At 42.7% G+C, this 288,358-nt stretch overlaps 8 protein-coding genes and 1 long non-coding RNA gene across 16 annotated transcripts in view; 4 read left to right on the top strand and 5 right to left on the bottom strand.

The window, feature by feature from the left end:
• Positions 1-1,015, top strand: part of LOC106738478 (di-N-acetylchitobiase-like) — a 13,814-nt gene extending 12,799 nt beyond the window's left edge. Inside the window, 1 exon segment of the mRNA XM_059728001.1 lies at positions 1-1,015. This exon segment is cut by the window's left edge and continues 5,100 nt beyond it. The gene's annotated coding sequence lies outside the window, so the exon portion shown is untranslated.
• On the bottom strand, positions 1,002-27,998 carry SPATA1 (spermatogenesis associated 1). Its single transcript, XM_019489036.2, has 13 exons — positions 27,257-27,998; positions 25,306-25,412; positions 23,292-23,409; positions 18,782-18,835; positions 18,346-18,697; positions 16,020-16,235; positions 12,212-12,353; positions 11,993-12,050; positions 9,596-9,713; positions 7,465-7,590; positions 4,226-4,404; positions 3,541-3,639; positions 1,002-2,574 (listed from the first exon to the last, which is right to left on the bottom strand). Exons 1-13 carry the CDS (start codon positions 27,290-27,292, stop codon positions 2,470-2,472), a joined length of 1,710 nt encoding a protein of 569 aa, XP_019344581.1. The 5' UTR covers positions 27,293-27,998; the 3' UTR covers positions 1,002-2,469.
• A 2,597-nt stretch (positions 27,999-30,595) lies between these two features.
• GNG5 (G protein subunit gamma 5) lies at positions 30,596-34,232 on the top strand. The gene is made up of 3 exons (XM_006277513.3): positions 30,596-30,712; positions 31,459-31,614; positions 33,995-34,232. Exons 1-2 carry the CDS (start codon positions 30,632-30,634, stop codon positions 31,582-31,584), a joined length of 207 nt encoding a protein of 68 aa, XP_006277575.1. The 5' UTR covers positions 30,596-30,631; the 3' UTR covers positions 31,585-31,614; positions 33,995-34,232.
• A 1,101-nt stretch (positions 34,233-35,333) lies between these two features.
• Positions 35,334-43,346, bottom strand: RPF1 (ribosome production factor 1 homolog). The gene is made up of 9 exons (XM_006277514.4): positions 43,134-43,346; positions 42,901-42,957; positions 41,111-41,191; positions 40,657-40,752; positions 39,429-39,582; positions 37,715-37,797; positions 36,810-36,991; positions 36,596-36,722; positions 35,334-35,771 (listed from the first exon to the last, which is right to left on the bottom strand). Exons 1-9 carry the CDS (start codon positions 43,308-43,310, stop codon positions 35,730-35,732), a joined length of 999 nt encoding a protein of 332 aa, XP_006277576.3. The 5' UTR covers positions 43,311-43,346; the 3' UTR covers positions 35,334-35,729.
• Positions 43,347-75,363: 32,017 nt separating this feature from the next.
• On the top strand, positions 75,364-116,331 carry LOC102571917 (uricase). The gene is made up of 8 exons (XM_006259040.4): positions 75,364-75,442; positions 104,156-104,374; positions 106,854-106,970; positions 107,094-107,172; positions 112,324-112,510; positions 113,024-113,147; positions 113,752-113,835; positions 114,567-116,331. Exons 1-8 carry the CDS (start codon positions 75,425-75,427, stop codon positions 114,702-114,704), a joined length of 966 nt encoding a protein of 321 aa, XP_006259102.2. The 5' UTR covers positions 75,364-75,424; the 3' UTR covers positions 114,705-116,331.
• On the bottom strand, positions 85,014-98,427 carry DNASE2B (deoxyribonuclease 2 beta). The gene is made up of 6 exons (XM_006259039.4): positions 98,185-98,427; positions 92,525-92,702; positions 89,969-90,050; positions 87,665-87,826; positions 86,339-86,536; positions 85,014-85,546 (listed from the first exon to the last, which is right to left on the bottom strand). Exons 1-6 carry the CDS (start codon positions 98,295-98,297, stop codon positions 85,191-85,193), a joined length of 1,089 nt encoding a protein of 362 aa, XP_006259101.1. The 5' UTR covers positions 98,298-98,427; the 3' UTR covers positions 85,014-85,190.
• Positions 116,332-126,670: 10,339 nt separating the features above from the next.
• On the bottom strand, positions 126,671-150,045 carry SAMD13 (sterile alpha motif domain containing 13). 5 transcript variants are annotated; one of them, XM_059727998.1, is made up of 5 exons: positions 149,973-150,011; positions 145,698-145,940; positions 145,046-145,130; positions 134,173-134,284; positions 126,671-127,823 (listed from the first exon to the last, which is right to left on the bottom strand). In XM_059727998.1, exons 2-5 carry the CDS (start codon positions 145,747-145,749, stop codon positions 127,680-127,682), a joined length of 393 nt encoding a protein of 130 aa, XP_059583981.1. In that variant the 5' UTR covers positions 145,750-145,940; positions 149,973-150,011; the 3' UTR covers positions 126,671-127,679. The 5 variants fall into 5 exon arrangements, with proteins under 5 accessions (XP_059583981.1, XP_059583980.1, XP_059583982.1 ...); XM_059727997.1 differs by lacking the exon at positions 149,973-150,011 and adding an exon at positions 146,519-146,686; XM_059727999.1 differs by lacking the exon at positions 145,698-145,940 and having other exon boundaries at positions 149,973-150,045.
• Positions 150,046-164,164: 14,119 nt separating this feature from the next.
• PRKACB (protein kinase cAMP-activated catalytic subunit beta) lies at positions 164,165-285,749 on the bottom strand. Of its 4 annotated transcripts, none has more exons than XM_059727995.1 (10): positions 285,616-285,749; positions 200,811-200,872; positions 199,745-199,873; positions 197,478-197,576; positions 193,726-193,808; positions 193,028-193,154; positions 188,385-188,480; positions 185,501-185,623; positions 178,572-178,736; positions 164,165-167,114 (listed from the first exon to the last, which is right to left on the bottom strand). In XM_059727995.1, exons 1-10 carry the CDS (start codon positions 285,659-285,661, stop codon positions 166,989-166,991), a joined length of 1,056 nt encoding a protein of 351 aa, XP_059583978.1. In that variant the 5' UTR covers positions 285,662-285,749; the 3' UTR covers positions 164,165-166,988. The 4 variants fall into 4 exon arrangements, with proteins under 4 accessions (XP_059583978.1, XP_006259103.1, XP_019344651.1 ...); XM_006259041.4 differs by lacking the exon at positions 285,616-285,749 and adding an exon at positions 229,447-229,648; XM_019489106.2 differs by lacking the exon at positions 285,616-285,749 and adding an exon at positions 224,435-224,456.
• Positions 285,750-285,843: 94 nt separating this feature from the next.
• LOC132250755 (uncharacterized) lies at positions 285,844-287,625 on the top strand. Its single transcript, XR_009462358.1, has 2 exons — positions 285,844-286,472; positions 287,346-287,625. It is a non-coding gene; the product is annotated as an uncharacterized LOC132250755 (long non-coding RNA).
• The last annotated feature ends 733 nt before the right edge of the window (positions 287,626-288,358 follow it).

Below are 288,358 nucleotides of genomic sequence, written 5' to 3'. Positions count from 1 at the left end.
CCTGAGCTTAAATTGCTGCTGTCCCAGTCATGCTTGTAGATGCTGTGCCTGGGAGCAGGGTACTCTAGTTAAAACAGCTCCAAAGTTTAATGCATTGGGTTAATTGCATGTGTAGCTGCACTCACTGTGGAGTGGGTTACAGGGTTAGAACAGTCTGGGTGCAGATAAGCTGCTTTTCCTCACGTTGTACTCTCAGTGCAGAGATACCATGCACACGTGCAAAGCTCTTTTCCTGATGGTGATTCAGGCAAGGGGCCTGAGTTAATTCTTTCATTTAGCCATGATTGTTTGTTTGATTAAATTTCTCCTGTGAAATGGAGAAGATCACAAAATGTGCTCACTTCCTTTTCTTCAGAATCCTCTGAAATGTAAATCCTATGGGAGACTTCAGCAGTGTCAGGATGGAGCATCTCTGTGGGTTTGAGAGAGGGTACAATGTAGGACAGCAATCATCTCAGGCTGCTGCTGTACTGAAGCCAGATTCCCATGGAGTGACTATGGGGTAAGAGAATGATACTGAAAAGCCATCATGCTCATCCTCCATGCCTTAGAGTCCTGTGTTGAATCTGAGTTCCTTGTAGGGTGCATCTACATGTTGCCGTATGGTGACGTTGCTACGGCACCGTGCTTTAGTACTTCCTATTGTGCTGTGCTTTAGTACTTTTAGGATGGGTGGCTACTATGCTATGTGCTTGGTGCATGGGTAAATTTCGCCACTATGTTGCCGTAGTGGTGTGCTATACCCAGGAAGCGTGCTGCTACAGTAATGTATCTGGCCATCACATTATCACTGTCACATTAGCACAGCATGTCACTATGTCGCCATAGGGCAACATGTAGACACACCCATTAATTCATAAAGCTTTTGGTATTTCTGTAGCATATAACACTGTCAGTTACTCTGTAATTTTCATTCACTGAGTAGAGCTTTCAAGTCTGTTTGTTAATTCTGTTTAATACAAAGATTCATTGACTGGTGCTTTAGTTGAACTGTAATTAATCATACCAATTTGTTGCACCTGCTTCCGAGAATAGAGACAATGCTGTTTATTTTTAGATACTGTTATTTTGTTGCAATAGACTTTACACTCCGCTTATACAACTCCAACACTGACAATACAATTCAGATATTTAGAATTTTAGGATTTTTTTCTTGAAGTGGAGCAACAGTTGATTGTTTTTGTTTCTTTATTACAAAGCTTTAATACCAGGTTAGATCAGAGACAAAAGAGGTTGTTTGGATCGTAAGATTTAAGAGTTCCTCCTTTTAAAAATGTTGCAAAATTTTCACATCCTATTTCTGATTTCCTGTGCACTTATTGTTGCCAGCAGTCAGTACATTCTTGTCAACTGTTATGTTTTATGATGTAATAATTTTTTAAACTATAGGACCAGGCAGAAAATAATTTAAAAAATAAAACATGAAGGTAGCTATTCCTTTCAGAAATGTATTACCTCCACAATGTGGAGATCTGAATTTAGTTAATAAATGTATGCACAGCACTTTTTTTCAAATATACCATATCATGTTCATGATCATATTTGTAATCTAGGTGGGACAAAGCTTGCAATTTTCAATAGCTTACAGAACGCTTGATTGTTAATGAAACTACAATTAAGGAACAGAAACTACTAGGTAGAAAGTCAATAGATATTTTATGTGCTTTAGTTCAATTTTACATAAATACAGAGATTGTGTTTTTGATGCTTTGATTCCACAATATAGTGAAAAAGTAAATTCTAAAAATCTAATAATAGATCTCTGCTTCCCTACTCAAGTAAACAGTTATTTTATGTGTAAGTTAAATTGTACCTCAAAATAAATGATGCAGGAGTTTGGGATTTATGAGTATACTTGTAAATTTGAACAAAGTTTTTGTTAAACAAGCATATCATTTATTATACAGATCAGATACGTTAGAAAAAATTAAATTACGATTTTTCTTTAATTTTCGTTATAGCCAAAAATTCAGGTTTAACTGCATATTTTTGTTTAAAATCTTAACGGCAGTCAATTATGTAAAAGACAAATAATGTATTCTGCCTCAGTGTCTTATTGACAAATGTTGCTATATTTACACATTTGATAAATGTCTTTACAATAAAAAATATTAAGAACATAACCCAAAAAGTTGACAGTGCTTTTTTTCTGTGTAAATATACACTAGAGCAGTGATTGTCAACTAGGGTGCCATGAGATCTTTTCAAGGGTATTGGGTGTCACACAATGTTAGCACTTAGGTATGCCAACACGGTTCACAATCGGAACACAGCGATTTCCAATAGGAATCCATAGTGTCAAAAACATTTTGACACAAATTCTTTCTGACTTCTTTGCAACATAAGAATTGCTCTATTATTTTTTGTAGTCAAAAACAAGTGAAAACTAAGAGCTGTCATTTTCCAAGGGATGCCTTGACTCTAACAAGGTTGAGAACTCCTGCACTAGACAATCCGGTGCGTGATCTTCTAAATTACTAGTTTTCCAGTTTGGAGCATTAAAGATGACTGAATCTTCTTCTGTGCTAGCTCTGCTCTCAGTACTCGTAAATCAGAAGCTGCTTGTTTTCTCATCTACCGAGGAAGCAGAGATTATTTAAGGAAGACTCTGGAGTTGAAGCCCATACTGTTTTGTATAGATAAATAGTAACACACAGACACAATATTCTAGTTCAAGCTCTGGTTTTCAGTGGGGGTGGGGGGTGGTTTTGTTTTTTGTTTTATGTTTCTGGGGTTTGTTTGGGTTTTTATTACTTTAGTCTCCTATTTTTAAGAATCAAAACCTGAAGTCCTTATTCAAGTAAACTTCCGCTGATGTCAGTGGTAGATAGCTTGAGTAAAGAATAATGAAAAAAAGATTGAAAATCTCAGGATTTAAGCATTTGATTCGTAGAATATTTTCCATGCCTGTGATTTTTACTAGCAATGACAGAATTGGCTTCCATATTGGAGATAAGACATGGGGTCACATTCTAATTTGCTTTATATTGTATTCAACATTTTCTCATTGTAATGATCTGTATCTTCCCCAGTGTAACTAAAATAAAAATGACTCCAGATTTTTAGGCAAGGGGATGATTTGAGGACTTGGTCTGTCTACAGCTTAGGAATTTGTTGGTGTTATAAAGCTGTTACTATGAAAAATTCAGTATTGACTCATGCATTAGCCTTTTGATGACAAAACCTCTAGCACACATCTGCCTAAATGACAGTGGAGAGGGATTTTGACTCAATAACTGCTGTGCTAAGGAGGTTGGCTGGAGCTGAGAGAAGCTACAGTTTTTAAGCTGCCTGGAGGGAAGGGGAGTTGGAGAGGTGATACTTAATAGTTCAGTTTTGTCATTAACTCAAGTGAGAAAGCAACAAATACCATCACGCTCACAGAAAAGTTTAATTTGAGGAGATTTAATTATCTCAACTATTGACTAATTTTTCAAATAATTTTTCAAAGTTTCAAATACATGTTATGACTTGATGTTTACAGGGAAGGAAATCTATATAATTCTGATTTCCAGGTTTGTTAGGACACATGCGAATTACCTTAATTTCTATGATAAGTTTCATTTTGATATTATCGAGCTTTCTCTTTAGGTGATCGATTGCGTGTTGCTCTGTGGTGATCTGGATGATGGTGGCGTTCTGCGTGAAACAAACAAAGTGTGTTTATACCTGCAGTACTAGGAGGTTTGTTCTCTGTGGTCTACAGGATTAAGTACCTGAATAAATTGGTGAAGGACAGTGATTGGCATATACCTTCTAGGGAGCCAACAAAGGACAGCATTAGGTATGTATCTTCTGGGGTGCCACGCAGGTACAGGTCAGATATATAAAGATATTTGGAGGTTTTTTCCCATAACAACCCACACGGATCTTAACCATGTTCTGTTAGCATTCTCTACCTTGTTATCTTACCATGAAACACTCCAGATAGATAAAGATTAATTCAGGGCTTGTCCTCATTACCCAGGGCACTAGACTGGTTTTAAACATGCAAAGCAAAAAGGCACTAAAATTGTTCCAGACAAGTGATTTTTCTCTTTTTTTTAAGTGAATTGAGCTCTTTTATATCTATTGCTAGGGTCTCTCAATGAAGCCAGTTAGATTCCCTGCAGATAAATTAAGCACAACAGGCTGTTTTTACAGGTTATTTCACGTATCAAGCTTGAAACTTCTGGGTCCTTTAAAAAAAAAAAAAAGCGTGACAAATAAGAACCAGCGACCCTACCTTAGAGCCTGCAATGTGTGTTGCGTTTTTTGCTCGTTTCCAGCTATCCCTGGCTTCCAGCTGTGACAGTAACTTTTGGTGAGAAAGCTCTAAGTCTTGCCGCAATTTATTTAAATTATCTTCAAGTGAAGCTGTAGCCTTTTTGGTTTCAAAGTACTTCTTTTTCCATGCCTGGCGAGCTATACATGAAAAACAACAGCTCAGCATGCTCTTCTCAGGTTAATTGGCATTGTAGAAGAAATAATGACAACAGGCGTGTGGGTGGAGGGAGTTCAGTCGGGGGTTTTCTACCCCCTCAGGAGTGTGAGGCAGGCGTATTGGAGCCTCCCGAGGTGTGGTGGAGGAAGGGCTCCAATTCACCCACACCAGCCTTGAGCACTGGCCGGGGAGCCCCAAGAACGAGCTCCCTCTGCTGCCTTTCCCCACTCCCGTTCTGAAAGCCGAGCACTGGCCGAGAGCCCGGGCCCTCGCTATGGGAACCTGGGTGCAGGCTCCCAGCCCCAGCTAGATTCCCCCGACCCTGGAACCAACAGTGAACTTCTGTTTGGTCTGGGGTAACATCGTAACTTTAGAGAAATCATTCTGACTGGGAGCTGCACTTCTGTCTGCACCCCAAGTGGTTTGGTAACACTGTTAACTTCAAAGGGGGTTATGTGTATTAAATGCAAGAGGGGATTTCTTTTTAAGAACACAATTAATGGCTAGCCAAAGTAAAAACTGCCTCAGTTATACTGTCACCACTGGATCAGCTGAACTCTAACCAACTGAAACTTCAGATTAGCTCTGTCACGCAAGGTTTGTCCATGGCTAGAGCAGGAGTGCTGCAGCACTACACCTTCAGGCCTGTGCAGGCTGGCAGCAGCAGAGACTGCAATGTTCCCAAGTGCCTGATTTGCAGAAGTTCGTAGCAGCACAGGACTGGAGAAACAGGCCTACAACAGTTCTTTACCTTACAGCAAGTGTGTTTCTTCAAGATGTTACCTACATAGATCCAGACCTGTTGGAAAGGAAAAGGAGGGGCGGGGAAGAGAGAAGGAAAGTGGGGAAGAGGGGAGTAGGCTGGAGGGATCTGGACCTGCCTGAGGGGAGGGGGATCAGCCCTGATTGTGGTGCATGGGCAATGGCCCAAGCAAGGCTGGAGCTGGCCACTTGTAGCTTCTGTTGCTCCCCACTGCCAAACTTTCTGACCCATTGGGCTCCCTGTGGGCGAAGTCATGGCTTTGTGGGCTGGATTTGACCGGTGGGCTACAGGTTGAGCACCCCTGGTGTGAAGGATTTAGATAAGACTCTGAAGGTTTTAATTGAATTAAAATATAAAAGAATGAGTTCTTAAGGAGCCTTTGGCTTGAAGCCCCATTGCAGTATCATTGGTGTGTGATGTAAGAAAGAAAAGGGATAAAGGAGTGCAAAACTGAAAATACCTTAGCAAGTGGGTGGAATTTAAGGGAGACCTGTCCCCTGTGAAAAAGAGTGTATGTTGAGCCTTCTAGGAGAACTGGTAATGTTTCCTGCACTGAGACTGCATGCTGTTGTCAGAGATAAATGGTATAGACTCCAGGAGGCTAATCCTTTCAACAGAAACCCTGTCAGTCCAGCTAAGACCCTCCCTCCCCACAACCATTAAGAGTAGTGTTAACAGTAACCTTTAAATCATTTAAAAAAAATCACTTAAAATGAGAATGTCCATTCATTAAAGGGTGTTAAACTGTGCTAAGTACCACAGGGGAGGGTTGGTTATCTTTGAGACTTTCAAGCTAGCTGGAGCTAGGTATTGTTAGTCTGCTCTGCAGCAATAACATGACCACTTTGCAGTCAACCAGCACCCTAGAGTACAGGGCTGCCAGCACCTCTGCTCCTGACAAATTTTCCACCATCCAAAGCTGTACTACCCAGAGGGGGTGGTACTGGCCCCAAGCTAGCACCCCCTCTCATCTGCTGCCACTGCCAGTACATATTGTCCCTCCCCAAGCCCACATGGTACCGTGCTGCTGGCTCCAAGAATCCCAGGAGATCCTGGGATGGGGACCCTGGGACGAGGACCAGACACCTGGGATGGAAGGGGGGTGGGGACTCGGGGGGGCTAAGATCTGGTTTGGTAGGCCCTTGTGCAGGCAGCTGGCATACAGCCAGCTACCTGAGCTTAGCTTGGCACTTGCCAGCCCCTTTCCTCCAGGCTGGGTCTGGTAGGGGAGGAAAGCACTTGGGCTCCCATCAGCTCCCCCATCACAGCCAGCATAACCCCTGGTACCCCTAACTCAATTGCACACACCCCCTCCCCCCCCGAACCAATCCCAGGTCATTGAAACACATTAAATATTTGGTCTTTATTTATTTATTTTGCTTTTTCTCCCCCTCTTTATTTCAAACACTACATTTTATCAAGAAATTTCTCCACCCCCACCCTTGCCTCTGTCTCCTGCTGTAGCAGAGAGTGGGATGGAGGGAAGCCATAGCCCCCATACTGCTTTCTCTGCCTTCTGGCTTCATGATCCTGACACATGCCCCACCCCCTCCCAGCCCAGAGGAGGGATATAGTCCTGGCTCCTGGTCATGTCCCTCTCTAGTGGCAAGTTACAGTTGTGCGCATCGGAGACAACATTAAGCCTTAACCTGCAACTGCTCTGAAACACTTCTAACTTTACCACTGCCTAACATGCCACAGCTTTAGAATAGTTTAAAGGTCCCTGTAACGATGTCCTAAGAAGCATTCTTAAAAGCAACAGTAGACTGTTTGAATTGCTGTGAGTCCTTCTGGATATGATGCTCCCACGTGTGATGTAACAGTGCCATCGTTCATACACAGATTTATTGAAGTCCCACAGAACACTTCCAGGGAAAGCAGATAGTTTACCCCTGAATTTCTTTGTACATTATACAAAGGAGCTTTTGGAATGGGGCTCCTTAATCCACCTGATCATCTGTAATTAAGCACATACTGGGCACATCTACACATTCATTAATGCGGTGTAACAACCTGTAATGACAGATACTAAGAATGCGCCATAATCAGCACTACTGTGCATTAGCGCACATGAACAGTTTGTTTTTTTTGTTGATGAAGTTAATGTGCATTGGACTAAATCTGTTCATTAGCATAGGTTTTGCCCGCCTCACTAATGAGCGGTAGAATTAGTCCTCCCACTGTAACACTAGTGAGGCATAAGAATTCATACCCTTGTTCGCACAAGTTTCTAGATTTCTTCAATCACCGCAAGATGTGATCCAATCAAAGCACGTACCGTGATATCTTTTCAGTTGGTTTTGTTCCAGCAGGCCTTTGGCTTTCTTGATCAGTTCCTCTCTGATTCTTTCCATGTGCAGTCTTTCTGCCTTCTTTTGTTCCAGCTCTTCTGCCAGCTTGATTTCTGAAGATATTGCAGCCTGTGCTTACTAAATAGATGTCCGGAGTGGGAAAGCCCAGTTCTATTTAACCTTACTGCAGCACCCCCACCATAAAGCACATTAAGCCTTAGCAGTCTATATCCTTTACATACTCATAGGGTGCGTCTACACAAGATGATTTATTGTGCAGTAGATTAGTCTACTGCGCAGTAAAGCATCACTGCTTAGATGTGTTCACGTTTACTGTGCAGTAAATTAGTCTACGCGAAGTTACCTACGACCTATAAGTACACATAGTAAATTAACTGCACAGTAGATACTATGCAGTAACACGTGTAGATGCTGGCCAGGAGCAAATATGCTCCTGGTCAGCCTAGCCGGCAGGGGGCCACAGGGGACAGGAAACTCTGTCCCTGATCCTGGTGCTGCTGAGCTCCCTGCAGAAGCTGGATCAGCACCAGGACTGGGGAGATCTCTGCCTCCTGTCCCAGCAGGGAGCTGGCTGCTCTGGGTGACAGGTGAGGGCTGGATTCCCAGTCCCACTCCCCAGAGCAGTCAGTTCCATACCAAGCAGGGCAGCTGCTGGTGAGCCCCGTGCCCCTCTGTCTGGCAGGAGACTCCCCTGCAGCTGTCCCACACTGCTGGCAGCTCCCAGTAACTCCCTGCCGGCAGAGCCATCCCTTGGGAGGAGGAGGGGGCGCAAATCAGGGCGACCGCCCTGGGCCCCACGCTTTGGGGGCCCTGCAGACAGTGCCATTGGCATGTGCCATGCTCCAGCAGCTCATCACTGCCCCCACCCCCCCCCCCCGCGCCACGCTCCAGCCCTTCGTCACCCCCTGCTCCCTGTGCTCCAGCCACTCGCTACCCCCCCAGCCCTCCTGCACAGGCCCCACACAGGCTGATATGTTCCGGGCCCTGTACACCCCTAGGGTCAGCTCTGTCTGCTGGGCAGGGAAGCCCTGCCCGCAGGGGGCTTCCTGGCAGCTGTGTCTGGATGAGCATGGAGCCAGGACAGCTCTGCCTGCTTGCAGGGGCTGCTCTCTCCCGGCCCTGTGTACATCACATTTCCTTCTAATATATACGGGGCCAGGAGACAGCTGCCGCTGCAGCCAACAGAGCTCTCCTGGCTTCATGCCCACTGGGACCACCCCATGCCCCTTGCTAGCCCCCAGGCTAGCATGGGGTGGGGAGAAGCCTGGAGCTCCCCCTGGCTGCTGCAAGGGGGCAGAGCAGGGTGGGTGAAGCCCTGTAGCAGGCTGCTCCCACTGGGAGCAAATCTGTTTTGAAGAGGGAGCACATGGAGATGAGTTCCTTGGTAGGCTTACTGCACAGTATTTTTAATAGCACATGTAGGCACACCCATAGAATAGGATTTCAAGTGTGCTGTCTCTGACTGGTGTTCTGGAAAAACAGGATAAAAATCTAGGATGCACTCAGCCATTAATGGATGTATGAATAAACAACAAAAGTCCACTTTAAATGGGCATGAAACGTACTGCAAGGACTCTTATTAAAAGGGAAAGCAAGAGGAAAACACACGTGTTAACTTTTTGCTAGCTGAGGCCTAAAGAATAAGAGGCAATTTCAGTAAGTATACTATAACAGAATGGCTAGTTGCTCACTCACTAAGTTAAGAACTTTAAGATACATGTGCTTGCACCAGGCTGGCTCAGTACAACCAGCGGTCACTCAAATACTTCCACTACAAACACCTTTCAGTTATGGCAGGGATCTACTGCAACCCACACCCTCTTGAGCCAGCACCAACTCATGCAAGTCCCCCTCCTCTGTGCTTCAAATTCCCAGTGAGGGAAGCTGGGGAGTGGGGAGCACCCTTCAGCCTAGGAAGAGGCTCTTCTGGGTTCTGTGCCATGACCAGCCAATGGAAGCTTATTATTTCCTCAACTTAATTTGATTTTACAATACTACTGTGAACTGCTGTTGTGAACTACAACTTTTACTGAAACCCTCATTCCCATCTTGAGCAAATGTTCAACCCCTTGAGATCTTTGCAAAGCACATACTTACTTGCTACCTGAAATACAGGAGCTTCTGTGGCATCTACAGGAAGAGTCAGCAGAGGTGGAGCAGGAGGGGAAATATATTGACTGGGATGTGCTGGATGACCTAAGTTATTCTTAGCTGTCTGGAGTCAAAGGAAAAGGGTATAAATGCAAAATATTGACCTCACTGTATTTGGAGGTCTTTAATATGAGGCAACCTCTACCTTCCCCTACACCTGGGCTGCCCTGTAAAGCTGCAGTGGTATAGGGGAGATATGACTTCTCTGTGCACCATCCAGTGAGATCGCTTCTAAGTTCCCATTGGCTAAACCTCTGCCAACACAGTAAAGGGACTGGGGTGAAGACTTTTTTTTCCTTAGAGTCAGGTTGAATGGTAGGGCAGATTGATTTTTTTTTAACTTGTAAAAAAGCTTCATGTTATTAGGAGGAGAGCCTGCCTCTGGAGCCCAGCAGTATGGGGCTGTACCTTGGTGCTAGGACCAAGGCTCTTAGCTCTGTGCTTTGGTTATGACAATGCCTGGGGAATGTTGGACAACAAGCCATCCATCTAAGCCATCCATTTGCACAGTGGAAATGGCAGGTCTCCCACCTGAAAAAAAGAATCTGAGGGGAAGCAAACCTACAGCTTTGACACCCCAAGGGGCACAACTTATTCACCAAGCTACTAGTTAGGTCAGTAGCCTACCATCTGTAACCCCCCCTGCCTTGAGGCTGTGACCTGTGTGGCCAAGGAAAGCAAGTTTCTGAGAGCCAGGAAAGCAGTCTACCAGGGGCCCCTAGTGCAGTAGCCCAGTGGGCTGGCTGCTGACCTGGAAGCAGGAGGTTAGGGTTCTGGTCTGTGTGTGTGGGGCTGAGTCAGTTTGGTTCCCTTTGGGGCCTATTATTATTCAGTATAGAATATTTAGGCTGTCCAGGCCCTAGTCTGGCAGGTTCTGCATCCTCCTAGCAGAGAGGACCCTATAGCCTCTGATGCTCATAGAAACCGGGTCTCCCAGTTCTTCAGGAGATGCTCAGGAGGGAAACCCACTTCTTGGGCATAGCCAAAGCATGTCTAAGTCTCACAGCTACAGTCTAGGCTGCCTTGACAGCTTGCCAGACTGCCCCTTGAGGCTGTAGTGCTGTGTAGAGAGGAAGCCAAGGTTTTTAGGGCCAGGAATAGGCTTGATTAATGGCAAGGTGGCTTGGGGCAGGGGGTGGTCTCTCTTTTTCCCCAGCCAGCTGCGTTTTCATGTAAAATACAGAACATCTCCACCTTGATAGGTGTGGTTTTACATCTCCATTGGAGAAGGGCATCAAACCCAGAACTGGGCAGCTGGGAGATGCTTTGCTCAAGGACTTGGAGATAAGGGGATTCAAACCCACATCTGTTTCCTAGACTTATGCACTACCTACCAAGCGACTGGTCAGGGGTAAGCCTTCTCCAATTACCCCTTGAGACTGTGGCTCTGTACAGCAGGAAAGACAAGTTTCTTGAGGCTGGGAAGGGAGTATACCAGAATGAGCCCTATAGCTTGGATGTGTGCAGTAATGTTAGGTGCGAGTCTGGTTAATCCTACCCCACAAGGCCAGCATAACTGTCCAGGCAGCACAAGTGGCCACCTAGGGCCACAAATTGAAGTGGAATAGCAACAACAGTGTGCGCACAACATGCACATGCTCCTTGGGGCCACCGCTGGAGTCTCGGCATGTGCTGAGCTGCCACTCCAGGGCTTTGTCTGATGCCTGCTCTTGCCAGGTACGTTACAAGGGAGGGTGGCAAACTTTTGTTTGCCTAGGGCTGCAAAAATCCTTGTGCCACTCCTGCCCTCCCTGCCACCTAGAACTGCCTGTTATTCAGCTAATAGCCAGTGCACTCAGCTGCCAGAAGACAGCATGGAGTCTTAAGCCTTCAAGTTGAGGGCTCACAAATCACTGATCTTCCACTTGGCAGAAGAATATTCTCAGTGGAATCAAATCTACAGCTTTGGACACCAAGGGACATAGCTGCAGTTACCACCAGGCTGCAGTCTAGGCCAGCAACTTGACCTCTACAATCTCCCAACTTTGAGTTCTGCTTTGTCCAGGAAGACAAGCTTCATCTGGCTAAGGGGAAAGTCCAGCAGGGGCCGCTAGCTGAGCAGCACTGTTGTTTCCCCTGGAGGTAAGAGAGAAGTTTCATTGCCAAAGGGAACCTGGCTCTGCAGCAAAGTATCTTTGTGCTAGATGGGGTCCCTGATTCTGGTCTTTGCAGCCTGGATTACTTTTCTAGTGTGTTTTAATTCACCCTTTTCTATTACATTCAAACCTTCATCTAAGTTTTGCACTTGCATAATCTGAGTCAGTTGTACTATTACATTAAAAATCTTCCTGATGGAAAATATTTCTGTACACTACTAATAATAGGTTACTTCTAAAGACATACCTGATCATCCTGTTTTCCACCAATATCAGCAACAGACATGCCAGTTACTTGTTGATGGCTAAACGGTAAAATCACATAATGAAGTAAAATTAACTTAATTAAACTCATCTCAGACTCAGAGTTAATTAAAGTACTCGTTTTCCTTCAGGGTTTCATTTTACAGAAGTTTATAAAGCAGTTTTTATGAATGCGTCATAATAATTACTTAACTAAATTTACCTTTTCTTATTATGAACATCTTGTAGGACATTGTCTTCCAATGATTCTGGAGATCTGGAATTTTCTGTAGTTTTTCTTTCTAAACTATCTTTTAAATTTCCTTCATATTCCATATTTGTAACCAGTAGTGTAGGGATTTGATCTATGAAAAACAAAAGCTAAAATATTTAGACTACATTTATAATGCTTTAAGTCCTCTTTGGACTCTAATATTGGCACACCCAAAGAACAAAGTTAAAGCTATAAAACTCTCTAGTAAAATTTGGCTATTATATTAATGATATAATTTAAAACTGTATTTTAGCAAAATGGATACTGAAAAAAAAAATTCTTCGTAATATCTTCAGAAATGGAAGACAAGGGAGTCATTAATAAGGTATGTTACATCAGTTTTTACTTAAAACTCAGCAAAAATTATTTCTCCCTTTTTTAATCTTGAGGAATTTAAGGGTTTTACGGTATTCTGAAGACACGTACAGGCTTTCATTATTCAGAAAACATCTAGTAGCAGAAGGGGAAGTAAAAATAGAAGGGAATGTGGAGTTGACGCATCTTTTTCAAAATCATTTCTCAATCCTGGCAGATGACTGACATTTGTAATGCAGTTTTATTCTAAGCCCACCCACAGTTTTATATTATTTCCAATATAGACTATTCAGGGAACCTTTTCTCAGTTTTAAACGTAAACTCTCCAGTTTTTTAAAGTATATTAACATTCTACTTCGTAGGAGGAAAGTAGAAGTACTTTCCATTTATTGGTGTTGTAAGTGATTAATAGTAAATCTGAGTAGAGATGGTTGACAATGAACATTTCAGTGAATGAAATTCTTTCCCCTGTTATCATAGTCCTGTGCCAAGTGATGCAGGGGTTTATTTATATGAAATTGCTGCTGAAGCTACTCATGGAGACAGATCCTGAATATTTCCTAAGCTCCATGGGCAGAGGAATGTGTTGTAGTGCTCCAAGAAGCCCAAATTTAGTCTTCTGAATGTTTTATATGAAAACACTTCATTTCCCTACGCGATCAAGCAAATCCCTGAAACAAGTTTAAGTACTTCTCTGTATCAATAAGTGAGGATGAAGCGGGGCTCTTTCAAAATAACTGGGTTTTTGAAAAAAAATCTATAAAAATGTACAGGAATTGAAAGTGCTGTTCTGAGCTCAACTATCCAATTTCTTTTTTTCCTCTACCTGGTTATACAAAGAACTTTGATAGGGCAGGATTTTTAAAAAAAAGCTCTTAAACACAAATTGTTAGGCCACAGACTATATTGGAGAGGTTGTGGAATCTCCATCCTTAGAGGGTTTTTTTTTATGACCTTAGAAGTTTTTAGACTAAGCCTTGGCTGGGATAATATAGCTGGGGATGGTCCTGATTTGAGCAGGGGGTTGGCCTGGATGACCTCCTAAGGTCCCTTCCAACCCTCACTTTCTATGATTCTATGAACTTTCATTGAAGTCAATGGGAGATTTAAAGAGTATGAGATCAGCCTACGCCATTAATGTCCATACACTTCAGATCAGGAGCTTAAATATGAGAATACATCTTTTCTGTATAACAGTCACAGAAAATAACTAGCATCTCACTATATATTTGACAAGACCCACAAAAAAACTCTATATACAGTAGGAATTAAAACGTGCCCATAAAACTTTATTGTGGTCAACACTTTGAAACAAACATGTCTAAAATTAGGATCCTAAAATATATATTTAAGAAACTAAATAAAAGGAACTTGATTTTTGTAAATGTTAAATATCTACAAATACCAATAAGCACAATGGATGTTATAGGTCATAAGGGCTTCCATTTAGGTCAGGGGTGGGCAAAATATGTCTTAGTCTCACCTGGCCCAGGTGCCATCTGGCCCGTGGCGCATCCTGCCACCCCGTGGGCATGCAGTGGGATTGGGGTGGCTCCACAGCTGGACTGCCTTTCTAGGCAGCCTAGGCAGCAGTGGTTCCTTCCAGCTGCCACAGTCACTGGCACTTGCCCCATGGTACTGGCAGGAACCCATGCACACAGCCCCAACCCTGGCCCACATCTGCCCACTCCAGACTTGGCCTGGCAAAGCAGACCACTCTGGACCAGCTGGAACCCACATGTGCAGCCTCAACCTGGCCTGCCCTGCTCCAGATTCATCCACTAATGCTAAGCAGCAGCAGCAGCCAGGCAGAAGCTGCTGCTCGGTGCAGGGGAAAAGTGACCCCTCTCATTTGCCACTGCCTGTTTGTCGAAGTAGTTCTTATAGTTAAGGGCCAGTTTCCAACTTTATTGTCATTCCATAGCAAAAAAATATGTAGAATTTATGCTGAAATCCATTATTATGCTATATCTTCCGTGCTTTAGGGTTGTTGGTTGTAGCTGTGTTGGTCTAAGGACATAGGCAGACAAGGTCCTTTGGGTAAATGTGATATCTTTTATTAGACCAGCTAAATAGCTGGAAAAAATGTTCTTTGCAAGCTTTCGGGCACAAACATCCTTCTTTAGGCATATATAGAGTTTGCAGACAAAGAACAATTTTCCCAACTACTTAGTTGGTCTAATAAAGATATCACATTTACCCAAAGAACTTTATCTGCCATTATTAGTCTACATATATGTGCCATATAAGGCATTCAAAATAGTGGATGCAATTATGTCTGACTATATCTTTGGCATAACAGGGTGAGGTAAGGGAAAGGGAGTGTACATCTACATGAGACACTTTACTGTGCAGCAGAGCAGTTTACTGCACAGTAAGCATGTGCGTCTACACATGCACATGCTTACTGCACATTAAACTGCTCTAATAGTGAGTAAATTTGCTACTTGCAGTTGCACAGCTGGCACTGGGAGGTCCCCACTGGCGGGGGCTGGGAAGCCTGCTTCCTGCCCAGCTCCATATTTGCAAAGCTGGGCGGGAAACAGGCTCTCCAGCCCCTGCCAACAGGGAGCTCCCAGCACCAGCTCTGTGACCACGGGGCCTCATCTCCCAGCACAAGCTCTGCACTCTTGTGGAGCTGGCACTGGGAGAGAAGAATTTCCGAGCCTGAGCCCTGTGACTGTGGAGCTCGGCCTGGGAGATAAGGATCTCCACAATCGTGGAGCTGGGCAGGGAACAGCCTCTCCAGTCCCTGCTCTGCAATTCCAGAGCGGGTCTGGGAACTGTCCTGGTCAGGGGGAGATCCCAGCCCCATGCTCCGATTGGGCAATCAAGGTATGGGGCTTGGGAAGAGCTGCAAGGGTGGGGCAGCTGCTGCCTCACTGGCAGATCAGAGTAGGGAGCCAGGGCCAGCCACCTGCCCTTCCCCTGCAGCTCTTTCCAAGTCCCCTGCCCCTAATCAGGGAGCCAGGGCCAGGAACTTCCAACTGCCAGGACAGGGGGATATTGTCCCCACCCCAGCAGCAGGCAGCCTCGGGGGGGGCAGGGAGCAATGTCTCCTGGCCCGGTGCTCCTTGCAAGCTCCTGTGTTAGGACCCAGAGCCCCCCTAGAGCCTAGAGCCCCCCTTGGTGGCTCCCAGGAAGCGGGAGCAGTTTGCTGCTTATGCAGCAAATCTGATTCCACTTCCCCACCCATGTAGACACCTGCCTGGGAGCATTTACTCACGAGTAGTTTACTTGGGAGTAAACTGCTCCCAAATCTAATGCACGTGTAGACACACCCAGTGTCAGATTCCTTTCCTTTTATGACTTCAGCTCATTCTTAAAACTTTATCTGACAGTTTAAATGGTGTAATGATATATTTTTTAATTCTTATTTAGTTCTATTTATCCCCATTCTAAAGACATGCTTAAAAATAAATGATAGCTGAATAAACTGTACCGTTTCTTCTCTGTGGGATGTGACTTTCCTGAGTCTGATTATTCTGCTTTTGTTCATGGTTTTCTTTTACATGAAGAACTGGAATGGTTCCTTTGTCTTTCTCATTCCAGTTTAGTGTATTACACTCCTTCTGATTCTCAATGAGATGAGTTTGCTGAGGATTTTGTGAAGAGGCAGGATTTCTTTCGGACTCCCACTTTGCAGGATTTAGATGACCTGGCAGGCAGAGAGACCCCTTGGATCCAGTTTGGTCTGTGTTTACAACTGACTGTTTTTTACATGGGAAAATAATTCTAGATATTCCTTTATAACGTTAACAATAATTATTAATAAAAACACTCTTTTGTTTTCAACAACCCGAGGCCTGAGACATGAAAATAAACAAAAGGTGACATTTCCAGAACGCAATGCGTACCAAGTATGTCACAAAGGATAAAAAGCAGTAGAAGATAAGCAATGCATCCAATCACAGATGCCAAATTAAAAGGAAGAAAACAGTTCTGAAACTTTGCCTTCAAGTACCTGACTGGGGGGGATCAGGGGAAAGGGAGGGGGAGGGTGGAGAGAGAAAGAGAATATCAGGGTGGCGTTTGCCCCTTAAAAGAAGTTTATTTTCCCATCCTCCCACATATGGCACTTAATTACTGGGCCCCTACAGATGCGCAGTTTGGTTGCTCCGACGTGCTGTAATTACAGCGCATTGCAGCAGACTCGATTAATTGAGTGGTAATTACCATGCTCCAGCAGACTTCAGCGTCATGTGTATCAGTATTCCTGCGCTGAAAAATGGCAATGGGGGTGCTTTAACTAAAGCTCATTTGAAATAATTTTTGTACAGTATGTGTATTAAATGGGAGTCATAAAAAATCAAACCAATATTTTAATTTTGAATCTCAATTAAACAATCCATCTCTCTGATGACATAACCATATTGATCCTTCAGTTGCTTATAATCTTTCCCAGGGAAAAAGTTGTATGAGTCTGGATTTATAAAAATCAAACTGAGGGTTCAGAGGAAAGAATCCCACCCTTCTTTAAAGATGGGTCGGTTTCGACCTGGAAGGGTGTGGGCAGTGGGGTCCCACAGGGCTCGGTCCTTGGACCGATACTCTTTAATGTCTTCATCAGTGACTTGGACGAGGGAGTGAAGTGTACTCTGTCCAAGTTTGAGGATGACACAAAGCTATGGGGAGAAGTGGACACACCGGAGGGCAGGGAACAGCTGCAAGCAGACCTGGACAGGTTCGACAAGTGGGCAGAAAACAACAGAATACAGTTCAACAAGGAGAAATGCAAAGTGCTGCACCTAGGGAGAAAAAATGTCCAGCACACCTACAGCCTAGGAAATGACCTGCTGGGTGGCACGGAAGTGGAAAGGGATCTTGGAGTCCTAGTGGACTCCAAGATGAACATGAGTCGGCAATGTGATGAAGCCATCAGAAAAGCCAATGGCACTTTATCATGCATCAGCAGATGCATGACGAATAGGTCCAAGGAGGTGATACTTCCCCTCTATTGGGGGCTGGTCAGACCGCAGTTGGAATACTGCGTGCAGTTTTGGGCACCACACTTCAAGAGGGATGTGGAGATAACCTGGAGAGGGTCCAGAGAAGGGCCACTTGTATGGTTAAGGGCTTGCAGGCCAAGCCCTATGAGGAGAGACTGGGGCACCTGGACCTCTTCAGCCTCTGCAAGAGAAGGTTGAGAGGCGACCTTGTGGCTGCCTATAAGTTCATCACGGGGGCACAGAAGGGAATTGGTGAGGTTTTATTCACCAAGGCGCCCCCGAGGGTTACAAGAAATAATGGCCACAAGCTAGCAGAGAGCAGATTTAGACTGGACATTAGGAAGAACTTCTTCACAGCTAGAGTGGCCAAGGTCTGGAACAGGCTCCCAAGGGAGGTGGTGCTCTCCCCTACCCTGGGGGTATTCAAGAGGAGGTTGGATATGCATCTAGCTGGGGTCATCTAAACCCAGCACTCTTTCCTGCCTATGCAGGGGGTCGGACTCGATGATCTATTGAGGTCCCTTCCAACCCTAACATCTATGAATCTATGAATCTATGAAAGTCTAACCTGTGTGAGATAATCGGGTAAGAAAGGATAGCAATTAATTTCCCCCTTTCGCCAGTTCATTTTAATAATGAATTGCCAGATACATATGTATAGTGAATATAAGGAATAGTTTCATCTTCAACCCTGAATTTGAGCCCTTAAGTTAGTTACAGTATTATTTAAACTAACTTGGTTTTGTTGTATACTGTAATTACAAATGAGGTCCGTATCAAAGCATTTCAGTCTCCTTCCCCACACTGGTTACATCTTACCTTTCCTTCTTTGTGGAATCTGTTTTTCCTGATTTCTGTTGTTCTGGACTCCCTCATGTTGTTTGGAGTCATGCAGAACCTGAATTGTTTCTTTTTCTTTTTTATTCCATCGTGAAGAACTATGCTCTTCCTGATTCTGAATTAAATGAGTTATTGGTGGACTTTCTAGAAATGCTAGACTTTTTTCAAGCTTTCTCTTCGGAAGATTTAAAATATTTGATCCATGGACATAGCTACTGAATACTGCAGGGTCTTCATAAAAGTGTTGTCTTTCTGAAGTTGTGGATGATGATGAATAAATACTTTCTAAATGGTCTAATCCAGGCAGAAAATACAATTCAGGATAAAGTGCCTAAAACAGACATTATGCTAGTTAACTAGACATGAAAGAAGACTTGAAGTGAAAATGATAACTTGAAAATCAGATGATACGTACATATGGGGGAGCAAACAACTTGAGTTCCAGTTCTGTTTCCTGCTTTGCTTTCACCTTGGAAGATAAAAATTGAAGTAAAAAAAAAACTTTGTAAGAGAAATGCAGCATACCATTCAATTTGTATGGATTCTGTCTTCTTTGGAGATTAGCTAGGACATGCTACATTTATTAAAGCAATACTTTAATACTAATTTTAAAGCAATAGTCAGAATTAGCTTGGTGGAAGTAATATATAAAACAATTTTAATTTGACTTTCTTACATAGTGTCTGCTTGAAAATGAACAACCTGATACCACATGTGTGCCATAATCTCCCCAAGAGGAGTATGTGTGTATCTGTATAAATATCATCATCTCTTGCACCTGTACTTTGGGCTTACAGGGCCTGAGCCAACTCCTACTGAAGTCAGTGGAAAATCCTCCACTGTCTATTGGAAGTTGGATCAAGTCTAATCTGACAAATATGTATCTAAATACTTAGTTCAGTTCTTTTTGTTCAATTCTTACAACAAAGCAAGTAGAAAAATAACCGACCGAACTCTCCTTCAGATGTCTACTGTAGTTAAGGAATTTCTTACTTGTCTTGATATACATGGCTATACACTTTTCAGACTTCTATCTAAAAAGTAAGATGCAGAGTAAATGGTGCATATTTAAAGGCACATTTGAAAGACAGGTGCCTTGTGGTGGGGGGGAGGGGAAAGGGAAGAGAAAAAGAAATCTGAATTTAAATTTAGACCCAAATTTAATTAAGGAAATAATTAAATTAACAAAAAAAATCTGCTCTTAGTTACTTCCTGGCAATGCCACTGATTCACTGACACAGATAAAAGTTAAAAAGAAGCAGGAGTAGGAAAAAAAAGGAGTAAATTAATTGTTCAAAAGTCTTTCAAAAGTATAGTGGGCTCTTGCAATAGTTTGCAATGTCACTATTATGAAACAAATGAAAAAAAAAGCTCTGCAAATATTTAATGGCAGAGGTAAAATTGCATAAGGTTACCATGACTCCAAACAACAAATATTGAACTTTAACTTCCTCTACAAAACTAAGTAGGAAGAAGGAGTAGAACAGCTGCTTAAGATTGCTTTGAAGTTCAAATAGTGGGAGTAAACATCTGTTTTGCTTCAGAAATGTTTACTAGGAAAGAAAGTACAACATGAGCACATCTACATGTAGCCCTACAGTGATGTAGTGACATGCTATGTTGCTGTATGGCGCACTATGGCGATGTAGCAATCACTTGTGTCTGCATGTGATTGCCAGCTATGTTGCTGCAGCGGCGCTCTCTCTGTTTATAGCATGCTGCTATGGTGATGTAGTGATGAAATTTAACTTTGCTGTATGCATGGCGCAGTAACCTCCCATACTGCACTGGGCTTTAGGACTTCCAAAAAGAAGTAGTAAAGCATAGCCACAGCAACCTCACCATATGGCAACATGTAGACACACCCCATGTTGCCTAAAAGAAGGCAGAGTAAAGAGGCAACTTATAGACCAGGGGTGGGCAAAATACAGCCCATGGGCTGGATCCTGTCCATGCCAGCTATCCAGCCAGCGGGGCCCCTAAAAAATTTAGAAAATATTTATCTGCCTTTGGTTCCTGTAAAAAATGACAGCAACCAGGGGCAGTAGGACCCAGAGGAAGTCCCAGCAGGCTCCCACAACAGTAGGGTCAACCTAGCTCTGCCCCCGCAGCCAGAAGCCCTTCTGGCCTGGGACCACGTGTCCCAGGACCCTCAGGTAAGTGTGGGGGAGGGAAGGGCAGGGGAGGACCCCGGGGAAAAGTGGCTTGGGGAAAACCTGAGCATGGGGAGGGGGGAAAAGGGGCCCCTCATCCGGCCCATGGCTTGTGCCCCACGCTGCAGCTGCTTGCAGCCCACCTGTGGTTGCCTGGGCCTGCTCAGGACAGCCCTGTGTGGGCTGCAAGCAACTGCATCAGGAAGCACCGGCCATGGGGCAGGGGAAGGGCTGCTTTTTCTCTCACACAGCTTTTTCCTGGGCTTCTTCCCTGTGCAGAGGAAAGCGGCTCTTCCCCCACCCCATGGCTGGTGCTCCCTGTTGCAGCTGCTCACAGCCCATGCAGGGCTGTCCTGAGCAGACACAGGCAGCCCCATGCAGGCTGCAAGTGGCTGCAGCGTGGGGTGTTGGGCACGGGGAAGGCGAGGGGCCACTTTCCCCCCCTTGCACTCAGCACCAGCTTGTAACCCACCCCCACTGCCAGCTTGGGCTCGCCTGTCGGGGTTGCACGTGGCAACAGCAGTTGCAGCCCCGCACTTGCTGCGCTGGGCAGTGTTTGCTACTGCCACCTCTGGGCTGCCCAGTGCATGAGCTCCAGGCAGGCAGCAGCCGCAGCACACACTGCCCGGTGCAGCAAGCAGGTGGGCCGCAGCTGCTGCCACCACAGTGCAGCCCTGACAGGCGAGCCCAGAGCTGCGCGGGGCCCAGGCTGGCAGTGGGGCTGGGTTACAAGCTGGTGCTGAGCGCAGGGAAAAGCAGCCCCTCGCCTGCCCTGTGGCCAACGCCCTGCACTGCAGCCGCTTGCAGCCTTCATCAGGCTGTCTGTGCTTGCTCAGGACTGCTGCGTGTGGGCTGCAAGCAGCTGCAGCATGGAGCGCCGGCCATGAGGTAGGCGAGGGGCCACTTTTCCTTGTGCTCAGCACCAGCTCCTTCCCGGCCGGGAAGCAGGGCTACATGCTGCACCCCGGGTGTACCACGGGGCTGGGGGGCACTGGGAGTGAGCAGGTGCAGCAGCCAGCGGGAGCACGGGGCCCACACCGGTGTCCCGGGGCCAGTGCCAGCGGGGCCTAGAGCAGGGTGTCAGGAGCATGGGGTCCCAGCCGGCAGGGGCTCTATGGACCCAGGCCAGCTCCCCCCTCCCCCTGCTGGTGCAGCCCAGCCCAGCTCCACAGACCCCTGCCAGCCTGTGCCCCGCTTTGGGCCCCGTCAGTGCTGGCCCGGGGACATCGGTCCCAAGATGGTGACCAAGGGGTGGGGCACCTGTCAAGGGGTGGGGCTACCCATGTGACCCTCAACAGCCTGCCAAAACTGGGTAAGCAGTTCCGCCCAAAATAATTGCCCACCCCTGTTATAGACTAATGAAATCAGAGCTGTATAAGCTTTTGTGAGCCTGAGCTCACTTCAACAAATGTTGTGAAAGGACATGCATAGATCAGTGCATCAAATCAAATAAAGTCAAACCAAATCAAATCTCAGCACTACCTCCCCAACCCCTTCTCCCCTCCCCCCCTTCCCTTCCTTTTGTATTCAAATCACTCTTTTTATTTGATAGATTGTTCTGTACATGTCCTTTCACAGTATCTGATGAGGTGAGCCCTGGCTTATGAATTTAGTTATTCTAAGGTGCTAACCCATGCTGCCTTCTGCCTGACTTTAGACTCATATGGCTAGCTACCTCTTTCTCTCATTGCTTAATATCATTCTGTTTCAAAAAATTGCATGGTATTACATTTTTGTGCAATGTTTACGTTTTTCCATAGTCCTTAAGCTGCTTTTGATCTTGTTTTGCTCCCTCACTATTTATTGTACATTTCTTGATATTTATCCTAGTTTTTCAAACAGGTAATATTACTGGTAACTTGATTGCAAATTCAATCCATAACAGCACAGAATATTCAGCTTGTATATGTATTCCAAACTTTTGAGAAGCAAACATGAAAGAAGAAAAAAAATCCTACAAAGGCAGTGTTATTTCTAGAATGATTTAGCTATGAAATTATTCAACATTTAACTGTACTGGTTGTCTTCATAGTTTATCACTTATTTTAGCTATAACATGTACAATAATTAAATAAGCAAATATTTAATAGCTAAGAGTCACAGATGCAACTGTTTTACAGTGTAAACTGGACAGTTTATGCAAGTGGGCTGACATGCAATAGAAATGTAGGGTCAGACTGGTTTTAAGCTACAAATTGTACTGGGAGAGCTAACAGGTAGAACAGGACCCTTCAGACGAGTTCTGGCGGACTTAAATTTCATTACACATTTCTTTTTGAAAATATGCATGTGTTTCACACATGGACTTATAATTTTTCATATTAAATAAAATATGTAGTCCAAACTCTTGCCTGAGATGCTTTAGACAGGAATGGCACTGAGTAGGGGGCTGAACTAGAAGCCCTCATGAAGTCCCTTCCTGCATTATTTTTCTATTAATCTATCATTAAATTGGGTCTCTTTACAATGGAAAATAATGAACAATTTCCAATGTATTAGAGGAAAGTGAAATAGATTAACTGTCCTGACCAATTGTGTACTAATGAATACAGAAGAAAACTTTCCATCCTAACCACAGCTGTTACCCTGAAGAATGCTATTTGGATATCTCATCAAACATGCACATAACTACAAACGTCAGTGTTGTTCAAAAAATTATCCATCTCCCATTTAAAACCTGTAACAATATTTAATCTATGGCAACTGAATCTGTATTTTATATTATTATTAAACAGGAGGAAAAACTGTAGAGAAAATAAAGCAATAACTTACCACTGCTAGCTTTTTCCCTATACATTTTAGAAATCTAAATTTATCTGTCACAGCATTTTCACCTAGGTACTTTCCAAGCTGCTCCCGTAGCGTTCTCAGTGTCAAGCAAGGAGATGCCCTGGAATGTAATTATTCATTATTCCATTTACAAGATCAAAGGAGGCTGGGTATTCAGTAAAAGTAGGAGGGGGTGATACATTGTGCTTAGGTTTGGGTAGATATAATGGAAAGAAATAAACAACAGTCATGTCACACTTGATGGAACTGGGCCTGAATTGTTTTTATGTTCAGGTCAGTTTTGGTCTTGCCAAGTCATGATGTTGCCTCATAATGTGGTGACACTATGATACAAAGCTATCCTGACCCCAACTGAGAAGCATTTACATTCCAGGAACACACACAAAAATCAAGAGTGGCATGACCTGAAACCTGAGGAATATTTTTTGCTTATCTGGCATTAGATGACAAAACCCCTGGGAATTATCAGGGTGGAGCTCATCTGCCAAGAAAATAACGGCTTTCTCAGGAGGTAAACTCAAAACAGTGTAAAGAACTCTCCCCAGAACCAAGAAGCATTACAAACCTCATCAACCTTTGGTCCAAGTGCAAGGCCCGGACGTACCTTCTCCAATATAAATATAGTAATATGTGTGAACATAGGAATGTGCATGCATGTGTATAATTTAAAAAGTCCTAAAATGTTCTCTCCCACCTCTTCTCTCTGCCCCCACAAACACTTGTCCTTTGGGAAGAGGATAAGAGAACATATACACATATTAGTTATGCTGCTTATTGGAAGGCATTCAGGTATTGAGATAAGCTCTATATAAAAATTACTCAGAATAGCAACAGGAGAAAAAGTTGACTGCCAGGCAAAATGAATGCAAGATTCTGTGTGGGAACATATGCCTGTCTGGTTGGCTGCTTCCCACTACTCTTGCTTTCCCCTGCTGTATATGCTCCAGGAATGATTTTTTGGCTGTGGACCTCTGGGACTGGTATTATAATATGATGACATTCATAAGCTAAAATATTTGGAATATCGCCATGTCATGCTTCCACATCAGATCTGGGACTTGGCTGGATTAGTGGCCCAAAGAATTTAAATCTTAAAAATGTAATTTTTAATTAGAGAACAAAACGTACCTGGAAAAAGACAAATTCAATTTTTTTGTCCTTTCATAATGTAAAAAATAAAGTTTACCCCCAATTTTTACTGATTGCTGTTTGTGTTGTTCTGCAGAAAACATTCATGCTTCATTGGATGAGAGAAATTATACCCATGACCAAGACACTAGTGCAGGGGGTCGGATACTGGCTTGGGAGTGGGGAGTGCTGGGTTCTGGTTGCTGGGTCAATGACTGTTTATGCATTTCATCTAATGACCATATTTAATGTAAATCCAGAAACAATCTTTGGAACTGGTCTTGGAACACAGGACTTCCAGATCCAGGCAAATGTCTCAGCTGTTGGGCAAGACAGACATATGCTCCAGCTTGTTTGCACTCTGGCCTACATGGAATCCCATTCACTTCAAGAGTGCTCTAGGCAGAGCTCATTGTACGATTGGGATCTTAGTTATACAAAGGAAAATATATATTATATAAAAGGTTTAGACATCTTCACTGTATGAACTGCTCTTGTGGAATCCATGTTTTCTTGTTAACCATTCCTCTAACATCATGTTAAAAGGGGGCCAACTCTTTTTCTAACAGCCCCTTCTGAAGTATATTTTAATGGTCCAAATTTTGGGCTGTGGTTACACCAAGTTTGATGTAGCCCTGGAAGCAGCAAAATTGGTCATGAGCCTGCTTTGTTCTCCCTGGCTTTTGGGAGTGGGCAGGGAACAGAAATTGTTCTAGCTGATTCTGTAGTATAATGGCACTCTCTGGAGTGACTCAGAAGCATGAAAGTGTTGGAACACAATCTAACAGAACTACTCACAGCTATGAAGTTAAGCATGTGCATGAGTATTTGCAAGATTTGGGCACTGTTCCTCATTAAAATGACTCACCTTATAAATCCAGCTGAAATGAATGTGCTAATGTGATCTGCAGAAATCGTATTCAATTTGAAGTTCCACACTTCTTCTGGGACGTAAAAAACATGAAGCTCCACCAACTAAGTACAGTGAAAGAAGATTATTGCAATTACAGGTATACTTAGCATTTTGGTGAAAGGCATGCTGTTACAGCAAAAAATGTAACATAAACCCAGTAAAAGGATTTATATAATTAAACAAAAATAAAAAGTATGTGTGTGATCCACTGCCTTGTTCAGTTTGTTTGTATTTTATATCATTTTAAACTGTTCCTTGATCTGCCTATTTAGATTCACATAAATGAGAGGTCCCTTCTAGGCCTAAATTCCTATGAATGTACTTCAAAATATTTTTGTACTGTCAGATTTCAGCAAACAAATTTGATCCAAAATAGTTTTAGTACCACAAATTATGTTATCAATTTCAGTCATCTAAGATTTTTAATGTATTATAACAACATTGATTATCTGATAATGACTTTAACAGTTACACAGATTTTGGACTAATAGCTGACAGGAGTTTAATAATAGTAACGGACTCAAATCCCTAACTGCTTACTCTGAGACAGTTCTTAACAACAGGTTCTGGTCCAATAATAAGAAAAATAACTGAAGTTCTGCAAAATGTCAGCTATGGAAAAGAAAGGGAGACTATAAAACATTTTTTCTTGATTGCACAGATTTGTTTATGTAAGTCAGAGCATTCCAGTACATTGTAAAGTCATGTTCCTTGTATGTTCTGCAACCTAATAGCCTTAATCTAATTATAATTTTTTTGAAATTACATGTGTGTTCTGCTGTAAAAATAATACACTTGATCTTAGACAAAAGGTCAAAGAATGCTGTCACGAGGCCAAGACCATAATGCTTAGACAGAGGAGCATACACCTCTGAGTCATTGTTCCAAGCAGACATAATGATATTTTTTTTACATCTGATTGACATTTGGCAGGTTCTCTGTAGCTAAGAGTTCCTCAATTTTCTTTTTTTTTAAGTGAAGGCCACAAAAATATATCACCATCAAGGTTAAAGATAATTCTGGGGATTATACATTTGCATATATGTAGTATATGATAAACTGACAACTGACAGTATTGTCAGTGATTAAGTTGTAATTATAAATTACAAACAAGCAGAGGAGCAGATTTCAATTGGCAGCACATTCTTTGCGGAAGTTTTCACAGAAATGTTAGAAAAATCTCAAAAATAAAAGTGGAGACACAGGAGGAGCTGCATTGTTGGATGTCACAGCCAGTGCGATGGATGGAACTTACTGGGAATAATTGGTAAGGATTTCTATGTGTGATAACTTTTATTGGACAAACTGCATGGTTGGACCAACTGTATGGTAGACAAGTTTTTCAATACATTTCAGGAGAGCATCTCATGGCCTACAGTTATTTCCTGGTTTAGACTTTTCTTTTCCTTAACTCCCCAAAACCTGTAGAGCTCTAAGGGCCTGCTTTGAAGTCAGTGGACTCATCCCAAGCCCTTGTCAGCACAAGGCAATTTTTTCAATATGTTCTCACCATTGATAACAGCAATAATAATATTGGAAGCATTCAAGTGAATAAACTGCTGACTACCATAAGCAAAAGTATATGAAGTGACAGTGTGCCTTAAGTATCTTGGTGCTTGGGTGCTTAATAATTTACCTTTGGTGGAACTGAAACAAGGTCAGCAAGTGTGAGAATTTTCTTTAAAAAACTTTTCTAGTGTAAGTGTGGACACAAATAAGATATATTAAGTACTCCTATATTCTTCTGATTATTAAATATGTATTAGGCATGGCTTTTGACTTTACATAATAGTACACAACTAGATTTTTTTGTACAGATCTCCCCAAAATGTTGCAAAGCAGCATTTTTTAAAATTCAAAACAATTATACAGGTTTTTCTAAAACATCCAGTACAAAAGTTCTCACCTCTGATGTTGGAGGCCTGGTTTGACTGAATGACATACTGCTGTCCGTACTAGGTCACAGTGATTTCCTGATGGACTTTTAAAAATTTCTTTTGGATCTAAGCATTTTTCTTAATAGTATGCATTATGATAAATCCAGTAAGGCTGAAATGGCATTTCATTCATTTCCTTTATTTTCACCCACTTTTCTACTTGAGAAAAAAGCAGCAGAGAATTTTATTACTGGTAGGCCCTAGACTGAGGCTGATGTCCTCCAGCTAAACCAAAGACAAACTGAAAGGAACCAAGTGTTGCCTAATCTATTTAATACTCCCTTGATGTGAACACACCCTCTATAGTATACAACAGAATATCGCCTAAGTAACCCAGAAAATTGCACAATCATGGGCATGCAAATGAAAGTTGCTTGTGTTCTATGTAACATTTGGTTCTTTCATCAAAAGATCTTAACTACTGTATATGCATTTCTATGTTTTTACAGTGCATGTAACAAACATAAGATGTATTTCTTCCAGAGGCTGGATTTACCTTGGATAAGTGGCCAAGAATGGCAGAGCTAGAAGCCAATGCAGCCTTTCATGCCCGTCACATGCAAGAGTCAAATAAAACAAGCATTCCAAGGAAACTAGGCTCCAGAACCAAGAAGGGAAATACCTGTAGATACCAACAAATCCTTGTAACACAGATCTCAGCTAAGGCTATACAGTATCCAATTCAACTGATTCCAACACCTGGATTCTTTCATACAATTGTACTCTCAGCTAAGCAGGATATGTATTATTTCCCTGTTGATTCAGGTGGAAGGGAGGTAAACAAGGCACCTTGGAGACTAACTGGTTCATAGAGGCATGAGTTCCCCCAGGCAACAAATTACTTCATCAGACTCCATGAACAGACTGGCAGAAATTATTTTACATAGAAGAAGAAGGGAACATTGATTGATAAGAGAGGTAATATGTGGGTTGATTAGATCAACTGAGATGAACAAGGCAGTTAATATCCGGAAGGATCCTAACAGTTAACAATTAGTCCTGGTAAAGTAGTAAATCCACAGTACCATGGTTAATACAATCCAGTCTGTGAATGATTTTAAGTTCAAGTTAGCTGGTTTTCGAAGGTTTGTTGCTTATGGACAGCTGCTCTGAGGTCAGGGATGAAACATGCAGGTAGGTTAAAGTTCTGCCACAGCCTTTTGTGTGTTCCTGGAAGTGATCGTGATTTGGTATCCATTCATTCTTTTACAAAGGGACTGATCTGGCCAATGTAGACAACAGAGGAGCTGAAGGTGCCAGATCTGGTCAGCAATGGGACTTTATCTGGACCACCAAAAATAAATGCCAAATTGGTTGTAGAGCCTATCCTTTAGCTTGGGCATGAGGCCCAACATCAAAAAGCATATATCTCATTGTATAACTGCATCACTTTCTTTACAACAGGACCTCCTGGGCCATAAGTCCAGTTCCCTGCTATCACAGGCAACATATAAAATAACCCCTTTCATAAGTTGATCAAGTAGGTTGCTTGCCTCCACTATTCTAATTAGCTATTCCAGAACCCTTTGATAGTTAGATACCATCTAATTTACAACCTAAATTTATGCTGGTCAGTTTACCCTCCTTCAGCAAGATTGTCCCTTAGCATAAATTGGGTTTTTCCCCCCCTCCCTGGTATTTCGCACCTGATGTATTTATGGAGGAATCATAATTCCTCTCACCTTTGTTTTGCTAGGCTAACCAAAGCAAACGTTTTGAGTCTGTCTCCATGAGGAAGGCTTTTCATGCCTCTGGTCAAGAGCACTTGTTCCAGTTTGAATTACATGTTCCTGACCATGGGTGACCAGACCTGTGTACAGAATTCCAGGTGATATCTTGTACAATGACACTGATGCCCCTATTCTGACCTTGCCTGACAATCCAAGAATGCATTTGCCCTACAGGTGCAATGATAGTTGCATCACACTGTCGGTTTATTGTTCTCCTGTGCTTGATCAGTACACCCAGGGCTTATTCCTCCCTAGTCACTTCCAACCCATGAGCTACCCAGCAGTAGTGTCATGTGGGGAGTGACCAGTGTGCCAGCCACAGGTGCTGATCCAGGAGAGAGGCCAGGTGTGCCAGAAAGGCAGCCCACAGGGAGCCTGTGCAGCTGCCGTAGCCTAAATTGGAGGAGCTCGTGCCAAGGCAGCAGCAGTGCTGTTACCACTGTCATGGCCTGCAGGAGGAGGAAACTGTCCATCCCTTCCTCCCTGTGTGCCCTGGGCACCAAAATGTGAAGTTACACCTCTGCTCATAGCAGAAATTCTTATTACTTTGCACTTTTCAGGACTTTTTATTGACAGTTTTAAAGCACTTCCTGGGCAATCAATAATGAAGACTTGTAAAACCTCTCTGAGGTAGACGAGTATTGTTATTCTCATTTCACAGACTTCACAGCATGCACAAGGACAGGAAAAGCTGGTTATATATAAAAACAAGCGTCTAGCCCTATGGTGCTATCTACGTACAAATGGTGATTAAAATAGGATGCCATCCCTAAGGTGTTATTAGACGTTCTCTTCTGCGCGGGATGATCCCCATGCCCACGCGCTCTCCACAACTAAACCTAGGGCCTAGTCCTGCTCCTGCGCAACTCAATAACAAGACTCTCGTCGAGTGACATGGGAACAAGACCGAATAAAACCGAGCATGCGCTAAAGCAACTACAAAAGCTTTTGAATTTGAGATTATTATCTAGCCTACAATACCATATTTATGGTACTGGGACTGGTTACCATTTTTTCCTAGAATAAAGCATGTCGAGGCAGGTATCAAAATGTGCTAGGTGGCCAAGATGTGCATTTTCTCAATGTACCCCTTCTATAGGCTTCTGCATCGCTATTTTGTAGCAACGAAGCCCATCAAACCTGCATCTGCTTAGCGGCCCTCTCCTAGCGAGCGCTTGTGCAGGGACACCGCTTCCCGTGTCTCTTAATGAACAAGGGACTAGTTGCGCTTCAAGATGCTGCCCCTCCGGGAGAAATGTGCAGGGCACAGCCCCCAGCACCTGACGCCTCAGCGCACCGCTGTTTCCTTACTTTTCAATTTAATCCCCCCCTCCCGCCTCCCCCTTTATTTTGGGGCGTTTCTCTAAAAACCAGTCGGAAAAAAGCCCGGAGGCCCGGCGCAGCCCAAGGTCCAGGGCAGCGCCCGCCGCAGGCTCCGGTTGCCGGGCCGGGCTGCGGAGCGGTGCAGTGCAGTGCAGTGCAGTGCAGTGCATGAAGGCGCGGGCGAGCAGCTCAGCGCCCCCTGGCAGGCGGACGGGCGGGCGGGGTGGGGCGGGTCGCGGCTGCGCAGGCGCGGGGGAGGCGGCGGTGGCGGTCGGGGCCGGGAGCGGGGCCATGTCGGGCTCGTCCAGCGCCGCGGCCATGCGGAAAGTGGTGCAGCAGCTGCGCCTCGAGGCCGGCGTCAGCCGCGTCAAGGTGAGCGGGCCCGGCCGGGGGGACGGGGTGGGACTCGCCCCCCGCCCCCGCCATGTGGGAGTCGCCCCCGTCCGTCCCGGGGTCCGCGGCCTCCGCGGCGATGGCGGCGGGACGAGGCGGGGCGGGGCGGGGCGGGCAGGTGCAGGGGCCGGGGCCGCCGCTTGCCCCGGCCCTGGGGATCCCTGCTTGGGCCCGGGCGGACAGCGCGGAAACAGACCGCGCCCGCGCCCGCGCCGCCTGCCCGGCTCCTCCCGCCTGGGAAACCCAGCCGAGCCCCCGGAGCAGCGGGTCCCAAACCGTGGGGACGACATCAGCAGGTGGGGGCACGGGGCCGCGCGGAGGAAACGTTTGGGAGGCCACCTGGGCCCACACCAAATCCAGAGGGAGGGACGAGCAGGCGGCCCCCCGCCCCCCCCCCCCCGGTACTGGGAGCTGTCCCAGTTAACATCTGGCCCCAGCGTTCAGCTCATTTGACAGCATTGCCAGTGAAGACCAGTGTAAAAAGGGCTGGGCTGCTTCAAAGCAGTTGGGTGCTGCAGCAGGACCCTGTTGACTGAGGGCCAGCTCGACCTCTGCACCTACAAATACCAGAGAGGTGTTTTCCGACTGCACAACAGCTGCAATGCAAATGTTGCGTGTACGGCAGCTGTGCCACAGGGGGACTGTGCCGCACCTCCCAACGCCTGCAGTAAGTTACGGTTAGAGTAACGCACCGTAAATGCTAACGCACGCTTGACCCCGACTAGGTTTCTCAAGCTGCAGCCGACTTGAAGCAGTTCTGTTTGCAGAACGCACAGCACGATCCCCTGTTGACAGGAGTATCTTCAAGTACAAATCCATTCCGACCCCAGAAAGTCTGCTCCTTTTTGTAACATGGTGAAATACCGTTGTATCTTTCAGTGGTAAGTTTCTAAAACTACAAACAATGACGTCTTGTTTCTTTTCTGACACTGAATACCTAAAACTAGCTATTCCTGTGTCTTAAAAGAGATCAGATCTTGGTGGGAAAAATTTACTGAGAAATTCAAGTGCACTATATTTCCTTCCCAAAAAGGATGTATTGCTACTGTAAGGCATTTGGACAAAACTCTGTGCCTGTGTCATTTAGGTGCAGAGCAGCTACAGCATGAATTGTGACAGTGCAACATTGTATTCTGCCTTGACACATTGCCTCTGTCTGAACTTCTTAAAATAGCTTAATCTTCATGCCAGTTTAGTTTTCTGTTTTCTCTCAGGAAGGGGTGCCAAGGGTGGTCCTAAGAACCCTTGTCCGATAGTAGCCATACCAAGATCACAGATGATTCCGTTATAGTCAGTGCGTACTACTTTGCTCACTCTGTTGCCTGAGATGGATTTTAATTGAGCAGTGAAGTCTTCACATTTGCTTTGGATTGCCTAATATTGCTGCTGATTATGAAATTAGTCTGATTTCCCAATTGCTTAAAAAATCCAGTGCTTTAGTTTAAAAACAAAGTATGCATACAAATTTAAGGATTACTATTTTTTCTCAGCAAGCCAGTTGTAGAACATGTAGGCCGCATCCAGGCGAGCGCAAATGTGCAGTATGTAGTGCTACACACTTTTATGTGGTGCCACACATGCAGGCATTTGCCGTGCTGCTACTCTGCAGTAGGAGGCCTTTTTTTTTGACCATGGGAGATCACAAGGTCAAAAAACCCATGTAAGAAAATCCATACCATAGCACTTTGGTGGGGAGGGTGGCTCCTGCCACTGCTTGCACCCCCAGAGGACACCCGGGGGGGGGGGGTGCCCCCTGGATCTGCCTGGGATGGGGCAAGCAGCAGTTGGAGCTGTGCAGGGCTCCTCTCAGTGGGGGCTGGGCTCAGATTGGGCACCGGTGGCACTGGGAGGATGCTGCATCCACCTGAAATTTCACTGCTGCTCTGCTTCCAGCCACAGCCCTGGCTCTTCCCAGTGTGTGGGTGGAGGTGGGGCTGTGGCTGGCAGCAGCAGTGCTAGGAGTGGGGCAGCAAAATTTGGGGTGGGTACAGTATTCTCCCAATGCTACTGGTGCCCACTTAGAGCCCAGCCCCTGCCAAGAAGAGCCCCACTTAGCCCTGTGCAGATCTAAGGAGCATACATCCCTGCCCCCCTACGCCCTCCTGGGATGCAAGCAGCAAGGGGAGCTGCCCCCTTGGCAGCACCCACCCCTTTGCTCACCCTGGGGGGCACTGATCACCCACCCCTTCCCTTTCACCACACTGGATTTACCAGCTGGAGGCAGTTGTATCAGAAAACAGATCGGTATCTGCCTCCTTAAATATCGGCTATCGTTATCAGTCCCAAAAATCTCTATCAGTACACCCCTAGTAAACAGGTGGTCCCCCCCATGAATCTGAATGACATTAGTGTCATTAAAATGTTTTTAGAACTCTTGCAAAATTGGCCGAGCTACTTCCATCTTGAACAATACAAATTTGAGTGTCTCACCTTCTGAAATGAGCTTGGCGCATGGCAACATTCTTGACACATTTATACTATAATATTTTCCTAAACAACATCTGAGACAGTGAGTTCTGGATGAGGGGCTAAATACTGCTACACTTTCTTAGCTACTGTGGGATATCAGATTTATAATTTACATATTGCTGATGGAAGCCCAAATGGTTGGTAATAAACTGTATACAAAAAATATGATACTAATTCCTGTTCTGCTAGACTTTGTGACAACAGTGCTCAGGAATTAAGGTACATTGGTATCATCTCCTTTGTTGCATCCTCCCTCCCTCTCCAAAAGCTTTTAAGTTACTTTTCTTAACTGTTTCTATTATCCTCAGCTCCCCCACAACAGCCAGCTTTGTGGTTGTAATCTAAACGTTTTAAGGAGGAGCCAGAAAGATTGGACAGTGGTAACAGCCATCAGCATCTTTTCATAGTTAAAGGAAATGTAACTTCTTTAGTGGCTCAGAGCCAGCTACCAAGAGCTTTTCCCTTAGTGCTCAAGTCTAAGATGGAAAATATCTAAAGCTGTTGTCTGGGCTTGGTGGAGGAAGGCAGACCTTTTCCTTTGTGGAAAACACATCTGCTGACCCAACCCACTTAGTCTGGGCATCTCCAGTCTGGAGGAGGCTGAAAAACTCACATTTGTTTCTGTAGGTACAAATTTATTTTCCTTTGTCCAATTCTGTAAGGCAGCTGTGAGGCTAAATCAACTTTCATACCTGCAATGTTCCCTAAAAGAGTTGTATGTTAGATATGGAGGTCATCATTCAGAATACATACTTAACTTTTTTCTTTTTTTCTTCTTTTTTTATCTTTCAGATCTTTTAACACCTTTTTGTAGCTGCAGATATGTATTGGGGTGGAGAGTGCCTTAAGGAGTGCCTTGATACAAAGTCCATGCAAAAGCTTAGCTTCAGTGTGCCAAATTTAACTGTAAATTGCTACTGTTGTCAAACCTCTTACCATCTACCTCTCCAAATGAATTTGCAATAAATTCTGTTTCATGAAGGAATCAGTTTTATAATGCCATGCAAAAAAATAAAAATGTTTTAACTTAGTCTGTTTTTTCCATTACTGATGCATAAACTTTCACTCCAGTGCTTGGAGCTTTTAGTCAAATACTTTTTAAAGCAGACATCAGATCTGAGTCTGTAACCACTGCAGGTATTCTACCACCTTTGCTTGGATTTCAGTTGGAATGTTGTTTAAAGAAAATTCCTAAGCTACATCAAAAGTATCCATACTCAAAGTTGGAGGCCTGAGAGCAGTATGTGTGGGGGGAGCAGACTGGGTCATGGGGAACCCTCCCCAAAAGAGATGAGATCCTGATTTATAATAGAGGAAGAACTTGCATGGTCATCTTTTCTATTTGAGATACAAAACCTGCAAGTTATAATCTGCTTAGATAGGGTAAGAGTACACTTAGAAAACAATTGTGTCCTTTGAGAAAGCTGGCCTGTGCAGTGCAGCCTCCCCTCCCATCTCAGCAAGGCATTAGATTGTGTGCACTGTCTATAGGACATTTTCCACAGTGTATTTTAACTATAAGTTCTTACAAAGACTCTTACTTTATTATATTGGTTTGTAGGGAAAGATACTTGCATAAGTGTTTGGACATCACCTATTTAACTGATTTTCTTAAGCTAAAGAACTTTAAATCCTTTGTTCTCTGACTGTAGTTAAGTTGAACCTGAAACTTCTTGGTAGAATAATATTGGTACTGTAAGGGTAATAAGCGCATTGTTTAGAGAAGGGGTGTTCAGTTCCCAGCCCATGGGCTAGATTGGGCCCCTGGCAACATGTCATCCAGCCGGTGGTACTGTGCAGAGGATAGTGTGGAGCCTGGTATGTAGGGTTAGCTGAAGGCAGTACAGGATTTAATCCTAGAATGCAAACTGGGTGCAGCATGAAGCCAATAGCCCAGTTCTGGTATGCAGGGGTGGTGCAATGCCCAGTCTGGCTGTGCAGGCTTTATCCTGGAGCACACTGTCTGATCCAGCCCATTGACTAGGCCAAGTGAGTGGCAAAGGGCCATGGGGCCAAAAAGGTTAAGTTCAACTGGTTTAGAGAAAGAGGAACTGGTGTTAATATCTTACCTGTTTAAACTGCAAGCAAAGTCTGAGTTTAGTCACCTTACAAAACAACACAACCAACCATGTTACTCTGAAAACAAATTGTTATTACAGAATTTACAACTTTGCACTGGTACTGGCCCTAAAACCCTAGGCAAGAGTCACAATGAAGACAATGATTCATATATGGCAACCTACTCATATTCCAGAAGAGCTTCTCAGTTTTGAATAAGTGGCAGTAGCACTGATTAAGAGTCAATGTTTATGCTCATTTGAAAAGACATCTTTCTTCAATTGCTCACAGGAAAGTCTGAAAATGTGTTTTTGTCTACCTGTAAAAATAATGCTCAGTAATGAGCACCACTGCTTATGAATTGGAGATGACAGGATCCAGGGCTCCAAACTTGTTAATTTGGTGCAAAGAGTTCAAGAGCAGTTTGGTATTCCTATTCATCAGGTACAACCAGAACACTCTCTTCCCATTATAGATGGAATTTTCTTCTACTTGTATCCATTTCACGGTGCTGAAATATAAAGAAAACATTTGCTAGTTAATGCAATAGCAGACCTGATCTTATACTGGACATTTTATTATGTATGCAAATATAGTAAAAACAGTAACAAGGAAGAAACAGTTGCGTCTTTCAAATAGCATTGCTGCTCCACCATAAAAATGCCTTGGTTCAGCTTGAGTAACAGAGACTGGAGAAAACAGTTCAGGTACTCCATTATTTAAATCCATAAGAGATAAATACCCTTTGTTTAAAAAGATGACAAGAGTACCAGTCCTGCAGCTGTGGCTAATGTTGCCTAATCTTGCTAAACTTGGAAGTATAATTCCATTGTAAAAAGGTAGCAGAGTGGTTCAATATTATGATTTTTTTACCATTTTCAGTTTATTAAAAATTGCATAAGAGTTAGTTTAACTTTGATGCAAACACTTATCTCCCATATAGGAGATAAGTGTTTGCATCAAACTTAAACTCATTAATTCTTACATGCAGCTTACAAAAAAAATCTAGTCAAACTACAGTAAAGAAGTCAGATCTCAGTGAACTTTACAAAATATACTTGATTATAGATATATGCTGTGGTATGTGGAACTTGAACTACACTTTGCTAATAAAGAATCAAAGTATATTGACATTCATTATTTTTGCTACTTTAATTTATTTACTGCCAACATAGCAGAACATTTCTAGTTTGCAGATTAAAAAAAAAAAAGTTTTCAGTATTTCACTTAACTCATTTCCATACCTCATAATAGACTACCATTTGTAGCAGCATTTCAGAATGCCAAAGTTTAAAGTACAGCTTAGGTACCCAGTGTCACTATTGTCAAACATACCTTGTGAATCCACTCATACTCTCCAAACTTGGAATCAAAGGTTCCTTTTTGAATGGACCTTAGCTTCAAGGTAAAACGTGGCCCAAGCTCTTGTATCCCCACCTTCTTCTCACTCTTGAAGATATACCTGCAGAGTCAAAGGAAAACATGTCAGATGGGCTGCTGCAGGACTGATGCCTTTCTTAGCCATTTACAAAGTTTCAGAAAAGTTCACCTGTGAAATCTAAAAAAGATATAGTCTCGCTGATTGTGAAATGTAGCAACTTGTCTTCCAATGAACTGAGGATCGTGTGGAAAGAGAGAGGCAAGCATGCGACCAACAGAATGTCCCAGTCGTGTTGTAAAATTATTCAGGATTACTTCAGGCATGTGTTCTGTGGGCTCTTTCCCTTTTCGCTGGAATGAAAGAGTTGTTACCAGAGAACAACAAAATAAATACAGAGTTTTTAAAAAGGCATTAGTTACCAACATCAAAACAGAGGGAAGGGAGTCAGAGCTAAGTGATGTTATCATCCTCATAAAATGCTATACAAAAAACCTTTTTTTGTGCATGTTATACACAGAAGTATATGCATACTGATGTACATACCATCAGTTGGTAATATGTAGGGACCTTAAATACTAATGATAAAGGCAGCTTTCTTGAATAAATAACTATATTACTCTCTTCCATAGTTTCATGAGCTAAATAAATATCTTATGGGAAGTGTTGTGGTGATAGGGAACTCGGAATATTATGGCTTGCTCCTTGTGACAGCACTCTGTAATCTAAATAATATCTATACAATGTGGGGAAGTGTTGTCTTGAATTGGTACGCAATTAGTTTTATATAATGTTATTACCATGACTGCAAGAACATGTCAGAAATAATTAACTGAAAAAAACTAATGCTCCTTTAATAGCAAGAAAAACTTAGCCTTAAAAAAAACCCAGCAAATTACCATCATCTTTACAAAACAAATTGAACAACACACCAAGGATGAACCTTCCTCAGTACGCACAGAGAAAGAAGAAGAAAAAAAAAAAAAAAAGTGTGGGGTGGAAGAAGAAACCTTTAAGCAATCTGGATCCTGCATACACTGGATTTTCACTTTTATCCAAGAGATAAACAACCTCACCTTTATTTCTTTACGCAGACGAACACTGCTCATTTTAAAATGAGCAGTTGGACCATCAGGCAAATGACTTAAAACAAGACCGTCTGTTCATCTTGAGTTAAGATGAAGATAAAAATAATCCAATGTGCAGTTTAAACATGCTATATCAAAACACTTTTCAAAGAAAAATGAATTTTGGTTAGAGGAACATTCAGTGTTATAGTGGAAATACATTATTTGTATAATCCATACTTAGGGACCCACTCAAATTATAATTTCATAAATTTGCAGAAACTGCAAAAGTCGCTGGGAAAAAAAGTTCTAAAAATAAAATGCTGGCTCCCCAGCAGGTGCTCGCAGCTGTTGTGGCCTGGCCTTGCAGCCCAGTGGGGGCAGGGGAAGAGCTGCTGGCACAAAGGGGAGCAGCCAAGATGGTGGCTGCCCCCTCTTCCCTCCACCACTGACTGGCTGAGAGTGCTGCCTTTTATACAGCCCTGCCCCACCTCCACCAATCAACAGAAGGGCAAGGCAGCATGAAAGGTAGCCCTCTTGGCCAATCAGTGGTGATGGGTGGGGCTGCTAGGGCCCCCTCAGTCAATCAGTACTGTGCCCAGGGTGGGGGGGGCTCACTGTGATAGGCCTGTGAAATTGCTTGTCTGCCATCTTGATTCCAATAGACCCCTCTCCATACTTTGTGGGCAAGAAAACTGCAATTCTCTCTCTCAGCAGCACAGGTGAGTATTGTACCAAGTTTCATCAATAGATTTTCATTACTAGAATTTTCCATGCTTAAAACAAATTGCACAACAGAAAATTAGTATACTATGCAGTACCATTAAACTGTTACTAGAAAGCTAGCCAGAACTTATTTAGATGTGTTCACTTCCTGACTGGCAATCAATACAACTTGATGAAGCCTTCCTGTACATTATTACTCACTGGTTTCATTAGGTAACAATAATGTTCACTTGGATCACAAACAATTTTTGACCCCTCAACCTGAATGACCAGGTACCTATCTACAGCTGGGTCGGCATCCAGTGCAAGACCAAAGCAACCCAAACTCATGCTATTTGGGGCCATAGCAGGAAGCCTTAGCTGTTCTGCCACATCTCAGCTCCAAGATAGATGAGAGATCTTACAACAGCATCTGAGTTCTGTGCGTCTCAATTAACCCAAGGCATATAGCTAATCCGAGCAGCATAATAGTACATCTGTAACTTTGCATTGACAACTACATTTTAAAACAGCTGGAATTTGAAGCACTTATCTAAGCTTACGTTATCAGTAGTACTTTGCAGCAAATATTATCCGTGGTGTCTTTTTTTTTTGAAAGAATCACATGCCTTGGGTAGGTCTTCTACACTATTATTTATAATGCAGAACAGAAAGTGCATACTGTTGTTTCCTTTGAACTGTTTATCTGGGGTATATTTATTTTGTGGCTCTCAGATTAACAGCAATTGCTCATGTTGCTCCTAGGCCAGTTACAACTGCATTGCTGACCTATAGCTTTGTAGGTTATATTTGGCTTGTGCACTTCCAAGGACAAAACAAACAAAATGACACTACCATGATGAAATGAAGAGAAAAGGAGCATATAATAATATGGGAGAGATCTAGCACACTATTTAGCCAGATACATTTCTCCTTACATTTTCTGGTGCCAACATAGTCATATACAGCTACCAGAGCCTACTACTTGAAGAAACTGCTTCTAGTTTATGAAGGATACTGGGTATTTTGCGATCTTCATTAACAACTATTAGGTCCGTGAAGTTTCTTGCAATACACTGTGGGATAATTTTCTTCAAAGCAAGTCCTCTTCGATAGTAAACATGCGAGTTGGGTACAACGGAAGACAGCTGTTCACAGAATCTTACTGTTCTCTGCAAAACAGAAAGATTAGATTGCAATCTTTCAAATAGAGAGCAAACCAAAAAGATGTAAAAATGGTTACTCCTGCAAATGCCTCCCTTTTTGACTACTAGATTTTTTAAAAGGATAAAACATTTCTTCCTCAGTGATCCACCTTAGCTCCAAGTAGAACATTACAAATTGAACATGGCACCCAAACAGAGCAATCAAGAACTGTCACCTGATATTCTGCTGCATTATAGGTTTGAATAATACTGTCCATCTTTTATCTATGCACATACATTTTTGGAAGCAAGGAGGGCAGCTTCCTCCTTTTGGAGGAGAACTGTTCATTTTATCACCAATCATAAAAGCAGTAATGCTATTATTCACTATTAACATGAAAAGTATTAAAGGGATACTAGACTAAAAATTGAGTCAATTAAAGCGCTGAAAAGTATTTTTCTCCAGTATAACACCTGTCCCCAAATCCCTTACATAGTTTAGGGTTTCATAATCCAGACTCTGATATTTAAAAAAGTGCTCTTGTCACTGTGTGAAAATCATGAATGGCCCCAGCCCATGCCAGGTGAACTGTATTGGCACAAGGGTCTGCCCATGAAGATCCTGTTGCAAGACTAGGGTCAGAGAGGCAACCAATGGAGAGCCAACAAGTTCATAAAATAAAATAACTGAAAGAAACCCCGATAGGAGCTGCTACTTCCAATGCGATGGTATCACTAACACTGTGTGGGTAGGAGGCGGCTTTGTTACATTTTAAGACCCAGCAACTAATTCCCTCTACTTGTCACATAGAAAATTAAGCTTAAACAGTGGCACCACACTGTTCTTCCACCCTGCCTCAGAGGAACCACTTAGTCTAGAAGGAAGACTTTTCCTTGCTCATTCAGTCTTTTGCCTCTCTGTGGAGACTACCAACAAAAATATGTTGGCTTAGGTCACTGGATCCAAGTTCTCATCAAATAGGATGAATCCCATGAACCTCTCTATCCCATGAACAGTAACCTGGATCAGAGACCCCCTTAAATAATTTAAGGAAATTAGAGAAACAGGAAAAAAATTACAAGCTTCATAAGTGTATTTACCCCTCGAGGTCTGTCTGATGTCGTGATAAGAATCTTGGGAACCGTCTGCCTATTGAAGTAAGGTGCAAATTCATCTGTAGCTTCATCGAAAGCAACCTAGAAAAATAAAGTGCTTTAATTCATTCCATTTCTAGAAAAAAATTGTTCATGTCAACGTAAATTCTGGTTCCATTAAAGTCAATGGCAAAACTGCAACTATAACATTTTTAAGCCAGAACTTGTAGGTATCTACCCCAGTTGTTCTATTCTGAATCTGGGTTTTTAAACAGATATACAATACAATGAGAAAAGTTTTTTCTAAAAATAATCATTAAGCAGCAAAAAGTTATCATCTGCATGACTATCAATCCATGTATACCATGAGAACAGAAACAGACTTTAATCAGACTAATTAGCAGATATTTTGGAGGGAAGTACAATTTCTTAACACATGAAACTACATAGTTAAAGTTACCTCTTCATCATTAGGATCCACAGTTGTTTCATCATAAACTCTTTGGTTTTCAATTGTCTTTGGCACAGGCTTTGGTGGTGCCTTAAATAAATATACATTTGTTTATTAGTAATGTAACATATTAACACGATTCCTTTTTAAACACGAAATGCAAGACATTTTCACATTGTAGGGTTGAGCATATTGCTTGGCTGAGTATCAATCTCCTGAGAGACTAGGTCAATTTTTGGCAATAACTTTTAAAACACTGAAAGCAAAGCTATCTTTACACAACCAGTACCAGCGATACCAACCCCCTCATCATGAACAGATATTATGAGTCTGACAATAAAAACAATTGAAAACAACCCCCAAACACACAAACTACAAAACACTGCCATACTATTCAACCCAATTCATTTTATGCCAAGAATGAAAGAGGGCTCTAAAGTTCCTATGAAGTTGTTTTCAATTACTATGCTTTATTATTCATGTTTCAGCCTCATTTCTTTCTCACTATTACCTTCAAACTTCTGTCTATGGCTTTAAAATGGAGGTAAATGATCTGGCCCATGGAGCCCCATGGGTTTTGAAGTTGATCCATGCAGCATGTGCTGGACCAGCCCTGCAGCCAGTATGGTATTATGTTACCTACAGTACCAGCTCTGGCCACTCCTGGCTAAGGCGTGTGAAGTACAGGTCCTAGATTGGCTAGACTACCATTTGCAATGCAGTACCAGACCAGCCAGAGTGGGTGCTGGATCCAACATAGTTCCATAGTGCTTAGGGTCAGGAGGGACCTAAACAGATCATCAGATCCAACCCCCTGCCCCAGGCAGGAATGGGTGCCACGATCATATCACTCTAGCCAAATATCTGTCCAGTCTCCTTTTGAAAACAAAATGCGAGAGGTGGGGGTCCATGGGTCTCCCACTTGCCAGATCCAGTGCTCCCTCTGGCTGCAAGCTGTGCCCGTCTGGCACCTATGCTGCACATGGCACTTGCCTTGGACCAGGCACTGTGTGCGCTGCATCCGATACGCTGGTGGGGTCCATGGGCCTAATCTGGTCCACAGGGCTGGCCCTGAACCATTTATTTGTCCTGCAAGGCCAGATGAGTTTAATACTCCTGTTTTAAAAGAACAGCACCACAGTCCTGCTGTAAGTTTGCGTAGCATTAAACTCATTCATGAAACAGACTCTTCGTCTACTGCAGCTCGGTAGCAGCTAGAGACAAAAAAACCCAGCAACTGTTCTTCTCCAGCTGCCACTAAGCATCCAGAAGCAGGGGGAAAAAAAAAAAGTCACTAGGTTTTAGCAACAGGTAACTTGCATTCATAGTTCACATAAGTGATCGTGTTATACTTGTTTTATTCAGGGTTACTCACAATGCCACTGTCTGCAGCAAAGACTGTTATAGCAACTGCATCACAAGCCTGCTGCCTAAGAGAGCCACTGTATTCATGCAGAAAAACAAATAAACATATCCAGTTTTTCAAAAGTTTACAAATCGACTGAAAAGTCACCAGCTTCAAATAATACTATAGGCCCAACGCTATTTAAAGGATGCCTCAACCATGTGACAACACCGCTAACACCATGCTGCGTCTGGAAATGTTCTACCAGTCTGGGCAGACCAACAACTCCAAACCCCGAGCGGGGAGGGAAAGGCGTGCTGATTACAGGCCACAGTAGCCCCTGGGTGCTGTGTTGCTTCTTTAACCCTGCACAAGGCAGCAGCAGTAAGGTGCTCAGCACTGCTAGGGTGTGGTGAAGGGGTCCCCAGGAGGGCTGCAAACCACCATCACTCACCTGGTCTCCCAGCGCCTCTCTCTCCTTCTTCCGCTTTTTCTTATTTGCCAGCTTCTCCTGAGGAGAAATGAGAAAGGAAGCAGAAATTAGAAAGCAAGGTCAGAGGTGTCTCTATGGCCAGGGGAGGGGAGGGGAGGGATTCCCCCCCCCCCCCCCCGCCATATCCCAACCGTCCCTCCCCATCCTGAAGCTGCCGCCCCCTGTATGACGTCACGGGCGGGGCGGGGTCCCACCTTCCTCTGCTGCTGCTTCCAGCGAAGAAACATGAAGTGCCGCCGCTGCTTGTTCTTGATCTCGGACACGCTGAACGCGGGCGGGAACAGAACCCGCTCAGGGGCCGCTCCATGATCCTCGGCGGGCCCCAGCGCCGCTCCGCACAATCTCGTCCCCTGCTCGCCTAGTCCAGCCATGCCGCCAAGTGCGGCCGGAAGTAACCCTTGACCCCGCCCAGCCGCTGTTCCTTTCCGGGGCAGCACTCGAGCCCCCGCCCAGCTGACGTAATCCCAGCTGCGCCCGGTTAGAAGAGGCTCCGGGCGCGTGGGTTCTGCGCCTGCGCGGATGGAAGGGCCTGGGGCGGGGCCGCACATAGTCGCCTTGCGTGTTTATGTGTGCGGATAGCATGTGTATCTGCATACATGTGCACGCATAAATACAAAATGCGGTCTGTGTAGCACTAGATAAACCACGTGTGTATTTTTGTAATTATAATAAATATGAGGCCGACAAGGTTCTTCGGGTGAAGCAGATCTCTTTTATTAAACCAATTCAAATAGTTGGAAAAAATATTCGTTGTAAGCTTTCAGGTATAAATACCCTTCGTCCGGCTGAGGAAGCAACTGCAGTCGGTGTAATCAAAGATACCGGATTCACCCAAACAACTGTCTGCCTGGTCCTTAGAGCAACCCAGCTACAACCTGCACCCCTACCATAAACATGAGCCATTTTTCACCCTAGTTTTTGTGATGACCTAATTCTGATTCTCACTGTTTGGTATTTGGGCCGGCAAGTGTAGGTGTTCAGGGTGGCGGTCTGTAACCAAAGGGGAGTCTGATCCTGGCTATCCACACCTCGTATTATCCACAATGGCTTTTGCTGGGAGTTGGCAGGCGGAGCAGTGGCATGTGGCACCTGCGCCGGGAACAGGTGTCTTATTCTCATGCATTTGTGAGGCCAGCACAGGCCGGAGCTGTCAGCGTGTTTGCACACATGCAGCGGCCTCAGTACCTGGCAAGTGTTCTCTGTTTTTTCCTTTTCTCCCAGTCCAAAGGCTAATGCTGTATTTGGGAGGGTCGCTTTACAACAGCAGTCTTGCGCTCTGATTAGGGGTACATCTGAACTACACTCCACCTTCACAGATCCTGAATCGTGAACGCCACAAGCCCCCAGAGGCTGGCGGGGCACAGCAAGCTCCTGCAGGCGGCCGCAGTGCTGTTGGCGGCTGTGGGGGTGGGGGGCAAGTGCAAACCAGTGGTCGGTGACCGCGCACAGACGCAGTGGTGGTGGTGGCCAGCGGCAGTTGTGGACTGCTTGCAGATGCCATCAGTGGTGTCGGTGGCAGGGGTGGGGGTGGCAAGGGGCAACTGCCCACAGGTACTGCCAGCAACGTCAGCAGTGCCTTTTCGCAGGTGGTGCACCACCAAGTTCAGGGGGTGCACATGCATCCACGTGCACCCCCTATGTGTCGCCAATGGCTTGAATATTCAGATTTTGTTCACCTAGAATGAATTTCCACACTTTGAGTCTTCTTTAGTCTCAAGCTGCACAGTAAGTAGAGGACAGACTCTGAGCCAGACAAGGACCAAACAAGTCCTCCCTCCTCCCATATGACTTTTGAACAATTGTCTGGAAATCTGATACATATTTCATAGTTTTTACATATATTTTTGCTTACAATGCTTGGGAGTATCTACTAACGAAAGCCAGCACTGTAGACTGAATATAAGCATGTGGGATCGTGGGAAAAGGTGATGAAAGGACGTGGGCTAGACATCTAGGACCTGATTTTCCTGTCTCTTAACTTGCTTTTATAGCAGCATAATTCAGATCGTTTTTCCTAATTAATGCTGGTGTAAATGAGAAAGAGAGATCAAGTCCCTCATTATGCATCTCTACACCCCACACCTCTCAAGAGAAAATACCTTATTTGTTTCCTGTTTCTCAGGGACAAGTTTCTTTTATAGCATTATTTACTTGTCTTTGCTGGGGGTTCCAGGAAAAGCCAAATTCTGTGCTGTCCTAATACTTTCTGTATTTTTCCTCATTACCTCCAAAGAGCAGTAGGTGTTTTAGTTTTTAATTAATGACATGTTTTTGTTTTTTTCCCTAGTAAAAATCTCTTTGACTGGTGCCATAATAAAATGTTTTAGGTTGTGAACCAATTGAAGTAGGATCTGCAGCAGCAGTTACCAATGAAGTTTTTTTCTCATTTCATTAACCCAGGTAGAAATGCAACTGGTTGGGGTTGGAAAAAAAAGATGGGATAGTCCCACAAGGATATGGGAATAAAAAAAACATACTAATCTTTTAATCTCAGGACAACACTTTTTTATGATCACTTACCCTGATAAATCATCTCAATTAAATGTTAGGAAAAAAAGGCAGGAATTGGGAGTGTTTTATAAACTATTTGATGTGGTTAAGTAATTACTATTAGCAAGTGTGTTAGGACATTTGAACCTGATGAACCTGTACTCTTGCCTTGTAGTGTTTTTTTTTGTTGGACTGGTTACAGGTTGATTGCTAGATGGTAACATGAAGTGCGTTGCCTACGTGTGAAAAAGCACGTTATATGAAAACCCCCTGATTTGCAACCCTCCCAGCAAAAGGGAGTGATACACTACTGACATCTCTAAGATTTCCTTCCAAAAACCTCCAAGGCAACAATGAGGTATGTTAATATAAAAACTTCCCGGAGCTGAGGATATGCAACCATGATAATTACTTTGTGTACCTAATAAGAATGACAATAACACAAATAAGGGTACAATTATAGAATGCTTTAATAAAAGACCAAGCTAAAAATAATTAAACTGCTACTAAGCATACATTTGTTAAGAGAGACTATCAGTCTTTGGGCCTGTTTGTGCATGGGTTCTGTCACCCATATGTTTCTTTGGTCTTAAGGCTCTGTGCTGATCTTAGCAATAAATTCTAGATAATAGTCCCTACTTGTGGAAAAGTTTACAGTTCATGCCTTGCTGCCGGCAGATTTACTTTCTTGTGGGGACAGGGTAGGAGGGAGAAGCTTTTGGTCTTGTAATAAGCAGAAGAAACATCAAGAGTTTTGTTTTGGGTTCGCTATTAAATATCCAGCTGAGAATCCATAATGGAAGAAATGTCTGTTTGACTGAATGTGTCTTTAGGGTATTTTTAGGGAAAAATATCTCAGTGTATTTACTGCCACTTGAGTTGCACAGGTGTTATTAAGAGTTGCAGCTGTAATATAGGCAAAATTCTCCAAGTTTGGCATTTTTACCCCAATCCTAAATCAGTTGGAAGCGATTTAGAGTTAGGTTAAAAGGAGGTTGTCTACAGCAAGGGAAAGAAAATTATGCTAGAAAGTATTTACAGAGAATTAAAGAGAAAACAAATGCAAGGATTAAGGTTAAAGACAAGGTTTAAAACAGCAAAAAAGTGATCAATGGATAAAAAGTACAGTTAAGAGGGAATCCTTTGAAAAGGATTGGAGAACTACCAGTTTGGTTTTTTTCTTTTTATTTACTCTTACTTAAATTTCTGAGGTAAATCTCTGAGATGGAGATTCAGTAGAAAGAATAAGCTATCCTGGAAAAATAACACTCTAACATACCAATGTATCTGGGAATGTAAGGAAAAAATTCTCCCCTGGGAGGCTGTATCATGGATACTAACCTAGCTGGACCAATAATGTTTTAGTACATATTTTAAAAATTGATACGGTTTTGTATTGATCACTTTTATTGCTATTCTAGTGCAACAGTTTCCAAACTGGAGCATGGTGGTTGTCTATAAAATGGATGATGATTACAAGTATGACAGTTGTACTTGCAAAATCTTAATAACAGCTGATCTAACTAGCACATGGCCTATAAAGGAAATTCAACCCTCATTAGGTTCTTAGATTTTCTCGAATTTATCAAATAAAATAGGGGATAAAAGAGGAGCAGGCAACAGATTTTCTAAAGCATTTTGACAAGGTCCTCTTCAAGAGTATACAAAATTGTGAAGTCATCATGGAGAAAGAATCAAAGCATTGCTGTAGGTCCCAAAGTTGCTAGCAGAAAGAAAAGAGAAGGAATATACGACCAATTGTCATCCAGAGAGCCCGTGGAACCTCATCCATTCCTAAACACAAACTTGTGTGTGTGAAATTACTTTTGGCTGACAGCAGTGGACATGCCTAAAATTCCTAGACTTCTCAGTTTCACCAGTAAAGCTCCTTAGGTGCCTAAAGGTTTATTTTTGATCATCTTCAGAAGCACCTCAGTGTTGATGATGCTGAGTAGCTAAACACTAATGTACTTAATCAGTAGGCATTCTCACAGCAGACTTAATGGCTTAATGCTACCACCTTTTCTGCAGTGTTCAGTGAGTGCCTCCCTCTCCTGTTATCCAAAACCTCAGTGGCAGGTGCACTCATGCAGAATGTGGAAGACCTGGCTTGAAATTGTTCCCTAAATTAACTCGCGTAAGACCCAAAGGGTCCCGTTGGGTTATGAAGTCCAGTCCCCTGTTTTTAACCATTCACTGAGGGTTTCCCAAAATCATTGCTTTCTTCATTTATGACTACAAGGTACACAACCAGAAACAGGAACGCTGACAGCAAGCCATAGATTAAAGCAGGGGAGATGTGGGCACTGCCAGTGCCCTGATACTGGTCTGATAGAGAAGTAATCTAATAAAGTGTTTCCCAACATTTCCAGCCCAAGGCGCACTTACATTAATAAATATTTTCTGCGGCACACCTGTTAAGGCATTCCCCATCCTCATACCTATTGTAGCTCATTGGCATGGCAAAATTCTGCAGCACACCTGTTCATTTCTGATGGCATACTGGTTGGGAAACACTGATCTAATATGTGCTCAAAGGAAAAGGACCATACAGTACCCCATGCAATAGAGTATACAAGCCCCACAGTCCTTACCAGTCTCATTTAGAAGAAAAATTCCTTCCTGACCTCAAATTCAGTCATCAGTATGGCCCTGAGCAGAGGAGCATGACCCTCTAACTGGGAATCTAAGTTTTCTAAGTACTGACAGAAACACCACCGCACCCAGTAAAAAAAACCCCCGTCTTCACTGTGGCCAGTGTGTCCTCTCACCCTGAAGAGCAACCTAACTGCCAGGCTCTAGCCTATTCTGAAGCAGGGGTTATCTTCTGCCTTTCCTGTTCAAGCTGTTCCACAGTGCAGAAAAGCTGTCACTGGGTCAGAAAGAGGGAGCATGATTATCTTAGTGGTTAAGATACATACATGGAGGGGGTGAGTCTTGGAATCAAGCTCTTGCTCCCAACATTTCTGCATTTGGCATTAAACAGCCATGGTATAAAGCAGACCAGAATGTGGATCTCTCCCTCCCAGGCGAGTGCTCTAACCTGCTGCTTCCCTCTCTCTTTCTGGTCTGATGCATCTTGAACATTTTTCTTCATGTGGAACAACTTCAATAGAAACAGAGTGCCCCCATGCTAGTCTGTAGCCTGGTGGTTAAGGGTGGTCTCTGAAAAAAGTAAAGGTATGTAGATTTTGGCTCTGTTGGGTTGCATTTTGAAGGGAGCCTGATTGTTCGTATGTACTAGGTGTGTTCTGAGACCATCTACTGGATCAAGGCTCTCAGATGGAGGAACGCGTAGTTTCTAAAATCTGATGGGGGGTAGGAATGAGAGTGGGGCAGAGCTAATCAGACAAGGCATTTCTGGACTTGCGCAGGAGTCCCACCCCAGGCAGTCACGCTGGGGACTTTAAAATCAAACAGTAAGGTGCCTCCAGGGTACAGCTGAAAGTGGGGGTGAGGGAATTCAGGCTCTCAATTTTAGACTTGGGTGCTTAGACTTAGACATATTGGATCTAGTCCTCAGGCACTTCTGAATATTTTAACTGTAACATTTTTTTTTCAGCTACATCGAAGCTCCACATTAATTTGGCAAGAAGTGCTCAATGAGATGCACTTTTTATCCATGTCATTCAGTCTGTACCCCCAGGTTTTACAGGTTAGCAAGTCTCATGCTCCCCAACCCCTGCATACAGAATTATTTATGTTCTTACGGGTGTTTCTATGGTGTTCATCGCTGTAATACAATAAATTAGGTTTTTGGCATCTTTGTGAGATGAGATTTTTTTTTTAGGGCTGTTTTATAGACAGGACAGAAAGAGGCAGAAAGAGATTTGCCAAGTCAAGATCTGTCAGAAACATTTACTACAATATTTTTGGGTGCCAACATGAGACGACCACAGCCAAATCCTTATGGCATTTTTATAACACTCTAAACTCAAATCACAGCTTCAGGTAACTTCACCTGCAGTTGTGAGTACTCAGAACTCCTGAAAATCAGACCTGAGGTGTCCTGGGCATGCAGAAAATGAGGAACCCCTAATTAGTGGCCCTCTGTGAAAAGGTTAGCATCACACAGGAAAACTGGTACAGAGAAGAATAAAATCCAGATCTCCAGGGTAGCATTTAGTTGGTTTAACTATAAGCCCATATTTCTCCTGCAGTCTCTACAGCATTCAATATATACCGGTACTTTCCAACTTTGGCAACAAATGAAGAAATGATCTTACAGACAACACTACTCTATCTGCTGCAGCCTCTGTTCACTTCCAGAGCGTGGTTCAAACTTTTCACAGGGTCCTGGAAAAATAATGTGATCATGCAGTTAAAAGTTGGTCTTAGGTATGTGTAAAAGGAGCCAATAGAAAGTGGCACTTTTGAATACTTGGCTTTGCAACCTTAGCATTCTTGATGTTGCTTGGTCTTATTTAATGAAATGTCCTAAGTTTAAAAAAGCAAACCAAAAAGAGAAAAATTCTTGCATAGAACTATATTGGTCCCAATTGGGATTATAAGTAGGGCTGGTACCCTTTGCATCCACAGATCTTTGTCCCTTAAGCTTACAGACCCGTGGAGTATTAGGCTGTGACCCTTTATGGGGAGTGGGGGACCAGCCGTTACATGATTCCCAAACTTTTCTTCAGCATGACCCCATTTATGGTCCCATTTCCTCAGCATGACCCCATTTCCTCAACATGGCCCCTCACTCCCAACCCACAGTCCCCCACCCCTGAGATCTCATCTGCTGATGTTGTGTCCCCATTTGTGGTTGCGACCCACGGTTTGGGAACCACTGTGTTAGAGGATGAGACTCATGGTTTGTTAGCATGTTTGACAATTATTTGCTAGACCACAGAGGAATGCTGACACTTGAAGTCTACATTCAGTTCCAGAGCCAGAGAACCATATATCCTAGTGGTGCAGAGCACTCTGCGCCTAGCCATCTCCAGGCTCTTGCATCAGACCCATTTTTGTGTCAGTCTGCGACGTGTCCTTTTTCACACACTCAGAGAACAACATGAAATGTATTATGTAAGCATTACGTATAGGAGTCATCCCCAGCTCCATCTAAAATCTAATTTACACAAGAAGGAAACTAAAATAACTTAGCAATTTCAACTGCTGAACTTGATGAATGCCTGTGACTGTATCCTAAGTAAGGGAAATAATAACCACGTATGTCTTTATGCAATCTCTGTCCAAGATGTTTTCAGAACGTATGAGTGTGTTATGGGGTTTGAGGATGCTTAACAAGAGCAAGGGTATAGGTTTGAATGGTTTTCAAGCTGTTGGAACTGTTTGCCCCTTTTATGTTATACTGCTGTGTACATCTCTGGTACCATAGTATTGATGATAAAAGAAAGTAACATCAACACTACAACTACACCCTACTAAAATCTCCAAGAACCTAAGAGGTACTGTAGAGCTGTTTTCTTCTATTTCTTCCACTTATTTTTTTCCATACCTTTCTCTTCCTCTTGAAGTCTGTCCCATATCTTTAGAGCAGGGGTGCAGAAAATATGGCCATTCTATCTGGCCCATGGGGTCCCTAAAAAATTTAGAAAATTAATATTTCTCTGTCCTTGGTTCCTGTCAGAAATGACAGGAGACAGGGGCAGTAGGACCCAGGGGAAGCTCAGCAGACCGTGGGCAACTGCAGGGCCCACATAGGGGCTTCTGGCCTGGGACCATGTGGCTGCACCAGTGTGGGAAGCTCAGGTAAGGTGGGGGACCCCAGGCAGGGAAGGAGCCCGGGGAAAAGCTAAGCAAGGGGAAAAGCAGCCCCTAGCCCACCCCATAGCCGGCACTCCCTGCTGCAGCCACTCGCAGTGCATATGGGGTTGTCCTGAGCAGGCACAGGCAGCCCCATACAGGCTGCCAGTGGCTGCAGCGTGGGGTGCCGGCTATGGGGCAGGGGAGGAGCCATTCCCCCCCACCCACACCTGCACTCAGCACCAGCTTGTAACCCACCCCCACTGCCAGGCTGGGCCCCGCGCCGGCTCTGGGCTCACCCGTAGGGGCTGTGCATGGCGTCAGCAGCTGTGATCCCCCTGTTTGCTGTGCTGGGCAGCGTTTGCCACCTCTGCCTCTGTGGTGCCCAGCGCATGAGCTCCAGGCGAGCAGCAGCAGCAAACACTGCCCGGCGCAGCAAGCTGGGGGGCCGCAGCTGCTGCTGCCATGCACAGTCCTTATGGGCGAGCCCAGAGCTACACGGGACACAGGTTGGCAGCAGGGCCAGGTTACAAGCTGGTGCTGAGCATGGGGAAAAGCAGCCCCTCCCCCTCCCTGTGCCCGGCACCCTGCCCTGCAGCCGCTTGCAGCCCACGTGGGCCTGCCTGTGCCTGCTCAGAACAGCCCCATGTGGGCTGCGAGTAGCTGCAATGGGAGCGCCGGCCATGGGGTGGGCAAGGGGCTGCTTTTTCCCGCACTCTGCACCGGCTCGTTCCCTGCTGGTGAACAGGGGGTCAGGGCTGTGCTCTGCCCCCCACCTGTACTGTGGGGCTGGGAGGCACTGGGAGTGAGCAGGCGGGGAGCCAGTGGGAGCACAGGGCCTGCACCAGTGTGTCCTGGGGCCAGTGCCAACAGGGCCCAGAGCAGGGTGGTAGGGGTACAGGGTCCTGGCCGGCAGGGGCTGTATGGAGCCGGGCCAGCTCCCCCCTCTCCCTGCTGGTGCAGCCCAGCCTGGCTCCACAGACCCCTGCCAGCATGTGCCCTGCTCTGGGCCCCATCAGTCCTGGCCCTGGGACATTGGTCCCAAGACATTGGGACATTGGTCCCAAGATGGTGACCAAGGGGCGAGACACCTATCAAGGGGCGGGGCTACCCATGCGGCCCTCAACAGCTTGCCAAAACTGGGTAAGCGGCCCTCTGCTCAAAATAATTGCCTGCCCCTGCTTTAGAGGCACATGTGTTCTAAGTGTCTGAGGAACACTGAACTAGAAAAATCCCAAAACATCAGGAACTGAGGGAAAAACTTTAAAATACATGCAATTTTAGGAGGTTTCCTTACAAATGCTGGAAATTGATTAGAAAATTCCAGTGTCTTCTGCAAGTGTTATTATGCAAAAATTGGAAAATGAATTAAATTATTAAAGTTTGGAAATGAGGGACTTTAATACTGATGATTATGCAGATTTCAACACAAACTGAAGTATGGTGTTTACCTGACACTTAATTGCTTCCCACAGGACTTCCCAGGGTGGCATAATTTGATATTATGTAGGTCTAGTCAAGTCAACTTGATAAAAACTGAGTGGTTTTTTTTCCTGCAAAACCTTCCTGTGCTTCTACTTACTCTTTATATAATAAAGAGCTAAAGAGAATTTACAGCAATTTCATATGGCCTGAACAAAGACTGGGAGGGTACATCTATATGTACCATTAATGCACGGCAATATACTTTGGAGCTTATTGCTCTACAGTTTATTGCTCCCAGGAAGCTTCTGGACATGCCATTTACACAGGCGCCTGGACTATATCACATTAGGTCAGAGCAGCCTTGTTGGCAGGAGGCCCAGGCGCTCAGCCTGCTGGCCCAGAGCTGCTCCAACTGGGCTCAGTGTGCTGTGAAGAGGCTCTGGCTGAGGCACATGGGTGCTACAAGCTGGATGGACCCTCCAGCTTGTAGCACCCCAGCAGGCAGTCCCCACACTGAAGCACCCTTGTGCTCCAGCCACCTGAGGCAGTGTCTACATGTGCACTGCCGCACATGAAAAAACTCCACAGCAGGGTAGTATTTGTATTTACAAGTACTACCCTTTTGGGGAGTTGATTAGTTTCCTGCACCCTAATAGAGGCGCACATGTAGACACTGAGACATTTACTACACAGTCAGCTGTGTAGTAAATGTCTCATGTAGACATACCTGGAATGAGCTTTCTGAGGCTTCAAACAGAGAAAATAAAAGGATATATTTGCTTTTCCCAACTGGAGATTTTATACTAGGCAGTTGTTATCTGGTATATTTGGAACTGATTGTCTTTAGAAAAAAGTCAAACTAGAAGTCCTGCATGGCAAAGTGCTAAAGAATTGATTGTTTCCAAACTGATTTAGGCTGAAGCTGCTTTTCTTCTCTAAGAGACAACTACCCTTTTTAGAGGCCCTGCTCCTGGAAAAGAGAAACTGCCAGGGAGCGAGTGAGCGCGCCCTGGTCCGACATAACGAGCCCAGCTGAGGCTTGCTCAGGTAATGAGCGCAGCTGCGGGTTGCCGGAGCAACTAAGGGGAGCCAGCTGCCTGTAGGGGGCAGGGCCTGGCCCTTATAAAGCCCAGGGCCGAAGCCAGGCTGGCAGCTCTCTGCCAGCAGCCAGAGAGGCAGGAGCTCCCTCAGCTGAGATATGGGAAGGAGCCTGAGTTGCAAGTACAGCTCATGATAGCCCTGGAGGCTTGAGCTATGATAATGAGTTATGGCCATGTGGCTTGTGGTTATGTTATAGCCAGGAGGCTCTAGTTTACGTTTGGCTCTGTATATTACACCTGGAGGCTTGGGTGAGGCTGTAGGGGTTGGAGGAGGCCTCAATTATAGGGACCCCAGAGAGTGTGGGGTGCCCTAGCGCCAAGAAGGCGCATTATTTTCATAGCGCCAGGGAAGGCGCAACTCGCACGCCAGTGTATGAGCAGCTGGTGGCGAGGAGCGCGGCCAGTGGGTTGCGGGCGCAACCGGTAGGTTGCAGACAGGGGACCGAGACCCCGGATTGCGTGTGGGGTACATAGACCCCAGCCCCAGGGAGAGGGGCGATCTGATTGAGAAGCCCCGTGGGGGGCATGGCGAGCCCCAAAGAGGGGGCGCGCCAGTGTATATGATTGAGAAGCCCTGTGGGGGCGCGGCAAGCCCCAAAGAGGGGGAGTGCCATACTGAGGAGCCCTAGAGAGAGGGGCAATTACTGAGAAGCCCGAGACGGGCATACCGAGCCCGGCCGCAGGCTAGTGCAGCAACACCCCTCAGACTGAGGCAGGGCGCTGCGGTTGCCCCGAGAAGACGGGGAGTAGCAGCACAGTGAGCCAGGGTCGGAGAGGGTGCCCGTGCGGTTGGCCCATAGGACCGGAGGCCTGCTAGAGAGTCCCTGAGCGGAACCACACCGGCAGGGGAGGCCCAGAGCGGGCTAGACGAGAGTCCCAGCAAGAGGCTGGGCATGAGAGAGGGAGCCCAGAGTGGGCCACATTAGAGAGGAGGCCCGGGAAGCGGGCGTATAGACCGGACAACGTCTATTACAGCTGCGAGGCTTGGGGCGTGGTATTAGGGGCTGGTAGGAGCCACGCATAGCCCATAAGGCTAGGGTGTCCGAGGAACACCCACCGTATCGGGAGACCCCCAGGGGGTCCGGAAGAACCGCAGGGACAGAGGTCCCGAGTAGCCGTGCCCAGGGAAGACACAAGGCAGCCTCCCATCATTATATTGACCAACAAGACGTGGCGGGCGAGAATTAGAGGGTGTCTTGGGCCGGCCTGACACGGAGCGAGGGACCTTAAGGAGATCACGGCCCTCCGTGAGGACCCTGCCGTGACAGCCACTTTATAAAGATGGACAAAACAGTCAGCTATTTTAGAAAAATGGTAACAATTCCATTTGACTGCTTAAATATTGAGACAGTCCTTTTTTCAGGACAAGAAAGCACTGAAATTAAAAGACAATACAAGGATGGCCAATGACTGGAAATGTGTTTTCCAGGAAATAACACTACTGAATTTTTAATGCAGAATTTAATTTAATAAGCTGTCTTCAGTTTTCTTTATGTCCTACAAATTAGATGTTTCCTAGTCAGGCAAGCTAAACAAAATATTCCAGGGTTAGGGAAGACTTGGTTACAAGAAACAGTCAGATTACTAAAATCCAATAAGCTACGCTGTGCTTCTGAACAGTTTTTAAATTAGAACTCATATATACATACCTCATATTTTGTACCCGCAACTTAAGCTTTTCTTCTTTGGTCATTATAATGTTTTGGCTTTGTGCAGTGATCCAATGTTTTATATATTACTTCTTCTATCTCTACTCCTCAGTCTGGCTGCCTTCCCTCATCTGAGGTACAATGACAATTACATTTCAAAAAGAAATAAAAAATAGGGTCCTGCTACTTTTCCTTCCACTTTCCTCTGGGGGTTAAGGACTTCCCACTGAGTGCCTTAAAAAATGAAAATAAAAGCTCTGAGGGTGTTTCGACATGTGTTCCTGGGGTGAAGGGGGGTGCTTTAATTAGAGCAGCTCTGAGAGCCACTCTAATTAAAGTGCCCGTAGTGTCATATGTATTCAGCATCCCATGCTTCAAAATGGCAGCAGGGACACTTTAACTAAAGCTCGTTCAGTGAGCTTTAATTAAGGTACCCCTGCTGCCGTTTTGAAGCATGGGGACGCTGAATACGTGTGACGTGGAGGCTGCTGAAGTGCGCTAATGAGCACCAAGACTTGGGTCAGGTATGACCCTGCCAAGACTTCTTCAGGAGAGTCCCACAGTTGAAGTAACATGTGATTTGGGGTGGCCCAAAAAGGATTTGCCCCATAATCCCAGCCTAATCTCAAGTCTTTTTTCAGGGCTATGTACCTGATACATTATATTATTTTACATTTTTATTAGTAAATATACATTTTTTATGAAATTCTAATTCTTTAGCTTGTGTAATTCATTACTAACCACCTTTAATTGTGTAAACATTAGCTTTGAAAAGGAATGGGGAACTGGGAATAAGGAAATGTGAATCAGGAATAAGGAACTGGGAATAAGGAACCAACTTCAGCCTCATTGCCTAGGTAATACTTAGTTCAGTTAAAATTAGCTTCTTTCGGGAATCCCTGCCTTTTGCAGTAGGGTAGGTACACCTCTCTTCATCAGAGGTAAATACTATTGTCTTTTTATTAGTGGTAATTAGTCATGGCTTGTCTTCTCTTAATAAACTCATGTACAGTGTGTACTGGAGAAAAAAGAGTTTATCTGACATGAGAATTACTCATTTCTATCCAGATGTTTTACTATCTTCTAGCTTTTTATTATGCTTATTTTCTGTTATTTGTAATTAAAATATATTCTGTATTATTTGAGTGTTTTCAGATAATTAATAGAACTGGCTCCTAGATAATAAATAGAATTCATAACAGATCTGTTCATATGTCTTTGCCTCTTCTTTCTGCTTGCAAATTGTCCACAAATAACTGACAACTTTCTCTTTCACAGCTATTCACAAAGTAATTCCTACAAATAATTTGACTGCAGTTTGTTTGCAAACAACTTATTGCAAGTGTAAGATATTCTGAATTCAAGGTGCTTTTGCTCCTTGAAGAACAGCTTAACTAGGAAATAAGAACAAGGATGCCATCATGATGTATAGGTGTTTCTGTATATGTAGATAAAAAAAAAATAGGGATGGACTCCCATGAATGAGCAGAGATCACATTATTTAATGAGCAGAGATCACATTATTTAAGTATTATGTCTTTCTAAATATAATTTTTGTGTATCTCAGCTTCTAGCTAACATACTTATTAGTACTCCAAAGGTACTTGAAATGGGTAGATCAGTGATTATCAGCCTTTTTAGACTCAAGGCACCCATCATTAGACTCAAGGCATCCCACAAAAAAATGCCACCACTTAGCTTTCACCTGGTTTTTTGACTGCAGAAAACAAATAGAGCAATTTTTCTATAGCAAAGAAGTCAGAAAGACCCCAACAGGGCAGAAGGTTATTGACACTATGAATTCCTATTTGAAATCTCTGGGTTTATCTTGTGATTCATGTATCGGTGCTTGCAAACCTAACAGTCCTAATACTGAGCAGCACCCTGCAACATCCTTGAAAGGATCTTACAGCACCTTGGTTGAGAATCACTGGGGTAGGTAATAAAAGGCCTAAGTCTTCCCTCACAAGACTGATTTGATATTGATGTGAAGGCACACTCAGACCTCTTATCTACCTACTGTAGAATAATCGATCGGTACCATATTTTCTTGCATACACCTGGTTTTTGAAAGGAAGAATGAAATAAAAAAAAACAAACAAAACCTTTCCTTGAAAATACCGACAGGCCTGGTATTTTTCTAATAAAAACACAAGTAACTGTGGTAGGGAGAAACAGAACATTGGGGGTGCTCTGTTAACTCCCTAGCCGCAGGACTTCATGGCCGCTGCCGTCTGAGCCAAAGTGACTGACCTCTCTTCTCTTCTTGAGCTGCACTGGGTGGGCAGCCTGCAGGGTCTGCTGAGGGTCCATCCAGCTGGGTCAGCAGTGCCCTCTGCCCTAGCATCTGGGGCTCAGATCCGCTTTAGAAATACAGCTGAGACAGTAGATGCTTCCCCCGTGTGGCACATGCAACGTTACTTACCCTCTGCAGAGGCTCATGAGGTGGAACCTCTTGTTACTGTATTTTTTCACACGTACCCCAATTTCCAGCGGCTGAGAAAATGCAGGATTTACAAAACAACGATACCAGTTTATAGTTTCAACTTTATCCTTTATAAAATCATCTTTGCAGATCACCCAAACATCAGTGGCATGATAAATAATGCTAAGGACCGATCACTTTTACAGAGCAATCTGAATCGTATAACTAACCAAACTCCCTTGAGCAACAAGCAATTTAATATAGTTAATGCAAGGTCATGTATCCTGGAAGGAAGAATGGAGGATTTTTTTCACAAAGCAGTAAGTCAACAAAGGCGATAAGGATCTTTGTGGCCAAACAGTGAACATGGGTTAACAAGACAAGGTGGTGGCTAAGAGCATGTGCATGCAGGCTGCAAGGCTAAAGGATGTGGGTCATTTACTGCACATCAGTGGCCTTGCAGCAATTGCCTGTGGACGCTCCTACCGTTGGGTAAATGAAAGCTCAAGCCCCTCCTTCTTTTGTTGAGGGCTAAGCTCTGGGGATAGCAGCCTATGGCCTAAGAGCCATATCTGGCCTGCAAAGTACATCCCCCTTCTATGCCCTGTGCCATGCTGCTGATCCCCTCTACAGCCCTTGCTGCGGCTCTCTCTCACTCCCATGGCAGGCATTGCATACCCTCACCACTGAATTTGCCCTTTGCCGCCGCACTTGTAGGTGAGAATCAGCAGCGTCGGTGCTGGTGTAGCAGGGTGTGGTGGTGGCCTGTGGTGTGGGGTGGGGAGTTTGGCAGCCTGTGGCAGCAGCCAAATTGCAAGCAGCGGCCTGCTGCTTGTAAAAGTTTGCTGCCTCCTGGTTTATCTTTCATCTACCGCAGAGTAAAAACATACACATAGGCAGCTATCACGGAGTAGCTGACATGAATTCCTGTCCTTTTTTTACCTAAGAGTCACTAGTTCATGTGCCCATTAGCAGGGGGACAATGCAAAGTCAACTTACATGCACGAGTGACTTACAAATTGAACAATATGGTACGTGTCTGAGTTGGGAAATGGCCACAAACCAACTGAGAAGCAGAAGGCAAAAGGGTGGGAGTCAAAAAAGCTGATGAAAACAAAGGAGCAAATGAGATAAAGGAAAAAACAGTTTAAAAATGGAAAAGCTTGTGGAAATAATCCAAGCATGCATCCCATTCCCCTCTTTGTGGACTGTGCATCATAGTTTATATTATAAACTCTTTGTGTCCAGAGCCATTTTTTAATGTCTCTCTAAAGTGTCAGACATGCTTTCAGGCACTATAGAGATAGTACTAATATTGGAATTAAAAAGATAATAAACACCACAAAGCATGTAATTGGTAATATGTAATAATCCCTGTGTCAGGTAAACTCTTTTCTTCAAAAAGAATGTGCTTCTTTTATTAAAGAAGCTCAAGCTATACTAATTACTACTAACAGAGTCCTTGACTTTTGCTCTTCCATATAAAGCCACACCTACTCTTCAGGAAATCAGGATACTGCCCTGAGAAGTTAAGCTCTATGAGACCTTGCTTCGACTTCATCCTGTTTCACAGCAATGTACAAAAGGAGCTTGTCTGATTTGGTCCACCTTGATTCGCCTCCTCAATACATATCAAATCATGTGCAAGTTAGCATGAAATTGGGATTTGAGGTAGGGCTTCTAATTTGGCTGTTGTCCCTCAGCTCTGGTCTGTGGTCCCATGGTTCAGCAAGTTTGTATTTCCCCTTCCACTCATGACAACTTCCAAAAAATTGTTCTCTCTTCTCCATAACAGATGTGGGAAAGTTAGAAACACCCTTTCAGTGTAGCCTCTATACTTTGACAATGAGGAGGAATTTTGCTCCTGTTTGTGCTTCTGATTTAATTACATTTTTCCTTGTTCCTGCAGGGGAAATTAGACTTTTTTTTTGCATTCTTTTTCAGGCTAAGATTGTGTGTGACCATTTTATTAAAGGGATTATAAAATGTGGTTGCCTGAGATAGTAGGTGACTGGACTTGCTCATGCAGAAGACCCTTCTCAACAAACCTGCATTCCTGTCTCAAGAGCTGAACAAGGGACACAAGCTTAGCATATATATTCAGGGAGTAGTCATATTTAATCTGCAACTAGTATTAAATCTGCAGGATTAGATTTGCAGTAGAATGTCAAACATAAATGGCTACTATAAGGGACACAATAGGCAATCCTGCATCCCCACATGCTACCCCCAATGACCTATGTGACCTTGGGCAAATCCCTCTATGCCTTAATTGCTATGGGGGTAGCAGCATTTTCCTACTTTATAGGGATGAGCATAAAATACATATTGGATGCATCTACATATCACCCTACCACAGGGGTTGTCAACTGGGGGTACACGTACCCCTGGGGGTACTTTGGGAGGCCCCAGGGGGTACGTGGTATTGGTGTGGAGAAGCTGCCAGCACTTCCGTTTTCACTTGTCAACCGGCTGCTGGGGGCCCCCCTCTGATCCCCTGCTTGTCGACTAGCCACCAAGGGACCCCCTCCCCTGCTCGTCAACTGGCTGCTGGGGGACCCCCCCCCCCACACACACACTTGCTGACTGGCCGCCGGGGGACTCCCTTCTTCTTGACTGGCCGCCAGGGGTACACCAACCAAAAAAGGTTGAAAGCCCCTGCCCTACAACAACATAGTGGCGTATTACATTGCTGTACAGCACGCTATGGTGACATAGCAGTCATGTGTGTCTACATGTGATCGTCAGCTACATTGCTGTAGCAGCATGCTCCTCGGGTATAATGCACCATTACAGTGATATAGTGGCGAAATTTACCCATGCACTGCATGCACAGCATAGTAATTGCCCATACCACGCCATGCTTTAGTACTTCCAAAAGGAAGTGCTAAAGCACGGCGCTATAGCAACGTCACCATATGGCAATGTGTAGACACACCCATTGGGAAACAAAAGGTAGGTCAGACAGGACCGGGGACACTCTGCAAAGGATATAGATGCCATACTCAGTTGAACATGAGCTACCTGTTGTGACACAAAAGGGCTAATGTAATCTCAGGGTGCATAAATGGGAATAATGAGTAGGAGTGGATCTTTTATTAAAGAATAAAGGAGAGGGATCTTATGATTCCTATGATCCCTGCTGACTTCCTGCTCCTGGGGAAGGGGGCTGGACTCGATGACCCTTCGGGGTCCCTTCCAGTCTGAATGTCTATGAAATCTATGAAAGAGTCCAGTAGACATTGGAGAGGGTCCAGGGGAGGGCAACAAAATGCTTAGGGAATATGATTTATGAGGAGAGGCTGACAGAATTGCACTTTATGAAAAAGAGCCATATGATTGTTTAGAGCTCCATTATGAAACTGGAGATAGACCTGTTGAAAGTCTCTGGGTCAGGGTTAGAGGGGAAAGCAACAAGAGTGATGTCATGGTGGGGGTCTGCTATAGACCACCAGACCAGGAGAAAGTTGTGGATGAGGCTTTCTTCAAACAGTTAGAAGATTCCTGATCATAGGCCCTGCTTTTCATGGGGGACTTCAATCACACTGACATCTCTGGGAGGGCAGTACAGCAGTATGCAGGAAATCCACAAAGTTTTTATAGAGTTTTTGGGACAACTTCCTGGTGCAAGTGCTGGAGCAGCCAACTGGGGGTTGTGTTCTTCTTGACCTGCTGCTCACAAACAGAGAAGAATTGGTGGGGAATGTAGATGGCAACATGGGCAACAGGGACCATGAAACAATTGAGTTCAGGATCCTGAGGAAAAGAAGGATGGAGAACAGCAGCATAAAGACCCTGGACTTCAGAACAGCAGACTTTGACTCACTCAAGGACCTCATGGGCAGGGTCCCCTGGGAGACCAGTCTGAGGGGGAGAGGAGTCCAGAAGAGCTGGCTGTACCATAAGGAAGCCTTACTGAGAGTGCAGAAACAAACCATCCTGATATGCAGGAAGACTAGCAAGTACAGCAGAAGACCAGCTTGGCTTAGCAGGAAACTCTTCAGTAAACTAAATCACAAAAAGAAAGCTTATAAGCAGTGGAAACTTGGACAGATAACTAGGGAGGAATATAAGAGCATTGCTTGGGCATGCAGGGATGAAGTCAGGAAGGCCAAAGCGCAAATGGAGTTGCAGCTAGCAAGGGGTGTGAAAGGTAACAAGAAGGGTTTCTACAAGTATGTCAGTAGCAAGAGGAGGATCAGGGAAAGTGTGAGTCCCTTACTGAAAGGGGGAGGCAACCTTGTGACACAGGATGCAGAAAAGGCTGAAGTGCTCAACACCTATTTCAGCTCTGTCTTCACAAGCAAGGTCAGCTCCCAGACTACTGCACCAGGCAGTACAGTTTGGGGAGGAGGTGAGCAGCCAACAGTGGTGAAAGAACAGGCTAGGGACTATTTAGAAAAAACTGGACATATACAAATCCATGGGGCCAGATGCACCTAAGGGTGCTGAGTGAGTTGGGTGTTGTGATTGCAGAGCCACTGACCATCGTCTTTGAAAACTCATGGCAATCAGGAGAGGTCCCATATGATTGGAAAAGGGCAAACACAGTGCCCATATTTAAGAAAGGGAAAAAGAAGGATCCAGGGACCTACAGACCAGTCAGCCTCACCTCAGTACCTGGAAAAATCATTGAGCAGATCCCTCAAGGAATCCATCTCAAAGCACTTGGAGGAGAAGAAGGTGATTAGGAACAGTCAGCATGGATTCACCAGGGACAGGTCATGCCTGACCAACCTGATTGCCTTCTACAATGAGGTGACTATCTCTGTGGACACAGGGAGATCAGCAGATGTAGTATACCTTGATTTTAGCAAGGCTTTTGATCGAGTCTCCCACAGCATTCTCACAGGCAAGCTAAGGAAGTATGGGCTGGATGAATGGACGGTGTCGGGACCCAGGGCAGCCGGCCAGCAGCTCTCCCTGACTCCCACCCGGGCAGATAAGGGTCCGGGGCCTTAGAAGGCCGTCAGGCGGGTACTTGTGACGCTTGGAGTGGAATTAATTAGGCGGACGCTCATCGGTTGCAAAGCAAGATTATTTACTCACGCCGTCAAGGTGGTGAATAGCGGAGGTCAGAGATACTTGGTTAGTTACAGCTTAAGGTTCGTAGGTCGTATGTCGGTCTGCATAAGAGTTCGTCGGTCGGGCAGATAAATGGAGAAAAAAGTCGGGCCGGCAGGTTGTTGATTTACGTCTGATTAGGTCGAGACGGGGGAGACTGACAAGTGATCAATTTGTCAGTTATTCTCACGCGTATGTTCAGAGGTTTTTCAGGTGTGTGCGCGGAGGTCTCCCGTTCTTCACAGAAGTGAAGACGGGTTTTATTTGTGTAATAGCCAATTGCTTTTCGCCACATCATAAATTTAATTAGAATCACCAATTACCTAGCGGTCTTCGCTAGGGTATTGTCTCACAGGGTTACTCTCTGTTTTCTCTGACCAGTTATAATGATTTATGTACAGCACAGAAGGCTAAGTTTCATTTCTAGTTAGTGTTGCAGTTATAAATCTCTTTTTGACATGCGCAGCAAAAAAGCGGTTACTATCATTATTGTTAACCCTTAGTTAACCTAGTGCAGAAAAAAACTGTTTTGAATGGTTTTACTTGTTTGTGACATAGGCAGTACTTAATTTGGTTGTGACAGACTGTAATTTGGATAGAAAACTGGCTGGAGCATCAGGCTCAGAGGGTAGTAATCAATGGCTTGATGTCTATTTGGCAGCTTGTATCAATTGGAGTGTCCCAGAGGTCGGTCCTGGGGCCAGTTTTTTTCAGTGTCTTTATCAAAGGCCTGGAAAATTACTTAAGTGCACCTTCAGCAAGTTTGCAGATGACACCAAGCTGGGGGGAGTATTAGATATGCTGGAGGGTGAGGCTAGGATTCAGAGTGACTTGGACAAATTGGAGGATTGAGCCAAAAAAAATCTCATGAGGTTCAACAAGGATAAGTGCAAAGTCCTGCACATAGGACAGAACAATCCCATGCACCAGTACATGCTGGGGGGGATGACTGGCTGTGCGGCAGCTCTGCAGAAAAGGACCTGGGGGTTACCATGGACAATAAGCTGAATATAAGCCAACAGTGGGCCTGTGTTGCAAAGAAGGCTAATGGCATACTGGGCTGCATTGGTAGGTGTGTTGCCAGCAGGTCAAGAGAAGTGATTATTTTCCTCTATTCAGCATTGGTGAGGCCACATCTGGAGTCCTGTGTTCAGTTTTGCTCCCCCTCTCTCCTTACAGAATGGATGTGGGCAAATTGGAGAGAGTCCAGTGGAGAGCAACAAAAATGGTTTCGAGGCTGGGGCACATGACTTATGAGAAAAAGCTGAGGAACTGGACTTCTTTAGTCTAGAGAAGAGTTAAGACTGAGAGGGGATATAATAGTAGCCTTCAACTAGCTGAAGGGGCTGGGGTTCAAAAGAGGATGGAGGTGGACTGTTCTCAGTGGTGGCACATGACAGAACGAGGAGCAATGTTCTCAAACTGCAGCAGGGGAAGTTTAGGTTAGATATTAGGAAAAAAATTCTCACCAGGAGGGTAGTAAAACACTGGAACAGGTTACCCAGAGAGATGGTGGAATCCTTGCAGGTTTTTAAGTCCTGGATAGACAAAGCTTTGGCTGGGATGATCTAGTTGAGGATGATCCTGTTTTAAGCTTGGGGTTGGACTAGATTACCTCCTGATGTCATAGAAACCCTAATTTTTTATGATTCTCTGAGTGGCAAAGATATATTACTTCTGTGTTTGGCATTGGTGCAAGTGATACTGAGTCATTATATACAGTTTTGGCATTCCTAATTCAAGAGGGATGTTGAAAAATCAGAAAGGGCTCAAAGAAGAGCAATAATTATGTCTTACAGTGAAATAATCAAGTGACTAAATATATTTTGTTTGTCAAACAGAAGGGGTGTTTGATCACAGTCCATAAGAACCTAAATGGTGAATAGAAGTATGGTAATAGAGGGCTCCTCAGTCTAGCAGACAAAATTATTCAGTGACTAGAAGGTGAAGCTGGGTAAATTCATACTTGAAATGAGCAACATTCATTTATAAATGGGGGTAATTAATTATATGGTGGATTCTCCACAACTAGGGGTCCTTAAAATAAACTACATTTTTCTAATAATATAGACTCTACTTCAAATCGAATTAGTTAAGGACAGTCATATAGCCCTTGCTGAAATTGAGTTAGAGGACCTCAATGGTTCCCTCTGATCTTATTATTTATGAATTGAATAGATTATATACATTTAGTTTAATCAGTCCCCTGGATCATTTGACAATGTTTTAAGTGCGTCTGGATTTACTATATGTCTTACCTGTAAGTCAGTGATGATGAGACTGGCATATGGAACTTCATCATCCACATCTCTGCCTAGCATGCTCAGGGGTGCATCGTTATTTTATTACATAAACCACAGGATGGTGTTATTGATCTGATTCTGAACTCAAAGTCATTGAAAGATGGTTCGAGTATGTTACTTTGGTGAGTATGTCTCACCAAAAGTAAATTTGGAGATTTAAGATATTAATCAAAAACAAAGTCTGTTCTTTTTTGGTTTGTTTTCCTTATAAATAAATGACTTGCTCCTTTGCTGATTTCTGCTAAAGATTTTGCCCTATTTTTTCTAATACTCACTTCTCCCTAGAATTTGATTCTCTATTCTGCCTTTTTATTCTTCTACTCTTAGTATCAATATTTGCAATTATACTCTCCTTCCACACCTTTTTTTTTCCTTCTCATCCTGCCAGGGTGGAGGTCACCTGTCCCCCTATTCTGTTGGGTCGTGCATTCTTCTTTATGCTGTACAGTACTAGTTGGGAGCAGACTGCCATTCTAGCAATAAACAGCGTGCCACCAGAGAGTAGATGTTCCCCTACCATGTTACTGATGAGGTTCCTGAGCAGTCTCTTGTATTCCTGACTATGCACTTACTTGTCTTCCCCCGAGAACAGCCTCCCCACTCTCCAGCCTCACCAGGGAACAAACTATCTGCTCTCAGGAGAAGACAGTAGCCCAACATTCTTCCTGTTTCAGAGCCTTTCCTTCCTTGATGCCTCTTAGGGTAAGAGGGGTTTCTTGATATGCTTCCTCATGGCCAGTTGCCTTTCATTCTAAAAAGCTGGAGGTTTAGATTCATTATAGCTTTCAGGTAAAGTCTAGCTGCCCCAAAATATTATCAAGCCAAAAGTCTACTTTGAGTGGGACTTTACGTATATGTGATGCACTCTATCAAAAACTAAAAGGATTGATGTATTGAGGGTAAAGAGCACTTCTGAGAGGTTGCTATGATAAACTAGATGTACAATTGCGAATAACAAGAACTTAAAAGCTGTCTGTTAATACAAAATGCTCTCTACTGTTTTGCCAATAAGCACATTTTGTATTACTGCCACAATAACTGTAAATCACAGACCAATGCACCACAAGAAAAATGCTGCAATAAAAGATATCACCACGGAAAAGCCAAAGAGAAAATTCAATTTTGTTTGGAGTATTCAGTAATATATGGGGGCCATACAGGGATTGCTGAGGATAAAAGGAACTAACTAATTAATTAATGAACAATGTGTCATTCAGGGCACATTCTTCTCCAGAACTGATCACAGAAAGTGGTTTATAGCCATGAACAAACTTAAGTGCATGGCTGCAGACAGCTTCAAAAATGGCCAGTTGGGTGAAAATCTGAACCCTCATTGCACAAAGCGTCGGCTTAAGACATTTCAAACACATCTTCTGTAACTTGTGTTTGCACTGTCTGCCTGTCACTGCTTTCAGAACAGGAACATAGGGAGTTCTTTCTGGGGGGGTTTCAGCCTTCTCTGGAGGGTGCAGTGGGTGTATTGGAGCCCCTCCAAGGTGGGGGGCAAATTCACCCTTCCCCATCCTACAGCTCAGGCTGGGGAAGCCCTAGACTGAGCTCCCCTCTCCTTCCTTCTCCCCCTGCTATTCCGAAAACTTAGCAGCTTCACAGGGAGGAGGGGCCGTTGCTAGGGGTAACGGCTGCAGGCTAGATTCCCCTCCCCCTTGGACCGAACAGTGAATTTCTGTTTGTTCCACGGGATTGTTGTAACTCAGAACATTTTCTGCAAAACATTTTCAGTTACAGTGGGGAGCTGCACTTCTTCCCTGCGTCCTGATGACCACTGTCTGTCCTGTGCACTGAATGAGGCAGGGATCCTATGGAAAAATAGGAGTTGATCATGGAGTTAAAGACTGCATCATAATACATATTATGTACATATAGAGTACATATAAAGTACATGCCCAAAGAGTCTAAATTAGTTTTGTTATTTCCAAACTTTTGAATGTTTATACTTGCAACCTCACACACACACACACACACACACACACATAAAATCAGCATACTGATATGCTCTCCTTTTGCATCTGAGCATAGGCTAATACAATAGTAGTCAACCTTTTTGTCTGGCAGGCTGGATGGACTGTGCTCGATCCCCCAGTCAGCTGGACTCGACTGGTGGGGCCAATCTGGCACAGTACAGCCCCATCCAGCCATTCAGAGGGAGGAAGGAGGCAACTCATCCAGGTACACACAGGAAGGGTCCTTGGCTCATAGGGCCCAACCTGGCTCCCCTGCAATATCTCAGCAGGGGTAGCTGGTGGGGGCCGCGAGGTGTGGGGGCTCTGTTCCATGCTGCCCCCCCTCCAGCTCTGGCCAGGCAAAGCAGCTGGCAGCTCTGCTCCCTTCCCTTTCCCCTCCCTCCCCCACTGAGGGCAGGGCTGGGCTGGTGCTGGGGAGAGCACCAGCCCAGCCCCTCAAAGTGGGAAAAATTTACTTTGGAGAGAACACAAGTACCCTAAGGCACTCTACTTTAGAGCACCTTCATCTATTACCTCATTAGACCAGGGTTAATTTTTCACGTAATCAGCCATTTAAAAAGTGCTCTGCAGTTACGCATGCATGTTATGTCATTGCTGTAGAGTGTTTTCAGGGACCCAATCATAAAAAATGTAACTTGTGTAAGCACCCCTCGTTACCACTCTCTCATGGGATCACTGGAGTGCTGTGGTACATCATCTCCTGGTGATGTGCCTAGCTGTAAACCGGGCAAGCACTGTAGGTGCCACAGCTGCCAAGTCTAGGGGCCTGAATAGCTGGGGGGTGGGATCCCACTATGAACTACACACCAGACATCTCCCAGAGTTCCAGATATCTTGCCTGTGTTTTCCTTCATCACCAACCACTATATAACCTTTTCCTTCCTCTTCATTTAATCACTTTGCAGAGAGTAGAACAGCTGCTGATTTGCTCTTGGCATATTTATACACTGTCCTCTGCTAACCTGTTACTGCTCAGCACATTGATTATATCAGAGAATTTGGAACAAGTCATGTCAACCTTGTTGAACTGGGAAACCTCCAGGCAGGTTAATTTTGTAGGAAGAAGAAAAATAATATGTGATTTTATTTCACTGTTCAGGTCATTTATTCTATTGTTCCATAAGTATTTTTGAGTGGTAAGTGTTTGTATGCGATGTAGACATAAAACTTATGACTAAATTAAAAAAAAGTGACATCTCATTTTGGGGACCTCCATTTTTTGACTGTCCAGATTAAAATTGCTTGATTTTTTAGAGAAACTCAGCAATCACAGCTGGTTCTCAATTGAAATCAGAAGCCCAGGAGTTTGGCAAAAAAAGAAAATAGTGAACCCAAATCAGAGACTACTTCTGAAAATGTTGGCCTGAATTTGTAAAACTCAGCTGTGACAAGTTGCCATGGAGCCATAGCTTCCTCTCTTGAGTTCAGATTAGTCAATAATAATTTCTTCTGATGATGTCCTGCTTGTAACATAATAGCCTTGTTAGAGACTTTTGTGAAAGCTGGTATTTCAAGTTTAGATAATGTATTAAGACAGCTGTAGTTATTCCAATTTGATGCCAGACGCCCAATTATTACTTCAAACACAACAACAGAATGACATCAGCCGGTTTTCTTTTTATCTCTTCAGTAGGTGTTTCTAGCCACACCCACTTCCTCTTACAAAAAATCTTTTTCTTCTCAACAGCACAAATACATGATTAGTTTCATGTAATATGTTTTGTATATTTTTGAAAAGTGTAGTCCTTTGCCTTATTTTTATCCTATTGGCCATCTCGGATGTAATATAATGACATATTCACGTTATATTAATTTGACATAATTTAGGTTAGATTTACTTCAACTGTTGCTAGACTTGAACCTGTTAGCATTTCTCTTGCTTAAGGCAGATCCTGGGGTCTTGTTACAGGGGAGCAGAGGCCATCTCAGTGTATCAGTGCTTTCTCTATACTGATTTGACTAATCCAAGGGTGGTCAGCCCCCAGCCCATGACCAGATCTGGGCTGTGGAGCATATCATCCAGCCTGCTAGGGACAGGTCTGAAAAAATTGGCAGCAGGGGAGTGGTGGCAGCATTAATTGCTGCTCCCCTCCTGCCAAGTTTCTGGACCTGCGGGGAACCCGGTAGTCTGGACAGTGTGGCCTTACCTGCTAGATTGGGCACATGGGTCCCAATTCAGACCACAGCAGAAAGGGGCCCAATCTGGGTGCACTGGAGCAGGCTGAAGCAGAGGTGGGCCTAATATGGGCATGCAGGGCCAGAGAGGAGCAGGGCCTGATCTGGATACATGGGGCCCAACCACACATGCCAGCCATGCAAGGAATCCAGCCGACAGACCAGGCCTGTGCCACTCATCTGGCCCATGGGTCTGAAAGGTTGAGCACCAATGGACTAATCTAATCGAATCAGACATTCCCAGTGCTGTTGTATCTGAGGATGTCATTTGATCCTGGAAAGTGCTGACCACTCTAATTCTTAATTGTGTGAGTAGTCTCTCTAAAATCAAGTCTAAGGCATATCTCAAGCCATGAGTGCCCATCTTCAAGCTGTTGCAGGAGACAAGTTGTATATATAACTTTAACACGGGGCTCCTTCAAATTTTTCCTCTTCAGTTGCCTATGACTAGCATCAGATGTCAGGCTGCATGGCCTCCCAAAGAAGCACTGAAAGCTTAGACTATGTTAGCTTGTTTTCCCATGTAAGAAGAAAACTTCTTCCATCAGCACAAATAAAGGTCTGAGATGCAATTTCATGCGCAAATAACTTAATGTTGAACTGATATTTCCTGCAAATGTCTACATGTTTCACAAAAATTATACTGAGTAGATTGGTAGTTTAGAGCAGTGTTTAACATGAATAATTTAGAATTCATTGGTGAGATAAAATACATGGGGACAACCAGAATTGTTACATCCAATGAGAAACACAAAATGCTTCACTGTGCAGCAATTTGAGAAAGTAATTTTTGATGGATGGCCAATAGAAAAAACTCTTCTATCATCAAGCGTAAAAATGACTTGAGCCACAAAGATACAATTCCCAGAGACAATGGGATTCTGTACAAGTTGTTTCTTGATACCATCCCAACTTGAAGCCTCAGTGATATAGAACACAAAAATGTCCTCTTCTGGACATTAAATGCTTCCTTTGAAGATAAGATATTCAAGAATGAAACCTGCAGTGATCATTGGAAGAATGATGATCGCACGGAAGAAACATTCAAAGCTTGAGGAAGTTTCAGTTCCCCTTGATCTGTACAGATGTCCCCGAATCAAACAGGAAAGATTGCCTCCTATTAACAGATTACAACCCAGATTTTTTTGAGATATTGCATAATAATTAAGTAGCAATATACCTAGAAATTATAGTTTGCTCAACATGGGCTTCCCGAAAAGTTAATGATGATCTCATCAATAATAATGATTCTCACAATTCAGAACTGGCACATTTCAGTAGTTTTCTTTAAGGATATTGGCAGATGAACTATTTACCGTAAGGTAAAATAGGACAGGGGTTTACCAGGCATCTTGCCAAAGTGGCTGGGTGCTCCCCCTCTTCTCCCCCCTTGTGGGTCAGCCTGCAAGTGCAAGAAGTGGGGGTTATTTTCCTGTAGGGGAGAACTTGGAGTATTCCCACCATGGAGAATGCCTACCTCTTGCCAATCAAAAAATTGTCAGGATGTGGGAGAGGGAAGGCAGGGGGATAGCATTCTCCAAGGCAGGAACCCTCCTTGCTGCTTTTCAGCAGCTGCCAATTTTCATTTGACAGCCTACCCCCTTTCCAGGCAGGGGAGAAGGCAGGCTGTCAATTAATGGGCTCCCCTAAACACAGGCATGGCTCGGAAAACAGGCCTCTAATGCCCCCCAGCTGGAGAGCTTGCCTGTGAAGCTCTCTAGCCGTGGGGCTGGAGGAAGGTCTGTACAATCTGGCTCTCAGGCTCTTTTTTTACAAGAAGAAATTTCTTTCAGTAGAAATGAAAGTCTGTTAGAATATTGGAACACACCTTATCATGCTTTACTAAAATCATCACTTCAAAGACTTATATCCAAAAGGAACAAAACATCGCTGACAACATTAGAAGAGAACACATCTTGGGCGGCATCCAGACAAGTGTGGCTGTGTGGTATGTGGCACCACAGACACGTCTGTGGCGCCATGTACCACACGCTCAGTTGTTCTCTGCACTGCAAGGGAGCAGTGTGGATGATTTTTGACCCTGGATATCCAGGGGTCAAAAAAAACCACTGAAAAAAAAAGCAGTGCAGCACACACTATGGCAGCATGTGCCGCCCAAATCCAGAGCCTGGCTGGCAGGAGGCACACTCCACTGCCAGCCAGGCTCCCCATGTCAGGAGTGATGTGGCTGCAGCCCTGGGAGGCTCCCAGGACCCAAGTAAGGCTGCTGGGGCTAGTCCTGTGCTGACCCCAGCCTCCCCTACCTCACCTGGGGTAACTTGCTGCACACCAGAGTGCATGTGCCACGGGTGTTCCCCGGGGATTACTAGTGGTGACGCAAGGTGTGCCACCGCTAGTTGTCCCCAGGGAACCAAATGTCCATGCACATCTGGACACGGCCCTGAAATTTAGTATAAAAGAGCTGCATGTCTTTTAGCTACAACAAAGGAGACGTTCTTTCAAGAAAGAGTTGCTTCCATTCCCAGTTAGACAAAAAGCAAAATTTCTGGCAGAAAGTCACTGACAACCTGTAACATCTTTACTACAAACATCAAAGCCAGACATAATAACTGCCTCAGAGGGTCAAATCAATAGAAGGAACCAAAGTCCTTTCAAATTAAGCCAAGGTGAATACTATATTTCTTGGGGACATCCAGAAGGCTGCTGAGAATACTTAAAAGTAATTCTTGTTCAGTGACAGTGATCCCACTAAGATTAACAGACACAGATGCAGGCTATTGGATCCATCTGCACAAGTGAGCAGACCACTACAGGAGGATCTGTTTGAAGAACAAGGCATGAAGTGTGCTCCAAAAGTCACTGAAATTCAGACATGGTGGTAGTTATCAGAGGTCCAATACCAGACCTCCAGGTCATAGATGCTAGGGTCGGAAGGGACCTCAACAGATCATCGAGCCTGACCCCCAGTCTGGCCAGGAAAGAGCACTAGGGTCAGATGACCCCAGCCAGATCCCTATCCAGCCTTCTTTTAAAGACCCCCAAGGTAGGGGAGAGCACCACCTCCCCTGGAAGCCCATTCCAAATTTTGGCCACCCTTACTGTGAAGAAGTTTTACCTGATATCTAGCTTAAATCTGCTCTCTGTCAGTTTGTGACCATTGTTTTTTGATACCCCCAGAGGCGCTCTGGTGAACAGAGCATCTCTGATCCCTTGCTGTGTCCCCCTAATGAATCTGTAGGCAGCCACAAGATCACCTCTCAGCCTTCTCTTGTCCCTTAGGCTCTCCTCATAGGGCTTGGCCTATAAACCCTTAACCATATGAGTGGCCCTCCTCTGGACCCTCTCGAGGGGTCAAATATCTTTAATTGTGTATTTTCTCAAATAACTGTTGGTTTTGTAGTTGTTATTTTTGGTAAGCTTTTTGTTTTAAGTTTTTTTATTCAAACTAAAGGACTGTTAAAGAGGAACTACTGAAGTCAGCAGATATTGAGCCTTGCCATGTGACAGAAATATCAGTCATATTGGGTAGCCATAACCCATTCTGAGACTAGGACCAAGGAATACAAATTAGCTTCTCACTGGCACTCCAAGGTGTTCAATTTTTATTGTATTAGCATTATTATCTATTTCACTGAAGACCATTTAACACAAAACATCCAATAAATTCGACAGACCCAAATTACACCTAACACAGCTTTCAAAGTGTCAAAATCTTTTAACTCTTCCCTACCAAGCAGCTAAAAGCTCCTACTTCCCTCTTGAGTTATGTTCAATACAAATTCCTGCCTTTTGGTTATTTAAGTTGATCTCAAATGATTGATGATACCACACATTTGATATCAAATTAAATAACCAAAAGGGATATTACACTAATATTGTTTTTAATTTTCATAGTTATTTAATTAATACCCTCCATTTAAAAATATCTCTAAAGGCTTTCCTGATTCATCAGAAACTTTTTCAGATGCCTGGATAACTTGTCACAGAATTTAGGTCATATTTGCCATAGAGTACATGAGGCTCTGAATGTAAGCAAGATAGCAGGAATAGCAGTTGGCAAGTGCATTTCTATTAAAGGCATTTTTCTGGAAGAGTTTATACTTTGATCCTGAAAATATTATAGAATGGCCTGATATCACCCAATGTGAAATGTGTGTAATTCAAAAGGAGGGTGGACAAAGGCTTTACAAAGATATATTCTCCCCTAGTACATTAGTGCAGTTTAGCTGATTCTAAAAAATAACAGGATCTCAGGGGCCGTCTGGGTGCACCCAAGTGTCCCCTCCAGTAGAACTGCAGAACCGGTCATGCATGGATTCCTGCACCTGTGGTTAAAGCCAATCCAAATGGGTGGAAGGGGAAGGTGGGAAAGAGGGAGGCTCACCAAGTCCAATGGCTTTAAGTTGTTGTGGGGACTGATACCATATGATGGATTGATGTGACGCATGACATAAGAGAAGTAAAAGGGGGATGGAGAAGCCCAAAATACCCAGAGGTAGGATGGAGAGACTTTTAACTCCACTCAGGCAAAGGAGGGGTTGCTGCGCTCTTTCACATTGTGCCTTGTTGTCCAAGCCAGCTTCTTGAAAGCACCTACAGAGATACTCAGGGATGTAGAGGGCTCTTTCAAATGACTTCCTTGCCAGTCCCTCACAATCCCTCTCACATCTCATTCTCCCTGTCCTATCTGCAGCCCTGTGAAACAATAGCTTGCAGAACAACTTTGGAGAAGAATAAGATACTGGGGAGGATGATGTGTCCCTATTTTCACTCTCCACGGCTGTGAGGGAGAAGACAAAACTTGTCTCAATCCATGTTGCCCCTTAGCCAGAGAGGAAGCATTTAGGATACTAGCCTTAGATTTAGAAAGGTTAAGTTCAAGTCCCTCCACTGCCACAAGCTTCCTCTACGACCTTGTACAAGTTACTTAACCTTTCCATTCCTCATTTCCCTATGAGTGAATTGGAGATCTTAGTGGTCTCAAAGGGTTTAGTCAAAGCTACTCCAGGAAAGATAGAACCAAAATGAGACACTCAATAGATAGCTGGTCTTTGGGGTGTGCACACCTCTGAGTTCCACTCAGCCCAGCCTCAGAGCAATCTCCCCATCACCGGAACCAAGGACACTAAGGGTGAAAAGGCCCAAAGGCACAGATATGAAAGGGAGTAGAAGAAGCAATTGTCCTCGGTCACCATTTACTCAGGATCCACTGAAGAACCAAAGGCTTCATTCTGCAGGGCCAGTCTTCTGTGGCAAAACATGTCCCCCGCTGCGGACCCAGCACAGGGGGGCTGCCCCATGATTCTGCCTTGCTTTTATGACAGTTCCCTATACATCTGACAGGGCCAGTCGTAGGAAAATAGGGCTGGAAAGGACTCAACAAAGTCATCTAGTCTGACCTCCTGCTTAAGGCAGGATCATTCCTGCCTAAACATCTGAGCCAACTGTTGTCTAACCTGCACTTAAAAACTTCCACTATCTCTCTAGTACTCTATTTCAGTGCTTAACCGCCTTCATAGGTAAAAGGTCCTCTTACTATCTTCTTTTCCTATCCTCTGTGCACACTGAAGAAAATTAAATCACCATCCTCTTTATAACAAGCCTATTTGTATTCGAAAACGTATCAAATCCTTCCTCAGTCCTCTCTACTCTTGACTATATCATTCCAGTTCTTCCAAACTATCCTTAGCTGTCCTTCTTAGTAACCAAGATGGCAGTGACATGGACTGGCCTCACATATGAGCTGAGGTCTAGCAGATACACAACATGATGAGATGGCTTCCTCTCCTTCCGAACTACCCCTTGCATTCTGGGAGTGCAGTATTCATGCCATGGACCACAATGGAGCTAGGATTTCATATTTGCATTTTTATTAATGATTGCTTCATCTTCGAAGTGTTGTTCCCATTAAAACTGAGGGAAAATTCCCACTGACTTCGACGGGGAGTCAGTCACCCCTTTTCCTGTGTTTGTTGTAGTATTCTTTGTTGCTGTATATTCCTTTAGTAAAGTTTTGCCCAGGGCAGAAAAAAAACTGCTATCCTACCAATTAAATTGTGAAATATCTACATTTTTAAGGCCACTCCCTCAATCTTTGTTCCTCCTCTGACATGAAGATGTCATTTATAAAGCAGCAGCTTCTGTTGCTGGTACTACTCTTCTGAGGCATCCAGAGAGGGAGGTAACAAGCCAGCAAGCTACCATGAGTAAACAACAGCCAGTAAGTTTTAACATAAGCTACTTAACTAATTTTAAGCCACGCGGTGAGAAACAATGATTTGAAGCTAAATTTGCCTTGTTTAGCATCCAAAACAGAGTGGAAAAGAATGTGTCAGTTTGAAAGATGAGATAAAATAAGGTAAAACCTAAAAAAGAGAGGAGGTTATAACTTAGCTTTGATGTTTATCTGTTGAAAGACATTTGTTGCAAACACACATTAATAACCATACTAAAAAGAAAGGATTTAAAGGACTCAGTGAGGTGTACCTTTATTTTCTTTCTGCATTTCTATCAGGACAACAAGAATGAATGAAGTTAGTGTCTACTGTGTCATCAACTGCAAACACAATTGGAAATGTTTGTTTAAAATTAACTGTTTTTATTGCACTTTTTAAGGTTGTTGAGATTTTATAGCTGCTTATTTTTTAACTTTTGTGCCAAAAATAAGTCATTTATATTTAATTGTTTTATGTTACTGTTTAAGTTGTGTTACTGTCCTCTCCTTTTCCATAAAGTTACAGATACCTGATATCAATTTTGCTTGGTGCTTTTAGATTGAGGAGGGAAGATTTGGAGAGTTTCTTAGACATTTTTATTTCAACCTCAGTGCATTTTCCTTTGTTGTTTCACTAACTTGGGCAGGTTACTTCAGTCTGTGTTTTTGATTTAAACTTCACTGTGAATCAGTTTTTCTCTCTGTAAGATGGGGTGAATGATACTTACTCTCTTTGCAACGGGCTGTGATTTGCGCGGAAGGAAGAGTCCAGAAACTGCACGCCAGGTGTTTCTCCTTCTATTGATCCATTCTGTGCCACGGCACCTAAATCTCCTTCTTCACCTCCACTCTGCCATTCATTCAGCCTTTCTCCATAGGTGTCCTGCCCTTGCTTCCTCTCACTCCTCACTCCCACTTTTCTAGTCCCCCGGGGTCTTATTACCTTCCTGTTTTCTTTACTCTTTCTTTGGATTCATTTCCCCCCACAGGCTTCCCATTCTCTCATTGGTCTCTACTCTTGCCCTGTCTCTGTGTCCCCACACGACCGTTCCATACTCTGTGACCTTGCTCACTCCTATCTCCTCCTCAGACTGTTCTTGTTCATCCACCTTGCTTGCTTCCCTCTTTCAGTTGTCTTCTTCCTGCCTCCTTTGTGTTCTTGACTCCACTCCCCTTCTCATCCCTTTCTCCAAGTTCTCATCTCCATTCCTGGCACAAAATCTCTTTATTCCTGTTTCCTCAGTGTCTCACCTCTTTTGACAGTTAGCCAGGACAGGAGTCTGCTAAAGGCAGAATTGGTGAGGGGCCTGATCCTTTTTTTCCGCAGAGCCTGCCCACCTCTCCCATGGCCAGGGAGTGAGCTGACTAATGGCTGAAATGTCCAAGATGCAAACTAAACTACATCAGGATGCAACAATGCAAAGTCATTTAAAACCCCCAGAACTCATGTAGCTGTAATTTGTGATGCCATTAAACCACACAAAGGGAAATTTTTGTCATGTGTACATCATGACATCATCCCATATACAAGCGACTAATTGCACTAATTGCTTCTACCTTCTCTTCAATTGTTTTTTTTTATGTGCCCTACAACTAATAGCACCAGGACTGAAACAAAACAGCCAGATCCATCTCTTTCACCTTGTAAATCCCACTTACTTTCAAGTGCAAGCGATCATAGGGATTAGAAGAAGGGAACGATGTAGATCTCAGCTGCACAATCACAGTCTACAAGACAGGTACTTCTAATGCACAAACATCAAAATTGTGACAACAGCTAACATATTTGCATGCACATCAAATATACCTTATATATTATACTCACATATAACTATAGAACATTTTTACACTTAATTAAAATAAATTAAAATATCATAAACAATTTAAAAAAAAGAAATTATATCAAACTTAGCTCATGCATGTGGTTGAATGCATCTTAAATGCTTCTGGTTGCTCTATGTAGTATATTTTAAAGGTATATATTCTTGCCAAGTTCTGGGAGGTTCTGAGAGCTTCCAAATTGCTATCGGAATAGCACATTTATTCCTGGAATAGACTTTGCTCTCTGTTGTTAGGTTTTGTCACATCTTGCTTTTCATTTTTGCTTTCTGTTTCTCTTCTCTCTCTTTCTATTTCTTTCTGTAAGATGAAATCTGGCCTTTAGCCCTGGCATCATAGGAAGGCTGTTGTGAAAAAATGAGTCCTTCATCAGGCTTTGGACACAGTGCACATGTCTACACAAGGGGCTGACTGCACAGTAACCAAATATTACTGCATAGCAGTGCATCACAGCACTAATAGTGCTCATATGCTACTGCACAGTAGTATTAGGCTACTGCACAGTAATGTCACTTAAAACATATTCACCAGCACTACTGCACAGTAACTCTGGTTACTGCGCATTTATTTAGTACTTGCTTATACAAGTACTAAATAAATGCGCAGTAACCACTGCGCAGTAGCATCTCATGTAGACATGCCCAGTTACGATCTAGCTGCTACTGATCGCTTGTAGGAAGTTTCTCTCAAATGATGTCAGTGTCAGCCATGCTCTGCCTCTAGCTGCTGAACTGGTCCCACCCCCCTCCCCAATACTGACAGCTTCATGCTTTTGAATGCAACTGCTGTGCTGAGTACCCAGTGAGGTATTTTTTTCTGGTACCTGAAAATAAAGGTATAATCAGATCCACACAATAATTCATACACATTAATATATGGGTGTAGGTTTTTCTGGAGATAATTATAGAGCAATGATAATGACTCCAGTGATTTATAGCAACATCTAAACAAAAGACATTCATAAAGCTGTTCTTTCTTAGCTTTGCACAAACCTTGAGAGCCAGAGGTATGTATGCACTTCAGTTGAATTCATTAATTTATTTGCCCTTTCTCTTATTATAACCACAACTTTGCTGAGAAGAATCAAGAGCGTAGCAAACAAATTTGTGTTAAGCATTGTTTACTGGAAATTCTTCTTCTTTGGACATGAAGACTAGTAGGTGTTCTGCTGACATGGCAGAGCATTTGATTTGTGTGGTTACAAGTGGTGGGAAAATCTGGAGAGGGGTCTCAGTTACACTCCCGAGATATTGTAAGGTAACTCTGGTACATTTCAAAGGAGATTCCCCATGTCTGAATACTGTGACAAGCCTCAGTAGTGAGTCACAGTCAGCAGGGATGAAATGGCACCACCTGGAGAAGTGATGAGTCCCAAACAACCAGGGAGCTCCTTTCCATTTGACAACAGAATGGATGCCAGGAGTTCCCATGAAGCTCTGCAGCACGTTGCTGAATGTTTCCATTGTTATGGTTTCCTGTAGTTTGGGTTTTACGGAAACACCTGGTAGCAACTCCATAGTCAGGGCTGCATTTTAAAACGGGCTCTAAAAAGGGCATCAGTGTTGTTTTTCTTCAAAAGCAAATCTGTTAATGTTAAATTCCAGGGTTTTGGTTTTCATGCCATTGACTTACTCCAGCCTCCCATCTCTTTCAATTGCCCTTAGCACCCTTTACTTAACCACCCTCTTCCAGCACAAACAACTGCTATCTCCAAAATCCACCAGTACAGTACAGGTCTTAAAATCACAGAATCATAGAAACTTAGGGTTGGAAGGGACCACAGGAGGTCATCTAGTCCAACCTTTTGCTCAAACCAGGACCAACCCCAACTATATATCCCAGCCCAGGCTTTGTCTACCTGGATGGAGATTTCACACCCCCTCTGGGTAGCCTGTTCCAGTGCTTTACTACCCTTCTAGGGAGAAAATTTTCCTAACATCTAATCTAAACTTCCCTTGCTGCAAATTGAGACCATTGCTACTTGTTCTGTTATCTGCTACCACTGAGAACAGTCTTGCTCCATCCTTTTTGTAATTGCCCTTCAGGTAGTTCATAGGATCATAGGAAAGTAGGGCTGGAAGGGACCTCACAAGGTCAACTAGTCCTGCTCCCTGCTCAAGGCAGAATTGCCCATGAGCAAACCATCTAAGTGTCTAACTTGTTTTTGAAAATTTCCAGGAATGGAAATTCCATAATTTCTCTAGGTCCCTGTTCCAGTGCTTGACCACCCCATAGTCAGAAAGTTCTTTCTATTCTCCTCTGCGGCAGCTTGAGGCCGCTGCTTCTAGTCCTGTTTCCTATGGCCACAGAGAATAGTCTCTCTCTCCTCTTTCTAATCACCCTTCAGGTATTTGAAAACACAACAAATCCCTCCTCAGGCTACTATTAAATTTCTGCTCAGTTTTCTCTTCTCCAAACTAAATAAGACTAATGCCCTCAGTTTCTCCTCATAGGTCATGTGCCCCAGCTCTCTAACCATTTTTGTTGCTTTTTGCTGGACTCTCTCCAATTTGTCCACATCCTTTCTGTAGTGTGTGTGTGGGGGGGAAGCTGGACACAGTATTCCAAATGTGGCTTCACCAGCAGAGGTGAAGAATAATCACTGCCCTTGATATGCTGGTTTCTGCTAATGCAGCCCAGTATGCCATTAGCCTTCTTTGCTAACAAGACAAATGGTGTCTTGTCAAACAATCTTTGGATAAAAGGTGTAAGTGGATGGAGTTAAAGTTGTGATGCATGATCTCTCATGTATCATGTGGTGAGTTAAAGTATGTGCTTGTGGGAGAGAAAATAGAGGGTTTTTATTGTGAGGTGGTCTAATTATGTATGACCTAGCATGTGCAAGTTTGTCAGGCACATTGGAACAATTGTGTCACAGTACAAGTTACACCAGTTGTGTTTGTAGTAACCCCAGAGGCTTTACAACCACTGTGCATATTTATACATGTGATTCTGATGTCTCTGGCTCCTTAGGAAGTAGTCTTCATTTGTTTTAGAAAAGCACCTCCATAACAGAATAGCCCCAGTGATATCTCCTGCAGTCATACCTGAGCACTGAGGAGATGAATCCAGAGTTTCCAGAAAAGGAAGCCAGCTCTCTCCCATCTCCAGACCAGAGGTCTGACATACTGAATCTTCTTGCAACACCTGCTCATTTCAACAGGATCCACTCTGAAACCATAGAAAGAGGATACTATAGGGTTTTTCCTCCAGCAGTAGAGCATAGAGAGGGATGGCGTAGGCAGCAGCACAGAGAATAAAAGATTGCATATTTCTCAGGTTACCAGGACAGCAGATCTGATTTTGTGTTCAGCTTCTTGGCAATAGAATGGTAGGTTTAAAAATAAATAAAATAGCAATAAATATTATAAAAGAGTATTTGTAGGTATTTCACATCTAGGTGGATGTACACTAGCTGGTTAAATCGAAGAAGTCTGAGCTTCATTCAGATTGCCTGAGAGTCCCATGTGCTTTAGAAGTTCCATACAATTTAACTTACTGATAAAGAGTTTATCTTATTCTAGGGAAATAATAAGCTTGGGATGCTTGTTTTTTCATAATATTTGTATACATCTTTTCAACAGTGGATCCCTTCCATTGCTTATGAAGATAGCTGCACAATAAAAGAAACACAAGTTTGCAGCTGTTTAAAATCCAAAAGAGAATCAGGACTGCAGCTGCTCCTTTTTCTACACCAAGCTGTGTAGGTGGATAAATTGAACACCCATGCAATTGTATTGCTGAAAAGTTCATCATCCCTCAGCCCATTCTTGCCCAGCTGTGATGTAAACTACAGATTATATATTTGAGGGTGAGGGCTACATCTTGTTTTGTTTCTGGGAATCACTTCATGCATTTCTGAGCACTGTATAATTATTAAAGTACTATAATTCAAAAGAAGAAGTAAAATTCACTCATGCCATGTCTAGTGGTGAAGAACAAGTTTTAGCCCAATCAGGTTCAGATAATGACTAATATGGCAATTTGGATCTTAGATTAGCCTTTGCTGTTGCATGCCACAACAGTATCTGAGACAGGAGGTGCATCTACATGTGTGCTTTACTGCAGAGTTGATTAGTTAACTCTGCAGTAAAGCATCACAGCAATAAAATGTCACAATCTACACATGCATGGGTATTAGGCTGCAGTAAATTAATTAACTCTGCGGTAGGATAGAACTTTTGGGGGACAGCACTATCCTATGGTGGAGTACTTAACTGTGATGAAATGCACGTGTAAACAGTGACAGGGGCTGGCTGGGGCACAACGGTGCTAAAGTGCAGGGGCTTCCTCTTGCCAAGCTCTGCACTTTAGCACCAGGGCTGACCCCCACGGCCCCCTGCCAGCCTGGGGTTGCTCCAGCCTAGCTCAAAGTTCCGCTGTCCCAGGCACATGTGTAGATGCTGTGCCCAGCAGCAGGTGATTCTGGTGCAAAAGCATGTGTAGGTGTACCCAGGAAGTGCAAGCTGTGCCAGTGGGTAAGGTCTTGACAGCATGATCAGGAGTTCTGGGCAAAATTCATCCCTGATGTGGCAAAAATAAATTCAGCAGTTACCTCCAGTGATGAATTGGGCCCCATTCATAAGTACACAGGTCAGGCACAGGCTGTAGGATGATATGAATGCTTAGCTCAGTGATGCACAACCTTTTGGCCTCACAGATCAAATGAGTGGTGCAGATCTGGTCCATTGGCCAGACTGGGACCTCCACCCTGCCCCACATGTCCAAATCAGGCCCTCTATGCCCCACCCAGCCCTGCATGTCAAGATAGGCCCCGTGCCACCCTGAAAACCCAATCTAGTATTCAGGGCCCCCACAGGTCTAGACATTTGAGAGCGGGGGAGTGGCCACCACTTCCCTGATGCCAAATGTTTGGCCCTAGGGTGAGCCTTGTGTCCCAGATGACATGGCTCTCTGGACTGGATAGATTACATCAGATGGTCTGATCAGAAAATATACATAAAGAAATTAATTTTCCCTGCCGCCTTTTTCCTCCATTCCCCTCACCTTTGCTTTACCTTTTGTTTCTTCTTCTTCCCTATTAATATTTTCACTACATCCTCTCACACTTGTAGCTTCTCTCATTCCTGTTTTCCTGATTTCCAACTATTTTCTCTTTCACTGACAGCCTCTTTTATACCTTGTAGTCTATCACTCTAATGTCTCCCTTTAGCCATTTCCCCACCCTGTTCTCTTCCTCTTCCCACTCCCCTCTCTGCTTTACTTCTCTGCTTCACCTTTTTGTCTTTCTAATTTTTACCTATTTACATTTTCACTGACATCCTGCCACACTTTTAGCTTTTCTCATTCCTTGGAGACTCAGACCAGCAGAGACTCCCTATGCCTGAAGAAGGGTGACTGCGTCAGAAAGCTTGCTAAGAACTTTTTCCCAACTACTCAGTTGGTCTAATTAAAGATATCACATCTACTCAAAGAACCATGCCTGCCTAAAGAGATTAATAACATTTAATACAGGTTATCTCAGATATAATCTCTCTCTATCATCCTATTATTAATTTAAATGATCCAATATTTTGCACAGGTGCCAGTTTGCCCGGTGACAGACCAATCTTGCTTTTTACTGATGCTGCTCAATTAATGAAAACTGTTATTGTAAAATAATCCATTTGATGTGTGATAGGGAAAAAACCCATTAAATATACTGTTTGTAGAGGTCAAAGAGTTAAAAAAAACATTTAAATAGTCGGTTTCATTTAAAGCTACCCAAATTAATTGGGAAAAATATTTGCACTACATTATTAGCTTCAGGTTTACCTGTGTGCTGGACATTGTGACATTCTCCATTGTGCTGCTGCATCTCCTAGGAATGTTGAGGAAGCAAGTGCCACCCAAGGAGAGAGATGAAGCCCCTTTCAGTCACCTGGGCAGCAGGGCTCAAGCCAGAGCTATAGTCATTCCCTCCCCTGAGGTAGGGGGCTGGAAGCATTGCTGCCACCACTTCATGTTGTGGTTCTCTGGTTGGTCCAGATGCCTGAGTGCTACATAGCCCGGCTTGGGACTTGTTGCACAGTGTTTCAGATCACATTCCTTAATGCAGGAGTGTCAGATATACAACCTGTGGTCTGAATCCACTCTGCAAAGCCCTGTCCTCCAGCCCCTGGTGCTTCCGCTGGGTCTGATCAGGCCCACACAGGACAGAGTGTGGTCCCGTGGTACCCGCCTCCACCAGCATATCTGGTCTGGCAGCCACTTTATCCAGTCTGGACCCAGCCCCATGCCACTTTTCTAGCCTGCAAGTCTTAATGTGTACCTTGACAACAACTTAAATGCAAACAATAGGCAGAAGAGAATACCTGGGACTATCTCCCATTTGGCACACTTTTCTCTCCAGGTCTCACTCTGCAAGCAATATCTCTTCATGATATCATTTTGCTTCACTCCAGTTTCAAATGAAAAGTCACTGAACCTCAGTTAATTTATTCTCCTTTTCTTCGTTAAGCCTTGGAAATCTGCACAATTGCTACAAGGAACACCCACAAATTGCCTTTGAATTGATTTTATTGGCACCCTGTAAGTCTGTAAGATGTGCTGTTTTGTTGTTATTCCTGAGAAGAGAAGAGGAAGGAAATGTTCTTGTGGTTGCTGGGCATTTTCTTTATAGCATCTGGTTTCTTTGCAGAAATTCTGATGGAAGAATCAATGAGTAAGTGCACAGCAAGACACTATCATTCATCTCCCTTCTTCCCTGCCTCTCCTCACCACCCACTCTTGAACGCTTGACAGCATTTCTGCCAAGGGCACCAAAATTGCTAGATATCTCTCTAATAAACTCAGCAGAATGTTAAAATTTGAGTCTGTATCTGTATCAAAGTTTTACAAATTACAATTTTCTTTATTGCATGTGTAGAGCGGCCACATTTTGTAGGTCACATTATAATATTGTAACATCTGATGAAGTAGGTTTTCACCTATGAAAGCTCTCTGAACCAGTTATTTTCTAAGAGTTACACTTAAACCATACTAAATCCATTGAATGTTAAGGATGTTAAAGTTATAATGCAATGTAAGCAATCAGACGTTAAGGATTAATTCTGTTTCTTGCCTGCACAGCTCTGAATTGCCACTAGAGAGCTGGTGAGCAAGGGCATGGGTAAGAGCCAGGACACCTGGGTCCTATGCCTGCACTTGGAGTGAGGGGGATGGGAGAGGTGCATCCTAGGATGCTGGAGGACTGCAAATTGCTTGTCTTATCTCTGTGGAGCAGATTGAAGTTACCCTAACACAAACTAAGTAGCACAGCCCAGTGATAATCTTTGCATTAAGTGACATAACTTTGAGATCTTCAGAGGGTACATAGCATAAATAGAGAAGTCATGGTTTAAAGTATGGTTATTCTCCATCAAATAACAATGTAAGGTTGACTCTAGAATCTAAAGTCAGTGGAAAGGCTCCCAACTAACCTCAGTGGGAGTTGGAGTGGGCCACAGGTGACAAATACAAGGAATTTTTTAGGGCTCTTTGCTCCTATTAACCCTGGAGAGCCCAAATGGCTTCAAGAGAAGGAGCTCAATTCTCTTCCTCCTTATGTTCCACTACCAGCATTGTTACTAACTTCTATTCTGTTACATTTATGCAAAAACACTTAAGTCAAGGAGCGTCCAGGCATTGCTGAAGCCTTGGTTTATTGAGCAGAACCTTTACTGCTGGTAAAAATATGAGAGAAGGAAAGAACAGTTTTTTACTCTCAGAGCCTAGATAGAGCTGATTGGACTGGCAGTTAAAGGAATAACATATTTTATTTGTCAAGTGAGAATGTTTATTGCAGAAGATATTAAGAGATAATAAACAAGGAACTCCATCCACAATGCCATTTTTCAGGGCAGGACTGTATCTTAACGGAAAATCTCCACACTCTTTACATAATGGGCATAAACACTATTTGACAGCAGCCCATTTATAGCCATGCTGAAGAGTTACTGCAGCTTTGGTAATGAAAAACCAAGTGTCTGAAAGCTTTGTAAATGTACTGATTCTGAGTACAGATGAACCCACCACTTCTCCCAGCCTGTGGTGGGGCACGGTTTAGGTCTCCAATGCATGTCCACTCATCTTCGTATTGCCTTGAAACACACCATTTAGAATGATCGTGAAAGGAATAGAAAGTGGAGTTCCATGGGGTCTTAATTAGGTTTATGTTGAAGACGTAGTGTTGGAGAGAGCAGTTGGAGGGAAGGTCATGTTTGTAGTGATGCCAGTATTCAGCTAACAAATCTGTCTGCAATTGCTGAGCCATCCAGGCTACGTAGATGTCTGTAATTACAGAAGATGTAAGTAAATTATATCGATATCATTCCTCCATTCACTTCCCTTATGTTTCTAAGGGTGAAATCCAAAAAATTATTGGGCTTGTGATCTATTTTGTTTCTTTGTTGCCCGACAGTGGGTTTTTAAAGGCTTTTCTCCTTATTTTGTTTAATCTTACCAATAGTAGGAATGCCTGGTCTAGTTTTCCCTCATTTTGCTGGCAGACGTGTTGAGGAACTTAACTTTATTTCTGGAAATATTGTTTTTAACAAAAACTTCCTTTCTCTAAACTGTCAGCTTGGTTATTGGAGTTAAATAGGGGTTAACAAGACCTGACAACAGCAAAGCATTTTAAATAATCCAACAAATGGTGCCTTCCTCTTATTTGTTCAGTCCCTCATTTCTTCAGCTTTCAATCTCTTGAGTTCTGCAGCAGCACCATTATATTGCTCATTTAACTATCAAGAGTCTTCTGGCTTGAAAGGACCTGTATATCTAATGCAAATGACAAGAAAAAACATCAAAAGGAGAAAAAAAACCCCCTTCTTCACACATTATACAACAGCAAAAGAGAAAGACACAAGCCCATTTTTTCTTTGCCTAAAAGTAGAGATTTTTGAAGACCCCCTATACCTTACATTACCAAAAGCACAAGACAGCCTTTTCCTTTGCTATGTTATTACTGTGATGTTTCCTATTTTGTGTGGGGTTTTTTAGTAATGTTTAAAAATGTCAGTACATTCATCTATCTTCTACATTCATCTCTGTAACTGGGCTTCTCTGTTCAGCCTTTCTTACCGTCAACAAATAAGTGTGATTTAGCAAAGTGGAGGAAGTTCTCCCCACCGGCTGACTGGAGTTTGGAAAGGCGGCGCCAGGGGATCAGAGGCAGCTCAGACCCTGCACAGAGTTTTTGCAGATTGGGAAGGTCAGGGTGAAAGACACTAGGCATGGAGCAGTTGTAGACCTTTGGGTTGTAGCAGAGCAACTGTTTGTCTGAGCAAAAAGACACGGACAAGCACAACATTAAAATGTACTAAAGAAAAGCAATTAAAAAACCGAAAATGGGCTCAAGCTTGAAACAAAGCAATATAAAATCAGTGCCTTCTATTCCCCTCATCCTAGGCTTAGAGTAGGACCTGATGACTTGAGGGATACAGTGTTTTTTCTGATTTGCACTGCAGAGCTGAGTGACCTGGCTTTTACTTCCTCTTGTGCATCAAGGGCAGAGCTGTCAGCTAGGGCCTCAACCCTGCAGACACTTACAGAAGGATTTCTCTTCAGACCTATAAGTAGGTCTGCTAAAAGCAAGTCACGTGTAAGGTTAAGCATGTGCCTGGTTGCAGGTCAGGGACCCAGTTCCAGTCACTTAACCTGTGTAAACCCAATCAAAGCAACAGACAAGGGCTCCTGAAGGCCTCACTTGGCCTGCAGATCCCTAACTATTGAAAGTATGAGATGCACAAAGGCCAGAGCTTAGCTTGCAAAGTCCTGGGGGGAGGTCAGTACTTCACTGAGACAGCTTTTGACTTGTAAACTAAGCACATCTGGGATGATACATGTGGCCTCCCAAAATGTCATTTTTACTGTCAGAGAAGAGTTTTTACTACTCAGAGAAGAGTTGCGCTAGGAAATATGCAGTGGTAGTTCTGAGTCAGGTGTTCAGAAAATTAATTTCTATTTATTTTTTATGACTGGCATTTCACATCACAAAGGTACTTATGTAAACTCCTGGTGTGACTCCATGTCCAACTGTTGATGTGTCAGTGCTACTATGCCAGCTTCATCAGCAGTTGTATAATATCGTGTAAATCATTATAGTTGTTAAAACAACAACTAAGCTTTTTTTTTTTATAATACGTGACATGCCTGTGCATGCACAAAATAATTAATCATCACAAAGGGGAAGTTGGTATTTATTGGTAACTCAGTTTTGTATGTGAAGAAACTGAGGCACACAGGAAAACAGTGGATAAACGTAATTTAAAGACAGGAGTTCTGAGTTTCCAGCCTCATATTTAAAAATGACAACAAAGGACAAAAAATACGTAGTTCTTTGAGGCCCAATCCTAAAGAACCGATTCAGAGATGTCTGTATGTGAGAGCAGGAAGACCTTGCCATACCTATTTCTGCAAACTGGTTATATCTGAATGTTATGCAGATGGCTGTTTGTCCATATAGCTCCCCAGAAGGTGGATATCCATAACCCTCCTCAGGGAATGGCGGGAACCGAGGAATGCTGTGAATCCCCCAGAAACCTTGGGATTTGTCCAACACTAGAAATCCTGTCAAAATACAGTTATTGCAGATATGTTAGGGAACAAAGCTAGGGAAAATGTAGACATTGTCCTCTTCTCCTCCCTTAAAGTAGCACTGTTCAAGTGGGATTCTAATGATCCATTGTAACCCAGCTTTAAATCATTTAGAGGGATAATGAATTACTAACAATAATATATTGTGTTCCTATAGTGCCTCCCGTCCAAGGAGCTCCAAACCCAATTGTAATATATTTTAACCATTTTACAGATGGGAAAATTGAGACAGAGAGGGGAAACTACCTGTTGAAAGTCACACATGAAGTTTGTGACAGAGCTAGGAATTCAATCCAAGTATCAAATGATAAAGAATAAGGAAGGGCAGGACATAGGGAGGCCATCAAACTGATCTACTGGTCCAAGGACCATTCCAGACAGATGTTTATCTAATCTGCCTGTATCTCCAGTGATGGAAATTCTACAAATTTTAGTTACCGCTTCTGCGCCTTAACACAGCATATTTTCTCTCAAAAGATCGCAAAGCACTTACAAATCATAAGTACAGCAACCATTTTATAAGGCAACTAAGTGGAACAAAATTAGAGGTGCACCGATACATCGGTCCCATATAAAGAAAATTGACAGTACCAGCAATCAGCTTTTTTTGGCTAATAATGTGGCCAATAAATTCTCCATGCATGCACGCAGCCACAGTGCAGCATGCGGGTGACAAGGAGCACAACCCAGCATTGTGGAGAGCAGCCAGGTCCGGCTGGTAAGTCTGTTGTGGGGGAAGGGGTGCTGCCCAGCCACAGCGGGGTGGAGTGGGGCACAGGACAAAGCTGTGGCTCATCTGCGGGGCGCAGGGAAGGGGGATGGCTCCCACCACTAAACACACCCCAGGAGGGCATAGGGGGCGTGTGCCCCTGGATCTGCATGTGGGGTTAGGGTGGGCTGCAACTGTGGGTTGGGGCTGGAGAAGTGCCAGACTCTTCCTGGCGGGCCCTGGACCAGGGCTGTTCTTGGGGTGGCAGCAGTGCTGCAACAGGGGCTATGGTGAATTTTGGGGTGGCTGCAGTGTTCCCTCACAACAGACTTACCAGCTGGACGCTGCTCTCCAAGCTGCCGGGCTGCATATTGGCAATTGGATCAGTATGGCCAATATGGCTCGTTAAAAACTGGCCATTGGTATCAACCCAAAAAATCTCTATTGGTATATCCCATAACCTTCCATCACACAAGAACAAGTGAATGACATCATCATCTCCAGTGGACTCTGATTGGAGTTCACACCCCTATTTTTTGGGCTAGTGCCATTGGATTTTCAATGAACACAAAAGGGGCATTTCAAAGGCATTTCTAATTGTCATTTAGAAATGTGAGTGATTTTATAATGGCTTTGACCCTCTCTCCCTAGCATTGTACCCTTCCTTATATTGGTCCAAATGGATTAATCAGTGGAGAGAAAACTAACTGTGCTAGCAATAGCAGGGCAAGTCCTTGTATAAATCCTTCCCCACATGGAGTTTAGGAGAAACAGCAGGTGGAGGGAACATGTTTCCCATTGCAGCTACATTGCCATGGGGACCAAGGCTTCCAGGGTTTCACCATGTCTGCAAACTAAAGACCTGGGGGTCCAAAGCCCTTGCTCATTCCAAACGGAAGCCAGACAAACCTAGCTGTCTTCCCCAGTGGAACAACTAGAAATTTGCTGAGCCCCCCTCTTCAGGAAAACACGTTCAACTCATTCGTGTGTACCAGTAGATTCCTGAATGTTAGCCTCACATTCTTGCCTCCTCCTAGATTTTCCTGCCCTGAAAGTTCAGAAATTGAGTTCATACTTCTATCACTTGGGACACTTGGAAAGCTATTGCTTTCACATCCTGTGTTCCTGGTGTCACTGAGCAAAGGACAGTATGGCTCCCTACTTGCCAAAAGTGAGATATAGATGTTTTATCCTCTGAGAAAAGGGTAAAAAGTCAGTAGGACTTAGACGTTTCTGTACTGCATGGACATCACAGAGGCAAATATAGAAAATGAAGTGACAGCATTGGCATCTTTTAATATTATGCAACAAATCCTTGCACTTAGCTTTGGCTCAAACAAGGGTTCTCTTTTTGGAGACAGAGAGAAATTCTCAATAAAAACAGCAGAGAAGGATTAACCTGGTACCTTTTGTGTGCCCTTTCTTCCAGCTGTAATGATCTGAATAAGGGACATCATCATTATATACTGCATAAGCAGTGCTGTCACTCTGCAGGAAAACACCGAATTTTATGAACTTTAATTTAAAGAAAAAGAACAAGCATTTGAAAAACTACTGTTATCTGTAAGAGAACAATACTCCACTGAATTAAACTGCTGCAACCTCTTTGATTTCCAGGGAGAACTAAGATGGTTAAGGTCAATGATGTTTAAATCACACTATTATTTGTAGCCAGCATCACACAAGAGAGATGTAGCTACAGTATCCAGCTGCCTTTGACTCCACCAAACCAAATGACCATGTACCCATTTACAGCTTGGCTGACTGGGGAAACTTGGCTTTGGTACAAGCCCAGATTCAATTTAAACTGAGGAACTGTAGCAAGACCTCTTAACCTTTCTGCCACTGTGTCCCTCCGAAGAGACAGGCTAGGTTAGGTCTGCATGATAACCTAGTTTCTAAGGGTGAAGTTACATGTTACACTTAGCCCATACTAAATCTGTGGAATGTTAAGCACAGAGCCTCCAGGGTTTAGCGTAGTGGGAGCATGGAGCTGCAGGGAGCAGGGAAGCATGTTTTCCCATGGCTCTGTGCTGCAACTGTGCTAAACCCTGGTGTCTCCACACCCAACATGAAGCTGCTGAAGCATGGAGAAGGCTGGGGAGACAGATTGGGTCAGGAGGGCTGGGATCAGCTCAGCAGAGTTCATTGAAGGGCCCCCTGCAGCAGAGCCTCCTCCCCCCACCCTGGGAATGCAGGGACCTGCAGACTGAAGCCACAGCCCTCATGCCCCATGCCTCTCCACCTCCCAGCTCCAGGCTTCAGCAGCTGCAGCTCCCCTCCCTCCCTCCCTTCTCCCATGACTTTGGCAGGGCCTTGCCTACTCCTGGATAGTACCATCCCTTGGGCAGTAGAGTTTGGGAGGGTGAAAATTCATCCTTGGAGTAGGAGTCAATGGGGAAGAGCTAGAAGTGGAGCATCCTGGGATGCTTGAAAACTGCAAATTCCTTGTTTTATCTTCATGAAGCAGACTGAGGTTACCCTAACACAAGCTAGGTAGCACAGCTCAGAGTTAATCCTCTCCTTAAGTGGTATCACAGAGATGCTCAGAGAGCACTTAGCACAAGTTAATGAAGTTTAACATGCAGATACCCACATTTTAAGTGCCCTTAGCATGGTCTAAGTGTAATATGTAACGTCAGCCTAAGAGTTCCATTAACCAACAGGCCACAGGGCAGTATTTTCTTTATTTTTGCAGGTTGTTTCTGATTTAGTAAATCTGTGGAACATTAAGTGGAACATCTAGAAATTTAGTAATCACATCATAAGGAAATTGTTCATTAAAGTTTTGTTTAGGAAATGCTCCAATCATTCTTAATTAGGTGGTGCAGTTAGTTTTAGCAAAATAATCACATATACACAGCACCCTATTTTTCCTATAAGCTCTCCCAGCCCAATGGATTCTAGTGGACTTTAAAGGTGCTTTTCTCTCCCAAGCTCTATACTTTGCAAGTGTTAGCAGAACATAAAAAATTGGCACCTATGTTGTATCTACAGAGTGTAAACACCTTCTCCCAGTGACAGTGTACAATCCAGACAGAAGTCAGAAGATTATCAGTGTTTAACTGGCTTCTTGTAATCTTTCCCTTGCACAAAGTTAACTACAAAAACACTTGAAAATAATTTTACAGGCCTATCTTGAACCCACAGCAAGAATGCCAGACCATAGTCCAATGTGACCCATAGTATGTAAGTAACAAAAAATATCTGTATCAGTTGTCAGCCTTACAGAGAGTGGGCTTGATTTTCCACTTTCTTGTGCCTTGGAGGGGTATGTATACCTGCACAGAGTGAGTCTAAAATGTGGCTACCATGTGGATCTACTAACATTTTACAACAGCTTTGCACAAGCATGACTAGGCGAGGTACCAGGCAGTGAAAATCCAGGCCCAGTATGTAGAATGTTAACTGGATGAATAGTCCAACTGATTTCCATGGGAGTAAAAAACCCGATAGTTAAATTGTAGCTCACTAATTTTATGAACAATATGATGTAGTAAGACTGATTGGTATAGCAAGGGCCTAGATTTAATGCCTTATCCATCCAACCCTACTTACTGTGTGTCTAAATTAATATTCACAGATTAAAATACTGCTCAGGGAGAATGAAAGTTGAAGAAAATTTATAGGTGTGTAAGTCTGCATTCTGAACATCTTGCTTATTGGATGCCTTGGTAAAGTTTTAACTGTGTGAAAGGTTTGGCTGGAATGCAGAACGCACCCAAAATGGGGCTGGCTTCTAGTTCTAGCCAAACCTGCAAAAGATCTGCTTTGCTTCATGAAATTTGTGGTGAAAGAGTAAGCATATTTCTCTTTCCATTGAGAACACGTAGACTGTCAGTCAGGTCCCACAATGTTTTTTTCATTTCATTTACATTCGTTTCATTTCATTTACATTTTAGGCATTTCATTAAATATAACAGAATGAACATATTAACAAACAACAATGAAATGGCGCTTGCCTTGGACTCATACGCTTCATAAAGTTGCATCAGTGTTTGTCCCAGCGCATTCTGTGTCATATTGACTAGATATTTACTCAGTGCCCAAGCTTTTGTTGAAGAATCCATGTACATGTATTCCAGTCCAGACCCAGGACTCTCTTCTCTCATGTATTTTGGTAATTTATAAAGAAGAAACCTGCAGCAAATGAACGATAATCAAAATGATCAGTCATCCTGCTGGCAATACTTCCCTGCTACATGGCATCACTTCCCTGCTACATGCCATGTGAACACTTAAGGCCAGATTCCATTCTACCTATTAGGTGCATAAGTGGATTTAGACATCAAAGAGCAATCCTACTCCACCCTGCTGGAGTCCCTGAAGAACAGTTTATACAAACTAGATAGGTCTTTCTCATCCTGGTTGCTTTTTTGTGACTCAGTCTTAAGGACAAGATGAAAGCATGATAAAAAAGTAAATGCATTAATGTTTTTAGAGGCTTAAACAGGATGGAACAGAATTGTACTTAGGCACCTATGTCTGCTTAGATGCCCAGTAGATAGATCAGTTTGGCTCTTAGATCAAACAGAGCCTCTTTCATGCATAATCTTTCCTAGGGAAAAAAAATCTCCATTTAAAACCTTCAGAAGTTTTGATTTTAAAAAATAAACTCTAAGACACAGAAATCAGTTACAGTGGGAATAGTAACTGGGTGAGGGAGAATTCTCCCTTTGCTGTTGTGAATGTCAGAACTCCTCAATCTTGTTTTAAAGGAAATGTAAAGCCTATTCTTGGCCTCAGCCTAAGTAGATGTAATTTTGGTGACATTCAGTACTCAGGCCCCTAATATATGGTTGGCATTTGGCCCTTAGTGTTCTCAGGCACACTGAAACATGTCCATGGCTATTTAAAAGAGTTTGTAGTTTAGCTCTACTCTGAAAAACGACAGAGGATATTTACCCTGTACCCATGGTTCAACACAGGATACGTTATCCTGCTTTTTAGGTGTGTTTGCAGTCAGTGCTGAGCTCCCTGCTGCTGTAGCTAGACAGCCAGACAGCACTCAGCATGCAAGCTAGCTGGTTTAAAGCTAGCCTAGGTTTGTCTGTGATGTATGCTTCAATGAATACAGTGTAGGCATAACCAGTCTTGTACAACAAACCTTCCCTTGAAGAGTCACATCTGGTGACACAAAACTTGCTTTATGGCTTTTTAGACTATTTGCCCTGCGGAGCTACTGCAGCTGATGGAGAACAACCTGGTTCTATGTCATTTTGTGCTCAATGGGTCCCATCTAAAAAATCCTGTAGAAAGGTTGGGGGGGGGGGGGGGGGAGGTGCACAACTGACACTTGTAATCTGACTTAGCCTGCAAAAACTTTATCACTCCTGGTGCCATAAGAGCCTGTTTTCTTTTTTTGCCAGTAGGTGCTTGCAGACATAAGCTGGGGGGCCCCAAATGGCTCTTTACTTTTAACTTGGTGTGTTTCTGTGCCAAGCCCCGTGCTTGCCCAGAAGATGCAATGCATTACTTGAACCCAACTTTGCAGCATCTGTAAAGATTGGGTGCTTTAGTGGGACTTTTTTGGTGCTTTTATCTAATAGGTAATTGAATCAGCTTTAACTAAAAGCACCAAAAAGCCCCACTGAAGTGCCCAATCTTTACAGATGCTGTAGAGCCAAGTTGAAGTAACACAATGCTTCTTCTGGTAAAGCACAGTTCTTTTGTGGGTTTTTTTAACATCTGCAAGCATGGCCCCATGGGTGCTGAGCACCCACTAATTTTTTTCAGTGGGTGCTTGAGCCCTGGAGCACCCATAGAGTCAACAATACCTATGCTAATGGCACTTTAACGTGCATCAGCAGATGCACGACGAACAAATCCAAGGAGGTGATACTTCCCCTCTATCGGGCGCTGGTCAGACCGCAGTTGGAATACTGCGTGCAATTTTGGGCACCGCACTTCAAGAGGGATGTGGATAACCTGGAGAGGGTCCAGAGAAGGGCCACTCGTATGGTTAAGGGCTTGCAGGCCAAGCCCTATGAGGAGAGACTGGGGCACCTGGACTTCTTCAGCCTCCGCAAGAGAAGGTTGAGAGGCAACCTTGTGGCTGCCTATCAGTTCATCACGGGGGCACAGAAGGGAATTTTTGAGGTTTTATTCACCAAGGTGCCCCCGGGGGTTACAAGAAATAATGGCCATAAGCTAGCAGAGAGCAGATTTAGACTAGACATTAGGAAGAACTTCTTTACAGTTAGAGTGGCCAAGATCTGGAATGGGCTCCCAAGGGAGGTGGTGCTCTCCCCTACCCTGGGGGTCTTCAAGAGGAGGTTAGATAAGCATCTAGCTGGGGTCATCTGAACCCAGCACTCTTTCCTGCCTATGCAGGGGGTCGGACTCGATGATCTATTGAGGTCCCTTCTGACCCTAGCATCTATGAATCTATGCCTGGTGCTGCATCAGAAAGGAGGAAACCCAGTGAAGTGTCAGGTTCTAGGCTGTCTTAAAGTTTGGCAGTAAGGAAACATGTTTTTAACCAATACATTGAGTGTATTTGATGAAATCCTCAAGAGAATAAATGTGGAGCCCCATGTTGGCATTGTTAGAGCTTTACTTTTCCAAATAGATTTGCACTTAGACGAACTCTTGTTAAAATGAGTGTTTACAGATATTAACCACAAACGTGAATCATCTTCAAAGTTTAGAATGCTCATCAGTCACCAGAGGTTCAAGTTCACACTGATATTCTTGGTGAACAAAACGGCTTCATCAACACAAGTTTTCCAAAGCAGAAGTCCATGTGGGTATCCAGACTACTTTCTTTGAGTGTACTAGTAAAATAATTTATTATTAGCACTTCTATTAAAGGAGACCCTAGTGAGCTCAACTAGGGTTTGCCTAATTGTGCCAGCTGCATATATGCACATAGAAAAAAAAAAAGCACTTGCCACAATTAGTTTACAGTGAGAAAGACAAATTTAGGAGAGAAGCAGAAAAAGCAATACAAACATATTTTGGAGCAATGTCTAGGTAGCAAAATGTATATATACACAGGAGAGAAATACACCACTTCAGCAGTCCTGGCAGACCAATTAGCTCATCATTAGCTGCTAGTGATATTATTACATCAGCATCAGCAATGGATGTAGTTCTTACTGAAGTATTACAAAGAGAACTAGGAGGAGATTTTACAGATTAATTTGATGAGCACTCTTCAGAGTCATAACAATCCTATCCTCTTCATCTCAAGATCTGAGGATGGGAAGAAGAGAAATAATAACATGCTCAAGAATTAGTACATGAAATCTTTCCACGCTGCTTGTGAAAGGTACAGAAATGCATAAGTTCTCCTAGCACTTAACAGTTTTGCAATAGGCATGTCTGATGGCTTTTTGTGATTGAAAGGCTTGGCCATAGTTGACAGTTTCCTGGTGGCACATTTAGGGCCCTTCCAGGAAGGAGCTGAGCACAAGAGGAATGTAAGTCATGTAAGTATCTTCACAGATGCCTATTTACGGCAAAATACTCAAGTGCTTCAGTGTTTGCAGGATCAGTTATTACCTGGCAATTATGTGTAATGGAGAGAAACAGAGGAGAAGGAGGTGAAAGGACTCCATTTATTAGACTCTGGTCTAGACACAAATATTGTCTATGATTAAATGTTGAGTTAATAGAATTCATGCCTTTGCTTAATAATTTTCATGCCTTTGCTTAATTAGTGGGGTTAGTGAGCATGACTCCAAGCTGAAGAATTAAAATGACCAGCTATGCATGCAGTTATCAAGATATTGTCTAACCCTGGCATTGTCCTACTATGTGGCAAGTGACTTGCTAGGTGCTGCAAGTCCCACTGACATCAACAGAACTTAAGAGCATTAATATCTTGAAGCAATCACTTAGGAGCTCACACGCAAGTCTGGTGTTTTGGGTCTTGTTTATTCAAAGGTTTTAAATGAATTAAAAGAGATGCCCTCTGCCCTTATTACAGACTAGCAAATTGCCCATCATGATGATGGGGGGGGTGCTGCCACCCAGTGCCTCATGGTGCTGCCACTCTGCCTTGGATGTGGTGGCGAGGCCAGAGTGGGGGGGGGGTGAGGCCAGCATCGTGCCACCAGCACCCTGCGCTGCCACTGCCTCCAAGGAGCAAGGCAGAGGGGGTGGGGGTGAGGCCAGCGCCACTGGCCTCACTCCCCCCACTCCATCCCTGCTGTCTGCTTCCAAGGAACGCGGGGTGGGGGGTCAAAGCCAGTGCTGCACCACCGGCACCCTGTGCTACCTCTAAGGAGCAGGGCCGGGGGGGCGGGAGGGGGGCAGGCAAGGCCAGCACCACTTGCCTCACTGCTCCCCCTGCCCCGCTCCATTCCTGCCATCTGCCTCCAAGGAGCAGGGTGGGGAGATATTCTTGCTCCCTCTGGCCCCTCAGTCCCTGCCATCTTGGCGGCGCTCCGCCACGTGTGTCCGTCTGTGCAGAGCATTCTGATGGGTTGTTTCAGTCAGCATTGTGATTGGGGCTGCTGAGACAACCAATCAGAATGCAAATAAAGTGTTAGGGACAGACAGACAGACACACTAAGGCTTTTATTATATTAGAAAGACTGAACCTAGAGTACTTTAGGCAGGTAAAACTCTTAGTAAGTGCACTATAAATTGTAGAGTGAAGACTTCAAGATGAGCTAAATAAAAGTAAATACTACACCTGATAGCTTCCTCCCTTGATATAGCATGCAATTCCATATGTGTCCTGAGAACACAGACGTTGTCACACCAGAGATCAGGCACAAGTGATCTCTCTAAGTATCAAATACTACAAAGGAAGGCATCAGAATGCCAAAAATGTGCAATCATGAAATACTGCAAAGGGAAAGGATTGACTATAAGGGCAACTTTAACTCCAATGTATTACAATCCACTGTGTAATAATGGATTGTGTGCAAGAGGAAGTTTAATGAAACAGTTTTGCTTCTGCTCCTTATTTCTTCTTTATAAAACACAAATGCTGCTAGGGGTATGACCAGCAGGTCTGGAGACTGACAGTTCCAACTGGCTTGCAGCACTGGTAGATGACATCGGCTCTTTAGTGCCAGACTAAGTAGTGCACTTTCCCACGCTGTGAGCTTCCCTGCATTACTTGCTAATATGCCCCACCCCTGATCCATCCAATCAGTTCTTGACTACAGAGACTGCTAGAGAAGGAGGCAATTTATACTTATATTTTATTCTGGTGCAGACAAGTGAGTTAAGACCATGCTAGTAACAATAACTCCCAGTTTTGCCCACATCCAAGTAAAAAGCCACTTCCACTACAATTCACCGATAACCTGGGTGCTGACAGCATTTCTATACATTCACCTATGTCCTGGAGGCTTGGCATTAGAACACAGATAGCATGCTTACTTTGATCATAATTAATGCTTTGTAAATCCATGCTAATTTTGCACTTAGTCATAATGCAGCAACATGGTTAATTACCTTGAAACCAAATCAAATTTCAAAAACCCATGTTTTACTTTCCAAACATATCGTTTAAAAACTACCTCAAAAGCAGAAACGATTAAAAATGCTGATTATTACACATTATGGTTCTGTGATCTAGCTCTTTAATGCAATATCATTTAAAGCATTTTCACTTTTACATTCCAGAATTTTTCCAATATACAGTTTTTGTGTTACTTACCAATCAACTGGTTCACCTTCTTCACTTCGGCAGGAAATTTCAGCCGCCCACCGAAACTTGACGTTACTACATAATAACAAAGCAAAGCAACCCCATACATATCCTGCAGACATTTTAGGTTGTCAGATGCACAGACCAAGCAAACACTTGATTCTAAAAGGAGAAGTTCTCTAGTTCTCTTGCTTCGGTTTCCTTAACTTTCAGTTCTCGCGAGAACATAACAAATACTACCTGTGCCAACAAAGAGCAAGTCAATGCAGGCAGAGTTCTGGTATGATAATAAAGCTACCCAATATGAAAAAAAATATATAAAGAATGAAAGCAGTGAGAAGTATCCTTCTTACAATCAAAACCTGATCTATAAGGTGCCGAATGTCCTAAACAGTTGATGACTCAGAGGAGTTCAGAGTGCTAAGTGGAGCTGCCCATCATTTTTAGTGATTTTTTTAGGTTTTTACAAAAATAAATATATAAAAAAGAATAAATGAATTTTTGAGAGAAAATTTAAGTTTCACCAAAAATTTCTGGTTCTAATGAAAGCCCCCAGTACTGACACATTTTTTGTTTGTTTGTTTTGGACCAGGGACCAAAGCTTAATGAAAAACCAAACAAAACCAAACATTTTTTTCACAACAAAATGAAACATTTCCTCACCACTTCCAGTGCTCAGAGCACTTTCAGCAGACATTGGGCCTAATCCTGTACAATGCAGAGGGTCCTGGGATGGGCCCACTGTTCTCAGCTCCCGAAGTCAATTAGGCTGTTCTCTTACTGTTTGTGCATTGGACCTCTGCACACAAATCAAAGAAACACTCAGGCTCCCTGTTTCATTTTAATTCACTTACAGCTACTTAATTTAAGAAGCTTCTTTTTTTTCAAACCCATCCAGCATTAGACACAGATGAAGTTTTACATTTTTATATATATTTTTAGCTACCTATGCTTAAAAATGCTGCATTTTTAAAAAACGGGGGAAAAGAATCTTTTCCTTCCACGCATACTTCATAAAGTCTTCATTTTTTACAAAGAATCACCATTGGGTGGAGTCCTAACATGGGAAAGTTCTGCTTCCCCCCATAGATTTTTTTTAAAGCGAGTCCTGGATGATTTATTAGAACAAAAATTGCCTTGCAGCCTGCATGTTCATCTTTCTTTACTAACAATATTATTAGCAAAGGGACATTATGAAAGAAGGAATGTATTATCATGCCTAGTCACTACATCACCAAATTCATGATAACAAACACTGGAGAAGTTTGGATCAGGAGCTGAATTTTGCTGTTCAGACTCATCCTTGGTTACACCTGTGACTGAATAGCATAATCTAAGAGGCCTGAACTTATTATTGAGACACCTGCAAAATTTTTCCTGTAAAGAAATAAATTTCGATGAAAATGAACAGTTTTTTTCAGTTTTGTTGACATTTCAAATTGTTTTTCACAACTGTCTCTCATTTTGCAGTTCTCTCTTGTTTATTAAGACATTTTCTGTTAAAAAAAGTTGGCATACTTTTGACAAATTTTGCTTCTGAGCTATTTATCCTTCTTTGGCAGTATGCTATCTATCAGTGGAATAATAGAGCAGAAAAGCCTTAAATGTTTGCAGCTGTTCAGTTTAATGCTTGGAACTTGCTTCCTTGTTGTTTTCGAAACAGTCTCTCCCTCCCTTCTCTGAAATGCCCTATGTCCTTCATCAAGGCTTTCAGTAGTAACTCCTCCCTCCCTGCCCTTCATAGAACATGTACAGCACTGCACCAAACTTTGAATCTTCAACCAATATACCACATCTCTTTGAACTTTGCCTTCTAGCCTGGGACTCCATCTTGCATGATGCTGAACTCATCCCATAAGTCTGTAAGTGGGAACTTGAAGATGATGATCATCAGTTTTCAGGCCTGAGGCCTTATGGCTTAGCTGCATCACCGAGGTCGTACCAGAATAGGAGAAAATGTAACTCTTTCTCCAACTCTAGGAAAAATTAAAGAGGGATTGTGCTTGAGAAGGCCCAGCCCCAGTTTAAAACTATCAAATCCTGGTAAAATTCCTGAGGAGGGTGGTCAAGGTTCTTTGGGTAGATGTGATATCTTTTATTAGACCAACTGAGTAATTGGAACAAAGTTCTTTGCAATAAAAGATATCAGATTTACCCAAAGAACCTTGTCTGCCTATGTCCTTAGACAACATGGCTGTAATCTATACCCTTGCAAGCTTTCAGGCACAAGCGGCCTTCTTCAGGCATAGGGAGACTCCTCTGTTGTTCTGAGATTTTCAAGGAATGAAAGAAGCTAAAAGGAGGTCAGTGAGAATGTAAATAGGTGGAAATTAGAAAAACAATTGGTAGAGAAGGGAGGAGAGGGAAGGAAGGAGAGGGAAAATGGGTGGAAGAATGCTAAAGGTAAGCAAGGGAGACTGAGGAGGGTAGTGGCATAACTACTACCTCTTCTCCCCTGGGGGTAAATAGCCGTGGGAGATGGGCAGCTCTTGAGGAACCTATAACCTTCTTGGTCCCCAGTGACCTGCAGGAAGGCACTTAATGCATTCATACCACCTTCCTGGGAGCATTGCTGAGAAGTTCCCCTGCCCACTTGCTTCAAACCATGGAAATGAATTTCAGAGTTGAATATGTGCCAGTAAACATGCCCCAGCCCATGTATGGCACTTGGTGTGTCCTCAGGGAGTCTCTGAGCTGCTTACATTGCCTCATTTTCAGGAGTTATCGTGCAGAGAGCAGGAGTGAGTGGGTGAGGTATGCTTCAGAACAATGTAGTTATGCACTTGTAGGCAAAGTAGTATTTTCAGGATGTATTTGATATTGAAAGTAGGTTAAAAAATAGGAGGTGAAATAATGAAAAGGAACGAGTGGAAAGAGACAACAATTTTAAAATGGAAATTCTTTAAGCTTTAGTTAAAATGGAAAGACTCTCGCTGTTTCCTGAGCTCATTCATGGAACGAGGGGATACATGCTCCATCAGGCTGCCTTGTCCGGGGCTCTGGTTACACAAGACCTGGGGGAGGGAGTGTCCCATGGCTGGGCAGGTTCTCTGAATGACAAGCAGTTGCCGTTCCTAGCCCAGTAGAAGAAATGGCTTCCTTATAGGAGAGTGAATGAAAAGTGGCAATGTTAGTTTCATATCAAATAATTGTCTGATCCTGCCAGATGCTGAATTTCATGAGCTCCTTGGTGGTGGTGGTGGGAGGGTACTAAGCAGCTGTAAAGATTAGGCCTACAGTATATTTAAAGTGTGATGCAGCATCTGCAGACTCCCTGTTGCAGTAAGTATCAGGTCTTCTCATGCACACTGCGTGTCTTGGACTAGTCCAGTTGGGGCCAAGCCTTTTGGCAGCTGTGCCACATATTAACCCTTTGCCTGGAGTAGCAGCTGTGCTGCAAATTAACCCTCACCAGAGTGGCCAGTTGGGCACAGATGACCCTTTAATCCCCCATATAAGCTCCTGAGCAGGAACAAAAATGTCTGGGCAGCAGGGCTCAACCTGATCCCAGACTGCTTTGCTATTCTCTCCTTCCAACTTGTGCTCCGATTCCTCTCTCTACTTGATATCCTGGCTTCTCAACCTGGCTTGATCTCTGACCCCACTCTTTGCCTGAACTTGACTTGTCCCTGGATTCTGCTTCCTCTTCCTGTCCCCAGTCAGCACCTTGATCTCAGAGTGACCCATGACCTGGCCACCCATGACCAGGAGTGACCCACCCATTCACTTCTGGCTTTACATACAGAAAATTAGGTGTAATTGCTTCTGAGTGCCCTGGGAACGCACCAATATGCACTCCTATGGCAGAGAGCCTGAGAGCAGCACTGTGTGCATAGCTACCCTGGTTCACTTCCAGATTTTGGCCTGCACAGAAGAGGAATGAATAGGCAGAGCATGTTTCAGCATGGCTGTCCTGGGCACGACGCTGAATGGTGTTGGCCTGCCCTAAGGATATCTATACAGGGAACTATTATACAGTGCTGTGAATTTAAGCTCAGGCTTTATGCACAATGTCTTCTCCCCAGAGATAAGCTCTCCCATTATTAAGTCATTGGACTAGGCACCTGCCCTTCATATCTACTCTGCAATGTCTTCAGCTCACTGTGCACACTTTAAAATAACAGTACTAACAAAGTAACAATGAATTCATCTTTTAGCTGTCACACAAGCCACAGTATTTGCTAAAAATCATAAACATGACTTTAGAAAGTAAATGGGAAAAACTGTCTACCAGATAAAATGATCTAAATGAGCATGAACCAGAACTTTTGTAGAAATAACGAATGCATTCCAGGTGGCACAAATGCTGGATATACAGCACTGCTGGCCTCTCCTTGTCTTGTCACACACCTCCTCTCCCAGGTCTCAGGCTACCCCCTATCACTTGGCTCTGGGTGAACTTGCATAATACTCCTTCTCTCCCATCAGGGGCTGGGTTGCAGTCTACTCTGTACCAAACACAATCAGATTTAAGTCCAGGTTCTGCAGTTCAGTTCTATTTAGGCAGTGTCACTGCTAATCCCTGACAAAAAACCAAAACTTCTGTAAAGCAAAGTGTTCTTGATTCAATACTCCAAGTATTAACGATTTGGAGAAAATCTGTCTTATAAACAATAAAATGTACTATGTTCCTCTTGAGTTCTTCTGTAGGGTGCACCTGTTCCTAGACGGAGGAAAGAGAAAGACCAATCCCTTCAGGCTTCTTGAAACCTATCTTTGAAATCTGTCCTCTCAGGCAGAATATTTGTTGAGAAACAAACATTCTTCTTCCCCTCAGAAGAAATCTGTACTATTCTTTTGAATATTGTAAGTGACTCTGGGTCACTTTGGCCTGAAGCACAATGGTACTCCAATTGCACCCCAACTGTTGTTTGGATTCTCTCATCTGCCAAACTAGTCTCTTCCCTGCACAGTTCCCCCTGAACTCAAACATGACAAATGTATAATAAACCTTCAGATACCCCAATATAGGTTATAGTTTCTTGTAATAACTTCAGGATATATAATCATTTTTAAATTCTTACATAGCAACTACAGTCTCCATTACTTTGTCACAAAACAGCTCCCATTCTCTTGCACTAGGGAGTTAACAATAGATTTGAAATAAGGCGAGACTACTACTTTTCCCTTAAAAATCTGGGGAGGTTTAAGCGGATTTTGACTTCTCTTTGCACAGCCAGTTCATTCAACCTGTGACAAGAAAGGGAATATTAATGAAGAGCTGAGTTCATGATGTGGCATGCCTGCCATAAAGACTGTGGACAGACTGATCCTAGCTAGAGTAGTACAAATTCAGAACAGCTGCATCCAATTCTATGAAGTCACTCAGGGCATGGGCATGTGAACAAGTTACTGTGAGGCCATTTTCATTTACTGCAGGGTAAGACCATTTACACAGCCAGATTTACATTCCAGATGACCAGCCTGTTTCCCTGCATTTGCCACTTGTGTGTTCTATCTACCCGTTGTTTCTTGTCTTATACTTTGATTGTAAGTTCTTGTGGTCTTTTTATTGCGTCTGCATAGTGGGGGGTTGGACTCGATGATCTATTGAGGTCCCTTCCGACCCTAACATCTATGAATCTATGAATATAATATGCTTCTATTATATAGCTGGGGTACTTTGACATTACCACAATACAAACAACAAACATTATACTGATTCAGCAGTGTGTAATTCTTGTGTTATGCTGGTGTAGTCCCAATGATTTCTACCAGTGTGTAGTGCCAATGATTTCTACCGGTGTGGCAGAGTCCACTAATTTCAGTGGCATTACATCCATACAAAGCAGATGTAATGTAGTGGAGACTCAGGTTTCCTGTCCATATTGGCAGATTATTTGTCTCTTTTGTCAAACTAAATATTTGCTCAGGATGATAAACAGATATTTGACCAATCTGAGCTTGGCTGAGACTTCTGTTGGCTTCCTTTATACCTATACTTTATCTAATGAGTAATAAAAATGTGTTTCCATTGCAGCAGATAGAGGTGGAAGTCCTCAATTCTGAGTATGGGAAGAATTTGGTTAAATTCCTTTACGTTAGAAGAGAAGGCAAGAAACACTCCATTAAAGAAGTGGAGGTCTGTGCCCATATTAGACTGAATGACGTCAAAGAGTACTTTCATGGTAACAATAAGGATGTTGTCCCTACAGACACCATCAAGAATGTCATCTACGCTATCGCAAAACAAAAAGGGGTAAATATATATTTAACTAATCTGCTTTACTATACTCTTTTATTTTAACTTCCTGCAAAAGATTGATTCTTTTCTTTTACTGCTCTGTTTTGTGCAATTTCAAAGCTCACACAGTTCCAGAAGGTTTTCTTCAGGCAAAAGGTGAAAAGATTTTGGATGCAATCAAAACCCCAACACAGTCTGCTATATTCTTCTTCTTTGTTGGCTTTCCAATTTGGCACTCAAATCCCTTTAAAAATTTTGAGTGGGATCTCGTCTTCCTTGAGTATTCTATTCTTTCATGACTTTCCTCACTTGGGTAGCTTGATTTGGTGCATAGGTGAAAATAATCTTTATTGTATATACCTTTTTAATTTGATCAGATAGATCAAACAGATAGATCAGACGGCCCTTATAACTGGAATGTGAACACTGAGGGTTATACTCTGTTTCAGAAGAACAAGATTGGGAGAAAAGGTGGTGGTATTGCCTTTTATGTCAAAAACATACTCTTGTTCCCTGGTTCAGGAGGAAGAGGAAGGCAAAGCAGAATGCATTTGAGTAAAGATGAAAGGTTAAAGACACAGCACTGATATAATGGTGGGGAATTATTATAGGCCACCTACTCAGGAAGTATGAAGCACTCTTCAAGCAGGTGAAAAATCAGTCCAAAAGCTATGGGATGGTACTGATGGGACATTTAAATTTTTCAGACATCTGCTGGAAGAACAAGGTAGCCAAAGATAAAATGTCAAGCTGGTTCCTAACTTGTATGGAGGGCAACTTTCTCTTCCAGAAAGTGGAGGATACAACTAGGGGATCATCTATCTTTGGTCTTGTCCTGACCAACAGGGAAGAACTGGTGGAGGATGTGAAGGTGTGGATAACTTGGGAGGGAGGGATCACAGTATGAGAGAATTCCAGATCCTGAGACATGGAAAGCATGAGGTCAGAAAAATTAGGATGCTAGTTTTCAAAAAGGCAGATTTCATCTGACTCAAGAATCTAGCAGACATAGTGTCATGGGAAGATAGATTGAGGGATAAAGGCACCCAGGAGGGCTGGGAGCTTCTAAGGGGCACAATATTGGAAGCCCAGGAAGAAATTGTCCCAACATGATGGGAGCATAAGAAGAATGGCAAGAGATCAACATGGCTGCATAAGGGGCTTCTAAAATGCCTCAAATGCAAAAGGAAAGCATGCAGGCAATGGAAGAACGGGTAAGTCACTGAGAACCCATACCAGGAAATATCAAAAACCTACAGAGACAAAATCAGGAAGGCAAAGGTAAAGAATGAGTTGCACCTGGCAAAGGAGGTGAAGGACAACAAGAAGAGGTTCTATAAGCACGTTGTCCAGAAAAAAAAGGACCAGAGAAGCTCTAGGTCCTTTGTTAACAAGTCGGGGGAACTGCTAACTGAAGATACAAAGAACGCAGAGCTACTCAACAGCTACTTTGCCTCAGTCTTAACAAAAAAATTAAGCTGCCAGCCACTTAATAGGGGAAGGGGGCAAGCTGAGGGAGAAGGTAACAAAAGATACAGTCAGATAGCTTTTGTTGGGTCTGAATGAATTCAGGTCAGCAGGGCTAGATGAGCTTCATCCCAGGGTCCTGAAGCAACTGTCAGAGGAAATCTCTACGCCCTTGACACCGATTGTCATGAAATCATGGGAAACCGGCCAGGTACCAGAGGATTGGAAAAGGGCCAGTGTAGTGCCCCTTTTTAAAGAAGGCAAGGAGGAGGACCTGGGGAACTACAGGTTGCTTAGCCTCACCTTAATACTTGGGAAGTTACTGGAGCATATGGAGCTCTTTGCCATTTGAACTAGGGTCAACTGTTCACATGGCTCCATTGCACACCCTGCCCTGGCTTGGCAGTGCCTATTGGCACCCCTTTGCTTCACTTCAACTGCCTTATTACATGAATTCTGTTTTCCATCTTTCTTGCGGTCATCAAGATACTCATCTGTGAATGTCTGCCACAGGGAATTGGCATTGAGTACAGGATGGATGGAAACCTGTTCAATCTCTCCCGCTTCTATTCCAAAACCAAAGTTACTCTGGCTTTGATGGTGGAACTTCAGTATGCTGAGACTGTGCTGTCATTGCACATCTGGAGGAGGACTTGTGTTTAACAGATACATACATACATACATACACACACACACACATATATATATAGTGGCATTTAATTTTAATTGTGGAAAAACATGGATTTTAGTGTTTTATTAATCAGAAAATTTGCAGTGTTTTCTCCTTTTTAAAAATCAGAGAATTTGTGATTTTTAAACAGAGAAAACCAGGATCCCCGCTGATAACCAAGCGATTTAAATGTTTTAGGCTGTGTACATCCTGAATTAAATAAAACCCTATTGTCTACAAATGTTTTTTACAGTTGTTTAATTAACAATTGTATAATTAAGTATTAAACAGGACAAACTGTGCCTGTTACCATACATTGGTAATTGGTTCTCCCTAATATCTTATTTGTCTTCTTAGGTCCAAGTCATAGAAGAGTTTGCCCTGGATATTTGTAATCACTTCATCTCCTCACTTTGCCATGTGCTGTATGCCAAAGTCTTTATTCAAGAGTCACCATGGCACCGTCTACACCAGGTATAAAAAAAATGCCAGCACAATAATTTTATTTATTCTGGATGTTCTTATTTAGATCGCTTTTTAAGTTAAACCACAATTATTCATGATGATTTTGCTTACAACTCTGCTCTAAATTTGTAGAACTGTGTTCCCCATGCCCATTCATTTATCTTGGCACCTGAAGGAATTCGTTTTTGTGAAGTTGAACTGTGCCGGAATGGTGAGAAAAACATTTTTAATTTTCCTACAACTATATTCCTTCTTTGTTAATGTCTTTCTTGACTAAGAATGGAGACAGATTTAGAGATGATTGTAGTGATCAAAAGGTCCCCAGAGCTCTAAAACAAAGACAGGAACACACTCAAAACTTCTTAATATATGTCCACTGCTGCAGGCCTTGTTCCTGTGAGTCACAAGATTACTCTCAAGTAATGCAGGATCCAGCTTTAGATTATTATTATTTTACTAAATGCACAGACTCTATTCTACCTATTAGGCAAAGGTATATGCAGTATGGAACACAGTGGTTCTGTTCCATTCTGCTTGTGTCCCTATAGAAAACAGTTATTGCAAAAGCTGGGTGGGTCATCCTCCTTCTCCTCAATGCTATTTTGTGACTCAGACTTAAGGATAAGGGTACAATGGTGTATCTACACATGCATTAGTGTGCTTTTGTTAATGCACATTAAATCTACTACCTCCGGGTGCCTATACATGAGCTGGGAGGCTGCTCCAAAGCACTATAATTATAGTGTGTCAGAGCAGACTCAATTAATTGAGTCTGCTGGAGTGTGATAATTACTGCGCTCCAGCCAGCCTCCATGTCTCATGTATCAGTGTCCCTGTGCTTCAACATGGCAGTGGGGGCACTTTAACTAAAGCTTGTTTGACGAGCTTGTGAGGTACTAGGAAAGTGTGCATTAGCCTTTCTTAATGCACATTAACTAAAGATCATGGGGCATTTATATACATACCTTTGTCAGCTCCAACGTGCTGGAAATCCAGTGAATCAGAGCAGACTCAATTAATCAAGCACGCAACCTGATGTGCCTGGAGCTGCATCACATGCATTTGTATCAACAGCGAAATGCACATCGGTGTGTAGAAAATGTCAGCGAAATGCTTTTTAACTAAAACACCTTTGATGCGTTTCAATTCAAAAGTGGGCTGCCATCATTTTTTCAGTGCTGATATGCATTTTGCCATTTATACAAATGCATACACCACAGCACCAGGTGTTTTCAGAAGTGCCTGGCACTGCGGCGCACATGTCTGTGCAAATGCCCATGGTTTTTACGTGACACTTATTTTGCATTAGCCCATTTTAATGCACATTAGCTAAATCACACTTTTTTTAGTGATGCTTTAATGCACGTTAAAATAGGCTAATGCGCATTAAAACACATGTGTAGACATAACCAGTGTGTTACAAAAATAGATGCAGTGAATGGGGTAGAATAAAATCACACTTAGGTACTTACATCCACTTAGATGCCCAACAGGTAGGACAGTAGTAATTACAACTATTATGGACTAGAGTCTAAGTACAAGGCACAGCTATTACAAATCCTCACAGGAGTTAAGAAAATGACCTGCTTAAATTTATGCAATTATTGCCTACAATTTGTCCATTTGCATTTCTCTAACAAGTGGTACATTCCAAAATACATACTATTTAAGTCCAACTGCCAAGTTTGCACTAAGTTATGGATATGACTTAGTTTTGTGTCTGAAAAGATGTAGTTTCAGTAGTATCAGGCCAAACTCTCAAAGGAGTCTCAGCCTGGTCTCTATAACAGTGGTTGTATCTTTATGCAAGCAACTTTTTGTATGAGAATGTTTAAATGTTCTGTGAAGTCTGCCATTCTTTGCAAAATCAAAACCCCATTTGACTTCACTGCATGCTTTGGTGTGTTTGTGGGATGAAGACTTTAAGGGAGATGGGCCCACAATTGATGTAGATCAAGTAAGAGAACACCTTGAGAGGCCTGACATCCATAAGTCCGTTGGCCCAAGAGTCTTAAAAGAGCTGGCAGATATCATAGCATGGCCAAGATATTTGAAAGCTCACAGCGTTTGGGTGATGTACCAGAAGACTGGAAAAGAGCCAACGTGGTCCCAATCTTCAAGGAAGTGAGAAAAGAAGATCCAGGGAATTACAGACCTATCAGTCTGACATCCATCCCTGGAAAGATCTTGAAGAAAATTATCAAGGAATCCATCTGCAACAGACTATTGGAAAGCAACCTACTGAATGACAGCCAACATGGTTTTATTATTGAAAGGTTTTCCCTGACCAACCTCATCTCCTTCTACGACCAGGTGATGCATTGCCTGGGCAAGGGAGATGAGGCTGATATCATTTATCTGGATTTCAAGAAGGCCTTTGATTTGGTCTCCCATGATGTACTCATGACCAAGCTGGGGAACTGTGGCCTCAACCATCTCATGGTCCAATGGCTGGGAAAGTGGCTCCAAAGGGTACTAGTTGATGGGAACAAATCAACATGGTGCAAGTTTACCAGTGGACTCCCCCAGGGCTCAGTGTCAGGCTGGTACTCTTCAATATCTTCATTAATGATCTAGATTTGGGCATCAGATGCAGACTGGCAAAGTTCGCAGATGACACTAAACTATGGGGGGAGGTGGTCACGCTGGAGGACAGGCTGGGGATACAGGCTGACCTGGACATGCTTGCAAAGTGGGTGGATCAAAACCTGATGGCATTCAATGTAGAGAAATGCAGGGTACTCTGCCTTGGGAGAAAAAAACAGCATCATACTTACAGGCTCAGCGGTGCTACGCTCACTAGCACTGTGTCTGAAAGAGACTTGGGGATCTTGATTGACCACAAAATGAACATGAGCCACCAATGCAATGCCATGGCTGGCAAAGCAAACCAAACTCTGGCATGCATCCACTGATGCATCTCAAGCAAAACCAGGGACCTCATCTTCTCGCTTTACTTGGCCTTAGTGAGGCCACAGCTGGAATACTGCATCCAGTCTTGGGCCCCCCACTTCAGGAGGGATGTGGATAATCTTGAGAGAGTCCAGAGGAGAGCCACCCACATGATCAAAGGCCAAGAGAGTAATCTTTATGAGGAGAAGCTGAGGGACATAGGACTCTTCAGCCTGGAGAAGAGAAGGCTCAGTGCAGGGACTTGGTGGCAGCCTCTAAGTATGGGGGGAGGAGGGGGGCATCAGGATCTGGGAGAACAGTTGTTCACCAGGGCTCCCCCAAGGGATAACTAGGTCTAACAGCCACAAACTTCTAGAAGGCCGATTCAGACTCAATATATGGGAAAACTTCTTAATAGTCTGAGAGTTCAAGCTCTGGAACCCCCCAGACTCCACTCAGAGGTGGTGCAAACACCTACTCTGGACTCATTCAAAAGGCATTTGGATGTTTATCTTGCTGGGATCATTTAATCCCTGCAGACTTCCTGCTTCTGGCAGGGGGGGTTGGACTCGATGATCTCACAAGGTCCCTTCCAGCCCCTAATGTCTATGAAATTTATGAAAGTTAAATGTCCATGTATTACATGTCTACTTGTATCAATCTGAATGTGGCAGTTCCATCCAATTGTGACTGCTCTCAAGTGATTGAAAAATGTAGATGTGGTGATGATTTGTGTGTTGTTTAATATCAGATTACTGAGAACTGGACTGGGATCACTGCAAGTGCCTAGCACAGTGGTTCTAGAATCAAGCTGCTAGGCACTACTGCAATACACTCAACACCTACGAAACAGCCGTCAGACAGGAACAACCTTTAATTGCTACTGACCTTGGCTGGATTCAGACTGGTACCTTGGGGGTGACCTTGGAGACTCTGCAGTTGTTACCAATCCTATATTTCACCCAGTCCTTCCCTATTTCATGGTTCTGGTAGTACTGGAAAAGACCCTTATTCAGTTATCTAACATGTCCATTTGTATCATGGTAGGGCCAGTGCCATTTTTGGACAGCAAACATTTCTGACAGGCTTACTTTATTTGGTATGTCTATTGGTAGAAAAGGCAGAGTCCAGTACAAATGTCCCGGGTATATTGGCTTCAGTTATTTATGTTTCTGGAGACATTAACAGTTACTACATTTTGGCAGCATGAGTAGCACAGACTTGGGTTTCCTCATCCTTCTACAAGAATTCCTTTCTTAATTGTCTGGCCAGCATTAAGAAAGAAATCTGCATGAAATTAACATGTTTACATTGTTTTTTGGAAAATCTCCTGCTTTTAATACCCTGGTAGGATCTAAATTCTCCAGCACGTAAAAACTCACCACCAAAGCTTTATACACTGCATGTACACAAGCTGCAAATGTTTACAAGCAAAAACCATTTACCAGAACTCAGTACAATGACTTGTCATTGATTCTATGTCTCTCTGCTTCTTTCTTGTTTTTCTTGCACAAATTGGCAGTCATGCTAGGAAAGAGTTTTAAACGCTTTCTTTTTTTTCTTGAAAGATAATTCTCTAGCTCTTTAATGTTCTTTCTACACACTAGCCATAGAAATGTCTCTCTTGGGGTCCATCTAGACATTCAGGTAAAGGTGTGATAGGACCTAATATGCAATCTACACAATTGCATCTCCTACCATGCCACATATGAATGGCAGGAAGCATGATTGAGCGATCCAGCATCAGATCTGCTCATGCCTTACTACATTATCCTATCATGATCCTGGGTTCCACACTGCACCAGCTCCTCCCCTGCACATGGAAAACTCATCAGGTGATGGGACTCCCAGCCGCATTAGCCCAGGGCAGGATGCCATAGTTGTGAGTTCCTTCAGCTGTGGGACTCCCAGCTGCTGCAACACATGATGCACCCACATGGCTGGGAGCTGATGGGGCTGCCAGCCACAGGGGCACAGGTATGCTACATGTGCAAAATAAAGCTGGATAGAAACCAGAAAGCAGGGTGACACGTGGTGGCAGTGCGCGCTGCCTGAAACGGGAGCCTGGCTGGCCAAAGCCATGCTCTGGCTGCCAGCCAGGCTCTGTGCACCTGGATAGCTGCTGCTGGAGCCCCAGGAGGCCCCCATGTAAGGCTTCTGGGGCCAGCCCAGGTGCTCACCCCATCCTCCACTACCCCACCCAGGGCAACTTGCTGCACACCAGAACACGCATGCATGGGTATTGCCTGGAGACAAGTAGCAGTGGCACAACTATGTGCTGCTACTATTTGACCCTGGGGAAATGCACATGCTTGCTTGTCTGGATGTGCCCCAAGTGTGCACCTCAGCTGCTTGTCCTTTAGGTTTAGGAAATGCACAACTCACATAGGAATAGAACAAATGCTGGCTCTGGAGCCGACACTGCACACCTTGCAACTCATCTTTTCCCTCTGGTACTTTTTGGTTATAGGTCCCCCAGTTATTTATTCTGGAATTAAAGACCTGAAACTTATGAAGACAACACAGTCTGGATTTGAAGACTTCCACAGGGACAAATACACCACGCTTCCTGAAAGAAAGGACAGGGTGTTGTGTGGAGAACTATTCGTAAAGTGGGCCTATGTGGAATGCACAAATGTTGACTTTGACTGCATCTGGTATGTACCAAATTGAGCGATATCTGATGGCTTAACCTTGACTTCCTCTACAAAAGTGCAAATCTTCCATGTGTAGCACGTACTGCTAAAAGACTATGTCTTCAAAGAAAGCCCACATTTTGTTACAATTAAATCTGCCTTGTTTAGATTTTTTGGTGCTGATTTTCACTGACTGACCACCCACAGCTCTCACCCAAATAAAGTGCGAGTATTCAGTACTTCAGTAATGCAAACTGATATAGATCCATGGAGCTATGCAGATCGAAACCCACTAGTGATCTGGCAGCTCTGTTTTGAACTGGATAGTTTGCTTTTGGATACAGAACACTTAAAATATGAAGTCTCATCAAGTTTGCTAAATACCTCATAGTAAAGCAAATGCTTTCTTTATTATAGGGTTGTGTGAAAGGAGGTTCAGGTTGGCAGAAGAAGGGGCTTAATTAAAACGTACAAGTAATAAGTAAGATCTTTGGTCAGTAACTTTGGATCTGTACTTTTTTCAATTATTTTTAGGAACACTGTTCGAGAGTGTGTCCTTGAGGCATTTTCTGGGCCACCTGACTGTGGAGCGTATTCACCGTCTTACCAGAAGACTGTCAATGATATTCAGATGCTCATCCTGGAAAAAGTTCCACAGGTCTTTCTTTCTCTGGTTAACATGTTCCTTAAACAACAAATACAGGTGTAGGTCCACTGAAAGGGCTGAGCTAACACAATCTATGCTCTAATTTGTTTAAATAATCTCAGCAAAAAACCTAAACTGTCTGAAGCTAGTTAGGTATTTTGGGAAAATATGAATCTGCCCAAATCCTCCATTGTGTGAGGTAGTGATACTTCCTATAAAGGTAACAGGAGAGAAGACCACTTAGCATTTCACAGGATAGACTGAAAAATAAAAGGAAAGAGTGAACCATGGCTCCAACTTTACATTGAACAATAGCATGCTGTAAGAAACATTATACCTTGCTTTCCCTGTGGATCTCAGTTTTAACTTCTTAATTTTCTGTTGCTGAGAACAATGCCAGAGAATCAGACAGTATGCTGCCAGTGAGCTACAGGTTGGGGACCACAGGTATAGGACAAATGCCCACATATTTCTAAAATGGATCCACTTTATCATCTGCACTCATTTTCCATGTGGCATTTTTCCACTGTTTCTCGTTACAACCAGTGGATACTTTATCCAATTGCTATGTGGGATAGTACTGTCATAAACTGTGACATTTACTCTTTGGTTTCAGGTAGATATAGTTGAAACTACTTTGAACAACATTTTTTATGACATGGTAGACATGAAGAAGCTGGGATTGCCCAACAATAAAGAAGTAAGTAAATATGAAAAACCTAACCCATTACATCTGATTGTAATCTTATGTAAAACAAGAGATAAAACTCATTTTGATCTTGCATTTAAAGGGGATTCATCTTGCACAGTCTTACCAATTGTTCTCATGTGTTGCTGCTAAGAGCTCATGTAGGGTTGAATCCATTTTAGACCAAAGGACATTGTACTTATTACATTATGGAAAGCACTACTGAAAGAGAACTATTATTTTTTCTACAGAGTTTGATGTTTAGTGAATAGGTCAATCTGAATAGTTTTGAACTGGCATAAAATGTTTGGTAACTCAAATATAAAGCTTTGAAGGTTGATTCACTATTTCACTACAGCAACTGCTTTCTCACTCCCATGACCTCTTAGAGTGCTTCCCCAGGCCAGCTGAAAATCAAGTTACCCCAACATAAAAGTCAAGTTACCCCAAAGTAAAACTGACATAACTGCAAGAGAAAATAGGCTATTTGATTTTTATGGTCGCCCTTTTTCACAGATAACTGGATTAGAGTCTCTTCCTTCACTACTCTTACTATTGCACCCTTCAGAATAGGCATTATAGGTCAATAGCAAAATCTCCTAGTGACTTCAAATAGGGCAGGAATGTTTCCTTTGATCATGATGTTTTGAGTTTCATATTTATTTCAGTGCTATGAAATCTCAGCTGGAATTGGGTATGCCAGCTGGAAAGCGTTATTCATCTCTATGTCACCTTATGTTCAGGTTCTGACTCCAGTGGAGGCTCCATTTGGTACGTGCACTTGTGTAATCCGTAGGAGTAAGTGCTTAGAAGCGCAAGGCCAAGATGAAGGACATGAGAAGCAATCAGCTGGACGGACGCATCGACAAGGGATGAGCTAAAATACTTGGGCTCTGCTGACACACACTGGATGAACTTACCATGTGGCTTTCTTTACTATGGTTGTTCATTCTAATCCTTGTCCCTTTTTCCTATCTCCTGAATTTTGCCTCCACAAAGTTAGAGGATTTTCAAAGGAACCTAAGGAATTAAAAATCTAAATCCCATTGAATCTAAGGCGATTTGATCACATAATTCCATTAGGTTGCTTTGAAAACCCCAGTCAAAAACATTAGAATTAGATCATTAGACAACCACTGTTTTCATGCTTATGGTCAGTGAGTTAGATAATGTCTCTAATGCACTTCGTAATGTAAAAAACCTGAATTCTACAAATTATTATCAATGCTTTTGCATCCCTTTATTGACATGAAAATGCATACAGAAAATAAGCCCAGATCCTTAACTAAAATAAACAGGGACGCTTTGGTGGAGTTGCATTTATTTACACAGCAGACAATCGGGCCTGATGTTTGTAAATTTAATAATTGAGATTACGACTTATATTATTGATTAGCCCCTGATTTCTTCACAAAACAAATAAAGAAACAAAGCAAACATCTATCTAAATACAATATCTGCTTACAATAATAATTGTACAGATGTTGACTAATTTCTTTTTAAGTGTTCTAATTATATAGTTTCTGCTTTCTTATTCATCAGATAATCAGATATGGGGGATTATACAACTATACAATTACTTCTACATTAATCACTTAAGTGCTTGAGGTAGTGGGCTATTTTTGTAGGGTAATCTAGATGATCTTTTTTAATGTAACAATATAGTCATGATTTTTGTGCAGATAGAAATTAACTCAAGAAATAAGCTAATGCCTCTTGGAGGAGAAAAATAGGTAGACAGTTTACTTTATTTACAATGATTCAAAATGTTAGTTACTTCAGGACATAGTTTTGAACAGAGATACTTAATAGTAAAACCAGCACATCTTGTACCTACATCTCACAAACTGAAGCTAACACATTTATATGAGAAATCCTGCTCAACTCCTCTTAGCTTGTAATACTGACTTAAGTTTCCCAGAGTGGGATTTTTGAAGGTGCTGAAATAAAACAGAAATGCAGATTCATATTACTAAGTCACTTAACCAGTTTAGATATCCCAACCTAAACAAATGTCTTTGTTCCTTAAACTTCTCACCCAATATATTTAGAATCGTGTCGTTCTACTGTGCTTTACCATCTACACTGGCTTGCACTGAACCTTGGGAACACATCTTGAATGGGCTTTTGGGGACCTAGGAGGTTGCTTTGCAACACAGAAACAAGCCATCTCTCACTGTACGCTCTTCCACCTCCTATAAGAAAAAGGATTGTTCATCAGGATGTGATACCTCACTAGAGACAAACACTAGAGATCACATCAAGGGATGAATTTTCTCCTGCTAAGCTCTTTCTTTGGGGTGGTTACCAGTTGATTTAAAGAGTTTGAGCTATTATACCTTTAACTTTTTGTGGGCATGTTTCTTCCTGCCTTAGGTTGCTTATTGTATTGCACTGAAGGGTTTTGTTCCTTTATCAATTCTGATGTATTATAATTTAATGATAGCATAGACTTTGAGTGTATCTATATATCTGAGTGGGAAAATAAAAAGCAAAGTTAAAAAAGTACCATTTGTTATTTATTTAAAGATTAACACATACTGCTTTCCTAAAAATGAATACATACTAGACTATACAACTAACGTTAGTTTAAGACCAGTCCCAAAAAAGATGAACAGCTTTGTTATTTTTTATATGAATAAAAATTGAGTGCGTGTGTTGTATGAGTGTGTGCAGGTGCCTGCATGCACATGTGTTATACATAGAATCTCTCCAGAACGTTTCATTACTGGCTTATTTCTAAAGTAGGAAACCTACTCTCTGTCTACCAGCAATGAACAGATAGTACACAATCTTAACAGAAGAAATAGCAGGAAGAATGCAGTCAAATCCTTAATCAGACTTCCAATTGACCCAAACACATCTTTACTCTTTCCCTGTGGTTTCTTTGAAACTCTAGGCATGCAGACATTTGACAGATTTTAAGTATTTTAGCCATTGCTGCACTCAACCATTACTCCAGTCTAGCAAGGCTAGATCCCATAACTGAAGCATTTGGGAGCTGAGGGTAGAGTCTGAACAAGACAGTCCTAAATGGGCAGCTTCTGTGTAGTCCTACTATGCTTGACCACCTGTACTGCATATTGCTGAACACTGGGAACACATCCTGAATGGGCTTCTGGGAATCTTGAAGGTTGCTTTGCAACTTAGGCCCCTATACGTGTTACAATTAAGGCATGATTAACCAGGTAATCATGCCTTAAGTTGTGACCCAGCGACATGATCAACTCATTAATGGCACAATAAAACAAGCAATAAGCTGCAAAGTTATTCCACAAAAAATGTGCAATAAGCAAGGACCCTAGTTTTCTCTATAAAAAAAAAATCCCAATTTTTGGATTAAAAAACAAACCATCTCTCATAGATTACAAGCATTTGCAGTTAGTGAGTTCCATTCCTATGAGTACAAGGCTGGAATGAAAAAAGAGAACATAAGAGAAGGAGGAGAGAAGAGAGAAAATAGTGTTTACCAGTAAGAAAAGGGAAAAATAGAAAGGAGAGATATTTGGAGGGGAAAAAATGAAGTGGATTAAAGAAAGGCAAAGGAAATTAAGGCAAACATTGAGATAAAATTTTTGATGTTTAGAGGAGATGGTACTAAAATATTAAATTAAAATAAATAGAGTTGGATTTATATTTTAGCAACTCAAAAGAGGAGGAAGAGACAGATTTCAAAACCTTTGGTGTAGATGAAAAATGCACACTGGAGTCCAGTGCACTTAGATATAGGCAAAGGGTTTTTCATATCATAAATGCTAGCATTTGGCATAATATTTATGTGCTAATGTGCATGTCTAGTGGGAAGTATGTGAGAGTTTGGGCCTTTGAGTTGTTGTCACAAAAATATCTTAAAATCTTGATTGCAGGAAACTGCAACAGGTATTTTCAGGTATGGGACTCTCAGTACCAGGCATGGTTCGTAGTGGCATTTATGGAAATGAGGGCAAGAAATAAATGGATATGTCCTCGCACAGTTCAAGCAAGTTCCTTCCACATTCACACCCATTCCCCTTTTGTTTGACTGACTATGGAGACATGACACATTTCTCTCTTCCTCTTAGTGCAATCCATTACCACAAGATTATGCAACACAGCATCACCACAGTTCTCAGACCCATCATAACAAATTAGCGAACTCCTTCCCCCTCCTAATACTGATCCATTTTAGCCACTGGAAAGAAGTGGGAGCCTTCATCATAATCAGTGTAACACAGGAAGCAGATCCAATACAAATATTATAGGTAATCAATTTAAAAAAAAATAATGTTATCATGGGATGGATACTTGAACACTGAACCCAACCCATTTGCTGTTGCTTCATTAGCAGGTGAGATTTTATCTATCACTGTTCTTTTCAGATCATAAATATATTTATCAGCCCTGCATACAAAACACAAAATGTCACACCTGCAGTAACAATATCACACACAAAGATCAAGGGACATGTAAAATCTTTGTGACAGTCCTCTCAGGTTCTGCAGATATTGAAGTTATGGTCATGTACCCAAGACTGTTGTCTTCTAAAAGGCAGTTTTATTTTTGTGTAAATTTTGAATGAACAACTGGAAGCTTAATGAATTGCACTAGGTTTACCTCACAACATGTTCTAACTATAAGGGCTTAAGGAAAACAATTTTAAGAATATTTTTCCATGACCATATTAAATAAAGTGAGCACTTTCCCAACAGGAAATGAAAGCTACTAACCAAATAGATCTGCCCCATTATTTAGATGGATGACTTGACTTGGGCAATGTTAGCCTGGCTAACTCTGGCACACTCTAGTTGGCCTCTCCAACACTTGCACCAGGAAGATGTCCCCAGCACTCTCCAAAAACTTCCTGGATTGCCCATGCAGTTCTGTATTGCCCTCCCAGCAGTTAGGATGATTGAAGTTCCCCATGAGGGCCTGTGATTGGGAAACTTCTGCTAGCTGTTTGAAGAAAGCCTCAACCACCTCATCTTCCTGGTCTGGTGGTCTATAGTACATACCCACCACATCATCACCCTCATTGCTTCCCCTCTGACCCTAACCCAGAGACTTTCAACAGGCCTGTCTGTAGTTTCATACTGGAGTTCTGAGCAATCATGTGGCTCTTTTACATAAAGAGCAACTTCTCCTCCTCTTCTCCCCTGCCTGCCCTTCCTGACAAGCTTATACCCACCATGACAGTACTTCAGTCATGTAAGCTATCTCATCAAGTCTCTGTTATTTCAATTGTATCGTAGCTCTGGGATTGTCTGAGAGCTTCCAATTCTTCCTGCCTGCTTCCCAAACTCTGTGCATCTGTGTATAGTCACCTGAGGCAACTAACCAATTGCCCTACTTTCTAAGGAATAATGAGAAGGCTTCCCCTGCTGTCCCCTCATGTTTGTGCTTCCTCCATGTCACCCACTTCCCACTTACCTCAGGGATTTGGTCTCCATACCCCAGAAAACCTAGTTTAAAGCTTTCCTCACTGGGTTAGCAAGTCTGCCTGTGGAGATGGTCTTCCCTCTCTTTGTCAGGTGGATCCTGTCTCTTCCTAGAAATCCTTCTTCTTGGAACAATATCCAATGATCAAAGCAGCCAAAGTCCTGTCGATGACATCATCTGCACAGCCATGCATTGATCTGCAGGGTGCATCTGCTCCTGCCTTGCCCTTCCCCTTGACTGGAAGGATCAAGGAGAGCACCACCTGAGCTCCCATCCCCTTCACCCTTGCACCCAGAGCCCTGTCATCACTTTTGTTCTGCTCAAGGTCTTCCCTGGCAGTATCACTGGTGCCCACATGGATGAACTGCATGTGGTAGTTCTGAACTCAGTTGGTCAGTTAGATCTTGGTAATCCCTCCATGACATCTCAGATCCAGGCTCCGGGCAAGCAGCAGATGTCCCAAGACAACAGAGGGTGGCAGTAGTCTCAGTCCTCTCAAACTTGGAGATGCCTAGCCTGGCTTCTTCCACCAACAGAACGTGCTCCTCCTCTTCTGTTGCTAGGGCTCCATATCTGTTCTCCAGACAAACTGCAGCAGGTGGAGATGAAGACATCTTCTTGCTGCCAGAGGTCACAAGTATCTAACTTCCACTTTCCTGGGAGCCCATGTCCTCTTCCTTCTCTAGCACTGCCTTTGGCAGTCCTTTCTCCATAGTCCTAAAGGTCTCCTTCAGCATTGAATCAATGAAGTCCTCATAGTAGAGGATGCTTTGGAGCCTTGCCACCACCTCCTGTAGCTCTCTTGCCTGTTCCCTGAGGGGCACTGCTCACTTTGCAGGCACTCTCCCACTTGGCTGGAAGGAACCTGCAAGCCACAGTTTCCACAGCACCAAACCAGGACCCAAGTGGAAACATTGACAATGAGTGGCCCTGCCTGGAGAGACACTTCACAGGTGCAAGCAGAGCAAGACCTGGCAGTGGCTCTGGCATTGCGACATCCTCCAAATATTTCTCTGGGCCTCTTAATCTGCCATTTCTTTCTTCCTGCCCCTGTTCCAAGCAGACCTTCCCTAGGAAACTCTCCTATGAGCTGGCTTGTTCAATGCTCTTTGGTGCTGAAAGGTTCTTTTTTCCCTTTTTCCTCTCATCAAGCTTACAGTGAAGAAAAGTGAGAGATTTTTCAGGCAAACTCCCTAGTGGCCTGCCCCTCACTTGGGACTCTAGTTAAGCAAGGGGCTTAGTTATTTGTCTAGCTCCTGAGTTTTAGTGACTGACACTAAATATATGTAGATTAGCTATTGTTAATTAAAGAAAGAGCTTACCTTAAAGGCTCCCCTTCAAAGAGGGGGGCAGCAAACTGACCTGCAAACTGCTTGCAAGCTGCCCTGTTCCCTTGCTCCCTGGTCCTTGTTTCATAAGAACAAATTACAGAACCCCCCCCCAAGGAAACAATTGTTTTTTTTAAATTAAAGACTTTTCTTTGGACTGATTCCCCCCAGGATCTGACTCCTTCAAGCTCTCTAAGAAGCAGTATGCCCTTACCTCACTTATGGCATGAGGGTGAGAGCATACACTAATCAGCCCATTAATTCTTTGCGTTCTTTGCTGCAATGCCAAACACACCTGCAGTGCCACTGTGGTCAGACGGAAGTGATATTTGTCCTATGGCTGGCCTCTTGAAAGCACTCTACAGCCATGCCATGACAGAAGTGCGCAGCTGCAGAGTGCTTTAAAAGTGAGGGACAAATTAACCCTCATTTAATGAGGGTTCAGATGAAGGTGCGTTAAAGTGGAGTGCTTTCATTAACTTCTGTTTGTTCCAGTGCGTGAGCAGGGCTGGGCTGATGCAGCTCAGCCCTACCCCCTATACTGTCTCCAGGATGGAAGCGAGGTAGGGAAGGGAGCAAGCTTCATCTGGAGTTTGCCCAGTCTGCACTGGAGGTGGGAGGTAGGTGGACTGGACCTTGGATGGGGGTGGCAGGGCTAGGGGGAAGACAAGCAGGCAGGCAGCCTCTCTCTGCTGAATCAGCTCCGAAGTGGAGCTCAATCCTTTCTCTTCTCCCAAACAGTGAACCCCTGTTGGGTCAGGGACGGGGGGTTACTAACTCACGGCACTTACTCTGTAGTAAGTGAGGCATTTTAATTCAAGTGGCTCCAATGAGCTTGAGTTAAAGTGCCCCCACCGCCATTTTGAAGCAGGGGGATGCTGAACATACAAGATTTGGAAGCTGCTGGAGCAAGTTAATTAGCTCCAGCAGACTTGCCTCTGCTCTGATGCACCGCAGTTACAGCACATTGGAGCAGTGTTCCTGAACATGTATAGGTACCCTATGAGATCCTCCTCATTTCTCTTGTTATTTTTGAGCTAAAATCAGTTTATAGAACAGAGTTATTCTTCTGACATGTAACTAAATGAGTAGCCTAGAACGTGAAGTAAAACTCAGGTTTGATTCTGCTCAGCTTCAAAGTTAACTTTTCAATTTAGATTTGCCTCTGAATCTTGTCCCATGAGTTTAAAAGAAGAGAATATTGCATGAGAGACCAAAACCAAGTACAGCACATGGGGCAACCAGCTATTTTGAAAAGGAACAATTTAATTTTACCTGGAGAGCAAGAGAGCACTTCATCTTTCAGATAGACAGAGTGACCCCCAGTGGCAGACACAATCTTAGCCAGCACTGTTTACATTGTCTCACTGTTGGTGGCCTTTTTAAATAGTGAGTCACTGATATTCCTATGTGAGCACCTAAATTCCAGTTGCTTTTTTTTTTTTTTTTTTTAAATAAATGGTAGAACGTATCCACATGATATAGTCCTCAGCAGTCCCTTGATATGAGGATGACAGTCTTCCAGTAGATAGGGAAGTCACTGGTAAATCTGGAGATGACTGAAGAGGCCAATCTGAGATCTGCATGTTCAACTATGTGATGGGCTAGCTGGCAGTGACTTAGCCCAGGGGTTTTGAAAGGGCAAAAGATGATTGGAGGACTTGGGATTCCCTTTCCTCACCAATCTGGTAATGATTTGGCCTAGGGGTTTTGAAGGGGAAAAGATGATTGGAGGACTTAGGATTCCCTTTCCTCACCAATCAGGCCCCAGAGACTCACCCTCCATGTCCCCTGATTGGCCCCCCCTTGGAGGGAGATAAAAGGGGCAGCGCAGCTGACTCAGGGGAGACCAGTAAGGGACCACAAGGAAGGAGATTCAAAGAGCAGGCAAGACCTGGGCCAGTGGAGCAGGAGCAGTTGCCCCAAAAGAGCCTGAAAGGGTGGGACCTGCAGGCAGCAGTTGGACCCTCAGCAGCACGGCGTGTGGCCGGCAGGAGAGGCTTCCTGCTGGGCTCCAGGATCCCCTACAAGAGGCTGCAGCCAGCAGGAGAGGCTTCCCGCTTCAGCAAGGATCTGAGCAGTGACCTGAGAGGTTCCTAGCTCTGCTTCCAACTCCCCCAATAAGAGGCCAGGCAGCTCAATGTGAGGCCGGGGCTCTGGGAAGATCAAGACCCCTAGCAGCCTGGAACAGTCCTAGCACTGGTGTCTGTGTGGTAATGGTTTCTACCTACCATGTAGGAGATCCAAGTTCAAGTCCCAGCTGGGGTGAGTAAGCTAACAGGGAGAAGTTCTTCTTGCAGTGGAAAGTGGCCATTATGCTTTCTCCCCCTCCAGGTACCTAGGCCCTATATCCCTTGTCATTTGACATTTTGTATTTTGTGCCTTTTATATTTCACCGACCGGTATTGTTTGTTCTGCTGTTCGTGTTTTACATTTTGGTTAACCCTGTTTTTTGTCAACTGGATGAATATGTCTAAGATTGTAAGTGTCTCACCTTTGTTGAATCCTGCCCCCTCGGGGCATTGTAGTGTCCCCTATACCCCCTGGTTTATACTGGTTATGTTCCCAGCATTGTTCTCTCATTAAAAGGTATATGGTTAAGTCCCCATTGGTGGTCTGGCTCTGGTCTATAGGGGGAGGAGAGTCCCTACACCTCCCACAGCATTTGTGCACCTGCTAGGATCATAGATTCATAGATGCTAGGTTCACAGATGTTAGGGTCGGAAGGGACCTCAATAGATCATCGAGTCCAACCCCCTGCATAGGCAGGAAAGAGTGCTGGGTCTAGATGACCCCAGCTAGATGGTTATCTAACCTCCTCTTGAAGACCCCCAGGGTAGGGGAGAGCACCACCTCCCTTGGGAACCCGTTCCAGACCTTGGCCACTCGAACTGTGAAGAAGTTCTTCCTAATGTCTAGTCTAAATCTGCTCTCTGCTAGCTTGTGGCCATTATTTCTTGTAACCCCCGGGGGTGCCTTGGTGAATAAATACTCACCAATTCCCTTCTGTGCCCCCGTGATGAACTTATAGGCAGCCACAAGGTCGCCTCTCAACCTTCTCTTGCGGAGGCTGAAAAGGTCCAGTTTCTCTAGTCTCTCCTCGTACAGCTTGGTCTGCAGGCCCTTAACCATATGAGTGGCCCTTCTCTGGGCCCTCTCCAGGTTATCCGCATCCCTCTTGAATTGCGGCGCCCAGAATTGCATGCAGTACTCCAACTGCGGTCTGACCAGCGCCTGATAGAGGGGAAGTATCACCTCCTTGGACCTATTCGTTATGCATCTGCTGATGCACGATAAAGTGCCATTGGCTTTTCTGATGGCTTCGTCACACTGCCGACTCATGTTCATCTTGGAGTCCACTAGGACTCCAAGATCCCTTTCCACTTCCATGCCACCCAGCAGGTCATTTCCTAGGCAGTAGGTATGCTGGACATTTTTCCTCCCTAGGTGCAGCACTTTGCATTTCTCCTTGTTGAACTGCATTCTGTTGTTTTCTGCCCACTTGTCCAACCTGTCCAGGTCTGCTTGCAGCTGTTCCCTGCCCTCCAGCGTGTCCACTTCTCCCCATAGCTTCGTGTCATCTGCAAACTTGGACAGAGTACATTTCACTCCCTCGTCCAAGTCGCTGATGAAGACATTAAAGAGTATCGGTCCAAGGACCGAGCCCTGCGGGACCCCACTGCCCACACACCCTTCCAGGTCGAAACCGACCCACCCACCACGACTCTCTGGGTGTGACCCTCCAGCCAATTCGCCACCCACCGGACTGTGCAGTCATCCAAGTCACAGCCTCTTAAATTGTTCACCAGTATGGGGTGGGATACTGTATCGAAGGCCTTCCTGAAGTCTAAATATACGACATCCACCCCTCCTCCTGTGTCTGGATCCCTTCAATTGGAAAGGGGGTACCTCTTGGAGTACCACCTGGGTTCGATTCAGAGAAGATTTGGCTGAATCACCAAATCCAAATCGAATTGGAAGATAAAAAACCCCTCCGAATCTATTAAAAAAAGATTTGGAGATTTGGCAGTTTGGAAGGCAGTCTCACAGGAAAACAGAAACTAAGAAGAGGGAAGGGGAGCAGGAGGGGAAAGACTAACATCTATAGCTGGCCAGTGACTGTGAAGTTCCCCGAGTCCCCTTCCAATCACAGTGCTCTGGGGGAGGGAAACAGCACACAAGCCTCTGTCTGCAGCCTTTCTGTCCCTTTTGTGAGCTATTTCTGCCTGAGCACTGGGAAAGCCTCCCGTTACAGGCTACGATCCCTGCTGTTCTCATCCTGCTGGTGCCTTTACACACACACACACACACACACACACACACACACACACGTTTTGCTTTTAGAAGCTTGAGGTGCAGTTTCCCAGAAGCTCCTGTACCTATCTCCTTGAAACCTGGCAGGCCTCATGCTTGCAGAAGGAGCTACTGTCCCTCCTGTTTCCATCCAAATCTGACAAAAAAATGTCAAAGTTATAGGTATTTCAGTGATTCCCCATTATAGTCTATGGCCAAGTCACCTAATCTCTCCAAATCGGTGCCGAATCTTGCGAAGCCGATTTGGCCAACTCGATTCAGGACAGTGATCCGAATATCTGAATTGAATCACTGTCCTCCGAATTGTTAGAATCCAAATCTGAATGAAATACTTCCCTAGCCACACAGGCCTAATAGTGAGGTTTGGTCAAAATAGCCAATGCCTTGTATTTCACAAGGGATGATTCAGTGCGCAAGTTTCCCAGGTATTGATATTAATATCAAATTTCTTCAGATTGGCTTTTAAGGTTTCCAAGGTGTCTTTTGCCCACCTCTAGAGCAGTGGCCATTAGTGAGTTGGGAATATAGGACCCGTTTCAGGAGCAAAACAGCAGACCATGCCTTCCTTGTGTGTCTGTAGCTAGAGAGAGGTGAATAGACTATTTGTATCGTCTCTGGCTCAACATTTCATAAGTTACATGTTTGGTGAGGGAAAGAGAGGGTCTGTTAGCTGAAAACATCTGGCTTTGGCTTCCTCTTTCAAATGACTCACAATCTGTACTGAAGCAGAGGTTTTCAAAAATACCACCAATCATTTAATAAAGCAAAACCGAGCAGTGGAGCGTGCAGAGACTATGACAGCACAGGAAAGCTAACAAAATGGTAAAGAAACACAATGATCACAGATAGTAACCAACTCACTTCTATTCTGCACAGCTGCCTCCAAATTCCTTTTCATCCTGCTAGCGAGTTGCCTCTGCTTGCACGAGCCAGTTCAAAATACTGATTAAAGGAGAAAATGGGTCTGGGTGCTTTTGAATCAAACTCATTTGCTCTTAAAACATGGCAAGAAGAACTGCAAAAGAATCTGAGTAAATCAGCTTTGTTACATTGCAGAGATTTGAATTGGCAACTGTCATTCTCTACAGTCAATGAATATTTTGATATAATTCTTTGTATTATGTATATTAATGATTACTTCATGCACTTACAAATACAGTATTATATTTAATGGACCTTTTCCAGTTTTTCTATATCTTTCTTAAAATGGAGTTCTGATAACAAGCCAATCCTGCAGCTGAAGCTAACCAGTTCTGAGTAGAGCAGTACCATCACCTCCCATGTTTTGCATAGGTCCTCACTGAGACCATCAAAAGTAATATAGGAGACGGTTTCCTAAGAAAATAACTTCTATCCTATTCTATGAATTTCTGTGGGTATGGACAAATGAGCAAATTTGTCCATATCCACAAATTTGCTCATGTCCATGTCCAAATTAAATTTGCAGGGAGTTAGAAGTGTTGGGAACTTGCCATGTTTGTGGTAAATGTCTGGTCAGCATGTTCTTACTCCTACAGTAAGTGAAAGCTGGGACCCCAGCCCCTTTTCACTGCCTCTGTGATCATCTCACAGTCAATAGAGCTATATCAGTTTATAACAGATGAAAATCAGGTGCCAAAAATGTGAATGGATAGATAAGAAAGCAAAACATTTAAAGAAATGACAACACAGAACATCGAGAAGTCTTCTGAATTCATGCTACTGTGTAAATAGAGTATTAGGAACTTCCATATGATACAACTACAACTAAGATAACATGGAGACAGCTGATCACTCTAAAGAAAACTGAATCAAAACATAAAGAATGCTTTATTGAAATAGCAAGCAGCCTATCAAATAGGGAACTGGTACAAACAGATTGAACAAGACTCTCTTTTAACAGAGATGTATGGTAACAAGACAGCTTTTTTCAAGTTTTTGGAAACAAGCATCTAAGCCATAAGTCAAGTAAAGCATCAAAAATTATTCATTACAACACCATGAAATACAATAATATTAAAAAATGTGCAGAACTTATTTTTACAACCTTCTGCAAAAATTGTTAGAAAACAAGTTGTTATAAATAAAAAAAATAAAACAAACATTTTTATTTCACAAAGCAATACAGGCTTTTTAAAAACAACCATACCGTATCTAGAACTACTATTAAAACTGGGTGAAAACAAGCTGAAAATATAAATGACACCCAAAATACACAACCCAGTTTTAACTCTCAGCAACGCCTTCTGCTATAGAAGGGGCTATGTTAGTTGTATGTACAGCATTAAACATTGCAACATACCACAAGTAAACCTTAATAAGGTCAAATATAGGACCCTCCGCAAAAAAAGGGCGAGTTGGCAAATCCCAGTCTAGTTCCATAAATTACAAGAAGCAGTAACTTCAGCAGGTATTTGGCATAAAACAAAATCTCCTTTTGCTGTTTCAACCCTAGAGATGTACGTAAATAAACCTGTTTTGGTATTTTCAGTAACTCTTAAAAGTCAACCTCTTGTGTGGCTTAAAAATGAAGAAAAAACCTTCTTCTCTTTCTCATCACGATATAATGATCTGACTATCCCAGTGTCTTCAGTAAAGAAGCTGAAAGAGAAAAGTTTTAGGTACTATCTGAAAATTCATACCACCACTCTGAATCAACTTAGTGCACTACATTGCCAAATCTATCCAATAGGATATATATCATTTTCATTTTGTTTAAATTCTTAACATATATATTCTTGTTTTACATAGTTCCATTATATGAAACCAAATTGCTTATTTATTATTTGAGGCACAATGTTACCCCAAAGAGACAGTTTGTTATAAAGAATTATTCTTTAGATGTTGTGTCTGTAGAGGTTTTATGTGATACTCATAGATTTTCAAAGCTGGCCCCAGTTTTAATGAAAGTCCAGTCAATACATCATTTCTTGTCATCAGTAGTAACGATTTCCCATCTATTTCCTACAAGAAGAATTAAAGAATAATTAAGGCCAATGTATAAATCTAAAAAGAAGAGCTTTGCAACAGACATAGAAATAAAACAGAGGATCAGTAATGAAAATAAAAAATAAAGGCTTGATCTTTTCTAAATGTTGACCATCTGCAAATGAACACTGGCTACTACTGCCCTGATTTTCAAAAGTGTTAAAGTACCTGCCAAGTCCATGGATTCTGGCAGCAATAGGAAACGTGTCATTCATGCAGGCGCCTAACTTGAGGCATCCATATGTGAGATTTTTTCCTTCCACCATATGTTTACTTCAAATGAATAGGTACAGATGGTGTAGCTTGTTTTAGTATTAGACAGAAAGGGAAAAGAAGTCTTGTGGGAAAGGCCGTGAACTGGGATTCAGAGATCTAAGTTTCATGTTCAATTAGGTTAGATATTGTTTTGTGTGACCCAGGTCACTAAGTATCTGTGCACCTGAGTTCCCTGTCTATGAAATTAGGACAATCATGCTTTCTCATCTCATGCTCTGTCCATCTGAGATTATTTTTGAAAAATTCATTGTCGATAACTTCTACATGATCACAGAGGCAGAAATAGAACCCAGATCCCCTAATACCTACTTCTGTGCTTTAAGCATAAAACTATCTTTTTAAAGCAATCACATTATATGACACTCTCCAAACTACACCTATAGTAGCTTTACACACACCAGAGTCTGAAGAGCAGTAATTGGCATCATAGGGCTGAAGTGAATTACTTTTGGATGTTGAGTTCCTGAGAATTATGTGCCTTGATGCAGTTACGCTACACAACCTTTTCTGTAATTTGATTTAATAAAGTAAAGCATTTAGGGATTCTGAATTTGTTCACAAAAGACTAACAAATAGTTTATAACTTGTACTCAAACCTCTTTGCCTACACTACAATATATAGTTAATTGTTTATTAAAATATCCTAAGCTGTCAGCATTTATGCAAAAAGAAAACTCCCCCAAAATGTATTGTTATTTTCTGTTTACAAACTTCCAGTGGTAATTTTTTTTTTTTTAACAAATTTATATCAGTAATGCTTGCCCAGGAAATGTGAACTTCATGACAGAGAGCATTTTGGTTCACAGTCAAAATCATGAGAAACAAAAGATTCATGATTGTGTTCACATTGATTTGCCTGAACTGAGATCACTGTGTCTTAGATAAAGATTAATAAATGCAAAGTGCAGAGAAATTATATATGTGTGTGTGTGTGTGTGTGTATTTTTTTTTCAGTCTTTAAAATGTTTGATTCATACCAATACAAGACTTAATCCATAAATCTATGGTACTTTTACACTAAATCTAGATGAGCTATTTATAAATACTTTCCTTTAAGCTACATGAAACAAAGTATAAGCTGTTTGAAATCTCCCTACTAACTATTTCTATTAGTTCCTAAAACAATGTGTCATAGCTTAACATCTGACAATGTCTTTACAATAACTTGTTATTAAATTATATCCGTGGCCTCTTACCACCTGCTGTTGAGAATGTTAATGGTCAATAATGGTTTCTATTCTCTCTCTTCCATTCACCACAATTCTTTTGGTGGTGACTTTGACACCATTAACTATTTTGCTGGTCGTTATGATTGATTTGAAGTTGCCTTTCCCACTGTTGTTGAGTGATGTGATGGTGGATGAAGAGCAGCCCCGAGCTTGCTGAGAACCAAATGAGGTAAATCCAGTCCCTGAAATAGGAGACACTCCAGAAATAGAGACAGAATATCCTTCATTGCCTCTGCGTCTTCGTCCATGGAGTCTTCCAGGAATGTCAGAAAAGGCTTCAAATGCATCATCCAAGAGTTTCCCTGAAAAGGCATCTGTTCCTTCAAAAACATTTGGGTACAGGCTACCCAATGTGAATTCAGAATCAAAGTGTTTCCCTTCTTTGAATTTCTCTCTCTTCCTATCTTTTTCTTTTCTTTCACCTTTACCTCCACCTTTTCTTTGTTGTCTAATTAAAACTCCTTCAGTAGATTTGTCATAGACATTCCGTTTTTTAGCATCAGATAAAACCTCATAAGCCTTAAAGACTTCAACAAATTCCCTTTCTGCTCCCTCTTTATTCTCTGGATTTTTATCTGGATGCAATTTCAAAGCCAGCTTTCGGTAGGCCTTTTTAATATCATCAGCAGAGGCATTTTTTTTCACTCCTAGAACCTCATAATAATTCACCATCTTGTCTCAACAATAAAATGAAGATCTTCTTCTTAATAATCACAGAAGATGCAGTGAAAGTGATTCCTCTCAGCTGTATATGAAGAAACACTGCAAGTTTTTAAAAATTAAGTAAGTTCACATTAAAGTGATAAACAAAGCATCCCTCTATGCTTCTCCATGATTGGGCTTTTATAAAGGTATCTTTGTCAGAAAGACACAAAAAGCCAGTGGTTTAATTTCAAGATAGTTGTCATTGGTGGCATAGAGTGATTGTGACATCAGAGAATAACCATACTGATGATGTTACTTTATTTGCATTCTGCAATCCCATTGGTTAAATTGTTGTGCCAGTGGTTACAGAGAACTACATATGGCATCCATGAATTGTAAACCTTTGCTACGATACAGCCAAGAATATCGGTGGGGTTATTTTTGGTACTGGCACTGAGAATTTTACTGTTACATATAGAATGTCAGAGTATTTTACAAAAGAGTCAAAAGATGAATTACAAGCTCATTCCAAAGGCAGCATAGAATTAGTTTCCATTACTAAAAGGTGGAGTGGTCTACAAAGCCGGAAGTCACATTTTCCAATAATACCTAGATAGGTGTATGTTTTGTCCAACCCCTGTAAACAAAAATGATCTTTGTGTTCCCTCTACTTAATGATGAAGGAGGAAACAGTTCAGTGGAGAACGATTTTCCATGGCATGGGTAGATGAAGTAGCTTACTTCCTACCACACACACACACACAATCACATTTCCCCTCCACATCAGTGGGACAAGAGGAATAAGAAGATGGACCAGCTCGTACCTGTCCCTTGGAAAGTTGCTGAAGTGAAAGTGGAAAATCCTGAAGCAGTATTAACTCCTGCTGTCTGCTCTGTGACCATGTGTGAGAGTAGACAGAGGCCAGCAGAGAAGGACAATGCTGGCACTGGTCCTGCTGTGTTGCCATAATGGATGGGTTCCAAGAGGAAAACAAATCTGAGGAGCCTTAGAGACGCAACAACTAACAGAAATACATAGATAAACAGACTCTTGATGGCTAGCAGCTTTCCCCACAAAACCACGGCAGCCGTCCTACTTCACTGTCATCAAGATAACTTGTATTTTTATTATATTTTTCTAATTAATAAAATAAAAGTACTTTGTGCTTCTACACTTCTTTCCATACTGTAGTCTCACAGTTCTTTTAGGCTAGGGACAGACATTATACATAAACTGGTTTAAGTGATGATCAGAAACCGGTTTAAACCTGTACTGGAGCAGATGTTCAATGCACATAAACCAGTTTGAAAATGGCTGAAACCGGTTTGAGATAAACCTGGTTGAGTGTAGTATCAGACTATGGGTTATGCAGTGTCTGTCCCAGACCTTAGTGGGTTGGCTTAATAGTGCTGCTGTAAGGTTAGGAGTTTTTACTGCTACATTATTGGCAAGTTAACTGAGGTACTAAGAAGTTAAGATATTTGACTGAAGTCACATAGGCATATGCCACCGGGTTCGGAAAGAAAAGCCAGGGTCCCTGAATCCTTAGTTTGTGTCCGTCTTACACATAAAACCATCCTTCCTGTGTGGGCAGAAAGAAGTTGCAGGTGATTTTCTTGATCAAGAATTATTAAATTTGGGTAAAACACTTGATTGCTTATTTGTTCATCTTGGGTGCATCTGCACCTGCGCTTTACTGCAGAGTTGACTAATTAGCTTTGCAGTAAAGTGTCACAATCCACATATGCACCGGTACAAGGGCACGGTAAACTAATTAACTCAGCTGTAGGATAGTACTGATGGGGACTATACTATCTGAGAGTGGAGTACTTTACTGCATCCAGTCAGCCCAGCCAGCCAGGGGCCTGCTCCACCCCGGCTCAAATTGCAGCTGTCCCAGGCACGTGTGTATATGCTGTGCCTGGGACCAGTTGATTCTGGCATGAACTGCTCTGAAGTTTATTGTGTTGTATTAATTTAATGTTAAATGTACCCCTTGAAATATAAAATATGCTAACAAATTAAAAACAGCTGCAGAAAGAGCCTACTTGACCCCTTCTGGGGAAATACCCAAAACAAGGCTAGTTTTTCCCACAAGAATAAAAGATATAATTTAGCTACTACACTGTACTTATAAATTACAATCATTTGGGTTTTATTTTTTTAAGCTCTTAAATCAGCTAAATTAACCCAGTGCAGGAGGCTAACTTTATTCTTCTTTCAATGCTGCATTTGTTTTTGAAGAGTTCTGTATTCATTATCATATTTAACTGCACTGCGCAAAACAATGCTAAGGCAGCTCTGTGGCAGGCTGTTTTTGGTGACCACAAGAGGTTAGACCATCAACCTCTGAAAGAGTTTATGGCAAATTTTAAGGAGGTGGATAGATGGGGAAACAAGTATTTGACAAGTTCAGAACCATCTCTAATTAAATAAGCAGTCTTTCAGTTCAAGGGAGGTATATCAGTATACCAGTATATCGGTAGAAGGCAAAGAGTCAGAATATTGGTTCTGAAATATTTTAAATATGTGAGAATTTTAACTTTTGGTAATCATCGTAGGTCCATTAAAATGGGTTTGTTGTATTGGGAGAGGGAAAATATGATTCAAATGCTTGTTACATATGAAACTAGGTAAACATTCCAGCTATCTAGCTTCCCAGTTCAAATTTTACTTCACCGAAACAGAACCCTTTAATTTGTAAAAAATCTTAAAAAGCAAACAAAGAAAACAGGTAGAAACAGCTTGTCAGGAAAGAGATTGATATTATTTGGCTCATCAGTGTGATTTCTCTCACCAGTATTTTTGAATTTATCAGATCCTGAACTGTAGGAAATAACATCTCAGTGAAGGATGTAAAGAATAAAAAGACAAGTGTTTCCAGAACATCACCGCTCTCATCAGATCAGATTACTTTGGTATTCATTCATTCGTTCGTTCATTCATTCACTGTTAATATACCATTTGGGGAAAGCATTTGAGTTTGGAGACTTAAACTTGGGCAGCTAAATCCATACTGAGGCACCTAAACCTGATATTTAAGAGTGTTGCTATGCCCAGGAATACTGCATCTTGCAAAAAACCAGACCACTTATTCTGCTACATTAATACAAACTTTGCTGTCTAAATTTAAGTCCCCAAATCTGTACAGTTGGGGATTAGTGTTCACAAAGTGTGAGCCAGACTGATAGACCTGGTTTCTAAAATCTGGATTTACATACGCACTACATGGTAGTGCGTAAGCAAGCAATTTTCCTGACACTGTTTCACTCATATGCCTCAGCAGTGTGCAGCTGGCACAGTTTCAAGGACCTGTTCAATCATTCAACCTTGCTGCCAACAGACACTGCTAGCAAATATGTTAGTTGGTACCATCTCATGGTGGTTATGTAAATAGTAGAGTCTTTTTACATGGGACATTGAAGCTCTCCCTGTTCAGTTGTGACATGGGCCACACTTGAAGCAGTGATGGGTAAGAGAAAGGCTCCACATTTCTCCTTATCAGCTTCTAGCGTAATCCACTCTCTGGTTGCCCTTTCTGTCCATTTTTAAGGCCATGGATCCTTCACATGGCAGAGAAATGGCTGCCATGCAGGAGTATGACCTCTTTCCTCTACTTTCAACATGCTGTTTCCTTCTCTTTTTAGCTAACTTTTGCCTGGAACCCTTTACCCAAACCACGAGAGAAGGTCTCAAATTGAACAAAGCAGCCCCTGCCCCACTTTGCTGACATGCTCTTCCCACAGCAATTTGCTTTTCAGAGCATCAGCATCTGCCATGCATTCCTGGATTTACATGCACAATGCATCTCTAAGGTAGGAAAATCCTATCCCTGTTTAACGTACAGTGAAGCTGAAATAGTGACTTGACCAGGCTTGTACAAGAAGACTGTAGCCCAAGCCAGGAACACCGTTCAGCATTTTTTTTTTTTTTTTTTTTTTAGCTTCCAGACTAGTGCTAGAATTACAAGACTAGCTTTCCTCCAGCAGTGCTTTGTGAAAGGAAAAAGCATGCAAAGATAAAAAACCCAGGAGCAGTCACACACATGAGCCCTTCCAAGGAGCCCTCTCCAATTGCCTGTGCAGTAACTTTTGTACAGTGAGTCCCTGTGGCACAATATGAGGTATCAAAGCATTGTGGCAGTTGAAGGGTTAACATGGGCTTCCCAAGTTACCTGTTCTTGAAAAGCAATGGCTTGTTCTTCAAATCCTGCAGTTCTGAAGTAATTTACAACATCAGTAACAGCCCAGTCAGCAGGGTCAGGAGGTCGCCCGTTTTCTACTGAACTGCAAAATGCAAATCCAGACAAGTAATCACTAAATGTGCACATACTCCTGTGTGTGCACCCCAGCCACATTTTCTGCAAGATAGAAGGTGTCTTTTGCAGCCCTTATACAGAAAAAATGGTTGCTCATATTGACTCCCACTTCAGTGACCTGATAACAAGGTCAACACACAACAGTTGGATGCTTCTCCTTTTAGAAGCACGTAGATTTCCATCTTAAAATTAGCCAGGGTAAGTCGCCTCTCTTACCCAGGCCCTGAAAATGATGCATTCGAGCTCTCCCACAACCTCCTGGCACTGGAGCCCAGGGCCTACCATGTTTGAGACTTCGACTCTGGTCTCTCAACACTTTGCTATTTGTTTTCTTCTACCAAGCTCTGTACAAAAGATTTCTCATGTACTGTCCTTGATTTTCCAGTCTTTTTGAAGATCAGATTATGTTTCTTCATGGACTAACATCTTTGTACATACCTCTATTAAAATATATACTTACATATTTTTTTCTAAATCAGGGATACACATACAGTGATAAGCTCTGTAAATACTCGTGTTACACAAGTGTCCAAAATTGCTGTTAAGACTTAACAAATCTATGGATTTTCTAATCAGCTATGAGCCCTAGAAAACATCTGTTAAACATAATCAGAATCCATTCCTTATTCAGTTGACTTAGACCAGCTGTTTCAGCAGCAGAAATAACAAATCCTTCTTAAGAAGAGACTGGACAAACACCTGGCTGGGATCATCTGACCCCAGCACTCTTTCCTGCCCAGGGCAGGGGATCAGACTCAATCTGCTGAGGTCCCTTCTGACCCTGAAAATCTATGAAATCTATAAACGCTTTCTATTGGTTATTAATTCAGAGCAATTTCAGACAGCATCCCTTATCCTGAGCCTGCCATTGTCTCACAGATAAACTTTTTTTCTGCAAGGTGTTGGTCAGAGCTGCATGCAGCTACACTGGCTTCCTTTTCAAGCACTAATTTATGGAAATGACCAGTGTGGGAAACACTCAAAGCAAGCAACTATCAGTACTTTTCTAAAATGCTTCTATGGCTTGAACTTTCAAAATACTGAAGAAGTTTGCCACAAACGTTCCTCAAACAGGCTGGATCATCGTGGCCAGCAAATAGTCCCTAATGGCTCAGTGTCTAGTTGGGAAGAAGTATCAAATGGGTCCCCAGGGGTCTATCCTAGATCTGGTATTGTTTAATATCTTCATTACTGATTTGGATGATGGGATCAAGCGCATGCTTAGAACCAAGGTGGGTGGAACTGCAGATACTCTGGAGGGCAGGGGTTAGGATCCAGAACAACCTGGATAGACTGGAGAAATGGTCTGCGATCAATGAGATAAGATTCAACAAGGACAAGTGCAAAGTCCTGCACTTAGTATGGAATAACTGCATGCAACAATACAGACTGGGGAATGAGTGGTTAGGTTGAAGTACTGCAGAGAAGGAGTTGGGGGTTATGGTGGATCTTAAGCTGAATATGAGCCAAGGAGTGTGCTCGTGTTACAAACAAAAGCCAACAGCATCCTGGGTTGTATTAACAGGCGTGGCTTGCAAATCAAGAGAAGTGATCAAGTGGACAAGAACTGAACCAGGATACTCAGAGAAATTGTGGAATCTCCATCCTTGGAAACTTTCAAAAGCAGGTTAGATAGTTTAGTTACATGGGATGGCTTAGTGATGGATGATCCTGCTTTGAGCCAGGGCTGCACGAGATGACCTTGTGAAGTCCCTTTGAGCCCTTCTTTCCTACAGCCCTTACTGAATGGTGTCATCCTTGTCAATGGTATTAACTGTAGCATCAGTGATGAAACAAAAAGTTATAACTAGATGTATATACTTCTGAAATTAAGCTAATCACCACCACAATTCCAATGAGTTAAAGGAGTCTTAAAAGATAAACAGTGTCAAAGAGCAAGGCTTGAATATAACAAATATTTTGAATATGAATATGAAAAAGGCCACATTCAACCTTCAAAAAGGTGCCCAAGAAGCTCATGGAAGTTACTGGGATTTACATGCATATGTTCAAGAACAGAAATTTGGATCAGATATTTACAGCTCTAACACACTGTAGCTTGAATATGAAAGCAGAGACTGCTACAGTTCCTTTACTATGAGCAGTCTTCAACCTCAAAATTTAATTCCAGATGCACAGCACATACAGGTATATCTCTGTATGTACAATGAGCCCATGAACTTCAAACTCTAACAAAGTTCACATAATCAAGGCGTTCAGAAAGACGGTACTAGCAACTCCTGCAAAAAAAGGCTACTTTCAATTGTTTTGGATATTTAAAAGATAATTCTGTTGAATCACTCCTTCTCTCCATGCATCTGTCAGTCAACAGTGAACTATACTGTGAGCTAACAGTGAAAGCAATGGCAACGTTGTGAGGTTCATATCTGTAGCTTACACCTAAACTAAGAGCCAAATTCATGGTGAAGAGAGTTCCTGCTGCTCATAGGGCCTCATCCGTGTTCACACACATTTTATGCTTCAGCCATCTACGTAGACACTTATACAGCCCCCTTCCTCAACCATGGTGTCAGTGCTGTTCTGTTCCTGGTGGACAGACAATCCCCCAAATTGCCAGAATCATGGCAACTGGGATCCAAAACTAGGATCTAATTTTTGGATATATTCTGGTATTGCATACATGACATTTTTGGAAATACTTTGGTATTGCATACATCAGCAATCCCCTTATTTGAGGATGATCTTTACCATGGCTCATTGATGAGTTTTGAGATGATTTAAAAGTCTGATGCTTGAATCACAGATCTGTCTGCAGAAGTTGCAGGTCTTTCCACAGGGAAGAGAAGGCTGCAGGCTAGGATTCCTCTCTTCTTCCTTCTTCCTCCACTCTCTCTTCTTTACCTTGAGATTATGACAGTAGGTCGCTCACATTATGTATCTGTAGAGGAGAGTGGGGATGATGACTGCACTGTAGAGCTGGATCTTTGTGTCTTCCTAGATATTGCAATGAATAGACATGTTAAAGCAATTTCCCAAAGGAGGCATTTGCATACCAGATACTGTGCTGGATCTTCTCATCAATATTCACTCTCTGAGATGGCTACTGAGGTAGGGGAAAGGCTCAACTGCCTCCAGGGTCTCTCTCTCAATGGTATTTTGCAGAGAGGGGTCACATAATGGCCTGGGGCAGGCTGATAGAACACTTTAGTCTTCTTGATGTTGAGAGAGAAGCCCAAAGTTTGGTAGGCTCCTTCAAAAGATCCAGTGCGGTCTGGAGGTCTTCCTTAGACTGTGCAAGGATGGTGCAGTCACTGGTATATTAAAGGTCAAGGATGGTTGTTTTGAGTACTTTGATCTTTGAGCAAAAATGACCCAGACTGAGCACTGAACAGATGGAGGGCTCTTCATCAATGTTCATTCTGGAAAGAAGGCAGTCCTCAATGAGAAACAGAATGACTGTCAAAATAAATGGAGAACAGAGCTGGGGTGATGATGCTTCCTTGCTTGACCCATTTGAATGACACATAGATCTGTCTCCAATTCACTATGTATATTGGTTGTAAACATCTGGTTGTGGAGAAGCTTCAGGACATTGATGTGCTTTTCAGGGCATCCAAATCTAGCCAGTACTTTCTACAAGGCTTCACAGTTTATGGAATCAAAAGCTTTAGTGAGGTCAATGAAGGCCATATACAAGTCCTGATGTTGTTGTTGACACTTTTCTTGGACCTGGTGGGCAAAGATCATGTCAACTGCCCCACAGGATAGCCTGAAACCAGAATGAGATTCTGGCAGGACTTCCTCAGCAAGAGGTAAACAACTGTTCAGGAGGATGCAGGCAAGAGTTCTCCCTGCTGTAGAAAGGAGGGCAATACCTCGATATTCCCACACAAAAACTTATCTCTTTTCCTCATGATAGGTCACAATGTTGGCATTCCTTAGATCTCCAGTGATCTCTTCACTGTTCCAAGTTGGGAGAATAAATTCATAGACTCTCAGTAACAGTTCCTCACCACCAGGCTTGTTGATTTCAGCAGGTATGCCATCCAGCCCAGTAGCCTTTTTGTTCTTGGTTTCCTTGCTGGAATACCAGACTTCTTCTAGGGGTGGTGACAGATCCCCTTTCAGGGTTTTGGGGGATGAATTCAATGGTGGTATCTGCTACAGTCAGCTGAGTTCAGGAGTGCCTCAATGGGTTCTTTCTATCTAGCTTGGATAGATTGTCTTTGAGGGGCATTGAGCTATCCTGTGATCACAGGACTGTTGGACCATGGGAAGTTGGGCTATAGATGGCTTTTCTTCCCTGGAAAAAGCTATGCATGACACATTTGTCAGCATAAAGCTGAATCTCCTTGGCTTTATCTTGTCACCACTGATTTTTGATTTCCCAGATCTTCCTTTGAGCTTTGGCTCTGAGGAGCTGATACATCTCATCCTCCTGCTGAGATGAGATATCATCTTGCGAAGCAGAATAAGTCCTTCTATTTTGGTTGAGGAAGGCTTGGATCTCAGCTCTCGCTGAACCAGTCTTGGTGTCAATGGGTGGTATAGTCAATGGATTCAGCACAGGCCATATGGGAGTTTTAAACCCCTTCCATAGTTCCTCAATGTTGCCTTTATTTGTGGACAGGGCAGAGATCTTTTAATGGAGACACCATTGGAGTATCCTTACAGATCTTTGGGTTTTGAAGAGATTTGGTGTTGAGAGTCCTTCATATTGGTTTGGGCTGTTTTTGGTGTTTCAGAGCAAGCTGAATGTTCATAATGGATCTGATAAGATGGTGATCTGTTCAGCAGTCATCAGTTCCTCGTGTGGCTCACATGATATTGATATCCATCCAGTCATGGGCTCTAACAACAGCATAGTCAAGAAGAAGCCAGTGCTTAGAGCAAGGGTGCTTCCAGGTGGCCTCTCTGCCTGAAGATGGTGTTTGTGATGACAAGACTGTGCTCCATGCATTTGCTCACAGGGATGCCTTTGGAGTTGACTTTCCCTATTCCTTCCTTCCCAATGGTGCCACTCCAGAGTTCCAGGTCACATCTGACTCTGGTGTTTAAGTCACTGAGAAGAAAGATCTTATCCTCTTTGTGAGTGTTAGTCAGTATGTGGTTAAGGTTGGAGTACAACTGTGCTTTGACATCATCAACAACATCAGGCATTGGGGCATATACACTGATGATAGTGGTGTACTGGCTGTTGCTGAGCCTAAGATGGAAGGTCATAAGACGTACGTTGTCTGACGAGCTGATTCTTGATAGCAATACCAATGCCACAAATGTGTCTGTCCTAGGCTGGTTTCCCTTTCCAGAAGAAGGTGCAGCCTCCAACCTCTTCCCACAGTTGACCCTCTTCCAGTTGTCTTGTCTCACTCAGAGCTTCAATTTCAATGTTATATCTCACTAGTTCCCTGGAGTTGATGGCAGTTTTTCTTTCTGGTCATTTGTTGCCTTGGTTATCCATCAAGGTGTGTTTGTGAAACTCATTATCTTCTTATGATGTTTTTGACTGCAGAGAGTATGATCCCAAAGGACATGGTTATCCAGACAGGAAAAGATAAGACAGCCTAGGTTTCAGGCACCTTTTCTAGCCCCTTCATCATGTAGAGTGAGTAGAGGGGATCCTGAATAGGACAGCCCAGTCACAGTAACCCAGCTGCTGAATTGCTCTCCCTCTCAACCTAGGTTCAAGATGACCATCAGACTACTGCTATCTGCATGCAGATTTGTGGCTGGAGACTTCTGGATTTACTAGTCCTGTCCATCACCAGTAATGCATTGCTGCAGGGCTTTTGGAAGTTGGCACAGGAGACTGCACTGTTTCCTGTGGTAGAAGCCTGTGCATGACTTCGTTTAATGTGAGGAAGCTGGTGCACAGAAACAGCAACTACATGATCTTGACAAGGTGGAGATCTGAGCACAGGGGCAAGGGAGGACACTAAATGACAGGAGACCTCCATTTTTCTGCAGCCTTCTTTCTTCTTTACAGCTGTTGAGATCTTGACATCTTCTATCGGATCCACCACTGAGGACTTCGGGTTGGACCGTGGTTTGTCTGGAACCTCCCTTCAGGCCTGTTCACCATGATTGACCCTACCAGGAGTGTCAGATTAAGGGTGACATAGCTCAGAGGATCATGGGACACAACACAAGCCTCTCCACCACTACAAGGTCTTGGTCCACAGAGAGACATATCACATACAGCATAAATGCCAAACATCAGGTGGTGGGTTTTGGCTTGTTCTTCAAGAGGTTCTTCTTCCTACCACACCATCTCTGCCCTGTCCTACTCAGGTTGAGTAGACAGGTGCCTGTAGCCAGCCTTGCTAGATACCAAATCACTGTGTGTCTGAGTGGACAGAAGACTGACTACACTAAAATATGCACTGATAACCTCTGTCAGTAAGGAGCCCAAGGTACCCTTGCTGTTTTTAAATCAGCCACAGAGAGGAACAAGCAGAATCACAGAGGATGGCTCCAAGTTCTCTTTTTTCTTTGGTGTCTCCAACTTTTATGACTGTTTGAAATTTGACTGGGAGAGTGGTCAACTTTGAGGCTACTGCTTCCCTCTGGCTCCTTGAATTTGTATGTCTATGCATCAACAAAATTCTGACTCTAGAGAGTTATATAGCAGTGTATGCTTTACTTTGCACAACAGCATTTGTTTGGCCTTTTTTTTAAAGCATTTCTGTCACTTATGACAAATGAATTCCGCAGGAATGATCCAAACACTATGAAGGGCCAGCCTGGGAGAGCCTCTCATACATAATGCTGTATTTCATCTTATTTTCATTGCTTTCAAGCATACTGAGCCACATATCTGTCTGCAGTGACCAAAAATCTCTGGAATGACCAAAAATCCCACTCCTCAGCTGGATACTGGGAATGCACTGCAGATGTTTTTTGTCAGTAAAGAATGTCTTCCAGCAGTGTTCCTGCTGAGCCTGGGATGCTTAAAAACTAAAACATACTTTAAACACCTCAGTCCCCTTACTCTTCAGGGCAGTCAAAGCAGTACTTTGTAGGAATGGAGAGACAAGTATTACATCAAATCGGTGAACTGAGAAAGCCTATGCCGATGATATGACACCAACAAACTTCATCATCTCTCAGTTAAAACACTGGAAATTAAAAAAAAATGTAAAAAGTGCTTAATTTCACTTATTCCTTCCCACACATAAGATAAAAGATCTAACCTATAAAATTGCCTCTGCACTGTATCTATTTTTATAAAGAGATTTTAGCTTCAAGGTTACTTCTACTTCAAATTATGATTTAAAAGGTTTTAAACTGAGTATTATTTCTCCATGTATAATAATAGTACAGAAAATACACATAAAGGCTTGGACTTACCAGCTGTAACTGCATTGACTTCAGTATATCTGTATCAGGGATTAACTTGCCCCAATAAATAATTGCACATTCCTGCCTCATAAGGCATAGACTCTTCCTGGACCTTGAGTGAGGAGTGGCTTTTAAAGCTATAAGCCAACTAGATATCTAGATATCAGCTACACTGATTATGAATAAAATGTACTTGTCACCACAGTCCCTGTGTTTTGTTCTTTTATTGCCACCATGTGGTGGAAGCAGCAAGACCTTGAAACATATAGCTGTGAAAAAAACAGATTTCATTAAATCTATCTACTTCCCCTTCAGCTACCTCTGAATACTTCCTTTTGGAGACAAGCACACACATCCACCCCATATACATTCATTTAGATTACAAAGTTTTTGCTCAGTTTAATTACAGTTCCCATCAACTTTAAAAGGCTATCCTCAGTTCAGTAGATAAGTCTTTATCATATGAGTCTAAGGGTAAACTGTCCTTGTTTTGACTGCTTCACCCCTGAAGCACCCACAGTAAAGAAAAGGTTCCTAATTGAAGATAGTTTCTGAGAGATGTGTATGGCATATTATATGTATATTTTTTTCTGCATAGATTAATGTGAATTACAAGTATTGTAACCCATGATTAAAGGAGAGGAAGTTCGCCAGTTCTGAGGGCTGTCACCACAGCACTTGTTATGGGGTAACCAGGTGCTGCATAAGCTTCTTGAAGCAACAGCTATGCTGAGGAGTTGCATTGCTGTCATGCTTAAGAACTTAACCATTGCCAATTTTCTTGCAAGCATCATGGGAAGGGGAGCTTTAAGGAGAGATGAGCTATCTTTACAGATCAGATGCAAAGGGGAGGGACTGGAAATATTCTCTCTCATTTATCTGCCTATGATTGCGACTACACTTACCACCATGGAATCTGTGCACCTACGAGACAAATGCCTCTGAAAACTGCTCATGTTCCCAGCAGAAGCCACGGTACGCAGCAGCTGTGTAGCATTTGTGCTCAGTACTGTCTTTAGATTTGACTCCGAGAGGAATCTGCCCTAGATGTCCAAAGGGATAAAAATCCCAAGTTGAAGTTGCATAAGTTTAAAATGCCTGCTTCCAGACAAAACATGATGGCCCATGCATGCATTACCTTTACCTTTCATGATCTGTGGATGCCAGGGTAGCCAGCAGGGAAAGAGATCTGTCTTAGAAGGAGGAAGACAGGAGACTGAGCTGGAGCACACTTCTGCCATCAAGGTGCTGCTGCACCATTTGAGAGTCCAGCTTCCTCCCAGCAAACTCCTTGGGCCAGTACATGTGCCACTTACTGCTCCCATTTTGAGATTCCCCTCCTCCTCCATCATGCTGGAGACTTGATTAATCTAGTCTGTTCACATGTGCTGTAATTACAGTGCAACAGAGCAGCCTCCCAGCTTGTGTACAGGCACCCTTAGAGACCAAGTCATTTGTTACTTCAGACTGTGTGCGTCTACACTAACTTTTATGTGTGCCTAAACTTAATGCACATTTGCCTAATGTGCATTAAGGCAATTTAAGCATACATCTACTCATGCACACAGTAAAGCACATTAACGCAGTGTGCGGGCTGACTTTGACTGAAGTTAGTCCCAAGTCAGTTGACATACACAGCATTAATGTGCCTTAGCACATCTACACGTGTGTTAAGGCACTTTAGCTATTCATGCCTAAATTTGATACCTGTTTTTGCAGGTATCAAATTTAGGTGCAAATAGCTTAAAAATCACCATTTTTAAGGCGCATTAAGGACATGCATGTGTAGACACACGCCCTTAATGCACCTTAAAAATGGCTAAAGCGTCTTAAATTGGCACATGTAGACACGCCCTCTGTGATTGTGCAGATGGAAGGTACCAACATACTTGCAGCTTAAGCTGCTTTCTCTCTATATATGTACAAATATAAACAAATCAAAGTTCTGCTTGGGGAAATACAACTGTCTTTGCTTTTAGTATGACCAAAGTACAACAGCACAAAAAAATGCAGAGATCAAAGGCCTGAATCTGCTCTGCCTTAATTAATACAGTTGCTTCTTTATCTAGATTTACAATACTAGAGCCATCTTTTTAAGGTTCTATACACCCTAACATACTTTATCATCGTAAATACATTTAAATTAACCTCACCAGCACTGTAATCAGTACCACTGGAACTCAGCCAGTTAGTTACCCACTTCATTCATCATCCAGGACACACAGCATCTGCTTTTTCCAGCAATCATACCAACTGGATGTACTACACCTATGCAGATCAGGAAGAACTCAGCTGGGGCAGAGACAGAGAGAGTATAAGAGAAAATTCAGGCCCTACAATGATATCAGAGGGGTATGGGATTAAAGTGCATAGGGAGTGCATAGAGAGCTGTTAAAACAGAAAATGAGAGAGTTAAATATGTTGGTATTCTGTCTATAGCTTTAGTTTTTGCCATTAGCCAACAGGCAGAGTTATGATAAGAGACTATGAAGATCTTCATTTTACAGAAATCAAAGTACTTCTCTTTACACAGAATCACAAACTTGACAGAACCAAGTGCACAGTTCAGATTTGCTTTATTTTCACATGCATAGCATAGAAGCGAATCTCTTAACAGTAGGGTGACCACATAATTCTTAAGGAAATCCAGGACAGTAAGAGAATCTGGGATGGGGAGTGTTGCACTCATGTGTGCATGCACACGCACCCGCACCTGCCCCACCCACCTCGCACTGTAGCTCCCAGGAGCCCTGATGGCGGGCCAGGATAGCATGGAGGCTCATGGCCAGACTTCATGCCTCACGTGCAGATGCTGGACTTGGCTGGGAGCAGCCTCTCCTCCTCGCCACCAGCAGCAGCCCCAACATGCAGCCCAGGCCTTGGCAATGGCCACTGTGACAGGGCACAAGGCTGCTGGTGACAGACAGCTGCCCCAGCTCACCCCACACAGGTGTTCCAGTCCTGGCTGATGCCCCACAGGCGGAAGAAGTGGTGGGCAGCCCAGCTGGCCACCGCCCAACCTGCCACTGCTGCTCAGCAGAAGCCAGGCCAGACACTGCTTGCAGCAGCAGCCTCTGCCTGCAGCAGCAAAATCTGGGACTTTTGCTTCAATTTACACCAACCAGCTGGGATGCCGGGAAAGCCTACAAAATTTAGGACTGTCTCAGCCAATCCAGGACACATGGTCACCCTACTTAACAGTCTCGCAAACTTCTACATGCTCACTTTAACAGTTCAGTGGCCGAGATACTTCTGTATCATGGCTGGAATATACTAAAGACAACTGAGAACAGAGAAAGCTTATAGCCAACCCAGAGGCAGGGTCCCCCTCTCTGCTGCCATGCCATTTAGGATTTGAAATCAATCACCATGCTGTCTACGCATACTGGATGCTATATATCATATTATACATTATGGATTCACTTACTTTTTGACATCCAGAGAGCCATTTTCCTTGTTTTCCATGTCAACAGAAAGCATGGGAAGGACAGAGGTTTCTTTCACTTCAGAAACTGATCAATAAGGGGGGAAAAAACTGTGTTAAATTATTAGCAAGTAATTTAATGTAAAGCAATATAATGTAACAGAAACAAGTGTTCTCTCCTAGACCACAGTTTTTCCACTGGACAGCAGAAGTTACCGGTAAGGCCCTGCATTCCTCAGAACAAGAGCTGATAGCATCTAATAAACTACGAAAAAGAAGGAGGCTGGTGCTCCAAACTGCAGAGGTACTTGCTTTTAAAAGTCAGTATTGCATGTTAAATTGTGTGTTAAATTTGACTCTTTTCCAAAATAATTAGGTATGTTCTATAAGTATTTTCTATGTCCCCCCTCACCCAGGTATCTTGAGTCACTCGCATATAAGTTTGTCCTCAAAACATCTCTGTGAGATAGGGAAATATCAATACCCCGATTTTACAGATGGGGAACAAAGGCACATACGAGTCAGGCGGCTTACTCATGGTCTCACAGGAGACTTGTGCCAGAGACAAGAATTGAGCCCGTAACTGCCACAAGACCATCCTTCCTGAGCTACTGCGTACCTGTCCTGAGTTCAGAAGAGATAAGCTTGGACTCACCATAAACACAGTGAATTTGAAGAAAATCCAATTTGTTCCCGCTGTTTCCCATGCAGAGTGGTTGGATATTTTCCACAATAGATGTTTTTCCACCTCTACCATGTTCACAAGACACACGTAGAGGTGAACCAAGACTTTCTAATTTTTTTTAGCAAGTCATTCCTATCACACTGTGTAACCAACCAAAGATTCAAGATGCTCTAACTGTGGCATTAATGGATTCCAACAAAATGTCACAGAACCCTGGGAAGAAGTGAGGAATGGGGAAATCATTATATTTATCTAAAGTTTACAAAAATCTATAGGGGAAATTGACATTATTTAACAAAAAACTTTTTGAAAAATAATATTATATTGATTAGCAAGATGCAAAACGCCAAATACAACTGCTACAAACTAAACAAAAAGGTGCTTCTTCCTGTAGTGTAGATCAGATAATTTAATGCAATTTCCCCAGATGGCTTACTTTGTCTAAAGAGATGACTGCAAAATGACAAGTGCAACAATTATACTATTCGCAAAACATTCTGCCCAATACAGCGAAACAAGACTGAAAGAACAAATAAAGCTGCAAAAGTGTGGTATTTTCATTTAGGAACAAATACACAGGCACACAAACTTCCAGTTTTTAATTACTGAGATTATCTTTCAAGAGGTTGCCTCCCCCACCCCCCCTTCCCCCAGTGTGCAAGGAACACTTTCATTTGGAAACTGTTACACACATTCACCATTTTATAAGCATCTCAGAAATCATTCACCAGGCAACATTACACCACATTGTCATTTTTTTCTAGGAAAAAAAGTAAAAAAGAAAAACCTACCTACAAGCAACTAAAACAAATAAATTTACAAGCTTATCAAGAAGAGCAAAAGAACCCCCAAGGTTTCCTTTCATAAAGTAGGCTGGCAAAGGAATTCAATAAGGAGGTACAATTTGACACAGTGAAATAAGATCAGGCTGGCTTAGAGCCAGCATGACGTTAGGAAGCTCATACAAGCTGCACCGACTGCCTTCTGTTTCATGGCTGACTTTTTAAAGACACAGTGTTGTGCCTGCTCACTTTTTGCTAACTACCTCCGGCACACTTATCGAATGCTATAAGTCATAGCTCTCCCACGGTAGAACGTTTAACACCTGTCTTGTAAAAAGAGTCTAGACTCTTTTGAAATTAATTAATTTCTCTCCCTGCCACTCCTGCCTTTCTTCATCGACCCACTGCTTCCTTTCTAATGCTTACACTGTTTTTGTTAAAAGTAATGAGGGCTTTCCAGTGAGCTGGACCCTAGTGAAAAATTCAGAGAGCAAGTGAGCAAATTTCAGATAGGAAAGGGAAGAAATAACTGCAGAAGCTATTGAGCCTCGGTCTCCCTGTAAAAGTATTTGCCTCTGGAAAGATCTTCAGACAGCATCATTTTAGCTTTTTTTGTTGTTAGGAAAGGTTACTTTTAAAGAGAGCAGTAAATTCCCAGTATCATTATGCAGGAGTGTAACACATTTAACACTCAATGCCAAATTCACAATTTGGGGTTTCTGGAACTTCCACCTTGTAAATACGTCCAACCCAAATGAAATGTATTTAGTCAATTCAGTCAGAAGAAACTTTGCTCAAATGGGAAAGCAGCTTACCCAAGGGAACTTTTACATAAAGTCGAAGCAATTAGGTCTGGAAGGATTAATCGCAGAATGCACTTCTTTAATGGATGGGTTAATAACATGAAGTACAGAATGCTCCTCCTGCCTTCCACAGCCAGAAACTGAAAGTTACTTTCCTTGCAGATGTGCATTCAGTATGACAAAAGAGAGGTCTGACTGGAAGAGATGAATAGAGGAGCTCTGGGGAAAAGACTGCACCACCCTCAGCTGAGTTGTACCCTACTTTAAGCAGGCTTCTAGGGGCTATATCTGTAGAGTAAGATATTGTTTGAGGCAAGCACAACTGGCCAATTCTGGCCCTGTGAGAAGAAAGCAGAGACAATTTTCCACAACTAACACTATTTCTGAACGGCAATCATCTTATTTTAATTTCTTCCCTAAACTTTTCAAGCAGGACAAAGAGTGATAGTGAGCCAGATTTTGCTTATGTGGCTCTGTTAGCAATTATAATATTTGCCACTGAAAATCTAAATTAGCTGCCTCTGTTTTAGATTCTTTCAGCTGTGCAAGAAATGATTGCTGTTATGTTAAATGACTGACAATGCTGGAAAAGTGTGCATGTGTGTGGGGGGAGATACTGTTTTTCTACACTAGTGCATTGTAGGATTTCTTCACACTTCTTTTAACACAACCAACTTTAAGCATGCGGCTATAGTTTGGGTTGGGGCACATCTGGGCATTTATTGGTATATAATTTCTTTCTAATCCAAACTTCTCAAAACTATGTCTATACAATTCAACTCTAGCCCAGGTTAGTCCGGATGGAAGGACATTACTATCTAATGCCTGCACGAGGACTTATGTGAAACGATGGGAGGTTTAAGTGGGATTTCTTGGGGAGAGGTCATGACTTCATGAAATCCCTACTGACTGTCACCAACAGCCCTATTGGCTGTTCCATCAATGAGGTCAAGACTACCACAGAATCTGAATACCCCTTTTGCTCCTAGGACCTACCCCCTTTTAAGTCAGACGTATGTACCCTGACTAGATAGTAAAACACAAGTTTGCACTGCTATTGCCTGGGCCATAAATATCCTTGACTGGAGGGCTCCAATCCCCAGGATTCTTACTGGTCTCTAACACTCTCCTGAGCATTAGTCACTTGGAAATATGGTATCTGTCAACTTTATGCAAAGATTTGCAGGCGAGGCTTAAAATCCAGCAGCAATTTCACTTTGCCTATATTATGCACGGTCAGATATGTAAACAAAATCTACACACATCATACAAATGGTTCAATTTTGTGAGATATCCACAAGTGATGGCAGGGCAATTTTGTGGTGCTTTAGAATTAATTTTAAAGAAATACATACACATAAGTAAATTAAACGCAGTAGCGAATACTTATGGGGTGGTATTACACAGTAAAATACCACCTTTATTTCACACTTCCCATGATGCCCTGGAAAAAGTGGCATGCATGTTTGTTATGTTTAGTTGCACAAGGCAATTATTTTTGTTTCTCAAGAAGTATACCAGATCTAAATGCAGACATCTTGAGCTTACTGCATCAGCTGTTTTCTAACTTTGGTAATGATCTGACATTTGAGGATACACACAAGCCAGCTATTTACTCACACCCTCTCATTCTTTCCATCATAGTGTTCAATTAATCCTTACAGTATTTAAAATAAGGTCCAGGTTGCACGTGTGTTCTTCCTAAAAGACTTTGAAAAGCAAGAGACAGGAATTCAAGATGCCATTGGATTCTGGCAGAAGTCAATTCTATTCTTCATGTTTAATATTTTTCAATCTGTTCTGACTGGTTGCTAATTCAGTTAAGTTACCAAAAGTTAATCACTGAGATACTACTTGGAGAAAGAGTTGGAGAGGTAGAAGCTGATGAGGGATACAAGGTTTTAAAAGAGTATTTGGCTTTTGTTTCTAATGAAAAGATTGTTCTGGCTACATTGGAACAAAGCAAAACCAAGCAGTTCTGTCCTGTGGCAAGGAATCAGCCCCGAGCACTCCTAAATTTACGTCTACCCGAGATTAAACATTCTAAAATCGGTGCATGTACTAGATGCTTATTAATTCCCAAATATCAGTTATATATTGATAAGCCTTTAATGTTCCTGGAAGTGGCAGTAGAACATGGACATGAAATACTCCACATATTCATGGCAACGGGAAGTGCAGCAACCCTGTATTAGCAGAGAGACACTGGAGAAGCAATATAGAGCCAAATGTCCTTCCTTTTGCAATGTCATGGGGAGAATGTCATGAACAAATATGTCCAAAGCAAAAATTTAAGTGAAAAAAAAAAATCAGATCACTTTCACTTTGTGAATTCATTTTTGCTGAAACACCAAGGCAAGCTCCTTTATGGAAAGGAATTAATTAGCTACTGTTTAACAGAGTGAAATGTACAGCTTTAGTTTTTAATTGCTCCTACACGTGCAGTAATTTCCTCTTTTATTCTTCTTTTTAAGAATAATGCATAATCCCCAATGCAGAAGCTCTTCATACAGGGCTGTGGTAAGTTGCCTTAATACAGTTCAGTACAAAGCATGCATTTTTCAGGAGCTGCTCCGAGAAGCAATACAGCAGTAACTAAGCCAGGCAGATGGAAACTGAATATTAACTGCCCCCCTCCCTGAAGTGCACAGCTCACTTACCTTTCTTCATAGCCAGCAAAAGCCTGCCTTCCTCTCAGCGGAGCAGCACCCACATGCAGAGTTCCAAATAGAAGACACGCTAGCCAATTGCAGGCAACCTGTCAGGCCACACGGCATGCTGGGAACTGTAGTCCCCAGGTCCATACCAGAAAACAGGCTTCACCTTCACTATTTAGAGCAGTGGTTCTCAACCTTTTGGAGTCATGGCATCCCTCCATAACATCTCTTAATTTGGTGCAACTACAGTTGAGACCCACTGTTGTACTGCCTCTGTTTACCAGGTAACTATTTATTCAATAAGGAGTTTACCAGACTTTTAATATTTCCCTTTTCCCACAAGAGCATAAGACAGCAGCAGTGCAATTGCTGGCTTCTGTCCATATTCATGTTAAAAATAAATAAATAAATAAAAAAATCAAAAACCAGAAAACAACCCCTACCCTGCCAAGAGATTTGATTTTTCTATCACTGATGCAAGAAATTCTCAATTTGTTGCAATGGAATTATTCCAGGTTTACGCCATGTTAACTGAGATAGGAACAAAGCCTAGACAGCAAAATAAAGTGCTATTCTAATCTTTTTTCTTTGTTAGAGGCTCCCACTGATATGAATAGGATTGTCAAGAGTGGAAAAAAGGTAAAATAACGAATTATATTAACTCAAATTGACCCAATATATCCTAGATTATGTAACATTTTTATCTCTTGGATTAACAGAAAGTACGAGGTTCTGATTGTGAACTCTTTAAAAAAGCAAACTGCGTACAAGTGGGAAAAAGGCTGCTATAATAAAGACCCAGGTATTTGTATGCTTATGTAACTAAAACAAAGTGCTCTAGCAGCATATCAGTGAATCCTTATGACAGTGGCTCTCAGACTGGGGGACTGCCACCACGGCCAGGTGGCACACCTCCTGCAGAGCCTCCTGTGGAAGAGGCTGTGGCATGAGTGCCAGCTCTCGCTGCAGCCCTTTGTGGTCTGACCCCAAATGCTCCACCCAGAAAAAGGCAGACAGGACAGTTCCACCTGCCTCACATGCCTGTTTCTGGAAGAAAATGTGTGAGGTTGGACTGAGAATGGCTGGGGCAATAGCGGGCACCTGTGCCACAGCCACTTCCTGATCTGGCTTTGCAGGAGATATGTGGTAGCAGCACGGTATCCAAGCTGTGGTACCCTGAAAGGATATCCCAAGCTGTGGCAGCCCAGCTGAGAACCACTAGACCTAGATTTGCTTTGGAGAGTTACTGGTTGGCAGGAAAGTCCCTCATGCCCCTCTAAGGGCACTGATGAAAGGAGCAGGGCATTTACCTTAACCTTTTGCTTGTAAACAGCCTTGCCAATATACAGATCTGTGTAAACATGGGTGACTGGTGCCTCCTGAAACTGGGGGGTACAATTTGTGGGGGGCAGCGCTGGCAGCGGGGTGGCGAGCAGCGACCACTTGCAGAAGCTGGTGTTGGCAGTGGGGGGTTAGGGTGGCGACTGCCCGCAGAAGCTGGTGGCAGCAGCGGTGGTGAGCGGCAAACTGATCGCAGAAGTTGGGGGGGGGGCCAAACGGCGAACTGCCTGCGGCCAATCTCAGGCGGGGCAGATCCCCCCCCAGTCGCTTACGTGTATAAATGACTCATTTGTAAAGAAAGTTACAAGTAGGGTAACTGCTGATTAGGGAGAGAACAGTACTTCCTCTTCAGGACTGGCAGAGTTTGCTTCAGTAAAATATTTAAAGTGTTCATGCTGGTTTGCCTTATTTTCTCTTGCTGTCCACTTTGAGACACAATCCACTCATTAGGGAGAGTTTGGGCAAAAATGGTGAGGGAGATTTTATCCAAACTGATTCAGAAGGTCAAACTCCTTGTTCTCAATGAGTACCTGGTGCACCCCTGTAGGAAACCGCAGCCAACTGATGGTGAAGAAATCATTCTGTGTTTTGATTTGGTTTTGTTGGCCTTCAAATTAATTCTTACCGCAGACATGGAAGGCAATTTGAAACTGGCACATATTTAGGCTGACTCACTGCCACCTTTCTGCCAACAGACCTATCAGTATTTCTACTACTAACAGCAGAAGCCTATTAATAGTAGAAGTCTTAAAGAAAATCCTCCATCACATCACTCACTTCCTAAGAGTGTAGAACTGAGAAAAGGACTCTGGCCCATAAAGTCCGGTCCTACTGCATTTCGGATAACATCACCACACAGTTTCCTGACTAACTTATATAGCCGCATCTTAAAACCAATCAGTTTCTCACCTCCACTTGTCCCATTAGATGGCTGTTCTGGCATATTACTGATCTGAAAGAGAGACTGAGAGAAACCTTCTCCAACTTAAATGGATCCGTGGTTAGGTTGTACCCATTGCTGTTCTTCAGCCATCATTGTCCTTTAAATTTAAATAGCTCATCTCATTCCCTTGAGTCAATCAACCCAAGATAATTAATAACAACCATCAATCTCCTCTCTCCATTTTTCTAGACCAAAGCTTTTAGTCTCATCTCACAAGATAGGCTCTGCTGTCTTTTTAATATATATATTAAAAAGATGCTAGAGAGGATTTCTTAGGGTGATATATTTTATTGGACCAACTGCATAGTTGGGATTGAGTTAGACAAGCTTTCAAATGCAAGACATTTTTCTTCAGGTCTGACCATAATTATGCTTTACTTGGTTTGTTCTGGTCAGGTCTGAAGAGGAATGTTTTCCATTCAAAAGCTTGTCCAACTCTATCCAAATTAAACAGTTGGGCCAATGAAAGCTTTCACCCCAAGAAATCCTTGCCTCTTGTATAATTCCTGGACCATCACAGCTACAAAATCAAGCACTTAGGAATCTATAATAACTGTCCATCTTTTTAAAGTAGTGTTATTACAGATTCCTAAATGCCTTCTAATCCTGGCCTAATGTTTTCATTCAGCTGTGCTGTGCTGTGCTGTGGGGGATTTACAACAAACAGGTCCCTCCTCCGAGAGAGCTCTGTTTCATCTGCATGTTCTTCACTGAATTTAAGGCTTTTTGATCCCATTAACAGACTCCATGGAAACATATTCTACAAATCTCCATGGCTTTTATACAGTAGGGCACTTCCATACGCTGGGCATATGCAGGCCTCGTGCAAGTAGGCAAGTCTCCAGTGAAGTGAATGGAATTGCAGCCTCTTTATACCAGGGGTGACAATGATTGCCAGTTACCCTATAACCAAATCAAATGAAGCATTTTTACTTCTGTTTCGGGTGGTTTTTAACTTTAAAGTATTGAGTTTTGAAATGAACAGAAACCACAACAAACCTTTCTAACTCTTGAATTATATCCACATTGCTTAAAATTTCCTGCCCTACTTTTGCTGTGCTGATTGCCATTATGTAATTCGTCCTGCATTTCAGAAAGCCGCTGTCCAGTCTTAATCTTTGCTAATTTGAAGATTATATTTAAGAACAAAAAACTCAACAAATATCAAATTTATGAGCAACACCATCTGCTCCATCCATAATACCAGCACTGCCCCTGCATACCGGCATATACTTCCCTTGCCAGAGATAAAGCAGCAGGCAGCAGTTCAAAGAAATATTTTGAAATGCCAAAGTTGTAAAATATTATATATTTCAACAAAACATGTTTACTTTAATACAGTGAGGAAACAATATCCCAATTAAATACCTGTGTGTCCCAGGAGAGATCCAAGAGGGAGCGTGCTCTATACATCTGACACGATTTGATTGCACAGTGTACACTACAATATGTAAAATGATTATGTTTACACACCAAATTAGGAAGGAAGTTCTGTATTGATGGGGATGGGTTTTTTGTTTTGAACTATTCCTGTCTTTACAATATCAAAATTAATACTAAAAAAAGGAGGACTGAAGTGGATTTCAGGTGGGGCGGGGCACACCTACTTGCTCAGCTGGAGCAGACAGCTTGGACCAAAGTTAACCCATTCATGCTGTGAGGGTAGGTGCAAAGCATCCTGGGAGGCTGGAGGACCGAGTTAACTTGAATATGGAGGGGACTTGGGACAGAAATTCAATAAACCAATTTAACCTAAATCAGCTACATCTGATACTATATCCATCCAGGTTTATTGTAAACCAGTTTCAGCCATTTTGAAAATGCTTTATGTGCACTGAACTTCCATTGTGTTACAGATTTGAATTGGTTTCCAATCACTTATACTGGTTTGTGTGCAACTTCTGCCCCTTGCCCTGAGGCTGAATTCCCAGAGGTGCTGGGTATTTGCAGCTCCTTCCCATTGACTTCACTTGGGGTTGTGGTTGTCAGCATCTTCCAAAATTAGGCCCTGATCAAAGAAAATAGTAAAGTATGGGTTTAAAGCTAAGTGTTGCTGGCTCAAACCCCCTTTTCCCCCCCAGAGGCTACATCAGAAGACAGATACAGTTGTTAGCCTCTATGCAACACTACTGATTTGATGTTAAGAAATGTTGGATCCAACATTGGTCACTGTTTTGCTTAACACCTCACACCCCTCCCCAGTTGACAGAAGGCTCTCAGTACTTTGAAATTACAATATGAATTACAATATGAAATATTGTATAATTTATAATTTATGTAATTTATATTGTATAATAATTTATTATACAATATAAATTACATAAATTATAAATTATACAATATCTTATATGTAATTTACAATATGAAATTACACTTTTGCAATTCCAATTATCCCAATAATTTCATGTCCATATATAGCTACATCCAGATTTGATAAACATTCAGCTCTGTACTGAATTTCTCTTGGCCAGTCACTTTGTTTTGCATTTATTCTCCCTCTGAAGGAGTTTATATTGTTTAATTTTCAGTTTTTAAATTTTCAGAGTGGATGTAGAATAGTTTTCCAAGTGCATCATCCTTAGGACTCTGAAACAGAAGCAATGTCTATCCCATATCACATTTTAAGTACTGATACAGATAATACAAGACACACAAAATGTAATGTTTCACAAGAATAAGTAAAGGCAACTGGTAAACAAAATACCTTTAAAATTAAAAGATTTCTGAGTAAAGAGCTGTAGGGCCTAGAATGAACTTCGTGAAAGATTAGGGCCAGTATTTTCAAAGGCAGGAGCTCAAAATTTGGCTTTTAAATTCATTTAAGCACCTCGACATGCCCCAATTTAAAATACATTGACATCCAATAGAAAGACACCACTGATTTCACTCGATGTTGGACTAGGCTTTAAGGGCACCTATACACATGCCTGCTCCAATGCATGCTAATTAGCACACTCCAGTAGCACACCTCGGTGTCTTGTGTATTCAGCGTCCCTGCACTTCAAAATGGCGGTGGAGGCACTTTAACTAAGGCTCATAGAACTTCACTAGCTCCCCAGAGCCACTCTAATTAAAGCACCCCTACCCCAGCATGTGTAAAGGCACCCATTCAGCTTCATTACTATTGGTGCAGTGAAATACGAAGAACTGTTTTTGTCAAGATTAGCATCAAACACTTCTTTTTAGTGTTTTTAATATAAAAAGTAGATGTAAGAGGCATTTATCCATTGTTAACAATTAAAAATCACCATGGAACTGTGCATTTCATGCCACTGGAAGCTACAAGAAGTAGGCATCATTTAAGATTTATTTTAGCTATAAAAATGATTTAGCCTTGAATTAGCCATGAATCAGTAGGTTAAAACCAGGGCTGGGACCCAGGAACTCCAGCATTCTATGTTTGGCTCTGATATTCTTAACATCTCTAACAGTTCCCTCACAAAGAAAAAAATATACCTCCCTTGGAGTGGGCTGAGATAGAGTTAATATTTGTAAAGCATTTTGAAGACAAGAGCTATTACTATACGCCTTGACTTAATTATGTTATATAATGTCAGTTATGGTAGCTGACAAACACTGTCCATGAAGACACATCTGTTTTCAACAACCTTTAAACAAGCATTTTCCCCACTTGTGTCTGTTCATATGCACACACAAAAGTTAATTTTTCCTGTTCATCCTGATCCAAACCTTAAAAAATATGCCATCTACTGGCCAGTCCCATTTATTGTAAGCACTGGTATATTGGGTTGTTAGAGAAGCAAAGCCAAAATGGAAGTATGAGTTATTATGTTTTTATAACATTTGGAAGTAATTTGGAACCTAATGTGTACCCCTCATTCCATTCAAACCCCTCTTGGGTTTGAGGTTTCAGCCATATTTTTCTTTATAAAAAGGTTAGGAAAAATAAATCGGATACAAAGAATAAATTTAGATGCAAGAAATCTATTGCCATTCATGAAACAGGGATAATCATAGTTTTCTTAACATTTGCAGATAATTACAAGAAGAATACAGAGGATCTGAAATTTTGACTTATACAATCAGTACAGTACTCATACAATCAGTATTAGCTGGTGTCAACCCAGTGATTTTGGTGCCTCGGCATGATGGAATTTTCCCGCCACATGAGAGCCTCTTGCACAGCAAAGGGTTTTTGTTGCAACAGAAAAACCTCGGTGCAAGAGAGTTCCTGCCATTTGAATGCAAATTTGTGTCCCGCTATTGGCCAGTTCTAAATTATTCCTATGTAGCGGCTAGTAATTGGCTTGCTAGCCGTTTAAAATTTTGTGCGACTTCCGCCCAAGTCGGAGAACTTTGAGCACGCTGCAGAGTGCCTCTAAAGAGATCTGACTTGCGGCTGAGCTGATCGATAGACTGATCACCTATCAATTCTTCTCCCCGTCGCCGAGCGCAATCCTCAATGTACCCTTCCCCGCCAGCTTAATTTGTGAACGGATTAGCTGGACTGAGCCCTGCCAGCTGGAGCAACTCACATAGTTGTTCAAGTGACCGGACCACCTGTGTCGCGGCTACAAGCGGCGTAAGTAAAGTTTTTGCAACCGCTAAGCTTTGTCTGCCTCTCCATTCACCAGCTCGCCCAGCGAACGAGTAATTTCTAAAATCACCTCGAGTCGGCTCCGGCTGTCCGAGACAGCTGGAACCTCAGGCATTTGGCTCAGAAAGAGGAATACATACTGAGTAACTGCCCCAAAGTAGTTTTCTTTAGATGAAAGAAAGCATACTTGCTTAACCACATCGTTTTTGATTGGTTGGGTTTTTTTTGTGTGTGGTTTTTTTTTTTTTTTTTTATAAGAACCAAGTGGAAGCCCTGTATATAAAATAAAGGAAATACTAGACTTTTTAGAAAAGTGGATTTGCAATTCCTATCCTTTTGGATAGTGTTAGTGATGTGGCCAGGGATGACACCTCGGAGAATTAAGCCTTTACCTGTTCTTTTGATGGTATCTAGGTAAAGACCTAAATGCTTGCTAGTTTCCTATGTACTACCTAGCTTTCACAAAGCTATTGATTAATGAATAGACCAGATTTATAATGCATCTTTACAGAACCACTCCCATTCAAACCTTCAGTAGTTGGTTTTAATTCGATCCCAACACTTTGCCAACGTTCTTCATGCATTCTAAAAACTTAAAGAGCAGGCTGTAATTATTGTAATACCTTTCTTTGGCAAAGACCACAGAAACAGAAAATGCAGACCTAGTAAAAGAATACTACTGAAATTCAAAACTTGGAATACCAAGTATTACTAATTAGAAAGCCTTACTAATTAGAAAGCAAAGGCAGAATGAAAACCACATAATGACCTCTTGGAGACAGAACTCAATAACAATGGTCTGACAAATGCTCATTTTGGACATTGTTACCTGCTCACCAATAGAGTGGCCATCCAAAAAATGGATATGCATATACATATAATGCATATACTTATATGAATAAAGTCATTAATGTTATTGATTACTTTATTCATATAAGTATATGCAGCAAGCCATTTCCATAATGAAATGAGTTAAGATGCTTTGTGCAATGTTTCAGAGTGGAAGCTTACAAAGGTATTTTCTTCAGTACTTCCCTAGTTACATGAAAGGAGCCCTGCAGACACAAAGTCTCAGGCTAAGGAATTTCCTTCTGTCCTCTTAGACTGTGTGCAGTAGCCATGGAGGGTCCACTGTGCTTGTGCCAGAGGTGAGACTCAAGCCAACTTTTAGAATGACATCCTAGAAAGGGCCTTTAGAGAAGGGAAAAAGGTTTAGCATTTAATTAGAGCCAGTAGCTTGGAATATCCAGGGTGTGTCTACATGTGCCTATTAATGCACTGGGATAAACTCTGGAGGTTATCGTCCCAGAGTTTATTGCTCCTGGGTGCACATCTTCACGTATGCCTGGGATCGCAGCTCCTTGAGCCAAGTTGGAGCAGCCCTTGCTGGCAACGGACCCCAGGAAGCTCAGCTGTGTGCTGTGGAGGGGCTGGCTGGGGCATGAGGGTGCTTCAGTGCAGGGCTAGCTGGCAGGCAGCCTCTGCACTGAAGCACCTTCGTGCCCCAGGCAGTTGGAGCAGTGTCTACACATGCACTGCTGTGGAGTTTTTTACTCTGTAGCTGGATAGTACTTGTACTTACAAGTACTATCCGGCTGCAGAGTAAATTTGTTTACTCTAGCCTAACAGGGGTGCACATGTAGACGAGACATCTACTGTACAGCTAATTAGTCTACTGCGCAGTCAACATCTTGTGTAGATATACCCCCATAGAAGAAGCATACAGGGACTGGGCTAGATTAGCAGCCTTATAATAGCTATAAGCACTGCCATCTGCCCAGTCCACAGGTTGGGGAGTGGAGCAGGTTCTCTTTAACTTGATCCAAATAATCTCCTTTACTTGATTCAGACCAGTTATTCTAGGTTTTGTGGGAAGGAAAGAATTCTAATCCTTAGCTATCGTTAGCTGTTTTTAGTTGGTCTAATAAAAGATATCAGATTGACCCAAAGAAGCTTGTCAACTCTTAGCTACTGGAGATAAACTTTTATCTGCGATTGTAAGGGATCGGACTAGGAGCAATGGTCTCAAACTGCAGCAGAATAAATTTAGACTGCAGATTAGGATGAACTTTCTGACTATGAGGGTAGTCAAGCATTGGGACAGAGTACCTAACAAGGATATGCAAACTCCATTCTTAGAAATTTTCAAGAACAGATTAGATAAATGCTTGACTACATGGTTTAGTCATGGATGATCCTGCCTTGAACAGGGGGCTGGTCTAGAACTTGTGAAGTCCCTTCCAGCCATACTTTCTTATGATCTTAAGCAATGCTATTTTATGCCTCAACTTCCTACACCATTTGCTTAAAGTTACTGAAAAAAATGTAATCTCTGGGGTGCTTCCTGTGAGCACAACAGCAGTATCTACTGGCTTAGTTCAATGGAGAATGATTTTTTAAAGAGCTCATGTCACAAGACAAGGTTAAAAGGGGTTGAAGACTAAGGAACATGTAGTTACATATGATGTGTTTTAAAGAGCAGTGGCTTGAAAAGGGGGCTTTCATAATCAGTAGGTATCTAACTAATAATTGTACTTTCATCAGGCAAATTTCTTTGCCTCAATCAGTTAATAGTTCTCAGTCATACAGTCTTTATGAGAAAGTGGTATATTAAGCAAATCATATTTTATCATCATCTTTTAATAATATAAGATTTTAGATATTTTCATGGAAAGTTGGCTTTATATTTTTTTCTTGGAAAACCAAAACAATTGTTTTGAACAAAAATGGAACAAAAATCAGTTGTGGGCAATTTTTTCAAGTTGTGGCTTTTTACAATAAATGGGGGGGTAGGGTAGCAGTTTTCAGTTTTTTGATGCAACATCTAAGTTTCCTGTGGATAAATTAGATTTTCCAAAAACTGCTAATCATTCATTTTATGGTACCTCTGTGCTACATGTGGCTTTGGCAAATCCACTTAAACATAAATTGAAGCTTGGAGCTGATTAACAAATCACATAACACTCAGCTACAGAGAGGCCAAATATCAAACAACAGCTTAAAAGTTTTGCAAACATGTTAGAGTTGGGGTGAAAAGAAACCTAAACATTTTTAAAGCAGTGTTGAGAGGCTGACAATACTTAAAATAGGATTAAGTCAACCTAGGAGATAACACCATGCTGATTAGCACATGGGAAATTATCTTTATTAGTGATAAACTAAAAGCCAACAACTGTAACAGCAATGAAAAATCACATTAGATAGAGTTTCAGAAAATTCTCTCACCAGAGGGAAATTAGAACGTACTAAAGGCTATTTTTGTAGACTAGAAGAAACCTACGCACACAGGAAAAAAAAATGCAATTATAGGCTAGCTTTGTGATTAGATGCATGTAGTGAAAGAGCCCTTTGCACTCTATAGCTGAATCCTTTTCTTTCCAAATACATTTAGTTGTAGAGCATATTACAAGAAAATGTTACTTCTGTTGGAAAGCTGGAAAAAACAAACAAACTTGGTTTTAGGTAACAGTAGCCTCCATAGAAAATTCTTGTATGAGACTAAACCTTACAACTGGGAGGAATACTCACCACCAACCCCCTTCTCCTCTCTGGTTCCTTTCAGTGTATGCACTTAAAAGCACTGACCAAACCTTAACACTCTGTGAGGTAGACAGATGGGTGAAGTGAAGCACAGGGAAGTAAAGTAACTTGCCGATGGTCAGTGACAGAGAACACAGAAGTCTTGATGCCTGCTCCTGTTTCAGTCAGTGCACTGGTCCAAATGGAAACTATGAAGCAGAAGGCAATTAAAAGCACCTTTCTTTCCATAATTTTTTATGGTAAACTAATAGCTATTTGAAAAACTAGGCATGCATAGAAATGATGCAATGTCAGTACACAATAAGAATCATACTTCCAACAGAAGATAACACTTGCCACTTACAGTTTGTAAACCAAAACTGATGCATTGTAAAAGAAAATTAGAAAAAAGCCCTCCATTCACCAACATTCTTGCAGATTAAATTCAGCTTTAAAACAAAAATATTTTAGTAGGTTAATGTTTATCAAATGTAAAACACTGGAAATACAGCAGAGAAAGAAATGTTATTTTTAGGTTCAAGAATGATATAAAGAACAGTGAAAAGCATGAACAAGCATTCAACAATATCCTTTTAATTAAGAGTCCAGAGAGAAATCAATTGTCAACAGCAGAATGTTAAATTAGGATTTAAGTACTAGAACTTTCATTTTCATGTTAGTTAAAAATGCTATTAAATACAGAAATGCACGTGATCTGCTTACCATTATGCTATTGTCTGTAGATGTTAAACCTGTATTTCATCGCCATTCTAGGTACATGCTCAGGTTTTAGTAATACAGAAATTCCACCTTTATTAGAAAGCCAACAAGGATCACTATCTAAAAGTCCTCAGTAAAACAAATGAACATCCAAAAAGGTGGAATATCTCTAAATTAGGACATAATGGTCACTTCCCCTTCATGAGAAAAAAAAATTAAAAAAAAAAATCACAGGATCTGAAATGCCTCTCAGATATAGGCTTGAGATCCAAGAATGAGAGCTGCATACCACCTGCTAGACGGTCACATACTTGTGTATGTTGGCTAATGTGGCAGGCAGTAAAAGGGGCAGGAATAGTCTCTAATCTCCAAACCTGTTGCAACTGAACCTGAATTCCACTGTGTCAGTCACTCCTCATCCTTTTCTTGAGTTATCATTTTCACACCAGCAGTGCTCCTCTGGTAACCCTAACCTTGCTGTCTAATTCAACCCTTCCTTAATAGCTCTCTCCCTGGAGCATGACATGAACACTCTTTAGTGCAAGCAGAACAATGTGAATGGGGAAAGGTAAAATGGCTTCACTCAAATAATACAAAGTGTGGCAGAACCCAGTGGTCTCCAGCTTAACTCCTAACTCAGCCAATATAGTTGCTTCTCTGCAGCAGGCCCTGTCGTTTTAGGTCTTAAACCTCAAAGAATCCCTGTGCTTACCTGCAGGTGATGACCTCAGTTTCCTGATTCAACTAACTGGACTGAAGTACACAAATGAACTGGAAGAGGAAAGAGACCAATGACAACTTGAGTTAACTTTCATACCACAATACTGACAGTAACAAATGGGCATAGCCTTTCCCAGTGTCCCACTTGTCACCAAAATTAGTAAGTTTTCCTTGCTGGTTCCCTGAAATTTTGGAATTGAATGGATGACCATTAAAAGGTAGCTGATTACAGACAGGGGCATTCAGGTGACATTATGTCTCATTCATTCAGCATTTTTTTTCTCTCTCTCTCTCTAAATTAACCTCAGGCCCCATGTCCCAACTTCTTGAAAAACAGAATGATCACATATCCCTCAAACACCATTTTACTTGGTCTCCATCTATACAATTTGTGTTGTTGGCAAAACAGTCGTCATTTCCACTGTATGTAAAATGAAGGCCAGAGGAATTGCTGTGCTAGATGCACCACCACTCCTTAAGGCTGCTTCTTGATAAAAGAGAGATCATATCTGGCAAGTCATGAGTGATTTCTGTTTTGCCTGTGAATATCTGAGCCATTTTTCCTCTATCTATAGAAATGTTTATATAGCAAACTTTATGACTGAAAGCACTATGAGATGAGTTCACACAAGTCCCTTAGTATATCTTTCTGCTTGCCACAGACTGACTCAGAGAAGCACAACAGGCATGCTACCCTTATACTCCAAAAGGAAAGGGATTGAGTAAATGTGATTTTTTAAATCCAATTTTGCATTGGTCCAAATGACATTTTTTTTGACCTCCTGAGGAGAACAGAGGACTACATCTAGACCAAGGTTTTAAGTTTCAAATGTAATTGCAAGACCTGCAGAACAGATGCTTGTGAAAGTATGCAAGTGATTTCATGAAAATGTAAATATCCATTAGGTCTTGCACCCTTAAACAGAATCTGAATGGAATGGCGACTCATGATGATGCAAAGAGGATTCCTATTGGACACTGACAAATTTCTGTGAAGCAAAGCAAGCCCTTTGGAGTCTAGGAAGTTAAGTGTATAAGACCTTTATTCATTTAATCTCAAGATATTAGAGAGTGGAAGTTATTATGAGAGCCTAGATCGCACCTTAATCCAACTGAAACAGTTATCCATGTAAGGGAACTCCTATATAAACCTCTGCTGTGGAGTTGAGCACAGATTACTCCCAGAAACTTGGAAATGTTGACACATCTAATTGGAAATGGGCGCTGCCTAGCTAAACCATAACACACTTTTTGTGCATTTTCTTTATTAAGAAGTGCAAAATCCCAAGGCCAAAGGTCTCAAACCACTCTTCAACTGATACCTCGTTAAACTTTGAAATATCTGACATAACGCAAGATTTCTTTGTGCTGTCTTTTATTTGATATTGGACAATGCAGTAATAAGCACTTTGCCAATTAAGAGATCTAGACTAGCTTTCCAGATCCCATTTGTAAAAGATAATGGGCTTTGTTTGCTTGATTGCTCTTTTTTTAAAGCAGTTTCTTAGGGAAGGTTTCCTTCCAACTTTTATCAGGATAGCAAAAATTCTCTCCTTAAAAAGAATAGAAAATATAACCATGAAATTGAATGAGATTTTCAATTCTTGCACTAAAAGAAAAAAAAAGTATTCTAACACTACAAAAAATGTAAAAAAAAAAATAAAAAAAATCCTGAAGGCCAAACCCAGAATCCCTAAACTCTAATACTGTATTATACAAGTAAAGTAATAGAAAACCTAGTAAATAGGCTTGCAGCACATAGAACTACTTAAGTTTCACAACCACAAAAAAGAAGTATTAAGAAATAGGCAACAGTGTATTTCTTGAAGATCACTTGCAGTAAGCCCTGCAGGTAGATAACTGCTGGCCTGACAGCTTTTACTCCTGTGAATTGTTTCATGGTCGGAGAAGCAAACTCACAGTTTGTACAGTTGGGGTGCAAAGATCATATCAAGATGGACAGTTATTTTTAACAGAGATAAAGTATCCATGTGAGAAGATAAAGATGAAAAGTTATTTGCATTTAATGGCCAGATTATTATTTTTGTTTAAAAGGTCCAATTCTTTGTCTTTTAACTATGCCTTTAATACCCTTGCTGTCCAAGCCAAACAACTTATTGCACAATTTAAGGGCCCTAACTTAATATGAGCACTACTGTATTTCAGAGCTTTCCTTTTTAATGGGCTTATTAAAATTAAATTTACTAGGTGTATGGCGATATACAGTGAATTATTCAATGTTCTGGTTCAAGAAGAAGCAGCACAATATTTCATGCAGTGTTGTACATAATTTAATTTGCACTTTTGTATATAAATTTTTTACTATATTGCACACTATTGCAGCACTTAAAAACATCTAATTATTTGCAAAAGATTGGTAAAATACTTAAAGGATTTAAAAATAAGGGTTTTAATGCAACTGACAAGAGAATAGAAAAGCAATTTACTTAATGAGATACAATCCTTTATGTTTGAAATGAAAGTTACATACAACTAGAGTACAGTTAAAATATATCATATAGTTCAACACTTAATTCCTCAATTGTGTAAAATTAACAAGCCTCTACTGTCATAGATATACAATTTTTTTTTCATACCGTGAAAAAGATTTTTGAAATTAAATACAAGTAACATGATATTCTTGTGGCTATATTTTTTATGATTGTATTTAAATGAGAAGGTTTTATAAATATTCACATCATCAAGTGTACTCACTAATGCCATGGAAACTGTAACCTCCTCCTCCTCCCTTTCCAAAGTAAAATCTCATTTTCTTACTGAAGTCTATTATGCCATGCTAGAAATTTATTTTACTTTTCATACCTAACAGGCTTTTGATAAAATTTAAAAAACACATGGAAATAGGAGGCCTTTTCAACTTATGCTCAGATGGAGTTTATTTCCAACAACAAACAGACATGTTTGAATTGGTCTCCTAGATTCTTCTGTCTCACTATACACCTCAAAGTGAATTATCACTTTTTAATTTTTTTTTTAATTTTTTTTATTTTTTACAGAACAGAAAAATCTTGGAAACTTTTTTATAATTATAAATGTAATGACTGAAAATTAAAATCATAACAGAACTAAATTGTGATCTCCAGCATTTATTAAAATCTTTTAAAGTTCATAAACGACAACAAAGTTACTGTAGAATTTATCGCGTACAGCTAGCATACAACAACATGTCCTCAGTCTAAATGAAATACAAAAGATTTTAACGTTTTCATACAAAGAATTTTTTAAATTTATTAACGTGATGATATATCTTTTTGTTACATAAAATTTGCTACAGCAAAGTCTTTTATACTTTCTTGCACGTATGTAAATATGGGTGGACAAAGACTGCGATCAGTGACAGCCTCCTAATGGCATTGTGCAAAGATGCTTGACAACCTAAACATACAGAATGTTGGATGGTACATTTCAAACTAGCTTGTAAAATATCTAAAAAGGCTTCTTCTTTTTTTTTTTTTTTTTTAAAGGAGTGTCATACAGATTAAAAGGAAACAGTGTCAGTAGTTTATCTGACATTTAAAGAAATACAATGGCTATGCATCAATATAGCTCACCTTTAATAAAAACAATTCATCCTTGTATATGCACACAAATTGATCATAAAATATGAGCCTAGTTTATTTTAAACCATTTAGATGTGCTGTTTTAAGACAGGTCACTGGGATAGCCAGAATCAAGTGTACAAATAAAACTGGTATGGATAAATTTAAAAGAAAAAAAAAAAAAAGTGCTGAGTCACTGATTATTAACAAACACTGAAATAAATGTGTAAAAGTGCTGAAAGCTAACACATGGTAGCAATATCTTTTAAGTCAGTTGGTGAGAGTATACAAACATAATTAAGCCAAATACTTATCTGTGTGACCGTACATTCCATTTTATTGAAAGAAAGTAGACTAGAAATGAAGACACAACATAACTAAAAACTGTGGCAGTTTTTAACTTTGTCTCTTTTTCACATGAACGAAGCACTGTAAAAGCAAAATAATCACAGCAGTACTCCATCCTCGGTTTACTAATATAGTATACCAGAATAAAAACTTGGCAATAACCTTTAATCTTAAACAGCTAACCAAAAGATAATCTTGTTCATCTAGCAATATATCCATTACATTAAATGCATTTGTTAACCCATGTCTCTTCTTACAGCTAATAGCAGAGCAATTTTTTATGTTTTTTTTTTAAATTGATGCCTTTTTTAAAATTAAAAAGGTTTGAAACAAGTAATACTTTAGGAGCCCCAACATTGGCATTTTTAAAAGATTAGTCATATGCTGTTACAATACTGACCAAAACTTCCTTTAAGAATTTAGGATTTATGGTGCTACAATCCATTTAACACCTACCAACTGAAATGCTGGCAATTTACTTGATTGAATATGGTCCAAAGCCCAGACCAAGTAGAACTGCTCCTGCTCAAGAGACTGTGTGCTTCCCATGGCACAGTCTGGTTATGGCATATTTATTTACTGCCCAGGTGGGGAACACAAAGGAAGGAGCCAGTGAAGAGAACTGCAAGTATGTAGAAAACCAAGGCACGGGGTCTAGCTACTGTCCCCTACTTAAGCTGTCCAACTGATTCCACCTAAATTTGGTCAGTCTCCAGGAAGAAGGGTTTTTAAGTTAATTTAGCATACATTTATATGGCGATAAATACTACCTTCAAAAATGCTAAAAATGCTGGCTTAGATTTAGTCTGAGCTACCAAGAAAGTTATTATAAACTGTAGCCTCAGACACAAGACAGACATGAAATATTTGCTGGCACAGACTAGAAGCAACACTTATCTTTCACTTCAGTCTAAATCACACTAGCTGCAACACCTTCCATTTCACTCGCACAAATAATACATTATTCAAAATAAAATGGAGCATTCGTGGGTAAAAAACTACTTTGTTTTAGAAGGGGGGAAATGAACAATACACAGAAACAAAGGAACAACAGAAACAAAAGGTAAGTAGGAAAGTGGTCTAGTATTGTGTGTTACAGCACAAACAGTGCTTATTTAATTGTGCCTAGTTATAAGGGTTGGTGCAAACTGCACACATGGAAGATGGCAATAAAGACCTCAGTCAGCTTTGTGGAATGAAGTAACTAGGTAACTGTTTTGACATATGATGGTCTCAGCTCCACCTCATCAGTTAACAGAGTGCAAAGATCCCAATGTGAGCCCTGATGTCATCTTGTCCTCTTACACGTACTAAAAATCTGCAAATTCTTTTGCACATTTCTCTGTTAGAGACACACGAATATCTTCTTCTTCATAGTCATCAAAGTTGCTGGTATCTCCTGGGCCTCTGCACTTTGGTATGAATGGAGCTTCTACCTATATTTGAGATAAAAGCCATCTAAGATGTTAATCAGTCTAAAATAGATAACTTGTAAAACAATCTATATTTACTGATATAACAGGAAGTATAACCAAAACATACACTTTTCTATTAGTGGCAAGAAAACCAGTTTAAGTTTGGGTTAAGAGATAAACTGGTTTAAATAATGATATTTACTTGGGGATTTATAAAATGAACTCATTATGCAGTGCTGGAATATATGAATAGAAATTTAAGATAATAATATACAACGTATTAACAAGCATCAATGACTTCCATTTCAGAAAAAAGTTTGGCTCCCTCCCTCCCTGTCTGAGCTACCATCTCAGACAGAAGCCTGAGCACATACAGCTATTTGCGCTCCGCTTGATTTAAAATATTTCACCATGGCCAGGGAATAGTATTCCAAGATGCCATACTACATAAAAGATGCAGTATTTTTATTTACTTTTTGTTTGGACTTGAGCATCTAACCCCAGGCTATGATTCTGCTTCAAAGGATCTCAGTCTCTCATCATTTTATACTATGATCCCCTAAGCCCCCACTCACCCCTTTAGAGAAGCCATTAGAGTTAAAAAATAATTTAGCTGTTTGCATAAGTATGTGCCAAACAGATGACAGTGCACATAGCTGAACCAAATACCCAAGTGAGTTTAGCCACATGAGCTGGGCCTGGTTCTGGCAAGTGGACCTAGCCTACACTTAAATCAATGTCAGAAGAAATCCCAGCCTTGGCTGAAATCTTTATTTAAAAAAAAAAAAAATTCTGTTGGCACATTGCTAAAATTAATCTCTGCCAGAAGGAATTTTTATTTTGGAGAAATGCAACTCCAGTACAGCAAATAATTCATACGTAGCATTTTTAAAGGAAACTAAATTAACTGACTGAATACTCAACTGAGCACTTACTGGGAAGGGTGTGAGATTGGGGCAAAGTAGTATGGAGAACCATAGAGAGGGAGGGAAAGTAGTTTCTTACCACTAACTGGAATTTTTTGAGATTCTTCAACATGTGTTGTCCACAGGTATACTCCCACTCTGTGTGCACGTGCCTCAAGCACACAGGGTGGACACTTTTTGCAACATTGATATAGTATGCATGCACCCTGTGTACTATACAGGCATAAAGGGCAAAACACACTTCCTACTTCTTAGTTTCATTTGGACCACAAATCTCAGAGTTTCAAGACCCTGAGAAAGATGGGAAGTAGGGCAGGAAGTGGAATATGTGCATGGGGACAACACATTTTCAAGAATACCAGCTGCTGTAACTTCTCTTCCTCCTTCAGGTGTTTGTCCGTATGTTCATTCTCACTATCAGTGACTCCAAAGCATTGCCTATTTCTCCTAGGCTAACTATAGACAGTCAAAAAGCCGAAGGCTGAATCAATTCAATCTTTACAGGTTAGTCTATGCTGTGTAGATTGAACTAATAAGCAAGTGAACACACTTTCCCTTGATTCTGGAAATGCAGCCACATGCCTGCAGTGGCCTAGCCCAGAAGGGGGGGGGGAGGAAGAGAGATGAGGAAGCACTAGAGCACACCTTCCTGCTCAGCTGGAGCAGACAGCTTGAGTCAAGACTAGCCCACCCACCCTGCTGGGAGGAGGCTGCAGAGGGGGTGCAAAGCATCCTGGGTTGGGGGGGGGGGGACGGGACTGTAAATTCTGAAGGGGATTTAGGACAGAAGTTCAATAAAAACTGATTTTACCTAAATCAGTCAAACTGAAACTACATTCACCCAAGTTTATCTTAAACCATTTTGGCCATTTTGAAAATGGTTTATGTACACTGGACTTCTGGGCTAGGGACAGACATTCAAAAAGTCTGAGCCTGAACTGATTTGATCTTTGCATGTTAGTCTAACCTGGCTAGGCTGAATCAGTTTGTAACTGCAGAGACATTCCAGAAATGCAGGCACATGCCTGCAGTGGCTTAGGCTAGAAGCTGGGGGCTGCTAGAGCAGCCCTCCCTTCCCTTCTACTATGCTGAGCTGAGCGGGGGGCATGGCCAGGCCCTGGCACGAATCTGATTATGGAGGGGTTCCCCCCACTTCTGACCAGCCCAGCAGGGAATTGATAACTTAGTATTTATCACCCCATTAAGAACACAGAAGGACCAGCTACCTGTTGATTCTGCCTGTGTCCCATCTGCCACAGCACAGACCATAGCCAGCATGGTGTCTGTGCAAGGCAGACAGGTCAGGGATCCTTGCTGAGCAGGGAGTGAGGAGGGAAGGGGAGGAGCAGGGGGAAGTCTGCAGTTTCTGCAGAGCTCCAGCCAGGAAGCAGAGGGGAGGGGCCAGCTCTGCTGTGGAGCAGAGAGCCCCGCCCAGCCTAGAGCATGCCAGGATGCTGGGGGAGTCTGGTTTAATTTAAACCAGGAAGGGGTCCGGGACAGACATTGCATAAACTGGTTTGACTCATATCAGTTAAGTCTGATACTACATTAGACCAGGTTGGTCTCAAACTGGTTTCAGCCATTTTCAAACTGGTTTATATGCACTGAACATCTGTTCTGTTACAAGTTTAAACCAGTTTCTAATCACTTAAACTGATTTGTGTGTAATGCCGGTCTCTAGCCCTGTTAAGTTACAGATTTGAACTGGTTTCTGATCACTTATACCAGTTTATATGTAATTCCTGTCTCTAGCCCTGGAGGCAGCTTTCAGAATCCTAGCTAAACACTGACTGCAGGACCAGTTCATTAAATTCAGCAACACCCCTGCAAGTTTCCATGATAGTACAAGGCTTGAGTAAAGGTGTGCAAAAAAGCCCAGGTGGCTTTGCAGATGTCAGATGTGAAGACAGGAGAAGTCACTGAACTAACCTTGGTTTTGGTGGAATGATATCTGACTAATGACAGTATGTTCACTTTACTGGCCTCCTAGAACACTAACATGGTGCAACATCTAATTGGATAGTCTCCGCTGAAATCACTACATCTTTGGAACTTTTGGCCAAGGAGGTTTTCTGAATAGCTTAGCTCTGTGACAGTAGGGCAGGTCTCAGTTCTTTGTAAAACAATACCTCAGTTCTCAAGGAAAGAGTCTTGGAAAACACCAGCATGTCGATCTGTGAACTGAGATGGAATTCAGTGATAAACTTAGAAATCTTTGGCAAGTCCACAAGTAGACCAGTATGGGTTACAAAAAAGGTCATGGGGGAAATTTTGCATCAAAGCTTGGCTCTCAGCAACCCTTCTTCCTGAAGCAATGACTACTGTCTTCATAGGCAGTTGGAGAAGAGATCAAAATTACCATAGTTTCAAATGGTGGTCCATCAGGGATGTGCAGAATAGGGTTCAGATCTCTCTGGAGAATGAAAACTTCACCAACAGGCCCCCTGAAGAACTTCAGGACTGTTGGGTGGGACAAGACTGACATTCTTCAGCAGCGGGTTGACAGTATTCCTTAAATGAGTCAAGGGATAAGTCATCACGGCCTGACATGAGTATATAGCCCAGTAGAGCAAGAATGAAAGCTTCATAAGGAGAGACATGTCACCAGGGCAAAAATCTAACCAACTTGGCTTACATCTTCCTGATGATCTTGTCAAGTGCCATACAGGATCCAGGCTGCGAGATGCAGGGTATATAAATGTGGGTGGAGTGTCCTGCCCCTTACTGAAAAGGGAAGGTTTGATAGCAATATGTAAATAAGTATATAATGGTGCAATAATTGCTAATGTCTCCATTTTAAACTTGAGTTCGCAGATAAAGTGCTTAGATTGCTTAAGTCTAAAATGGATTGCTATTTCCCATTTTAGCTTTTTAAACCAGGGAATAATCACTGCAGAACCCTTTTTCTTGAGCTGGAGGAATTTTTTCCACTGCCCCAAAAGGTAGTTAGGAGATTTCTTCTTCTAGTAACACCCTGTAAGAAAGGGACAGGGAAAGGGAATTTTGGGTGGACAGTGAGCTGATTTGGTTAGAATCGACTGACTTGCTGTGAGAAACTTCCTTAGAGTTTCTCGCAGACCATGTATAAATAGAGAAGGAAGACCAGAAGTCTGCTGAAATTGTCTTTTCTCTGTGTGCAACACTTTCTTTCAGGGGCAGGTAGACTCCAGTTAAGAAAAAAATGGCTGTTTTGAGTCACTGAGCTCATCAAGGTAACAGGAGCTGAACAGCTCCACTCATTTGAAGGTGAGAGTCTCCATCATATTCTGAATCTTCCTTGGGAATCCAGAAAAAATTGTCTTATGACCATAGCTGAGGCCTTGGTATATGAGGTAGCAACCAGCAACTGATCTTCAGAAAGAAGGGCATTAAAATGTATTCCTGAAGTACATTAACAGATTGCTGGTGAACGTCATGAGACACTCGCAGAAAAGGAAATTTGGATGGTCTTAACAGGACTTGGTAGCTGGCTAGCTTGAATTGTAGGTTAGCCAATGAATGCAACTTTCTCCCCAGCAAGTCTAACCTCCTTATCTTTTAGAATGCTGTGGAGCTGTTTTGCTTCTTCGTTAGCCACAACAACATTAAGAGAGCAGGACATGGGATGTGAATAAAAGTATCAGGCATGACTTATCCACCTTCCAAGCAGCACAAGTCGATGTGATGCATGTTTCCTAACACATGGCTGGATCAATAATGAACTCATTCATAGAATGAATGCCTTGGATGGAAAGAGACTGCTATTCTACCAGCCTTTGCAAAATTCAGCCATGTCCTCCACTGGAATATTTAAGGCCAGGACAACCTGACTCACAAGATCTGAGAAACCTCCCAAATCACCCATCTCTAGCAGCAGAGAAAGGACATCAGCCTCATCCAGAGAGGGGGAGGTAGCAGGTTAGGTTAATGCCAATCCTCTATCATGGAACCTGGATCTGAAAAATCCTTCCAATGGGGGGAGGGGAGAGCAACTGGTTATACAGTGGGCACCTGTGAAGTTAAGAAAGAGAAAGAGGAGTCTGGTTGGTCCAACTTCTCTGTGAAGACACTTATGGACTGGTAGGCCCAAGACTAAAAAACAGTAACATTGGAAAGTCTGGGAAAAATCCTTGGGGAAAATAGGTCTGCCAGCAGGAGACCCATAAAAGATAGCTAACATTTCATTTTTTGTGGCTCTGGTAAGAACCAAATGCATAAGCAGAACCATGGCCATTGCTAGACTGGAAGGAAGAGTCTGATGGCAGTACCAGGGGATGTGGAAGCAGACATGGCTCTCTAAGTGTGGCTGAACCTTAGAGATCCACAGTTAGTGCTAGAGAAAGCAAGGACAGCAAAGAGGGTTCCAGTTCCATCTGGATCAATAAGTAATTAAGAACTGGTGAAACACACCAGCATGACAACAGATGCTTGAAGTCTTGGATGTGGAGGAGAAGCCAAAGAAGATTGGGCCAATTCTCAAAGGAAATACAGAAACTGAGATTCTCTTTGTTGATGCTAAAGCCACAGATCTACTCTAAGCAGAACAGGGATGCTGAGGAAGGTCTTGGACTTGTCCCATTGATTCTTGGAGACCAGCAGAGCATTTTCTATAGAACCAGAAAATGGTGTCAAAGCTTTAGTGCTGGAGCACTGTTAAACTTCATTATCTGGGCTCAGTGGAAATAATTTTGGTATACAAGAGGTTGATGGACACTGACAGGAAATTGGTTCCCTTTGCTGGTCAGTGACACATGAAGTTGAAGTTCTGTCTTCTTGATCAGAGGTCAAGCTCATGGATGTGATTAGGAGATGGATCATAACCCAAACTGACTCAGAGCCTGAGTTGAGTGACTGAAGTACATGTACTCAAGCACAGTGGAAACATGACAAATAGTCAAAGGAGAGTGAGTAATAAAAAAGAGACAAGGAGTTGAGGAGCTCAGGTCAGTGATAACCAGATATAGTCACAACAAATATATCTGCGTTGTACCTTGGAAGATAGCCTACGCCACTCAAAACACAGGGCAGACTCTGATATTACTTTTCTTGTTCACAAGTCCAAACTTGTGTTTAGGTGAACTGTACTAAAGAGGAACAACCTATACATGTTCTACACTCAAACTTGGAGGCTAGGCCCCAGAAGCAAGTTCGCACTTTCTAAATTAAATAACCCTGAAACCTCTTCTTAAGCCAATTCACTTTCACCCATAGAAGCCATCAGTAAATCCATAAACCACTCTTACACCACTAAAAGTCTCCATTGCGAGACCATTCCTGAATGGTCCACTCCATCTTTAACATTGTCTGTGCATCTGGAGTGCATGCAGACCATTCTCAGTAGCTACTGCTAGCTTCTGGGGGCAGACAAAGTTGTGCTAATGTGTGTACCTTAACTCTTAGTTTCATGTTTGTCAGAAGTTTGAGCATTCCTAAACTGACATGCTGGAAGGATGCAAAACAAAGGGCAACCATAACTCTTTCTTAATAAATGTTTTTAGTCAGTAAGCTAAATCAATAAATAAATAATTATATTATAATAAAAGACTTAATATGTCTGTCTGTCCATAACACTTTATTTATGCTCTGACTGGCTTGGCAATTGGGCACAGGGGGACACTGGGTGCCCCCACAAACTCAGGAGGCACCAGTCACTGAGCCAGGGGGTGGGGAGGGGGAGTCCCTGCATGCTCCGCGGTGGACCCAGAAGCGGACTGGAAGTACTTTTGGTCCACTTCCGGGTCTGCTGCCGAGTGCGCGGGGGACCTCCCCCTCCCATGGGACACTCCATCAACTCCACCATCTTGGTGTTCACGAACCGTGCCTGGTACCTCGAGGTACGTAGAAAAAGCATATAAATCTGTATTTATGGCCGGATCATCCAATCTCTCTGAATCAATTCTGATTCGATTCGGAGAAATTAACTGGTCTCCTGATTCGATTTGGAGATTTGACCACCGAATTGGGCTGAATCTCCTCCGAATCGAATCAGCAACTGAAGCTTCGCACAGCCCTAGTAGCTAGAACCATCAGCTCACAGTGCTGTTCCTAATATTTGAAAAGTCAGATGGCCCCAACATGAAGAGGGGTTCACTGCACTTGTTTTTTCTGGAAGGACATGAAGAGGTGATCCCTGCCTTGAAAAGCCTGAAGCCTAATTTGAGGCAAACAGAAAGAAGTGAACAAGCAACAGCCTATGCATTCACTTAGCCTACAGAATCATAAGTTCTTACTACTCTTACCCATATTCTCTATCCTCTCGAATTATTTCTAAATAACTCCCTAATAACAGGCCTGGATTACTGTTCTAACTGTGATGGTCTAGGAAGTGAGAGATGCAAAAGTGTCATGGTGTTATCCTTTATTGGACCAACTGCATAAAGGTACTCCTCACCTAATGTCATCCCGGTTAACATTGTTTTGTTATTACGTTGCTGATCTATTAGAGAACATACTCATTTAAAGTCACTCAGTGTTTGGCTATAATGTTGTTTGGCTGCTGCCTGCTAGTAGGTAACTACTGTGACATAATTGGATTCACTTAATATCATTTTGCTTAAAGTCACATTTTTCAAGAACGTAACTACGACATTAAGTGAGGAGTAGCTGTAGTTGGGAGAGAGATCAGAATCTTTGCTCCCTTAAAAATAGCAGAAGCCAGGGCCATGCGGACAGACTACAAAACTCATGAGAACTGAAAGAACTCAAATACAACTGGGATTTTAAAACTAGTTCAGATAAGAAGCCTGGCACAGTTACTTGTGCCAGAAATACAGGGCTATATTTTGCACGGTGGTTTTGTTGTTTTTTTTTTGGGGGGGGGGGGGGTTGGGGAGGGTGAGTATTTGATTGCTCTAATAAACAAAATCTCTGAAAGAGGCCTCATGAGTAGGGCCTGGTTTAAGTCGTGGGTACAGCTCACTAATATTGTGGCCCAACCGTGGTGGGGGCTGCCATTTTTGGGCCCAGGTTTTGGCGCCCCCCCCCCCCCCCCCCGCAACTGACTGAGGGGGCAGGGTAGCCCCCCCCCTGCTGTCATTTACACGTAAATAAGTTAGACATGAAACAAAATGGAGGGGAAGGGAAGATTGGGGGGAGCAGGAAGCCTGGCACAGACATGGGCTCTGGGTGGGGGAGAAGGGGGGAGGGAACAGAGGGGTGGGAACTAGAGGCCCCCCACACCCTGGCAGGGAGAAGGGAAGCAGGGAAGTTGTGCTGTTCTCTTGTTAGGAAGCAAGACCCCCGCCCCAGCCAGGCAGGGACATGTGAGTCACAGCATGCCAGCTCTGGGGGAACATGGCTCTGGCTACCACTGCTACTGCTTTACTCACCTGCAGCTCAATCCTTGCCTTGATTCCCCCTGGCCTGCAAGCCCAAGGAGGCCCTGGCAGCAATAGCAGCCCACAGCCCTCCTCCTACACCAGAGCAGGAGCTATACCTGTCACTTTTCCCACCCCAGGGGCATCCTCAGCCTGCCACTGCCACCTTTGTTGTTTGTTGCTGGGGCTGGGCTGGGCTAGGCTGGGCTGGGCAGGCCGGGGGGGGGGGGAGGGGAGGGTATTGTATCTGCTGTGTGTCCTCAGGAGAAGACGGGATGGAAGGGAGGGTGGGGGTGGAAATCTCTCTGCACAGCCAGGCCAAAGCATGGGGGATCCCCCAGGTGCTGCGGGCTCCTCCCAGAGTGGGACCTGCAGGTGTCTAGAGCCCAGAGGTGCTACTCAGCCACACAGCAGCAGCAGCAGCACATCAGGCACCGTCTCAGAAAAGCCCCATCCTTCCTGAAGAGCCTATAGCAGCCATCTTGTTGCAGATGAAAGCCATGACATGGCCACTTGCTGGGGAACTGGGCCATATCATGGCATTTCACTGCAAATTGCAATTTTCATGGAAAAAAAAATCACTTAATTTGGTGATTTTCATGAAAAATGTGAAATCCCAATTTAAACCAGGCCCTACTCATGGAGAGCACTGTTTTCTAATAGACATGCTTGCTCAGCCTTGATTACAGCCATGTTGTCAAGCACTATTTTAATAAACAACTAAATACACCAGTGATTCCTTGCAAGCCTTTTAAGGGTGCTCTGGGGTGCCACACAACATTAGTACTGTTACGTGGGCAAACATGATTCACAAGATAAACCCAGAGATTTCAAACAAATTCATAGCATTAAAACAGAGTGTTCAAACATTCTGACTTGTTGTGGTCTTTCTGACTTCTTGCAACAACCAAGAGTTGGCATTTTTTGATAAATGCCTTGAGTGCAAAAGGGCTGAGAACCACTGATATATACAAACAAAAGAGCACTCGATATTATCTGAAATATTAACTGACTACACTACGCATAAGTGCAACATAAAAGTATTATGCACACTATTTTAGCTACTAATGCAGGAGTTAGCAACCTATGGCTCACAGGCTGGATGCAGCCACAAAGGCTTGGATCTGGCCCACAAAAGTCTGATTTGGTGCATCTGCATGTATGCGTGTGGGGGTGGAGGGCTGCCAGTTTAAAAGGTTCATTTTAAAGTGGTGATTTAAAAGAGCTGCATTAAAGCTTCCTGCTATATGTTCTTGCCATTATATTTGCTGCTCCTCACTAGCATTTGTCATGTCTTACAGTGACACCCAGTAAATGGAGGGGGGCACAGAGCAGGGAAGAGATCAGCAGCCATGGCAGTTGCCAGGTCACAAATGCCTAGTGTGTCGCTCTAAAACCCCTGTAGATTTCATTACCCAGTAGATTCAGTTAGGTAAATAACATTACTATAAGAAAGTGCTGGTAGTAACAATTACTGTGAAAGGATAGTATTGTAAGTATAATAATTATCGTTAGGAATTCATTAATCCTTGAAATTATAAAAATGTTATATATTATTTAGTAATACAGTATTTATTTCCCATAATTAATATTGTCAAGGCCATACTATATTCGTTTTCCCAATCCTTTGCAAATGCTAGAATAAGTAGTAATAGCTATGCCCCTAGTTTTCTTTAGTATAATTAAGAAATATTTAAAACTTTTCTATGGCAATAGGCTAGTAAGGCCAAAACATTTACTGAAATATTAAAATGTTTTATTTATTATTACAGGAAAAATTACAGATGATTTATTAGGGAAGAAGTTTCATTGCATATAAATTGTCTTGTAAACAGGCATTTAAAAAGTGGAGAACAGATGATTACAATTCTGTAGTGTGAAATCTTTTCTTAAAATGTCTCCACTTAATACAAAGAGTACAAGATGTGTTAATAGTACCCTGTCTTCTAGTAATTAATACATTAGTGATTACTACAACTATTGTACTGTCAACTGGTGTAGGCCAAACAACTAGTTTCTTTTTATAAACTATTGTTAGTTTTTAGGTTTGGCCTTTAAACTGTTTTTATTATAGCAGCAAGTTCACGCCTCTGCAGTCAAGACTGGTAGTGTTGGGAGAATTTGGGTATATTATTCAAAGTGTATCACTTGACTCATACATACTAAACTCATTTAGGATGAATGTCTCAATTCAGGTACAAAATTATTCCGCGACCCAAAATTATCTGGGCAATACCATGGGCGTATTTTAAAACTGTTACCTATTTAAAAAGCAAACGAACAAATGTTTCCTGGTGTATATCAGATCTGAGAACTGATGAATTCCAAGGTGTCTAGGCATGCTACTGAAGAGGCATTATTCTGTAGAAAGAGACAAGTCTTGGAGCTGCTGAAAAAGCCAGAGCTTAAATTGAGTCCTACCCTGCTCCACTCACCCTGACTGGACCTAAGCCTGCCCTTCCAGTCAGCCTCCTTCGGAGCTGCATTTTCTCAAGAATTTAGTGAAATTCTCAAGCTGCTGCCCCAGTCTGGCACAGCTCCCTTAGCAGTAGCAGAGATCAGTTAGTTACCAATACTTTTAGTAGCATTTGAACAGTTAACACTGTTCAGCTGCCAGTCTAGAAAACATTGTGGTAAATGTCCTGAAAGCCAATCTCTACTAATGTTCTCATCCTGCTACACCAGTTCTTAGAGTGAGAGAATTAAAAAAAAGTCTGTGTGTATTAGTATGTGGGTGAGTGTATAAATAAGACAGTATATGTAGCAGTAGTGGGGGGTGTGCACCTATAGCAGAGGCTAAAGATAAGTTTCTTGCCAAGACAAAAGCTACGCCATGCTGAAGAGCAGACTAGCTGCTGAAGAACAGGAAGCAGCGAATGAAAATTTATGTTCAGCAAGAGGGATCATTTCAGCAGCCCCTATAGCAGGAATTAGGTAGAAAGTTAGAGAGGCAAGAGGTAGCTTATTTTAAAGATAGACAAGGAAGAGATTAGAGCAGAACATGTCACAGGAGAATAGGAATAAGTAAATGCCCAGGATAAGTAGGCTTATTCTTTGTGCTTTAATGCAACAAGTCTATATTCATTAGATTCTCATTATTTAAGATAATTTTCTCTTAAATTACATTTGAACATATGAACTAAGTACCAGATTTTCTAAAATGTACATTTCTATATCAAATTTTAAAAGTCACTTCTGGACTTTGATTCATAAAATAAAAAATGCACATTTTAATTTTTCTAAGTAGAAAACCTTACCTTTCTCTGATAAATGGCAATCCAATCTGTAGTAGCAAACCACTTGTGGTTCTTTATGTCATTTACACCATTCTTGAGATTTCCGTATCGTTTGGTCAAGTCTACCTGGAGTAAATTTCGTAGAAGATCCTTTAGGTCTGAACTGAAGTGCGATGGGAACCGTACCTAAAACATACATTCAAGTAATAACATTATAGTACAGATATCAGCTTTTTCTCCTTTGTAAATGAAGAAAAGTAATATTCACATAAAAAAACCCACTGGATCATACTATATTTAACATCTAAGCACACATCATCTTGGAGCACACAGACAGAAATATAGCTATAGTGGTATTTTCTATTTCAAAGGATCTTTTGCCAATGGTATATCAATTTGTTGCACTTTTCTTTCTGCCTTAAACTTTCCTCAAAAAGTCACTCTAAGTGTGGAGTTGAGGTTACATAACTGGCTAATTTTGATTCAACTGGTATGATTCAACTCCAACACATCAAGGTTCTTTAACCTCCTCAAACTTTTAGGAGCAGATTTTAAAATAGGCATGCAAAAATTTGATGCTGATTTTGAGAACACATTTGGGTTGGTAGAAAAAAGGGGGCACTCATCTCTCTTATTCAATGGCTTATAGATGAACTCACTTATATTTGTGAAATCAGATGCATGTAAAATCCAACAATATGGTCTAAAATTCTGATTTGGAAAAAGCATGTATATAGAAAAGATGATTAAATAAGAAGTTTTGTGAATATCAACAGGGATATCTAGAGATAGCACTATAATATTTTACAATAAAACACTTGTCTTTAACTAGTTTAAAACATGTAAAATTAATTTTTCCTTTACAAAACTAAGAAACAGTAAGCAGTCAGTACAAAACTGTTTAACTGACTATTTGTGTTCAGCTAATTGGCAGTGTAAGCGCACTGTAGGGAAATGAACTAATACCAGATTAAGAAAATTTGGTTTTAACAAGTTGCTAATCGTACTTTCAGTAGTCAGATGAAAATTCCACTGGTGCATTATATAATCTATGTGTATAATCTATCTGTGGACTGTACATATGCTACCAGTCAAACTCTTAGCTGAAAAATTCTTAGCATTGTTTAAACAAGCAAGAGTTGGCTTGACTTACTAACACAGTTCATTCTAGGTTGGCTAAGAAGTATTTAAAGATAGTTTATTTGACAGTTTCACTAAATAGTTTTAAAGGGCCTTACTAACTCTGTGGTGGTGATATCTCAGGAGATATATCCAGGAGAACTAATGCTGAAGTAGAAATTGAGTAAGGCAAAAACGTAATCAAATAAATGAATACACTTTTTTAATGGAAAGAACCACAGGAAATTTAATGTTATAATTTTACAGTTTTCTTCTCAAGATGCTACTCTCCCCCCACACGCAAAGGAATGCTCTGTACCACCAGCCAAGCACATTGGTTCCATACTGGCTTAGAAGGAAGGATGCCAGGATTTGAAGCATCAGCTCTCCTTCTGCAGAACCTGCAGGCAACACAGGCTCAACTGTAGCTACCGACCTCCTAAGACAAAATGCAAAGTGTTTGTCGTGGGAGACTCCATCCTGAGGGGGACTAAGGGAACCCTCAGTTGCCCCAACCCCTTAGCTTGGGAAATCTGCTGCTTCCCAGGAGCTCGTATCAGAGACATTGCAGAGAAGATCCCTAAACTAATCCAGCCCACTGACCACTACCCTATCCTCCTTATCCATGTGGGCACAAATGACATGGCTCGGAGCAATCCCAGCCAGGTCATGAGGTGCTACAGGGATTTGGGAGCTGGGCTTAAGGGGTTGGGGGCACAGGTGGTGTTTGCCTCAATTCTCCCAGTTTTGAGCTAAGGGCTGAGGAGGGAGAGGAGGATTGACATAGGAAACCAAAGACTGCGGCACTGGTGTCATCACAAAAGCTTCGGCTTCCATGACCACAGTCCGCTCTGGTGTGAGAGGCAGCGAGCTGCTGGGAAGGGACAGCCTCCACCTCTCTCCGCTGGGGAGGAGGCTCTTCTCAGCCAGACTGGCTGACCTGCTTCATTGGGCTTTAAACTAAGCCCACCGGGGGACTACCGCCACTGCTGGCCCACTGAGCAACCCTTGCAAAGCCAGCAGGCCAAGGCACTTAAGGGAGCTCATCCCTGCCCCAGCCCTGGAATGATCTGTAGGCAAGGCAAGGGCCCCCAAAGGGACACTTGCGTGCCTGTTCACAAATGCCAGGAGCTTGGGGAATAAACAGGAGGAACTTGTCCTCCTGCTTAACACAAATAATTATGATGTCATAGGGATAACAGAGACCTGGTGGAACTCCACCCATGACTGGGCCACAGGTATAGATGGCTATACCCTGTACAGGAGAGATCGAGAGGACAAAAGGGGCGGGGGTGTAGCTTTCTCTGTCAAGGAAAGCTACATGTCCCTGCATGCTGACTTTGGGACCCAGGGTGGACGACTGGAGACCCTCTGGATTAAAATCCATGGGGAACACAGCACAGGGGACACAACGGCGAGAGTCTGCTACAGACCTCCTACCCAGGATCAAGAGCTTGACCAGGAGTTCACCAGGGAATTGGCTGAGGCTGCAAGCCTCCAATGCATGGCTGTTATGGAAGACTTCAGCTACCCAGACATCTTGTGGGAAGAGCGCTCAGCCAAATCCAAATGGTCGCAAAGCTTTCTCTCGTGCATAGATGAGCTCTATCTGACTCAAGAAGTCTATGGGCCGACGACAAGTAAAGCGCTGTTCGACCTGGTACTGGCAATGGGGGACAACCTAATCAGTGACCTAATGATCGAAGGGAAGCTGGGTGACAGTGACCATGAGCTGTAAAACTGGCAAGTACAGAAGTCCTTGACTTCAGGAAAGCTGACTTTGATAAGCTAAGGAGGCTTGTCAGTGAGGCCCTAAGGGACCACAACACAAAGGGAAGGAGCGTTCAGGATGAGTGGCTGCTCCTCAAGGGAGCGATCCTGGATATACAAGCTAAGTCTATCCCATCTTGGAGGAAAGACAGCAAAAGGGCACAGCAGCCCCCTTGGCTCTGCAGGGAACTAGCAGACCTCCTGCATCTAAAAAGAAAGACCTACAAAGGATGGAGGACTAGATCCACTTCCAAGGAGGAATATTCTGCACTGGTCCGGACCTGCAGGGAGCGAACCAAGAACGCCAAGGCTGTGACTGAACTCCAACTAGCTACAAGTATCATGGACAATAAAAAGTCCTTTTCTAGATATGTGGGGAGCCGGAGGAAAAGCAAGGACAATATTGGACCCCTGCTAAACCCGATGGGACAACGGACAACCAACGCCCAGGAAAAAGCCAACTTGCTAAATAGGTACTTTGCGTCAGTATTTTTTACCAATCCCAAGGGATGCCGCTGCCCATTATGGGATGGAAAGGCCCGGGTGAGGGAGATTCCTTACCCTCCATCAATGCTGACCTTGTGAAGGAACACCTTGAGAGGCTGGACACCTTCAAGTCAGCTGGCCCTGACAGTTTACACTCCAGGGTACTCAAGAAGCTGGCAAGCATCATAGCTCAGCCCCTGGCACGGTTCTTCGAGAACTCCTGGTGCTCTGGTGAAGTGCCTGAAGATTGGAAGAAGGCCAATGTGGTGCCTATCTTCAAGAAAGGGAGGAAAGTGGATCCGGCAAACTACAGGCCCATCAGGCTGACCTATCCCAGGGAAGGTCTTAGAAAAGATTATCAAAGAGACCATTCTTAACAGACTGACTGATGGCAACATCCTGAGGGATAGCCAGCACAGGTTTGTTGCGAGTAGGTCCTGCTTGTCCAATCTTATTTCCTTTTATGACTAGGTGACCTATCAACTGGACAAGGGAGAAGAGGTTGATATTGTATATCCTGACTTTAAAAAAGCCTTCAATCTGGTATCCCATGATCACCTCTTAGCAAAACTGGCCAACTGTGGCCTTGACTTCATCACAATCCACTGGCTAGGGAATTGGCTCTGTGGTTGGACCCAGAGGGTGGTGGTTGATGGAAGTCAATTGTTGTGGTGTGCTGTGACCAGTAGGGTCCCTCAAGGCTCTGTCCTTGGGCTTATACTATTCAATGTCTTCATTAACATGTGGACACTGGTGTCAGAAATGGACTGGCTAATTTCATCGACAACACCAAACTTCGGGGTAAAGCGTCCACACCTGATGACAGGAGAGTGATCCAGGCAGACCTTGACAGGCTCAGAAAATGGACGGACAAGAACCTGATGGTGTTTAACACTGAAAAATGCAAGGTTCTCCACCTTGGGAAGAAAAACGTGCAGTATGCTTATAGGTTTGGCAGTGCTACACTGGCTAGCACTATGGACGAAAGGGACTGGGGGTCATCACGACTAACCACAAGATGAACATGAGCCATCAATGTGATGCTGCAGCTAGTAAAGTGAGCAAAAAGCTGGCTTGCATCTATAGATGCTTCTCAAGTAAATCCCAGGATGTCATTCTTCTGTTGTACTCAGCCTTGGTGAGGCCGCAGCTGGAGTACTGCATCCAGTTTTGGGCTCCACAATTCAAAGGATGCGGAGAAGCTTGAGAGAGTCCAGAGGAGAGCCACACACATGATCAGAGGTCAGGAAAACAGACCTTATGATGAGAGGCTAAGAGCCATGGGACTCTTCAGCCTGGAAAAGCGCAGGCTCAGGGGCGATCTGGTGGCCACCTGTAAGTTTATAAGGGGTGTTCACCAGGATCTGGGGGAACATCTGTTCACCAGAGCGCCCCAAGGCAAGATTGAACGGTCACAAACTCCTCCATGACTGTTTCAGGCTAGACATAAGGAAGAACTTCTTTACTGTCCGAGCCCCCAAGGTTTGGAATAGACTGCCGCTGGAGGTGGTTCAAGCACCTACTCTGAACACCTTCAAGAGACATTTGGATGTTTATCTTGCTGGGATCTTATGATCCCTGCTGACTTCCTGCCCCTGGGATGAGGGGCTGGACTCAATGATCTTCCAAGGTCCTGTACAGCCCTAAAGCCTATGAAATAAAGCCTATGAAACAAAGCACCATAATTCTACATATATAATAAAGTAGTTGCACCCATTCTTTATATGCAAAACCCAACCTTAACTATGGATATCCTAGTTACACTTCAACTTTTTATATATAAATTAGGGGTGCCCCTTTGGGACGATATTGATGGCCGATTTTTAAGGAGCCATATCTGCCAATACCGATCTGATTCTGATATGCAGCCAGGAAGCTTAGAAACCAGCGTCCAGCAGGTAAATCTGGTGTGGGGGGAAGAGGTGTGGGGAGGGCAGATTGAGGACCCGTGGTGAGGGATGGAGTGGGGCAGGTGCTGCTCAGCCAGGGCAGGATATGGGATGCAGCTGCGAGTGGCTTATCTGGGGGTGGCGGAGGGCAGCTCCCATCACTGCACACCCTGGAAGAGCATGCAGGGCATGTGCCCCTGGATCTGTGTACAGGGTGGGACAGACTGCTGCTATGGGCTGCAATGGACTCTTCCCAGCGGGGGGCTGGGAGGGGGACTATAGTGGGGGCTGCAGCCACCCCAAATTTCATTGCATCCCCCCCAACCTCCTCTTAGTGCTGCCACCACCTGCCCTGAGTGCATCCTGGCCCAGCTCCCCTGCGTGCATCCCGGCCCAGCTCCCCTGCTGGGAAGATGCTAGTGCAGCCCCCGGTCCCAGTGCACAGTGGCAGCCTACCTTGCCTCACATGCAGATCCAGAGGCACACCCCACCATGCCCTCCCAGGTTGTGCTCAGCGGCAGAAGCCCCCTCCCCTGGACAAGCCACTCACAGCTCCATCCCGTGCCCTGCCCTGGCCAAGCAGCACCTGTCCCTGCCCCACTCCCAATCTCACCACAAGGGCCTCGCTTTGCACCCTCCCCACACCCCTTCCCCCACAAAAGGACACCAGCGTTGGGCTGATAAGTCAAGCCGCTGGGCTGTGCTCCTAGCCCTGTGCATACTGTAGCTGTGCACATGTACAGGGCATTTATCAGCCACACCAGGGAAAAAAAAGCCAATTTCCAACGCTGTCAATTTTCCCTACATAGGTGCCAATCCAATATGGGACCGATGTATTGGTGTACCTTTAATATAAATTATTTTATCTATATAGAATGTGTATGTGAAACAATCAGACAAAAACGAAAGTTAAGCAAGACCTCATGTTCTCTTCACCACCATGAACAGCCCCCCTTGCTATTACCCAGTTACCACTCTGTGCATTTAACTTCAGCCTGGGTGACATGGGTAATGGCAAAATTTAATGGCCTATGATAAATGATTGCTCAAAATGACTGATCTAATGGTTCCTTCTGTTTTCACATATATGTATGTGAGGGAATGTACATGTGTAATAAATAGTTAAAAGTTACCAAAAGTATTCTGCCACAAGGTTTTGTTCCTGAAGAGTTTTAAACAACTATTACAAACAATTGGATCATTTGAGATTCCCTAAAAAAAGGGTTTCAGAAAAATAATAAAGGAAAATAATAAAGGAAAAAGCTAGGCAATAGTTTTTTAAAAACTAAATGTATTTTCAAGTAAAAAGATAGCCATGTGCTTTCTTTTACTATATACCTAGTAGATTGTTTTTCCATCTTCTTTTAAATGTGAAGACAAAGATGCAGGACCTGTGAATGCAGCTGATGGAGCTTATAAACTTGAAAGCAAGGAAGAATCAAGGCAGTATTCCATATTAAAAATGTGCACTATTTATTTTCTGCAAGAAGGCTGCCCACAGATTCATGTCTATACATTATGGACATCTCTAATTCTCCATTGAAATGGATTGGCGTATAACAATCAGTGAATTGTGGATTTACTCCACGTAGAAAACTGAGCTATTCTTCAGGAAGAATGGGATAAACAACAACAATTATTATTATTACTACTACATTTTTTAAAGTGCAGATTGCCTTTGCTTACCTTTCCAGAAACAATTTTTTCATAAATCTGAATTGGTTGATCTGCAAAGAATGGAGGATATCCAGCTGCCATTTCATAGATTAACACTCCTAATGCCCACCAATCCACTGCTTTGTTGTAACCCTATGATAAGGAGGAAATACTGTTAGTACCATTGCTAATTAGATTGAAGAAGTCCCATACATTTATAAATACAAAGAATTAAAACAATTTGCTCTACTTGGAGTAAAATATTATGTCTCTACTCATAGCTGCTAATGGAGGAGGGAACGCAGACTAAGATGATGGTGCCCCATACCCCCAGTGTGTGGGGAACGGGGTTGATGTGTGGTGAAGGTGGGGGTGTACGCAGGTGATGCATGGGGAACAAGAGGGGGAACAGGAGACAGCAGGGGAGGGGTGGGGGCACATGGTCCCCAAGATTTCTGAGCCCACAGCAGGATATGGGGCTGCAGCTGGGCCAGGTCAGCTCCAGGCAGGAATTGCCTCCAAGGCCCAGTGGGCGAGACCTGGCATGGGAGGGAGTGCCATGCCGCCATGGCTGCCAAGGCAAGGTGCCCCTTGCCTGCCCATCAGCAGCTGAGACACAACTCTGTGCCACCACCACGCCTCACTTTAGAGGCCATGGCAGTATGGTGCTCCTGCCTGCTGGGCCGCAGAGGTGACTCCTGCCTGGACCTGGTCTGGCCCAGGTGCAGCCCCATGTCCTGCTGGGGCTCAGAAATCTTGGGGAGCATGTCTCCCTCCCCACCGTGTCACCTGTGCCCCCCGTCCCTCTCTGCTGAGTAACCTGTGCCCCACCTGCCACATCACCTCTCTCCCTCGACCCCACCCTTACCTGGACAGAACCGCAGGAGCTGTTTTCCATTGCTGCTTGGCTGCCACATGCATGTGCATGCGCATATGCAAATGGCACCCCCTGCCTCCCATCACCCTCCCCACTCCACAAACAGCCTATTTTAGACTGGAACCCTGCCAGCCTGTAAGGGGAAACCTGGGGTTTCCTGCGTTTTTCTCTGTTAAAGGAGAAGATAAGTGTTTTTCCACAGTGAATGGAAAACCAGATCCCTGGCCTCAGCCATTGTTCTTAAGAAATATTAAATAATTTTCCACTGGTTTGGGCCCCAACAGTTCTCTTCCCGAGGGGGGCCAGGGCCCACGGGCCCCCAAATACTTGGTGCCTCTCTCTTCAGTAGCATAAAAATAAATTGTTTGCTTCACCTTTCGTATAGATATCTTAAGCTCATTAGTTTATCTAAAGTGAAACCTCACAAAACTTTTAATAGAAACCAACTTAAAATATTTAGTTACAAAATTTACTCATTTCTAGGATGAGTTCTGCCCTCACCACCCCATTTAACATGGGGGGGGGGGAAGCCCCTTGTCTTAGAATTGAGAATGAGGGTGCATTTCTGTCAGGGTGATGTCCCTTAGCCTTTCTCCAAACAAGGAGTACCTAACAAGGCAGTGGGAGCAAGGGTTTTCAGGTGTCCTATACTTGCCTTACTCTGGAGGTTGCAACATTGTGGTATTTTATAGGAGTTACCCTACCACAAGTAGCCTCACCGCGTAGCTACCAGGCCCTTCAGTCAGATGCAGTTTACAGTCACAGACAGGACCAATAGTAATACTAATAAAAAGTTCTCTCTCTATTCAGGTACTTCTAATACTCTAGTTTCAACGCAAAATGATAAACCTGTTATGCTTAAAGAGTAGAATCAAGTTTCACTATATATTAATGCATTACATATAGATCTATCTACATCTATCTGCAGAGAGAGAGAGAGAGAGAGATATATATATACACACACAAACACACACACAGGTTTCCCTTGCATTATGCAGGTTCTGTATGCGCGAATTTGCTCTTATGTGATGACCCTTTTTATACCAAAAATTTGTTATATGCGAGGTAATTTCACTCTTATGCAATCGGTGTGGAGGAAGCCTGCAGTCAGCTGCTTTGTGAAGTGCACTGTAGGAGTGACGCACAACAAAATATAGTCTGCTGTGTAGATCTGTGCTGCTTGCTCGTTGTCTGTGACACGTGTTTCTGTAGTTGCCATCCCCATTTTGATAGTGCCCTGTGTTTGTGTGTAGTCTGCTGTTGGCGAGTACCAAAACTGTCTTGTAAAAGTGGTAGAAATGGGTCTCAGGGTCAGTATGGTCAAGGTCTTGGAACGTATCCCTATCTGTTATATTGTAAAGTGGGTTCTGTTTATGCAAATTCAAGTTATGCACCGTTTTCCAGGAAAGCAAGTACAGCATAAAGCAGGGGCGGGCAATTATTTCAGGCGGCGGACCGCTTACTGAGTTTTGGCAAGTCATCGAGGGCCGCGTGACAGGCAGCCAGGGGCAGCTAAATATTAGTTTTCTAAATTTAGAATGGCCTGGTGGGTCGCATTTTGCCCTAATGCTTGGAGATGAATGCTGCTGTACATATTTATTCTATAATTCTTATTAGTAGATCAGTATGCATGTTTGGTTACTTTCTGGAACTTTGTTCAGTCCACTAAAAATGAAGCATACCAGCTAAGGTAAAACTGGCCCCTGCTTTCATGAGTTTACTAATAAAAAAAAGCCTAATATTACTTTTCTTGCTTGGCTTCCCATTTCCAAATTAACTGAAATTATCAGACTAGAATTTTACAAGTCTGCGTCAAGAGAGTCTGTTCTGGCATAATTTTTAGTGCGTGTGTGTTTAATAATCTCTCCCATAGAGGTATTACACTGTGTTCACTTAACTATGGATTGGTAATCCAGGGCCTTATTTCTTCAGATGCCTAGCTTCTAGAACTCCCTCTGGGCTCAATGATTAGGCGGTCATTTTAAATTGGATTTAATGTACTGCTGGAACAAGAATACAGTGATTGTTGTATAATACCTTGCTGAGAATTATTTCAGGTGCCAGGTATTCTGGAGTCCCACATAACGTCCAAGTTCTTCCTTTTACTCTTTTTGCAAACCCAAAGTCTGTGACCTGATAGCATAGAGAAGAAAGGGGGTGGGGGGGAAAAGATTTTTTTTTAAGTCTACCTTAAACAGAAAAAAGTCATGCTTTGAGGATGTATTGATAAGCATTTTCACTTGCAGAAACTGTTTGTGTTATTCAACATTCTGTAGTAAGATTTCATTTTCTTTGGCTGTTGTAAATCTGAAAAGTGCAATTACGGTGAGTACTCACCACTTAATACAAGCTCCTACACAAAATAATGCAAAGCTGTGAGAGTTAACCATAAAATTAGTGTTATATTAGTGTATGTGTGTGTATATTATATATATACATACACACACCTACACACAAATATAATTTTATTTATATAGAGTAATTGCATTAAACACTACTTCTAGTAGCTGTGACTAGATTTTTCATGAAATATTTTGAAGAGTTCAAAAATGTGAGTTCTAGTGACAGCTCAAAACTTCTTTGGCCACTGTTAGAAACCCCAACTTGATAAGAAAAAAAGTTAGCAGAGGGATCAGTGACCCATTGCAAATCTGGAGATTTGTATTGTACAAGTGTATAAAGATTATATAAGAAGCAAGGATTTTCTGTAGGTGAAATCTTTTATGGGACCAACTATATCATTGGGAAGGACAAGTTTTTGGGTACCATGCACCCTTCTCTACTGTATAAAGATGATATGGACTCCTGGTGCCTGTGGCAGGGCACTGTTGGTGCCTGCCACTTTAAGGGCTGAGCCAAGCAGCCAGCAGGTGCTTGATTGTGGTGGCCATTTTAGATCTCTGTCTGCCTATATAAACACAGCAGTTTGTTGCTGGCAGGCCAGGCAAACATCACCTGGCTGCAAGGCTGAGTGCAACATCCTGGAGGTAAGGGAGGAGCTGTAGGGGATGGTTTGGAGGCTCCTGGTCCTGGGCATGACCTAAAACTGCACCCTGCTGGGAGTGGGTGACCTGGTGGGGCTCCCAGTGGCACGGGAGCCTCCAGAAAATACCAGGGCAGTTACCACCTCAGTGAATGGTAGGTCGGGAAGCCTTAATAACCCCAGCTTCCACAACCAGGTGGGTTACCCTACAGTAGGGTCAAGAAGGCAGACCCAGATTAGAGAGAGGGCTATAGACTCAGAAGCCTGACTAGAAATACCCTCAACTGGTCAATGCTGGGGCCAGGACCAGAACACTCAAAAGGGCCAGGGGCCCACCGTGAGGGATGCCCAGAGCTGAGGGCCTGGGGTTTCCGACTGGCCTTGGAGGTGAGGCCAGGGCCTGTGTGGCCAAAGGTCCCGGGGGGGGGGGGGGAAATGACGACACACACACATATCTGAGAGGGTAAAGTGTTCAGGGAGCCAGGCAGCCCAGAATGAGGGCAGTGTAGGCTGCCTGATTGGAGGGATCTGGTTGGGGTCTGGATTGGAGAATTCTGGGGCCCAATGTGGGACTGATGGTAAGAACAGTAGATGCCATCTGTGAGGCTTGGGCTGCGGTGTAGGGGAGGAATGGAGCCGCAGATAGCACCCCCTGGCATCAGGGCTAGAAATGGACAGACTCCTGCCTAATTAATTTCCTAATTATATCATCAAGGCATGGCAGGCGAGGTGGCGGGTGGTTGGCCCAGAAACAAGTAGGCGGGCCAATGACAGATCGGCCCCAAGGCCCCCCGTTACAGTGCTAAACAGTGACAATTTAAGGAAAAGAATAAAACAACATAATAGGGGTCATCTGTATGACAGCACCTTTAATACTGAATGTCTGAACTTATCTATGTAGGTGAGGGGTTGGCATCTAGTCAATGGGCTGAATCCAGCCCTCAGACTGCTAGATCCAACCTGCTTGCCTAGCTCATGTTTACGCTGAAGCAGAGTAGTGGGAAACTCTGCTGGGGCCAGGAAGTTGGAAACTGCTTGTTGTGCCACTGCTGTTTCCCTTCTCCCCTTCCCCAAGGCTGTGGCGTAGGCACTGCTTCCAGCTGGAGGGGAGCTGTGCCAGGGCTGGGGAGCTGGAAGCTATGTCCCTGCCACTGCTGCTTCTCCCATCTACAAGGCTGTGGTTTGAACACAGCTTCCAGCTGTAGCAGAGCTGTGCCAGGGCAGCAGGCAGGAGTAAGTGGCAGCAGCATGGGAAGCAGCTTCTTGGCTCTGGCAGTTACCCTTAGGCTGGGAGCTGCACTTGCACTGCAGCCAGGGAACAAGAAAGGCTGGGAGAAGCAGTGGGGGCATGGATGCAGCTCCCAGTATCTGGAAGTAATTGGGCTTTGGGGTCAAACTCTAAAATTCCTCACCTTCCTCTCTCAAGTTTCTACAATCTAGCTATTCTTGAATGAGCTATTATATACCTTCATGGATAAAACGCACCATTCTGAACATGAAGCAGCTTGTGAAGGTATCTTAGCATACTACTATTAGGTGGCTGAGGCTTTGCAAGCCAAACACTGTACTACCACAGTAACTTTTGCTGTAGTTTTGTGGCAGTGGCATCAGCAGCAGAAACTACCATGCCTGTTTATGGAGGAACTTTTTTGGATCAGCTTCAACAGTGAAGCATCATTTCTGCACTTTGAAAACACTGACTGATGGTAGAGGGATTTGCTGCAGGCCTGGGATGACTTCAGAACTTCAGGATGACAAAGAGCATTTTCCCCACGTTCTGCATGCAGCTTACCTCAGCACTGCTGTATCAGCACACCAATGGGAGAGCTTCCCTTGCTGTTCAGAAGCATGTGGGCTCATCACTTGTTACTCCCTACTGTAACTAGTCAGTGTTTGGACTGCTGTGATGGAAGCTACTTATGACTTTAAAACATGCTGATGCTGCATGTGAAGGCTCACCAATCTTCAGGACATTATCAATGCACTAGGACAAATATTTCTATTCTGTGCCCTGTGACAGGTCTCTGAATTCATACATAGAAAGAGGTACTTCCTTATTGCGCTCCAAGGTGTAGCTGGCCAGTGTCGTATTAATGCAGGGAAGCCTGGAACAACGCCATGCTTTTCTAGGAACCAAACTCTTCTCTTCGACAAACAAAAGTAGCTTTGTTCCTACAAACGCTGCTGTGGGCACCCATGGCCATGTACATGCTCCCCAGAGCACAGTCCCTGGTCTAAGGAGAAGATAAGGAGTTTTCCCCTACTGTTCCTGCTCCAGCTCCCCACTTTCCCTCCCCTGCCCCACACTCTGACTGGTCCTGTAATATCAAAGCCAGGGGAATCCAGGAACCAGGGAAACTCTCCTTACCATGGCTGGCAGCACCGTTGACATGTTGACAACTGGGCAGTGATTTCAAAGACCACAGAGCTGGCTAGCAGGGCAAGGAGACCTTCCTTGGGGTTGGGAACCAGGGACATGGGGGGGGTGAGGGTCTTAATCACCTGCACCAAAGTAGCACTATGGAAAGTACGCTCCTTGTTGGCTCTAAAGGGGTCGTGCTTTTCCACAACAGAGTGTCTGCAGTTAGCAATGCATGAGCTGCACTTCTATAGAGCTAGAGAAGGAAATATGAAAGGAGGGGAGGAAAAATTCTGGCAAGAGCTGGACTTCAGGGGGTTGTTTCAGCCCCGCACAGGTAAAGGCTAAACTAAGAGTCAGCATTGTGAGTAGAAAAGGCTGGCGAGGGTTGCACATGGGATAGGGACAACAAGAGACCTGTATTACACACAGTGTTCTTGCTTTCCTTTTTTTTTTTTTTGGGGGGGGGTGGGGGGGAAGTACAGGATGTCTAATACGATATGTGTAATATGTGTTAGATAGCCAATACTCAGGGATGTTGTATATACTGTGTACAAATGAGATGACGTGCAATATGATATAAATTCCAATGTTTTGTATTATGTTATTTGAAATGTTGTATTACCTGTTGTGAGGCCTCTGTCTGGGGTCGTTTTGAGTCTTTTGTTATAGTCTGATTTTTCTAATAAAATGTTTATAAAAAAAAAAAAATGGGAACCAGGGGCAGGGATGCTCTCCCCATCCCAGTTCTAGGACCTGCAGGCTTTAAACACTATGCATGTTGCCTATCTGGTCCCCAGTAACTGAGGTTAGGGAGGCTCTCCTCAGCAACTATTCCCTGAATCTCCAATTTTAAACCGCTCTGTACAGCCCATCTTCACTGCATATGCTGAGATCTAACAGCTGGGGGCTGCCTATTGACAACCTGTTTCCTCCCCAGAAAGGGGAAGACAACAGGCTGTCAAATAATGAGCTCTTCTAAGGGATGTGGTGGCTCAGCCCTCTAGTACCTCCTGGCTGGAGGGCTTGCATGTGTAGCCCTCTAGCCATGGACACTCCTGATAAGAACTGTGCTTGTATTCAGAATCCAGGGAAAACCCCTTTTCTGCACAGCTCAGCTCTAGTCTTGCTGAGATGGTCAGAAACTTGGGCAGTGACTTTTTTAATATTTCAGCCGCTCCTTAACAAGTAGTTTACCTCATTTGGTCTGAATGGAAGGTGCCTAGCAGGTCCACCAGCTTCAACAAAGCTTGTATATTCAGTTTATAGGCAGTCACACCTAACCTCCAGCATAACAATAAAAAAACCCAAATATATGAATGTTTGCCTGTATCGTACCTGTATGTATCCTTGTTGATCAATTAAAAGATTTTCAGGCTTTAGATCTCTGTAGATGAGGTCTAATGAATGGAGGTACTCAAAAGTTAGCACTATCTGAGCTGCATAAAACCGTGCATGTGGTTCACTGTAAAGAATTAAAATAGTATTATACCTCTAATAACTCTATAAACATTATATTAATATATCTTAATGTGGTGTCATAAATCTATAACCTTAAAACTACAAACAATTTATATATCGAGCAACTGGTCCCTTTATTCAGACAGAATAAAGGCCACAAGCAAGATTTTACTGAACACCAGTTCTCTAAATCTTTTTTCTTAAGACTTAAAATTTAAAATTTCAGAAGCAGGACAAGGGAAGAAACGGGTTCCGTTGGATGAAACCTCCAGATTAATTTTTGTTTTGTTGCAAAATGTTTACTGTCCACTTGATCCTTTCTATTGGTTTCTAGAAACCAAGAGCATTTCCAACACAATACATGTTTGTCCCAGGATTCTCTCTCGTACAAATTATGAAAGCCTACATTTACTAACTGCATACTAATACATGTATTTAGTAGGTTTCCACCACATCATTATTTCAGCTCACTGACATGAGGCAAAACTAAAAAATCATTATTATGTAATTCATATTATGTAATTAGAACTCTTTCTTAATAGCAAGAAGTTTATTTTGAAAAGGAAGAATTTTACCTGAACCTTCCAATTCTTCTTAGATGTGAGAACATTTCACCACCAGGGACATATTCCATAACCATGTATAAATTAGAATTATCCTAAGAGAGCAAGTGAACACAAACATTAAACATTTAGCATTGCAGAATCTCTTCAGAGAATCATTTTATTGGGGGGGGGATGGGGGGAAGGAGAAAAATCAACCTCTAACTATGCACTCTACATAACACACACAAAACAAAATGGTTACATGGAAAGTCCTGAAAAACAGGAGTCATCATCAGCAAAGTGAATTACTAAATCTGAACGAGGAATCTGTATTCCCGTGTTTGAAAGAACAGAAAAAAGAAGTGTAATCATTAACTTCCTGAGTCAGATTGGCATAGAGACTGACCGGAAATTATAGGCACTAACTCACAAGCCACAGAACAGTGATTTATGTACCCATCATCAGGAAATATATTTGCTCCTATATAGCTCCTAATTGGCCCCTCAAAATAGGCAGCCTAAAAATGTTAGTCTTTTCATATTTGCCAGAAGTTTCCAGAGATCTAGACTGAGCATACCTATAAACTTGAAATGGTATTAGACATATTTTCATGTTTTGAAAAACAATACAAGCACTACTGTTATCTTCATTAGCAGAGGGGGACATTTGTTTGCTGAAGTGGTTCTCGGCCTTCTGAACTCAATGCACCGCTCAAAAACTTTTGTGAATTAAACAGCTCCCCTTATGCCCATTTCAAAAACTAATTTATTCATTACAGTGCTTACCTCCTAAGGGGAAAGGGAAGCAAGGAGAAGGAGCAGGTGTGCAGGGACAAGTGGGTGGTTACTTCCCACACAGGGACTGGGGAGCTGTGTTGGGGAGAGGAAGGAGGAGCAGCTGGGCAGGGATGAGCCTGTGTTTACCTCCTTGGCACCCTGCAAAGGATCTCATGGCATCCTAGCCTGCCATATCACCCCAGATGAGCATTGTTAGTCTAAAGGGATACCTACATTTATTACAAACTAGCAATATCATCTTAGCATGATTAAATGTTAAGGTTTGTTCAATCCTAGAAAAGGCTGTCATCAAGATCTGTTTCAGCTTGTCAATAAAACAACAAGTGACATTCTCTTCTCACACTGCTGAATTATGAATTTGGTTCTATTTCCTACAGAGAATTTTGTTTAAAAATCTTCCTGTCATAGAACTACTTATTTCCATGCAAAACCCTAAAAGTTTTGCTTGGTTTCAGTACATCCTCTCTCATGGACCCCCGACTGATCAACTGGCAAGCATGTGGAAGAGTTCCTTTCACTGCAGGCTCATACCACAGATTAATATATTGTATTGAAGGTGGAGTTTGGAGTGGTATTAGACTTTATTTTGTTGTCCTTTATTACTTGTAAGATGGGTGGGGGGGCATTTTTTTTTTGTTTTGTACAAAACATCTTGAATTGGCTTCTCTTTCTAGAAGCATCACTTTCCACTTTGTTGAAGGAAGGCAACACTTATTTGACAAAGCTAGGATATGATAACTAGGACTAGGCCTATCTTGCGGTTCTCCCCTTACTATGTTTGATTTAAGGGTTAAAAAGTCTTTACCACTAGACGAGGGGTTTTTGAACCCGAAAGCTTGCTTAATAACTATTCTCCAACTATTTGGGTTGGTCTAATAAAAGATATCAAATTCACCCAAGGAACCGTGTCTGCCTTTACCACTAGAAGAATTTAAAAAAAAAAATCTCAGGGAAAATATTACAAAATTTGGGAGCAAAAATCTCCCCAAGGAGTGGTTTGGATCTGCAGCTTGTGTAAACTGGTATAGCGATGGTAAAAACAGTGCATCTATACAGAAATAAACTGGCTGAGTCTGGCCCAATATCTAGAGAAATGCATTTCCAGAGTGGCTTCAAAATCAAGAGTTGCTTCTTTAAGTGAGCTCACTTCTTACTTAGGCTGAGGGTTGAGCCCTGGTTAATGGGCTGGATCCGGTCTGCAGAACCATCTTGTGTCATCCACATTGCAGGGCTCCCCAAGGGTCTGGAAATCTGGTGGTGGGGAACACTGGCAGCATTATTTGGTGCCAAATTTCTGAACTTGTAGGGAATCCCAAGGACTAGATAACATGGCACTGTGCACCAGAGTGCGCCAACGTGTAGCTGAATTCAGCCAAGCATGTGGGTGGATACAGCCAGCATGCATGTTGGATCTGGGGGTGCAAGATCAGGCCTAGGGACCAACCTCAAGTGCCAAGCACACATGGGATCCAGCCCTTGAGCCAGCTGACCTTGTGCCACTCATCCAGCTTGTGGCACCATAAGGTTGGGAGCTGCTGACTTAAAAGTACTAGTTGGAAGAGAAAAATAATGCAAGGGAGGTACTACAGTTCACACAACAACTTAAAGATTACTCTAATCGGGGTCATAATGTATAAATAGATTTCTGAAAATTTACCATGCAGATATTGTGGGACTACACTGAAAAAAAAAAAATACTTCCAGATGTGGCATAAAAGGATGTCATTAAAGTAACTGGTGATACTTTGAAAGAGACCTTAACTTCTTCAGGTTTAAGTTTCTTGAATAATAATATATGTGAAACTTCCTCAGGTTTAAGATTCTTGAATAGCAATATATTTTGGAGACGGAGTCAGCCGGATCGGTCTGAAGCGGGGAAGAAGTTGCACTTGAGAGATTAGCTCATTTAGAGAAGCATGAGCTTTCTGACATCTGACAAAATAGGCTGTAGTTTATGAAAGCTCTTGCTTATCTGAATGAGGTAGTCTACAGCATATTTCAGTTGGAATACCTGCCTAGTTTCCAACAAAATTCAGACAGTTTTGAAGGACTTTCTGATGCAAGATCTCTATTACCAAGATGATGATGAAAGTTGACTCTTGGAAAGTTTATGCTGTGCGCCATGCCCTTACACAATTTTATATAGCTGGTGGTAAAAATAATCTGAAAAGTTGGAATTTAGAATGCTATTGAATTAACAAGGTAAAGAATCCTCAGATATTGTCTTCAGCTTCAGTTTCTTGCTCATCTCTGCCTCATTGTAGATTTTGCCATAGATGTTACTAAGTGTCATCAACAGATGCATTAAATGGCTTTTTCCCATTTCAGCTGGAATTTGTTAGAGAAAGAAGACTTCAACATAAGGAAAGAGGATTTTTGATTCCTCTTCAGAAATAACCAAACAGTCCAATATTCCTAGATACCTTATACGTTCTTTAGTATAACACACAAACGCACATACCATTTGTATGGTCATAATTGAAAGAAAAAAGGCTGGAGAAAGAGGCTTTTTGAGGTTTTTTTGCATAGCATTTCACAGATAACTTTAGTTAAAGGGAGGTCTTTGCCTTTAGATATCACACTCATCTGACTGCCTGGCTACAACTTACATTTCACATTACAATGACAGAGATGAGAAAATTATTTGTGAAAAATCACAAAAAAAGGGAAAATGGCTAATCACTTTCCCCCACTTCCTTCCAAAAATGGAGTTATTTCAAATTGAGAGTGCCATTTTAGGAAAAAAAATATGCAAAGTATATTGACCAAAGTGTATGAATTACTGGATATTAGTCACAATTCGTATTCTGTTTAGATGACACAGTGCTGCAGGCCAGATCTGGCCTGTGGGCCAGCGGTTGAGCACCCCTGTTGCAAGGCTACTGTACCATAGTTACGCTTGTAGATTTAACGTGTGAGCATATACTAGACTTTCTTTCTTTCTTTCTTTTTTTTTGAACAACTGTATTTAAAATAAAGCTTACCTTAAAAGAATACTCCAGTCTTACAAGGAAAGGAAAATTTACTGCTTGTAATATTCTCTTTTCATTCAACGTGTGTTCTATTTGCTTCAGTTTGACAACCTGTAAAAACAATCATTGTATTCTTCAGTCCTTAAAACTTATATGCAACTTTACACACGGTAAGTGACAGATTTCTAGTACAACAATACCAATGCTTATTTAGAATTTTTTCTCTTAACTTTCAAAAGACTCTAGTACTCAAAATACATGGTTCATGGATGGCTCTTTTTTGTATGAGATGCAACAGGGAAGCAAACTTCTCTAGGTTTTCTTCATAAATTTCTTACTTTAGCCAATGGAAGCCCCTTTCAACAGCAAAATGGTGGCTCAAACAAATCTATTTGATCTTTGGACTGTGAGAAGACCAAAGCGTGCCAAGTACTTCTAGTTACAGGTTGTATATGTGCGTGTACTATACATCATATTTACTTGAATCCAAGATAAGGTTTCCCTTCCCCTATTTATCATAGGTTAAACCCCCCACCTCTAATCCAAAATGAGGAGCAAGGTGTGGTGGTGGGAGGCAGGAGTGACTGCTGTAGGTCTGACTCTAGCCCAGGGTTGGGATTACAGCTGCAACTGCTGCCCACCCCACTGCAGCCTCTGCCCTCTTCTCCTCACCCCCCACCTACCTTCTGTCCCTTGGCTTATCCTCCAGGCAAGGTTCTGATCTTGCTCCAATCTGGGGCAGGAAGCACGTAGTTACTCTGGCCTCAGCTCAGTCCAGTAGCAGAACTGGCCTGGGCTCCAGTTCCAGACCAGAGCTGCTGCCACCACTGCTACTGGGACCAGCTGAGGCTAGAGCAACTACACTCCCCCTGCCCAGGCTTGGAGTGCTGAGAGAGCCCTGCTTGGAGAGCAGACTGGTGTGAGGAAATGGTTGCAGGGGGCCTCCAGGCAGGGCAAGTGCTGGGGGAGGGGACAGATGGGAGAGGTCACACTACTGCCCACTACTGCCAATCCCCCTACCATTTGCCTCCATGATTGTCTGTCTCCCCTTTTGCCTTCCTGCTGTCCCCCCTGCTTTTCTGCCAGTGCTTGCCCTGTTGCAGCGGTGGAGGGGGGATGAACTTAAGGTGATTTGGATAAAAACTGGATTCAGTACATGAAAACATGTAATAAATGTATAAATTTTCCATGTGTGGAATTTAATTTGGGGGGGGTTGTTATCTTAAATTCACAGTCTTCTTGGATTCAGATAAATGCTGTAAGTACTTACATACTAAAAATGGGACTAACTTATTTTACAAAGCTCATGTACTAGCCAGAAGATGACTATGGACATTGAGCTAAAAATCAACATTTCCACTTTTACATTCTCATAACAGTGCCAGACCTCATAATGGATTTTCCTTATTCTGCTGCTTAAGTTAATTGTAACACTCTTGCACAGAGATCTGGAATCTGGATCCCATCCTCTAGAATCCATTTTAACACTCTGCTGCCAAAAGCAGTAAACAGCAGGCTTCTGACCTCTGTCCTACCATACCAATTAGGAAAGAATTCTATTTCCTCTTCTTTCACTGACGTCCTCTTAATTATACTAAATAAGGGATTTAGAAACAGTTGCATGCGACCTAATAATTTCTTAAATGTGAAATATTTGTGATGGTTTAAATAGCAATATAAAATAGCAAATAGGGGCTCTATGAAATTTGAATTATTTTAGTTGCTGTGCAAATATTCAGGCAATTTTCCCTAATCAGTAACAAATTGCTTACTGTGTTGTACCATACAAATGCCATCTAATGCCAAAAATCAACGCAAAAATATTATTTTATTGATTAATTTTTTCAAAGAAATTACTGGTGCTTAAAAAAGAAATCCATTATATACATAGAGACTACAGAACTATGCGCGGTGTGGTGAGGAGGAAGGGCAGAGAGAACAAGAGAGGAACTAAGCGTTTCACTGAGGGGCTGAACTATAAGCATCTGCCAAGAAACATGTTTTGCTATGACTAGGCAGCAATTCTGAAGATTACATTATTTTACACATCATAAGGATTCAATATTAAAAACAAGAGGCAGAACGAAGAAATGTTAAAGAACTAGTTCACCTGCAGCTTCAGTGGTGGCTAAAAGTTGCTGTAATATTTTCATTTTCACATTGTGACAACACATTTTCTTTCAAAGCCACAGATAACTATTTAAAATGAGATCTATATATTATGCTTGCAGTAGCAGTGTTTTCACCACAGAAATAGCATAACTGCAAAATGTACCAACCTTCTGTTTGTCCAGTATCTTCATAGCATAATACTGTTCTGTGGATTTGTGTTTCACCAACATAACTCTCCCAAATGACCCTGTTCCAAGGGTTTTTTGTCTCTCAAAATCATCTAGGCCAGCAGTATTCTATGTGGACAAATATATAACATATTCATAAATATTATTTGCAATTGACCTAAAGTGATAGGAAATAGAATAGTTTATCGAAAAAGCTAGATAAAATTAATTCTATGAAAGACAAGTGAAAAAGAGAGTTAACTAACGTAATATTATTTACACATAAGAGCCCTTACTAAGAGGTTTCTCACAGTACTCATTCAAACAAATTTGGACTTATTTATATGTATTATATTTAATTAATAGAAATAACTATGAGGGTGGCATCTGCCTATCAGGGAACAGAAATTAGCGTGCATCTAAACCACATTAGCATAAAAGCAGCTAAACAGAATCCCAAAATAGACTATACCTAAAAGCACCACTATGGCTCTAGAATAAATGCTAATGGTAACTCTACATGGACATGTGTTATGGAATTATTTATTAATCATCTAGAATACATAGTAAAGAGACATTTATAAAAGTGTGCATCATCGCATTATTTGAATACTATTTTCAAAGTTAACATTAAACCATTTCTACCAAATATACTTTTCATCTTTCCTCATCACAAGGGAGACTTTTTCTTAACAAAATGGGGGGTTGCTAAATCAGGAGAGAGATTTCTAAGAAGACTATTCAAGATATGCCAAAGTTTCCCATCATGAACAGTTAGTTGTAACATGTCATAAACAAGAGAAAGTTTAACAGAGCTTGAAACTTCCAAGGATTAAATAAATTCACAGCCAAGAATCTATCACTCCAAATGCCCTTTCCTACAGCTACAGAAACCTCCATCTTGAGGAGAAATGACCAAGTCATCCCTGTTGATCTTAAGTGCAATGACAAAAATGGATTACTATTTTCAGTTTGGACACTGAACAGCATGTGTATTGATGCCCAATTTATCAGAAAAAAAATGTAATATTTAAAAAAAAAATTGAAAGCTTAAGCTGTTCCTTACCTGAGGAGGGCTTTCCCATTTTCTTAAAAAATCTTCTTTGGCTTTGGCTAGGAACTCTTTCACTGAAAACCAAAAGATATTCCTTTTAGTACAATTTACCAAATGTATAAAGTAGAAATTTAAAATAACTATGCTTAAACGGTATAGTTATTTTTTTAAGTACCTGATAATATGCTAGTATATAAGAACTGAAGAATGAAGTTTAATTGCCTTCACTCTACTTGAAGCAAGCATCAGTGCCTCTAACATTTCTACAATATCTCCAGTGGACCTCTAACCCTCCTGGAGTACTACATCTTTCTATACACGTTGCTTAAACTACTTCAGATCTAATTAGTCACAATACTGTACACACAAGCAGGCTTTAAGGTGATGTTAAGCATTTTCAAACTGTTTGGAAAAAAACCTGCCCTTTACAAATCTACATCCAAATAGGGCAGACTATTTTTAAGTTGTGTTTTCTTTCCATAACTAGAAAACAAAATTATTTTTGTTGCTTCTGTCCCCATGCCCCCCATCACCTTTACTTAAAGGCTGTTTGCAAGCTCAAGGACTAAGTGCACAGCGTTACTGCAAGCAAAAACAAAAACACAGGGCTACACCACCACTGCACGTTAGAGATGCCCACAGTCAGAGAATATACTTTTAAAATATCCATTCTGCATTGAAACTATAGCAATGTAGTAAGAGTACAATTCTGGGTGACTGTTTAAAATGTGCACTAGTAGATGATAATCCAAGATCATTTTTCATCTGTTTTAATCCTCAAAGATCATTACCAGCCAGGGCAGTATAAATTATTTTACTGACGTAATGATAAAACAGAAGCTGTTTCTATTTTTATTGCCATTCTGAAATATTCAAAAAACTAAAATGAAAAATCCATGGTAGTTTTTCTTGGCAGCAATCCACATAATCCAATATTAACAATGACAGGCATTTAATACTGTTGTTTTTCTATAGGCAATTTCTAAAAGCATCCAAGAATGCTGTAAGTCTTTTTTGAGCAGGATGCAGAAACACATTTTAATAAGGGCATTTAGTTTCCACTACTCATAAAAAGATAACCTTGGTTTAGAATCAGCTAGAAACAATCATGTGATAAAGCAAGAACTTCCTGCTCTTTGCCTCTAAAGAATACTGTTTTATCTGCACAGCAGATTTTTATATATGTAACCCTTGACTGTTGCTTTAACACTGACACAGCTTCTGCAGTGCCAGCAAATGGCAGAAACCATACACTTGACTATTCGGTGTTTCTACTATGACATTTTCTTGATCACTTTTGTAAAAATACCAATGGATAGTCTATGTTGGGCTCCCACCATTACTGGCACTGGCAAGATGCATCAATCTAGATGGAATTTCAAAAAAATCCTCAGAGCAGATGCAGCCTTGAAGGCTAGGGCACTAAGTAGAAGCATTGTATCTATTGCATGGTTATTAACTTCTAATTAGTTTTGATCTTTTTTTTTCTCTTCCAGAACGTTAGTTTAAAAAGGAACATGAGGAATATACTGATTATTTCTGGCAGAAGGAACTGTGTAAATAGAAATACAGTATTCAGTAACCAGAAAAAAGAGTTTTGTAATGAAGACATTGTTCTAATCAGTGTTCAATTACCTACAATTAAAAATTTTAGTCAGTGAAGAAATTAGCACATATACTCTGAAGGAGAAAAACATTTCCTTTGCCTTTGAAACTATTTTTTCAGAGTTTATAAAAACTAAATTTGAATCATACCCAAGAATTAAGATATATTTTAAAGTTAAGGACAAGAGAAAAAAAATCATGTTATTTTCAAGAATAGGTAGAAGATCCTTACTAAAAGAGATACAGCTGAGAACACAGTTTTGTACCTGCTTGCTGTAGGAGCAGAATCAAAGCACTGAAGGAATTTTGTTCATTTTATTTTTCTCAATGTACCAGGGACCACCATTCTTTCACTAATATTTTTGGTCTTGTCAAATTTCCTTGCAGGTAACAGCCAGATTGTTTAGAAACATATTCCTGTATTTTTAAATTCCACAGAGAACTTAGCAAGTGCAAGAGGACATTTTACATGTACTCTTTCCTATTGTTTTCATTATAGGATAAAACATGCTGAATATTAAGAAACAGCAATTGAGTTGGAGATGCTCAAATTGCTTGAAGCATGAAAAAAAATTGTCCTTCAACATAAAACCCCTGTTTTATCTTAACTTACTTTGTTCCCTCCTCTGTCTTGAGACTTTTTTCAACAGTGCTTCCCATCTAAACAATACATTTTCTGGATGAACTTAGCTTTAAATCATTATATTCAACATATTTCTCATTTGATATGTGAATTATACTCAGTTGCAATTTTTAAAAAACAAAAAACAGATCCAGGGCAAAAATTCCAAAAGCACTTATGTGAGGTAGGAACCCAAGGCCCCTGGCAGACATCACATTTGTTGCACATAATATGCAAGTATTGTACAACAAATCATAACATACCAGACATTAAACCAGTTTAACCCCGGATAAAAATGCAGATCAGTTGCTCACTGAACAGGAACATCTTTGTGGCACAGCACAGAAATATCCCACAATAATTTTAACATGGGGCCAGCTGGTATGTTATAATTCGCTGTGTAATTCTCACATGTATTGGGCAGCAAAAGTAATGTATGCCAAGAGCCTAAGTCTCATTTTCAGAAGTTACTCAAGGAGCATAAGCCCTAATGACTGTCAGTATTAAAGACATAGGCATTTCTATACCCAAATCATTTTTGACAATGGGCTGTAGGCACGTAAACTGCTTGGATCCTTTTGAAAATTCTAACTGTCTCTAAGTATCAATATTTGCTCCAACAGTACCACTGGCTAGGTTTTCTGGGTACTGTTTTTGGCACATGCAAGCTAAGTTCATGTTAATTGGTTGGTATGGGCCACTGTAATCAGGAACATACTACGCAACATCATTTTTCACAGCTTGACACTCCAAAATGACCAGGCAACAGGGCAGATTTAATCAAATGACAACTTCCAAGTTTTCCTCAAGTGCACATTTTTTAGCCATTTTTCAATGTTATGATTAGACTTGTTTGGACTTTTGATCTTCAAATGTTTTGTAACATGGTCTGTGACTCTGGGCTCTGTTGAAAGAGTGAGCATACCAAAGGTCTCTATAGGTTCACCAAGGGTTTGCAGGAACATTCACCCACACAGATGAGATGATGAAGAGAGGAAAGAAAGAGAGAAAAAAGTTTTATGTATTTCCACAACAAACACATAGAAAACACAAGTACATTCCAACTCTTCCCCCCACAGGAATGGCTTCGGTAATGAACCACCCTTCCCCACATAGGATGGATCATGCTATATATAACACAATGCTTAAGGGAAACAAACAAATACACAAACAAACAAACCCTCCTCTAAAAACCAACCAACTAACTAAGCAAAACCTCCACACAGCTCTAAATACTCTTATACAGAACGAAAAAGGTTACATGTAAAAATTAAAATCTGATGACCATGTCATCACAAAAATAAGCAGAGAATTAAAATTTTCAGAAGAAATTAAGTCATTCTAATTAAGTTAGTTTGCCTGAAATCACTCATATAAAAAGTATTACCAACAGAAAAGATTTAAGTTTACTGCATCTATTGGTTTGGTTAATTTTCTCCTACTGTTAACCTTCTTGTGAAAAAAAATGTTTGAGGTGTACAACTGTGTAGGATATCATGGAAAAAAGAAGATACCATATTAACTTGAATAGAGGATGAGGTTTCCACCCCCACCTCAAATCAGTATGGGGGGAAAAAACCTCCTTCTTTATAACTGCATACAAGGAAACCACTTTAAATACACTGCATACCATTAAACTGCTGCCAAAAGCAGCGTGTACTCAGTAATGGAAACCATGGGCAAACAAAGATGGGAACCTACCACAAGACCAGGTTAGTGCCAACCATCTGAATACAATATATAGTAGTGCTTGGTCCCCCTCAGCACAGGCTCTTTTTCAAGTCATGATGAGCCATTTTACTGCACACAGTTCAACTTCCTCCTCACTCCCACAGCTAAGCTGTGCCTTTCTTTCCTATTTTCAATAATTTCTGTTCACCAGCCTTAAATGTCTGGCAAACAAATGGGGTCCTAAACAGTTCACCCAGAATCTCTCTGTCACCCCCTATCTCAGCCTGTCGCATTTGATTAGTGTGGCCCCACTCTCCATATGCTGGAGCTGAACCAGGTTGCCTTGCAACTCATCTGCATATAATTTTTGGAGGATTCCAAGACATGTGACAACACCAGGTTCAAGTCATGAGTGGGGTGCTAATCAGTACATGGATACTTTATGGTGGGTAAGAGGGAGCGTATCTGCACGTACACATACTGAGCAGTGCTAACCTACAGGGTCATGATGGCATTAAACATTATTGACTTGGCCAGGGCCCAGACCAATGAACTGCATGGTAAATCATAACCTTTCTGGCTTTGGACTAATATCATACATAGTTTGTATTCTATACAGGAAGGTAAAAAAGTGCGGCTTAAAAGTATGCTTGTGGAGTACCTGTGCTGAAACTTGTGTCAGCTTCAAAAAGAAAGATAAAATGAGTCACTTTATCCTTCGGTGTTTTCAAATTTGCCCCTCACTTCCACGTGCTTAAGGAAAGCAGTGTTTGACAATAAAGGCAGGGGAAAGAAATTGGGGGGCAGATGGCAAGGGCCCTGAGCCCTGCAGATTTATTTTCCCTGCTGTAGCAGTGAGACAGGGACATAATCAAGGCAAACTTCCAATAATTAGATTCCAAGGCTGGAAAATTATAACAGATATATACATTTTCCATATATAGAATCTAAGTATTGGGTGGTCATCTTATAATCAGGTTCATCTTATAACTGAGTAAATACAGTAATATTTCTAAAATAATTCATAATAAAAAGATCAGCCCCATTATTTAATAACAGAATGTCAGAAAGTCTGAATTGCATGAGCTACAATAACGGAAGTGGTGCATTTAACTGATCTGGAGCTGGTCTGTGATAACTTATGAATATTGTATGTTCCTTACATCATTGCAGGGTTGTTTGCTATATGCATATATTGAGTTAAATCAACAGCTAGATAGTCAAAAAGTGCCCTCAGGAAGTAGAATATTCTGAAACTGGAGCAGGTACCAGAACACCAGACACATTCACTGATTCTGCAGAGACTTGGAGTGGAGAAGGCCGAAACGGGTGGAGGAAAAGGTACAGTTAGTGATAGAAAAGCTGCAGTTAGTAGCTAGGTTGGTTTCTGACTGGGGCTAGGGACAGAAGTTACACAGACTGGTTTAAGTGATCAGAAACTGGTTTAAACCTGTAACAACATAAATTCAGTACACATAAACCAGTTTCAAAATGGCCAAACCTGGCTTAAGATAAGCCTGGTTGAATGTAATATCAGACTTGACTGATTTGGGTCAAACCAGTTTATGCAACTTCTGTCCCAGACACCTTCCTGGTTTAAGTTCAGGTAGAGTCCCCCAGCATCCCAGCATGCTTTTCAGCCCTGGGTTTGGCTGTGTTGTCTGTTGCAGAGCACGGCTGGCCCAGCCCCTTTGCTCCCTAGCCAGAGTAGGGGCAGGGGTGTGGCTGGATGCAGGCCTGACATGGTCCCCTAAGGCAAAGGGAGCAGGGAGGGGGTTCATTCTCCCCCGCCAACCCCTCTCTCACCAGGGGACTGCAGCCAGGGTCTGCCTGGCTGGGGTGGAGCAGGCCCTGTCAGCCATTCCCTGCTCCCTACTCCTGAGGTAGGGGTGGGAGCTTGGCCAGAGCTGGCCGGCATGGCCCCCCTATCCACCTGCCTCACCTGCGACGGGGCTGTGGGGCTGAGCCAGGCCGGCCTGTGGGTGCTGCTAAGGGTGGACATGGAGGGGCCAGCCTGGGCTGGGCTGCGGGGGCCAGGCCCTTCCCAGACATCTATGGCTCAGGCTGGGGCCATGGGGGCTGCATGGCCAGATTGTTCCCAGCTCCCTATGACCAGGCCAGGAAGGGAGAGTCATGGAGCTGCAGCCGGCTGGGAAGGACCCTTCCCAGAGGCTGCAGCTCTGCCAGCCCTGTCCGGCAACTACCTGCTGCAGCTGCCACCAGTGGCACCCCCCATCCTGTGGAGCACCCAGTGACTGCACCCTCATCACAAGCTGTGGGCTGCCTGGGACCAGGCAGGCTGTTCTGCCTCCCTTGCCTCCAGATGCCGCCACCCCTGCCATACCACTTTGGGCAGAAGCCGTGGGGCTGAAGCTTCCCGCCCTCCCACCCAATGCATGGGGCAATGGCTCCAGCTCCCAGATGCCTTCCACCAACTCTGCCTGCAGAGGGTATTCATCACACTGGGTGGGCAGAGTGGGTTGAAAGCAGCCAGAGTTGGAGCCAGAGATCCATGCGTTGGGTAGAAGACATGGGGCTGAAGCTCCCTCCGCCCTGAGCAGCACTGCACAGAGTGGCAGGAGCAGGAGCCGCAGCTGGAGGCAAGGGGAGCAGAACAGCCCTGTTGGGCCAAGCCAGTTTCCCCTCGCCTTGAGTGGCTCCAGCTCTCGGCTGCCTTCCACCAGCTTCTCCCACCCAGTGTGTGATGATGAGCAGCCCCTGCGGATGGGTGGAGCAGGTAGAAAGCAGCAGGAGCTCCATGCACTGGGCAGAAGCTCCCTCTGCCCCACTGATATGCAGAGTGGCACAGAAGGGTCAGGAGTGGGAGGGAGAGTAGCCGCTGAAGACAAGGGAAAGTTGGCTTGGCCCAGCAGGGCTGTTCTGCTCCCCTCACCTCCAGCTGCAGCTGCTGCTCCTGCTGCCCCGTGCAGCACCACTTGGGGTGGGGGAAGCTTCAGCCTTGCAGCTTGCACCCAAAGCATGGAGCTCTGGCTCTAGCTCCAGCTGCTTTACACTCACCCAGCGCAACGAGCAACCCCCGTGGGCAGAAGGGCTGGAAGGTGTCCCGGGAACTGAAGGCCCATGTGCTGGGCAGAAGCCACAGAGATTAAGCTTTCCGTTCACCCACTCAGAGTGGTGTGGCACAGTACGGCAGGGGTGGCAGGAACAGTGGCAGCTGGAGGCGAGGGGGGCAGAATAGCCTGCCCAGCTCTGGGCAGCCCACAGCTTGATGCAGCTGCAGCACTCAGGTGACTGCCTGGAGACAGGGAAGTTTAATCCTCCCCCTGTGCCTGAGGTGCTGCCCATGTCTGGCCTTGGGGACAAGCCTGGCAAGAGCTGCTTCCTCCTTCCCCCTCCAGGCTCAACCTAGTTGGGGTCCCTACAGGCCAGGGTAGGGGGTTTAAATCCCTCTGCAATTATGCTTAGCCCCTGCCAGGGGTCAGCCTGGATCTGGCCCACAAAAAAGTTTGATCTGGCCTTGAAAGGTACAATCTGGTCTGAAGCAGCAGGAGGGGAAGGGGAGAGGAGGAAGTCAGTGCCACATTGCTCCATCATGCTGTCCATCTGTTCAGCAGCCCATTTGCTGCTCTCTTGCACTTGAGCTTACCTTCACTGCAGAAATTGCCATTGGAGATATCAACTGACAGTGAGGGTAAGCACAACAGACCTGGGTGCTGGGGAAGGGGTTGAAACTAGTTGCAAGTATTAGGCCACAGCAGCAAAAGGATGCCAACCTCTGGGCTACAGAATAAGGTCTGGGGTAACATGCAAGTCATCCCAAATAGGCCAAAGACAGGCAGAAATTCACAAAGACCTTCTGTTGGTCTTAAAGTCCCTTTTCTTCATACGTTTTAGGTCTATTGTTTCCATTAACGATATTTTGCTTTCAGAAGGCCACTTTTGGTCACTAGAATCAACACGCATTACAAACTCCTGAAGGGAAGAACTGTAGGACCTGAATGCAGTTGCACCTGCTTGGGTAAGTACAAACAATGAACAGGAAACTGTAGCCCTGCTTCTGGTCTAAGAGCAAGAGAATCATGCTCCACCCAAAGAAAGTTAAAGGCTTAAGGTCTCATATGTGGGAAGTATACTCAGAGGCTGCATCAGACATACAGGCATGTGCACTTTGTTGACCTGCAAACCTCTTTGCAGCACCACAAACCATGTTCCTAGAACATTAAAATATGCCCCATGATGCAATTTTGCAGCACAGGGGCAAATTTTGCTACCAGGAAATCCCAGTAGTATAAAAAGGGTGCAAAGAAGTGGCACAGCACATGTGAGGGGAGTATGTGCCAGCAGAAACAGACTTGGTCCTCCAAGAAGCCACTCTGGCTGCCAGTCTCCACTCCTTCAGTTATCCCCCAGCTCCTCCAGCACACCAGGAGCTGGGAAGAGTGGGGAGGGGGCAGTTTCCCTGAAGCAGGGCAATTTGTACCACACCAAAGCACATGTGTAGGGGCATGCACCATGATAAATAGTAGTAGCACAACTTTGTGCTGCTACTATTTTTGTTGCTGCAAGCGCATGCTCCTGCATGTAGGAACACACCGGGAGAGACTATAGAATAGGTGAGAGATGCAACTAATCCTGAACTGCAAATAGGCAAGTGTGACCTTGCATTTCTCCCACCTTCTCCTGCCTTCTACCTAAGTGCATACTTTGAGGGGGACTGTGTTAGCTACTCTTATGAACATTCACCATCCCAATGAGAGAGAACAAAAGAGATATTCAGGAAAATCTTCTGAAAAGGATCCATGGCAAAAAAGCAAAGACTAAACATATTAAGAATAAACACTGGGCCCTACTGCAACCCTCATCACCTGTGCTAAATGCCAGTTTCTGCTTGGAATTTAGAATGCCCTATATAAAACTACAATTTAATTGCAAATCCAGAACTTTAATATAATCACTAAAAAAGTATAAAGGTAATAGGTCCTAAAACAATATATTTCTAGCAAATCTCTGGTTTACAATTAATGGCAAAATACACATGCAGAGAATTCACAGGATAATCCTATTTTGAAATATGATATATTTACATCATTCATTCATTTTAAATATTAAGTATTTGATGTTATAGCCCTAAAGCCATATCCCTTCACATAGGTACATATAAATGCTCTGTGTTTGGCATACTACCAACTGAGAGAAGTGTGATCTAAATAAAAAACTGGAATTTTCCAGAATCCTAAATCCAGTTCTCACAGTCTGTGTGGTCTTGTTGAGGCCACAGGTCTTGTTCAAAGTTTCCCTTCCTTAAAATGGGAAGAATATGAAAATTCACAGAGTCGATTCATGTGAAAGTTTTTGAATATGAAAACAGACCTAAGTACTAAGCATGAGTGGCCTGAAGGAAATAATTTAGCTTTTATAGCTGCAATTAACTTTCTAACCACAAAACAAGCTTCAAACAGAAACTAAAGCACCTCTCTAAAAACTGACTCAAGTCAACAAAGGCAAAATATGTAGATCCTGACAATATGAAGAACAGTTGGTAAGAAATCAGTAATATGTACTGAGAGGCTAGATCTTGGTAAAAGCCAAACTAGTTCTCTCCTGTGAAACAGGCTGTTCCATGGACTCATGAGTTTTCATTAGGCATTTCCAGGTTTTTGCAGAAAGCCTTCATTATTTTCCATTCTTTTAAGCATATACAACATAGCACTAAACAGGTGAAAACTGAGTACATACTGCAAGGGTTGGAAGTTTCCTATGAGAGAAATGCCAATTTACATACAATCACTTTGAATTTAAATAACTTATTCTATTTATAAAGGAGGAACTTTAAGTAGTTTGTACAAGTTGCCCAGCAAACAGAGAATGGCTTACTGAACTACCAGTTACACTGTTATGGCTACTGTAACCACTGCTTCTCCTCGACCCAGTCTGAAAATGTCCCGCCTCCATTATATAAGGCTTCCTTAAATTACAGGATTAGTGTTCAAACATTACAGCACTGGATGCAATTTTAAATTCCTAAACATGGTCTTTAATACCAAGATAAACAAAACACTTGCTGCTCATCTTTTATTTTGATCTGTGGCTAGTAAGCTCCTTGGGCTTTCCCATGATGACCAGCATTCACTCCCAGGTGCTAGGAAGGCATGTTGCGATTCTTAGAAGCATGCTGGGTCTATGAACCATGGCAGGGAATCCTGCCTGTTTTACCAACTTCAGACTTTCAATGCCCCCCTAATCCCTCAATGTGATCACTTGAAGAAATAGCTGGTGTTTGTCTTCTCTGCCCACATTAACTCAGTTATAACTTTCCTTTTTGGGGGGGAGCCTATTTCTTTTCCACAATACAGTCTCTAGCTCTTATGTTCATCTTTCCCAACCCTTTGTGCTCTCCTACACCAAACAGCACCAGAAAAATGGCACAACTGTGGTCACTTTTGAACTGCTGTTCAGATTTTGAAGTGGCAGTAGGACTGAGCAGGAGGACTGTTCATTTCATCCTGTTTGACAAAGCAGAAGCAACTCCAGCACCACCAGGACCATCTGTAGCCTCAAAACAACAGCAAACTCTGTATCAGTTCAGCGTTTCATCCATTATTTTCACAACTATATGGGCTAGATTTTTTTCTTAAGCTATTTTTTTTAATTTCTACAATAGTTAGTGGGGTGAATCCCTTGCTTGATGGGACAAACAGTTACCAGTAGCAAGTAGGGGACTCTGACACATATGAGAGCCAGATTCTTTAAATCAAAGTTCATGGGACAGTTCTGCAGGAGATCCATACATATGCTGGAATATGGACAAGGGGACAGACATGCGCGCACACAACTTTAGGAAATGAGCAGCACTACTAACTGACCTGCTTAACTCACTATAAACACATCTCAGAGGGAGAGCTGTGGTGGTTGAAGAGCTGAGAGGTAAAACATAAGGAAGAAAGAGGGTGATGCAGGATACAGCAATAAATTACAGAGGAAAGAACTGCTGCATCTGTGGGCTACAAAGGCAGAACCGGAGTCCCTTCAATTTCTGCATGCACACATTTAGAAAGTAATTTTAATTTGCAACAAATAGAGATTGAAGCTGACAAGATCCACCAAAAGGCTCAAAATTAGTAGGCAGATAAAATAAATTCTATTCATGATTCTGAACTCCTGGACTTTACAGAATTGTAATTATGTCTGTGTTGGACCCTCAGGGCAGCTATATAGTCGGTAGCTGGCCTATTTGTAGGAAACGGCGCAACTTCTGCAGATGGATCTGTGGCTCAAGGATCAGACTCTTAAATCATCTCAAGACCCATCAATTAGCCATGGTAGAGATCACCTTCAAATTGAGAGATTGCTGACGATGACATGTAGGAAACAAAACTATTATAAACTATGATTATTGTCCTAAAGCTCCAGTCATTTCTAAAAACAAATGCAAACAAAGCAGAAGTCTAAATAGTATTTCCCTCTAGGTTTTCTGGTTTGAAACTGCAAAAGACTCCTGTTCAAGAAGCACAGTGTTTTCAGTAAACAGAAAGTTATTTTTTTTTTTTTTTTTACTGAATTCTAAACAACAGAAGATGTGCTCTTTCGCAACTGGACTAGCACTCCTACAGCTGAAATGGCTTTTCTTCAGTTCTTGTGGACCTGATGAGGGTAGTAAACCCAAATACACTTCCAGATGTGAACTCTGATATTACTTAATTACCTTAAAAAATAATAGTGGCCCAAAATGAAAGCAGCAGTGACCGTGGAGAGACTAAACTGCTAAATGTTAATCAAAACTAATAATACAATTTACTTACTTTGGGGCTTTCTACAGAGACTGAATGTAGCAGTGCTTAACAGAAAGTCATTCAAGAAATGTAGAACCCTTAAGTGAAAATGTGAGAAATGACCTTTTCAACACAGGCAACTCCAGATCCAATAAACAGAGAAAACTAACACTTGTTTCAGTTTACGTATTAAGTGATGTAGATGTCCAGGTCTTTCCACAACTTTCCTGACTAATTGGAGGGAAAAAGCGCTCTCAAATTCAAATTTTAAAAAGGGATCTAGAACCAGAGAACTTCAATATTTTGAGACTAATAACCACACTTTAACAAAAGATTAAAAAAACCAAGAACAAAGACCATATTGCTCATAGAAGTACATAATCCAAGGTCTAAAGGAGGAAAAGGAGCATTCACAATGTGCTATTTTGCAAATAACTAACAATAATGAATGTTAAAGATGAAACATTAAAAAGGTTAAAAAAGAAAAGAGAAGAGAAATTAAGGAACTACAGTATGGAGGACTTCCTGGGCAGATGTCACTAAGATCACAATTTAAGATGTGAATATTAAAGAACATATGCAAAGACTTACAGGTGGCTGATCTTACTTCATTCATTAATTTCCTGCAAGCAGATGCCAGGGTTATCTCACACCTAATGCTGGATACATAGTCTTCTTGGGGGGTTCCCGTTACTGTTTAAGCTTGCTTCTAAACTTGATTCCTATCCGAGACCTTAAATCCTTCTGCTTGGGTAACACACACACACACACACACACACACACACACACACACACACACACACACACACACACACACACACACACACACACACACACACACCCCCTCCCCCCTGAGGTGGAACACACACACACACCCCCTCCCCCCTGAGGTGGAGCCAATAGGACACGCCTGGTGTGGCTGTCAGGATAAAATCAGCTTAACTCCTCTAAAGTTTTATATAAAAATCTTAGAACCTGACACATCAGAATTCTGAAATATCTTTTGTGGAGCATACTTTTAATCCTTACAGGAAAAGGTTCCCTGCAATAACAAACTGAGATGTACTAGAGGCTCATTTTTTACCTTAAATAGCACAAAGACCGACTTCCTGAGAAAGGAAGTCTTGCATAAACAAAAACAATTTCCACAACTCTATGCACATAAAGCACAGACTAATTTTTTTCACTGTTTTGAGCCTGGGGCAAGCAGAAGATAGGTGTGGTAACTTACTATGTATTTGGATAAGGAGGCACATAACTATTTTGAGAGATACAATGGGATCTCATACAATTGGTCACATCTTGTATCTTATGGTTTGTTTCCATTCAGCTACTTTAGATCCCATAGCAAATGGGTGCTTCATGTTTCTCAAAGTTAAGTGGTCTAGGGCAGACCACAAAGAGCTTCTCTCCAAACAGTGAGATACCTTAAGGGAGAATGAGACACTTTATAAGAGTAGCTTAAAGTTAGAACATGTTACTGTCCTGCTAAAGGAACAGGTGTAGTTAAGCAGAAGTAGCTGCAAGATCATATACTATCCTGCTAGAAATTACTGTTGCTGATATATATATATTCCAAGGGAAAAATCAAATTGGAGACGAGTTCAGAAATTAAGAACCTAGACTATGTACTGAATATTAGAATATCTCCAGGGAGCTGAAGGAGACATCTAATCTAGAAGACTGCCATACAGAATTTCAATAATAAAAGATGCAAAACTACAGTTATAACTTTGGCCATAAAATGGGTGCCTGACAGTAGTGTTTTATCTTTAAAAAACTAAGGCAAAGGATTTATAAAACAGCTTAACCTTGTAAAAACTGTAAAACGAACAAAACAGCACTGAGGGAGGAGAGAGGAATATGTTTAGACATACAGCTGGGGCTAACTAGGGACTAGAGCAGGGGAAGGCAAAATACAGCCTGCAGGCCGGGCCTGCTAACTGACCGTATGGAGCCCACGGGTGGGGGCGGGGCTACCAACTCATGGGCTCTGACCTGCAGGTGGCCGGTGGCTCTGACTGCCACGTGGTGCTGGGCAAACAGAACGCCTTCTCTGCACAGGGTGGGTGGCAGGGACTGCTTCCGTCCAGAGCTGATGAGGCAGGGTCATTTGTGGACCTGGGAGGATGCCTCAGTCTCCACATGGAACCTGCTGGGTGTGTCCACAGATGATACTGACACCCACCCAGGGCTACTTCTGCCGCACTGGGGGGCGGTGGTGTAAACTGTGTACCAGGGGCGCCGGGGTTGCAAGAGAACCCCAACCCAAAATAGAAGAAAGCCCCAACTTACCATCTGCAGGGGCCGAAAGGAGAAGGCACGTGCAGAGAAACCGCCCACGCGGCTCGTCAGCTGCGTTCATATTCAGCTGGGGCCGGGTGACGTCAGCTGAAGACACCACCCGGCAGAAACAAAAGGCGGCCTCGGAGGCACAGGAGGGAGGCCAGTGAGCGGAGGCTCAGCGGGGAAGCCCACACGCTGAAGGGCGCAGCCGCTGTGTCAGGCAGCCCGGGGCAACAGGGGCGGAGCCAGCGGAGGCACCGGCAGCAGAGTCGGCAGAGAAGCCAGCAGTAGAGCCGGCGAAGGCACCAGCAGAAAAGTCGGCAGAGGCACCGGCAGCGGAGCCGGCGAAGGCACCGGCAATGAGGCCAGTGGAGGCACAGGCAGTGGAGCCAGTGGAGGCACCAACTGGCAAGCCGGCAGTGACGCTGACTAGCAAGCCGGCAGGGATGCTGACAAAGGGAGCCGTGGTGAGTGGCAAGAGCAGAGGAGGAGACGTGTGCCGAGGAGGCAAGAGCAACTACAGGGAAGCCCAGAGAGGAGGTAACGAGGGCAGGGCCAACGGGAACCCCAACGGGGATAGCCGCGGGGTGCAGCAGAAGACCCCAAGCAGGGACGGTTAACTAGCAGATGGGCCCACAACATCCCAAGAAGAGCCCACCGTGACACCATACCCAAGTAGGGTCAAGCCTAGGGGAGAGATAGGAGCCCCGAGTGGGGCAAGCAACCGGGGCTGGGGCACCTAGGCACAGGGAAAAACAAGACCCGTAGGCTAAGGGCACTCTTTATTCCTTTGTGGCCTCCAGGTCCACTGCTCACATCTCTCTGGCAGTCACGGTGGTGGGGATTGTACATTACGTCACAGGGTGGTTGGAATAGGGCACTAGGGATATGGGATAGTTGGATCTTGGACCAAGGGCTTCGAAGCCTTCACACCTGAGCCGCGACCCAGGGACACTGGGACTCTGGGCTGGAGGGCCACGGGTGGCTGGGGAAGAAACCGAGTGGAACCAGGGACGCCAAAGGGCCAGAAAACCTGCGACCGAAAGTGGCGAGTGGCTGGGGTGTAGGGGAGGTCGGAGCCCCGTGAGTGCCTGCTGAGAGGCGTGATGACCCTGGAGGCTGCCTCAAAGGGGAACCCCTCCACTGAGGTTCCATTCAAAGTCGTGGCAGGCGAGTTAAGGTGATCCCTGGATGTCAGCCAGGGTAGCCTTTGGGGTCCACTCACAAGCCTGGGACAGGCAAGATTGATAGTCCGGGCACGAGAACGCCTGGTAAAGCAGAGGTGGGCACACTGTGGTTGGGGACTGGGGCATGCTACAGCTCCAGACAGAGGGGATCATGCTGTTATGGCTTCAGGTGGGAGGTGTGTATGGGGGGGGTGGTTTCTACAGCTCAGGGGGGCCTGGAGAGAGAAAGCAAAGGAGAGTGAATGAGAACACGAGTGTGTGCACCCTTCAGAGGGCCCCAAAAGTAATGGAGCCCTCCAGTCAAAATAATTGCCCACCCCTGGACTAGAAGATTCCACAGTACATATATGCCTTAGAAATGCATTAAAAAAAGGAAAAAACTGCTTGATATACCCATTTTCTTGCCTACACTGCAAGTTTCTTTTAAAAGGAGGGATTCTTTAGCATATTGCTAGATAACAAAACAAAGCAACGTGAAAACAGCATGCCTGTGTCTACAGAGGGGTAACCAAGACACTAAGTTTCACAGTCTTCTAGATGCCTTGTGTGAAGAAACAGCGGGACCTATATATACCAGACTCAACACCTAAGAAAATATCTTGTGCTATTGCCAGTAATAATGTCTCAGATAACATTACCAAAGGAAAAATCACATTAGTCCCAGCAAACTCATATGGAAAAGATGTAATTTTTTGCATTTGGATCACTTTCAATTAATTGTATTTTCTGTGCTCTTCAGAGACAGCATTTGTAGGTTTTTCTTTGAGTCTCTAAGAGCACTTATGAGCCCAAAGGAACATAAATGATTAAGGAATCCTTCACTTTCACGTCTAGATCCAAAAAAAGTGGTACTCATCATGCATTAGTAAAAAGTATTGGTATCTCAGTCACCCAGATTCCATTAACAAGTCATTAAATTTGTACATTACATTCCGTTGCTTCTGTTGATAGTTCCTTGCCAATAATGTTAACATTCTGAAGGTGTGAATTAGAAGTTTAGTTTCTGTATCTTAAAAAGGAGAAAAATGGAGGCAGGGATGGGCATTAATCTCCCTTTTATCTTTAAATTCATCAACCCCTTTGTTCCACTGTCTGGAGTTCCTCTCTTCTCTTCCACTCCCATCCTAGACCTTGTCTGATACAGCTTCTCCTTTTGCATTCCTATAAAACCACTCGCCAAAGCATCTAGTTGCCTCTTCCTAGCTAAGCCTCACTCTTGATTTGACCTGACCTGACACCACAGACCATACTCTTAAAATCTTGGCCACTGTCTACTCCTGGTTCTTCTCCAAACTGTCTAATTGCTACTTTGGAGGATCCTCCTCTTCCTCTTTACTCTTTATGGGGATTCCACAAATTTTGTTCCTTGCTCCCTTCTCTCTGGGTTATCTCACCCCCAAACTACAACTACAAAGGTGGCTAATTCAGATACCCTTTAATACTCAAAGGGTTGTCTTCCGTCCAAACTCAAGTTTCAGTCCCTCTCTGCTACCTGTCCTCATCGGTTTTGTGATATCTGCGGAAATTATGAAAAATATCAGTTTCCGCAATCACCAGAAAATATGGTGTTTCCCCGCAATTTAGCATGGAATTGCACCCCACTCCCCCAAAAGCTTACTAGAATACAAAGGAAGCATGGCAAACCCTGTAGCCACAGAACATGTGGTTTGAGAGAGCTACTGAGAGGCTGAGCTAGTGACAGACTCAGTGAAGGCACCAGTCAGGAAAGTGAAAGGGTTTACGCATCATCTTTTAAGAAGCCAGATTCAATGCTGCAGTCTGAAGGTGAGTGAAAAGAAATTCAAGAAAGCTAAACACATTTCAGCTCAGGATCATGTCAGTTCCCTGTGAGAACCTCTCATGCAGATGGTGGTAAACAGTTTTGTTTTTTGTGCAATGTGACTCGAAGTATTGAGGAAAAACAGCATTGACTGGCATTTAGAGTCCAAATCACATAAAGAAAAAGGCTGCTGCAGAGGCTGAAGGCCAGAGGAAGAAACAAGCAATTATGTCCTTGATCTTTAAAAGAACCACTGAAAACAGTCTGACAAGAGAGGCTACATTTGCACTAGTGGAAGTGGAGGCATTCATGGCCACCAACATTCCTCTGGACAAAACTGAAAGCCCTGAATTAAGAGACTATGTGAACAAACACATGCCAAATGCTGGCAGTATCCCAAGTGCAAAGAAGCTTTGCCAAGATTATCTATCAGGAGTAATTGCTTCGCATGTTCCGTCTACAAAACCTGCATTTGCAGAATATGAATCAATCTTGATTGTAGCAGATGAAGCAACAGATGCCCAAGATAACTATGTTCTGCACATTTTATTTGTACCTGGGAGCTGGACAGACCACAACCTGCCTGTTTTTCAAACAGAGCTGGTTCCCCATGCATCTATCAATTTTTCTACACTGGCACAAGCCATAGTGAAGGCTGTTGTAAACTACAGCTTAGAATTTAACAAGATCTAGCATTTGTCTGATAATGCAACATTGCAAAGCTTTCTCTGATGTACTCCATGGAATGACATCCAATTCATGTCACCTGCAATGCACACATCCTCTTTTTAAAAGTGACATCTGGCGCGCATATTTTCCTGACATGCATCGCTTGGCTTCCTTTTTTAAAAAGCATTCAAATATTGTCCAGGCCTTAAACTTTGACATTGGGAGTCCATTGCTAATCAAAGTGGGGATCTACATGCAACTGTGTCACTTCCACCAGAGCCAGTGCTCAAGGTGGAATTTATGGTTTAATGTCATTCATTACCACAATAGAATATGAAGTACTACCAGCAATATGTATGCGAGGAGCATGAAATCGCACCCAGCGCACAGTGCGTGCTTAAACTATGCAATCTAAAGACAAGGTGATACTGAAGATGAAGTTATTATTATTAGTGTTCTATAAAAGCTTTAGTAATACTAAATTAATGTTAACCTTGATAAAAACAATTATTGTTAGTTGTTAAACACTAGCATGCAGTATCCACTGGCAGGGTCAGCTGACATCCTCCGTTTCTGCAGTGTGAGCACTTGTCCATCCGCTGAAATAGTATGTTCTGCATCTGCCGAATTGGTTGGAATGGTAAAGCAGCGTTTTGCCAAGTTGTAGTTTGTGGCTGAAAATGCGAGTTCATGGAGCTTCTACTGTGGTTTGAAAGTTGGCAGGCTTTCATCCACTAAACACACAAGCTGATGGATTTGATATGTCGGGTTGGAGACATGGCATCACAACAACTTTCTAACTATCAACGTGAAAGCCAGCAGATACAAGAATCGTTCCAGGCAATAGCTGGGAAACTAAATAACTACTACAAATACAATCAGCTGCCTTTTTTTTTCCCCCAGTGTTGTTCACATTATTGACCCCCAGTCAGGTGCCTTTTGAGTTTTGACCTTCTGCTACTGAAATCAATCCTTGGATGACAAGGAATGTGCTGCTTATATGAACTTTGTTAAAGACTGCCAGATGCTTTTGACTGTGACTGTATTTTGGGAGTCTGTTTCTGATCGGTTGCCATATCCCTACAAAGGAAAACACTGCTTTACCATTCCAACCAATTCAGTGAATGCAGAACATGCAATCTCAGTGTATGGACAAGTGTTCACACAGCAGAGACAGATGATGTCACCTGCAACTGCCAGTGGATGTTGTGTGCTAGCATTTAACAGCTAACATGAATTATTTTTATCAAGGTGGATTTACCCTAACCCATTATTTGGTATTACTATACTGTTTGTAGACTGCTAATAGGTTATGATCAGATCACATTAGTTACAACTCATACCGTGTATAAATTTATATTCATAATATATTTCAATTTAGATTTAATGTAATACTTAGACGTATAATAATGCCGTAATTTATTTGATATTTCTGTGGACTCTGCTATTTAATTAGGCCATAGTTTTTGCCTCTCAGCCAATCAGTGGCAAGGGATGGGGCTGCCAGGGCCCCTTGGCCAGTGGCGGGGGGGGAGGGGAGGAAGCTATCCACGAAAAGGCTATGAAATCTGCTCTGCGTGCTGTCGACGAAAATTCCTTCATCCCACTGTGATTTAGGTAGGGCCCTACTAATGGGTCTCTGGTTGCCAGCTCAAGCTTGACAGAACTAAAACAAATCTTCATACACACAGTACACTATACACATGCACACATGCCTGAAAGCACTCCCTGCTACCTCCCGTCTCAAAACACAGGACCATATACCATAGGCTGGGCTTTATTCTTGACTTCAACTAGTATTCAAGTCTATGATTCCCAAATATTTCCTAGCCACAGTCTAGCTACTTACATCTTACAGACAATAGATTTTGCAGTTCCATGCTCCCATATATGCCTGCAGTTGCTTCGGCTGCTCTGCAGTAACCGTCAGTGTGATTTTAATTACTATGCAGTGGTAGCTAAACTGAGGCAGTTTGCCCCTGAATATAACAGGGTTAAGTTGCCCCCAATATAGTTTTCACTTACTTCAGAGTAATTGCAGGAACAGTAACAGCTACTTCAGAGCAGCTGAGGTATGTTAAGTACTTGCCTGGTTACAGGTGCATGGGTAAATGCAGGCTTTAGAGATTTAGGGGTTACATACAGTTTTTGATATTTCTCTCAGGTTCATAACCTCTAGCTCAGGAACTACTGCTGTAAGTATTTAGATACAGGCTATTTCTAAATCTTGCCAGTTCTTCTGCATAGCATCTTTAAGACGCATCATTTCTTAATCCATCTGTAGAACTAAAACTCTTGTGCAGGCTCTCAACATTTCATGGTCCCTTTTTTCCCTGGATGTGGCAGAATTACTGCTGCCCTACTCATATCCTCTCAGAACGTCACTGCAAAGATCACTGACCGCTTCCTCTTTTCTTTGCATGCCTTCACTGTCTCCTCTTCATGTCAGATATAAAATACATGTCTCATCTTTCAAGGGACTTCCTGCTTGTCTGAATCTCACCTATTGACTCTTCTTTATTATCAACATGCTGATTCCCATCTCTGATTGGCCTTTGATGCCAGCCTCCACTGCCACTTAAGTATTCAAACACATGTTGCATTTTGTCCTCAAAGCTGTATATTTCTACAATGCAACTTCATTATTCTCTTTCAAAGCCTTACTGAAACAAAAGTCTTTCAATACTCCACCCCAACCTCCCCCCACCCACCCGCCCCCCACATACTCTTTTTCCTTGTAATCTCCCGTCTAATTCCACTTTGTATCTCTGGGTTTCAACAAGGATTATACACTCTTAGGAACGGGGACTATCCATTTGTTCTGCATCTGCAGAGCACCAAGCATGATGGGATCATGACCTATAACCAGGAGTCTTAAGTGCATTAGCAATACAAATAAAAGGAGCTTTTAAAACAGGTGGCTGAGATATCACTAACATTTTACTTTATTTTCCAATTTATTCTTTCAAGGCAAAATCTGTTCTATTTTAAAAAAAGGGTCAGGGGCTTTAAAACACAAAGGCCACGTCCACATGTCCCTGGGAACCAAATGCCCATGCACAACTAGCAGCGGCACACCTTGTGCTGTGGGTATTTGTCCCCAGGAAAGACCTGTGCCATATACCCTCTGGCATGCGGCAAGTTGTCCAGGGTGGGGTAGGTGAGGCTAGGGCCACCACCTGGGCTGGGGAGACTGCCTGCCTGGGCTGTAGCAGTAGCAATCCAGGTGCATGGAGCCTGGCCGGCAGCTGGAGTGTGGCTCTGGCCAGCCAGGATCTGGTTTTGGAGTGGCGCACACTGCTCCTGTATGCACCACTCTGGTTTCTTTTCTGAGGGTTTTTGGACCCCTGGATATCCCCTTACAGCACAGAGAACACCTGAATGTCCAGTATGTGGCACCTCAGATGTGTCTATAGTGCCATATAACGCACATCCATACTCATCTGGATGCAGCCAGACAGTTTTAACCTTGATTTAGTCTTCTAAGTTCAGGATCATGATCACAGAGCAGAGTCCTACAGCAGTCACAATTACTTCCAAATCATATGAAAGCTTTAATCTACATCTTGTCAAATTTCTATTAGATGACCAGATGACCTCATTCACTTGTAAAATTCATTTAACAGGGGCTCTATAATTACAGGATTGGGCTCCATCTCTTTGTATCAATGTAGTATGATTAAAATTTTTGAGAGATGTAGAGGACACAACAATCTAAAAGATCCTAAACACCATTGTACCTCAGGTAAGGGAGAAATTGCTAAGTCTGGAAACGGAGTTATATGTAAAACGTTAGAAAGGTGCTTTCCTAATCTCTATTTTGTATTAAAAGTTCTTGGAAAGCTACTGTCTTACGATTTGCAAGAGATCAACCTACATATGCCATAGTACGAATTTTGTTTTTCAGAATTAATGTGAATAGACAACTACCATGAGTAATAGCATCAGTATAGACTGCAGCATGGATAGTACCCTAATTAAGTGTTTAGGATCCCCAGTGGGCTTGCACACCTGCTGATGAAGTTAGTGGCACCATGTTTTCACTGATGTTCCTCATGCTAGCTCTATTACTGCTAGTACAACGGTACTTGTTTACTGCTACAAGTCACACCTTTAACAGGCTGTACCAGTTATACTTCCAGTGCTACTTAAGTGGTGTTTTGTGGTGTACATGCTGGTAATGCAGTGGCAAGGGGGCACTGGTTAAGCTTCAATCCACATAGGCCAAGTGTTCTGGAGTGTGGTCAGTTATAGTCACAGCTCTAGTGAAGAAGCCAGGGAAAATATAATGGTTTTGTAAATGGGAGAAGCATTTGCACTAACAAGACAGTTACCCTAACTCTCATTTGATGATGCTTGGACCCTCTTCCATTTTGGGTCCACAATTACTCTCTCACTTTATGGGGTGCTTTGATGGTCTGTTGTAGCAATTGTGGGCCATTCTTGGATGCGTTCAGGATTTTCCTTATGTCAGATACACAGGATCTACAGATATAGATTTGTGAACTACCACCACACAGAATACATAGCCTCTTCTTAATCTGATTTCTAAAGAAAACATTTCCTAAAAAAGAAGACAAGATCTATTATATAATGCAATAAAAACAAACTGCCTGAGCTGCAAAATTCAAAAGTGATGCAGCTGGCTCCATCAGTATAATCTCTATGGAAGCTGAAATCAAATTATAGGGAAAGAGACAGAAGGAAAAGGAGAGAGATCCAGAAGCCAGGGAGGTGGTGGGTGAAAAATTCAGAAGGGACGTCAGAGTTAGATGTTTAGACTTCTTCACACTCAGTTTAACATTTAATCATCATGAATAAACACAGTGCTGATCAAACTCAGTAACTATGTCTTCACTCTGCATGTGCCCTATTCTGAAATCTGGCCATATTCTGCATTTCAGTCAAGATGCTTCCTAAAACAAGCAGTTTTATTTAAAGAATTACACTGAAGTTAGATATGGGAAGTGTGATATAACTTCACCTGTTCCTTCCTTACCTTTACCCACGTGGGATAAACCTCAGCAGTAATTGCCCTTTCAACAATTAATTTGTGGGGGTAAGACAAAACCTCTCTCTCTGAATTGCCTCTTTTAAAAAAAACCAAACAAACAACCTCATTTGAGTTCAACAAAATAATTAAAAAAAAAAAATCTTTGCTTTATTTTTCCAAGGTACAAGCCACCTGCTTGTAATAAAAAGGTGTCATTTTAGAAACTGGTATATTTTTCCTTCTCATATACAAATTCCAAAGCAAATACTTTTGAAGAAAATGGTATGTATTTCTGATTAATATATTTTGATTCGGCTTTGAGATGGATGTTCTAAAATGGAACAGATTACTTCATAATTCCTTACAGTAAGATTTAATTTACTTTATAAAAATGTTAATGAGCAATTGCTGTGTCTTTGGCAAGAAAAAATCTGCCTAAAAGAATTGCAGCAGATGTAGTACACTAAAATGCCAAATGCTCTGATGTATGCAAGACTCACCATCCCTACTCAATACCCTCAACAACTCTGCTGTCCTACCATTTATATATAATAACAGCTATTGCCGAACAAGCTTGCAGCTGGACACCGATACAGAAAGCCTGTCTAGGATATAAGTTTCAAAACATTATATACAGCCTCTGATTTGAAAAGTTGTTTTGTGCAAATTCACATAACATTAAATAAAACATAATATTTTATTTAAGCATTATTGAATAAAACATTACTATATAAAGTATTTAAATAAAACTGATTTAATTCAAGCTATTGTTACAAATTCATCTTCTGAAATGTCATGCCTTTTTCTTTTTAAAAATAATCTGATTCTAAATTAGTAAGTAAGACTAAGCAATATTACACAGTTTAAAAACAGTAAATCTCCATGATGCAAAGCAACTGAGATATTCAAATTCATGATTTCTGACATGTACTGAAAGCCTTTAATAATTGCCATTTTGAAAAAAGCTTAGTACTGTAGATGTATTTACTGTCAGATATGTGGGAAATGAAGAGGGAAGCTAGAAGATTTCCTTATTGTGAAGATAGAAATAGTATTAAATAAAATAGTGTCAGAAGTAATAGAAAAAACTTACCATTCATGTTGAAAAGCTAGCTTTCAGAAACATATTGCTCACAAATTTAATCCAACAGTTGAGGAAGTTATGTTAATCTCTACAGGATCAGTGTTTCTACTTCGAACACACAAACACACAGGAATTAGAATAGACAGCACAGAGAAATCCGGAAAGCTTGTCTTCATTAAGTACTCCGAGATCTGATGAACTATGAAATACAAGATGCCAGTAGCAAACACCAGATGAATTCAGGATGTGAATACTTAGTTTTGCTCATTAACTACTTCTGTTCTGACGAGTATTACCTACAAATGTCTAAAGCAATTCAAAATGGCAGAGGGAAAAAAGCATTCAAACACCAGGATGTTTTAAGATGTTCTCAATTATATCAAGCACTGGTTGTTTCCATGGCAACCTTAGACCAGAATTATCTATTGACTTGTACTCAACCAGTAGTTATTCTTTAGCTTTAATCTATCCATAAAATGTACTTCTGTACATTTTCTATCATATTTTCTCCTTGTGTATGTATACAACTAGAAATTATCCAGATGAACTATTGTATTCTTTTAAATGTTTGAAAGGCATTCTATATTAACACATACAACTTCATTTAAAAAACATGTAATACTATGCTGAGTTAGTCAAACTGGAACCTAATTCTTCAGGCTATTTAACATTCATACACTTTAATTTTAGTAAGGCTATCAGTATTTACAGACACCAGGATGTAATACTACTAACTTTCCTAATGAGCTTTGTGACCCATGCTGCTAATGTTATCTCTTGTTTTTTCATAGTTTTAGGAAAGATGAAACACTTTGAAAATCATAAAAAGAAATATTACTACTTCCTTTTTATCCCTGTACTGTCACTGCAATTGATCAGGTTCAGTTCATCTGTGACGGAATGATTCTGACCATCACATACCTTTAATTTTGCTGGTTGTACAACACATTAAATATGAAAAGAATCACCAGCTTAAGCTACTTAATTACACATGGGTTCTTTCAAACTGTTCCCATAAAGTCAATGATGTACATTATGTAGAACCAAACCTCCTTTTAATCAAATGGCAATTTAGGCGATTCCTTGAGTATAAGACTGCCTGCAAATGCACAGGGCTGGACACAATAGTCCAGGAGGCCCTATCCAATCCTACATTCCCCAAATTCTAAAAATGGTGCAAACCATCTACTAACCTTTAACACCATTTGAAAATCCAAAGACACTTTAGAACACTGCATCCATTTACAGATGAAGCACCTGAAGCAGAATGGTTAAAATAACTTTTAAACACTGAATCAACGCAGAGCCAAGAACACCCAGAGTTCAGAGTATACATCTCATATCATACTACCCTACTACTAAACCACAAGCCTAAATAACTAATGAGAAATTAAATAAAAGGGCAAAGAAATAGCACTCTCAAAAAGGAAGTTGTAAAATGCCGTAGAAAATTCTCTGTATCAGATATACGCAGAGATACAGAATGCTTAAGCCTTTTAGAGGGGCAGAGGGTGTTCTCTTAACTAAGCTGTGATCAATTAATAAGGAAATTGAAGTACTCAGTATATTTAGAAGGGCCCTCTTGTCCATGTTTCTTTCTAAGCTTGAAGAGTACTTCTTCTGCCTGAGGAAGATCAGAAACAATTTACCTTTAGTTTGTTATATCTACCTAAACCAGGGGTGGGCAAAATGTGGCCCACAGGCCAGTATATGTGGCCCGCAGGGCCCCTAAAAAATTTAGAAAATTAATATTTATCTGCCCCCGGCTGCCTGTCACGCGGCCCTCAATGACTTGCCAAAACTCAGTAAGTGGCCCTCCGCCTGAAATAATTGCCTGCCCCGACCTAAACAGATATGACCAGCTTTTACATTGCAAAGATGCACACAAGAAAACCCTTATGAATATTTTAACAACTCGTAGACTACATATAGTACACAGCTTATCCACAAGCTTACTTTTTTATTAAATTATTTTAGGATATTAAGGTAAGCTGCTGAACAGTCCTATTGGAACATAATTATTCATCTACACAATGTGTAAACTGAAACAAAGATTCTGAGTCAATATGTGGGAATTTTATCTAAAAACCACACATCTGTATAATTCATATTTGGCTACCAAGTAAAAATGTTTTGCCAAGAGAGAAATGCTTCTTGCAACCACTTTGCACAATTGCTACTTAAAATAGCCCTTGAAGAACAAGCATGTTTCACTATGTTTATCATCAACAGACACGACATTCCATTTCCTCTTCAAACAAGTCATGCAAGTGAGATTGCCTTAAATAATTAAAGAAAAATGCTTGTATACAAAAAGGTCAGTTTGTAGATGTCAATAGGCCAATACTTAGTTTTGGTTTTTATTATACAGTTGAACAAAGGACAGTGCTACAGTATTTTTCAGTCTTGTAAACATTAGGACAACTTCTTGAAAACTTTAAATTGTGCCTCCTGAATGTATTTCCGCTCCTCTCCACCCCCTGTCAAGGTGTGAAAACATGTAGATTTCGTGGACTAGGATACAGAAATGTTTAGGGATCTTAGGGCTCAACGCTTCATTATATTCTAGACCATCTCTCTCCAAATCTTCTCTTCTGTCAAGCAGATAGGGCTTTATACTTATCTCCAGAGCATCTGAGCCTACCAAATACATTAGCAAACTAAGCCTCACAAGGAAAGCAGGAAAGTGTTTAAATGACGTAGTTATTCCCATGTAAAATTCATGGTGCAGCCCAAAATGGACCTATCTTTTTTCATTCCCAATTTTTCTGCATTAATGACAAGACTATCCTTCCATCTAAAAAAATATCAGGATTCTGCCTGCCCTAGAGAACTCAGACGCTAGAATCAATGCCGTAAGTCTCCCCACTGCTTCCCTTGCTCAATAGAAGCATGGTTCCTGTAGAGCAGGGGCGCTCAACCCCCAGCCCACAGGCCAACCTTGGTCTGCAGACATGGCATCAGGCCTGCAAGGCTCCCCAAGGGTTGGGAAATTTGGCAAGGCTAGCCATGAGCAGCCAGACTGGAGCCTGTCCAGGATTTGGATCAAGCTGGATCATGGCTGGGCCACCCCACCTTCCCTTCCCTCACTCTCCCATGTACAGCTGGATAGGGGCCAGACCACACCCCTGCCCTCTGCACAGCTGGCCATGTCCCCTTGTCTCTGTGGACAGACCAGGCACTGCCCATTTGGCCTGCAGTGCAAAAAGGTTAAGCCAATCTCAGAATACCACAGGATCCTTTTAAGCATATCATGGGGTGCTGCTCAGTATTAGCACTGTTAAGGGTGCAAACATCTACACACAATCTACACGATAAACCCAAGAATTCGAATAAGAAACATTCTGACATATTGTGGTCTGAGTTCTTTGCGACAGAATTGCTGTTATTTTTCTGCAGTCAACCCGCCCCCCCCCAAAAATAAACCCAAACAAAAGCCAAGAGTAGGGTATTGCCCAAGAGGTACCTTGAGTCTAAAAATATTGAGAACTAGTGCTGTTGAGCCACCTCCAACCCCATACATCTCTAACCAGGCCTTTCACGTATGTGCAATAACAGAGAGGGAAAAGTTCCATTTTAAAGAAACCCATTAAAATTGATGTGAAAAGGAAAAAATACGTTTACAAATTATGTATAAAGCTGCGCTGAAATGTTTCAGGGGTCTCAAGTCATGCAGTTTCCCTAATGCAGTTTCCCCTTTACTCTCCTTGATGGCTGACTGTCTCATAAAACCAGGTGCTTTCTCTGTACCTCAGGTAGGAAACATAGATTGCATCTAGTGTAGGTATATGAAACACCTTCCACTTTCCATGTTTAATATACACCCTTTAAGGTTGGACCACTCACTAATGACAACGTTTTAGCTTCACAACAGGCATGTTTTTCTGCAGAGATCTTATAATACTAGGAAGTGCACACATTTTGCTTATGTCTGTTATTTTCAATAGAAGTAACTGCTTGCGTTATTCCAACTCATTGCAAATTCAGATATGAAATTAAATGCCATGACCATATTGCAATATATAAAATGTGTAGATTATGATTCATTACTTACAATAAAGTAATATTGAGCAGATATACATGCTTAATTATATACAAAAGTATTGTATAGAAGCAAGTATGTAAGAGCTAGACTTATGTCATTATAATTTACTAGGACTATGAAATCTTTAAAAGATCTCACCTTCACTTCTTCAGAAATATGGGGATGAAAGATAAGTATGTACATTTCTAATAACAAATAATTTAAGTAAATATGTACAAAGTAGCAGCATTATTTTTACTTAACTGATGATGTTTGTTGGAATCAAGTTTTGTGCATTTTAATCAAGCACATTTTATGTAACACAGATAAATACACCCCTTTCTCAGTACAAATGAACAATTATGAAATAACAGTATCAATAATCAAAGTTATAAATCAAAGTTGAGTGAAACAATCTGTAATAATAATAATCACTGAACTGCTTTGATGTTTAATGTTTTAATAAGCACTCTAAAATGAATTTTAAATTTCAGTTAAAAATAAAGCTGCACTACAAGGGACAAGTGTCCCTCTACTTAATGACCCAATCAACATAAAATAATGTCCTTCCTTTCCAAAATTTCAGAATTAAAAAAAAATCCTACCTTAAACACCAAAACACACCTGAACATTTTTTAAAACAGGAAAGCTATCAATTATTGCTTGCAAATTTACATCTTAAAGAAAGAAATGACAAACAAATGCCAGAAAGAAAAAAAGTTTGCAAAAAATTCCAGCAAGTCAACAACATTTGCCTAGAAGAAAAGGGAATTTGCAAGCAACTAACTCTCCTCCCCAAAACCCAATATTTTGAAACAATGCCATGTTTCCACCTGCATGATAAAATATCTATTTCTTTAAAGTAGTATTTCTAACTGTTAAGCTATGAAAAGATTGCTGCATTATATGGTAGTTTCTATACTGCATATTTATGTTTGTTTGCAAATTTCCTCATACTACTATGCAAAATGAACCTCAAGTGTCTAAAAGCACTTACTTGATCTGTCCCACAAGGCAGTGAATTCAGAGAAATGATGGCTCTCATCTTCCAGAGCCACTTTCTGTTCATGAACAGCACCCCTAGATTGCCTATGAAAAAGTCGATTAGCAAAGCCTTCCAGTCTCTGTAGAGCTGTAGTTGTTCCTGTGCACTGGTTACAAGCCAGTTCCTTCTGACTTGCCATCTATATACATTGACAACTTACTTTAAAAAAAAAACCAGAAAAAAAACCAACACAAAACATCTAAAAGGAGCTGAACAACTTACACAGAAGCTAAGAAGTATGCATGTGTCAAACTTCCTGTATGCAGTGTTTTGAAACCACTACTTCTGTTCTACTTCCTGTTAATATTAAACTGCACATTATGGAGCTTTTCTTAGCAAAAACCTCTTCCTATCAGCTGAAGGTGATGATTAGAAGAGCTGTTAATATTTTTCTTAAACTTGGAGTTCAACAGCTTTTTTAAAAACTAAAAATATGATGAAATAATTAAAATATACAGTCTGCCTTATGACAGAGACAAAAATCAGAAACCAGGTAATATTTAAAAAAACTGGTTATTATCCATGTATCTAAAAATAAATGAATTACAGGAAAAAGACAAAGGACAAGTTTTCCATTTCCCTCACAGGATTAAGATGCAGTCTTACCAGAATCATATATTATAGTTAATTGATTATATTAAGCTATGGTGTCCACATTTTCACATTTTCTAAGTGTTAAAAATAACTGATGGTATGTATTAAAAGCACCATTTTCTTCTTTTTGTTTAGGAAGGCCAGACTGAAGTAAAATACTGATCATTTCCTCTGCCCACATGAACAAGATTCTACAAAGCTACTGCTTACACCTTCTAGTTTTACCCTGCTGCAAAAACCAAGTTGTGAATGAGGTCACTTATGGAGTAAAAAAACTACACTGGATGACTGCTGCTAGTGGATTCTGGGCCTTACTAATGGATACATGATACATTGCTCCCCCCATCCAGCTCCCAATGTACATGAATGGATAGACACAAGATCCCAATCACCAAACTACCTCATAATATTGGAGCTCCAGCTCCAAGAGTAGTGAGATTATATGAATTCTCATTTTTCAGGTTATAAAAGGTTGTAGAATAACTTTTGAAACTACAATCCTTAAAGGATCAAAAAACAGAAAACTGATAAAAATCTAAAATGTATTACCATGTATTTTCCAATACAATCCACACCTCCTTTCCCAAAATCAGCTCCCAAAAATGGGGTGCACAAATTAAGAAGGGAAGCTGATATGCTGACTAGGATAAGTGCAGCCTGTTTCGATTCCTGCTCCACAGAGTAGCAGCTATTACAGTAAAATCCCTGTTATCTGACATCTGAGTAACTGGAACACTATTAACTGGAATTTCCGGCCGGCCATGTGCAGGGGGGAAAGCTTGCATGCGGCTGCTGCCACCGCCACCCCCCACCCTGCACTACAGCCGCTCCATGTGCGGCCCCCCCTGCTCCCCTCCGCATTCCCTACTCATGCCAGGGTAACAGGAATTTTACTGTACATTACTTTTGAGGCAGCTGAGGGAGTTGACTGACTTAATGCCTCAGTCTTCTGAAGATTAAGCTCCATCTCTACTTATGCAGATGTAACTGGAAAAAATCTTTTTCTTTTAATTTTGCCTTTCAAAGCCAATATGTGTATTCTTCTCAGTTGTATGTGAGAAAATATGCTATCTTTTGTTGCCTAACACAACACTTTTTGCATGCTTTAAGTAGACAAGTTGTTTGTGAGAGACTGAGAACATATCCTGTGGGCAATTTTTAGAAAATAAATTTCCAGCACACCTAATTTGTATACCCTAAAGTTTCCCCTAATTTAGGGAGGATGGTCTGAATATTTTTTCCATTCTCTCACTTCAAAATCCTCTTCTAGTTCACCTGTGCCTAAATATGTGCTCCTATTTTTCACCCAGGACCCTGCAACATATTCAAATTAAAGCTGGATAACTAGCTATAGTTATTACACATTTTCAAGCACTAACTTTATAGCCAGTTGGCTCTTTTTATAGCTGGATAGTCATTTTTATCATGTGATAATTACTTTGCATGTGTGGCTAGTCTAAAATTATTGCGCTATTAACCAATGAATTGTGATATAATGTTTGGTGCTGGTGGGTGTGTGTGTGTTGGGGGGGGGAAGGTTCTTACTTTGCACATGTGGCCAGTCTAAAGTTATTATGTAACTAACCAGTTAATAGCATAATTATATGTAACATGTAGCAAGGAACCCAAAGTCTTAATGTACAGCTTTCAAATAATTAGAGATGTAAGTTTTTGGACTGTACCCATCCTCATTTTATAAACGGCACAATGGTTCAGTACTAAACTATAACAGAATGGAAATTTTTCAACTTCTAACATACAAAAAATATCATGCATTTATTTGGAGAAGTGTCAGAAAATTGATCTTATTCACCTGAGGGAATGCTAAGTCATTAGGGCTGCTAAGTCAGATCCCAAACCACCAGAACCCTGATACTTTAACTTACGGAATTTGAACAAAGTGCAGGCACTTGTCTTTGGCTTGGTGTATTTAAATGAACACTTGAGCTACAAACCCTTTGCCCAGCACTACCTCACAAGAGCCAGGACCCATGGCCTGATTTCCTGATCTAGGGCACCACATTTAAACATACATCTTCTCAGAATGCACTACAAAGGTGCAACATTCTGATTTATAGCTTACTTCAATGGCTTATGACAAGTGACAATGGCACTTGTCATATGTTTGCATAGCATAGCTTACTAGGTATTTTTTCAGCTATTTGAGTTGGTCTGATAAAAAAGATATCGGATTTACCCAAAGAACCTTATCTGCATATGACAAGTGCAGCACATAAGTGTGCTCACATGCGCACACACACACTTTGCACAGGATTCTAACAAGACGCTGCTCTTTACTTAGTAGTATAGGAAATACAGATTTAGAGAAAACAATGTATGCATTTTTCTGCTTCAATATCCTCACCATTTCAGAGCATATTTTATGCTCATGGCAGTCGTCTGTGGTTGTACAAGATTCTTTTGCTGCAATTCATGGCTTGTCTTCTGAACCACAAAATCTAGAACAGCCCTCTCTCCTACCATGGTTGGTCCCACAGTAAACTAGACACACAGCTCCTGTGAAAGCACATTCATCTCTTCATACCCTGAGTTTCTTTTGTGGCTCTATGATACTTCCCCCTTCTCTGAATCCTTCTAAATTCCTTTGTCACATCTGTTGCTTTGCCCTATGTAAAGAATTTTTAATAAATTCACAGAGCAGACAGATAAAAGTAGCTTCTTGATGAAGAAGGAAGAGAAAACTGAATAGTTTTTAAACTGCTTTAACTATCATTAGCACTTTTTTGTTTTTTTACCCAACAAAAAAGTCAGGTTCACTGACTTCTGGGCTGGTTTGAGGCTCTGAAGCTGGTCAGCTTTCTGTTAAGGAGAAATAAGTGATAAACAGGGATCCTGGTTTTCTCCAATTTAAAAGAAAAAAATCCCCAATTTTTGGATATAAAAAGGTAACCCAAAATCCATAACCAAAATCCACATTTTTCCATCATTAAAATGAAACACCATTATATATAGCTACATCTAGATAAAGGTAGATCTTTCTCTCTCTCTCTACATACATACAGTAGTGTTTCATTTTAAATCACAGAAAAATGTGGATTTTGGGTTACTTATTTATATCCAAAAATTGGGGATTTTTTTTTTTTTAATAGAGGAAAAAAACCAGGATCCCTGGTGATAAGGAGTCTAGCCAGTCCTTAGTGTAGCTTGTTTTACTCATACTGTCAGCCTAGATCCTTGAACAGAGACTGTCAAACAGGTGCACAGGAACTCCTTTCAGAATTCCATAGGCAAAAACATAAATCCCCAGTTTCTAGAGAGCAACTCTATTCCAGAAATTGATACTAAGAAAGCACATTAAAGCAGACACTCCTGATCCGAGGAGTTTTTAGTGATACCTTTTTTGTGACACCTTAAGAAAGTGATACCTTGTCCATCATTTTTCCCAACTATACAGCTGGTCCAATAAAAGTTACTACAAAAAACTTTGCCTTTTTCATAGAAAGTTAAAAACCAATGGCTGTTTTACACACTTAAAGTGATCTAAAATATTATTTCAATGAATACAAAACTGTCATAAAACCCTACATTATGAACAAGGCAGAATTCACAGTTTTATACACACAACCAAGCACCTAAACCAAAGATGCTCAAGCTTTTGGCTGCCAAATAAGTGGTGTGTGGCTGGTCCACAGGCTGGACTAGACCCTATGCCCCAGGACAGGGTCTGCGTGCCAGGATTGGGGCCCAGGGCCCTGTACTGCCCCCACCCAGCCTCATTTGCCAGGATCAGGCCCTGTGCTGCCCTGCATGCCAGATCTAGCATGCAGAGCCACAGCCTGCAGAGCTCCCCATGTCTGCGCAAAGCTCCATGGGCCAGATAAGGTGCTGGAGGCTTGGTCTGGGCCGGAGGCTGGGGGTTGAGCACCTTTGACTAAAAGATGTGAGAAATGCTGCTTGTTTCTATGCTAGGTGTTTGTGGTTTACTTTGAAAATGTTCTCTTAGTGGTAATTTTTGTAAAGCTATCTACATCGTTTTAGTTGTCAGGAACTTAAACCAGTGCATTTGGGCTGTAAAACAAATGCAATTTAACTTTTATCTTCTATCTACAAGTTTAGTCTATTCCTAAACCTTTTGCTGAATATGTATATTGTGGATATCTATTAGCTTGGCTACGTAACACTATTTGTGCATGCTCCAGATTTTCCTAAAGGGAAAAAGTAAGCCTATACATCTTTCCCAGGTTCTTCTCTTAATAATTAAAACCATTAGTTAACTCTTCTTACTTGCTAATGAAGGCAGCAAGTGAAGAATAATACTATGGTATACTTCCCAGATGCCTGCATTGTTCTGGATCTGTGGACTTTTCACACACATTTTTCTGAATTTTAGAAAGAAAACTCCTTTTACTGTTCATTTTGGAGGGTTCTTCTAAAGACTTAAAAAACAAGAACAAAACAAACAAACAAAAACCCCCAAACAAAACCCCAGCAACAACCCAAAACACACAGGAGGGTTTCTTCATTTTGTAAACATCCCTTCACTTCGTGTTGATATCTTCCCAGGCCCAAGCAGAGCACATTAAGGTTTCTATTTGAAATAAGGGCATAGAGGAATTATCTGAATGTTAGTTATTTGTATGCAATATTCCTATTTTGATAAGGGCTCCCAATTTAAAAAAAAAAAACCATGAATCTGAATAATTAAGCAAACGACTGGTAAAACATTTTGATTAAGAGTTGTCATCAAGACATCTACTGCATGATTATAAAATAATGGGAGATGTGAAAAAGGGAAGCCTTATTTTATAACTTTTGCCAAGATATCTGAATTACAAAATGCCATGAGATCACCTTATAAGCAGTGCTAATAAATGTATGCTTGTTAAAAAAGCATAAGCAATATTATAGTTTTTATATTTTGTAAGCCTATTATAAAAAACAGTGTGTGTGTGTGTGTGTGTGTGTGTGTGTGTGTGTGTGATGTGAGCACAAGTAAATATACATTACATAACCCCTTCCCAGCTGTGGCAGGAAGTCCTGAGGAAAACATGAAGTCAAAATATTTAGGTACCCATTTCTTTTAATATTTAAACTAATAATACCAGCAAGAAACTAAATGATTCAATTAATCTTATACTTTACAGACTGTTAAATTTATAGGAATAAATTGAGCAGTGAGAAGAAAGAAAGTAGTCTATGTTTTGTAGAAGTAATGCTCAGCTATGAAGACTGATTCACCTTTTTTCCAGACACTCATGTGCCCTTAGAGAACAGTTTGCTGTTTTAAAAATGAAAAGGGTGGACAAGATTTATTAATACCTTACATATTTTAATTGTTTTCCATCTTAAGTGCATGCAGCAATGCCTGCAAATTGGTAACCTACTTTATGGCATGCTTTAAAGTATCTTGAAATTAATTAGAAGTGTTCAAGCCAAACATTGCATCTACATAAAACACGCTTAATCTTAGGCCCAATTTGTCAAGTTTCACCCCCCAGTCCTTTGTAATCAAATTGTTTGTTAACCTATAAAAGCAGATTTTCAAAACAGAAATTCTAGTACATAATAATCAAAGATACTAAAAATGCCTATAAATAAAATGTTTATGTTACACTTAAACTCAATAGTTAATGAACATACGAGCAAATCTATTCATTTCAACTCAAAAATGTATTATCCATTCTATAAAGCTTTTAACTTATTAGAAAACCTCTGAGATATGTAATACAAAGCTGGGACTGCAGTATTTCTATAAATAGTAATGCCAAGAGGAAGTTGTTGCTATGGAAATGTTGATCATATTTTTAATTTTAATTCGGTAGATCTCTACTGGCATCTACTGTAGGAAAGTTTAACTACAGAAGTGAAAAAATGTGCCAAAAGTATTATACATCTCAATATTTATGGTAGTTCACATTTTTGTACCTTTTTCTACAAAACAAAAATAAAAAACAAGAACCCTATAACTTATACTTTATAGGATTCAGGATCTGGTTGTGTAAGTTAAGGGTGCTTTTCGTTTTACCATTTTCAGTTTGATGCTTGTGAATTTGCTAAGTAACAGTCTAAGAAAATAAAATCTTCCACTTATTCAGAGGGCAGCAGTAGCACAAGTGCCACTATCTCAGTTCTGCGCAAGAATCTTCAAGTTTGTTTTGAGGCAAAAGCTTAGTCACAGAGAAATGATGAAGTTACAGCTAAAATCTATAAAAAGAAAAACCAACTTGCTTGCTAGAATATGGCCATTAGTACTTAGCAGGTTTTTTGGGAGCAAAATACTTATCTCAACTCCAGTGTGGCTCCTCCTTACTCTGCTGAGCACTTGGGACTATGTTACTTAAAGAAGACATGAAACTAGCTCAGGCTGTTAACACTGCTCAGCTGCTCTACACATTGATGCAATACATCTCTCATATATCAGTGGGCTGTAAAGGAAAAAAGCCCAATATCAGACTAGACTCTGGTTTGAGAAGACAGACAGTTTCTCCATTCCATTGCTCTCTCTCCAATGTTCCCAGTATATCCTAACAATGCCCCAACCAACAGTGCCCAGCACCCTTACACCGGTATATCAAATACTTCCTCCACGACTTATCAAGCTCCTTCTACATCCAATACCTAACAACCCCATGCCCACTTAAATGGTGCAAATCCACCACCTTTTTTCCAGCGCTACTCAATACCTCACACACAGCTGGTTCTTGCAGTTTTCACAAATTATTACTGAATGCAGCCAGAAAGGATTGTAAAATTTGGATAATGGTAAGAAACATAGCTTGTTTTGGGGATTGGGAGTAGGAAAAAATGAAGATGCTTGTTCAGCCTCCAGAGTAGTTGGATCCTTTACCATTCTGATGGGATTTTACAAAGTTGTTTTGAAAGTAGGCATGCACTCTTCCCTTTTCAAAGTGAACTAGTATCAGATTTATTTATCTTGCCCCCTAAAACAGTTCTGTCAACTTATCCAATTTTATTGCACGTATCAAATATCTGTTTGGTTTTCTTTTTAATTCCACAGTGCCAAGAATCACAAAATTGTATAAGACTTTAGTGTTAACATTAACAACAAAAATGGTAAATACAGTTGTGGCAAAAAAACACCAAACAAACCCTGAAAGCATGTCAGGTGCAGAGGCTTCAGTAAAGGATGGCCTTTTCCTGTGAAAGTGTTTTTTTGTCTTTGTCTGAAGAGTTGAACTGTTAACAGGTGGGTAATACATAATAGGGGCAGACTGTCTCCGCTGAAACTGGTGACATTTCTTCCTTTATGTTGAAAGATATGTAAATACCCCAAGAACATAAAGAATCTCTTCACCTGCAGTGCTTCCATTTTAATTTTCCTTTTTTAAAAAAGATCACTACCTTCAAAAGGGAAGCTCTTCTAGAGCATATGGAACCTCTTTAGATAATCCAAAGAACAGGAATCATGACACGTATTTGATGCTACTTTTACTAATGATAAGCATTGTACCTATGCAGCCAGGAGAAGGGACTCAAGGTGAGTAGGGAACTCCAAATCCCCTGAAATCACTAGCACAAAGTGTTGTATACATCTTGGCAACACAACCTCCTGGAACCAGAGTTAGTGGTATGGGTCTATATCACTAGTATCCTCTGGGCCAGAGGGATGAGAACTCAGCCTTATTCTGCCCCTTTTAGCAGAAGTGGGGAAACAAACAAACAAAAAAAGACATTTCTCTCTTCTTTAGGAACAATCTTAGGTGGGAGTCTGCTCCTTTGAGGAATGATGCAAAAATCTTCCTTTGCCTGACTAGGATGAGGGAAAAGCCATCAAGATTGAAGGGTTGAAGGCAAGTCACTCAAAGAAACAGTAATAGAACTAGAGCAGGGGTGGGCAAACTACAGGCTTCAGGCCAGATCTGGCCTGTGGCTGCTCCTCTGAAGGAGAACTGTATCCGGCACCCTGTGGCTGCCCTGGCCTTTGTCGTCTCTCACCCTTCTCCTTTCCTCATGCCATAGCCAGCTGCAGCAGCAGCTCTAGTTCCAGCAGCCAGGCTGCCACTCCTGTTCCTGCCTTGGCCCACCCCACTCTACCCCACCTCCAGCGTATGTTCCAAGGCAGAGGGCACTGAGCTTCTGGCCAGGCTTCTACCTGGTGAGACTGTCTGCATGCAGCTTCAACCCTGTGGCCATCCACAGACCAGACAGCCCAGGCCCTGGAAACAGTCAAAGCTCAGGTATGGTTCTCTCTATTGGCAGGGGAAGTGGTACAGGGGGAAAAGGGCCAGGAGCCACAGGTTATCTGGTTCCTGTTAGGCTAGGCCAAGGACGGCTGGAGCCTGTTAGGGATGTGGGCAGTGCTAGCAGTACTGGTCCGTGTTTCTACACACTGCATCAGGCCATACCTCATGGGTGCAGCTGGAGGGGCTGGCACGGCTCTTACCTGACCCACAAGCATGCAACTGGACCAGATAGAAACTGCTCCAGCTATGCCCACATGGCCTGAAGCAGCGTGTGGGAATACAGTGGCACTGGGTAAGCCCAGGGACTTGAGGCAAGAAAGTGGTGTAGGAAAAAGGGGTCCGGGAGCTGCAGGTTATGTGGGCATGGATGGGCTGGTGCTGCGCTGTGTTCCCTGCTTCTCCCTGAGCCACCTCCCCTGCCCCAAGTGTCCAGCACACAGGCAGGTCAGGTAGGAGTCACTCCAGCTGCACCCACGTGGCCCAAAGTCACATGTGGGAACACAGGGTGGCACTGGCCCAGTCTGGCTGCATGCCAGGGGAGGGGAAGCAGGGAAAAGGGAGCAACATAGTGCAGCACTGGTCTAGCCAAGTCCAGATAAACTGGGATTCCTGGCCCCCTTCTCCCTGCACCCCAGCCCCAAGTCCCTGGCACACAGCTGCCCCGGGCTGGGCTGGGCCAGTGCCACACTGCGTTCCTGAGCACTGCTTTGAGCCACGTGGGTGCAGCTCCAGCCCAACCTGGCCATATGCTGGGGACTCAGGAGAAGGGAAGGAACGCAGAGAGATCTGTAGGAAGCACGTGTGTGTCTGTGTGAGGCCCTCAACAGCACAACAAAAATTGTCAAGTGGCCCTCTAGACCAAATAATTGCCTACCCCCGCCCTAAAAGATGAAATAGTAAATATAGGAACGCACTCAGCTAAAGAATGCTCGAGGCTAGAAGGATTGTTCTGCCTCAGACAGGCCTGATTAAAACCAAGTCTCCAGGATAAATCAATGTAGCATTCTTGGATTTAGATATTTTTAGTACGAGTCCTATAAGAACTAATTTGTATTAACAAGTCCTTCTCCACAATAAAACATGCACTGAAATGTCCATTGTTGATTGCATAACTACATCACAACAAACAGTATTTAAGCCAGGGGTGGGCAAAATGTGACCCGGGGGCTGGATGTGGACCGCCAGGCCACTCTATCCAGCCCATGGGGTCCCTAAAAATTTTAGAAAATTAATATTAATCTGCCCTTGGCTGCCTGTCATGCAGCCCTCAATGGCTTGCCAAAACTCAGTAAGTGACCCTCTGCCCAAAATAATTGCCTGCCCCTGATTTAAGCCCAAGCCAGAGGCTGGCTCCCATTACTGTTTGGGAAAACAACAGAAAGAATGAAAAAAAAATGTTCACTCTAAGTAGAACCTATCACAACTTGAATTATAAAAAGTACTGTGTGCCAAAGAAATTATTCAGTTATTTTCCATAAAGAGATAGGAATCTGATAAAGAGAAATGCAAAAGGTCAGGCACTGCTAGCTGTCTCAGTATTACAGGCACAGGTAGCGAGAAAGAATGGAGGCTTGTTTATCTCTTAAACTGGAAGTAATATAGCCATGACTCCATGAGTAGGATTAAGAGTTTAGGATTAGTCCAGTTTAGGAGGCTGCCTGGCCAGGACAGCTTGATATGCTTGAGAATGTCACCATTGCTGATGGTCTATGTAGACAAACACAAACAGGTCTGCACCCAATCATAAACAGGTATTCAAACAAATTTGTCTTAAGGAAAGAGAAGTTGTTACCCCTACGTTAATCTCAATTTAGGAAGAAGGCAGGGAAGAGCGGAAACAGACTAACCTTTTGTTGGCAACAGCCTCCTTTGTCAGATGCTATGAATGGACTTGCAGAGAGCAGGGGTACTAAATAGAAAGGGAATATGGTTATTTAAATATGAAAGATGGGAATGGGGGGTGGGGTAGGGGAGGACAGCCAAAGGAGAGGTGGCAGTTCAGATAATAGAATAAGAATCTAAAGTCTCTGCTGAGACCATGCTTAACAACATCTAGTCCGTGGACGATTTCTTGTAAGCAACTTTGCACGCAGGTTGGTTTCTAAAGTTTTGTCGTCTAAAAATACCTACTCCAAGGTCAGCAATGTAATGTGCAGGGAGTTTAAAGCGTTCTGCAACAGGCTTTGTGTTTTTCTGGAACTGATGTCAAATCAGCATCCATTCATTCTCTCACGTAGGGATCACCTATGTCTGTCCGTGCCTCAAGATGGTTACTGCAGAAGGAGTAACATTTACAGGCGGATAGAGATTTTCTAGGAGGGGTTAGAAGTAATTAAAGTGTCCAAGGTACTGAAGCTACCAACATTACATATGGCATCACCTGCTTAGTGCCCCCTGCTGTATATACTGAGTGATCTCTACCTGAAGAATTAATGCACATTTTAAATGCATTTTTGTATATGCAATTATTTTATATAATTTTATATCATTTTAAAACTTTTAAATCTGGTTCCATGACAGATATCCAGAAACAGCTTGAAAACTATAGGTATAAAGAAACATTTGTGGGATCTGGCTCAGGTTTAGGCAGCTCTACTGAATACTTATGGTTATAATTTTTCTTTTAGTAACTTATGACTTGTCTAGCCAACCCTTCCATCTTTTATATTCTTAAATTGTCTTGTAGAAAACTAGGGCTGGAAGGGACCTCTGGAGGTAATCTAGTCCTCCTGCTCAAGGCAGGATCACCCCTATCAAAATGATTCCATGCAAGCCCTCATCTTACCTATTCCTAAAATCACATATTCAATACTGTCATCTTCCCCCAAACACCAAAAGCAGCCTAAACTCCCATAAGCACAGCAGAGGATATGCTGTCATTGTCCCACTGCTGCAAGGATTCAAGTCCATGATATAAAAAATATTGGCAGTGGCACAAAGATAAAAAATAATCAACAAAATGTATATAAAACTGATCTGAATGTGGTTTATATTTTAACTAGATATAGACTTAAGGGACACTTAGAAGAGAAATTTCATACACTTATGCACTGACCTTTCTTAGTAATGACTGAATCTTAAATAGAAAAATTGTACCCAGTTTACTTAAAAAGGCAAACCAAAATTCACATAAGAAACTGTCTATTGCATACACACTGAAACACAAAAACAGAGGTTTTTAATTAAAATTTGCATTCAGGAACCTACTGTATTTAGTCGAATACAAGACAAGGTCACCCCCCTCAATCAGCATGGGAGAAAAGCCTTTCATCTAACATTTGCATACAAGGAAACCTCATTACATACATTATCTATCATTAAACTGATGCCAAAAGCAGTTTGTGCTCAGTAATGGAAGCCAGCTATGAAGCTTGATTAAATGTAGCTGCCAACACCAAGCATGGCTATAAAACACATGGCTCATATTGGACAAGCATATTGATGGGAACCTACAAGGATTTTTTCAATTAATATATTTCATGATCCAGGTCAAATCAGCCAAGTCAGTTCCAAATCACATCAATTGAGCAGGACTCAATCATCCTAAACAACCATGTATGGTCCTACAATCGGCAAGCATCCTCTATTCCAGGCTGTCACCATGGGACTTCAGATACTCCCAAACCCACTGGCAAGCATCCTGTGTGCAGGCCCAAGCCTGGAGGTTTTGGGATTCAGATGCCCCCACCAAGACACTCGATCTGAGCCAAAAGGAGGACAGGAACCTCCATGTGGTCAGAGAGAGCAGCATCTGACAGTAAGGAGGAGGGGAAGGCATTTTGGGGAGAAAAAGTTAGGGGGCGGGGGGAAGGAAGAGAGAACAAATTCAAGACAAACCTCAAATAATTAGATTCTATACCTGGAAAATGATAAGAAAATGTATAAATTATCCATATCTCGTATGTAATTATATGGTGGGGGGTCATCTTATATTTGAGTAAGTACAGTACTTCAATATCTATTAATTCTTGTGCATTAACATGGGAAATCCAACTCAAGTCTATAAATCATCTTTTCATTCTGTTTTAATTTCAGTTTCACATAAAAAAAAGTGTTTTTTCAATATTTAACTAAAAGGAGTAACATTTACAGGTAAATGAACTGTGTCATCTATATATAATATAATGGGTCCAATCATTTAAGCTTAAGCCTAAAATAATATCAGAATTAGCAGTGAAGTTTTGCTAATATTAGAATTCAGTTTTTCAAGGTTGGCAAAAAAAATTACTGATATGATTGATGAATTATCCCTATGGAGTGGAAGCAAGCCAAGTGTACAAAGAAAAGAGAACAGAGTCACCTAGTGGCTATTAGGACTCTGGTGGAACTTGGATAATCTATGAAGTGTGGTTTGCTTTACTCTGTTCTGTTTGTGATATCTGTTTTTCCCTATAAAGAACCTACTGTTTTAATAATCACAAAAAAATAAAAATGAAGGGACACAATGGGAACATAAGTCCAGATTTATGTTGCATACATCTACTGATATAATAGGTTTGTCTTTTGGTTTCCTAAAAAATACAAATATGTAAGTTTGCCTACCTCTGATATATCATCCTCATTACTTTATTGTTGTTTCAAAAGACTATTTTGCTTCTGTAAGCAACTACAAGATTTAGAAATAATATTGGGTTACAAATGTAAGTCATAAATTCAGGTCCTAATAAGACCTTTCTGATAGACCACTGAATAAATCTACCTCAGGGTAAACAGCTTTACTTGAAAAAAATAACCAAGTTATACAAATAAGACAAGCATGTCATCTTCCAGTATGGATATAATCTGCTTTTTATAGTAGTCACATTTATTATATACTTAAGGAATACTCAGAGAACTCCTTCAAAAATTGAGTAGCTGCTGAATGGAAAGAAGTATGGAAAAAAGCCCATCGGAACAGTTTTTAACATTTTATAAATTACAAAATACTTTTGACCAAATGTGCTACATACATGCTTTTGTTCTCCTCTCAATTTGTGGCATCTCCTGAACTTAACTACTTCTACATTTTGGTAGGTTAGCATATTTGAAATTTGTGTTTCAAAAAATGGAAGCAAGCTAAAGAGGGGGAAAGGACATGAGAACTATTCAGTTAGAGAGAGACTGTCTCTACAAGGAAAGTAGAATAAAGGGCAGGAAGGATGACAGAATCATAGGGTTTGAAAGGGCCTTCAGGATCATCTGGTCCTGCACATATTAGAGAGAGGAGACTTAGGGTGCAGACACAACGTTTGAATTGTTTCCTAATGTAACAGGCTTAGAAACATCTCAAAAAGGGTAGTTTCAGCTAGGGGGACATGCACATAATCACTTTCGATTCCCCCCTAGCTGGAATGCTTCAAAATTGTTACAATTTACTGTGTTTGGGGGAGAGCAGAGGAAAGTCAGTGAGATTTCCAATTCTCTAACTCCCATCCCCACAATCTGTCCTCTCACTGGAAGGGAGAAATAGAAAGGTGGGTATTGGGGGCAGTGGATACAAAAGTACCCTGAGCACTGGAGCAGGACCTAGCACCTGGACACTGCCTATCAGGTTGTGCAACCCACTCTTCCTCCCTAACCTGTGGACGGGGACTGGTGTGGGAGGGAAAATAGTTTAGTACTGTGGGATTCTGGAGGACCTCTGGGTCTCCTATCCCCATGCATCCATGACAAAGTGAAATGTTTCAAAATAGTATCTCATTTCAAGTAGGGGTGCACCAGTTTTCTTGGCTGATACTGATAACCAATATTTAGTAATAATGCAAGGCATTTTAAACTAAATTACTGACATTAATAAATCTTTTTTTTTTGTCTGTTTGCTTTACGTTTAACACACACACACACACACACACACACACACACACACACTTTAATTCAAGCGCCCCCACTGCCATTTCTAAGTGCAGGGATGCTGATACAGGAGATGTGGTGGCACTTTAATAAATAGAGGGGCTCTCTGATCCACTCTAATTAAACTCCCAGAGCACATGTAAAAGTGCCCGTGCCAGTTGCAGGAGGTGGGCCTAGCCTAGAAGTGCCTGTGCCTGGCTATGTGGAGCTCTTCAGTATAATGCCCTTGAACCCCAGCCTGGAGGCAGCTGCCTGAGCCTGCCCAGCAGGGCTGACTGGGGGGGAAGGTGTGAACCTTCCCGGCTACCTGGGGCTGGGTGGTCTCTGGGCCTGGCTCCCCACTCTCCTCCCTCTGCCCAGGACAGAGCCGCAGGACCATTCCAGGCCTGGAGAAAGTGGGCCACTCCTTCCCTGCAGCTAGGACCCAGGAGCTGGACTCCAGCGGGGAAAGGCTCCTTGCCCTCGTGGTGCTGCTGCTGCCAGAGGCAGGGCAGGCCCCCCATGCCTCATGGGGGAGACTGAAAGGACCCAACCCTGGGAAGGACAGAACCCAGCTGGGCTGAGGAGCAAGGGGAGTACCCTGCTACACACAGCGGGAGGGAGTGGTTGCCTCAGCCCATGCCAGGCTCTGCCCCTGGGGCGCAGACCCCAGGCACTGTAGGTTGTCATGCTGGGATGGGCTGAGCCGAGCAGCTCCATCTGCCCCAGTTGCATCTTTGCAGCATTCAGTACCTTTTACAGCACCCACCCTGGCCCCAGCCTGCAGTCCATGCCGCCCAAGAGCCCGGGATACCACAGCAGCTGCTCCACTCCAGCCCAGCCCAGAGGTGAGGGGATGGGGGCGTATCTGGAGTAACCCCAGCTTACAGGAGGGAACCCAGGTATCTGGGGGCCCCAGCCAGAAGGCATAATCATCAGAAAACATTATCAGCTACAGCAGACAAAAAAAAAAAAACGCCGATAATGTCATTTCCTTTTTATCACTACCGATCCAACATGCAACTGCTATATTGGTGCACCTCTAATTTCAAGAGCTACTATCTTGGAGCACTTCAGCCACTTTTGGAATATTTTAAAAGTCATTTGAAATATACACTTGTATAACTGGTTCTTTCAAGTGTTTCAACAACAACTGAAATGCTTCAATTGTTACTTCTGCCTGTATCCTTATACTTCTACTGCCCCCAAAGCATGTGGCATTTGTTTGGGATACAGACCTATTATTGACGAAAAGGACATGTAATCCCTTCCCGACCTTAGATGATAGATTCCCCTGGAGAGGGTTGCAATCGCTTCCTTTTGATTACAACTGGTGGGTTTTTTTGGTATTTTGCATGACAACAACAAAACTTTATACATTAGATCTCCACAGCAGTAGGAAGATGAACCTACCATGAGTCCAATACTATCCAGCATACAAGAGGATGAAAGGAAAACTGGAACAGCCTTCCCTGAAAATAAAGGGTATCATTTAAAACATTTTAAATCCTTGCTGGGCCTCTGCTCCATTTATGCTCTCCCTCTAAAGCATCTACGTCTGCCACATGGCAGAAACAGGATGCTGGGTTAGATGGACTATTGGTCTGACCCAGTATCGCCCCTTATGTTCTTATTTTAAATGACCTCTCTTTCTTTTTTTGAGCTCACTAATAGAAAAAGTCATAATGCCTGCTACATGCCCAAATAAAAGCTGGATAGAAACAGCTACAGAGTTGTTACACACTTTCAAGCACTAACTTTATAGCTGTTTGGCTCTTTTTTATAGCTGAATAGTCATTTTTACCATGTAACAATTACTTTGCATGTGTAGCTGGTCTAAATTTACTGTGCGATTAACCAGTTAATTGTGTACTATGTAACATGTAGCAGGGGCCTGAGTATCAAAGCTAAAATTTAATTTAATTCACTACTTATTCAGAGTACAAGAAAGTTAATATAGAATAGCATATAAAAGGGAAATTTTTAAAGACTTACATTTGGCAAATTTGAAATTTCTTTTCTATACTGTAAATAATTGCCTAAGATGCTTTGGGAATATATTTCTTTGTCATTTAGTTTATTAAAAAGCACCTGTTACTTACATTAAGGAAAATAAATACTAATTAAAACATAAAAAGCTACATATCAATAAAAATATTTGAATATAACTAAATACAATATCAGATTATTGGTATTTGCTGAAGAAGGTATCTTAATCCCTGCAAAAACAGTTGCTTTTAGCAGGTAACATGAATGACAGCAAAACAAAGAACATTCCCTTCTATACCTACTCCAACCATCTATTGAACTACTAAAAACACTAAATTGTCAAGTAAAGGTTTTCAGAAATATTCAGATAGGATTATTGATTATTACTATTTTTCAGAATTTAGAAAGAATAAGCGAAAAATGTCTTGCAGCATGTTGAATACAAACATTTGCTTTACCGTTAGTTCTAAAAAAAATACTTATTCTAGATCAGATCTGTCAGGTTTTACAAATCAAAATGTGTTTTCCTTTGTAATGTACTATTTATGGTGCGAGTTCAGTTACTCTAAAAATAATGGACTTTCCACAATTAAACAGCATTTAAATCTCTCTGAACACTATTTCAATTCTAAATTAAGTAGTATTATAATGTTCAATTAAAAAAAGGAAGTTATATAAAATATATATGAAGTATATTAAGAAACTTTTTATTTGGTTAGGTTAAGAGCATACAGTAGCATATCACATGCTCATTCATTTCGATTTTAAAAGAGAAAACAGCATGCCATACCTAAAATAATTAAAAGGTCATCCTGTACATCTTTGTACATCATAGTGTGAGAACCTGCTGTGCACAACTTCTCACGATGGGTCATTTCACAACAAACGTCACTAACCCCATTTCCCTCTAAATGAAAATATAGAGTACTGTTTTGATGTACAATGGTTATTCAGGGTATATTCTTCAAATGTTTAATCAAGCAAATAGTCATTGCTCATTAAATTACTTTTATTTTTGACACAGTAAGGAGTTATTACTTCAGTGGGACTCCTGATCTAATGAGCACTCACAATTAACCTAAAGCTTTGGAAAACTAGGCTCAAGGACACCAGTTTGTTCAGCGCTATTTGGTATTTTTGTCATAAAACAAAATTTCTATCTACTGTTTTTCACTGCCCAGTTATACTAGTGCAGATCAGGGGTTTAGCCCCTGCCCCTTCTTCTTAAGTTTCTGAAGTTTAGGAAGATGGCAGCAAGTGACCTACTTGGACCCATTTTCCATGACTTTGACTTAACTTTTACTTTAATCCAGAAATCGTTTGCCTAGAAGAACTAGGTACGGATTTGTTCTAACAAATGCTTTTACCCCTCAGATTAGGAACCACTTATAAAAAAGTACTGAAGAACAAAACACCCATTACATGAATATGAGACTCCTTATCTCCCCAAGTATATATCGGAGATTAATAATAAAAGGTCAATATATAAGTTTTGGTAGGACTCAACACTGTAGTCAGTTTATGGAAAACAAGCAGCTGGTAAAATATGCATTTTCCCCATGGTACCATGCAGCTACAGTTGCTGTCTTTACCTGGCAAAAAAAAATTCTCACGGTCAAGAGGTAGATGGGTAACTATTAAGGCAGAACTGCCCAAAGACTGCATATCTAGAATGAGAGGTCTGTTAATAACCATGTAGTCTTTCATTAAGGTGTGAAATAACTGACAAGGTGATGGCCTCTCACAGGTTCTCCACAGCCGCTAACAGTCCAGTAAAAAAGCCTTACTGAGAGTGCAGGACCAAAACATCCTGATGAGCAGGAGCAAGTATGGCAGAAGACCAGCTTCGCTGAGCACGGAACTCTTCAGTAAACTAAATCACAAAAAGGAAGCACATAAGTGGAAACTTGGACAAATAACTAGGGAAGAATATAAAAACATTGCTCAGGTATGCAGGGATGAAGTCAGGAAGGCCAAAGCGCAGTTGGGGTTGCAGCTAGCAGGGGATGTGAAGGGTAACAAGAAGGGTTTCTACAAGTATGTCAGTAGCAAGAGGAGGATCAGGGAAAGTGTGGTCCCTTACTGAATGGGAGAGGCAACCTTGTGACAGACGATGCAGAAAAGGCTGAAGTGCTCAATGCCTTTTTCGCGCCAGTCTTCAGAGGCAAGGTCAGCTCCTAGACTACTGCACCAGGCCACACAATTTGGGGAGGAGGTGAGCAACCAACAGTGGTGAAAGAACAGGGTAGGGACTATTTAGAAAAGCTGGACAAAGATGGTACATGGGGCCCAGATTGGATGCACCCGTGGGTGTTGAAGGAGTGGCTGATGTGCTTGCAGAGCTACTGGCCATCATCTTTGAAAACTCATGGTGATCAGGAGAGATCCAGATGATTGGAAAAGAGCAAACAGTGCCTATATTTAAGAAAGGGAAAAAGGAGAACTGCAGACCAGTCAGCCTCACCTCAGTCCCTGGAAAAAGCATGGAGCAGATCCTCAAGGAATCCATTTCTAAGGACTTGGAGAAGAAAGTGATTAGGAACAGTCAGCAAGGGTAAGTCAAGCCTGACCAACCTGTCTGCCTTCTATGATGAGACTACAGATCTGTGAATGCAAGACCAGTGAATGTGGTGTATCTTGATTTTGGCAAGTCTTTTGATATGGTCTCCCACAACATTCTCGCAGGCAAGCTAAGTATGGGCTGGATGAATGGACTGTAAGGTGGATAGAAAATTGGATGGAGCATCGGGTTCAGAGGGTAATAATGGTTTGATGTCTAGTTGACAGCTGGTATCAAGTGGAGTGCCACAGGGGTCAGTCCTGGGGCTGGTTTTGTTCAAACTCTTCATCAAGGACCTGAAAGATGGCATAGAGTGCACTATCAGCAAGTTTGCAGATGACACCGAGCTAGGGGGAGTAGTAGATATGCTGGAGAGTAGGGCTAGGATTCAGAGTGACCTAGACAAATTGGAGGATTGGGCCAAAAGGAATCTCATGAGGTTCAACAAGGATAAGTGCAAAGTTCTGCACTTAGGACTGAACAACCCCATGCACCAGTACAGGTTGGGGGCTGACTGGCTGGGCAGCAGCTCTGCAGAAAAGGACCTAAGGATTACAGTGGACAATAGGCTGAATATGAGGGTCATACAGTCTGTGGAGTAGAAACTTGGTGGTGTGGAGGGCAGTGGGGGTTTAACACTGATACCATGTGCCCTGCTGCCAGGTATGGGTCATGGTGACAATGGTGACAGCTTGACTTGCACCATGGCCGAAAGGCACCTAGGGATAATGATTGACCATTGCGTGACTATGAGCTGTCAGGAGTGTATCAGGAGCTCAATGAACAGCTATTCACTAGGGCACCCCTGGGGAAGACCAGGACTAATTGATACCAAGTCCTAGAAGGCCGCTTCAGGCTTAATACCAGGAAAAAACTCCTCCACAGTCAGGGTATCCAGACTGTGGAATAAACTTCCTCCAGAGGTGGTGCAGTCACCTAGTCTGGAGGTTTTTTAAGAGGAAACTGGACAGTCACCTCATTGGGGTCACTTGACTCTAGTTGTGTTTCTGCCTAGAGCGCGGGGGGGGGGGGGGGGGGGGGGGAGGGAATCATTTGACCTGATGTTCTGTGAGGTCCCTTCCAGACCCTAACAATCTGAGTCAGCAGTGTGTCCTTGTTGCCGAGAGGGTTAACAGCATAGCGGGCTGTATTAGTAGGCGTGTTGCCACTAGGTTCAGGAAAGTGACTATTCCCTTCTATTCAGCACTGCTGAGGCCACATCTGGAGTACTGTGTCCAGTTTTGGTCCCCCCACTATAGAAAGGATGTGGACGAAGTGGGCAATATTCCATAGTAACCCCCTTTGGAAAGCAAATGTGTTTCTTTCTCAAATAATCATGCTTGTTAACAAGAACTGATATTACAGGTGTTAAATCAGGTGTGGGAAGGCTGTAATACTTTTCAGAGCCCTGCTTAGTGCTTACATCTAAACCATACCAAAGTTTTCAAAACTAAATGATGCTTACTGGTACATTGTACAAAATATGACCTTGTGTACTTTCTGATTTGCACTCAGTGGAGTTTGAACAAATAGATCCCTGGATTCTGGTAGACCTACTAGTTTACTCTTTCTTAATGTGGAGGAGGGTCTCATATTTCCAAAGTAAGTAGGGTGCACCAATAAAGATTTTCTTGGCCAATACTAATGGCCAATTATTAACTGGTAATATTGGCCAATACTGATCTGATAGCTGATTTACAGGAATGCAGCCCGGCAGCTTGAAGAACAGCATCTGGCCAGTAAGTCTGTGGCACTTGCCCCTCATGCCTCCCTTGGGGTGTGCACAGCACCAGGGAGCTGTCCCCCCTCCCCACCCTTGCATGCCCCCTGGACAAGCTGCCTGTGGCTCCATCTTACTCCCAGCCCTGGAGTTGTATTCACCGCCCTGCCTGGGCAGCACCTGCCCCTGCCCCACACTCCTTCCCTCGCCTTGGGGCTCAATCTGCTCCCCCAATGCCCCCCCCCCTTACTGACTGGATGATACCTCCAAGCTGCCCGACTGCGTTCCTGGCCACGTGCATGCTGCGGCTGCACACATGCACGCAGCCTTTATTGGTGACATTATTGGTTACACCTGCCAAAAAAGCTGACTGCCAATAAATGTTAATTTTCCTTTTATTAGTGCCACTCCAATATGCAACCAATAGATCAGTGCACCTCAACAAATAAGTCATCCTACTGCACAGCTATAATGAAAAGCTACTTATAGTAAACTGCAGATAGCTGCAATCCTGTCTTCCTTCTTACATTATGAATTAGCTACCTTTATTGGCATTTAAATAATCATAACTGAACTTGTGAATTTGAGATTCATAGGGCAGTTCACACCTCAGGGATAGTCTGATACATACTCAATGGGATTTCCTTGTTCATTCCCATGCTTTTGCCTCTATTAAAGAAATTAGCTGCCAGAGAACTTGTGTATTAACAAAATAGGGCAACGGATATATTTAAGATTATTACTACCACCAGAAGCTTAAAAGAAAGTTAGGAAGAGGTTAACAGTGGAAGTTTACATTTCCTAATACAATTCTGGGGGAGCACATGGCATCTTGTTTTTGCCCTCAGAATAGCAACACGTCAAAAACTCTCCAGGCATAATTAACTTTATTACATTTTTAACCAAATTTTAACATCCAAGTATCTTTAGGTCTTAAATTTCCCCCACCTTTCTTGTGATCTCCAAACCATACAACCCTCCACCTGCCTTCCATCAGAAAGTAAGTCTTATATGTACTCTTATATCACTCTTTCTAGAGGAGTGAGCTAGCACAGTGGCCAGCAGCCTTTAACAAGCTGCAGGCCAGAACAATCTAGCTCTGGTCTGATACAGGCTGGGTGACTTGAGTAGCATATGCCTGCACTTGTGCCAGGGCCAGAAAGCTGGGAGCTGTGCCTGCTCCCCCCACACTCCTCGCTGTGGTGCAGGCACAGCTTCCAGCTGATGGTGAGCTGTGCTGGGGCCAGGTAGCTGAAGCCATGTCCTTGCTGCTGCTGCTCCCTACTGGCTAGAAGCTGCATCTGTGCAGCCAGGGAGTGGGAGGCTGGGGGAAGCAGCAGTGATGTGAGCACAGCTTCCAGCTGCCTGCAGATATGTTGCCAATGCCTAGGCCAGAGATAGAAATTGTATGTGATCTGAAATGAGAAACTGCAGCACAACTGAACCTATGGCTGCAAAAACTATGCCTGCTGAGATTGAAGAACTCTGACTGGTGTGCCGAGTTTATGAAAACTTGAAAACAAAGACATTTTAGAGACTCAAGAATTGGGAAAGGAAATACTGTAAGTAGAAAACAGACATATCTGCAGCATCTCTGATTACTTTGTTCTTGACTTAACAAAAATACTGGAACATGAATTACTTGCAAGTCTGGGTGCTATGACAGCTTTTTCAAAGCTAAGTATTATTTGTTAGAAGGAAATCATTTCAGAGATAAACAGATACAAAAACAACAAAATAGATTATATGTTTGTGCAGCAAGTGCCTAATCATCTTTCATATGGGGCACCTGGTGAATCTAAGCTTTAAGACCATGATCTCCCTCAAGACCTCCAGGGCTAGGGTGTCATATTCCACTTACTTAATTCATTAACATAATTGTTCACTAACAATTCTACGTGTATTTCAAAGAGATTCTCCTCTAAAAGCACCTTAAGTTCTGTTGATCACACCTCTCAGAGATGGTCACTTTTTAAATGTTTACAGCTCTTTAGATCTGTTGTTTCCCAACATTAGCAGAGCAGGTGAGGCAACTTGTTGGACAAAGAATATAGAACCCTCTTAAGTTACTTTTCTCTATTACCTTGCGATTGTACTCCAAATGTTTATTGAAAGGTTTCTTATTTGTTTTATTCTTGTAGGTTAAATTAGCCAGCCCTACATTAAGCTAGATAACAGGGACAAAATACATGGCTGTGGCTCAGATCTAACATGTGGGTCTCAGACTCACTTCACACTCCACTGGCAGTGTTGGTCTGGTGCGTGGGCTGGATCTGGTGCCACAAGCACAGCACATGGCCCAAGGGAAAGGGTATGGGGTGTGTGCTACATGGGGTACCTGTGCCAGAACATGTGCTGACCCTACTCCAGGGCTCGCTCTGCATACAGCACATGGGCTGGCACAGAGTGCGTGCTGCACACAACACCCTGCTAGACCTGCCCTGTGTGCTGGCTCTGGCACATGTGGATAGCCCGGGGCCCAATTTGGACTGGCCCTGGAGCCAGCATTCAGGGCCACTCTGGTGCAGGCACCACATGCTGCCTGTACCCCACACCCTCTGTGCTGCATACAGCATCCTTGGTGCTGGGTCCAGCCCATGCTGCATGTAGCACGTACCATACACTGGCCTCCTGTGCTGAATGCAGCATGCAGGGCTGTACCGCCCAGCATGCTACATGCAGCATAGGAGGCTGGAGTATGGCACGTGCTACATGCAGTGCCCTGCCAGACTGGTGCTGCATGCTGGCTCTGGTGCATGGTCCCAATCTGGCATACAGACCAGCTCAGCAACCCTCATCCAGTCCCCAGAACTGGATGAGTTTGATACCGTGATCTAGAACCATATGCTCACATGGGAAAGTCTCATTAACACAAAATGCAGTAACTTGACTTCACTGACCAGATCACCTATAGCGTTCATAAAAACAAATTAAAAAACTTAGTATTCTTAGCTTATAACACTGCCTTTCTATTACTTCTACTTGTAACCAGCATCATCGCTCAGCCCCTGACACGGTCTTCAAGAACTCCTGGTGCTCTGGTGAAGTGCCTAAAGATTGGAAGAAGGCCAATGTGGTGCCTATCTTCAAAAAAGGGAGAAAAGTGGATCTGGCAAACTACAGGCCCATCAGCCTGACCTATATCCTGGGGAAGGTCCTGGAAAAGATTATCAGAGGCCATTCTTAACAGACTGGCAGATGGCAACATCCTGAGGGATAGCCAGCACGGGTTTGTTGTGGGTAGGTCCTGCTTGACCAATTTTATTTCCTTTTATGACCAGGTGACCTATCACCTAGACAAGGGAGAAGAGATTGATGTCATATAGCTTGACTTTAAAAAAGCCTTCACTCTGGTATCCCACGATCACCTCTTAGCAAAACTGGCTAACTACGGCCTCAGCCTCACCACGATCTGCTGGCTGGGGAATTGGCTCCATGGTAGGACAGAGGGTGGTGGTTGATGGAAGTCAATCGTTGTGGCGCGCTGTGACCAGTGGAGTCCCTCAAGGCTCTGTCCTAGGGCCTATACTATTTAACGCCTTCATTAATGATGTGGACATTGGTGTCAGAAGCAAGCTGGCCAAGTTCGCCGATGACACCAAACTCTGGGGTAAAGCATCCACACCTGATGACAGGACGGCGATCCAGGAAGACCTTGACAGGCTCAGGAAATGGGCGGACGAGAACCTGATGGTGTTTAACACTGAAAAATGCAAGGTTCTCCACCTTGGGAGGAAAAACCTGCAGCACACTTATAGGCTCGGCAGTGCTACACTGGCTAGCACTATGGACGAAAGGGACTTGGGGGTCATGACGGACCACAAGAGGAACATGAGCCTTCAATGTGATACTCACTTTACTAGCTGCAGCAAAACGCTGGCTTGCATCCATAGATGCTTCTCTCAAGCAAATCCCAGGACATCATTTTCCCGTTATACTCGGTCTTGGTGAGGTGACAGCTGGAGTACTGTGTCCAGTTTCGGGCTCCACAATTCAAAAAGGATGTGGAGAAGCTTGAGAGAGTGCAGAGGAGAGCCACACGCATGATCCAAGTTCAGGAAAACAGAACTTATGATGAGAGGCTGAGAGCCATGAGGCTCTTCAGCTTGGAAAAGCGTAGGCTCAGGGGAGATCTGGTGGCCACCTATAAGTTTATCAGGGGTGCTCACCAGGATCTGGGGGAACATCTGTTCACCAGAGCACCACAAGGGATGAACGGTCGAATGGTCACAAACTCCTCCATGACTGTTTCAGGCTGGACATAAGGAAGAACTTCTTTACTGTCCGAGCCCCCAAGGTTTGGAATAGACTGCCACCGGAGGTGGTTCAAGCACCTACTTTGAACACCTTCAAGACACATTTAGATGCTTATCTTGCTGGGATCCTATGATCCCAGCAGACTTCCTGCCCCTTGTGCAGGGGGCTGGACTGGATGATCTTCCAAGACCCTTCTAGCCCTGGTGTCTATGAATCTATGAAATACTATCATTATGATCCATCCTCTGGATCTTTGCAGAAACTTTATCAGTTTCTCTAAAAATCCTCTAAATCTTTTCCAAACAGATCACCTTTCAGAAACAAGCCAATGAAGTGTTCTTTATCTGTGATCCAATAATATCATCACAACTTTGTATAACTGTACCGCCACACCATACTGAATAAAACCAACAAATGTGAATTCTGAATTTGCACCCTACATAAGAAAGGATCAAGTCTTTAAAGGCTTCTTCATCATTAATTCCAAACATGATACTTAACATGGAGAGCAAGCCAGCATCAAATGTAAAGCAGTGTGGCAATTGGCATGTTACAAAATGAAATGTCTTGGCAAAACAAGCACTCTGACTACCCTCAATGGAATTGTCTATACAGGGAATATACAATGCTGTTTAATGGTGTCCCAATTCTTTAATTTGAACATCTTTTGAAAAGTAACTATTCTCCTTAACCCATTACTTACTTCACCACGAACTCTCTTCATAAAACGTTAAATCTACAATAATTAAGATTTATTTAAAAACTGAGAGCCTGCCCCCCCACCTACTCCCAGTACATCTGGCATACACTGAGGTGGCAAAATCCTCTGAATGAAAGACTTCCAACTTTATATTATACTGGAAAAGTTGCAGCCTCATGGCTATTGGTACAGGGGTGTGATGACTGTCATGACACTTCCTTCTTCTAGCCACTGATTCCAGGAGATGAGTGCAGGAAGCCCTTTTCAGTGAAATGTGCATTCGGTTATGTTATTTATTTTTTATTTATTTAATTTATAGCAATCAGCTCACTGAAGACAGGAAAAGAGCAGATGCAGTAGGATTTGAAACTGTTAATTATGAACAGCCATATTTATAGACAAAATGCTGACAGACATTACTATGAATATAGCAATATCACTCTTAATGAACCACTTAAAAATGAAGCATTAAGCACTAAAACTTAAACAGGTTTAAAGAATTTACAAAAAAAAAAAAGATTATCCTTTACAGCTAACAAGTCATAAAACTTACAGTATTTTTAGGATGAAAATTTGAAGAAGTGCAAAATATCAAGCATGAGATATACAAGTTATGACAAAATACATGTTAACTTGTTTTAAAAACAAGTCATGGGTGACTTCAACCGCCCTGACATCTCATGGGAAGAGCATTCAGCCAAATGTGATCGGTCGTAAAGCTTCCTCACTTGCATTGACAAGATCTATTTGACTCAAGAAGTTTTCGGGCCAACAAGAGATAAGGCGCGGCTGGATCTGGTACTGGCCAAAGGGGATGATCTAGTCAGCAACCTGAGGATCGAAGGGAAGCTTGGTGATAGTGATCACAAGTTGATCACTTTCTCTATCCATTGCAAAGCTGGCAAAATCAGTCAGCAATGCAGAAACCCTCGACTGTGGGAAAACTGACTTTCACAAGCTCAGGAGGTTGGTTGTTGAGTCCCTGAGAGACCATGATCTGACAGGGAGGGGAGTCCATGATGAGTGGTTGTTCCTTAAGGACATGATCCTAAAAGCACAAGGGAAGTCCATTCTGGCCTGTAGGAAAGGTAGCAAAAGGGCTGGGAAACACCCTTTGCTCAGTAGGGAACTCATGGACCTCCTGAATCTGAAAAGAGAAGCCTATAAGGGATGGAAGTTGGGAACTACCACTAAAGAGGATTATGCTGCACTGGCCTGCGCCTATAGGGAGCAGACCAGAAAAAGCCAAGGATGAAACCGAACTCAAACTGGCTACGGAAATCAAGGACAGTAAAAAGTCCTATTTTGAATATGTGGGAAGTTGGGAAAAAAAAACAAGGGCAACATCAGACCCTTGCTGAACCAAATGGAGCAGCTGACAACTGACACCCAGGAGAAAGCTCATCTCAATGATTATTTTGTGTCGTTTTTCCACCAGCCCAAGGGGATCACCCTGCCTGACAGGACACAGGACTACCAGGGTAAGGGCTATCATACACCTATAATTGGCGAAGATCTTGTGAGGGAACAGCTTGAGAGGCTGGACATCCACAAGTCAGTTGGCCTGAATGGAATGCACCCAAGAATGCTAAAAGTTGGCTGACATCATAGCATGACCAATAGCAAGGATATTTGAGAATTCATGGTGCTCGGAAAAGGTTCCTGAAGATTGGAAGAAGGCCAATGTGGTGCCAACTAAGGAGAGACAATCCAGGGAACTACAGGCCAATCAGTTTGACTTCAATCCCTGGAAAGATCTTGGGGGCAAAAAAAAAAATCAAAGAAACCATCAACAACAGGCTCATGGAAAGCAGCGTTCTGAGAGAGCACCAATATGGCTTTGTTGCAGGCAGGTCTTGCCTAACCAACTTAATTTCCTTCTATGACCAGGTGACGCGTCACCTGGACAAAGGAAAAGAGGCTGATGTCATATATTTATATTTCAAAAAAGCCTTTGACTTGGTCTCCCATGATGTCCTCATGGTAAAATTGGGGAACTGTGGCTTTGACAACCTTACAGTCTGATGGCTGGGCAACCGGCTCTGTGGGCAACTCTCTGTGGTCGGACCCAGAGAGTGACAGTCGACGGAACCAAGTCAACATGGTACGTGATGACCAGTGGTGTCCCTCAGGGCTCAGTAGTTGGACCAGTACACTTTAATATACATATTTCCCTCGCTTTATGCTGTACATGCATTTCTGAAAAATCTGTAGTCAAGTTCACAGACAACACCAAATTATGGGGAAGCGTGATCACGCTAGAGGTGGGGTACGCAACATTTTTTGGCCGAAGTGCTGAGAAAACCACTATGACTACCTTGGAAGGTGCTGGAGTGCTGGCATGCCGGAAAAAAAAACAAACAAGACTTCTGATATTACTTTTGATCCTGTGTATTTGTTTTGTGTGGGTCCCCCCACAGCAGCTCCCTAGCCCTGCTCATGCCCCTTGTCCCTCACCCAAAGTCCCTGCCTCCAGCCGTGCCAGGGCTATGGGGACAGGAACCAAGATCTGCAGCTCCCTCCCCGCAACAGAAGGCAGTGGCTGCTGCAGCAGGAGCAGGAGTCGGCTCCCACTGCTGCTGCCTCCTGTGGGCTTGGGCAGGAGAGGGAGGGCAGGTGCGGGCTCATGGTCCCCACCGTGCTGACCTCCCCCGCTGCTTCTGCAGAGCAGCATGTGGAACCCAGCACGGCAGGGTGCAGCGGGGAGGTGCACAGAAGTTGTCTGCTGCTCCAAGCTTCCTGCTGCCCTGGCCACACTTCCCCTGCATGCGCGGGGAGCAGCGAGGGGCACAACCCTGCTTTGCTGCCTGTGCTGCCCCTGTGCACACAGGGAAGTGTGGTCAGGGCAGCGGGGAGCTCGGAGCTGCAGGCAGCTTCCCTGTGTGGCCCCTCTGTGCACTGTCGCACACACCACACTCTGGAGACCCGGCGGAGGGCAGCAGGGCCGGGAGCGCAGCATAGGCAGCAGCACAGGGTTGTGCCCCTCACTGCTGGCCCCGCCTACAGGGGAAGTGTTGCCAGGGCAGCGGGGAACTCGGAACAGCAGGCAACTTCCGTGCGCCTCTCTGCTGTGACCTGCCGTGCCAGGTTCCACACACTGTTCCAAAGAGGCGGTGGGAGGGCAGCACGACAGGGAGCATCACCAGCACCTGCTGCCTCCCGCACATCCGGAGCCCAGGACTGGGCCTGGGAGGCAGCTGGGGCCGGGGCTGGGAGGCAGCAGCTGTTTGGCACGGGCTCTGTGGCTATCAGCAGCTATCCAGAACCTAGGAAAGCTGCAGCCGGGAGGCTGCAAACACCTGCTGCCTCCCCACCCCAGCCCCGGGCTCCGGAAAGGCAGCAGGTGCTGGCACTATCCCCATTGGGGTTGGGGCAGGGAGGCTGGCAGTGGCGTGCTGCGGAAAATGGCTTACGTGCTGGCAGTTGCTGACCCCTGCACTAAAAGAGAGGCTGGCAATTCAGGCTGACCTGGACAGGCTTGCAAGGTAGGTGGATCAAAACCTGAGGACATTCAACACAGAGAAATGCAAGGTGTTCCACTTGGGGAGAAAAAACCCACATCATACTTATAGGCTCGGCAGTGCTACATTCACTAGCACCATGACCAAAAGAGACTTGGGGGTCATGACTGACCACAAGTTGAACATGAGCCACCAATGTGATGCCACAGCTGGCAAAGCAAACAAAACTCTGGCTTGCATCTACTGATGCATCTCAAGCAAGAACCAAGAAGTCATCCTCCCGCTTTACTCAACCTTGGTGAGGCCGCAGCTGGAGTACTGCATCCCATTTTGGGCTCCACACTTTAGAAAGGATGTGGAAAAGCTTGAGAGAGTCCCGAGGACAGCCACATGCATGATTAGAGGTCAAGAGAAAAGGCCTTATGAGGAGAGGCTGAGAGGCATAGGGCTCTTCAGCCTGGAGAAGAGAAGGCTCAGGGGGAACTTGGTGGCAGCCTATAAGTATGTAAGGGGTGTGCATCAGGAACTGGGACAACATCTGTTCACCAGGGCACCCCAAGTGAAGACAAGATCTAACGGTCACAAACTGCTGGAAGACCATTTTAGACTGGACATAAGGAAAAAAACTTCTTTACCATTTGAGTCTCCAGAGTCTGGAACAGGTCCCCCCCCTACTGCAGAGTGGTGCAACCACCTACTCTGGATATCTTTAAGAAATGCTTTGATGCTTATCTTGCTGGGGTGATCTGACCCCAGCTGACTTCCTGTCCCCTGGGCAGGGGACTGGACCTGATGATCTCATGAGGTCCCTTCCAGCCCTAATGTCTATGAATCTATTTAACTATTTTAATTCAGCTGTAAGTCTTTTCAGGAAATTTGCAGTTGCTCATTTAAACTTTAAGAAATATTTTTTGGTGCTAGTGACAGAAAGAAAGCAGTATTAAATCAACACCTATTTCTGATTTTGTGGTGACTTCTGTCCAATGCCACTCATCTGTAAATATAGGCTGAGGTTGCTCATGCACATACAAATGAGACTATGGGCTTGTGGGGGGCGTGGAGGGGTGACGGGGGGAAACGGTATGTGATCATAAGAACATTAAAAGTGCCATGGTCTATCTAGCCTACTATTCTGTGTCCAACAGTGGCAGAAGTGAATGCTACAGAGGGAGAACACTGAACCAGGTCTCTGGAGTGATCTATCCTCTATTTAATACTCTTCCTGGAATCCACCATTATTAGTTTAGAGATGCCAAAGGAAACATCTCCAACCATTCTGTTCAATAGCCATTAATAGATTCATCAACCATGAATTTATGCAGTCACCTTTTGAACCTGGCTATGCTAACTGCCTGTCTACCACCTCCTGTCGCAATGAATTCCATAAGTTAACTATGTGGTATATAAAAAAAACCTACTTCATCTTGTTAGCTTTAAACTTGGCATCTACTAATTTCAACGGATGTCCCCTAGTTCTAGTATTCAATGTAACTGAATCATGTAATTAAGTCCTGCATCATAACAGAGCATGGCCAGGGTTTCTATGGAGACCAGGGAGCCAGGTTGAACTAATGCACTTCCTCTTCTGGTAAAGTGTTCTTTTTTAGGTTTTTTTTCCATGTCTGTCAGCACCCTGGAATACAGTGTCTTGTCACAGAGGTTGCTGGGGGCAATGGGGTGCTACTGTTTTAAGCCAGTGGTGCTCAACCTCTCAGGCCTACAGTTCAGATGAGTGGCATAGGGCTGGTTTATGGCCTGGGACCAATTAAAATGTTGGTCCGATTGGGAGCAATTAAAATGTTCTTTCTAGCATTTTTTTTAATTATGGAGTTCTTGACTTTGCAACTCAGCATCCTTTTGATGTAATTCTATCCAAACACATTATGAGGTATTTTAAAATTTCTCATTTCAACCTGATTGTTCTAACTCAGTCTGCAAAAATTTCCATCATACATTCCATCTATTTTCATTAGTCCATAAAACAGCCTGGACTTGCTGGACTGAAATAAAATGTAACATGGTTTAAACCAGGGAGCAATTTAAAAAGAATCTGAGTGACATTTGTTAAAATGAGAAATGAGCAAATTATTTTAGGATTTCATATATTTAATCTGCAATCCTACAATTCTAACTCTGAAATATTCTAATAAACATTTTTATTAGTCCAGAAGGTGGATTAATGCCTTTACATATTTCCATCAACAAACAGTTTAAATCAACGGAGACATTAAGGTTTAGAAGGGTAGATGGCAAAAAGACAAAAACCTACAATTAATAAGTCAAAGTTGCCATCTCATATCAAATAATTTGCAAGCCAAGGACTCCCAAGGTACTTATCAACTCAAGAGACATGTTGTGTAAGTGTGTAAGGCATGAGAGAGAGTCAGAGAAAATTATATTTTCCTTCTGCATTACTATGATGCACTGTCAACAGTGAGATCCTGTTGAGCTAAAATGTTTGAGAAATTAATTCATGTTTAGCAAAAACAACTTCTAACCATTGACACAGCTTAAAATGGAAATATCAACATAAGAGAACATTTTAAAAAATGTACTTTCCTACTCAGATTCATTTCAATCACTTCTTATGCACAAGGACTCAAATTCAGTAGATCCATAACAGTGTGGTTCACTAGCACTTTCACATGCTCCTCTTCAGTAATGTTTACATTAAAGGCACTTCATCTGTATAGGAATGCTGCCAAAGCTCTCCTAATGCGAATAGAGCTATATCAGGAAAGCTGTACTTTTTACCAGGGCAGTAAAACTGTTCTCTTGACCAAAATCAGCTATATAAGAGGAGGTGCAGCTTTGCTAGTTTAATTGCATCTACGCTGATACCTTTGTAAGTCAGCAGTCATACTTCTTCACAACTAACTGATTAGCTATGCCAGCACAAGTTTGTAGTGTGGATCTGACCTTATTCTCCAGAATTTAGCAGGGAGTTTTTCTAAATACTTCCATGTTTGATGTTCTTATACTGGAATAAGAGGCCTCACATGGCATTAAATTTGCACCTTACCTTCATCTCAATTAGCTTTCAAGTATAGATGAATCCTAAGTCTCTAGCTGTTCTGGCTGCTAAAATACACTTAAAGTGTGATACTAGCATAATTTAGACAACAGCCATTTGACGAATCCCCTCAGTTTGAAGACTTGTACCACAAAGGTTTTGACTTCTCCATTCATCAACATCCACAGACTTACCTGCAAAGAGCTGCTCTCCACGATGCCTGGCTGCATTCCTGGCCACATGCATGCTATGGCTGCACACGTGCATGTGGCATCTGGAGCCCTGGCCAGAAGGCACGTTATATTTATCAGTACATTATTGACTATACTGGCCAAAAAAAAGCCGATAATGTTAATTTTCCTTTTATCAGTGCCAATCCGATATGGCACCGATATATCGGTGCACCTTACTCACTTATGATGTAGTCCCAGGCTTCAGCGACTATTACATTTTTGTTTTATCACACATATTACTAGTCGTTATTCTGTGTCTGAGGCAAAACTCACCACTTATCTGCATCTTAGAGGTACCAAGACTGAACTGCTAGAATTTGATAAATTTTTAACTTGGGCTGCACTGGCAGATAGGAGAATCTCAATGAAACAATTCTAGAATTTCCTTCCTGTGCAGATTCCAAAGCAGGTAACATGGCCGCGATTATCAGAGGAAGAGTATAAAGTTCAAGTTTTTACCATGTTGGAATGATCGTTAAAATAAAATTGTTTGTTTTGATTAGAGAATAAGGGAAGAGAACAGTATTTAATTTATAGTAGCCACTAGTTCTTTTTATTAACAGATAAGGCATACAAAATTTTTATGCATTTTCAAAGGCTTACAACAGGGACAATTTCTAGATTTAACATCTCGTAAAATGAAAAGGGGAACTGTGCAGTTTCTTCAGTATTGAATACAAATACAAAATCCACAAAAGCATCAATAAAAATTCTGAGCTTACCACAGTGTACTGTATATTATTTTCTATATTTATAAAACATCCCTAAAGCCACAGATAACAAATAAGTATTCCTTTTGGTTTGCTTGCTTGCTTTGAAGAATGTGGCAATTAAGAAGTAAGTATTTACTCACATCATTTCAGTTTAAATTCAACTGTTTAAGATTAGTGTGCACCAGATCCTGGAAACTGGGCCAAAGAGACCAAAGGATATTTCATGACCTTGCTGGAGGTACTTCACCCAGAAATGCAGTGAAAACCTGTTCAATGATAGAAGCCAATAATCTGAAAGGCACTTTCCTGGAGTCTATTTATATTTTAAAAATAGATTAGTACTATTAGAAGGAAGCAGTCACATATGGGGCATTTTATCTATTTTGAGCTAAACTTAATAAGCACTTAGATAAATGTGAAGTAAAATGATATACTAATTGAGGTACAACAGGCTTTGCTTTTTCCATCTGTAACTGACTTGGAGCTTGAATGCGTGATTGGCCAAAAATCAAAATGCACATTTACTGTAATTTGGCACTGATTATACTAGAAAAGACATGCATTTTTCAAGAAGTAGTCACCTCTCTATCACCGTTACCTGTGTAAGAGTTCTCCAACAGATTTGTTGTTTAAATAAAGTATCTGCAATTAGCTGTGAAATTTTCTGATAGAAGGTATAATTATTTAAAAAGCCACTAAAATCAGGGGTTCTCAAAATGCGGACCGCAAACTAAATGTGCACTATAAGCCCCTTTGATACAGCCTGAAGCCTGGTCACACTTTTTTCCTAAACAGTTACCAGAGGGTGCCAAAGTGTGGCCTGAGGGCTAAATGCCCTGTAAGTTTCTTTGATGTGGCTGACCACCCTATGGCTCTTCAGGGGTGAAACTTTGGGATCCCCTGCGTTACCTTTCGTAAGAATATTGTGAGAATATTACAAGAGTGTCATATGTATAATCTACACTATTTACAGATTGTCAGATGTTTTTTGTAAGTCAAAATAAATACATGAAAGTAAAATGAAAATTAATTTAGCTCATTACTTGTTTTGAAGTACAAACACATATTATTTAGAGTATTTTAGTTCGTCTATGACTTTGTCAGGGTGAGCTTGAATGTCCTAATATTTTTGTCAGATTCTATTCCCAGCTACGTTTTCCTTATATTTGTTGCTTATTTTCTTTCATTAGTTTAACAAACAGCTGTCACATCAAGTAAGCAAAACACTTGAACAATGCCTTTTAAACTGTTTTTCAAGCTGAAATTAGTTCTTATGAAACTGTTTGGATTGCAACAGTGCCTAGAAGTCTGAATGCGAATCAGGTTCCTATGTGCAAGACACTGTAGAAATGTAAAGAGAAAAATCCATGCCCTGAAGGTCTTATAACTTTGTTAAGAAAGACAGTTGTCTTTACAGGTGCGGAGTGAGATGCTGAGGGATTATGATTTGCCTAAAGTAACTAAATAAGCCTGTAGCAGATCTGGAATTGGAATTCAGATGTCCTGAGCCTAATACCATGAGACCATTACCCACCTTCCCCACTTCCCCCTCCCTGCTCTCCCCTCTTCCCAATGAAGGTACTGGAAACTAAAATGCACTACAAGCTTTAAGTTTTCATGCACAGCTCTTTAGACACGACTCAACCTTTATCTGAAAGCACTATCTTTAGGAGCAAGATGGCGCCAGTAGTTCAGCTTGTGTACCTTATTCTTCATTGGCTTCCTGTCATAGTAAATGATTTCTGAGATGGGACTGTTTTGTTTTTTTAATAGAATAGTATAATCAGTCATTGCAAAAATGTCAGACAGATTAATAGGCCCAAAAAAGACCCAAATACCAATTTATGAACACCAATTTTTCCTAAAATGACTTACTAGACTCCAAGGTGTGCAAACCCTCCACTTGATGCTACAATAGAAAAAAGGTGGTACAAATAAATACTAAATCAATTAACACAATGAAAATTTACACGTATAATAATAATAAAAAAGAAAATCAGAATGGTAATGTAACCTAGATTTCACGAAATCATAATTAAAAATGTAAAAGGTACTCCCCTTCTGAATTCCATAAACAACTTAAACATATCCATAGTCCCTTAAAACTTGAAATACAAGAAGATTTAAAGATATTTATTGTAGTGAAAAACAAAGCAAACCCACCCACCCAAATGGTCCAAGTTTTTGTATAACTGGATATTTCTTCTGTTCATGTCTCAAGAATGAAGTATAATAATTTAGTGGGAATGATTTATTAGCAATTCTGGAGTGACAATTGTCCTACTATTCAGCAAAAGAAAAACGCAATCCAGAGACTGCAAAGTATTATTAATAGAGAATGCACTATAAGTACTGATTTCAAGATTCATGTAATCTGCGATCTGGTAAATTTTCTAATATGGACAATAATGCCTTTACTGCTGAAGATTTCTAGGTTTGAAGGATTGTAGCTAACAACTTAATAATGGATATTCATAAATGAATTATGAAATCCACTACTTCTTTACTGTTGCAGTATGAATTCAAATACTGCATGGCTGCATCGCCTTATAAATTTGTAAAATAATCTGTCTCTAAAATAAATGGCTACTAGCATATAATAAATTAAATAGAGTTGCATCTTATAAGTTGTATAATGAAAATTTGATATTTAGATTACTCAGAAGAACTTCAGAAATGCATAACACCGCATTTCAGATATAGCAAACCCACAAGTTTTGTGTCTGTCATAAAAGTGTGCCTAATCCTACTCAAGAAATAAAATACTTAGCAGTAAAGAATAGCTTTTTAAAGAGTCGCACTGAAACATGTGCAAACTTTCAGGTGACAAGAACAACACACTCTTGCTTACTGACAAGAATTATTTGCTTATATATTCTGGTTATATCTACATCACACATACACGCACAGTAATTTGATGCATTCTAAAAAGCTGAGATACATTTGGAACTAGTGAAAAAATTAAAGTAATATGGTTTTATACAAGAAAATAATTACTTCAAATTTAATTTTCTTTATTTGTGTATAAGAATAAATCATGCCTACTTGGTATACTATAGTGTTTTAGGTGCATCCACAGTCAATGTCCAAATTTGTTAGTTGAAAAGCAAATAAAAATTAAAGTATGAAAAAACAATACCTCTGGGATTGAAATGGGGCAGTGGACCACGGATAGAACTATCATACCACACATTCCTCATTATACAGGTAACGGTCCCCTACTCATTGGACTATTTTTTGTATTTTCCTGTTTTTAACTTTACTGTATATTCACTTTTATATTACACTTCTCTCAAATTCCAAGCAGGGGTGGATCCAGAGTGGGGTGCACTGGTGCACTTGCACTCCCCTTTGATTCCCGCTCCATCTAAAGTTTAAAACCAACTGCCTGGCAGTGACAGCAACTTTTCTAGTTAGGTAGGGATGAGGGAGTGAATTGGTTTCATAACTCATTACAATCTAAACTGTTCATTCTGCAGGTGTTAATGAACCTTTTTTTTTTTTAAAACTCTTGATGTTCCACCAATCAAGATATTAGTTCTTTTGCAATTCTTCCTTCAGCTGCTCCTGGTAATGCAGTTCCTATTTCACAGCCCTGCCCATTGCTTTTAACTCATTCCAATTAAATTATATTCGTTTTTGCTGCAATATTAAATTGAATAATAAAGCCCTAGGCCCCTAAAATATTAGTAAAGATTCTAGGCTATTTTTAACTGGAGAAAAAAGTGTTGTTTTATATGTGATGATGCACCTCATCATCTGCGCCCCCCTTTTCAAAATCCTAGATCTAATCAAGATGCCAATTGTGTAGCTCCAAATATTTTAGCTAAAAAAGAAAAATGACTACATTATAACTTTGTTAATATTAGGGCTGTCAATTAAATCACTGTTAACATGCATTATTAATGCGTTAATTCATTCTTGTGTTAATTTTTTTAATGCAATAGTCACGCACATGGTTTGGAGCTCATACCTGGGCTCTACTCTGCCACCATCACCGCCGCCCAGCAGGGCAGCAGTGGCAGTGCAGAGGAGCTGCAGGGCAGGCTATGCGAGGAAGGCAGGGGGTGGCATGCGCACACTAGAGGTACACCGATATATAGGTGCCATATTGGGATGCCACATGCAGGCACACAGTTGCAGCCAGCACACAGCCAGGAACGCCGCCTGGTGGCATATAGAGCAGCACCCAGCAGGAAAGTCTGTGAAGGGGGAGGAGAAGGGGCATATCAAAGCCCCCACAGTGAGGGAAGGAGTGGGACAGAGCCACAGGCATCTCAATCAGGAGTGTGGGGGGCCATGGCTCCCCACCCCTGTGCATACCTCCAGGGGAGGCATGGGGGGCATGTGCCCTCAGATTTGTGCATGGGGCACAGGTGGGCTGGGGCTCTGTGTCCTGCTCCCTTTGCCCCGGGAGCTGCATGATGTCATGTTGTGCCTCCAGTTGCTGGGAGGGGGACATGCAGGTAGCGCACAGCTCCTGGGGCAAAGGCAGCAGGGCACAGAGTCCCAGCCCCCCCCAGTGGGCAGCCCACTTCTGCCCCATGCACAAATCTGGGGGGCACATGCACCCCATGCCTCCCCTGGGGGTACACGCAGCAAGAGGGAGCCACCCCCTTGCACCCCTGGATGAGCCACCTGTTGCTCTGTCCCATGACCCACTCTGGCCCCGGGGTCCCATTCACCCCAGCCCCTGCCCCACTCCCTCAATCTCGTGGAGGCCTTGATCTCCCTGTCTCACCCCTCCCACTCCACGGATTTACTTGGTGGGCACTACTATACACACAATAAATAAATTGCGATCAAATTTTTAAATTGTTTGACAGCCCTAGTTAATATGTTGCATAACTTCAGTAAAAATTATCTGTCCCTTTTTTCTTGTTCTACTTCCAAATGGATCCTTCATAAACATTTTGTCATTTCCATGTAGCAGTGCTGTAAAATGTTTATAACCAGAAATATCTTATCTAGTAGGTAAGAATAATATTTTATTTATACAGAACTAAAACTTGCCTTTTCCCCTCCACTTTCCTCTTTTCCAACTTCAGAAATCATATAGTAGGAACAGAGACTATATACACCGTTACCTCAAACTGTTCAAGTAAAAGCTGTCCTTCAGTTGCTGATGAAGTGATTCCTGTCTACATAGCATATACAATGCTTTGGTATTTTGGATAAGGATACTACAAAAATTAAAAATACTATTATTGCCACTACTAACTCACCTCTGTTATTTTCAAATCTACAAAAAGTGTTTTGTAAGACCAAATCTGTTGCAAGTTTTCACTCCTTAACTATCACCATCTTTATCAACATTGCTTCTCTCAAAAGCACTTTTGGAAAGAGTGCTTTACAAGAAAGAAAGGTTAACTATGTTTCAGTCATTCAAATAATGCTCTTTAAAATTTAGTTTTAACTTATTTGATGCTGAGGCAGTTATTACACCAGGAAAAACCCCCCATATATATAAAACATATACATCATACACACACGGATAGAAAGTAGCATCTGCAACTTTTTTTTCCTCACAAGACAACACATTATACCTCTATGCCATATAATGATTAACTTATTCTGGTGACTCTCCCTGAATAATTTCAGAGGCAGCCACAGCCAAAGAGTCCCTGCTAATGAAATACCAATTGAGCTATGCTACTAGGCCACCATTTGAAGCCCGATCTATTTCTCAGGGACAGAATCATTATTCATGGAACTCTAAAAGAAGCAATAAAGCCGGGCTGTCAAAGATACACCCGGCAGGCCAGATTTGACCTATACTTCACATACAGCATTCAACTGAGCCAGCCTAGGACCCATATTGCATGAGGTGCCCACCCTAGGCACCGTTCAAGCATGGGTCCTGGACAGGCCTGAGCAGATGCTGTGTGCGCTGAATCCACCATGTGGGGGGAGAACAAAAGGAAGGATTGTGGGTCCAATTTGGCCATGTGGCTGGCCTGGCACCATTCATCTGGCCCACAGATCAACCCTGCACTGGTATATAAACAAATGCCTCCCCCAGTCACTACCAGCAATAGCCCAATTACATTCAGAGTCTGTCATAACTTAACATGTAAGAGGTAACTAGTCTACAAAGAACAACTATATTTTAATTAATTTTGTCATCAGACAATGCAATTAGAGCACTCATAACAAATACAGCACCACTGCAGGATTAAGAAACCCCAGCCTTAAAGTAGAAAATTAATGGGAAGACACAAATACACTGACATTATCAGCTGTGAAGTCAATGTGGTGAATGAACCGTTCTTTCTCCATAACATAATTGAAGCACGCTGGAAGCAACTGCAGATGGAAAGCTTGCAGTTATGCTACTCATAGTGTACCACTCTACCATTTTCCAGCTTCCATTTGTTTGGGCCATCCCTCACTAAATTACCAACTGCTTACAACAGTTGCATTGAAACCATCAGCTTCATGAATAAACACAGGGCTCTGAATCACCAAAGTGAATCTGACCAGTAGCCACTGTCACCATATTGCTGCTTGGGGCACTTTGTTTCCACATTTTGGAGACAAAGAAAGACAGCACAAGTTCACCCTTAGAAGAGAATGGTATCACACCGGCATCACAAATGGCTCACATAGCCATTTTTGCTGCTAATACCCAAATGTGATTGGTTGTGCACAATTAAGTAGAAATTACTATAACTGGGACTTGAAAAAAATCCTAAAAGAGTAAGACACAACTCACACTGAATTCTGATTGAATTCAATGCCCATAATCTCAAAGATTTTTTGTTTTTTGAAGGCCCTGGCCGAATATCTCTCTTTTACTGGGGATGTTAACAAGGAAAGTATAAGAGTGGGGAAGAAAACACAAGTGTATTCACATCAATATTTCACAAGTAAAAAACATAATGAGGCAGCCGCCATGCACGGCTGGGCAAGAGGAGGCCCCCACAGCTTGCCTGTTATGTGGTCTTGCACTGTCTAGAAATTAGACAGCCCTGCAATACTCCATTTAGGCGTAGTGCCATATTTATGCATAGTATTTCCCAGATTTTGAATTTCTGGGGAATAATGACTCAGAGCTAGTAATCTGCTACATATCAGTCCATCTTTTATGTGGAAAGAAATCTAAGCAGCACTTTGTCAGAAATAAAATAGTCTTACTGCTCTCAACAGCTACAGACCTTTGGATCTGTATAGCAACCTTGACCAAAAAATTCTTAACACGCACAACTTGAACTACCAAACAGCACAGGGGTTACCCAGCTTTTATGAAACTTCCCTTTTCCCATCCCCATCCCTGATCCCCTTCGCTCTCTGCCTCTATGGCAGAAATTCAACACTCGATTTTGGTAGATGCCAGGAAGAAAAGCTATACATTAAAAGATTGTGGGAGAGGGAGATCCAAGTAATAGAAATTTCCTGGTAATAAGACTGTAAAATTTATGGAACCTAATTGGTAAAAGGAACTATTTGGCATGACATAAGTGCCATATTTAAGTCCTCTTATCACATCCAGTTGAACAAAATTCTAAGATGTTTTTATTTGTTTTTATTTAATGGTATCCAGAGGCCCTGATTTCCAGCAAGGTTCTCATACACATATCCTACAGCCAAAAAAAAGAAAAGAAAAGAAAAATCAAAATCTTGTCTTTTTTCATTGGACTGAAGGCAAATAGAGGCAGAGAGAGAGAAGCTATGATTTCCTCAGGATCAGAGGAAGATTGTAGCATTGCTGGAAACTTGAATCCAGGCCTTGAGCCCTGTCCATCAGGGCTGTGCGAAGCTTTGGGTGCTGATTCGATTCGGAGGAGATTCTGCCTGATTCGAAGGCCGAATCTCTGAATCCGAATTGAATCAGACCAATAAAAAGCTCCAAATCAATTCAAAGCCTCCAAATTGATTCAGAAAAGATTCAGAGATTCAGGCAGGGAGCTGGACCCAGGGTCTGTGCTGGTAAGTAGGGGGCGGGGGCTGGAGGGGGGAGGGAACTATGGGGGAGACCCCCACCAGGCCCCATCCCCTGCCTGCTCCCCCAGCCACCCTGAGAGCCCCCCAAGCACTTTTTCAACCCGTCAATGGCTCCCCAGTGTCCCAGCTCTTAAAAAAAAAAAGCCCCACACTCACTGGCTGCTGCAATGGCTGTCAGGGCTTCTGGGGGCTCGTGGCAGAGCCCCCTCATGCAGTGCACAGGGCAGTGGGGATTGCCCCTGCCCATCAGCAGCCGGTGAGTGTGGGGATTTTTGTTTGTTTTTGAAAGAGCTGGGACGCTGGGGCTCGGCAGGATAGCCATTGATGGGGCTGAGAGAATGGGCGTGGGATGGGGCCTGTTTGATTCGGAGATTTGGCAGCAGCTGAATTGAACTGGGACAGTGATTTGAATCACCGAATCAAATCACTGTCCCCTGAATTGGCCAAATCTGAAGCAAATACTAGCCGCTTCACACAGGTCTGCTGTCCACTGCTGCTGTCACAAGTACACATAATTCCTTGCTATTTAGGGATCTGTCTACCTTCAGAGGTCTTGATTTGACCCATTTTCTCATCATTAATATGCCTAAACCACACTTATATAATTGTGAAATCTTTTCCGTTATGGAGGAAATAGTATCCATTGTCTCTGGGTCTGTGGAGACCAATGGAAAAAGGGGGGAAAAAGATACTTGGGACAGAAACAAGAAGATACTTGGAAAGGGTCACGTAGAAGGCAGTTATGTTTGGCAAGGAAAGTAGTCTGTGCCTGAATGAGGCAGCAGAGGAAGTACTGGGTGTTATGACTAGTATTTAAAAGCCATTTTAATCTCCTCCATGTTTCCCTTTCCACTTGTTTAGAATTTCTCCCCACCCCCATCCTTCTCATAATAAGCCCAAGTGCACTACTATTCTGTCTAAAAAAATATTTCCAAGCAAAATCTTTTTTCAGGACATTCCAGCAAAGAATTACAAAAGGATATCACCCTTATCAAAATAAAAACAACAATAATAAAAATACCTGGGGGACTGCAATGGATCTGTTTAAACAATTACTAATGTGAATAATTTCATGTCATGTTTTCAGGGAATTCACCGAACAGCACACCCATTTTTATTCATCAGTTACACTATCACCAACAATATTTTAAATTATGTACTATAAAAACGTTTTGTCCTGTTGATTGCAATGGACTTTTGAAAGTTAGCCAACAGAAGAAAAGCAAAGTAAAAATGAAGTAACTGGTAGACACAAATAAAACCAACAGTTACCTGCTTTTGGTAAAAGTTTTTATATCTGGTGCAGCTACTCTGAATGTTTCCCTCCCTTTAACTGGCCTGCATAGCCATCTGATTTTGCTTGGTTCATGGCGACAGTGTCTACCAAAAGTGTCCCCCCAACAGTGAATACCACCAAAGCCTCAAGTCTGCAGCTGAATCCAAAGGTCCCACTAATCAGATCCAGCCCACAGACCATAGGTTGCCAGCTCCTGCTCTAGGAGAGATCCTCAAATTAGCAAAAGTTTTCAGGCTTTTACATTTGCAAGTTTCAGATACCACACTTCCTGCTTCCTTGATCAAGGAAGTGGGAGCATCAGGGACATCAGACACTCCCTGTAATGAAAGAATAAATTAGAATCCCCTTGAGAAAAGCCTAAAAAATAGCAATACCCTGTATGCCTTGTGTAGAAGACCATTTGATTCTGCTATATTACTAATGTGCCAGCAAAATCAGGAACTGATCTTAGCACAAACCTTTTTTCCAATTAAAAACTGCAACAAGTTGTTTTTCATATATCAAAAGTTAGGTCCACTACTACCTTTTTAAATATGTAATTGAATTTCTGCATCACAACAGCATTATCTGCAAGCTGAATAACCTGGCAATTTTTTGGCTCAACTAGGTTTTTACTGTAAGTTATTTAGCAGATGTATTTATCAAGAAATTATATTATGTTAAACATCTAAAAACACTGCTTTAGATGGAAACAACTTTGACAAAATTGTAACAGATGAAACTAATTGTTTTATTAACTTAGCTTCTGAAAACTGCATGATTTTAATGGGAAACAATCTTTTAGTATATTACATTTGTTTAAAAAAAAAAAATGTCTGACCAATTTGTTTCAAGCAACACCTACAATTACCATAACTAAAAGGCATTATAGGAAAAGGGTTTTTTCTGTTTTTGCAGTTAGCTTTATTTCCTGCAGAGCAGGTAATAAGGGGTCACAGTATAGCTCTTAATATTGAAGAAAAGTTATGGATTTAGTTTTTTTAATATCTACCAATCAAGATTTTGATTGGTACATGAACTGCTTTGCTGAAAATAATATATTATTTAAGAAGTTTGGTTTAAACCTAGCAGTGGCTTTGCAATACAGTCGAGGCTAAAACTTCCAATATCTTTCTTATGTCTCACAACAGCCTGTAGGTGATAACAAATTTCAGCCAGTACTGGCCTGGTCTAAACCATGCATTAATTGTTTGGAAATAGTGAGGATAAGCCATCAGTTCTACATACAAAAGAGAATTTTCAAAATTAGAAAAGATTAAAAGGTCATATGCAATAGTATTGCTGAAGCTGGTAACAACACGACACAATTTCCATCTTTCAGCATTCAAAGAAAACCTTGTTTTCACAAGCAAAGATAGAAACACAACATAAATTTTCCTTGTCAGTGTCTCATTAAATTATTTACAATGTCGAACTAAACAAACAAATAGGAAAATATGTGCTTTAGGAGCCACTCAGAATAACTGTACATATCCTGCTGAGGGCTGTTCAGGCAGCTGGCACACCTTATATTTTTGTACATCAATATTTAGGTGCACTTTCATAAGTCAAATGTGCACATTTGATAAATACCAAACAAACTGGATAATGAGGCAGACAGTTAGGGTAGGGGGTAGTCATTTTTGTGAATCTGGCATGAAAGATATTTGGCATTACCCAGAATGAACCTTCCAGTTGCCTCGTGACTAGAGGTGCACCGATATATCAGTCTGATAGCGAATTGGCACTGATATAAAGAAAACTGACTATATTGGAAATCGGCCTGAAGTGGCCAATAATGTGGCCAATAAATGCTTGTGCAGGCGCGCAGCCACAGCGCAGCACATATATGGTGTGGAGCACAGCCTGGCAGTGTGGAGAGCTGTGTGCAGCTGGTAAGTCTGGTGTGGTGGAAGGGAAGGGGGAAGGAACATGGGGGGCAGATCAACGTGGTGAGGGAGGGAGTGGGGCAGGCGCTGCCCAGCCAGGGCGAGATAGGGCAGGTGCAGGATGGAACCGTAGCTCATCTGGGGGGGGGTTGGGAGTGGGCAGCTCCTGCCGCTGAGAGTCACTTGGAGAGGAGGTGTGTGCCCCCAGATCCGTGTGGGGTGGGGTGGGGCAGGCTGCAGCTGTGGGCTGGGGCCAGGGGTTGCGCTGCACTCAGGGAGGGTGGGGGCCACTATGGCTACAGCCCCTCCCCCTGCACAGATCGGGGGCACCCCCCCCTTCCCTTGTGCCCTCCCAGACGAGCGGTGGGAGCAGCAGCAGGAGCTGCTGGACGAGTAGCACGCAGTGGCGGGAGCTGTTCCCCCCTTCCTCCGGACGAGCCCCAGCTGGGCAGCTCCCACCCCAGCTCCACTCCTCCCTCACTGCAGGGAGCATTGATCTATGCGCCCCCCACCCCGCATGCCCCTTCCCTTTCCCTCCCCTTTTACCACAACAGACATGCAGCTGAGTGCAGCTGGTATCGGAAAAATTGGATCAGTATTGGCCAGTATGCCTCCTTAAAAATTGGCTATCTGTATTGGCCCCCAAAATGTTTAATCGGTGCACCCCTACTCATGACATACAAAGATGATCTATATTCATGGAACTCAAACTCTTGTTTTGCAGTTTGTTATGTGTGTAGGACATTAAATTGTACTACAAAATCATACCAAGGTCTGCAGTGTTTTCAGGTGGCAGGTCAGGATGACTGAGCTTGGATCAAAGGTAGGCCAGCACTAGAATCTGGCCACTGTTGCTTTTCCTTGCCACATTTTGTACTGCCCAGCTACAGTACAGCATGGATGAAATGCCCGACCACAGTGCAACACCATGAGGCATGGGCAAATCCCCTCACTGGTAAAGCCCCTGCTCTGCAGGCCAGACCCAGACCATCAGCCATTGGCTGCCAACCCGACTTGTATGTTAAATTATTTCACTTTGAAATTCAGTTTATAGCAAATGAGTGCTTTTTGGAGCACAAACTTTGTGAACATGCATAACATCAGGTCTGACAGTAGATTGCAAGGTTGGAAAGCACTACATTATGGTCTACTCTGTCCCTCGTTTACAAGCTAAGAGGCCCAAAACTGTGATCTTAAACCTTTAAGCACAATTTCAACAAAGCTCCTTGCTGGTACCCCTATAAATGATCTGCCCTTGTTAATCCTGCTGCATGACTAAAAGGTGAAACTTTAAAACACCAGCCTACTACACGGGACTTCTGTAAATCAATAAAAGTAGACTTTTTCCATAATGGCATTGTAAAAGGCAACTTACAAATTGCTACCTTCTCCCTTCCTCCTTCCAATCTGTTTTCAGACAATTGGAGTTACATGTTTAAAACATCTATGTACTATAATGACAGAGATTTCAATAAATGCTGAAATGCCTGCATATTGCTTATATGTATGGAAACTTTCACCTTGTTTAAAGATAGATACATTACCATGATTTAGATCTTATTATCCCTTATACAGTAACATTATATGATAAATATATTTAACAATTAAAGTGTAAACCATATTAAACTTGTTACTTGCTATTCTGTTGTGTCACTGTAAGATAAACAAGGAATTCAAACTGTCAGTATCACATTAATCAAAAATCACAGTAATAGTCAAATTTGTGCATTCATCTGCACATATGAGCTGTTAATTAAATAATTTCCAAATTATCTGTCAGGAGAGAGAACAGCAACCAGGCAAAATAACAATCTATCCATGTCTGAATCTAAAGTTTCGTTCTTCGGTGTCAATTACAACAGTTCCAAGCCTCCAGATTTTTCTTTCACACTTCTTTAGTACCAGAAGTTACACATTTCTTGCTCAGTGTCAATAGTGAGTGCAGTAATTTAGGATGGACTTGCTGTAGCAGAAATAAACCATAACTCTCGGTGTCTTATGGTTAAACATTCCAGTAATATAACAGTATGAGAAACAGTCTGATAATAAGACTGATGCAGACTCTTACAAGCTACCAGAGAGACTGTACAGTCTTTCACTCCCCAGAGCCAGTAAAGTTATGCTGGCAAAATACTGCATCGCAGATTAACTTTAAGACTAAATTTTCAATGTATATTGACCAATCTGTAACCAATCATGTGCTTAGTCAACCCATGGTAACTTAATACAACTACATGTTGTACTATCATATCTTGCACTGTCATTGGCTCTGCATTTGGTAGTACTAAGAAATACAATCATCTTGAAATTATCAAGATTCATAACAGCACAATCCACTGAGTTGCTCTATGATCACGCATACATGGCATTACCTGTCCACTCTGGAGGCAATTGGAAGCAATTTAAATAAGAAAATTTCACTATTTTTTTTTATTTGGGTATATCACAGATATCTAGCAAGGGAGAAACTACAATAAATTAAAAGCAACAAATAAACCAAAGTAATTCAAAATGATTGCAAGATTAGTCCTTTACAGATCTGCATGGCAATAAAAGTGCATTCTTTTAAAATTTTGACCTTTCCTATAGGGGTGCACTGATAAAAATTTTTTTTGGCTGATATCAATGGCCAATTATTAACCACCCATATCGCCCAATACCAATCTGCTAGCTGATATGCAGCCCACAGCTTGGAGAGCAGCGCGTGGTTGGTAAGTCTTTGGGGCAGGGGGGAGGGAAGGCGTGTGGAGGGGTGCAGATGGAGGCCCCCAGGGTGACGGAGGGAGTGGGGCTGGGACAGGCACTGCCAAGCCAGGGTGGGGCATAGGACACAGCTACAGGTGGCTTGTCCAGGGGACAGAGGTGGCTTCCCACTGCTGAACACATCCCCGGGAGAGGCATCGGGGGCACGTGCTCCCCGGATAGGTGCATGGGGTGAGGGCGGACTCAGGGCCAGGGGCTGTGCCAGCCTCTTCCCGTGGGGGGGGGTTGGGCCAGGGCTGCACTCGGGGCAGGTGGTGGTGAGGTGGGTGGCAGCGGTGCTGGGAGGGGGGCTATGGGAGGGCTACAGCGAATTTTTGGGTGGCTACAGCCCATCCCATAGCCCCCCCCTCAAAGCGTGGCTACCACCTGCCCCAACCACAGTCCTGGCACAGCCCCTGGCCCTGAGCCTGCAGCCTGCCCTCACCCTGCACACAAATCCATGGGGCACATGCCCCCCATGCCTCCCCCGAGGGTGCACACAGTGGTGGGGAGCCACCCCCACTCCCTGGACAAGCTGTCTGTGGCTCTGTCCCACACCCCACCCTGTCCTAGCTGGGCAGTACCTGTCCCTGGCCCCATTCCCTCCCTCACCATGGAGGCCTCCATCTGCCCCCCCCCCCCCGACTTACAGGCCTGATGCTACTCTCCATGCTGCCAGCCTTCATTTCTGGCCGCAGGTGCGCTGCGGCTGCTCACATGACATTTATCAGTGACGTTATCAGCTACACCGGCCAAAAAAAGCTGATTGCTGATGTCAATTTTCCTTTTATCAGTGCTGATCCATTATGAACCGATATATACCAGTGTACCTCTTTCCTAGCTTTACCTACACATAAAATGCTTGAATTGATGGACTGCAGAGTTGCATATTTTCTTTGCAGTACGCTTATGGTAACTACATGCATCAATAGTTTTGAGAAAGTCTGCCCCAAAAATTCAGAGTGGTTGCTACTTCATAGTGTGAAAACTGACCATAGCAAGAGGAAAACCAAATTACGTCTGTACTAAAAATGAGACTTTAATGAGTGTGTCTACCTGCCTGAGTTAATCCAAGTTACTCTTACCAAGCTTTCAGCCCAAATACCTGCTCAAAAACTAGGAAAAGACCTCTAGTCCAAGGTAAGTGCTTTAAACCTGTATAGTTTACATGGCTGAAGACAGAGATTAGAAACTAGGCTGCACTTTAATTTCAACTGCAGTTTGCCTGTCTGTCAGTAAAGATAATGGCAAGAACTGCTCCAATGTTCTCCTAAAACTGAGGCAACTAACTGGGAAAGAATCCTGGAGTGTCTCCATACAAAGAATGTGGGAATATACACAGCTCTGAAACAATAAGGGCAAAGCAACACAGGCAGGATTTTGCTATGGAAATAGTCACATCTAGGGTAGGCTTAACTCAGGTGCCAATGACATGGATTAATTGTGCTATGTAGAAACAGCCATACCTACCTAAAGGATCAATGTCATGTCTTCAAAAAATATGAAATGCTATAATTCTATAAACCATATCCAAGATTTTTGACCCTGACATTTTTGAGAGTAGTGATGGGAAGTTGAATGAACGGGTAAGAATGAAACAATGGCAGCATAGTGCCATCAAGTGAGAAAATATACACATGCTAGCTCTGAAACAGCAGGGGCACAGCACCATAGACAAGGCTTTGCTATGGAAATAGTCACATCCAGGCTAGGCTTAACTCAGGTTTAAGAGACTTAGCATTTAACAATGAAAGCAGTTGAGAGAGTTAGGGCAGTAGTTATATACTCAACAAAATAGGATGGACCCTCAAAACATTAAAAATTGAACGTGGCAGGCAGCTGAGTGATTACCTATTGTATAAATTACTTTAAATCACTGCTAGTATATTTGAACTGTGAACAAGTTTCTTTTAATTAAATCAAAATAAAATGAATGTTACAACCTAGAGATAGATGCACTCTCAACTGGCATTATGCATGATTTCCCACACCTCTCAAAAAAACTGAGTGCTCACTGAAAAGTCCCTTTTGAAGTAATAGAGACAGTAGTTTTGGGATGATAATAGGATGATTTTACCAAAGATATTTTAAATTTTAAAAAGTTCTCTCAGCAAGCAACTGGAACTAACTTATAATAACATGACTAAAATCCAACCAAATCAACAACAGACACACTGTGAGCACAGAATATAAGGAAAACAGCTTTAAATTGGCTGTTTAGAGACCATAAACATTTAAGCATCATGGGAATACAAGGGTTTTTTTTAAGTCTTTCCTATGGTCTCTCTCTTAGATGATTTTAAATGTCTAAAGATTTCAGAAGTTATCAGTTTCAAAGTAGAAAAGTATAATAAACTCACTGTTTAAAAAAAATGGAACAAATCATAATCAAACCATAAACCTCAACCTTAGGGTCCATGGAAGTGAGACAAGGAACTGGACAGCTTGGAATTAGTAATGGGATATAGAGCTTTTCACTGCTGGTTTGCTGATTTTAATCTGTCCAAGGTCAGTAGTGACAGCTTTATATCATCCAGTAGCTGTTCAGTGACTATGGGAAGTTAACCAGGGGTCTGTTTAGTTCTTAATGGGCAAATTTCTACATTACAAGACCTACTAATACAATTTAACAGTGTCAACAATCTCAGTGGAAAGATAAAATACTGAAAAGACACAAGGAATGAGTAACTATTTTCTTCCCTCAGATAGTGTGTTCAAAAGAGGTTGAGACATCCTGGCAGGGCAGGCAGGGGGGATGGCAGCACAGCATTTGCCTATCTAGCACCTTTCAAATAAACATTATTTAAAAAGCAAATTAAAAGGAATGAAAGTGTGGGGGATTGACCAGAAATCCCTTATTTAACAGATATAGTAGGGGCTACAGTTTGGATGGGGAAGTTGAACAACACATATAAAATATAAACACCAAGGCTGCTTGCAGACATTAAAAAAAACCAAAAAAACCCACACCAACCAAAAACACATTTTACCAGAAGCAGCAACACGTTACATCAATCTGGCTCTTCAGCGTCTGTAAAGATTGGGTGCTTCAGTGGGTCTTTTTGCTGCTTTTAGCTCAAGCTGATTCCATCAGCTATTAGATAAGAGTGCCAAAAAAGCCCCACTAGAGGCACCTGATCTTTACAGACATTGGTGAGCTGGGTTAAAGTAAGGCACTGCCTCTTCTAGGGCAGGGGTGGGCAAAATGCGGCCCATGAGGCCATTCTATCTGGCCCACAAAGCCCCTAAAATATTAGAAAACAAATATTTATCTGCCCTTGGTTCCAGTCAAAAATGACAGGAACCAAGGGCAGTAGAACCCAGGGGAAGCCACACGGGCTCCCACAAAAGCAGGGCCTGCCTGGTCCTGCCCCCTCAGCTGGAAGCCCCAGCAGGGGCTTTTGACCTAGGACCACATGGCTGCCCCGGCGCTGGAACTGCAGGGAAGGGGGAAGAGCCAGGGAGGACCCCGAGTGAGGGAGAAGCCTGGGGAAAAGCTGAGCGCGGGGGGGGGGGGGGTGAGCGCAGCTCCTTGCCTGCCCCATGGCCAGCACCCCATGCTTCAGCCACTCACAGCCCACCTCGGGCTGCCTGGGCCTACTCTGGACAGTCCCGCGCAGATTGTGAGCGGCTGCAGCAGGCAATGCCAGCCACGGGGCAGGGGAGGGGCTGCTTATCCCCAGGCTCCTTCCCTGCTTCTTCCTGGTGCGGAGGAAAGTGGCCCCACCCTGCCCCGTGGCCCACACTCCCTGCTGCAGTCGCTCATAGCCCACACGGGTCTGTCCTGAGCAGGCACAGGCAGCCCCATGTTGGCTGTGAGCAGCTGCAGTGCGGGAAACCGGTCATAGGGCAGGAGGGGGCTGCTTTTCCCCTCCCCTCCCCACCACGTTCAGCACCAGCTTGTAACCCTCCCCCACTGCCAGCCTGGGCCCTGTGCTGGCTCTGGGCTTGCCCATCGGGGCTGCACGTCGTGACAGCAGCTGTGGCACCCCCGCTTGCCGTGTCGAGCAGTGTTTGCTACTGCCACCTGTGGGCTGCCCAGCACGGGATCTCTGGGCAAGCAGCAGCAGCCAACGCTGCCTGGCACAGCAAGCAGGGGGGGGGCCACAGCTGCTGCCGCTACGCACAGCCCTGCTGGGTGAGCCCGGAGCCGGTGTGGGGCCCAGGCTGGTAGCAGGGCCAGGTTACAAGCTAGTGCTAAGCGCAGGGAAAAGCAGTGCCTCACGCTGTAGCTGCTTGCAATCCATGTGGGGTTGTCTGTGCCTGCTCCATCCAGACAGCACCATGTGGGCTACAAGCGCCTGCAGCGTGGGGCGCTGGCCATGGGGTGGGCGAGGGGCCGCTTTTCCCCACGCCCTACACCAGTTTCTTTCCATCCATCAAGCAGGGGGTCGGGGCTGTGCGCTGCCCCCTGCCTGTACTGCAGGGCTGGGGGGCACTGGGAGTGAGTGGACAAGAAGCCAGCAGGAGCATGGGGCCTGCACCTGTGTCCACCGCTGCAGGGCCCAGAGCAGGGTGGCAGTAGCATGGGGTCCTGGTCAGCAGGGGCTCTATGGATCCGGGCCAGCTCCCCCTCTCCCTGCTGGTGCAGCCCAGCCCAGCTCCACAGTCCCCTGCCAGCCTGTGCCCCACTTTGGGCTCCACCAGTGCTGGCCCTGGGACACTGGTCCCAAGATGGTGACATGGGGCAGAGCACCTGTCAAGGGGTGTGGCTACCCATTCAGCCCTTGACAGCTTGCCAAAACTGGGTAAGCGGCCCTCCGCCCAAAGTAATTGCCCACCCCTGTTCTAGGGCATGTGCAGGAACATGCCAAGTTTAAAGTAAAGAGCTGTTTTTGGGGGGCTTTTTGTCTGTAAGCACCCCAAGTGAATTTATTTAGCTAGCAGAGGATCACATAAGTTAGAGATAATAAAAGGCCTATCAGACCATATGATCCTCAGGCAGGAAGAGCTATATATAGAATTAAGACTAAACTACACCTGATCTCAAAAATGTACACACTGGTTGTTAAGAAAAAAAATTCCATGTTACACCACCATAAAAAGGGGGCAGGGAGCAACAAAATCCTAACACTAAGGAGTTAAAATTGAACTTCTTCAAAATAATTTGGAAAGAACAGAAGTATATATGCCTTTCAATCGGATAATAGAAATATTTCAACTATGGTTCTGTAATCCAATTTACTAAGTATTCTTTGTATCACCAGAAATGTTCTCTTAAATTAAAAAATATATATATTGAGACTGAAAACTGCAACTTTTTCTCCTGAGTGAAGATGTTGAGAAAGAGATTAAAAACCAATTTCTAAACTAATTTACTTTGTAACTGCACACGTGTTCTACTTCACAGACTTAAATGGACAAGGAAGCAAAACTATGTGTTACTGAAAAGCACTGAGCAGCTGGGGATCTGCAGGAAAAAAAATATCAATTGTAAAAGTTGTAGGCAGTATAATTGTCGTACTAATATTTATTAGACTGCCAAGGTAATGTTAAAATATTTGTTTTATGTAAAACTCATTATGAAGTCCAGTACAATAGATTTATTCAAAAGAGTAAAGCAATTTTTGTCTTTTTAAACACAGAAATATTGGTAAAATCATAAACTGAACCCAGTACAGCTACACTCATGAAAAAATTAATGTTATTAAAACTAGTATTTATGCCCTCATTTCCTTCACATATAGCTACAAATTAATGCACATTCCCACAGATTCTTGCTAACTTGTTACATGTAACATTTTGTATAGCATTAAATCTGCTTTATTTATATAGAGGGTCAAACTTTCTCAGGTACACTCAAGTTGGGGCGGGGGGGGAGGGTCATGCAGCTACAGAAAAAGCAGACATATAATGAAATGAATTAAATGAATGACACAGAATGAAAACAGACTATTAAATGTATGAGGACAAAGAGCCGAATTTAGAGATGCTTTTAAGGAAGTTCAGTTTGCACAGTTTACACCATCTTGTGACCCACTCTCCATGTAAGTTACAATGACCTATGCTCTTATTGTGGAAGCTGCTGAGCACTTGCAGACTTTTATACCACAGGCCCATTAAATCCAATAGGATCTACCCACTTAAACCAGCTTAGGCTACAAACAGATGTGTTATTTGTCCTAGGAAAAAACATTTTATTGCAGGACAGAACATGTTCAGGCATCCAGATCTGTTGACCCAGGAGAAACCCTAAGAAGGTTCATGGTCTCAGAAGTGCTAAGTTTGTCCCAGAAAGTGGCCAAGTATGTCTGACAAACTGGCCTGGGACTGCATCATTGAATCAATGGCTGAAAAGTGGCAGTGCATTCAGCTGCTCGCTAAAACTGGATTGGAAGGATGTGTTATACAAGCAAGTCATGGGACTTTTCTGTTCTGGGACAAACACAGGCACAACTTCTCCCAGGACAAATGCAACATCTCTTCCTAATGTTAGCGAGTCAGGACTGTATGTTTTTTTTAAGTCACATACCCCAATACACATAATTTCTGATTTTCTCCCATTCAGTCTAAGTTTAGTATATATTATGAAAAGCTGGAAGAGGGGCATGCAAGGAAAGAGAACTAAAAACATAAATTGCACATTAAAGTAAGTTACATTACACTTCTGTGTACATCTTGCATGAATTCACAACTAACTTAAAATTTGACCACCAAAAAGTAACTTGTACAGCACAGTGAAATAAGCTGAATACTGGCATTGTGATTTTGTTCACTTTGAGTCTTTCAGATAAAAAATTAAGACTGCACATTTCATTTTACTATTTAGGGTAACGTGTAACTATTTATTCTACAATTATACTTAACTGCATTATAACCAATAACTTGAGTAAATAATGAAGACAGAAAGCTAAAGAAAACATCAAGCACACCATGTTAGGTTATGGTGGCACAAGGACTGCAAACATTTCTGTGGAGGCACAAAGCCCAAGCAGACACCCATGCCTCTTGTCACACCACAGATGCCCAAAATTTTGGCTTTGGCAATAGGTGGTAAACATCTGTGCTGCTGTGTGGCAATGGATGGCTGTTTGTTTTATGGCAGGAGTGCAAGGAGCCCAAAGCTCCCAGCGCTCTCTTAGAGTCCCTGCAGGATCAGGGCCCTGAAGCCCTGGAGCACCTGCCTGGGTTCCCAGGTTTTCAGAGGTCTGCCTCAGAAATCCCCTGGCAGGGGTTTCCCAGGCATGCTTAGCATGCTGCTGCCCGCCAGCTCAGAAAAGGCAATGTCTGCGCCGCCCAGTGAAGCAGATCAACTACACTGAGATGCACCCTGGCTCACCTGATTCAACTTTAAGGATGATAGCTGTTAATAACCTTAGTCTGAAGTTAGGGTAGAAGTGTACCTTACAGACTAACTGATTCAGAAAAAAAACCAACAAAGCCAAGTCATATTTAGGTGATTAGGGTTTTACTACATTGACCATTAACTACATATAGTGAAGGAGTTCTCAAATTACATGATATGAAAAAGCAACTACAGTTATCAGCGTGAGCCCAGTTACCTTTTATTGTTCTTTCACGAACTTTATCATGACCCTGATTTTCACAATACTGTGAACTATAATCAAGGACATATTATTGCCCAGTCATGACAGGTTATTTTTCTACTGTCACCCAACTAATTTATTCAAAACCAAGTGTTTAAAAGTTTGGATTGATGATACAAATTATGCACGACTGGTACACAAGAAAAGTCTGGGGGCAGGGGGAGAATGACAATTCAGACCAGAAATGGATGACAAATGTCTATCACGTTACTTCACTCAGAAAGTTGGTTAAGCAATGCTTTTTCCTTCCAATAACTGTGTACTTACTATGTGGAAATGTTGTAATTTATTATATGCAACTGAATCCAGGGCTTGCACAGTTGTAGGCAAGCAAGAGTTAACTTCCTTCCATAATTATGAAAGTTAAGTCACTCAAAAGATTCCTAGTGTTAAATATGCTAATACATTTGAAATCCGAGTACTGCACTCTATGTCACACTTTCACTTGCCTTTCCTCTTGAAAGGTTTACATAGCAAATGCACGGAGGTCCACTGATTATGTGACTCAAGCCTGCCATGAACCAGGGATTAATGCAAATCTTTATTATTCCCATTAATCTACTGAACTGATGCAAACAAACAACAAGATTCCTGCCATAGCCCTCGAATCCAATGTCTTTGAAGAGCTTTGAAAAAAATGCCTGTACCTGATGTTTATCAGCACAAAGAGTGCAAGTGAGCTCCTATCTAATTAAAAAAAAAGTTGTAAAACCCAATAATGAACGTGCGACGGTTCAACCTCTCCAGGCAAGGCCTCCATCCTGCAGCTGGAGGAGCCCGGCAGCCCCAGGGCAGTGAACAAAGCCTGCGTGTGTGGGGGAAGGATCCAGGTGAGCAGGGCGCTGAGAAGAAGCGGCAGAGGCCGGGCCGGGGGGCAGTGACGGCGCCCAGAGCCCTGTCCGTTCACACGGTGCCGCGCCAGGCAGGTGGGAGCCGCCGAGAGACTCCGGAGCGCGCGGGACGACGCCTCGCCCGCCCCCGCCGCTCCCTGCACCTCCCCAAACTTCATCGCGAAGTTGCGAAGCGGGAGCTAGGAGACCCGGCTCCAGCCTGGCGCCTCCGCGCTCCCGGGGAGCGGCCGCGGGTGAAGCCGGCACCGCCGGGACACGCTGCTCCGCTGCCCGGGGCAGAGGCGGGCTGCGGCGCGCGGCCGGGGAGCCCCGGGCGGGGAGGGAGGCGACTGCTTGCTCCGGGCCGGGCACCGCGCACCTGCCCCGGCCTCCCGCAGGGCCAAGCACCTGCCCCGCGGCCGGGCGGGGCGAGAGGCTGCGGCGGGATGCAGGGGCGGGCGATAGCGCGCGGCGCGGCGCGGCGTGGAGCAGAGCAGGCCGCCGGGCAACGGGCCGGCGGGCAGGCGAGCGAGGGGCGGCCTGTGCGGCGCGGCGCGGCGCGGGGGCCGGGGCTGCGGGCGCTAGGCCGCGGGGCCTGTGCCCGGCCGGGGCGGGCGCGCTGGGCCGGGCCGGGCCGGGCCGGGGGCTGCGCGCTCCCCCCGCGCTCGCGGCTTGCTCACCGCTCTCGATCTCGTTGCCCTTCTTGGCGGTGGCGGCGTTCCCCATGGCCGGGCCGGGCCGGGCTGCGAGGCGGCGCGGCCCGCGGGCGCTGCGGCTGGCTCGGCGGCGGCGGCGCGCTCCCCTCACCCCGCGCTGGGAGCTGTGTCTCCGGCCGCCGCGGAGGAGGAGGAGGAGGAGAGCGCTCGGCCCCCCTCCCCCGCGCACACACGGCGGAAATGACGGCCAGGGAGGCGCCTCCCCCGTGCTGCGCCGACCGCCAGACCGCCGGGATGCGGCTGGCGCGGGCCGCGCCGCACGCCCCCCTTGCCCCCTCGTCCGTGTCCGCCTCACAGCCCAGCCCTGCCCGCCACGGCGCCCCGCACACGGACCCTGCGCCCCGACCCGCCGCTGTCCTCCCCAGGGCGCCTGTGGTGCAGCCTACTCCGCCCCGTGCCCCCGTCCTCCACCGTGCCCCACTGCCCCTCACAGCTTCCTGCACCCCCAGCCCCTCACACGGTCCAATGCACCCCCAGCCGCTCCACAGTGCACCCCCACACACACTGCGCACACCCCTCTCGGGCAGCATCACGCAGACAGCGCTCCTGGGGCATAGTTTGTTTTGGACAAGTATCTTTCTCTCCGGTCCTGCCATTGCATTAGCAGCGTGACCACCTCATAAACTTCATTGCATTTATCCGCTGAAATTTACGCCCTGAAATTTCAAATGTGTTAGTGTTAATGAGGTTTTTAAAATTGTGGAGATTCATAGATTGTAAGGGAAGGGACCTTGGAAGATCACCGGGTCCAGCCCCCTGCACCAAACGGGCAGATGACCCCAGCGAGGTGACCACCCAGTCTCCTCTTGAAGATTTCCAGGGTAGGTGATGGCACCACCTCTGTTGCATTCTCTGCAAGCAGGAGCCTCTGCTTTGTTTCCATGCTTTTCACAAAGTGGGCTTTCTTAGTAAGCTGGTGGCAGAAGAATGTGTTTTTTTGCCACAGATGCTACTCATTGTGGCCATGTCTATACTGCAAACTTTCTCTGCTCTGCAATGTCCTCAAGCATATCATAGTGCTCCATGCAGGATGCCACCTCAAGTAGAAGTAGTTATCCCCATAGTGTGATGAGTTGGCTAACTGACATTTTCACACAGCAATGCTAATTAGGCTTCCTGAAGCCCCAGGTTCCCAATTTAGGAGACAGCCTGTACAGAGCAGCATAGCACATTTGAGAGCGCTGCTTCCAGGTACGCTGGGTATAACATGTAGACAAGGTCTTTTGGTTGATGAATTTGGACCCCCAAGCTTTGTAGTGTTTTAATTATGGTGAAAGATGCCAAAGGCAGGAAACCGTATTATCTCAACTTCAAATAATTTCCCCAATCCAATGATAATCACTTTGGTCTTGCTTCATCTAACCAACTTATTTGCATCTAGTTGCAGATCCATAGGCACTGTGATATCATTGAGAAGACATTGCTAGCATCACTAGCAAAAGAGCTAAGTCAAGGGTGGCCAGCTTGTAGCATGGGTGCCACAACTGACATGGGCAGCCTCTGTGTGGCATGTGGCAGAGATCAGGGAGGAGACAGAACAGGAACTAGAAGGCAAAGGAACAAATTGGGCAGGGAGCAGAAAGCAGAGCAGCAGACAGGGCAAGGAAAGGGTTAGAGTGGTACTTGGCCAGGGTAAAGGACTAATTTGTAACATGCTTGCCAGAAAGTTTGACCCCCGCTGATGTATGCTGCAGGGTGTTTTCAGCACATTCTTGGCAACAGAGACCATATGAGAAGGGGACAAGATTCTGTGGGAGTCGACATTTACAGGGAAAGAAGAGTTGCCCATCGCTACTCTCTGGGTCTTATTGGAATGGAGTGATTGGTGTGTAGCCTGGCAGTGCTATATTCCCACACGCACCTGTAACTCGCATGCATATGCAAAATTCCCAAACTTGGACAAACTCTGAACTCTGACCTACCTTACTGACATGTACATACAGCGTATCTTAAAAATAAAAGTATGCACACTTGTATTGTTCTGTTATTTGTTGTTATAATGGAAACATGGATGTCAATGGTAGATATTCTGAATATCTACAGTAGTATACCTTGTAAGTTATGTTTGTTTTCCAAGGAATCAAGAATTATGCCTGTTGATCAATATATCTCTTTGGTCTGGATGACTAAACTAGAGAAACTTGTTTTGTGATGCGATGGCAGAGCCACTGGCCATTATCTTTGAAAATTTGTAGTGATTGGGAGAGGTCCCAGACAATCAGAAAAGGGGAAACAGTGTCCATCTTTAAGAAAGGGAAGAAGGAAGATCTGGGAAGCTACAAATCAGTCAGCCTCACCCAAGGCCCTGGGAAAATCATGAAGCAGGTTCTCAGGGAATTCATTTCTAAGCACTTGGAGAGAAAGAAGATGATTAGAAACAGTCAGCATGGATTCACTACAGGCAAGGCATTCCTGACCAACCTGATTGCCTTCCATGATGAGACAACTGGCTCTGTGGATGCAGGGAGACCAGTGGACATGATGTACTTTAGCCAGGATTTTGATAGGTCTCCTACAACATTCTCGTAAGCATGCTAGGGAAGTACAGGCTGGATGAAGGAATTGTAAGGTAGATAGGAAACTGGCTGGATAGCTGGGCTCAGAAAGTAGTAATCAATGGCTTGACGTCTACTTGGAAGCCAGTAGCAAGTGGGGTGCCCCAGGGGTTGGTCCTGGGGCTGTTTTTGTTCAATATCTTCATCAACAA

The sequence above is a fragment of the Alligator mississippiensis genome, chromosome 5 (genome assembly GCF_030867095.1).
Source record: "Alligator mississippiensis isolate rAllMis1 chromosome 5, rAllMis1, whole genome shotgun sequence".
NCBI classification, from domain to species: domain Eukaryota; kingdom Metazoa; phylum Chordata; order Crocodylia; family Alligatoridae; genus Alligator; species Alligator mississippiensis.
The sequence above is the reverse complement of the archived record's forward strand: the minus strand, read 5'-3'. Positions and strand labels throughout refer to the sequence as shown.

Bases quoted from the DNA above. Each gene is read 5' to 3' on its own strand.
- SPATA1 (XM_019489036.2), bottom strand. From the start codon at position 27,292: ATGTCATTCAGTCAAACCAGGCCTCCAACATCAGAG. The intron at 18,836-23,291 runs GTAAGTTATTGC...TTATCTTCCAAG, and splicing joins TAGGGAAAAAGCTAGCAGTG to GTGAAAGCAAAGCAGGAAAC. The intron at 12,051-12,211 runs GTAAATTTAGTT...TTTACCGTTTAG, and splicing joins GATGTTCATAATAAGAAAAG to CCATCAACAAGTAACTGGCA.
- GNG5 (XM_006277513.3), top strand. From the start codon at position 30,632: ATGTCGGGCTCGTCCAGCGCCGCGGCCATGCGGAAAGTGGTGCAGCAG. The intron at 30,713-31,458 runs GTGAGCGGGCCC...GACCCCGACTAG, and splicing joins CCGGCGTCAGCCGCGTCAAG to GTTTCTCAAGCTGCAGCCGA.
- RPF1 (XM_006277514.4), bottom strand. From the start codon at position 43,310: ATGGCTGGACTAGGCGAGCAGGGGACGAGATTGTGCGGAGCGGCGCTG. The intron at 40,753-41,110 runs GTAACTTTAACT...TTATTTTTCTAG, and splicing joins TGGATCCTAATGATGAAGAG to GTTGCTTTCGATGAAGCTAC. The intron at 36,723-36,809 runs GTGAACTTTTCT...TTGACTCTGCAG, and splicing joins ATCTTTTTTAGATTTCACAG to GTATATCTTCAAGAGTGAGA.
- LOC102571917 (XM_006259040.4), top strand. The intron at 112,511-113,023 runs GTATGTACCAAA...AATTATTTTTAG, and splicing joins GTTGACTTTGACTGCATCTG to GAACACTGTTCGAGAGTGTG. The intron at 113,836-114,566 runs GTAAGTAAATAT...CCTTATGTTCAG, and splicing joins GATTGCCCAACAATAAAGAA to GTTCTGACTCCAGTGGAGGC.
- DNASE2B (XM_006259039.4), bottom strand. From the start codon at position 98,297: ATGTCTGCAGGATATGTATGGGGTTGCTTTGCTTTGTTATTATGTAGT. The intron at 92,703-98,184 runs GTAAGTAACACA...CATTTGCTGCAG, and splicing joins GAAGGTGAACCAGTTGATTG to GTTTCTTCTTTATAAATTAC. The intron at 87,827-89,968 runs GTACCAGGTTAA...GTATTTTGACAG, and splicing joins GAAGAAAGGGCACACAAAAG to GATTTCTAGTGTTGGACAAA.
- SAMD13 (XM_059727996.1), bottom strand. From the start codon at position 130,024: ATGGTGAATTATTATGAGGTTCTAGGAGTGAAAAAAAATGCCTCTGCT.
- PRKACB (XM_006259041.4), bottom strand. From the start codon at position 229,633: ATGGCAAGTCAGAAGGAACTGGCTTGTAACCAGTGCACAGGAACAACT. The intron at 200,873-229,446 runs GTAAGTGCTTTT...TTTGGTTTTCAG, and splicing joins TGCCTTGTGGGACAGATCAA to TGAAAGAGTTCCTAGCCAAA. The intron at 167,115-178,571 runs GTAAGGTTTTCT...TCTCAAATATAG, and splicing joins TTGCCATTTATCAGAGAAAG to GTAGAAGCTCCATTCATACC.